Source organism: Hyperolius riggenbachi, chromosome 4, assembly GCF_040937935.1.
Source record: "Hyperolius riggenbachi isolate aHypRig1 chromosome 4, aHypRig1.pri, whole genome shotgun sequence".
NCBI lineage: Eukaryota > Metazoa > Chordata > Amphibia > Anura > Hyperoliidae > Hyperolius > Hyperolius riggenbachi.
The window spans coordinates 282,724,246-283,012,603 of NC_090649.1; the positions used below are offsets into that span (position 1 = coordinate 282,724,246).

Consider the following 288,358-nt stretch of genomic DNA (forward strand, 5'->3'; position numbering starts at 1 on the left):
CTATTTCTGCGCAATTCTTCAAGCGCTTGATGCTCTTCTGGCGTTAAATTGAGAGACTGATTTCTCTCAATCCACAATTTACGAACATCCTCCTCTACCAAGGAGACAAACGAGCAAATACTTGGACACAAAGAGAAGGGGGGGAACGAGGCCGAACGAGATCTGAACTGTTGATTGATGGAGTCACTCACAGTTCCCCTCCCCACACTAAAACCAAACAAATTGTCCTCATCAATGTGATCACTTGCAATCACATGTTCATCGATTACCTTCATATGTACAGGACACACTGCACCTCCTCAATCTTTTGGAGGGGTTGCGGTTGCCCACTAATGCTTTGCTGGTGACCTTGGATGTAGAGGCCCTGTATTCCAGCATACCTCAGGAAAGGGGAGTGGAGGCTGTAGGAAGATTTTTAGGCGAAATGGATGTCGCAGAAATACCTCATAATCGGTTTCTCTTGGATTGTCTGAGGTTCATTCTGCAGAATAACGTTTTTACTTTTGATGGTGCCCACTACCTCCAGGTGCAGGGGGCAGCTATGGGAACCACGTGTGCTCCCTCCCTGGCCAACCTGTACCTGGGGGAGTGGGAACGCCATCTATTTGGAAGTGATGCCCTTGTCATGTACCTGTGCCACATTGTGTCCTGGCACAGGTACATTGACGATGTGCTTATGTTTTGGACCGGGGGCAAGGAACTATTGGATGAGTTTATGACAACTTTGAACCATAACGATTGGAATTTGAGATTCACCATGGAGAGTCATCACAGTTCTATTTCCTTTTTGGATTTGACTGTCAGTGTCGATGGGGAGGGCTGTCTATCTACCCAGATTTATCGTAAATCCACGGCATCTAATGCCTATTTGCACGCAAATAGCGCGCACCCATCACATACCATACGGGGCATACCAACCGGACAATACCTACGTGTCCGACGTAATTGCACTGATGATATTACTTTTGAGAAAGAAGCTAAATTATTGCGGGCTAGATTTAGAGAAAGAGGCTACAAGGATCGTTGGCTCAAAAAAGCATACAAACGAGCCAAATCCACTAATCGTCTCGATTTATTACAGAAGAAGTCTAAGACCCCAACTGATTTCAAAGAAACTCGTTTAATTACAAGATTTAATGATCAAAATCGGGGGGTGGAGGGTGTTCTCCAGCGACACTGGCATATTCTCACCAATGATAACACCATTAAGGAATTTATACCCCATAAACCACAAATTACTTACAGGCGTAGTAAGACACTGAGGGATTTGCTCTCCACGAGTCATTTTTGGGGGAATAAAGGACCGAGTAGTCATTGTAAAGTGAAGGGCACATACAGCTGCGGCGGTTGTGCCTATTGCCAATATTTACAAATTGGCAAATCTGTAGTGTTGCCTAATGGCCGCAGATGGTATTTGCAGCATTTTGTAAACTGCAATACCCCTGCGGTCATCTATCTGCTATACTGCAGATGTGGTTGCTTCTACATTGGTAAAACCTCTCGGGCTCTAAAAGAAAGAATTAAAGACCATGTGGGAGATATCACATGTTGCAATTTCAAATCCCCAATTTCCCGGCATGTACATTTTGAACATCGGGGTAACGCCCACTATGTCAAATTTATAGGGCTTGATGCTGTACATCGGCATCCCAGAGGGGGGAATATAGATAAAGCTTTACTCCAACTGGAATCTCGGTGGATCTTTAATCTTAGGGCTACCGAGGGGAAGGGACTTAATGATAGCATTAACTACCGCGTCTTTCTCCCGGAATAGGCCTGTGGGTGAGCTAGTCCCTTTGGTTGTCGTCCTCTGCCTGAGCCCCTGTGTTGCAGTGCAATGACATTCGCGCGTTCCCCTCCCTGCTTGTTGTATGGTTGATTTATCTCCATGCTCTCATCCCGCTGCTGCTGTTTTCATGCTGCCCATTTAATTTACAAGACACATCCTTGACATATGTCCTTTTTGCTAAACATTGCGGTTGTTCATGCATTCTGCGTGGTATATATATTTATATATTTTATTATAGATTAATATTTGGCAGCTATGGCTCGATTATTTGCTGATTAAAACCTAGATTTGCTGCCTTTATATGTAAAATGTTGGATGTCTTAGGATCTGTATTTGTGTACTTTGATTATGCATGGTTGGCTTTCCCCGCCTCTTTTCCGCCCCCCGTTCTCTCAGCTGGATGGCATGTCACATGGGGCATACGCCGGACAGAGTTCCTGCCGGCCTTGCAAAGATGGAGCGCAGTTGCGCTCCAATGACGTGCGTCCAGGCGTATCCGCGTCTACACGCGGGTCGCTCACGTGTGAGGTACGGGGGGCGTGACTGAGGGCGGGGATTGGTACGACGGTCATAAGAACGCCGTTATGGCGTCTTAGTAACACGTTCTCCGCTGCTTTGCCTTTGAAAAAGCCGTTAGTAAACGGCGAAACATGTCAGGCTGTCCTTCAGCGAGTTAGCTCTGCCATCCGGCCACTTGGGACTCTTCATTTACCAACGCTTTCTGACTTTGGTCAACAATTAGATGGACTGGTAACTATACAAATATGCATGTGTGATCACCCATCCATGGCTGGACCCTCCTCTGGAAAGCTGGAATATTGCTGATTTATACAAATTGCACCTTTGATAGAGAACTGTTCAAGCATTGCTGTTGCTGCATTTATGCCTTTTGTTGCTGTCGGGTGTCCCTCATTGTGGACATATGACATTGAACTTCTGCTGGCATCTAACCCTGCTTGTGCTTCATCATTTCATTTATGTCATGGATGCTTAACAACCAAACTATGCTGCATGCCTATAATCTGTCGCATGTTTGAAGCTCTCTACATCACTTTCAACTAACAGCATGATTTGTCCCATAACCTCTTGATGACAGCTTGCTTGGTTTATTCATCAGCTCTTTTTTGATTTTTTATCCACCCCTGCGAGTGGGGGGTGAAGATTGGTGGACATTTACAGCAGAACTATTTCCACATATATATATATACATATATTTCCTAAGGTTTTTTTCAGCTATGGCACCTTTGCCCCTGGAAATGGGGGGTATAACCTCATGAACTTATGTATTTTTACATCATTGCCTAGGATGACATATTGCTTTATGAGACTCTCACGCATGCTTTCTAAACCAGCCATACATCTTGTGACAAGTAGTAGTTTCTGGGGACTGCAGCCCCACAACTAGTATAAAGACTGTGAGTCCTAGTGACCAATGTTGGCGGAGCAGCGTTACATGTGTTTTTATTATAGTGTAGTTTTGTATTAGTTTTGGTGTTAGGATTTTTTGGTATTAACTAATAAAATTATTTATCGAGTTTTTCATGCACCCAAGAGCCAATTCTCTGATTTGTTGTTCTTCATATCCTAACCATTATACCACCAACACAACACACTACAATGCTACATGCTGAAGCCAGCCTAGCATGTAGTATTGTGATATATCCAAGAGAAAAATGAGCTTGCTTAGGGATTTGTAGGATGTCAAAAGCCAACTCACATACATTGGCCAGGAATCGAACCCAGGCCTACTGCTTGAAAGGCAGCTATCCTAACCATTATACCACCAACACAACACACTACAATGCTACATGCTGAAGCCAGCCTAGCATGTACCATTGTGATATATCCAAGAGAAAAATGAGCTTGCTTAGGGATTTGTAGGATGTCAAAAGCCAACACACATACATTGGCCAGGAATCAAACCAGGAATCAAACCCAGGCCTACCGCTTGGAAGGCAGCTATCCTAACCATTATACCACCAACACAACACACTACAATGCTACATGCTGAAGCCAGCCTAGCATGTACCATTGTGATATATCCAAGAGAATAATGTGCTTGCTTAGGGATTTGTAGCATGTCAAAAGCCAACTCACATACAAAGCCAATGTATGTGAGCTGGCTTTTGACATCCTACAATTCCCTAGAAGACAAGATCCTCCTCCGGAGGAGGAGGGGAGATTTGGGTGGAAGTTGTAAGTCTGGTGAGCAAAAATTCTTATTTTTAGGCAGAAATCGTTTGGTGGGGAAAAAAATTTGCATTCCGTGGAATTCCACATTTTTCCGCGGAAATTCCGCCATATCGCTATAGCAATTCCGTTCCGTCGCAACGGAACTGGAATCACCAAATTCCGGCTGGAATCACTGAATTTTTAATTCCGTGGAACCCAGCGACCATCCCTACGCAGGAGCCCTTACGGAAAAAATGGCTCCACCATAGGGGCCTATGATAAAAGTAGCTTTTAGCGGCATTGCATAGAAATTTGGGTGCATGGTGGTGGCTGCTAGTGGGTGCCTTCTTTTGGTTAGGCACCACCAGGGAAGGGTTCTGTGTGAGAGTAGGGTTAGATTTAGCCATAGTAAATTTACCTATCTAAATTCACTAGTACAATATCGCTAGCCTTAGCGATATTATACTAGCAGCAATCACGCGGCCTTTTTTTCAGGTGCCTTTATTTCATGTATGCCTCTAAGACACATAGACCCATATTCTCAAAAGATGGTAAAGTTGCCATGCAATTTCCTATTTACTCACAGTGACAAGGTAGTGCCAGTTGTGCAATTAGCACAACCTGTGTTGCTGTGGGCGTTGCTAGGGTAATGCACGCTACTTGTGTAACATGTGCTACTGTAACAATGCTCAATTGCTTATTATGTCAACATGTGCTACCCTGTCTGTCACTGTAATTAAGGGTAAACATACTGCGTGCTACCTGCACATGATGACTTTTCTTAGTAGCAGCAGTGGCCTCTTGTGTAACATGGCCCTAAGGATCAAGTCATGTCAAATACCTTTGAAAACAGATATATTAAAGATGTCAGGTTACTGGAAGGTGTAATTGTTCTGAGGGAAATTTTAAATACCTCATGCTTTGTAGGTCGATCAAAATAAGGGTATTTCCAGCAGATAAATTACTGTGTATAAAAGTCAGACTCACTTTTGAATGTGTAAGCAACATTCTTTAACATACAAAAAAAGTGAGAAAAAAAGTAGTTCTAGTTATAGCCCTGTGAGGACAGAACATTTTGTCACATACTCGGACACACACATCTCAGCATGCATGTAAGCTGTATAGTCTTCCTCAGCTCACTTCTCTTCTATGGGGAAATCACACGCTCCTGTAACATCTACGAACAGGTTGCCGCTCGACTACCTGGAGACATCATGATTGGAGGACTGTTTCCTATCCATACAGGAGTCTCCAACTTAGTGAGAAAGTCTGAAAATGAAAGTTTTGTATGTATAAGGTTAGTGTTGATATTTTCAACATGTTAGAAACCCCTTAAAAAAACAGTATATTGTTTTGTAAAGGATGTCTATGGGTAGCATTGATTACTGTAAACATATGAGGGCATGACTGGCTTTTGTTACTGCGTATTCCTGAGGAAATAATAACCGTGGACCAGTCTTAATTTTATACACATTTATGTAGCCTGGAACTAGTCTCCAATCATTAGTTCCTACACCTGAAATACTCTAAAGGTGGCCAGTGGCCACACACGATACAATAAAATGATCGAATTTTACAGCAATTCGATAAAAACGATTGGTTGTCCTGATAAATTGAACGTTTTTTTTTTAATTAAAGCAAGTAAGAAAAATTTCTGCTGACTAGAAAAATTATAGAAACGATGTTTCAAGGGGTCTAATACCTGGAGGAAGACATGGTTGAGTGAGATACACATCAAAAGTCCCAGGAAAAATTCTGGATTTAATACTAAGCAGTGTTTTAAGGTCAGAAATCTCATTGAATGTTCAGTTGCAGGCCTACACTGCTTTACAACATCAGGAAGTGTACTCCCTCCTCCCTCTCTACCTCACTCCCGGAGGGAGGAGGGTCTTGTCTTCCAGGGAATTGTAGTATTTCAAAAGCCAGCTTGCATACCTTGGCCGGGAATTGAACCCAGGAGTGCATGGTAGGTAGCTCACTTCACCACTATACCACCACCAACACTACATGCTGAAGCCAGCCTAGCATGTACTATTATGATATATCCAAGAGAAAAATGAGCTTGCTTAGGGAATTGTAGTATGGAGAGAGAGAGAGCGAGCGAGCGAGCGAGCGAGCGAGAGAGAGAGCGAGAGAGAGAGAGAGAGAGAGAGAGAGAGAGAGAGAGAGAGAGAGAGAGAGAGAGAGAGAGAGAGAGAGAGAGAGAGAGAGAGAGAGAGAGAGAGAGAGAGAGAGAGAGAGAGATATGAATCTACATGGCTATCTGGGGTACTCTTCGGACAACTGTTGAACACAAAAGGCAAGGCAATGCCTGAGTGGGCTTGAACCACCAACCTTTCAGTTAACAGCCAAACACACTAACCAATTGTGCCACAAAGACTGTGTACCACAAAGACAGTGCACGCAGTTGCAGATAAATGATTTTATGGGGATGTATGTGTGTCTTTTGGAGGGAGGAAGTAAGTCTGCTCCAAGAAGTTTCAGCATGTAGTGTTGGTGGTATAATGGTTAGGATAGCAGCCTACAGAGCGGTAGGCCTGGGTTCTATTCCTGGCCAATGTGAGTTAGCTTTTGACATACTACAAATCCTTAAGCATATCATAATGGTACATGCTAGGCTGGCTTCAGCTAGGCTGGCTTCAGCATGTAGTGTTGGTGGTGGTATAGTGGTGAAGTGAGCTACCTACCACGCATTCAGACCTGGTTTCAATTCCCAGCTAAGGTATGTAAGCTGGCTTTTGAAATACTACAATTCCCTGGAAGACAAGCTTCTATTCCTGGCCAATGCGAGTTAGCTTTTGACATACTACAAATCCTTAAGCAATTTTCTCTTGGATATATCATAATGGTACATGCTAGGCTGACTTCAGCATGTAGTGTTGGTGGTGGTATAGTGGTGAAGTGAGCTACCTACCACGCACTCAGACCTGGGTTCAATTCCCAGCCAAGGTATGTAAGCTGGCTTTTGAAATACTACACTTCCCTGGAAGACAAGGTTCTATTCCTGGCCAATGTGAGTTAGCTTTTGACATACTACAAATCCTTAAAGAGACTCCGTAACAAAAATTGCATCCTGTTTTTTATCATCCTACAAGTTCCAAAAGCTATTCTAATGTGTTCTGGCTTACTGCAGCACTTTATACTATCACTGTCTCTGTAATAAATCAATGTATCTTTCCCCTGTCAGACTTGTCAGCCTGTGTCTGGAAGGCTGCCAAGTTCTTCAGTGTTGTGGTTCTGCTATGAACTCCCCCTTCCAGGCCCCTCTCTGCACACTGCCTGTGTGTTATTTAGATTAGAGCAGCTTCTCTCTTCTCTCTTATCTTCTACAAGCTGGATAAATCATCCTCTGAGCTGGCTGGGCTTTCACATACTGAGGAATTACAAACAAGGGCAAAGCTGTTTGCAGGAAGAAAAGAGCAGCCTGAAACTTCAGTGCATGGGGGAAAGAAACACACAAATGATCTCTTGAGATTCAAAAGGAATGCTGTATACAGCCTGCTTGTGTATGGATGTATTTTTCTATGTGTGGACATACTGTACATCAACCTACTTCCTGTTTTGGTGGCCATTTTGTTTGTTTACAAACAAACTTTTTAAAACTGTTTTTAACCACTTTTAATGCGGCGAGGAACGGCGAAATTGTGACAGAGGGTAATAGGAGATGTCCCCTAACGCACTGGTATGTTTACTTTTGAGCGATTTTAACAATACAGATTCTCTTTAAGCAAATTTCTCTTGGATATATCATAATGGTACATGCTAGGCTGGCTTCAGCATGTAGTGTTGGTGGTGGTATAGTGGTGAAGTGAGCTACCTACCACAAACTCAGACCTGGGTTCAATTCCCAGCCATGGTATGTAAGCTGGCTTTTGAAATACTACAATTCCCTGGAAGACAAGACGGAGAGAGGGAGGAATAACAATCAGCTAGGAACAAACCTACAAGACCCTAACTAAACTCTCCCTAGCAGAGTCTGTCAGCAGCTGTCCCTTAACTAATTACTGTAGGCAGACGAGTGAGTAAAACGACAGGAGAACCTTGCCTTTTATAAGGGGGGGGCTCCAGGAGTGAGTGTAGTCTGATTGGTGACAATGTGCCTGCTGACTGTGATGTAGAGGGTCAAAGTTCTGCTCAATGGAGCATTATGGGGGCGAATTGAACTTCCGCAAAAGTTTGCCTTCGCCGGCGAACGCAAACCACCTAAAGTTTGCCTGGAATCGTTTGGGCCATCTCTACTGACAATATTTAACCACTGCATGTAGTATGAGGGCCAACAGACTTTGAATACTGTGAACAGAGCTGAGCTCTCATAATACCTAGAAGTAGTAAAATTGGCTATTCAAAATTGTATGTGTGTACCAGGCTTTACAGCCAATACTGCACATACAATGCAGCTGGTTTACAATCAGTATAGACTCTGTACTGTTCATACTGGAGGTAACAGATCAGCACACACTGCAGCTAGTTTACTATCAGTAAAGGCACAGAGTAACAGCTTATACTGTACATACTGTAGGTAGCAGAGATCAGCACAAGCTGCAGCTAGTTTACTATCCTTACAGGCACAGAGTAACACCTTATACTGTACATACTGGGGTAGCAGAGATCAGCACACACTGCAGCTAGTTTACAATCAGTACAGGTACACAGTAACAGTTTGTACTGTACATACTGAAGGCAGCAGAGATCACCACACGCTGCAGCTAGTTTACCATTAGTGCAGGCACAGAGTAGCAGCTTATACCGTACAAACTGGAGGCAGCAGAGATCACCACACGCTGCAGCTAGTTTACCATCAGTACAGGCACAGAGTAACAGCTTATACTGTACATACTAAAGGTAGCAGAGATCACCAGACGCTGCAGCTAGTTTACCATCAGTACAGGCACACACACACACACACACACACACTGCTGCTGCTGACAGACACACACACACTGCTGCCGACACACACACTGCTGCTGCTGACACACACACACACACACACTGCTGCTGCTGACACACACACACTGCTGCTGCTGACACACACACATACACACACACACACTGCTGCTGACACACACACACACACACACACACACAAACACACACACACACACACACACACACAAGCACTGCTGCTACACACACACACACACACACACACACACACACACACACACACACACACACACACACACACACACACACACACACACACACACTGCTGCTGCTGACACTCACACTTACTTGCTGCTGCTGCTGCTGGCATGTGTGGCAGATGTGGCTAGTACTTCTGGCCAGCCTGGCAGCTTAGGTGGTGTGGCAGTAGGTGGTGTGGCAGGGAGCTAGGTTGAGGGAGGACACTGGACTGTGGATGAGCCGTCTGGCTGCACTAGGTTGGTGGTACCTGGTCCTGAGCCTGGTGTTTGAGCAATCCTTCTGTGGCTAGCTGCTGTGTGTGGGGAGTGGAGCGCTGGTGCTGCACGGCAGGCTAAGAGGTCAGTTGCCATACAGGGTCAGCGGGCGCCGGGCAGGCAAATAGGTAAGTGGGGGTCAGCGGGCACTGAGTGGGCATCTCATCCACATGCAGGGGAGGAGCTATTCACACTCTCTCCAGCCCCCTGCCTTTTCAATTCAATCGCACGTCCCCTGCCAGGTGCTCCTGATTGGGCAGGGGGCGGATGGGACGGAGCCTCAGCAAAGTGCTTGCTGATTATTACGAGCGGTGAGCACAGCCCACAACATGGCAGCTGCCATCTCATACAAAACGGCCACTGTCAGGCTTATATATTTGGGATACTCCTGTTGGGCACCCCAGAGGCGGGATTAGGGGCACCCCAAAGCCATATTACCGGCATGGGCCTCAAATATATGGCTCTAGCGACTCGCCTGCAATCAATCAAAAGAATTGAAAATGAAAAGAAATTAAAAAAATATATGGTATGTAGTCACCTTAAAAATAATTCAGTATTTGTTTTCTGGCATTTTTTATCATGAAAGTATGAAAAAAATGTGTTTTATATGTACATAAATGAATTATTAAGTGTGAGAAAATGCGGAAAGCCGCCGCGTGTGCCAAGAGCTAGGCGGCTGAATCCGCGTCCTACGCGGCTGTTTGCACGCGTCTGGTTGTTTGGTGGATCGCGGAAAAGCCGTCGCATGTCCTGACAGCAAAGCGGCTGTTTGCATGCAGCAGCGTGTGCTTGGTGTGGCTGGGTCTGTTAGTGCACCTAGGCAGATGGAGAGCTATGCACGCGCGGGCCTGAATTAAGGACCTTTATACCAGCAGGGGAAGTGTCAGCTGATCAGGAAGGTCAGCTGATTCCTGCAGGACTCATGATTGGCTGAATGGTTCGGGCGGGGCGGCAGTGTCCAGCAACTATATATTCTGCTGCTTGGTCAGCTGCTGGTTGCCTGTCGTTGCAAACACATACGTGGGAGCACTCAGACCTGTAGTCAGATCCTTAAGTGTGCCGGGACTAGCTGGAGCTGTAATCCTACACTTAGCTAGTTTCTGTTGATAGCTTAAAGTACTAGTTTGATTGTGATTATCTGTTATGACTTCCTGCTTGTCTGACTACTCTCCTGATATCTGACTCTGTACCTTGCCTTTCTGATTCTCCGTTGCCAACCTCCGCTAGTCCCTGACTCTGCCTCTGTCTTCTGATCCTGTACTTTGTTTGTCTGTGAGTTGCCGACCTGGCCTTCCCGACCCTGAGAACTAGCTCAATCACTAGGAGATAGTTCATGCCTTGTATGTGCTGGGCACCTGCTTCATAGGGCCAGCTCTGTATGTGCTGGGCACCTGCTTCACAGGGCCAGCTCTGTATGTGCTGGGCACCTGCTCCACAGGGCCAGCTCTGTATTCGCTGGGCACCTGCTCCCCAGGGCCTTCCCAACCCTGAGAACTATCTCCATCGCTAGGAGATAGTTCATGCCTTGTATGTTCTGGGCACCTGCTCCACAGGGCCAGCTCTGTATGTGCTGGGCACCTGCTCCACAGGGCCAGCTCTGTATTTGCTGGGCACCTGCTCCCCAGGGCCAGCTCTGTATTTGCTGGGCACCTGCCCCATAGGGCCAGCTCTGTATTTGTTGGGCACCTGCTCCACAGGGCCAGCTCTGTATTTGCTGCCTCAGGGCCCATCCTGTATTCATTGGGAACTCGCTCCTCAGGTTCCCCAAGCTTGTTACTATTCTTCTGTATTCTGATCTTGTACCTTGTCATTCTGATACCCTGTTGCCGAACCTCGGCTCGCTCTTAGACTCTGCATCTGATTCCTGATTCTGTACCCCGATATTTCTGTTACCCTGTTGCCGAACCCTGCTTGTTTATTAGACTCCGCCTCTGCTTTCTGAATCTGTACTGTATCTGTCCGTGTGTTACGACCTGGCTTGCCCGACTTCGAGAACTGACCTTACTCTTAGAGGCAGTTCCCAGATCTGTTAGTGACACTCTCTCCTAGGTGTCACTCACGTTCTGCCCTTCCTACGCTCCACCTGACTCCTCCCCCGGGAGAGTCCAGGCCTTCGGAAGGAATCTGTATTGCTGCAGTACTTCATACTGTACGGCACTTGTTTCTGAGGCTTAGTCCTCACGGTATTACTGTTGCACCAAGCACTCACACTACTCAGGTGTTCAGAGGTTAGCGTTATATCGGATTATCGGTGATACTGCAGATCATCAATAATCAGATATATATCTGTATTCCCAGTGATACTGCAGATCACCGAGAATCAGACCCTCTCTGCTACACCGATCGTGACATTAAGGTTGCACATGTATTTCTCTAACATATCGCAGTGTACAGTATTAACCCACTCTGATTAGTAATATAATAAACATAATCTTCCATTTACAATCTGATGGGAAAACATTCTTGTGAAATATGCATTAACAAGACCATCTACTGTGTTTCCCCCAAAATAAGACAGGGACTTATAATAATTTTTGCATAAAAAGATATGCTAGGGCTTATTTTCAGGGGATGTCTTATATTTCTATGAACCCACAAGTTCCTGTGCTGTGTGTCCTCCTGCCTTCCCCACTTTGCCGCCTCTTCCCCTGCTGGATCCACTCTTGGGTGCCCCTCTGTCCCCCTTGCACCTTTAGTGTCCTCCTGGTGTCCCCCTCTGTACCTGTGTCCCCCTCTATCCCCTGTCCTCCATTGTCTTTCTATGTCCTCCTGGTGTCCCCCACATCCTATGTTCCCCTGCATCCTCTTCTTACACCCAGCTCCATGCTGTGCTGCCCTCCATGTCCTCAGATGGTTTTTTTTATTTGTATTTATTTAAGTATTTATATAGCACTGACATATTAGACAGCGCTGTACAGAATATATTGTCTTGTCACTAGCTGGCCTTCAGAGGGGTCACAATCTTATCCCTACCATACTCATATGTATATGTATGTATCGTGTAGTCGTGCATTTATCATAGTCTAGGGCCAATTTAGAGGGAAGCCATTTAACTTATCTGTATGTTTTTGGGATGTGGAAGGTAGCCTGAGTGCCCAGAGGAAATTCATGCAGACATCGGGAGAACATACAAACTCCTTACAGATGTTGACTCGGCTGGGATTTGAACCTGGTGTCCGATGTCCCCCTGCATCCTCTTCTTTCCCCCAGCTCCATGCCACTGTGTCCCCGAACTTCAGGCTATAGGGACTACTCACCGAGTAGCAGTGAGAGCAATGATTGGCCCAGTGATGAAGCCATGGTCCTGCCTGCGAGAGCATGAGCTCCAGTAATAACAAAACTTGCCATTCTTGTTCCCCTTATGTTCCCCTTATGCTTATTTTCGGGGTAGGGCTTATATTTCAAGCAGGCTCGACATTCCTGCTAGGGCTTACTTTCCGGGGATGTCATAATTTCAGGAAAAGAGGGTATTTCTTTACAAAACCAACTTTTTTCTCTCTTATGTTCTTCTTCTTATAATTATTATGTTGCACGTATAAAGCAAGAAGTTTTGAGTCAGGATGATACCATTTATGGCTAACTTAGAGATAAATAAAAAGTAAGCTTTCGACTAATAATAAGCCATTCATTGGACTTGGTTCCTGCATGTACTGACAAGATGTAAAAAACACAGCTTATTAGAGATAAATAAAAAAGTATGCTTTCAGTTTACTGTATGTGTAAAGCATCAACATATTATGCAATAGTGACAAAAATAATAGAGGATGCTAATTTATTATTAATTGTTATTGATTTATAAAGCGCCAACATATTCCGTGGCGCTATGCAAGCCAATGACCAATATGCAAACAAATAATAACACAAGAGGTAAAAAGAACCCTATCCAAACAAAATATTAATCCAAGAGGAGGGAGTATTAGATACAGAATGTCGTGGAAATGGGACAGTGGTTAGTTAGTAATGGGTTTGGGCAAAGGGGAAAATGGGTAAGCTCATTTGAAGAAGTCTGTTTTGAGAGCCTGTCTGAATGTGTTTTAAGGTAGAAAGAAGCCTAGTAGTAGGTGGGAGAAAGTTCAGTTATGTACAGAATAGGCAACAAGCACTTAAACTTATGTATACTTCCACACAACTGTACATGAACCACACCTGAAGCGAGACACACATGGTGGCTGCCATATTTATTTCCTTTTAAAGTACACCTTTAATGAAAAAAAGTGTCCCTAGGGGTGACTTACCTCTGGAGGAGGAAGCATCTGGATCCTAAAGAGGCTTCCCCCATCCTCCTCCATCCTCTCAATCTTGTGCTGGTACCCCCAAACCGTCCACATCCATAAAAAGCCTATGATGCACCTCACGGGCGCAGTAGCGGCTTTCGGATGGGCTTCGGCTGAAATAGTCAAGCCGGATCCGCTCTACTGGGCAGGCTTAGACTGCTTTACTTGAAATATGCAAATAATTCTAAGCTGATGCAGAAATTTGCCCGTAGGAGCTACTTCCAAGAGAAACCCCCCACCATGAATAATTGCACACACTCCGCACCACATGGTCCCTCTACCCAGTCGGTGCCCCGTTAAGCTGCAATGCTCACTGTTACAATAAGTAACAGTGATCATTGTAAACTGTGCACAGGAAGTACTTTACTTCCTGTATTGCTTGTGCTCATAAACCCCATACTGCACCACTGATTGGTGATAGGAATCATATGCTTCCTTGACCCCTGGGGCTGCAGCAGGGCCATTTCTAGCCTTTTAGACACTCCAGGAAAAAGTCCTGTGTCACTCCCTTTGCCCCCCTCCCCCCCAAACAAAACAGCATGATTACACATGCACAAGCACAGCACTGGACGCTTCTGCTGCGCTATACTCTGCATTTACACACTGGGCTGGGGGAGTGTAGGAGGGAGATGGGGACAGATAGTGACACAAAGGGAACTTAAGGAGGCACAGGGGGACGAAGGAAGGCACAAAGTGGGACAGAGGGATGCACAGGGTAGCAGAGGTAGCACAAGGGGACAGAAGAAGGCACAAAGAGGCATAGAAAGGCACAGAGATAAACAGAAGGAGGCACAAAGGGGGACACGAGGAAGCACAGGGGGACTGAAGGAATCACACAGGAAGACAGGAGGCACAAAGGTGGACAGAAGGAGGCACAGTAGGGTTCAGAAGAAGGCACAGTGGGGACAGATGGAGGCACAGGCAGGGCCGGTTTAAGCAACAATGGGGCCCCAGGGCAAAATAAACCTGGGGGGCCCCCCCAACATATACCCCGGAACAAAAATCGGCATTAGGGGACCTTTTTTGCAGCTGGTATAACAGGGTGTGAAGTCCCAATCGGTCGGAGCTCCACATTCTGGCTATCCCAGCCTGCATGGGGGACAAGGGGTTAAAAAGTTTCAGGAGGGGGGACCCCACATAATTTTTTTTAAAAAAAAATTCCCCACACTCTAAACATAAAAAAAAAAATTGGGAAAATAGGAAAAAATGCCAGGGATCTTCATACAGCCATATTGCGGCTGTATAGCGATCCCTGTCCAAAGCGCTGCGGCTGCGTATAGACCCCCTGGAAACCCCGTCAGGAAATTTATTGCGCTTTCGTTTGATGCATGTAAAATTACACTACCGTTAGGTTTACTACTAAAAGTGACATTTACCGCATTTAAAAGTATACTTTTTTCCTTTGAAACTTTAAAATCGATTTTCTCAAAAACTATAAGGTCTTTTTGAAAAATAGTTTTTTCCTCTTATTCCTAATGATCTCCTTAACATATCCTGCAAATTTAGGGTTTCTAGCATTTAAGGTAGATTTGCTATTAACCATTAAAGTCGGCAGGTTTTTAAATGTGTATTTTTTTTTCCTTTAAAACTTTAAAATCGATTTGCTCAAAAACTATAAGGCCGATTTGAAATTTTTTTCGTCTTGTAGCCCCTGGGGGCCCCTACAAGCTCTGGGGCCCTGGGGCAGCTGCCTCCTTTGCCTTAATGGTAGCGCCGGCCCTGGGCACAGGAGGACAGGAGGTGGCAGAGGGGGACTGAAGGAGGCATAGGGATAGGGAGACAGGAGGGACATAGGGGGGACAGAAGGAGGCAAAGAAGGACAGAAGGAGGCACAGGGGGATAAAGGAAGGCACAAAGGGGCACACAAGGTGGCACAGGGTGACTGAAGGAGGTACATGGAGACAGAAGGAGGCACAAAGGGGGACAGAAGGAGGCACGGGGGACAGTAGATGGCATAGGGGAAAAGATAAGGCACGGGCAGACAAAAAGACACACGGGGCAGAGGTGGCATGGGGTACAGAAAGAGGCACAAATGAGGACATAAAGGGCTTGATTCACTAACCGGCGCTAAGGCGGTTAGTGTGCCCTATGACTTAGTGTTCACAAACCACGGCGTTAGGTGGTTTGCGCCCACACATTGGATACAGCCCCGCTCACTGTGCGTGCAGCGCGGGTGTGCCTATATTAGTGCGCGGTATCGTCGCAACCACTGGCCCTTGATAACGGCGCATCGGGTGCCCCTGAAGCGTTTCAGGGGCACCCGATGCGCCGTTATCATCGCACCAGGTAGAGGCCTGCGCGGGTCCACTTTTTCATACCCGCACCCGACCCGCACCCGCGACCCGCTACCCACACCCAACCCGCAACCTGCTTTCTGGTGAATTCGATACCCGCAACACGACCCACACCCCCAGAACCGCTACCCGCACCCGACCAGCGGCCCGCAGGCCCGCTACCCGACCCGCTACCCGCGACCCGCTTTTTTACATGTTCTTCTAAAGTGCACATTTAAAGTAACATTGGGGAGCTGTAAAGTTAATAAAACCTATTTTTATACACAAACCAAAGCTAAAGAAGGTTTACATGCTTGCTTTCACTACCCGCGACCCGCACCCGCAGACCGCTACCCGCAACCCTACCCGCACCCGCAACTCGCTACCCGCACCCGACCCACACCCGCAGCTTAAATCAATTCGGGTACCCGAACCCGACCCGCATTTCGGGTTACCCGCGGGTACCCGACCCACTGCAGGCCTCTAACACCAGGTGCGACGTTTAAGGGGCAGCGGGTGCGACAATATCGTTGTACCGCGCACTAATATAGGCGCCTCCGCGCTGTGCGCATAGTGAGCGGGGATGCGCGCAAAGTAGCTTTGCATGCACTAGGGGGAAAAACGCTTTTCACACTGGCACTAACACTTAGCGCCGGTTAGTGAATCAAGCCCAAAGATGCACAGGGGGACAGAAGGAGTCACAGGGGGACAGAGGGATACACAGGGAGGGGGGACAGAGTCACAGAAGGTCACAGTGGCAACTGCCTGCAGCTTACACTATCCAGGTGCAGCAGAAGTAGATGATAGAACACCCGTGGGAGTGGGGCTTAGTCCGGGCAGATCTTAATCCAGGGCATAGTCCCTCAGGACCAATGACACTCCAGGCAATGGCCTGCAATACCAATGCCTAAAACTGACCCTGGGCTGCAGTGATTGGTTTAAGGGATCATATAATCACTTGGCCAGGCAGTGTCCTCCCAGTCACTGTTACTGCTAGTAACAGTGTTCTTTGATTTGTAAAAAAAAAAAATGTTTAAGCGTTTAAAAGAAAAAAAAATAGTAAAAAAAAGTGTTCATATCCCCCCAAGGCAAGATTGGTGAAAGGGAGCATAGGGTCCCTGAACCAATCAATGTGCCTGAAGGTCCATACCCACGATGTGATGTTTGCTGCGACTTTTTTTGTGGCAGACACATTTTCAGGGTAAATTATTGTATTTTTGTGATATTGTGTAATATTGTTAAACATACATCAGTTAACCTCCTTAGCGGTAACCCCGTGTGTGACACGGGGTAAGCCGCCGGAGGGTGCCGCTCAGGCCCTGCTGGGCCGATTTGCTTAATTTTTTTTTTGCTGGACGCAGCTAGCACTTTGCTAGCTGCGCCAGCACCCCGATCGCCGCCGCCGCGCGCCCGATCGCCGCTATCCGGTGCGGCGCGCGGCCCCCCCCCCCAGACCCCGAGCGCTGCCTGGCCAATCAGTGCCAGGCAGCGCCGAGGGGTGGATCGGGTCTCCCAATGACGTCCCGACGTCGGTGACGTCATTCCGCCCCGTCGCCATGGCGACGGGGGAAGCCCTCCAGGAAATCCCGTTCTTTGAACGGGATTTCCTGATCGCCTATCGCCGGAGGCGATCAGCGGGGCTGGGGGGATGCAGCTGAGCAGCGGCTATCATGTAGCGAGCCCTCGGCTCGCTACATGATTTAAAAAAAAAATAATTAAAAAAAAACTGCTGCGCTGCCCCCTGGCGGTATTTTTCATACCGCCAAGGGGGTTAAGCTATGTTAGCTACATGTGGCAATCATGACCATCATGACAGATCACTAAGCAACTGATTGCTCAGATAATTCTAATAATGCTGTGATAATTTTACTGGATTTGGACATGGTATAAACTATGTTTTTTGTTAGTTTTCAATGTGCTTTTAAAGTGTCTTAAACTACTTATAACCGTTTATAGGATACCATACTGTAACATTTAACAACAAAAATATGTAATAAAATAACAGTATTGTATAATTTGTACATGATGAAGATAACTTTGTTTGTATCTCTGAAACGTTGTCAATCGTGTCGTTTGTAAATGATGGACTGTCTGTTATTTGGTACTGTGATTGCAGAATCTGACAGCAGTGAGATGTGAGCATTGCGGTTCATGAACTTCTGCTTTGTAGTTGATGGTTTTAGCCTTTATTACTTTGTTTTATCCCTGGTCACCACTAGATGGTGCTATTGGGACCTTTTGGAACTGAATCATGACAAACTTTAAATGTCTCTTGTTTTCACTTCAAAAATCTGATCAAGCTAGTGAAAATGAATGTTTTACCAATTGTCAACAATCTAACTGGCTTCACACATGCACCCATCCTTTTGGCCCCCACTGATCGTGGAAGATATCCAACAACAGCTTGTCGGATATGTTACATGGCCACACTCCTCTTCATGCACGAGTGTGGTCATACTATGCATGGGGGAGTTTGGCCATGCCTGCGCAGTAAGCCAGAGCTGCTTGTCATACTCACACAGGTGCAGCACTCATGCACAAGGAGGAGCGCAGTTGCGATGTACAAGAAGGTCCCAAGCAGCAGTGGAGGTCTCCAAGAGAAAAGGAAAGCCTCTGGAGGCTCCAGAAGCTTTCCTCTCCTTAGGAGTGTGTTTTTTTTTTTAATGTCTTGGATTTGCTTTAAATGCTGACCATTGGTATAAATATCTGTATCTTTGATCTAAGGCTCTCAAATAATTATTTTGTCTTAAGAGCCAATAAATAATATGGCATTTAACACCAAAGCCAGATTCAGTTTCGTTTACAGCAAACCTGAAGTGATAAATCAGGTTTGATTCTTTGCTTTTAGAGAGAAGGATCTGGATAGCATAGAGAGTTCCTCCGTCTGGCCAGGCATTCCAACCGTCCTCTGCAGTATCTACTTGACCCACTGGATTGAAGAGCTCTTTGGAACTTCTAATATCTCTGAGTAGTTCTGAGGACAAGCACTGCCCCTACTGGGCATATGCAAACTTGACTCAGGCATGCGTTCATCCTTGGAACTACTCAGGGGGTAGTTCCAAAGAGCTGGCAGGTTGAATAGTTAGATGAAAGGATAGTGCTGAAACGATGGGCCAGACAGTGGAATGAGAAGGCTCTGCTATCCAGAGCTTTTCCTTTACTAAGCAAAGCATCACACCTGAAGTGAGTTTTGCCACTCAGGGCTGGTTCAGACGGATGTCTGCCGAGTTTTTGCCAGACGCTGCATTCAAATGTCTGCGCTTTTACTCTAGCTTTTGAAGGCTTTTGCGAAGCCTTCAAAGCTAGCAGTTTGGGTTCCTGCTCTGCTTTCCCGGTGTTTACTGCCTCTGAAAGCAACATGTTGCTTTTCGAGATGAGACATGATGCCGGGATCTACTACCAGGCTTTCATGAAAGCTTGCAAAAGCCGATGTGGAACACCTCCATTCACTTGAATGGGATGGTGGTAGATCCCGGTAAACGTTGCCTCTAAAACGTCACCGTAAATGCTGGGAAAGCATCCCTGTGTACCAGACCTTAAGGTTTGCTTTAAGCTTAAAATACAGCAATTTTAGAAAGTTTCCAGACCCCATCACTTTTTTCAGTTTTGTTATATTGCAGCCTGATGCTACAACATACTACAATTGTTTAACTAATTTTTCTGAATTAATCTCAGTAAATCATAATGAAAATCAAAAGTTTGCCTTCTTAAAACAGAAGATATTTTCGCTTATATAGATTAGAGTGAGCATATGACGTCTCCCACGATGCATCACTGTTGATTATGCAAATCATCCTTTGTTATCCTTGTAAGATAACCACATCTCCAGAATGGCTGAAATGCAATGATGTGTCAGCTTGTTAATTGTACAGAGCCACAATAATCCAACATACATACAGATTGTTTTGGCTTGGTTGATCCTCATCAGTACATGGCATGGATTAATGGGTCTCTATTGGGTAGGACTTGAAGTACCCAGAGTTACAGATTACCCCCTAAACTCATGGTGAACCAGAACTGAGCTTGCTGGGTAATCTCAGAAGAATCAGAATCAATCTATAACTCTAAATCATAATGACAAAGTGAAAACAGAATTGTAGACAATTTTATACATTTATTCAAAAGAAGAAAGTGTTGCTTTGTTTTTGTTGCTTCTTAATAATCACTTTTTTTTCTTTTAGTTTACAAATACGAAGCATGATTGAAGCCCTTTCTATGATATATGCAATCGAGAAGATTAATAATTCAACCCTCTTACAAGGCATAAAATTAGGATATGAAATATATGATACCTGTTCTCATACAATAAAAGCAGTTCAGTCAACACTGAAATTGGTACCAGAGCATGTTGTAAACGCTTCTGCTGACTGCAACTACAGCCCAGCCGTGTTTCCTGTGAAAGCTGTTGTGGGAGAAACTTATTCAGAAATTTCTATAGCTGTTTCAAGAGTTTTTGGTGATTATCTTATACCACAGGTATGGCTGAAACTACAACATATCTAATTTAGGAACAGCTGTAAATTAATTTTGTATATTGCTTAAACAACAATTATTTGCAAATTCCTGTTTCTCTGTGGGCCATATCCTATTGCAGTACTCGTCAGCGCTTAAGTTCTTAATTTGGGCGATGGGAGCATGGCCAAATTTACACTCCCCCTCCCCCTGCAGTTAAAGCTAATGAGAATCCCGATGTAAATAAAAAAAAGTCAGATACTCACCTAAGGAGAGGGAAGGCTCGGTCCTAATGAGCCTTCCCTCTCCTCTCCCAGTGCCCTCTGTGCTGCGCTGGCTCCCCCGTTCTCATCCCCCGCCAAGGGGACTTCGGAAGTCTTTGGGAGCCGAGTCCACCCGAAGACAGGCGGGGCACAGGCGAGTGCGTCATAGAGGGCGCATGCACAGTGTAGAGCAGCCCGTCTTCGGGAGCACTTGGGCTCCCGATGCATTTCCGAAGCCTCCCTTCAGCCAGGAGACAGCGGTATTTGACCGAAACGGTTGAATACCGCTACGGGGGAGCCAGGACAACTTCGGAGACCGGGAGTGGAGAGGGGACACTCTATGAGACCCAGAGCCTCCCTCTTCTTAGGTGAGTATCTGACTTTAAAAAAAAAACGGATTCCTATTCACTTTAAGATCACGCTTGGGCGATATAATAGTTCTTTACACCGTATCCAATTGTCGGTTTCATGCCTCTAGGAAGCGATGCTTCCCATCAGAAAATGAGCGTTAGTTTAGAGCTGCAAAGAGCAGAGCAGGTCTAAACCAGCTAACGCATGTTATCGCCGCTGCATCTGGGGGGTCTCCTTTAATAAGGAGAGCCCAAGAGCCCCCGATTGGGCTGCCGCACATCACCAAAGCCCCCCATTTTAATTGGCTCAGTCAAGGGACCAATGGGGAGCCCCGGCAGGAGTTTCAAAGATGCTTTGCCAGCACTCCGATAACAGTAATTACAGTGAGAGATATGCTGTAATTACAGCAGCAGGACTTGCTGTGAGAGGTGGCGGTTGTTTAGTGGTGGTAGGTAAATTGACAGGGGTGGCCGAGCAGCTGTGAGGGGACTTCAGCTTTGTGCGGCGGCTAGAGCTCTGGGGGTTTCCTTATTAAAGGAGACCACCAGATGCAGCGGCAGAAGATGGTGGTGGATGTTTGGCGAGTAATGCTCCCTACCGATTGGCCATCGTGTGAAGGTAACTATCAATAATATGGCCCTGTGTGTACAGTAGTAAGCTGCCTTTACAAAGGTGCAGAGAAAAATAAAAAAAGTTAAACAAATCCTACTTATCTAACCTTTCTAGATTCAATATTATTGATTAATTAAGTTGCATTTGAACCTCACTGATAGAGATGTGATATGGAAGGCCTGGTTCGCACTGCAAGTGATTTTTAAGCATTAGTGACTTGAAAAGCTCTTGCTAATGCAATGCTAAGAGGGATTTTTATAAAATCACAGTGCTCCAGTGGGATCACAGCCTTACATTAGCAAGAGCTTTTATAATCATGAGCGCTTAGAAAAAGCTCTTGCAGTGTGGACCATCCCGAAGGCAGTTTTTTTTGTCCTATAGTAAGTGCATTTTTTATGGGATGACTAGTTTGATCTAGACCAGAAGACTAATGACATTTCACCTGAAGTTCTGGTTTAGCCCAGTTTATGGCTAGTAAAGGTAATCTAAGTTACCTGCTGATCTATCCTGGCACCTCCATGTGGAGAAATAACAGGGGTTTGACAGCATATCCAGCAGTGGTGCTTGAAACACATTGTAAAGCAGCAAACTGGACATCCATTTCCACCTTCATGATGAATACTGCAATATGGCTGCTATCTCTCTCTCTTTCTCTCTATCTATCTATTTATCTATTTATCTATCTATCTATCTATCTATCTATCTATCTATCTATCTATCTATCTATCTATCTATCTATCTATATATATTGCTGTTTTGGGTTTTTAAGCACAGTTAGGTACGTATGTATACTGCCATGGAATCAGCAAGGGAATAGGAACTCCATGCTTAGAAGGTTACAGAGCTCCCTTCCAAGGACAAGATTTAAATTATTTAGTTACTAGCCTTATAAGGAATAGAACATTACCGTAAGTATACAGTTATCCATTTTAATGCATTTCTTGCTCAATAGTTGTCTATCTGACCCCAGCATTTAAAAAAAAAAAGCAGATTAAATTCAAATGTAGGTTTCTACTACATAGTCTCGCACATACACTAGATGAAAACCCTGCACCTTGTTCAGGGCTTTTTCAACTGAGACTCTAGTGTGTATTTGTGTGTTGTGCCCATTGATCCTCTCCTTACCTCACACCATTGCGCACCAGGCCATTGCCCTGCCTCCCATTTCCACCAAAAGAGTACATATCGCTTGGGTGTAAACAAGGGGACATGTTCATGTAGCATTCATTTCCCACATTGTCACCCACAGGATCGAGTTTGAACTTGACAAGTGACACAAATAGGATGTATGTACACACCTTATAGAAGCTTACAAATATGTATTTGAGAAAAAATGCTAAATTACAAGAATGTAACATCAGAAAGCCATATCAAAAATCATATTAAAATCATAACTCAAAATGTGCAATCATTAAGGTTTCCCTTCAGGGAAATACCACTTTTGACAACAAAATTGATATAAAATAAATCATTGCTACACTTAAAAAGAAAAATGTAAGATGTCTACATTTCCCAATCTAATTTGAAACTCAAACCACACCTATCTGGAACTAAGGCAACAATACTCAATTGTGATGATGAAATGCATGTATTTTCACATTTTGCTTGATGCATAGTTAGCAGGAGTGAGCAGGAGTTCCTGTTACCTTTTTGTACACCTAGACTAATCCAGAATTTGTCAGCAGGCTAGGAAGGATACTCCTCTTAGACAGTTTCTTTTAGGAATGCTATGAAATGTCTGTTTTTACACAAAAATCTTGTCATTAACTTACGGAGTCTGATTCGTGTTTTTTTCCCTTAAACAAACATGTAATTTCCAAGCAGGTCTGTATGCAGAAATGTCCATATTTTGTCACAGCTTGGGGTGTACTCTGGGGCATTTCTAACCTTTTTGTCACGCCAGTGTCATCCTCCCCCTCCCCCCCCCCCCCCCCCCAAAAAAAAGAAAAAAAAATCACGCGCTAGAGAATATAAACCATGTGACCACATAGGGTGGATATATAATACAGGGAGTCTCTGAGATACAAACAACCCGCGGATCCTGTCACATTTCGTTGCACATCCCCTTCCTGCACTACTCCAGCTTAGTGTGTAAATTCAGAGTATAGTGCAGCAGAGAACAAAGCTGAAAAGTCAAAAACGCTCGACCCCCTACCAATTCAACCAATGGGTGCAGGAACTGGGAAGCCAGGCCAATCCATGAGTATGTACAGAAGGATCCGCAAACCAAGCAGTGGTAGAAAACGCTGGTATTCTTTATTCAACAATTCCACATGGCAGAATGCAATAAAATCACAAGGTTCAACTGACGCGTGTCGGGCTTACAATCTGCCCTTAGTCATAGTTGGAAGTGAACCTGCAAGGGGAGGGCTTTATGTAGGTGAGGGGAGAGAAAGTTCCACCCTATATATAGTGCAGCAGAGGCTGTGCACTCACCTCTCCAATGGAGTCCAGTTCTGCGCTTCCGCTTGTCTGTTCATCACTCGCCCTAGTGCCCAGCCAGCATCTCCTACCACATGTAGTGGGATTACACTAGAGAGAGCAAAAAACAGACAAGATGGTTGCACAGGCACAGCACTGGACTCCAGAGGGGAGGTTAGAGCATAGATTCTGCTGCACTATACTCTGCCTTTACACACTGGACTGGGGGAGTGCAGGAGGGGGAAGGCAAAAGATAGTGGTACAAGGGGACAGAGGGACGCACAAAGTTGGACAGAAGGAGGCACAGTGGGACAGAGGGAGGCACAGAGGGACGCACACAGAGGCGGATCATCCACAAGGCAACTTAAGCAGGTGGATAGGGCCTGGAGAGAGTCTAGGGGCCCAGTTTATGCTAACACCCAACAAGTCTTGCCAAAAAAGCTAGGTGGCCATCAAGTGTAGGCCCAAAGTTGTTGCTTGCCTAGGGCACCATTTCACTTTAATCCATCACTGGATGCACAGGGGGACTGAAGGTGGCACAAGGAGACAGAAGGAGGTACAAACACCTGTGGAGACGTGGCTTCATTTGGGGGTGAAGCTTAGTTAAAGGGGCGGGGTTTAATCAGGGGCATGGCGCCTTCAAGGACCAATGGCACTCCAGACAGTGGCCTGTAATGCCTATTAATAAAAACGCCCCTGAGTTTACTACATTACTGATAATGCAACTGATGTCAGCTTATAGTGTTTCATATACAAACATTTCAGGCATAGATGTTATGCATGGGGGTGAGGTTGAATCTGGACTCAGAGCTGCTTACCATCCACTGTGGTCACTACACAGGAGATCTCATGAGTAAGAAACTGTTCCTATTAAGACAACATTTTCTTATTAAATGAAACAGTTTTAACAGTTCCTTAAAGAGAAACTTCGACCAAGAATTTAACTTTATCCCAATCAGTAGCTGATACCCACTTTTACATGAGAAATATAATGATTTTCACAAACAGACCTAAATATCTAAATAGCTTAGGCTGTGACATCACTGGTAGGCAGGGCTACATATCAAAATACAGCAGTATAAAGACATAGGAAGTGTTTCTGATGCTGAAACCAGTACAATTACCGTAAAAGTGGGTATCCTAAATGATGTAGTGCATTCTGCTATATGTTGTTATGGTGCCTCTTTAGAGTTGCAATTATTGTTAAAGTTTTTTTTCATCTACTTTACCAATCATAGATTTCTAATACATTGTATTATTTACACAGATAAGCCCAGCATCCTCTGCATTTACACTGAGTGATAAAATAAGATTTCCTTCCTTTTTACGCACGGTACCAAGTGATACATACCAAACAAAAGCAATTGTGGAGCTGATCAAAATGTTTCAATGGAACTGGGTTGGAATTGTCTCAAGTGACGATGATTATGGACGTTCTGCTCTAGATCTTTTGGATGACCATTTTAAAAATCAACAGATATGCACAGCATTCTCCATAATAATTCCATCGTATGTAGATAATCCTGCTTTGGAAAGTTCTTTAATGAGTGTAATTAATGAATTAAAAACAACTACAACAAATGTTTTGGTTGTCGTTGCAAAGGGTCCCATCGTTAAGCTTCTCCTTGACAAATGTATTAAATTCAATATTTCTAAGACCTGGATTTCCAGTGATAGCTGGTCTAATTCCATGGAGGTTTTGAATACTGAAGGCATTGAAAGAGTTGGAACAGTAATTGGAATAAACTTTAAGATGGGCCATGTGAACGGATTTGAAGACTATCTACGAAACCTGCAAAACCCTGAAAATGGCACAGTCAATCATTTTATTGAACAATACCAAGATCTAAGGTTTAATTGTACTGACACGTACAAGCAATATCTAGCATGCATTTCTTCCTCATCAGGAAGAAATTGTACCTTGGATTATTCTCTCAGTATGAAGTCACCCTTGGCATGTCAAGAGAAGAATCAGACTTTTTCAAATGATGACTACCTGTCACAAAATATTGAATGGAGCAAAACATACAGCACACACCTGGCCATCATCGCCATGGCGCAAGCACTTCATAACCTCTTATGTAAGAATGGGACTTGCATGCGTGGTATTGACTTCTCCCCAAGTCAGGTAAGACATCCTTACTATCCTATAAATGAAGCACATAAATCATACTATTATTACCATTGTACATTTCTAACATTTTTTGGCTTTTTACAGAGACAATTAAACTATTTATTGTGAGGATCTTATAATCTAATTCCTACAACAGACATGCAGGTTGATATACAAAAGTGCAGTAAACCTGCCACGTACAAGCATTATGGGATGAAATCAGAGTGTGCATGCTATGCTCGGTCCTGGCAGCGTAGTGCGCACTCTTACTTCACAACTGCGGCCGCTACTACATTAGTTGACGTACTAGCGGCCATGCTAGGGAAGTATTACGGTCACGCTACAACACTATCGTGCAGCAAATAAAACGATTGGGCATAACGTAGGAACGCTCACTACGCTGCCAAGTCTGTGCGAGCTGATTTTATCCTGCAATGCTTGTGAATGGTAGGTTTACCTCACTTTCGTGCATCAACCTGATGGTCTGATGTCCCTACCAAAGTCTAACACCAATACTAAGCGAAAACCAATTAGCTCAGCAGGATATCTTTGGCAAATGGAAGGAAACTGGAATGCTGATAAGAATTCCACACAAAAGAATTAAAACATGCTAGGAATCTATAGCCCTAATCTCAAAGGCTACAGTTCTTTTGAATTTGTACTGTTGTCCTAGTTTCCTGTGTCTCCATCTGCAAGACGACCCACCATGAAATGGAGAAAAGGCTCCAGGACTGACAGAGACAGCAACAACATTTTGTGGGAAAAGCTTGAATCTCTGTTTTTTTATTGGTGGACTTAGTTTACAGTCCTTGGAACTACCCTCAGAGTCAGAGCTTGATGTGCATTGTAATGAAGTAAATAAATATTTGATCTCCTATCAAAAATTACTTAGTACTTGGTGGTAAAACCCTGGTTGGCAATCGTAGAGGTCAGAAGTTTCTTGTAGTTGGCATCAGAAAGCCTGCAACATGCTAGTTAATAGGGGATCTAATAGTGGGAATACACGGTGCGTTTATGCGCCGGTATCGAGCCAGTGGCTCGATGCTGCCGCGTCACCGCTCGTTCACGCGGGCGGGTGGATCGATTCCTGCTCGTCCCCCCGGGCACATCCTTATCTGCGCTTCGTTTCTTCCATTTTCAAATTGAACCTATATTGTGCGCTCCTCAATCAATTATTATTCCAGCAACACTCTAAAATGGCTCATATATTTTGGATCGCTCCTAGTTTTCAAGTGTGTGTCACTTTAAATCAAGAATAAGCATATAAATAAACCAGGGCGCTCTACAAAAAAACGGTCCCTAAAGACCTTTACAGTCCACTCAAATAAAAAAGTTCCAAAAACAAGTCCATATTCCGGCTGTCTCCAAACTTTTCATATGATGCAAGCAATCCTCATATGACACAGTGATCAATAAACGCTCACCAGATGGGAAAGGCAAATATTGACATCTCCACAGAGTAGGAAAGTAAAAAATTGGAAAAGATTTATAGATGATTTATTCTGGATATGGGAGGGGAGTGAGGAGCAGCTCAAATCCTATGTAGGATGGTTAAACAGTAATCAATTAGGTATAGAATTAACAATGAAGAGCAGTAATGAAGAAATCGATTTCCTTGATATAGTGGTGATGAAAAGAGATGATACCTTGGGAACTAAAACGTATTTTAAGAAAACTGACCGTAATTCGTATATTCCAACAAGGAGCTGCCATCACCCTGGATGGATGGCGAACATCCCAAAGGGGCAGCTGAGTAGGATACGTAGAAACTGTACTACAGCCAGTGATTATATCCTGCAGGCAGAAATGCTAATAGAAAGATTTGTGGAAAAGGGATATAATCGTGAATATTTGGAAAAAATATCGGAAGATATAATGCATAAGGAGAGGGGTGAACTATTACAGAACAGACATCTAGGAGGTGTAATAACAGAGATATTAATGATGATGGCTCCAATGCTTTTCAATATGCGGTCATGCTGCAATTTAATTCCCAATATAAGCAGGTTGAAGGTGTCTTTAAAAGACACTGGAACCTGCTTGGAATGACCTTACTCTGGGAAAAGTACTCCCGGCATACCCTAAATTCATTTATAGACGAGCACAGAATCTACAACGAAGGTTGGTGAAAACATATGTGGATGGTCCTAGAGTTGTAATTAAGACAGATATGTGGGGTAATGTGGGTTTTTACCCCTGTCAGCAATGTACCACGTGTGAAAAAGCGCAGGGTATAAGGGTTAAAGATGTCACATCAAATCAAACAGGAAGGAGGTTTAAGATCAATGAGTTCATCCACTGCTGCAGCACGCATGTGGTTTACCTGTTATGGTGCCCATGCGGGCTGCAATATGTGGGACGGACAAAAAGGACACTAAAGACACGAGTGGGTGAACATATTGCTAACATCACTAGGGGCTTTGGGGGACACAATGTGTCTAAACACTTCTTAGAAAAGCATGATCGTAACCCAGCACTGTTAAAATTTTGCGGCATTCAGAAGCTCACCACAAAATGGAGAGGATGTCATAAAATACGGGAAATTTCAAAAATGGAAACCAGATGGATATTCGATCTGCAAACATTGTCGCCTGGTGGGTTGAATGTCGAGTTGGACATCAATTGTTTCATAGCTGATGACTAAGGGGAGGTATTATTATGGATCAACATGGGACTAATATGGGGCACACTGATTGATGCACCTTGAACTGTCTGCAATGTGTGTTGGGATGGTCAAGTGGCGTTAAGTTAGGTGTGTACCTAGTGGGCGATGGGTGGTTACCCCCTGTTTTTTCTTGGAGTGGCCCCAAGGTTATGAGGGATGGGATCGGCAGTTATGGTTTTTTTCCGTGAGTGCTGACCTCATCCTTTCAGTTCCACAGATGTTGAGGATGGGTAGTGAAGGAGAGGTTTATTTTACCTAAGAAGGGGAGACTATGGTATAATCATATATGTGAATATGAAAGGCGATGCATAATCTATGAATCACACTAGAGTAAGGGTTGGGAAAGTTTATGAACCCCCCTCTTTTACAAAAATCTGTCCCTTTACAAAAATCTGTCCCTTCCAAAAGAGTTCAAAAGATCTAATAGAGATATAAGAGCCTCCTGTAAACTATGAATTGCACGGGGCAGGGGAGATCTAGTCTGCTCAATATTTTTTTCCCCTTTTTTCCCCTTTTAGAATTCCTCAATGATTTAAAACAACCGCTGTCCTGTCAGGAGTTTTTTTGGAAAAAGAGACAAGAGAGATATGGCAGGAACAGTTATGCTGCTCTTTAATCTTAGAAAATAAACTGCTGAGGCGTTGATGGGAGGTGTAGTACCACCACCATTTAATGATGGACAGCACGTATTGCGGGTAATGCAGCCCTAAGGGGAGAATAAAATCCTATTTGTGAGGTTATGTGGATAGCAGGCGTTTTATGGGAGTTTACTGTGCTGCTAGACAGTCGGACGCGTTTTATGGGAGTTTATTGGGCTGTTGGGTCTGTGACTGCCCTTGGGTGGGGATGTTATTGGGAGCGGAGACCTCTGGCCAATAGTGTAGTGCCCTTAAGAACCCCCAGGGAGGGATGGGCTACGCAGGCTTAAGTTATACTCAGTACGGCGTAGCTGGCTGCTTAAACATGGAGAGCGGTGAGTGGCAGACCACTGAGCCAATTGTGGAGCTTAAGACTTGGACCACTAGAGGCTGGTGGGTAATGTAGGCATCTATCAGCCAATCGCGGCGCAGGATGAAAAGTTCTGCCAGCGAGTGATGAATAGATTACGCTGACACCTGATGTTATGTGACTATGTGGGTAGGGTATAAAGCGTCCTCTCGCTCTGACTGGCCCAAGCCCCTGATGAGTCATGAGACGAAACTAGTAGGGCGGAGCCTAAGGAGCGAGGGACGCTGTACGAGCTCTTGGTTTTTTACATGCGCATTGTTGCTGGAAATTTGTGAGTGCACTTCTTTTTAATACCTTTTAATAAAAAAACGGTTTTACACTATGCTGGTCCCTGTTTGAGTCTTAGGGACGCTGCTGCAGGAGGAGGACCACTGTTAACATCTGTGAAAACGCTATTGCTGGTCTGTGCTGGGTCAGCCATGAAGTCTGGTGAGAGGCTTTATTGAGTGTTTGGTGGAGGGGCACGTGGTGTCTCATAAACCTTAGGGAGCACTGGTGCTTACCTTAGCCATATCCCTAATCAACAGTATTACACTATTGCGTTTTTTTTGTCTATTTTATGCCCCATGATCTGAGGATACAGGAGGATCAAGGATACATCCAGGAGATTCGTTATACTACTGGCTGGGCCAGGAGCGATATGAGCTGTTCCTGAGAAGGCAGCTTAGAATCTGGTGAGCGTTTATTGATCACTGTGTCATATGAGGATTGCTTGCATCATATGAAAAGTTTGGAGACAGCCGGAATATGGACTTGTTTTTGGAACTTTTTTATTTGAGTGGACTGTAAAGGTCTTTAGGGGCCGTTTTTTTGTAGAGCGCCCTGGTTTATTTATATGCTTATTCTTCGTTTCTTCCATTGTCCACCCGTGGGGATCGAGCGCGGTATCGGACAGGTTAAATATTATCAATCGAGCCATCAGCGGCTCGATTGATAATATAAAACGAGCCGTGTATGCCCAGCATAATACTTATTTCTCTCATTACAATGTGCATCAAGCTCTGACTTTGGGGCACTTGGGTTTTTGAGGGTTCTTTTGTTGTTATTCTGTCTCTCTTTAATTTGTGCTACATTCATATTCCATAATAATAATCATAATAATAATAATAATCCTTAAAGTTGTAGGGTGCATGCCTAAATTTAGGGCAGTCCTCAAGGTATAGTACCCAAGCATGTACACATTTTTTACCAACTGTCCTTTTCCTGAGAGACAGTCCTTCTTTGGTTGGTTGGTTAGTTAGTTAGTTAGTTAATCAGTTAGAGTACACTTGAACTGAAAGAGATACGGAAGCTGCCATATTTATTTACTTTTAAAAAATACCAGTTGTCTGGCTATTCTGTTGATTCTCTGACTTTAAAGTGAAGGTCCAGGGAAACCTTGAAAAAAATAAAAATCCCTATCCACTTACCTGGGGCTTCCTCCAGCCCGTGGCAGGCAGGAGGTGCCCTCGCCGCCGCTCCAGAGGCTTCCGGTCGTCTTCGGTGGCTGACCCGACCTGGCCAGGCCGGCTGCCAGGTCGGGCTCTTCTGCGCTCCATGGCCGGGCTCTTCTGCGTCCCACGCGGGCGTGCTGACGTCATCGGACGTCCTCCGGGCTGTACTGCGCAGGCGCAGAACTACTGCGCCTGCGCAGTACAGCCCGGAGGACGTCCGATGACGTCAGCGCGCCCGCGTGGGACGCAGAAGAGCCCGGCCATGGAGCGCAGAAGAGCCCGACCTGGCAGCCGGCCTGGCCAGGTCGGGTCGGCCACCGAAGACGACCGGAAGCCTCTGGAGCGGCGGCGAGGGCACCTCCTGCCTGCCACGGGCTGGAGGAAGCCCCAGGTAAGTGGATAGGGATTTTTATTTTTTTCAAGAGTTCCCTGAACCTTCCCTTTAATATATTTAGCCATAGACCCTGAACAAGCATGCAGATCAGATGTTTCTGACTTATGTTTGACTGGATTAGCCCCATGCTTGTTTCAGGTGTGTGATTTAAACACAACTGCAACCAAAGAAATCAGCAGGAATGCTAGGCAACTGGTATTGTTTATCATGAAATTAATATATTTTGTAGCAGGATAACAGAGGCGCCAGGTAGAGTAAAATGAATTAAAATTGTTAAAAAGGGTGAAGTGGGTGGACTCACCTCCCCCCTGTTATCCTGCTACAAAATAATTTAATCCACCCTTGGTGGAGGAGGGGTGTATCCCCGCTTTTTCCTATCTACAGAGAGCGACTTCTTAGACCTGAGCGGGGTCAGGTTATAATTCTCCCCACCTGCTCGCACAGTGGTTGCCTTGGTGGCGACCTACCTTTGTGAGTATAATCACCTTCTTTATCACCAGATACCATTACATTAACATACTACACCATATCGGGCTCTTGGTTTCCCTCTCTTTACAATGAAATTAATATAGGCTGCCACCATATCCCTTTCAGTTCAATATCCTGCAATCTCTCTTTCCTCTTCATGTGTCCCTATTCTACGGCAGAAGTACAGATCTGTGTAAAATGTATATATTTTTGTACTTTAAAAGGTGTTTAAATGACTGTAACCTTTATTATGATTCTTCAAATTGACATATTCCCTATTTTAAATGTTAATATGATGAAAAACTAATGATAATAGAAAAGACCAGAGCTACCCATACATTGCGTCATTTTCCCACCGATATACAGCAGATTCGATCACTGTGATAGAATCTGCTGTGAAATCGATAACGCAAATGTTGACCGATCGAACGATTTCTATCCAAAATCGATCGATTCAGTAGATCTGTCTAGGCGTAAGATTTTGCTTGATCGCGGGCAGGTCGGGAGCGCGTCGTTAGCTGCAATCGACCGACGCAGCATAGTGGCAGTGATACATTACCTGTCCGCTGGCGCGAGTCTGTGCTGACACTTTCTCTGGCTGGCTTGTCTCCTCATTACTGTCTCCGCCTGTGACAAGCCGAAGTTTAAACAGTAGAGCACCCTCTACTGTTTGTACTTCCGCTTGTCACAGGAGGAGACAGGCCAGCCGGAGAAAGTGTCAGCACAGACTGGGACTCGTGCCAGCGGACAGGTAATTTATTACGGCTGGCCGGGGGAGTAGCCGGCAGCTCCACAGGTTGTGAATTGATTTCAAGCTGAAATCGATTCACAATCTGTGTGCAGTAATGGGCAACCAAAAGATCCCTCTGTGATCAGATTCGATCAGAGAGGGATCTATCTGTTGTTCGGGCAATCGACCAGTGTATGGCTGCCTTTACCTTGTTTGAATTGATTTTGCTTATGAATGCTTTGTGGCATGTATGGCTAGAGGTGTGGGAGGGGTATGAATCAACATGTGGGAGGGGTGTATCTTAAAGAGGTCCTTTTCTTATCTCAAAAAGCTGGGAGGCATGTGTATATTGTGTTGCACTTGCCACATCATAATGCTGAATTAAAATTGACTAGTATCACCAGAATTAATTTATTCTAACTTCAAGTTAATTTGATGGTCTTTTTGAATGTGTTACAGTTAAATAATGCTATGAATTCCATTTGTGCAGCTACTTGGACAGCTCATAAATTCCAGTTTCACTTATAACGAGGAAACATTTCAGTTTGATCCCTCCGGTGATCTTTTAATTGGGTATGATGTACTGCATTGGCGATCACTAAATGGCACTAAAGAAATCAAGATTGTTGGGAGATATGATGTAATGAATGACAGCATCATTGTAAACAGAAGTATGCTTATGTGGAACACTAAAGACAGTCAGGTATGTGCTAAAAAACATGTTAAATGGACTTCAAAAGCACTAGCACTTAATGTAAGAGTTTTGCAAGCGATTTGAGGTGTGTTTTCCAGCAAATTAGCTATTGTATTGGACCCAAGTGCTGACAAAATGCTGCAATTCCTGCAGTTGCAATAAGCCCTAATTGCAATTCTTCTAAAATAATAATAATTCCTATATTTGTACAGCGCTTTTCTCCTATCAGACTGAAAACACTTCCGTGGCAGCGACTAGAAGTCCAGAACGCATTCAGTAGTCCGCAGTAGTGTTAGGGAGTCTTGCCCATGAACTCCTACTCAATAGGTGCTGGCAGAGCTGGGACAAGGTCTTCCAGCACCCAAGGCTGAGACACCAAAGTGCGCCCCTCCATCCCTCAACCCCAGCCGTCACACACTGATTGCTATTAGACTAAGAGGCACCCCAAGGCCCCCAACACCTTAATCTCTAATTATCTGGCTTGTAGTTACTTCCATGTATCTCCTTTTCTGATTTCTTTCTGCTTCAAACACAATTAAAAATGACAGCTGAATGAATTGTGCGCCCCCTCCTACACTGCGCCCTGAGGCTGGAGCCTCTCCAGCCTATGCCTCGGCCCGGCCCTGGGTGCTGGATTACTGAACAGGAAGAGCCCAGATTCGAACCCGAAGGCAGAGCCCTTAACTATTACACTATCCAACCACACCATAGGCTTACATTAGCAAAGCGTTTTTGAAAGTACCAGTGATTGTCAGATCTCCAAAAACTCTCAAAAAAGCGCTCTAGTGGGTCCCAGGCCTGACACAGATTAACAATATTCGTCCGTTTGTTACATGCCAAAAGCTTTAAATAATCTGCACGTGTAACAGTCCAAAAGGCTAATTTATCAAGACAAGTAAATTAAAAACAGGGCAGTCGCTTACAGCAACTAACCAGATGTCTGCAAACTATGAATGAAATGAAAGAAACATGGATTCTGATTGGTTGCCTAGGGCAACTGTTTGAAGTTCCCTCCATATTTCTGCCTAGTCTTGATAAATCAGCTTCAAGAAAGAATACGCTAGCCGTTTTGTGCAAATATAATTTTTATAGCTAAAAGCACCCTTTCGGGGGGCGTGGCCGGCTATGCAGGAGTGAAGACGCGTCTTTCCGCGGCTCCTCCAGCTCACCACTAATCCTGCGGCATCCTGGCTTCCACACCAGCCCAATCCCCGCAACACCACTCTCCAGCGATGGCAGACAGCAAGGGCTCCAGACCGACACCCGATCTGCCCAAATCAGGCCGCTCTAAAGCCGAGGAGGCGGCGGAGAAGCTGGCCAGATATGCGCATGGCGCCAGGCAAGATGGCGGCGGCGCGGCTGCACCGCTCCCAGTCTCCCAGCCAGCGACCACACATGCCTGCAGCTCTCCGACATGGAGCATGAGGAGGACCCAGTGCGGACCACCAGCCGAGCAGTGAGTAGATGCCCCAGCCCCAAGTCACATCAGGGGGAATCTGCCAGAAAGAAAAAACGGGAACAGGCCTCCAGTGATGGAGACTCTGACAAAGGGGAGAGGGAACCCACCAGGGCTGAACTGCTAGCAGCAATACAATCATTACAGCTCAATGTATCAGCCAAATTAGACACTGTACACTCTGATCTGTCTCTTGTGAAGGATGACTTAAGGAAACTTAGAGAAAGAGCTGCTGAATCAGACAGGAGAATCAGTGGCATAGAAGATGCCATGAAACCCATTCAGACAGCACAATCTAACCTCTCCAAAACCTCAGCCATCCATGACCTGAAATTAGATGATCTTGAGAACAGATCCAGGCGTTCTAACTTACACTTTGTGGGTTTCCCTGAAAAATCAGAAGGGGCAGCCCCAGAGAACTTTCTGGAACACTGGCTGAAAACAGCTATTCCTGACCTGGGCCTATCACATACATTCTCCATAGGAAGAGCCCACAGGGTTCCCGGCGGCACTCCAACACCTGGGAAACCCCCAAGACCCATAATTGCGAAATTCCTAAACTTCAGGGACAAAGCTGAAATCCTTCTAAAAGCTAGATTGAGCCCTCAGTTGGAATACAATGGTGTAAGGATTTCCATATACCAAGACTTTTCTGCAGAAATACAAAGGCTCCGGGCTACATACCAAGCGGTTAAAACAGGCCTCAGGAATAAACAGATCAATTACAGCATGCTGTTCCCGGCCAAGTTGAAAATCCCTGCTGAAGCAGCCACATGGATGGAAAGTCAGGGTATCCCGATACCAGTGATCCCCGCAAAACCCAAGCGCTGAACGTCTGCACTAAACTTACAACGATCCTGAACATACCTTGAAATAAGCCTCTTGATGCCTAGGCTGCACAGACTCAGGACTCAGGCCCTTTTTCTTCTTTTTTCTTTTCCCTTTTTTTTCCTCATCCAAATGGGCTTGCTAATATTTATATGCCTCTATATAATAATTTTCTTCCCCTTAGGTTGCCCACAGACTTTCATTACAGTCTCAATTCATGATGTTCCCCTATGCGTACCTTGTGCAACAGCGACATCTACTGACACAATGTGGTATATGACTTTCTGATGTGGATCCTACCTCAATGTCTATTAGATGCACTTCTGTATGGTCTCCTGCTATAATAACAGAATTGCAGTAAACGCAAGCTCACTTTACTAAGTTATCTGGCTAAGTAGCACGTATAAGTTAACTCTAAAACTACCCAACTTACTGATTGGGTGCAAGATACCCTTGCAATAATTAGATGCAATACTTGCTCGTTGACACTATAGCAAGAGTACACCCCCCCCCACCCCCTGCCCCCCCCCCCCCACCTCATCCCCACTTTAGACCTCATTATAATGCTGTTAAAACAATGTAAAAGGGAATGTGTATACAAATGTTATGCTCAAGAGCTAGTAAGGGCCAAATGTCGAGAACTTTGTAAGGGAATATGTTAATGTTTAAGGAAGAATTGTATAAAGTTTAGTGGTGAGTTGGACATAGCCGACCCTTTTGTTGCTAACCAACTCTTTAATTAGTTTAGGGTGTAAGACTCTCTATAGTTCTATTAGAGAGTAGGGGTTTCTCGGAGGGTAGATCTGAGCTCTGGTCACCCTCATAGGGGTTTATGTTTTTGGTTGTTGTTTCTTTCTGTTTCAGTACAATGTTATCCTATGTATTCTCCATTTCACTCCAGCAAGGTATGCGGTACAGTCTCGTTCTCACAACACTTCTCAATCTTTGTGTAGGAGTAATGATTATTGGCCAATTCCTAACCTGTATAGAATGTAACTCATGGCTCTGATTCCGTTACTATCTTGGAATGTTAGAGGGATGAATAACTCAATTAAACGCAAACTGATATTTAACCATATCCGCAAGCTAGCTCCCCAAATAATTTGCCTACAGGAAACCCACCTGTTAGGAGCTAGAGCCTTTCTCCTTAAAGGGACTCCGTAACAAAAATTGCATCCTGTTTTTTATCATCCTACAACTTCCAAAAGCTATTCTAATGTGTTCTGGCTTACTGCAGCACATTCTACTATCACCATCTCTGTAATAAATCAACTTATCTCTCTCTTGTCAGACTTGTCAGCCTGTGTCTGGAAGGCTGCCAAGTTCTTCAGTGTTGTGGTTCTGTGATGCATCTTCCCCCTCCAGGCCCCTCTCTGCACACTGCCTGTGTATTATTTAGAGTAGGGCAGCTTCTCTCTTCTCTCTTATCTTTTACAAGCTGGATAAATCCTCCTCTGAGCTGGCTGGGCTTTCACATACTGAGGAATTACATACAGGCAGAGCTGTCTGCACTCTGCAGGAAGAAACAGCCTGACACTTCAGTGGAAGATAGCTGCAGGGGGAAAGAAACACGCAAATGATCTCTTGAGATTCAAAAGGAAGGCTGTATACAGCCTGCTTGTGTATGGATGTATTTTCTATGTGTGGACATGCTGTACATCAACCTACTTCCTGTTTTGGTGGCCATTTTGTTTGTTTATAAACAAACTTTTTAAAACTGTTTTTAACCACTTTTAATGTGGCGAGGAGCGGCGAAATTGTGACAGAGGGTAATAGGAGATGTCCCCTAACGCACTGGTATGTTTACTTTTGTGCGATTTTAACAATACAGATTCTCTTTAAGAAACCCTGGATAGCTAAATATCACTTGGCGCATTACTCCTCCTTTTCAAGAGGCACGGCTATTCTGATTGCCAAAACTTTTCCGGGTAGCGTCTCAGACGTCAGGGTTGATCCCAAAGGAAATTATGTCATAATTAGATGCCTACTAGAGGGACGTCCTTTACTATTAGCTTCAATATATATATCCCCTCCCTTTGACATATCGGTACTAACCACACTAATGAGTAAAATACACCCCTTATTGGATGGCCCGTTAATTATACTGGGTGATTTTAATGCGGTCTTAGACCCTGATAAAGATAGGCTTTACTTAGTTGGCTGGACACATACAATCTATGCGACATATGGAGATGGAAATCTCCTGATTCTAAAGTTTTTTCCTGCTTCTCAGGCTCCCACAAAACGATGTCCAGAATCGACATGTGCATGGGATCTGTAGATGTCCTGCCACTAGTAGATTCAATCGCTTATTTACCGCATGGTGTATCAGACCACTCTCCCCTACTGTGTAAACTAAGGGCTGGTTCAGACGGACGTTTGGAGGCGTCGCGTTCGTTGGCGTCGCGGCGGCAATGCGTTCGGGCTTTCAGCAGCGTTCGCATTGCGTTCGGGTGCGGTCGCGTTTTTTCTTCCTCTAGGGGAACATTACCCGTCGCGGTTAACCGCCCCTGGAAGCAACATGTAGCTTCCAGGGGCTCCTTGAACGCCAGTGAAAATCGGGACCCGAACGCCGCGTTTGTGTAAACGCGCGTAAAAGCTTGGTACAAACGCTCCCATTCACTTGAATGGGAGCGTTTAACGCCAAGCCCCGAACGCTGGCAGTAAACGCTGCACAAACGTCCGTCTGAACCAGCCCTCAGACTACCAGCCCTGACCTCTCAGACGCTACGGCGAATGAATCCGGCCTGGCTGGAGGACGAGACTGACTGTACTGCAGGAATGTAGGAAGGGTATGATGGAATTCTGGCATATTAATAAGGGTACAGTTGGGGAACATGTCTGCTGGTATGCTGGTAAGGCTGTACTTAGGGGACATTTCAGGGCCTCCCTCTCAAGCATCAGACAAAATGAAACCGCGCTGCAGGAATACCACGAGAAAGCTTCTACTGAAGCCCAGATTAACTTAATCTCCAATCCCTCTGACGCTAATTATATCCAATGGCAGATTGCACGCAGAAAACTTGAGCTAACTAATCTACAGAGGACCAGACGCAAAGACATCATTCAGTCCCAACGTTTCTTTGAATTCGGGAACAAATGTAGCAAATTATTAACATACCTCCTAAAACCCTCCCTAGATTCTATGGCAATACCCACTATCAAAACCCCCTCTGGACGCATATGTGACACGTCCACAGATATTGCTAATACCTTCACGGACTTTTACGCAGACTTATACTCCACTAAAACCGGAGAGGTGGACAGGGAAACAATGAATTTTCTGGGGGGCCTGGATCTGCCAACTCTTTCTGAAGAAGAGTCTAAAAACCTAGATGCTCCCATCACCGCCCAAGAAATCAGCGCAATCATCTCCTCCTTTAAACACAATAAAGCACCAGGCCCGGACGGCATTCCAATCGAATGGTATGCAAAAAATAAATCACTCATGGTCCCACACTTAGAATCTTTATTTCAACATATACTCAATACTGGCTCCCTTCCCGACACAATGTATGAAGCACTCATTACTCTAATTCTGAAACCTAATAAAGACCCCACCCTATGTGACTCTTATCGCCCGATATCACTCATCAACACGGATATAAAAATCCTTACCAAAATCCTAGCCACCAGGCTTAACGACTGTATCACTTCCATCATTCACCCAGACCAAACTGGCTTTATCCCCGGCCGTTCCACTAGACTGAATATCAGGCGACTGTTCTCCAACCTACAATACCCACATGTAAACTCTGGTACTAGAGTGATTCTATCTCTTGACGCCAACAAGGCGTTTGACTCTATTGAGTGGCCATATGTAAGGGCAGTGCTGAAGATTTTTGGCTTCGGGCCTGTCTTTCAGAGATGGTTTCGAATTCTGTATGATAGACCCAGAGCCAAAATACGTATTAACTCCTTAATTCCCCCCCTCTTCCTCATCGCTAGAGGCACTAGGCAGGGCTGTCCACTGTCCCCCCTCCTCTTCGCCATTGCCATTGAACCCCTTTCCCAAGCCATCCGCAGCAGCTCTAAAAACCGGGCCTAAAAATAAATAAGGTACAGGAACGCATATCTTTATATGCTGATGATATGTTGGTATACTTGGCAGATCCAGGTCCCTCTCTAGAAGCTACCCTAAGCATATATGACACATTTCATGAGATCTCAGGACTATCTATCAACTGGTCCAAATCCATTTTATTCCCTCTTGACACCTTCGACCTCCAAATCATTACCAAATCTTCACAATTACAAATCACTGAAGAGTTTAAATATCTGGGGGTTTGGGTGAGACGTCACATTTCTTCATTTCTAGAGATAAACCTTGTCCCCACTCTGACACAGGTGGAGGCGAGGCTGCGTAAGTGGTCCTCTCTGCCCCTAAACCTATGTGGCAGAATATGCACTATCAAAATGGTAATCACCCCCAAAATCCTATACATTATGCAAATGTCCCCAATATGGATACAACAATCCATCTTTAAACGGATAAACTCCATAATAGTTTCTTTTATTTGGTCTGGATCCTCACCTCGTGTTTCCCTGGCCACCCTCCAACTCCCCACAGCTCTTGGAGGCTTAGCCTTACCCAATTTCTTTATCTACCATCTGGCAGCTCAATTAGTCCCCATCCAAAGCTGGCTCAGCAATGACAGATCAAATGCTACATTAGCAACAGAGGCGGATATAGCGGGATCTTACGAATCTCTCTGCAGCGCGGTTTACAGATACAAAGTGTCTGCTGGGTCCGAGGGAACAGCTCTTATATATAACACTATTAGAACATATAGGAGAGCTCGCAAACTCCTTGGGGAACCCCTATCGTATGTCTCCTTCAGCTCTCCCTTGTGGGGAAATCCCAATCTACCGGAACTCCTGACAATCCCTGATATAGTTTTCTGGCACAGGCATGGCATCAAATACACAACCCAATTGTATGCTGAAGGTCTCTTCAAAGACTTTAATACACTACGTATGGAATTTAGTCTCCCCAGATATTCCCTCTTCCGCTACCTACAATTGCGACATGCGTTGCAAACACAGCTAGGGTTGTCAGGAGTCGCTCTCGAACCCTCAGAGCTGGAAAAAATACTACTAAAAAATGAACCCACAAAACAAATATCTACTTTATATAACTTCTTAAACTCTAGGGGGAACGACAGGAAGGTCCAGGCCCTTCGAGAACGATGGTCGTCCCATGACCCTAGTCTCACCCCGGAAAAATGGTCGGAGCACACAGAATTCTTCAACAGAGATATTATTGCCTCACATGATAAACTCATAAATATTAAATGGCTTAACCAAGCATATATCACACCACTAAGACCAGGAAAAATGAGCCCAGCTCATAATGATTGCTGCTTTAAATGTAAGACCCCCCATGACAACTTCCTACATTGTGTGTGGAACTGCCCCCTAGTTAACGGCTACTGGAAATCGGTCATACATTTCCTAAGAGACACCCTACAACTACCAGTGGCTTTAGACCTCCAATTATGCTTGTTGGGAATTGACATCCCCTGTAGCAAAAGTCAAGCGTCCCTCACTAGAATTCTCCTCTTTTACGCCAGGAAAGCCATTTCCCTGAAATGGAAACTATCCACAGCCCCATGCCTGAGGGACTGGAAAAGACTGGTGAATTCCGCTCTCCCTCTATATAAAATCACTTATCAGTCAAGGAACCAATTAAAAAAATTCGATAGAATATGGTCCAAGTGGGTAGATGCTTCGGAAACCACAATTCCCAACCTTGACATTAATGTGGCCATTCAGGATCTACAATGGATCTAAATTCGCTAGATATACTTCTGTTAGACGGGAATATAGGTTATATCCTACAGTTGCTGTGAGATTTGACTGTTATATGTATACATATGTTAAGCATAGTTTTGTATACTTGCTGGAAACGTTTTATCCTTCATGTACTGTTCTTTTTTCTTGAAAATTAATAAATAATCTCTTTAAAAAAAAAAAAAAAGCACCCTTTCGCTTGTTATGACAGATTTCAGCAAAAATTTGCATTCTCATGATTTTGTGATTTGTGAACTATGTATCATTATATGGGTCTAACCCTCTCTCCTTGTTCATTTAGTCGACTCTGACTCTTTGTGACCATATGCACTTTAGGATGCCAGAGGTGTATGTCAGTCACCGCTTCTTTCAGCTGTTGCATAGGCATGTTCATAGCTTCACATATGTTGTATATCAATCTTAGCCTCTGCCTTCCTCTACTTCTTTTGCCCTCAATTTTCCAAGTATTTATCCAAAGAATCCGATCTTCTCATCCAGTGACCATAGCATTTGAAGTCTAACCCACCTCTTATCAATGTGCAAAAATTCACCTTAATTTAAGCACACATTGCTGATTTTCCTCAGCAAAATATTTGTTCTTGGCTGGATAGTGTAACGGTTAAGGGCTCTGCCTCTGACACAGGGGACCAGGGTTTCGAAACTCGGCTCTGCCTGTTCAGTAAGCCAGCACCTATTCAGTAGGAGACCTTGGACAAGTCTCCCTAACACTGCTACCGCCTATAAAGCGCGTCCTAGTGGCTGTCCTAGTGGCTGTAGCTCTGGCGCTTTGAGTCCGCCAGGACTCTTAGGTGATATTTTTACAATTAGGCAGTCAAATGCCTTTTAAACCACCAGCAAGCAAGAAAGCACTCAAAATAAAATTGCAAAGTACTGAAAAGTTATTTTTAAAAGAAGTTGAAAAATAATCTCCTATGAGAAAACTCAGGAGTAAAAGTTAAAAGTCCCAGACCTCTTTCAAAACTGAAATAGCTTTACTTCCTCTTTAACAAATATTTCATTTTGTCTACACAGGTTCCTTTTTCTAATTGTTCAAAATCATGTCTTCCTGGATCGTACAGAAAATACTCTTACATAAGTTGCTGCTATGAATGTGTTGAGTGTGCTGAGAACTATTATTCACCCAGTGCAGGTAAGCAATGCATTCTCCTTTATTATTATAAGGTAAAGCGGCAATGACACTTATTCAGTTCACTTTTTATCCTAAGTTTTCCCCTAGGAGATAATTTTTTATCTTCTGTTTAAAGAGAACCCGAGGTGGGAATTACTTTTACTATTGGGGCACAGAGGCTGGTTGTGCGCACTAAGACCAGCCTCTGTTGCCCCATCGTGTGTCTCCATGTCCCCCCTGCTCGCCGCTATACCCCCCGCATTGCTGGCGACACGCAGCGTGTCGCCAGCTCAATGTTTACCTTGCGCTGTCAGTCAGCGCTGCTCCCCTGCCTCCTCCGCATCGGCGCACCCGCCCGTGTCCCTTCCCTCCCACTGATAGGAGGGAAGTGACGCGGCGGGTGGCGCCGATGCGGAGGAGGCGGGGGAGCGGCGCTGACTGACAGCGCAAGGTAAACATTGAGCTGGCGACACAGCCAGCAATGCGGGGGGTATAGCGGCGAGCAGGGGGGACATGGAGGCACACGATGGGGCAACAGAGGCTGGTCTTAGTGCGCACAACCAGCCTCTGTGCCCCAATAGTAAAAGTAATTCCCACCTCGGGTTCTCTTTAAGATAACTTTTCAGCACTCTTTAATTGCAAAATTACCAACAAGTAGATGAATAAGTACTGCCAAAATTATTCTGAGTATTTACTTACTTGCTGGTAGCTTCAAAGGCATTTTAGGGGCAAAGTGTGAAAATATCCCCTAGGAGAAAACGTACACAAAAAAGTGAATGGAATAAGGGTCAATTTAGCCTGATGCACTTTATTGCGGGTTTACCTTGCTTGTCACAAAGATAGTTGACAGAGCTTGAGGACCAACCATGACTGGTGACTTGCAATTATAGAAATTACTGGTTGTATATACCTTGGTTCCAGGTGAACTTCCGGTGGTTCGCGTTCGCCAGCGAAGGCGAACTTTTGCGGAAGTTCGATTCGCCCCATAGTGCGCCATTAGGTAGAGTGACCAGAATTTTGTGGGCTCAACCTGGGACTGTGCTGAAAAATGGGGGGGGCTGCGGCGCGCCGAAAAATGGACGTGGCCATGACATTGTATGGGCGGAGCTAACATAATGATGTAACAGCGAGGCATAAGAATGCAGTGTTTACGCCTTGATGTGTTTAAATGAGGATTCACATCATGGGTGTGCAGAAACTGTGTGATGCTATTTAATAGTATACCGTAACCCCAAAGCAGCAAACATAGCCAACTATGACCATTAAATAATAAATGCAGCAACAGTTACCCTAGACACCAGAAAATAAACGCAATGGGCAACATGTCAGCACAAAATAAATGCAAAGTGGGCAACATGTCAGCAGAAAATAAACGCAATGTGGGCAACATGTCAGCACAAAATAAACACAATGTGGACAACATTTCAGTACAAAATAAACGCAATGGGCAACACATTAGCACAAAATAAACGCAATGGGCAACATCTCAGCACAAAACAAATGCAATGGGCAACATGTCAGCACAAAATAAACGCAATAGGCAATATGTCAGCACAAAATAAACGCAATGGGCAACATGACAGCACAAAATAAACGCAATGGGCAACATGTCAGCACAAAATAAATGCAATGGGCAACATGTCAGCACAAAATAAACGCAATGTGGGCACATTTCACCTGGAAAAAAAAGCATTTACTCACCTGACAGAAGTCTTTTCTCGCTCCTGGCCGGCCTCTGGCGCGCTGCTCCCGGGACCATCTTCCTCCTCCTGCAATCTCCTGCGTTGACAGGCAGAGCAGGGCTACGGCAAAATGGCGCTCGAAGCCCTGTACTGGAGACACAAATAGTCTCCAGTACAGGGCTTCGCCAAACACCATCTTCCCGTAGCCCAGCTCTGCCTGCCGGAGGAATATGCAGGCTGCTGGAGCGGGGCTTCCGGGAATGAACTGGCGCAGCATCTGTGAGACGCTGCAGCCAGTTCATGCAATGGACGGTGGCCAGAGTCCCGAGGCCGGGACGTCCCGCAGCTAAAAGCGGGACGTTTCCCGAGACCTCATGCAGCCTGGGACAGCGCCCCCCGAAGGCGGGACGCGTCCCGGGTAAAGCGGGACGTATGGTCACCGTACATTAGGGTCAACTTTGACCCTCTACATCACAGTCAGCAGGCACATTGTAGCCAATTAGGCTACACTCTCTCCTGGAGCCACTACTCCCCTTATAAAAGGCACGCAGCTCCAGGCTTTACACTCACTCATGTGCCTGCATTACTTAGTGAAGGGACAGCTGCTGGCAGACTCTCATAGGGAAAGATTAGTTAGGCTCTTGTAGGCTTGTTAGCTTGCTCCTGGCCAATTGTTATTGCTAAAATAGCACCCATCAACAGCTCTTTTGAGAGCTAATGTTCTCCTGATGTGTTTTTTTGTGTGTTGCCCACTGACACTGCATTATACAGCCCTATCTGTTGGAGCTGGACCTTGGTAATTGCTATTACTGTGCCAGCCTGGCCGTGCCTAACTATACTGGGACACCTATTTATGCCTACCTAACTACTGGGGCTCCTACTTACCTATATGGGGACACCTACCTATGCCTACCTACCTACCTATACTAGGGCACCTACCTATGCCTACCCACCTATACTGGGACACCTACCTATGCCTACCTACCTATACTGGGACTTCTACCTATGCCTACCTACCTATACTGGGACTTCTACCTATGCCTATCTACCTATACTGGGACACCTACCTATGCCTACCTACCTTTACTGGGTCTCCTACCTATGCCTAGCTAACTACTGGGGCACCTACCTATGCCTATCTACCTATACTGGGACACCTACCTATGCCTACCTACCTATCCTGGGACTTCTACCTATGCCTACCTACCTATACTGGGACTTCTACCTATGCCTATCTACCTATACTGGGACACCTACCTATGCCTACCTACCTATACTGAGACTTCTACTTATGCCTAGCTAACTACTGGGGCACCTACCTATGCCTACCTACCTATACGAGGGCACCTACCTATGCCTACCTACCTACACTGGGACTCCTACCTATGCCTAGCTAACTACTGGGGCACCTACCTATGCCTACCTACTTATACTGGGACTCCTACCTATGCCTAGCTATCTACTGAGGCACCTACCTATGCCTACCTACCTATACTGGGACTTCTACCTATGCCTAGCTAACTACTGGGACACCTACCTATGCCTACCTACCTATACTGGGACTCCTACCTATGCCTACCTACCTATACTGGGACTCCTACCTATGCCTAGCTAACTACTGGGGCACCTACCTATGCCTACCTACATATACTGGGACTCCTACCTATGCCTAGCTAACTACTGGGGCACCTACCTATGCCTACCTACCTATACTGGGACTTCTACCTATGCCTAGCTAACTACTGGGGCACCTACCTATGCCTACCTACCTATACAAGGGCACCTACCTATGCCTACCTACCTATACTGGAACTCCTACCTATGCCTAGCTAACTACTGGGGCACATACCTATGCCTATCTACCTATACTGGGACTCCTACTTATGCCTACCTACCTATACTGGGACTCCTACCTATGCCTAGCTAACTACTGGGGCACCTACCTATGCCTACCTACCTATATTGGGGCACCTACCTATGCCTACCTACATACAAGAAGATAATAAGGTCATTGCTTAATTGTGGACAGACCAAATTTGATTAGCTGGACAGTCACTGTTGTTCTTTAATTGAGCTACCACAGCCCGGCAACCATATGGGCTTGAAAACCGCTATCGCCACAGTGCGCACCAGTCCAGCATGGCCGTCACTACGCAAACAGCTGTTTGCGGTGCGTTACACAGTGAGTTTGGTGTGTCAGTGTGAAGCAGTACCTTAATTACACTCCCTGATTGATGTATACACATGCAAGATGTTTTAAAGCACTTTAGGCCTGCAATTTAACAATTTCTGCCCTTAAAATGCTGCTTTGTGTCAAATCCAGATTTTCCCCTGGACTTTTGGCGCCTATTCCACTCATCCATGCCCCCCTCCAGGCGATAGACCCCCTTGAAACATCTTTTCCATCACTTTTGTGGCCAGCATAAATGTTTCTAGTTTTCAAAGTTCACATCCCCATTGAAGTTTATTGCGGTTCGCAAAAGTTTGCGCAAACCGAACCTTTTGCGGAAGTTCGCAAATCGTGTTCGCGGACCTAAAATCGGAGATTCGGGCCATCTCTATTGCTTATCTCACCTTCTCCAGCTTGTAAAATTATAAACTATTATCATTATTTTCTATTTATATAATGTTGGCATTCCACAGCATTTTACAGGGTTAATTGTTGTGTGATTTGTCTTATCTCCCTATTATAGTCTAATGCTGGGGTACACGCTATGAGATTTTCTGGCCGATTTACAGTCAGATTGATTATCTCCAACATTTCCCATTTGCTTTCCGATCGATTTCCGTTAACTGTAATAGGAAATTGATCGGAAATTGCTAGGAAATCGATCGGAAAGCAAATCGGACATGTTGGAAATAATCGATCTGACAGTAAATCGGCCAAAAAATCTCATAGTGTGTACCCAGCATAAGGCCAATTTTTGGGTAGCCAACTAAGATGTCCGTATGTGTCAGAGATATGGAAAGTAACCAGAGTGCACACAGGAACACGTGGAGGACATACAAACTCCATGCAGATAGTGTATACACCCAGATATGAACTAGCATCGCAAAACAATAACTATGCACTATGCTTCCAACCGTCACTTAACTATTTAACCACATTAAAGAGGAACCTTAACCAGGGATTGAACTTGATACCAATCAGTAGCCGATACTACCTTTCCCATGAGAAATCTTTAGGGCCGGTTTCCACTACAAAGTGATGCGAATGCGGCTACCTAGCCACATCCCATCACTTCTGCCGCCGGCCGCATCACTTCCGCATCTCCCGATGTGGAAGTGTATTGGAGGAGATGGGATGCGGCTGCGGGCGGATGCGGCCATGCGAGAATCTGCAGCATGCTGCAGATTCTCGAATCGCTCCGCACCGCTGCGCACAACATGCACGCAGTGGAAACTCTTCCATTGCTGTGCATGTGTTTCAGGACACCTGCGGTGCGGCTATGTAGCCGCATCGCACCGCTCCTAGTGGAAACGGGCCTACCTCTTCTTCAATAGATCATCAGGGAGGTCTGTATGGCTGATATTGTGGTGAAACCCTCCCACAGTGACCATGGTCCTGACAGTTTGCTGTCTGGGAACCTTTTTGCATTGTGGGAATTAACATCTTTTTCCAACTGCCAAGCAAGCAATATCTCCCTCTGTGCATAGAACTCTCAGTAAACGGACAGTATGTACAGATCATCTGGCAGAACTGACGGTGTCACCACCTGTGATAGATTTCAAAATGTAAATCAGGGGAGAGGAAAGATTTTACAATGGGCAAACACTGGCTAAATAATTAATAAATGAATATTGTAAAAAAAAACAGTTTTTATTCATTGTTATTTTTGCTACAGTTCCTCTTTAAAGGATACCACAACTGAAATGTGACATAATGAGATAGACATGTGTATGTACAGTGCCTAGCACACAGATAACTATGTTGTGTTCCTTTTTTTCTTTCTCTGCCTGAAAGAGTTAAATAGCAGGTATGTAAGTGGCTGACTCAGTCCTCACAGGAAGTGACTACAGTGTGACCCTCACTGATAAGAAATTCCAACTATAAAACACTTTCCTAGCAGAAAATGGCTTCTGAGAGCAAGAAAGAGGTAAAAAAGGGGAATTTCTTATCAGTGAGGGTCACACTGTAGTCACTTCCTGTCTGAGTCAGGACTGAGTCAGCCACTTACATACCTGATATTTAACTCTTTCAGGCAGAGAAAGAAATCCTTTAAACTTTTCTTTCCTAGTTATTCTATTGAATTTTTGACTTTATCATTTGTATTCAAGACCTATGCCATGTCTAGCAACCCTGTCTATCAAATAAAAAAAAAAATCATCCACCTACCTGCGTACCCACATACTGATTATAGCAAAGATAGTATGAAGATTGTATGCAGGAGAAGAGGTATGCACCTTTCTGCAAAACAGCATTAGCATTGGGGTTGAATCAGGTACTAGTGACTCTCTGTTGAAGACTGCAAGTTGCTTTCAGGCAGCAAAGACAGCTGGGTCAGCGGAGTTAGCAACAAAATGTTACAGCTTGTGTTGAGTAGTCTCATATTTAATATAATAGCAAAAATATGCATTGGCTTTATTGCAGCAAATTAACCAAATTAACAGATGCTCCAATACATTACTTCAAGTCTAGACTGCTCTGCTTTTTTCATAAAATCCAGGTACCAGTCCATAAAATCCATCAACATGTAATAAAAACACATCCATATATTTGGTACTGTAGTATTCTGGACAAAATAATAATTCATTTTAGAAAAAAAATCCCATGAATCTAAATTTACATATTTATTTTTGGTCAAAAAATATGCAGTTTACATCTTTTTGGCAGTTTTTCTCCTTTTTAGATACTTAATTTTTCATTGTATATTCTTCCATTCTGTTGTACAAGTAATGAAAAACATTATGACATATAATCATAGGGAATATTAAACGCTTGATTTGTATTACAGATATGACAATATGCCAGAAATGTGCACAAAGTCAGTGGTCAAGAAATGGAAGCTCTCATTGTGAAAACAGAACAACTCAATACTTCCGGTGGAATGACCCATTTGCTATTGCGCTGGGGACATTTACGGCTCTTGGACTTTTGGTTGTAGTGATATCAGGCTGTTTGTTTGTGAAATACTCTGATACTCCAGCAGTTAAAGCTGCGGGGGGCTATTATACTTATTTATTCATGATTTCACTTCTGCTAAGCTTGATAAGCATTGTCTTTTTTATTGGAGAACCTAATGACACCATGTGTAACATCAGGCAACCATTCTATGGCATCAGCTTCACCATCGCTGTATCTTGTATCCTGATCAAATCTATCAGGATCCTTCTAGCGTTTGAATCAGCCCTGAAAGGAAGAATGGTAGTCAAATTAACTTACCAGCCAATAGTTATTATATTAACTTTAATTGGCATCCAAGTACTCATTTCCATTCTGTGGCTTGTCCTGAAAGGTCCACGTGTTTCTGAAGTATACACAATACCGGAACTCATTATCGTGGCATGTGATGAAGGATCATACGTGTCTTTTGGCATCATGCTAGGCTACATTGGATTCCTTGCATTAGTTTGTTTCCTCCTAGCCTACAGAGGTAGAAAACTGCCAGAGAAATACAATGAAGCTCGATGCATCACATTTAGCATGCTTGTCTATATGTTTGTCTGGATCCTCTTCATTCCTATTTATGTGAATACTACCAGCAACATTTATCTTTCTGCTATACAAGCTGTTGCCATACTTGCCTCTGTATATGGAGTCATAGCTTGTCACCTCCTACCAGTATGTTACATATTAATTTTTAAGAAAAAAACTTGTAACAGAGAAATGTACCTGCAGAGTATCTTCAATTTCTATAGAGCTAAAGAAAGAGTGCTATCAGTTAAGAAACCTTCCGACAACCCCAAGCCAGATATTGAGACTGCCCAAGTGCACCAAGGAGATGGCTATCAAGCTCAGCTAATTAGGAAAAGACATAAGAGTTGCTAAAGTGAACTTGGGACTAAATCTTATTAAGCAAAGCAAACCTGTGAAAATGTATTTAATGTTGCTGTAATATAGTAAAGTTATTTTTCTTTGCTCTAAAAACATATTTTTCATGTACACATGCAGCTTCTACCAAGTTATATTGGCAGACAATTAGTGTACTCTCTTTGAGTATGTGACCATATTTTTTGCACCACAAGATACACCTGACCATAAGACTCACCTGATCATAAGACGCTCCTGGGTTTAGAGAACACAAGCCAGAAAAACATATTCTAAATCTGGTGCATCTCATGGTGCCATGGTATCTTGTGGAGGGTCTCCCCGTCCTAAGCTAAAAGTGCTCTACCCTAGCACAGTAGCGGCAGGCAGTGCCTGTGATCCTCTCCATCTTGTGTCTCTGCCCACCTCAAGGTAATAGCAATCTCCATAGCCCCTGCAGAGTATAGACAGTGAGTATATTGTCATTGCCATTCCACACAGAGAGTCTCCCTGTCTTGTGTCTCTACCACTCCAAAGCTAATGGCAATCCCCATGGGCCCTGCAGAATATAACTGCAGTGAATATTTTTCTCATCCCTACAGCCAACATGCTCCAACTCCTCCCTGTCTTGTATTCTATTCTAATTATCACTGACACTCCCTCACAATGTGTCCCAGTGGCACACATGCACCAGGTCACGGTGAGAGGGTGCTAGCCCTGATGAAGATAGAACAAAAGACAGGGGAGTGCACTGGTTGGAGGGGTGAGGGCAATATACTCACTGCTGCTGTATTCTGCAAGGGCTGTGAGGATTGACTAAAGTGTCAGAGAGACAGCACAGGAAGGAAACCTGGTGCCAGCTTCAATATGTATTATTCAGTTCATAAGATAGGATACACTTAACATTTTGGTGCTCAGGCCTTTTCCTATGCAGCCCCTACTCTATGGAATTCACTTCCACAATCAGTACGAGAGGCTCCTTCTCTGGACAACTTTAAAAAAAGGCTAAAAACTCACCTCTTTTCCCTAGCCTTTGAGACTGCATAATGCAGGGTCATAGCGCTTTGAGTCCCCAGGGAGAAAAGCGCTATATAAATATTATTGTTATTGTTATTATTGCTATAAGATGTACCTGACCCCCACAGACACACACACACACGTTTTGGAGGGAAAATGCATCTTATCAACCCTGGAAATCTGCTATATTCAATATGTAGCATGAAGTCGCACAACTTTTAATCATGTTCTTTGTCTGCAATGTGCTTGGGGTACTTTTAATGTAGATTATAGATTTAATAAAGTGAAGATGGATGTACAAGACTGAACATCATACATTTAAATGTTATCCAAACCCTTAATAAATATTGCTACAGCACACAGTTTCCATCATTTTCTTTTTGGGGTGTAGGGGTCCACAAATCCTTCTTGGACTGTTGGAACGTGTATTGAAGACACTGTATATAAATAGCATCAAGTGATATCCTGTTTCGTTTTTTAATCTCTATAAAAAAGACAAATAAACCAATCATTAAAATCTCTTGCGTAACCGCCTGACCTTTTGTTGCTGTTTCCCCCTTCCTGCTCTCGAGACCTCTGGTTTTCACATTACAGTTTATATTTTTACCAGTTGAGAAGAAATAAGGGAAAATATCTTTATTTGGAACACAGACAGCAGAAGCATTCTTAAGGTGCCTATACATCTCAGATGTCTCACTGATTGAATCTGATGAGAGAGTGATCTGTTGGCTGCCCATACCCCTTACTGTCTGATCGATTTATCTCAGGAATCAGCCTTGTGATACTGTCTCTGCAACCTGGACGCTGTTCTCCAAATGATAATGTGCAAGCCTCCCCTTAGAAGCGCATTCAGATTTCACCTGTTCCAGCTGCCATGCAGATGCTCCCAGTTTTGTCCACTGCTTCTCCATGAGTGACACTGGGTTGCCGCACATAGCATGTGGCTAACGGCATGCGATGCCTGGTGGTAGAGAAGCAGCAAATGCGACAGGGAGTGGCTGGACAGTCGCAGGAGCTGGAACAGGTAAGATTTGAATGCAATCTGAGTGCACAGGCACTAGGCTGGCGCATTCAAATTTGGTTCGACGGTGGCCAGGGGTTCCATCAGTCATCGCGGTATCGTTGCACACCATTACCGTCCTGCACCCGATTGATCAAGATTTCCCAGCATGAATGATCAATACTTTTGGCCAAATTCAGCTCAAAATTAGATGATTAGTCTATCAGGCATGTTTCTTAAGGCACAGATTTTCATTGGATAAAATTATCGAATAGGATATTTGAGCAGCAAAATCAATAGATGTTTGGCCACCTTTACTCAATGTATCTAGTACTAGCAAAAAAACAAAACATACCACACCATTGACTTACCAGCATTGAAAAAGTGTTAAAATATGATTATACCTTTGAACTGTAGGGATGACCCTGCCTAGGAGAACTCATGGAGAAGCATGTGATCAGTTTGATCAGCTGATTTGCTGGTCATGATCACGTGTTAAACCAATTAAGAAAAACAAATTGGGTCACAAAAGCCTTCTAAAGTATACCAAAAAACAGCTTTATTGATTGCGTATCTAAAAGAAGTCCCCCCATAAATACATCCATGTATTAACAAATTTGTCCCAATCAATTAAAATCACTGAAGCGTAGCAATTCACAGCTTTAAGCGTGTGAGCAGTATCATATGGTAATTTAGTATATAGACTGTAGCTTGTTCCTGGCCAGGAAATAATACCATACCAATATCACATACATCAGCGCATACTCGCTCCTTTCACACTAATGCCAAAAAGTAAACCGACTTTGGGGGCCCCCTGTGTGTCAATATTGGATTCCAGTGCTCTATTTGTCAAGCGAGACCAAGTTCCAATAGTTGTGCACAGTACATCTGCCGCTGTATATGGCGTAGCAGTACAGTTGGGTCTCACCAGTCTTGTCGTCCACTTGCAGACATCAGTTTGTCCCCGGGTAAGGCAGTATTACCATTCAATTCTGCTCAGGGCATGGTAGAATCAGCTGTACCTCGCCTCCTAGCAGTGCGCCCATGCACGGTATAAAACGGATCCCATAGGCAGTGTGTGTCGGGGGATGCTGCGTCACATGCTTCCGCGTTAGCTTCGCCCACCGACGCGTTTCACGTCCTCATTGGACGTTTCATCAGGATGTGTCTAAGCTTGCTAATGTCCCATCCTTTGTATCCTCCTTAGCCCCGCCTCCCGTCTTAGTTTCCATGTCACTCAGTTTAGTTTACAGTGTGACTTTACCGGGGGTGGGCTGCATGCAAATCTTTGCTGATTAATGGACATTACTTACAATGGCCTCTCATTGGGTATGTTCCCTGCATATATACTGTATATAGTTTGCACCTTGCTTCATAAAACAGAAGACAACTTATTCAACTTTGCTTGTTTGTGGCTGCAAGGCAACATCAAACTGTTACAAAACACAAATAGAGGCAGTTTCCACACCAAAGTGCATTACTGATATCTAGAGTCATTGTATTCCCGATTGCATTCTGTTATTCCTGCAGTGCACCCAGATTTCTTATCTCATAACACGCTGGCAGCTCAGGAAGTCTTTTCACCAGGTTATATATGAAGCATTACAGTACATAGTTCATCTATTGCATTATATCCTAGATATGCAATTAAAGGCACAGTCCATGTTTTGTGGCACCGTCCATTCACTGTGGGTCCATGCATACCCCATGCTTTACCCATCTGCTGGATCCATGCTACATAGCCTGATCCATCATCAAAACAACCACTAAATATATCCTTGAGAATTATAGCCTAGCCATCCCTCTAGTCTCCAGCAAAGGTAGATTTTTATTTAACCATATTTATTAATTTTAAAGAAGGGGGATAGGTCCAACTCTGCACATTTCTGCCGCCCGGACGTGAAGCTCACGTCTGGGCGACTGCTCTGCTGTGGTGCCGCACTTCGGTGTGCTCCCGCATGCGATCGTGGGTGCGCCCCAGTGCCCCTGTGCTGTCCCCCGGTAGCCCTGGGTTCCCGATCACCGATCCGTGTCCCCAGCAGAAAAACCACAAGAGGCTTCAGTCTTTCTGCACGTAAAATTTTCCGCGTCATCCTTGTGCTTCCGGTTAGCGAGAAGCACAAGGAGAAAAAAAAACCTCAAGGTGGCCATCTTGTGGCCAAATAGTAAATCTACATCTACATGTTTTTTCCATTACAATTTACACATATAATAACATTAAAAATTAACTGTTTATTCCCACACCAAAATATTACCCAAATAAAATTTTTAATGGAAAAAAAAACAATAAAAAAAAAGACAAATAGTTACCTAAGGGTCTGAACTTTTTAAATATGCATTTGAAGGGGGTATACTACGAACATTTTTAAAATTATAAGCTTGTAAATAGTGATGGATGCAAAACGGAAAAAATGCACCTTTATTTCCAAATAAAGTATTGGCGCCATACATTGTGATAGGGACAACATTTAAATGGTGTCATAACCGAGACAAACGGGCAAATAAAATACATAGGTTTTAATTATGGTAGCATGGATTATTTTAAAGCTATAATGGCCGAAAACTGAGAAATAATGAATTTTTTCCATTTTTTCTTATTAATCCTGTTAAAATGCATTTATAAAAAAATAATTCTTAGCAAAATGTACCACCCAAAGAAAGCCTAATTAGTGGTGGAAAAAACAAGATATAGATCAATAAATTGTGATAAGTAGTGATAAAGTTATTAGGGAATGAATGGGAGGTGAAAATTGCTCGGATGCATAAGGTGAAAAATCCCCGTGGACTGGCTGAAATGGTTAAGCCCACCCGGAGTTACACTCCAGAGTTTAAAAATCCACATAGCCTCTTTGCAGTAGAGGACCTTATCAAAATCACCCCTTCTAAGCGATATTTTCAGATTGTAAATCCCCTTTGCTGAAGTTCCTTTTAAACTATTCTGATGGTGGTCCCTATAGTGGTCATAGATCACACCTGTCGCCTTCCCACCTGTAATCTTGCCAAAATGCTCCAACACTCTTTCTTCTTTTGGTCTTTCCAATGTATTTCAGGCTGCATGGGCATTGTATCATATACACTACTTTTTTGTGTCACAGTTAATAAATGATCTAATAGTATATTCCTTTTCTCCCTTGCAGTCATAAAATACATTGGTACGGTCCACATAAGGACACATTTTACATTTAGAGCATTTATACATTCCTATTGGTTTTCTCTGGTCAAGCCGTGTAGAAGGACTCCTCCGTAGCTCACTGTGTACTAGACGGTCCCTAAGATTCGGTGCACTTCTAGCTGTCAAGAGGGGCCTTGGCCCTAAAATTTTAGCAACATCCTTATCTGAGGTCAAGATAGGCCAGAAATTATTCAGCAAGCCACGTAAATTCCCCCAGTGGGTTTCAAAGCCGGTTACAAGGCGCATATGTCCCTCCCCTCCGCACTTCGCGGCATCCCCCCGGAGGCCAGCAATTCTTGCCGGTCCAGGTTCCATGCCTTTTTCAATGCCTTGTGAAGTACAGAATGAGTGTAGCCGCGCTCATGAAACCGTTGATAGGAGAACTCATGGATAAGCATATGATCAGTTTTATCAGCTGATAGATTTGTAAGACTCTGATTTGCTGGTCATGATCACGTGTTAGACCAGGATGTCATTACAGCTAATCTAGAGCCTTACAAATCTATCAGCTGATAAAACTGATTACATTCTCCTCAAAGAGTTCTCCTAGGCAGGGACATCCCAAATGAACTCTAGTACTTTTACTACAATCTTAAAAGTAAATGATAAGTATACCTGATTTCTACATCTGTATAAGGTTGTCCATGGCACCCAAATTTTGCTGAAGATACCACTATTCTGGAGCGTTATGGAACAAATTATTTTATTGGTCCAGAGGGACAATATTTTTCTCAGTGTTGCTCAGAGAATAAGAGGATAAATCAGCTAAATGTAGGGAAAAATTCACTGGCAGGTTTGGTTACGTGGAGAGTCTGATTTACTAAGATGGAAGTTGGCTATGAGCGACAGACATGTAGTGCTTGCATTGTAATTGGTGGAGAGGTGGCTTAATTGTCCAGAGAACTGCAAAGAAGCCCTACAGGTAGATGTTTTAGATCAATTCGCATAAAAACAGACTGAAAACCAGCTTTTTCTTATTCACCACTTAATAAACTCTGAATCCTTTTTGAAATAACACTGTGTACAAATTGTTTAAATATTTGTGATACCTGGCATGCTTGTATAATTTCTTCTATTTCTACCTTTGTTACTATCACTGATGGCCCGAACGGTTCAACCGTGAACTTATTCGCGCGAACTTCGGTGGTACATGTTTGTTCGAACTTTATGGTGGTACGACCCGCCCCTTATACTACATCATTAGGGTCAACTTTGACCCTATACATCACAGTTAGCAGGCACAGGGTAGCCAATAAAGCTACACTCCCTCCTGGAGCCCCACCCCCCTTATAAAAGGCAGGCAGCATCAGTCAGCCTTTTCACTCACTCGTGGGGCTGCAGTAATTAGAGAAGGGAGAGCTGCTGCAGACTCACATAGGGAAAGCTTAGTTAGGCTCTTGTAGGCTTGTTAGCTTGCTCCTTGCTGATTCTTATTGCTAAAAAAGCACCCCTCAACAGCTCTTTTGAGAGCTAATCTTGTTCTTGTGATCTATTTTTTTTTGTGTGTGTCTGCCTCAGATGAGAGCAATGCCATCTGTACTCTCTGCCACCAAAATTGAGCCGTGGAAAGACCAAGACCCGCGTAGGGACAACTTCCTTACAAAGGCACATGATGATGACAAAGAACAAACTGCAATGACCACCTGAGGAAAAGCAGCACACAAAAGCAAAGCCACACGCTACAGTGAAAGATACCAGGCCGCAATTATTTCTCAAATAAGGCGATACCCAAACTGTATCGTGATGTTGAAAGGCAAGTGGTTTCATCTCTGGCACACAGCGTTGGGTCAAGGGTCCATCTGACCACGTGGTCTGCAAAGCACGCTCAGGCCTGCCTGAAGACTAAGTCAGTCCCCACACACAGCATCTCTGCCTGCACGCAGTGTGACTGCCTGCCCCAAGACTAAGTCGCTCCCCACACAGTGTCTCTGCCTGCAGGCTGCTTGACTGCCTTCTTTGCCACCACCAACAGGGTCCAGGACACCAGGCGGATTCCTGAATTTTTAAGGCTTATAGCAGCAGCCGCTATAATAAATTTTCTGGTGCGTGTACATGCCTGCCTAATTTTTCTGGCTGCACTGCAGCTGCAACAACAAAACAAAAGGCATATACGTGTGCCAATTCCCCTTCGTGTTCATTACCTTGCAGTGGTGAAGGAGCTTGTGTATTACAATGAAGCAGTGACCGACGGCGATATGAATGTCTCGGGGGGGGGGGGGGGGGAGCACACCCAAGATAATAAGGTTGTTGCTTCATTGTGGACAGACCAAATTCGATCAGCTGGGCAGTCACTGCTGTTCTATCATTGAGCTACCACAGCCCGGCGACCATATGGGCTTGAAAACCGCCACGGCCTGCTCTCTCGCCATGGTGCGTGCCAGTCCAGCACGGCCGTCACTACACAAACAGCTGTTTGTGGTGCGTTACACAGTGAGTGTGGTGTGTCAGTCTGAAGCAGTACTCTAATTACACTCCCTGATTGATGTATACACATGCAAGATGTTTTAAAGCACTTTAGGCCTCCAATTTAGCATGCAATGTGATTTCTGCCCTTAAAACGCTGCTTTGCGTCAAATCCAGATATTTATACCCGGGACTTTTGGTGTCTATCCCACTCATCCATGCCCCCCTCCAGGTGATAGACCCCTTGAAAAATCTTTTCCATCACTTTTCTGGCCAGCATAAATGTTTCTAGTTTTCAAAGTTCGCATCCCCATTGAAGTCTATTGCGGTTCGCGGGAGTTCGCGCAAACCGAACTTTTGTGGAAGTTCACGTCCGAGGTTCACAAACCAAAAATCGGAGGTTCGAGCCATCTCTACTTATATGCACTGTGGGGCTGTCATGAAAAGTAATATCTTTGTGTTACACAATGACAGTAAAATGCTTGAATCTTCAATCTTGATCTCTACATCTCTCTACACATCAGAAGCAGCATATAACGTCTTTGAAGTGAATAGGACATTGTACATGGTTATTTGATTTAATATATTTATTGCTGCGCATTATGCTACCTTTACTGCAGACTAGCCTTGCAATGTATTAATAAATAACATACTTTAATTTCTGAGGGCATGGATGCATACATACTTGCATAGTGAGTAACAAAACATATTTTAAAAAAACAGCGGGGGGCGCATGTGCGCAGCAGACTGAGATGGCCGCCTGATCCCAGTCCTGCGCGAGTCCAGGGAGATATTCAGCCTCTGTCACTTCTTAACCGGCCTAAAAATTCCGCATAACCGCCCTAACAGCAAGCGGAACACCCGGGGCAGCCGCCGGAGGATGGCGTCAAGCACCAGAGCTAGAACTGGGGCGAAAAATACATCTGCAGCCGATCCGCCCGAGTCACCCAAGATGGCGCCCGTCACTGAGCAGGAGGCAGACCACCTTAGCGAGAATAGCCAAGATCTGTTTCCGCAATCAGAAGCACTAGTAGCGAGGTCACCTTCCATACCTGAGCAAATCACCATCGACGAACTTAGGAGCATAATTCGGCAAGAAATTGTGAGTGCCAACAAGCAGCTAGGCTGCGAACTACTGCATGAAATTAGGCAGGTAGGCCAACGAACTTCCGCGAACGAGGCCAGACTTGATAAGGTGACAATTGTGCTGGAGGGGCACGAGGAGGAAGTCACCTCCTTACGTACTGACTACGACACCCTTCAAAACAAGGTAGATGACAAATTGGAGGACTTTGAAATTAGGTCCAGGAGGGAGAATATAAGGATCAGGGGGATACCCGAGTCGATCCAAGACTTACCAGGCTTTACCACAGCTTTGTTCCAAGAGCTCCTCCCGAACTTACCTATCGACCAGTTGGAGATGGATCGCGTGCACAGAGCTTTATCTCGCCCTCTCACTAATGGCCCGCGTGATATAATATTGAAAACACATCACTACCTGACTAAAGAAAAACTCCTTCAAGCAGCGCGCAACAAACCTGATCTTTCTTTTCAAGGCCATCGATACCAGCTTTACGCAGACCTGGCTCCTTCTACTCTCCTCAAGCGCAAAGAGCTGCGGCCATATCTCTCTGTCTTAAAAGATAAAGAAATACGATACAAATGGGGTTTCCCCTTTCAGCTCCAGTTCAAATGGCAAGAGCAGCAACACACCATCCGCACCATAGATGATGCCAGGAAGTGTTTCCGCGAACTCTCCTTTGTTCTGCCTTCGCAATCCGCACAGACGCAGGATTCACAGAATCAGCCGGCTGCATCGCCGACCCAACCGGGCCGGGCGACGACACCTCCGCCCGGGGAGAGGCGGTCAGCTAAAGCCCGCTCGCAAGCCCTAAAGGATCTGTCCTCGCAAGTTTTTCAGAAAGCACCTTGACTTCGGAAGCTAAGTATGTGCTTTTTGCTTTTCTCTCCACCTAGGCCTCTTAGGCTGTAAGACTTGGCCCAACACTTGATTCAACACCTAGCATCACCACCTAAGCTTAAGTCACGAGGCCGGAGGGTTGCTTAAGCCGGCCCGCGCTGTTGATGCTACTTAAGTCCTAGTCCGTTGGACCCTTGACTATGTACTCGTTCGTTGCCAGGATCCAGGAGATGGCAAATATAATCTTAATCCACTCACTTTGTTTGTTATACTTGTTAGAACGCACGTTCTTCTATATACCTAGTTCCAACACTGCCTAGGCAGGCATATGGCAGACTCAAGGCTTGTATGCAGGGCATAACTGCAATTAGACAGCATGCTCAACTAACTTTGTAAGTCGCAGTTACAGCCTGCACACCGGGCCCGCCTCGGACTCCTGATTGCGCGGGCCTCGTTTGTGTACTTTAATCTTTTCATTGTTCTCTGTCATAGGAATTGTTCTATGCTAACGGTCACCCACGTTGAAATGTTGATGTATGGAAACATCCTAATTTGTATGTTTTTATATGATAAGCTTTACTAGCTGCTTAGATAGACTGCTGATCATTCTGCTCACTAATGTTGAGCGCACTTAGGCGCAACATCACTTGTTAATATTATGATACGCTGATTGCCGCCCTGGGCTGTTTTTGTCTTGAACATGCAAATGGGCGTGGGGGGCGGCGGCCTCCTGGGCTGCCGGTGGCGCCCGCGGGTGGGGTGCGGGCGCTCGGCCTGCCGTTATTTTGGCGGGCTGGATGTCCGCTTCCCTCTCGGGGGCGTGGCCGGTGGGCGGGCCGCAGTCCTCGTTGCCGCTCTCGGACTGGCTGTCAAATGCCTTTAATCCCCCGCGGAAATATATAGGAGTCAAGGGGCTCACATTTCAGACTATTACACCCCAGCTTCCTCATTGAGTGTCAGGGAGCAATTTTGATATTATTAATATTGTTACTTACAGGCTGACTAGTCCTCCTCGACTTGAATAGCATTAATGTAAGGTTTGCTGCCGATAGGTGTATTCACACTTAGTATTGCCAGGCTGACTGTCTGGGATTTGATACTACCGGCAACACTATGAGACCCATATCAGTAAATCAGCGGTGCTACTGCTTAAATAGTAAGCACTATTGTGCCTGGGCTCGCGATCTGTGCCTGTGTCCCCCGCCCCCTGGAGACAATGTTACGCAAGCCGTCCCGGACTTCAAGTTGTGTCCGGGTCCGCCACTGCGGCATTCTCCGACCGTGCGGCGTCCCGGGGGGGCCGGGGTCATGTCATATGTAACCTACCCCTCTCGATTCCGCTTCTAGGATTTTAATACAACAGTAGCAAGAGCAACCGAGGTTTATAGTTCTTGAACTCGTACATTCTGCGCATAGCTGTTTTTATAAATGCTTTGATTGATTGCTACATTTTGGCGAGCTGGGACGCCCTTACCTTCGAGGGGGGCGTCCCCCGCTCCCCGGGGTCGCGCACGACCGTGACAATGTTAAGCATGCCGTCCCGGGGCTCAGGGTGGAGCCCGGGTCCGCCACTGCGGCATTCTCCATCGGTGCATCGCCCTCGGGGGGCTTGGGCCGCTTCGGGGGCGTTTCAGGTCGCTAGAATACGATTCATGCAACATAATTAAGCTTACATTGCACACCCTCTGTCCAATGGGGAAAAGACATACCTAGACCCTAAAAGGTGAGACACATTAGCAATAGCCTATTATGCTTTCTGCATAGCTATATTCTGTTTCAGAATTGATAATTGCTGGTTAAGTGATAGATTTGTAATCTGATCCTATAAGTAGCTTCTCCCGACCCTGTGCAACCCCACACGCACCCGACAAGTGTCTCATGGACGACACCCCACGGGAGCAATTGGATGCCTTCCAGCATCCTCCTATATACCTGAGGAGCTCCGTCTCTTGGATCTTCCTCTTTATCTTATACTCTTTCCCTTTCTTTTCTCTGCTATCTATTCTCACTATCCCTTCGCCGCTCTGTTCTCCTCCCCCCACCATGGTCACGCAATACAGGAAACGGTGTTTATCATTTTTGCTAATTCAACTCTATGGCTATTAACGTATTATCCTTGAATGTCCAGGGACTCAATTCCCCGGTCAAGCGCTCTAAGGCATTTGCTTCCTTCCAAACTATGCACGCGGATATCGTATGCTTGCAGGAAACGCATTTCCCAAAAAGCTATACGCCTAAATACCTTCACAGCACATTCCCTCAGTTTTATATGGCTAATGCCAATACAAAACAAAGAGGAGTCCTTATTGCCTTCAGAAGGTCATTAAATTTTGTATGCAATAAGGAAATAGGAGACCCAGAAGGAAGGTTTCTCATTCTGGTGGGAACTGTGCAGGATGTTGAGATAACAATTGCTTCATACTATGCACCTAACACAGAGCAAGTGCCCTTCTTACAGCATCTTGTAGATATGTTAGACACACACATAGTGGGCACATTGCTCCTATGTGGAGATTCTAATCTAGTCTTGCGGCCCAACCTCGACAGAGATAGCCCATCCCACTCTAGGCTAACATCTTCGGAGGCCTGCCAAGCTAAGCGTTTTAGGGATTTAATACAATCCATTTCATTAACCGATTGCTGGAGAGAAATGCATCCTAACAAAAAAGGATTCACTTTCTACTCGCATCCGCATAATACGCAGTCCCGCATAGATCACTGTTTTCTAAATACTAATTTCCTTACTAACCTCACTAAGGCTGAGCTTAAACCCATCCCCTGGTCTGACCATAAAGCAGTCTTTATCTCACTCTCCTCATTACTCACTAAACCTGCAGGATCTCGATGGTCTCTTAATCAGTCGCTGTTATCCGACCCAGCCATTGCATCCAAAATAGAGTCACTCTTAAAAGATTATTTCACACTGAACCCAAGTAATGATGAAGTTCCAGACTATATCATCTGGGAAGCGCACAAAGCAGTACTCCGTGGCCACTTTATAGCTCTCGCTTCCAGCAGGAAAAAGAAGCACGCACAAGAATTAGCTCTTCTGGAGCAATCTTATATTGAAGCAGACGAGAATTTCAGTATTGACCCTTCCCCCTCTAATAAGCATGCAAGGTTCAAGGCAGAGGAAGCGCTGAATATTTTCCTCACTAGTAAAGCTGAAAGACACCTAAGATGGAGCAAATATAGATTGACGGTTAACTGTAATAAGCCGTCTTCTATGCTCGCTCGACGCCTCAAAAGACCTGATCCTTGTTATAAGCCTATCAGTTTAAATATAGGTAAGGGTGCACATACTTGCAACCCCCAGAAAATAGTGGAAGTTTTTCATAAGGGATTAGCTAAGTTATACCAACAGTCTACATCTACTAACCCTACATTACTTTTTAACACGCTAAATAAATTGCCCCTGCCTACTATTGATGAAACATTTAAGCAAACACTTGACTCTGCAATCACTGCGGAGGAGGTCCTACACGCAATTAAATCCTTTAAGATCAACAAAGCGCCAGGTCCAGATGGCTTCCTCGCCCTCTACTACAAAAAATTGCAGATATCCTTATTGCACCACTGACCAGGGCTTTTAACCTCCCCGGCGTTCTATTGAGATCGCCAGGGAGGCTGCGGGAGGGTTTTTTTTTAATTAAAAAAAACTATTTCATGCAGCCAACTGAAAGTTGGCTGCATGAAAGCCCACTAGAGGGCGCTCCGGAGGCGTTCTTCCGATCGCCTCCGGCGCCCAGAATAAACAAGGAAGGCCGCAATGAGCAGCCTTCCTTGTTTGGCTTTCCTCGTCGCCATGGCGACGAGCGGAGTGACGTCATGGACGTCAGCCGACGTCCTGACGTCAGCCGCCTCCGATCCATCCCTTAGCGCTGGCCGGAACTGATTGGTCCGGCTGCGCAGGGCTCGGGCGGCTGGGGGGACCCTCTTTCGCCCCTGCTCGCGGCGGATCGCCGCAGAGCAGCGGCGATCAGGCAGCACACGCGGCTGGCAAAGTGCCGGCTGCGTGTGCTGCTTTTTATTTGAGGAAAATCGGCCCAGCAGGGCCTGAACGGCAGCCTCCGGCGGTGATGGACGAGCTGAGCTCGTCCATACCGCTCAGGAGGTTAATAAATTACTGCATGCTGAGAAGCCCGGCTCTGAATCACTGCTGGCTAGTATTAGCATGATTCCCAAGCCGGACTCGGATCATACACAATGGGAAAATTATAGACCCATCTCATTATTAAACAATGACATCAAAATTTTGGCCAAGATATTAGCAACAAGGCTTAGTAGAGACATCGGAAATATAATAGGGCGAGATCAGGTGGGCTTTATGCCGCACCGCCAAGCTAGCGACAACATCAGAAGACTACTACACCTGATATCTTCAGTGAAGTCCAGGAATGCCCTCATGATGCTGCTGTCTCTTGACATCCAAAAAGCTTTTGACACGGTATCCTGGGAATACCTATTCGCACTGCTATCCATCTGGGGCTTCGGTCCCAATTTCCTCAAATGGATTAGAGCTCTCTACTCCTTCCCTAGCGCCTTTATTAAATATAGCAGATTTAATCTTTGAAAGACCACTTGCTCTTAGCCCTAAAACGCACCTTTTAGGTATAGCAGGAGATATAGTCCCCAGCAGGAGACTAATGATACTATGGGATCTTTTGTGTTTTTATGCTAGAAAGAACGTTATCTTTCATTGGATGCGGCAGGGCCCCCCAACAGTACCGGAATGGATAACAATGATAAATTCTGCCTTGCCACTGTATAAGCTAACTTATTTACAGAGAAACTGTCCCCTCAAATTCGAAAGCATTTGGATACCGTGAATACCTTAAAAACCAAGGTATTGATTATGTTTCACAAAACTAATCACATATATCAATTTGTGCATTGGTATCAGGGGGTTCTTGGGGGTCAGGATCGTGAGACAAAGGGGGTGAGGGGAGGTGGGGGGGGGGGGGGGGAACTGAAATATGTTAAAGGTTGTTAATTTCATGTATCTATATGTGTTCATGTTATTGTTCTGTTTTTGTGGAAAACTCAATAAAACTTATTTGTCAAAAAAAAAAATATATAGCGGATTTAAATCTACCACGTTTCCAATACCCGCCAAGGCTGTCCTTTGTCCCCATTGCTATTCGCCCTTATTATGGAACCATTGGCCCTCTTAATAAATCACCACGAGAATATTCACGGGATTGAGCTGGCAGGTAGGCAGCATAAGTTATGCATGTATGCTGATTATGTCATTTTAACTTTAACGCACCCACGCGAATCCCTAACTAACCTAGGAGATGTTCTCCTCACCCAGGCCTGGCCCGCTCATGAGGCGGGGTGAAACTTTTGCCTCAGGCGGCATCTTTCTAGGGGCGGCACCCGCCCGTCCTTGGGTGCGGGGAGCCGGCCGCCGAGCTGGAGGGGTAGTGGGCAGGACGGGGGTATTGGGCCTAGTGGCGGGGAGGGGGGTCGGACCCCCCCCTCCCTCGCCTGGGTCCCCCGTCCTCCGCTCCCCTCCAGCCTTACATAGTGAAGCAGCCAGCCGCTACTCGTAAGAGGCAGCGGGCGGGGAGGACTCACCTCTTCCTCGTTCCAGCGTGCGCTCCACTGACGTCACTTCCTGCAACGCTGCAGGAAGTGACTTCAGTGGAGTGCACGCTGGGAAGAGGTGAGTCCTCCCCGCCCGTGCATCGTACGAGTAGCGGCTGGCTGCTTCACTATGTAAGGCTGGAGGGGAGCGCAGATCGGGGGACCCAGGCGAGGGAGGGGGGGTCCGACCCCCCTCCCCGCCGCTAGGCCCAATACCCCCGTCCTGCCCGCTACCCCTCCAGCTCGGCGGCCCCCCTCCCCACGGGGGGGGGGGGGGGGGTTGGTGGAGGGGCGGCAGCAGCAGCAATTTTTTAGAAATTTGCCTCAGGCGGCAAAAAGTGTAGGGCCGGCCCTGTCCTCACCTTCGAAGATATTTCTGGTCTAAAAATAAATAGCCTCAAATCTAAAGCACTAAATATCACCTTACCCCAGGAAGTCGTACTGGACCTTCAAAAATCGTTTGATTTTAAGTGGGAGCTCCACAAACTAAAATACCTAGGTATTTTTTTGACTAACTCCTATAATACTCTCTTTGACGCCAATTACCCGGGGCTCTTGGCTGGAGTGACACTACTTATGGAATGTTGGAAACGTTATGCAATTTCATGGCTGGGTCGGATAGCGGAGATCAAAATGTCCATACTACCGAAATTACTGTATGTCTTCAGAGTATTGCCAATCCCTATACCCCGCTCTTTCCTCAAGAAAGCGCAATAAGTTCTGCTCTCTTTCATTTGGAAAGGCACTGGGCCTCGAGTATCTCGAGAGACCTTATATAGGCTGCGTTCGGATGGAGGCCTGGGAGTACCAAACTTACTAGCTTATTATAAATCAGCACAAATTGCGCAACTAACCCTATGGCATGAAGAAAAACATGTACCTATATGGTGTGAAATAGAGGGCTCCATATGTTCACCCGTATCAATTCGCAATTTGCTCTGGCTTACACCCCCTCAGTACAAAACTATCAAGAACCCAATAATATTGCACTCTCTGCGTGTTTGGAGCCAAACCAAATCTAAAGACAAACTAATTTCCCCACACCTACCACTCTTGTCATTCTTGGGTCATCCGGATTTCCTACCTGGGTTACATAATGCTCACACCTTTAACTGGTGGCGATTAAATAGTCTAACAACAATTTATAGTTTGGTAACCGATGTTGCACTTAAGTCATTCCCCTCTCCTAAAGAACATAAACATATACCGAATACTGAGATTTTTCGCTTTTTGCAGAACTCTCATTTAATTAATAAACACATTAGGTCTTGCAAATCGCTTCTCACTAGAACGTGCTTTGAACATGTTTGCGCCACAAATCCGGGCTCCCTAGGCCTTATTTCACTATTATACAAGAACGCAATCTCACCCTCCAATCTGCCCAAGCCACAATACATATCAAGATGGGAAAAACATCTCAATAGCGTTTTTGATATAGAAGACCTGTAGCACATGTGGAGGGATACACCTGGCCTTTCTGTAAGCTCCTCTCTAGTGGAAACTCAATATAAAGTGCTTTTACGCTTGTATTTGACTCCAGATCGTATTGAGAAATTCTGCCCAACAAATAAAGGATTATGCTTTAGAGGATGTGGCCAGCGGGGTACCTTTTTACATGTATGGTGGTCTTGTCCAAAAGTGCGCAGATTCTGGATAAGAATATACCAAGTAATATACACCACCACCCGAACACAAGTACCTAAACTTCCAGAGGTTGCCCTTCTGGGTATAAAACCCCCCGAATTTACAAAATCCCAGTATAAACTACTAGCACACATATGCCTGGCAGCTAAAAGAGTGATTGCGGGTTCCTGGAAGTCGTCCTCGCTTCCATTCAACTCGTTTAAAACCAACCTTAGCCACGCGCTTTGTTTCGAGAAGATGAAAGCCATCTTAGACGATTCGCTTCAACAATTTGATAAAGTATGGAGACCATATTTCACTTACTACTCACATTGGCTCCTGGCCTCTCTTACCGCAGTCTAATCTCACATGTCGTAGACCGGTGGGGTGACGGAGTGGCTAATGGCTCTCCTTTCCTGTCCCTCTCTCTTTTCCTTCTTTCACTCTCTTTTCTTCTTCTTCTGAGTGGATCTGTCCCACTTACCTTTCAAATCCTTCAGCTCTTAGCTAAGAGACTATTAGAGTCTGAGTATACTTCTCCACGAATTGACAAGGCAAATTAACAGCACCCAGACTACATTGCCGGACGTAGGGTACTCTTCGTCAAGAGCCTTTCGGCCGCCCAGACTGTGTGGTGGCCTACATTATACCACTGTTTGTAAGCTATTTGTAGACTTCCTTAGGGAGATGGTGAATGATGCCTTGCGCCGCCGACTCCCATGTTAATTTTTATAATTATATATCTGCTGTTGCAGATACTGTTGTACCTTATGTATTGCACATATTGCTGATAATGCATTTGTTCTACATGTTTTGTAAGGATTTGTTACTTTTATTTTGAAAACAATAAAATAATTGTGATATAAAAAAAAAAAACAGCATAGCCCCCCCCCCCCCCCCCCCCCCCCCCGACAACAAACGCACCTTGTACCCAAAACAGGAGCTGTGCATATGCATTACCATTAAATGCAAAACTATTAATAAAAAACATGCAATTTATGTATACAGCGAACAATGGACAGCGCTACTTAGGGTCGAATGCATCCATATGACTACCAGCATGAAGTGTGCAAGGACTACTAGTAGACAAAGTACACACCCTACATTCAAATGAGATGCACTTGACTACCACTGGAGGATGTTAGTTTCCATATTCGCTTGCATGCAAATTATCAAGTATTTGACCCTCCCACCATGATGAGGTCATCCTCGGCTGGTCACCCACTTTCATGTTGCACCCAGGTTATGCATATGCATGGTTTTAATTTAGTTAGAGCTAGGGCCCCTCCCAGCCGAGGATGACCTCATCATGGTGGGAGGATCAAGTACTTGATAATTTGCATGCAAGCTATTATGGAAACAGTGGGAGTGTCGCTGGTAACAAAGCCGTCAGAAGGGAGCCATATTGTTTCTTGCAAGATAAACTAGGCTTTCTTTGTGTGGCATCTTTTGCTAAGAATTATTTTATTTTTTATCCATTTAAAGCTAATAAAAGGGGGGAAAAAAAGTCATTATTTCTCAGTTTTCAGCCATTATAGTTTGAAAATAAAAGTGTTACTGTAGATAAGACCCACACATTGTATTTGCCCATTTTCCCGGTTATTACAACATTATGTCCATAGTACAACAATATTTTATTTGGAAATTATTGCTTTTGTATACTCTATCAATTATTTGCAAAAAAATAATAGTAATATACCCTCCTGACATACATATTAAAAAGATGAGTACCTAAGGTAACTATTTATGTATTTTTTAATGCTGTCACTTTTTTTATTTTTAACAAGTGTTTTATTTTTGTAACTGTGTGGGAGGGGAAGGGGTAGAAGGGTTTATTAACTGTAGGATATGTATTTTTTTATGCATTTTAATATATTTTTAACCTAATTTTACTTTTTATCCACTAGATGTCCACACATTATCCTGTGTACTTATAAGAGTACACAGGAAGTGACTTTGCTACTCACTAAGCCACCTCAACCTTTTCCTTTTTAGCTGTTTTTAACACAGTTTTATTACCATTTGGACACCTCTTTCCCCCTTGTGTTACCCACCCTCCCTTGGGAGGGGTGTTCTATTTTGGATAGGTGTTCTCCCACCCTTACAGCTAACTTGGTATCTTTTGCTAAGAGTGCGACCACATTCAGTGCCTCTGGACACCCGAGTGGAGTCGGGTTTCTTGATCTCCACCTGCCTCCATTGCTTGGTTGCCCACTGTCAGGAACCGGCCCGCGGCACGCCTGCGTATACGGTTCCCGACTGCGGGTTTGACCAGACTGAGAGGGGAAGCAGCCTTAGTCAAGCTAAAACAAGGCTGGGACCCCTCAGAACACCTCTCACTGCCACCACTAGCGGTTCGCTAGACACTTCCACTCTGCTGTCGAGTCCTCAGCGCGCACTCCGCGTTTTTGTATTTGGGTCAGCTTTGCGCTTAGGCCAAATACGGGAACGCCACGCACCCACACACACACACACTTGCAATCTTACACTGTCGTGAAGCAAAGACCCACTAACAGTCGTTCCGAACGATACTGTTAGCCACTCTGCTGTCGCTACTCGCACTGGCGTTGTTCGTACGTTGGGTCAGCTGCTCGCTTAGGCCAACATATGACAAACGCCCCCACACACAATGCAATTACAATTTCATACGGTAGTGTTGCTCAAGCGTACAATTAGGCATGAACTTATACACGGTTACACTTCAGTCTCTTCTAGGCTATGAGTGTTAGTTTAGTACGGCAGAAGTCAAGCTTATTAAATAATAATTTAATATTCCAGAAAAACATAGAACAGTGCAGAACTTAATATATACAAAAAGATTACAAAAAACAAAGTAAAAATAGTTACAAGATAAAAGTTACAAAGATAACACACACGGATATTTGCGTAAAAATAAACGGGGGAAAAAAGAACGTTACCAGCTTAGGTTAGAACGTTGTTTGACGGGAGGACGCCGTTTCGACCAGGAGTCACGATCCTCCCTAGCTATTCGCTACCTCCGAGAGAAGATACCGGTGGCTGTCCTGGGCCAGCTTAAATAGTCCGAAGTGTCCCCTGGGGCATTTAATGTCCAGCCCACAGGAACTAATGCAGTTTCCCCGTTTGTGACATCACCGAACGCTTGTCATAATCTTTCTTGTGATATGCAAACTTCAAAGGGGGTTCCTGTTTTAGCTTCTTGAAGTTTGGCAGGATACAATCTCACCCATTGAACTCTGCAGACATCAAAAAGCTTCCTCCACATTATTTCCTTGGTTAAAGTGTATTTTAGCACATCCATGAAAAGATTGAATTTTGGTTACAGGTAGCAGTTTGCCTGTAATCCTGTTTACACTTACAGATTTCAAAGCAATTCCACTTCCGTTTTTAAAGTCTGTAGAAATTTCCAACCCCTTCCATGTAAATTTCCAACCTTCAGGTGTCCGCTTCCCATCCCCAACACTCTGGCAAGCTTGCTTTGTATGATGGGACAATGGCTGATTCCAGTTCAAAAGCCATGCCGACCAGCCTATTCTTCCTCAATTGCCCGCTAATTAGCAGTACACACAGTTTCCCCGGCTGGACAATGAGGGCAGAGGTAATGTACATTTACATGCAGACTTACATTATCCTTCAGATTACTCTGGCCAGGTGACCAATTACTACCAAGCACAATACACATCTGAGGTTTTACCCAGTAGACAGAAAAAAGACAAAAATATGTTCTGTTATTATCCTTAACATTATCAGCACCCCAATATATCACCACACCCACCTGCAACCTCTGTTTGTAAGTCCCACCCACTACCTAAAGTATCCAAATGTGTGTTGTGATTTACTACACCATTGGGGCTCCCGTTTTCTCTGTGTTTTTTTCTCCCAGGGTGTCCCTCTTTGATTGCCCTACACAGTTGCTACTCGCTGGAGCAGTTATTAATCATTTATCATGCACTTTGATTACCTTTGGGAACACATGTCACACATTAACGGGGATCCTCATAAACACAACGGTATATATATATATATATATATATATATATATATATATATATATATATATATATGCCCCTGGTCTTAAAGTGAAGTATTTAGGGACAAATAAATATGATTCGGTGGTTGGGTAGTGGCTAAAGGTTAGGTTTTAACACCATGTGAAGACTTTTTGCCAGCCTAAATTAGTTTATAAATCCTGTCTGTGTAATTGTTCGCCCTGATTTACTGAATTAATGTAAGCTTATGTTATTTTATAATGCCCATATGGAACTTATGAAATTGTAATTTAACACAAGGACCTTATTATTTTTGTTGTTTTAATAAAGGTGTGAAATGCTGGACATTTGTTATGTAACCAGACCACACGTCAGACTGTAAAAGTGCTCAGGACCGTCTGGATTTATATTAGAAAAAAAAAATATTCTGTTGCATGCAGATGACTAAAATCTGCATTGATGGGGGAGCACCTAAAGGACGCTGTTCTACTGCCTGACCAAAAGAAGTCTAGGTCTTTGGTGACTATGGGGGTCCATTCCTCCCCCCTCCTCTATGCAAAATAGCACAGGGAGCACGACATTTTTTACCTGTTCCATGCTGCAACTGATCTCCTCTTTCTCCTGGCAGCCACATGTTCTAGGCTGCCATCCTTTGGCTCCCGATGCATGTCATGTGATTGGTTGGGAGGGGGCGGATGGCAGCATAGAACGAGAGACTGGCAAGGGGTAGGTAAAAGGGGTAGGGAAGATTGCAGAATAACATGCCACTATGCACGATGGTGGTGGTGGGGGGGGGGGGGGGGAGGGAGGACTGGCCACTACGAATGGAGGGGGCAATTTTGCTTTGGGGTCATATGGCTGTTGTTACATCCCTATACACTACAAGGCCAATAAGGCTGACCCTTACCAGAAGAGTGGAGCCAGAATGTAAGTACTTTTAAGCTTTTACTAGCTATTGCAGCTCTGTGATCCATAGGAGACAAGCAGGGATAACCAGCTGCAATGCAACCGGAAGAGGGCATCTAACAAAGGTGCTGGAATAATTTCAGACAGTAATTGGCAGCCCTTTTTTCAGGTAGCATTCCCATGCACTGATTTACCATAATGATTGCCTACCCTGCCTCAAGGAGGAACTTTAGCAAAAAAAATAAATCAATATATTGCAAAGTTAGAAGATAAAAAATAGAAGAGAGATTAACTAATGATTGATATTCACCATGTAATTTGTTCATGTTGTTTGATCCACAGTGAGCCTGCATGTCATCATCTTTACTACTGGCAGACATGCAAAAAACTAGACAGCACCAGCTACCATTATTTATAATCACACCCACTAACATTGCAATAGGCTAAAAGGTTGTTTTTTTTTATAGATATACATATGCACAGAGGGATATATAGGTTGTTTGACAGTTGTAAACATCTGTTATTTCCCACAATGCAACAAGGGTTACAGACTGGAAACTACTGTGAGAGAGAGTTCACCACAATATCAGCCATACAGAGCCCCCCGATGATCTATTTGAGAAAAGGTAAAGATTTCTCATGTAAAAGGGGGTATCAGCTACTGATTGGGATAAAGTTCAATTCTTGGTCGGAGTTTCTCTTTAAGTGTCTAGCTGTATCCTACTGTCTACAGCTAATGTGGTTCAGCTGACATTTACCTAAATGACAGTTACATTCCAAATCTGCCATGTAAGATTACACTTGGCTGCAGTTTACTGCTGAGCCTGGTCTAAGGCAGAATGTATAGTTACAAAATCAAAAAAGGTATTATGAAAAAAAAATGATATTTAGAACAAACGATGAGCTGTCAATATATGGTGTTGTTGTTAGGCATTCCTTAAATGTCCTTTAGAGATTCTCAAATAGCATGTATCAATAATGGAACCCACAAAACATCGAGCTATTTTTTGTGTACTTTTGCTATTCAGATTTCCCAAGCTGAGCATCAACCTAAACCCTACAAGAGGCATCTCTGCAGATTATTAAATTAGTAAATGGAGTGCAAGGGTTGATTTCCAGCACCACAGGTAATAACAGCCTTGTCAGTGTGTCTACCAGCTGGAAAATTGAGAAAAGAAGTGCAGAAGTGGGAGCATCAGCCACTAGGCACGAGTGTGTTATTAATTGGCTATTATAATAAACTCCCCTAAGATCTTCAGCTTCAGACCTTTCGAAATGCTGCTTGAGATTTTGTTAACCAGATGAACATATAAATATGGTTCAAAAGGTGTAAAAGCAAGCTAGAGATACAAAGCACCAATCAGAGATGCGAGGTACCGAAAACATTAAAGAAAAAAACACAACACTCATGTTTTATTACAGCACAAGAAATATAATGTTTCAAAGGGAATTAACCACTTAACGACCGCCTAACGCCGATAGGCGTCGGCAGGTCATTAGTGGTTTAGCATGGCCGTTCCATGCCAGTTCACGGAGGGTGACTCCGTGAACAGCCTGCGAGCCGCCGATCGCGGCTCGCACGTTAAATGTAAACATGCGGGGAAGAAATCCCTGCTGTTTACATCATACGGCGATCCCCGGCCTCTGATTGGCTGGGGATCGCCAGCATATGATAGGCTGAAGCCTGTCAGTTGCGGCGCAGGACGGATGTCCGTCCTGCGCCGCCCAGGGAAAGGAGGCGAGGGAGGGAAAGCCAGGGAGGGCGGAAAACGCTGCGGAGGGAGGCTTTGAGGAGCCCCCCCCCCGCTAGGCACATGTGAGCGGCGGCGATCAGACCCCCCCAAGCAGGACATCCCCCTAGAGGGGAAAAAAGGGGGGAAGTCTGATCACCCTGCGTGCCTGCTGATCTGTGCTGTGGGCTGGAGAGCCCACGCAGCACAGATCAGACATAAACAGCCCGGTCCTTAAGTGGATCGCAACCTGAACATTCCTCTTACTACAGGGTTCAATAAGCTGTTAAACTTCCCCTGTTCATGAAGAAATGAATTTTTTATTCCTACTTTTTTTTTTCATTTTTGCATTGTTCATACATGGACTTCTCAAAATCCTAAACAAATAGTTACAAGGCATATTTTCCATTTTACAAAAATAAATATGTACAGTGCGTGTGTGTGAAACAAAATGTATTCATATGTACAGACATATTTGTTATATTGTACTGTATCAAATAATTAGGGAAATATTCATTAATGAAAAACATTGTTCATTTTGGTGATATTTTTTCTAAGTGCTTCATAAATCTATTTTCTGCATGTACTTGATTTTACCATTTTGCTTCTACAAGATCAGGTAACTGACTCACTCATTCAGCTCTAGATATGGAAGCACATAATAAACAAACATCCCTTCAACTCACACGATCTGACAGGATTGTTTCAACCTGTTAATCATTAACACAGTAGAGTGATCACAACCATTTTTTTCTATCTTTTTGAGACAACAGATAACCCAATTTACTGGGGCTACGTCACATCCAGATTCATTATCTCTGCCCCTGTGTGACTTTTTGTCAAAATAAAAGCACCTGGAATGCTAGGCACCAACCTGTTGATGAACAACTACCTTTCATGTGAGAGGAGATATAAGCCAACAAAAGGGTGTGTTTATTGATAGTCTTTAAAATAGCCCGTGATGTCAAATCTTCTAGTGTGGCATTTGCTAGACTTAGAAGCAAATATTCCATGAAGCCCACAAAGGACCAAGCAGAGCATCATACATGTGGACTTTTAGGTAGCGATCTTCTTTTTACTCATGCATGATTTCAGCTTATTCCTCTTCCGCTCTTACACTGGGAGGGATTGGTTAATTCTTTTTGGAATGAAAGAGTGAGTTTTTACTTTTCTGTTGCTTATACGCTAAGGATTTTGGACAACTGCTACGTCATATAATGCCCGTTGAACAGTTTTCTGAGACGCAAGCAGGAGATTGCCCCTTCCAAAATGGAAACATACACAAAAAAATGAATACCAGGATCCAGGATTGCTATGGAACTACTGTGGAGAAAGAGCTGATGTCATTCTCACAAAATAGTCTCTGTATGGAAAAGAATGAAGGGATAATGTTGATACAAGATGAGGAAGAAAGCCCAACTGGCTTAGGAATAAAAACAGGTAGGTAATAAATGTGCTCAAACTAGGCAACTATGTTAAAATAATGTTGCACAATGAAATAATTTGATGTTTTCTTTTGACTACTATATCTTCTATAATATAGTAACTACTCTACCAGCTCACATATGACAAATCAGTCCATATTTATTTAAGTCATCATTGACTAAGTGCAGAGATTTTATTTTATTTTATTTTTTTGCAATTTAGAAAATACTTGTAAGTGGTAAAAAGCAATTCTGATGGCCAGAAGCTCCTTTTTATTGTTTCAGATCCAACACTTAAATGCTTCACTTGTTTCGAACAATACTAATTGCATTGCTTACAAAAATGTCACTGTGTATGATCTGTAATGCCATATATTTTAAAAGGTGAAGAAATATGATATGCATAGACATGAGATACAGCCAAGTGTCTGTTGTTTCCTAATGCTAATGCAGACATGCACAATTGAATCCTATCATTTAAAAACGAACATGTATTTAGGACATAAGCAAAGATATAGAACAGATGTACTGTATACATATTTAGAGACATTTGTAAAATGTATTTGATTGGATTTAAATAATGTATTATAGGAAAATACATGCTCTTCAAGAGTTGTAAACTGTAGTTGCAGGAAACCATAACAAAAAATGTATAAATCTGCGTAGACAAAAAAAAGGTAGTTTTTGTACCTCTCTGGTGTCTAAAAATCATAAGTGGTATTCACAATGCTCAATAAATCAGTTCCCACTGTTTCATAAGATATGCAATTCATGCAATCAATTCATTTTTTTAAAGAATTGCTTTTTTTTTTACCTTTGCTTTTTAAATAATATTACTCTTTTTCCTTAGAAGAAAAACAAATCAAACTATATACAGAATATAGCGTTTTGCAACAAAATAATGTAACTTTTTTTGATGTTTGCTGTCTGCACTCAGAGATACACTTGTCGAATGACACATGTTCATCAGATGATGAGGACTTGGATATCATCTACAGGAAGAGCCAAGCTATATGCAGTAAGGCAACACAGAAAAAAACGATCACACAGATTATTAAAGATAAAAAGAAACAGACGCAGCTTACTTTACAGTGGTGAGTATAAGAAATGTATACTTCTTACAAGACATTAAAACCATGATATTTAATGATTGCTGTAAGACCGTAGACTTACATTGTCATGATACTTATTAAAGCGGACCTGAACTCAGAACTTCATCTCATCTCTAAAAGATCAGCAACATCATAATAACCTTTACGCCAGAAACCCACTAGGATTGATTTCTAATCGCTAGTGATTTGAAAAAGCTCTTGCTAATGCAATGCTATGGGGGATTTTTATAAAATCACATCACTCAAGTGGGATCACACCCATAGCATTACATTAGCAAGGGTTTTCAAATCGCAAAGCACTCAGAAAATCGCTCCTAGTGGGTTTCTGGCCTGTTACAGCTGATACAAATCCTGCAATAAATCTGAAGTTTGTCTACTTGCTGCTTTCATGGAAGCAGACATATTGTTAACAACCTGTATTTACATTTACAAATGAACTCTCTGCTGTGGCAATTAGATGACACAGCTAAGGAATCAAATTACAACTTTTGCTTAGTCACAGATAAGGGGGCATTAGACAGGCTAAACTCTCTAAGGCCTTGTTCACATTGCGTTCTGTTTGTGTGTCTGTCCGCGTTGTTTTTTTTTTTTGTTTTTTTTTGAGGCGTCTTTTTTTCTGATTCCCGGCACTTGGGTGGGCGATTCGTTTTTGTGCTTAGCGGTTTTCTAAGCTTTTTTTTTCTGAGCGTTTTTGTAATTTACTCACTGACGCAAGTCAGGAAGTGAACTCTTTGACCTGGAAAATAATAAATACAATTTATTTTCAAAAACGCGAACGCAGTTGCCTTAATGTGCGTTTTTGTATGTGTTCGCTGATTTTCTTATACCTACCATTGAGGCGGAATTGCCCTGAAAATGGAACACGCACCGCTTTCCTAGCCGCACTGCGCACGACCTGCGCTGATATGAACCTTCTCATAGACATTCATTGGCCACATCGTCAGGGGTGTTTTGAAAAACCGCAGACGGACGAAAAAACCCCAAAAAAGCCTGCAGTGTGAACAAGCCCTTTGTACATACAGGGTGCATATTTATATGTTTGCCTTCTGTCCTGTGCAAGCGTTCAGGTCCACTTTAAAAAACGGTTGATGATGATGACTTTGAAGAAACTGTGAGTCTGATATATCAGGTGAAAGAGGAATCTGAAACAAAAAAGTGGAACATTTACTTATAGCAATCAGTCAGGTTTCAGCTGGTAAACTTCAGTAAACTACAATAAAAAGTGCATAAATTACCGCACCTTACTAAAACATGTATTTACGTTTGATTCATTATTCTAATAGCAATATGTGTCAGCAACATGTATATGTGTTTGCTGAGTATTCTTGCTTAGCTACCACAGCACAGAAAGCTTTCCCAAAGAGCTGATAAAGTTGAGCTCTGTGGAAAGCAGGAAAAAATGGTAACATCCTGTCTGTCATAAGCAGTGAGTGTGAGTGCTGTGCAAGGAGGAGGAACCTAGCCTCTTCTCCCAATGCTCCTTGTCCATTGCTAGTAAGCCTGAAGCTCTTCAGATACTCCTAGCCTGGTGGGGTGCATGTAATAAGGGTTGTGGGTTGATGGGGCTATTTTATCACCCCAAATTGGAGTGGTTAGATAATCACCCCAGCTCCTAACTGATGTGCCGGGGATCTCCTGAGACCCCTTACATGTTCACAAAAATAAGATAATGTTGAGGTTCTTTTCCTGGACTAATCTTGAACCATGGCTTGACTGCAGCCTTGCTCCTGTTCAGTTAATAGCAATCTTGCCAGCTTGCTTAGTCTCTGGAAAGAGGTCTATTTTCTCCCAAGTGTTTCTGCTCAGCTAGTTTCCTGCCATTGGCCTTGCCTCTTGCAGAAAATAACTTTTAAAGTCTCCTAGCTTTTACATATAAAAAACCTGTGAGGTTTTTTACTCCGAATTTTGTAAACCTTGGGAAAATGTGTTAGGAGTTTCAGAAGCAAAGCAGTAAATATGAGTGTGATTAGTGGCCCAGAAATGTGGGTGCCGCCATAGGCTCCTATAATAAACAGCTGAAATAGCTGCAGTGGAGTTCCCCTACTATGTACTATGTAGCGGAACTCTGCAGGGGTGGTCCCAAAGCACATTCCCCTCTGGGAGCAGCAGTGCCCTGAAGTTTAGATACACTATAGCCTATCTCCGGGCTGGGCTAGCTGCGAGGGTTCATTACCGTGTGTCTGCATGGGGTGTTTTTTGAGTAGTTTTACTATCACTCGGCTGGGAGAAGAAGTGCACCTTTTGCTTTTTAAACATTGTGCTGGTTCCAGGGGTGAGGGATAGTTTTGAAGCAGTGCGGCACCAGAGTTTGTCTCCAAACAGTCAGGAATTGCCATGTAAAACTGTGCTTGCAGAGTCTCCTTCTACTTCAACCTGCTCCTATGTCTCAGGGCCAGGCATCGCTGTTTACTGGTAGGGAATATGAAGCCATCAAAACCCTTACATATGATATAAAACATTAAAGGACCACTATCGCGAAAACAGAAAGCAGTTAAAATCTGACAGAACCGGCAGGTTTTGGGCCATTCCATCTCCTCATAGGGGATTCTCAGGGTTTTCTTTGTTTGTAACAGCATTTCCTGACAGCAGTTGCAAAGTCTAACTGACAAAATAGTGTGCAAGTGAGTAGGGATATTACTATTTTGGCAGTTAACCTGCTGTTCAGGAAATGCTGTTGAAAACAAAGAAAACCCGGAGGATCCCCCATGAGGAGATGGACTGGCCCAAAACCTGTTGATTCTGTCAGATTTTAACTGCCTACTTTTTTCGCAATAGTGATCCTTTAAGAAACACCACAACAAAAAAAGTTACAGGCATTGAATTGGTTTAATACATCAGGATGGAGTGACTACTTTTATTTGGACCTTTAGTGATAATTCAGAACTAGTTTGCTCTCTGAACTTTCCAAAACTGCCATTAAAGCATGTCTTTTTTTATTCTGTTGGGATTCACTGCGTTCACACTATGCCCTCGACCCTGAGCCAATCCTTAGCATGTTAATCAGCATGCAAGAGGAATCATCGCCGGGAGACTTGGGCGCAGGATACAGCCAGTATGGCTTATCCTGCTCCTGCACAACTTCCCGGCGACGTTAAATACTTTTCCCCCTCCAGGCCGCCACGGATGGTAGGGAATGAAATAATTTGGCTTCCAGCAATTGCTGGAGGCCTAATTATAGTGTTTTATCAGTAAATTTAGCTCCGTAGTCTGACGGCACTGAAGTTACTCCCTGTGCGCTGCTATAGCCGTAATTCCTATTATGCCCCATGGCGGCGCCGGCTGCGCCCAAATCTTCAGCACTGGAATGAAAGTGTTCATGTTAATCAAGACAATATTGACCTGATAATGTCGGTGTCCCAGGGCTTCTAGGTGGAATTATAGGAAATGCAGTCCAAATATACTGTAACTAACTGCTGCAAACTAGTGACAATTATTTTATGAAAAGACCGCTCACTAGGCATGGCTACAATATTTATTTATTTAAGTATTTATATACTACCGACATATTACCCAGCGCTGCACAGAGTAGATTGTCTTGTCACTAACTGTCCCTCAGAGGAGCTCACAATCCAGTCACTACCATAGTTATATGTGTATATATGTATCGTGTAGCGCATGTACCATAGACTAGAGCCAATTAAGGAGGAAGCCAATTAACTTATCTGTATGTTTTTGGGATGTGGGAGGAAACCGGAGTGCCCAAAGGAAACCCACTCAGACACCGTGAGAACATACAAACTCCTTGCAGATGTTGACTTGGCTGGGATTCGAACCGGGGACCCAGTGCTGCAAGGCGAGAGCTCTAACCACTACACCACCTTCCTGCTACAATATAGCACAATATAGCACAATATAACAATATTTTATATCAATATTAACGATATTGTAATCAATATTAACAATTTTGTATATTAAGTTTGTACAATGCAAGCTAACAAATGTATCGCATTTCACTTGATGTGAATATAGCACATTATAAGCTTAACTTTTGTATCATAGGTTGGAAGAAAACTATATTGTATGTGAAGGGGTGTGCTTGCCACGGTGTATACTCTATGCACATTATTTGGATTTCTGCAGAAAAGAAAAACTAGAACCAGCATGTGCAGCAACGTTTGGAAAGGTATTTTGTTTCTGACATCATATTCTTACATTAAGTGTATTTTGGAGAATTAAAGGACAGCTGTAATGAGAAGAATATGGAGGCTTATTTTCTTTTAAAAAATACCAGTTGCCCGGCAGTCCTGCTGGTCTATATGGCTTCAGAAGTGTCTGAAATTCTTAATCCCACCAGAAACAAGCAGGCAGCCAGTCTTCTCTGATTTGACAAAAATGTCATAAACACCACATCTGCTGTATTCTTGGTCAGGGTCTATGGCTAAAAGTATTAGAGGCAGAGGATCAACAGGATAGCCAGGCAACTGGTATTGCTTAAAAGAAAATAAATATGGCAGCATCTATATACCTCTTATTTCAGTTGTCCTTTTAAGGTTACTTTCTTTCTGTGTGGAAGAATACTTTGTTAAATAAGTAATGACTCTTTATTCTTCATAAGAATAGAGTTTGGATTGCTTGCACTTGTGATTTGAAAAGCTCTTGCTAATGTAATGCTATGGGTATGATCCCACTTGAGCGATGTGATTTTATAAAAATCCCCCATAGCATTGCATTAGCAAGAGCTTTTCAAATCACTAGCGCTTAGAAAAGGCTGCCTAGTGGGTTTGAGCCCTTAGAGATGTGGTATGCCACATACACATACGAGATTCTCAGCCGAAAGCTTCTCAACCAAGTTTTTTCTAGCTTGTGTACAAGCCTTTAGTCACACACAAGCAGTTTCTTATCACATTTATTTATTAAAGAGCATATTTGGGGCTGTCAAACCTCCAGCCAATTTATAAATCCCTGAAACATTCTGAAACATCATGCACAAAACCATACAAACCATATTACTGGGAGTGAAATCAAGATAACTTTTACAGTAAAAAGTAATTTTGGAATGATCATCATTTCAATTATCTTGATTTTTCCCATGATGTTATAGTATAAAGATACCCATTCATCTAGTGATGTTGGGCACACTCGACCAAAAGACAGGTCTCTCTCTGATCGAATGTGATCAGAGAGAAACCTGTCAGCTACCCATTCACCACATGCTGATTCTCAATCGATATCAGCATGAAATCTTTCGGGCATTGGCTTTGTGACGCAGCCTAGCCGCATGTCCGCACTGTATTTCCACATTGGCGCCTCAGGTGGCTGCTGGTTTTATAGCACATAGCATGTGTGTGTGATGTCTCACATGCGCCCAACGTACTATGTGCTGGTATTCACGTGGGACCCAAATGCGGAAATGCCCTCAGGAGAAAGAGTGATTGGCAAAATATATGAACGGGCACTGGGGGGGCATAAAACAACAGCGGTTGGGGGTTTCAATCACATTCGTTATTCACAATTATCACACACCATTACTGCCGTGCACCCGATTGACCACGTTGGCCCAAGATCTCCCAGCATGTCCGATCGATACATCTGACCAATTTCTACTTGAAATCCTTAAAATTGTTGATCGGGCATGCTTGTGGTGATACCGATTTATATCTGTTGACAATAATTATCAAATTCAATGGTCGATCGGCCACCAATTCAATAGATGTATGACCACCTTAAGTGAGCACAAGATTTTAGTAGTTTATTATAATAAGCTAAGATATTACTGTAATATTACTGTAATTCACATTATTATTCTCATGTGGATCCCAGAGTTTTTGCAATGATTAGTGGAAAAAGACTTTAAGTGTGTTATGTGTTTTATCTGGTTATTTTTGTTTAATATTGTGTTTGTTTAAATATAACAATGTGATAATGGGAAACCAGGAAGGGGGCAAAGATTTTTTTTTACACCACTATAACATTGATTGCCAGAAATATCCTATATGTGATATAGTGCCTATACAGGGATTATACAGTAATGGACGATGCAGGCAGTGTACACGATGGGAGTGCGGTGCAATGTCATGTGCATGCACAGTATGACGGGAATCCCAGTGATGTACTTCCCGCGCCAAGGTGCATTTCATATGAAGGGTGCGGTGTGATGCAGTGCTTGCTTGCTAATTAGGTGTGCAAAGTTAAAGTCTGCCTAATGTCAATATGTATAGAGATAGTGCAGTATGTTAGCCAACTTTTGCTATCCCGTCAGTGCTGTGAGAACTGTAAAATAAGGCTCTGTGAAGCTGGATATTGAGTACAGTGTTGCCCACCATAACTGATCCCCTGCACAAGGGACACATGGGGCTTGGTAAAGCCCTACTTTGTAATTCTGCAAGTAATAATGGGGTGGTAAGGTTACTTAGTTTGCAGCCTTAAAGGAGTTATCAGGCAAATGTAATGAAAATAAGGGCCACTTACCCGGGGCTTCGTCCAGCCCCAAGCTCCCAGCATGTCCCTCGCTGCAGCTCTCCACGCAGCCGTTCGCCGCCTCTACCTCCCGGTCCGCGGTGATGACGTCAGGCCGAGCTGGAGGTCGGCCTGTACTGTTGTCAATCACCACCACGTGGACCGGAGTGTACTGCGCAGGCGCAGAACTACTGTGCCTGCGCAGCACACCCCGGTCCACGTGACGGCTAAATGGACTTCAGATTCACTTTAAAGAGAACCCAAAGAGAACCCAGGGTGGTTCTTGGGGGAGCAGATGGGACACAGAGGCATGTTCTTTGCCCCATGACATGCCTCTTTGTCCCCACACCGCAACTCTCTGCCCTCGAGATTGGCACCATTATTTGTCGCTATCTTGGAGGTAAACACAGGAGAGAGGAATTCCCTGTTCAAGACGCCCACCAGAGGCGTTCCAACAGGGTTTCCACAGCTGCCTTTGGGTAGTGTTGGGCGAACACCTGGATGTTCGGGTTCGGGAAAGTTCGCCGAACATGGCCGCAATGTTCGGCATGTTCAGGCCGAACCCCGAACTCCCCGAACATCCCGCTTTTGGGGGCCCTATGGGGTCGCAGGCATAAGGGGGGAGCATGCCCCGATCGCGGGGGGGGTCGGAAATTCCCCCCACCCCCTCCGCTAGCGCTCCCCCCTCTGCCCGCTTCCCCATACAAAAGTTTCAGGAAGTACCGGTCCGGTGGTAGTGGGTGGCTGGCAGTGGGCGGCACTGTGAAGTGAGTGACTGAGGAGGAGGAGTCCGGAGAGTGACGCGTTGAGGGAGGCCGGGCAGCGGGCGGTTCCGCAGTAGTACGGTACTACTGCTGAACCGCCCGCTGCCCGGCCTCCCTCAACGCGTCACTCTCCGGACTTCTCCTCCTCAGTCACTCACTTCACAGTGCCGCCCACTGCCAGCCACCCACTACCACCGGACCGGTACTTCCTGAAACTTTTGTATGGGGAAGCAGGCAGAGGGGGGAGCGCTAGCGGAGGGGGTGGGGGGAATTTCCGACCCCCCCCGCGATCGGGGCATGCTCCCCCCTTATGCCTGCGACCCCATAGGGGGGCAGTATTCGGCCGAACAGGGCCCTGTTCGGCCGAACAGGGGCCCTGTTCGGCGGCCAATTAGTAGTTCGGGGCGAACCCGAACTTAAAAGGCCGAACACCATCAGGTGTTCGGCCGAACTCGAACATCACCCGAACAGGGTGATGTTCTGCAGAACCCGAACAGTGGCGAACACTGTTCGCCCAACACTACCTTTGGGCAGCTCTCCCTGTCTGCGCCCCCTGCCGCTTCCCCGCCTCCCTGCATGCTGTGAGAGACACACAGTCTCTCCTTGCAGTGTCGTGACCCAGAGGTTACGAAATTGAAACTGGGCCATTGCGGCACACAAGAGCGGCAGGAAGCAGCGTTTTTTGCGGCTACCTGATCTGCTCAGTGCCCTGGATCAGGTAGCCTACCTTTTTTTTTTATTAGAGAAAGCTTTATTGTAGCATTACAAAAAGAAAAATGTTCATAGACAAACCATGAGCAATACAAAATTCAAACAAAGAAACAGCAGGGGGAGCATAAAAAAACATAAGCAGAATACAGAATGTAGCCACCTGGAAAATGGGGGACTACAACCACCCTACTGAGAATCCAGGGATCACCTCGAAAATCAGCAAAGTCATTAAGCTCACCGAACCTGCACAAAAATAAAAGTAGAAAGAAAAATAAACAAGAAAAAACAAACCATATTATATCAAATAAAATACCATTGTGTATATATATATATGGGTCCTGATATCCAAAAAGGGCTCAAAACCCACAAAAGAAAAAGTCCAGCGAGTGAGGTATCCATAAAGGAGAATCATGTGGGCACATCATAACTGTCTATAGAGTCTCCACTTGTCCCAGATAAGGTCGAATTTGGCTAGATTCTCTATACTATAGTAATATACTCTATCCATAAGCATAATCATATCCAATCTCTGAGCGACCAAAGAGATGTCAAGAGTAGGGGTTTTCCATTGGAAGGCCATACTCCATTGGGCAGTGAGAAGCATATATCTCTAAAGAATGCGAAAAATACCAGGTACCACGTCATTGGGAGTATATAGAGGGGCTTGAGAAGCGGTCAGAGAAACTGGGAATCCAAAAACCTGGCGGGCAATAGTTTTCCAGTTATCCCAGAAATTAATAGCTCCAGGGCATTCCCAAAAAATATGTTAAAGTGTGCCCTCTGCTCCACATCCACGATAGCATTGAGAAGACACAGAAGGATAAAATCTATGTAATTTGAGTGGGGTGTAGAACCATTGGAAAAGGAGCTTAAAAGCTGTATCTTTAATAATATTGGACTTAACTACCTTAGAAATCTAGGTCCAGGAAACTGTCGAATCTGATAGAGGAATCTGGATTCCCAATTCTCGTTCCCAAACTCTCATATATAGCATCTTCTCATCAGGGTCACATCCAAGCAACATGGCATAAATTAATTAAATGAGACCTTTACGTCTAGAGGCTCCAAAATACAGAGATTCAAACGTTTTAAACTCATTATTAGGAGGGGAAGGAAATTGAGAACAAAAAAAAATGTCTAATTTGGCAGTATTGAAGTGTTTCACTAAGAGGGGCATCCCGATCAAATCTGAACACTGAAAAAGAAATAAATTTGCCACCCAACCAAAACCTATTAGCTGAGGTTAACCCTCACTCTTTCCACCAGGAAAATGCCTGAGGGCTATTAAAAGCAGGGGGAAATCGAGGGTTCCCCAAAAAGGACAACCTAGAGGACGGAGGGGATATCAAATCTAACTGAGGGGCTATAGACACCCAAAGTTTAGTCAATGATGATACTATCCTGTTTTTGGGAAAAAGGGAAACTGTCCTGACCAGTCACCACTGTGATTAAGGAGGGTAAGTAAAAAGGGAAAATAGATGAGGCTTCAAAATGAAACCATAAGGGAGGAGCAGACTCAAGGCCCCAATCCAGTATTTGACCCAGTTTAGCAGCCAAATAATAGTGCCACAGACTAGGAATACCCACACCGCCCTAAAGCGGTTGTTTGTACATTATGTGAGACCTAACCCTGGCTTGCTTATTGTCCCAAACAAATCTGTTTAACTGAGACTGTATGCCCAATAGTGAACGTTTTGAGAGGGTGGTAGGAAGCATGCAAAATAAATACAGCAGTTTAGGGAGTATGATCATTTTGCAAGCCAAACATCTACCTAGCCATGAGACTTTATACGAGGACCTGCTTTTTAACAATTGAGAAATCAGCTTAAAGAAAACCTGTAACATCAAAAAGTTCCCCTGGGGGGTACTCACCTCAGGAGGGGGAAGCCTCAGGGTCCCAATGAGGCTTCCCACGCCATCCTCCATCCCTCGGGGGTTTCGCTGCAGCCCTCCGAACAGCGGCGATGTAAATATTTACCTTCCCGACTCCTGCGCAGGCGCTGTGGTGGCTCTCGGCTCCGAAATAGGCGGAAATACCCGATCTACGTCAGGTCTGCTCTACTGCGCAGGCGCAAGTCTCCGAACCCTGCGCAGTTAAGCGGACCCGACTGAGATCGGGTATTTCCGTCTACTTCAGAGCCGAAAGCCACAACAGTGCCTCCGCTGGAGCCTGGAAAGGTAAATATTGAACAAGCTGATGGAGGGCTGCAGCGAGACCCCCGTGGGACAATGGACGGCATGGGAAGCCTCATTGGGACCCTGAGGCTTTCCCCTCCCGAGGTGAGTACCCCCAGGGGAACTAATTGATGTTACAGTGTCTCTTTAAGAGTAAGACTATGAGGGAAGTTGGCCTCCTACAGGTCGCCATAACGAAGGGTAAGATACAAGCCAAGGTATCTAAATTTGGAGTTGCACCAAGTGAAGTCAAAGTTAGCTTCTAGTAGTTTCAAAGTGTGTGGGAGAAGGTTAACCGGTAGAGCAGTACATTTGGAAGAATTAACTTTAAGGCCTGAAAAAGTGGCAAACTGTTCTAACAAATTAACCTTTTCGGGACCGCGTGCATTAGATACTACGCCGCACTTGTGGCTGTTCTAGCCTGATGCGGCGTAGAATCTATGCCGGCCCGCAGTTTCCACTCCCGACGCGATCGTGCGCACCCGGAGGGGGAGATTAAGCCGACATCTCCCCCGAGTGATCAGCAGCCATCGCGTATGGCTGCTGATCACATGATCACTACGATCGCCGTCCGATCATAGTGATTAGTTTGACAGCTGCGGCGGCAGGGGGGAAAAGAAGAGGATCCACTCACCTCCCTGCCGTTCCTGCAACGATCCGCGCCCCCCTCCGCTCTGGCCGGCATCTCCGCTCCGTCTGACGTCAGCCCTGGGTCCCGGCTTAATGACGTCATCAAGCCGCGACCCGGAACTGATCGTCAGACAGAACGGAGATGCTGGCCGGAGAAGAGGGTCCCGTGCGGCTCATCGCTGGAGCCTGGAAGGTGAGTGAAGGCTGCTTGCAGAAGGGGGGGCACAGGCCACTATGGGGGGACACAAATCCAGCCAGCCACAGACGGGATCCGGCCGCCTGACCCCCCCAAACGCGCGCACCTCCCTCCCGCGCAAAATGCCTGGTCCTTAAGGGGGGGTAGGCGGCCGGTCCCGAAAAGGTTAAACAGGTTAGGGAGTATGGTGACTAATCTGGTTAAAAACAGGAGAGCATCATCTGCTGCATATAGAGCCAACTTAATATTATCCACACCGTAACCAGCAACTAGTCTACCTTTTTTTTTTCATTTTATAAGCCCATCTCAGGCTCTCTTTAAGGGTCCGTTCTCACTTGAGCGGGAATCACACAATTTTTAAAAACCGCTACAACATGTAACACATGGCAGTGTTCTCACTGCCGCATCTGCGGTTAGCGTTAACCGAAAAACGTGTTACATACACGGTTTGCCGGCGATTCACAATTAGCGATCGCGATTAGAATGCATAGCACCGCTAATCGCGATCGCTCAAAAATCACTCCCGCAAGGTTTTAGATGTGAATGGACCCTAACTGATAGCTGTGATTCCAGATTTCCTTAAGAAATTAAATCAGAATTGTTTTTCTTTTTTTGCTATAGCACACCAAACCATTACTTGGACAGTGACATTATCAAGATAACTGCCATCATCCCCCTGATCCTGGGGACCAAACTTCAGCTAGTATTAGCAAAAAGGAGGGTGTTCTAACATAGATGAGGGGTCCCCATGACCAGGGCATGGGTTACCAGATGTGGGGTGAGCCATTGTCCAGAATACTGGTAACAATAGCATATGTTAAATGCAATTAAGTTAGTGCCATAGACTTCCATGTATTTTAGATGGAAAAGCCAAAAGTAAAAATAAAACTTGGAATTTAGTCTGGAAAGCCATAGCAGAATCCAAAACCAGCTTTCATCAAGTGTGTCTATCTATGCTTAATGCAACGTTTTTTTTACAACTTTACCATAATATTCACATTTGTGGCACACTTAGGATATTGTGCCATAAATTCCTGTAACTGCTTTAAAGTTGCTATAGGACTCTTGGTAGCCTCTGTGATCATTTTTTCCTCACTCTTCCATCCAATATGGAGGGACAACATGTAAGGGTCTTAGTGGTATCTTTGACTTTTTTTTGTGTCCATCTGCTGACTTGCAGATGTCCACAAGTTTATCTCTGGGATCTATTGACAGTGTCTTGTTATTGAAAGTAGATTGTTTGCTTTCAGATTTATGCAGAATAAATCAAAATGATTATAAATTATCCCATGTGGATGCCAGTTAGCTTAGTGTGCAATGGTGAAGGTGATTAGTTACACCAGGTTGAGTTTAAGGAAGGTTGTGATCCAATTCTGATTTTTTTCAGATTTTTGCTCATAGCTTTCATTTGGCAGGAGCAACCAATTTTGTCAAAGAGTGGGTTTAGCGCCTTTGAGCATGCTGTTCCCTTTGCCACAGTTTACCATTCAGCCTCAGACCCTGAGGGAATCCTGAAGGAATTCAGCAATGCAGGCAAAGTAACCTTTTGGATTGGTTAGTAAGTCCACACACAGTACAATTTCGATTGTATGTACATTCAATACAATCTGCAATCTCATATAGAGATCAGGTCACTGCCCCCAATTCGCAGTAAGCGTGCGAATACGCAAATCTAATTCTAGCTAAATCCTGTAGGAAAAAAGGTTAATTCAACATCCTTTCTAGAGATAGCAAAATAACAATATCAATAACCATTATGGCAACGTTCTCTCAGGAAACGCAAACTCTTTGCAGAGATTTCAGAACAAGCACAAGCCATTTTTAATTGTTTACTTTATAATCGAATAATGCATAAACTAAAATACAGCAATTGAAACAGATTGTTATAGTTAAAATAATTAAGGATTAAATGTGAAAATAATAACTAGTTATAATCTGAGCAATAGGTCAAGTTAGTGAGTCCTTTGGAATGATAAGTGCAAAACAGAAAATATAATAGTCCAGTTATGGAAATTTCTGTAGTCCATGGATAAACAGCCAAATCTTTGATGTTATGGATAGGCTGGGACTCTCTCCTTACAGCCTGTGTGTCCAGTCATTTAACCCTTTCTCTGCTGGAGGGTGGAGATGGTAAGGGGAGATGGGCAGTGTCTGCCACATGATCCAGCACCACCCCTTTCTCATGAACGACAGAAAAGAATATGAAATATCTGAAATGGTCATATCTTGGCGTCAGTTGATCATAACCCGCAGAGAATGATAATTCCTGGTGTAATACTGGACTTCTCTGCTTTAATCAGAGTCTAAAAACAGGTGTTCCATTTCATAGCAAATGAGATCTCGGTGCCAGAAGATGCTAGAGACGCTGGGTGGTTCAGCTACACCCAAATTAGATCTAATGCATACAGTATCTAATCATTTTTGACATGCCTGGCATCTAGGGAAAACTAATTATTTGAGTAAAACGACTATTATTTTATTCAAGGTGAATTAAAAGTAATTATCCCCTATCAGGATATGTGCATTGATATATCTCTGATCAGTTAAGGAATTTTATGACCAGTGGTTAGAGATGGCCCGAACTGTTCATCCGGCAAATAGTTTACAGCAACAACAACAACAACAAATAACATTTTTTAAAGCGCTTTTCTCCCATAGGACTCAAAGCACATAAGCATGGGTCAGACCATCGTGGTACAGAGGAAGAATTTTATAAGTCCGGAAATGCCAGGCTAAACAGGTGGCTTTTCAGTCTGGATTTGAATAGCTCCAGGGATGGTGCTTTCTTTACTGGGTGTGGCAGGGAATTCCAAAGAGTAGGGGCAGCATTACAGAAGGCTCTGTCTCCAGATTTTTTGAGGTGCACTCTGAGAGTGACCAAGTTTATAGAACTTGCTGATCTGAGGTTGTGAGAGGTGTGGTGCAGCTTCAGCAAGTCCTTCATGTATCCAGGGCCCAGATTGTGCAGGGATTTGAATGTCAGCAGTCCAATCTTGAAGAGTATTCTCCATTCTACTGGTAGCCAGTGCAGTGAGCGAAGGATCGGTGTAATGTGACAGTGGCGAGGCTGGTTTGTTAGCAATCTGGCAGCAGCATTCTGCACTAATTGCAGGCGACGCAGGTCCTTTTTGGGGAGGCCAGCATAAAGGGCATTGCAGTAGTCCAGCCGTGATGTGATGAAGGTGTGAACTAGGGTTGGAAGATCCTCTGGGGGAATCAGATGTTTAATCTTTGCAATGTTCTTCAGATGAAAGTAGGAAGATTTATGTCAGAATTCCCAATCCTAATTGGTGTCACTTTAGGATAGAGCTGTTTTGATGGCGAGCGCTGCCTTTGGACAAAAAGGACCTCAGTTCTGTCCTGTTCTTAGATCGCATTCGCCCTAGCGTTAGAGGCGGTGGATCTTTCTTGTCTGAACCTTGGAGTATAACCTTAGCTGCGTTTGATACTGGTTACTCCTTTTGTCTGTCTTGTCTGGAATGAACACTTGCTGTTGTCTGGTGTGAGGCAACCGATTAGCAAGCGTTCACGTTATTTGTTTATTTTCATTCTCCGTGTTCATTTGCTAGTCAGGGTTGGTACATTTTTTCACTGTTGCGCTTAACGTGTGGTGACCGTACCGTTAACGCGCTTGTCTCTGTTGCGCATATCGTGCGGGGACCGCGTTTAGCTAGTTTGTTTGTTATTTTCATTGGCGTTCAGATTGTGGTGATTTGCTGTGTCTTTCCTCACTCAGTTCACGCTCTGTCTTTACTCAGTCTTGTGTTGCTGATAGCTATTGCCTCTCTTGCGATTAGCTTTCTTACTCTAGTCTGTTCTGATGTGATATGTCCACCGTTTCTGGGTGGCGACTAGATTGGTAGACATTCACATAGTCTGTCTCTGTTCTTGCTTTCTTCTGAGCTGCTACTTTGTTGTCCAGTCTTGCTTAATCGTACAATTTCAATCTGGCATCTGTGGCTGTACAGAGGACTTATCCCTCTGTACTCCACAGCTCCATCAGCTGGTGGGAATTCTCCTCTACAGATCTATACTGGGTACTTTGCTTCTGTGACTGTGGCGATTTCCTTCTGCTTCAGCGCACGCAGTGTGCGCAGACTGGAAATCGCCCGCAGATCTTTACAGATACTCTCTGTATTCTGTCAGTCAGGAATGATCTGAACCACTGGAGGACTGATCCACTGATGCCACAGTACTCCTGCAGTCTGTTAAGCAGGATTTCATGGTCAACTGTATCAAAAGCCGCTGAGAGATCCAACAGGTTTAGGATGCATGTTTGCGGCAATTTGCGAACATATGGCGTGTTCAATTCACCCCCTATACATTATATTGGAGCCAAAAATGTACCCCTCACCCCAGAGTCAGCAGACACATTGCAGCTAATCAGCTATCCCTCCCACCTGGACCACTTCCACCTATCAGAAAACCAGCACAGCAGCCATTTTACACTCTGTGGCTGTTGTTGTGAAGGAGACTAGGGACAGAGCTGTACTGCTATTAGAGAAAGCGTTAGTTAGGCCTGTGTTATGCACCCCCAGTGGAGTTTCTTGCTGCTACAGTACCAATTCACAATCTACATAATCCCAAGAGCCCTTCTAAAGGCTGCGTTTTGATCTTGTGATATTGCTGTTTAGTGTGTCCACTGTTGCAGACTGGTGAAGTCAGTGCTTAGTGCTACAGTAGTTCACCCTTCTAAGGGCTGTTTTTTTTTCATGCTATTGTTACATTGCTATTTTGTTTGTTCAGTGCACATGTTAGCTGTTGGAGACAAATCTGCTGGTCCTAGTAGTGCACCGACCATTAGAGATGGCCCAAACGGTTCACCCGCGAACGGTTCCAGGCGAACTTTGGGTAGTTCGCGTTCGCCGGCAAAGGCAAACTTTTGCGGAAGTTCGATTTGCCCCCATAATGCTCCATTAAGGTCAACTTTGACCCTGTACATCACAGTCAGCAGGCACATTGTCGCCAATCAGACTACACTCACTCCTGAAGCCCCACCCCCCTTATAAAAGGCAAGATTCTCCTGCCGTTTTACTCACTCATCTGCCTACAGTAATTAGTTAAGGAACAGCTACTGACAGACTCTGCTAGGGAATGTCAAGAACCGGCCCCACGGCAAGCCTGCAGATACGGTTCCCGACTGTGGGTTTGACCAGATCGAGAGGGGGAGCAGCCTTAGTCGAGCTACCACAAGGCTGTGACCCCTCAAACACTTCTCACTGCCACCACTAGCTGCGGCTAGACACTTCCACTCTACTGTCGAGTGATCTGCATGCAATCAGCGTTTTCGTATTCAGGTCAGCTTTGCGCTTTAGGCTGAATATGGGAATGCCATGCACACACACACACAGTACAATCCTACAGTAGCAAGGCACAATCAGGCACTGACTTTGTAATGCAAGTTACACTGCAGTCTCTTCTAGGCTATGAGCGTTAGCTTAGTACAGCAGAAGTCAAACTTATTAAATAACGATTTATTTTCCAGAAAAAAGTAGAATAATGCAGAAAATAATATATACAAAAGATTTACAAAAACAAAGTAAAAGTTACAAAGATAAAAGTTACAACGATACACACAAGGATATTTGCATAAAAATAAAACGGGAGTCAAACGTTACCAGAGTATACAGAGCGTTGTTTGCGGTAAAACACAGCTTCTGGTGAGACCAGGATAGCCCTAGCGTTTGCTATCTCCAAAGAGCTACGAGTTGTGACTATCCTAGCTGATGTTTTATAGCCAGATTTGGGGCCTGGGGCATTTAAGGTTCAGTCCCAAATTGTTTGCACAGAACGCTTGTCACATTCCTTCTGTGATATGCCAACTTCAAAGGGTTCCTGTTTTAGCTTTTGAAGTTCGCAGATTTCAAACACTCAAACGCCTCCAGACCAATATTCACACCACAGGTAAAATTGTATCAAAAGGACTTCAAAACACTTCACCCACTTCCAGTAGGCTGTCATATGTAAACTTCAAACATTCCTGTGTTAGCTTCCAGTGTCCAGACTCATTTTAGTCTGGATTGTATTTTGGCTTGTTGACATATACACAAAGTTCAAAGCAAGGCAACAAAAGACAAAAGAGGGGCTCGTTATCTAATTACCTCTTTCCTAATTAGAAGCAGACAATGGTAGCTTCTCCTGCTGGCCATTGAATGCAGAGTTAATGCATAATCTACCACCGTGAGAATGAAACGTTTCCCTGTGCTGCTGGGTATTGCTAGAGGCCCAATGATGTCAACCGCAACCCTGTGGAAGGGCTCCTCGATGATGGGCAAGGGCCTCAGTGGGGCTTTGTCTGAGTCACCTGCTTTCCCAACTCGCTGACAGGTGACACAAGACTGGCAAAAATCGGCAATATCGGTCCCCATGTGGGGCTAATACAAGTTGTGAGCAAGACGGGCTTTGGTCTTGCGGATCCCCAAGTGACCAGCTAGCGGCACTTCATGTGCTATTCTTAATAGCTGCTCCCTGTACCTGTGGGGAACAATCAACTGCCGGTCTGCCTCCTCCACTTCAGACGGCTCAGAGGGAATAACCTCTCTGTACAGTTTGCCTTGCTACCAGTACACCCTCACTTTGTCGCCCTCAGCCGGTGCCCTGTCCGCCAGACCCCTGAGTTCCTCCAGGCTGCTATCAAGTCGTACAGCAGTAGAGAACTCAGCGCTGTCGGCCACAGGCACTAGGGAGGTGGCAAAATGAGAGGCCTCTGGGCCCTCAGAGCCAGGCTCTGAAGTGGAAGATTCTGACCCAGTGACATCAGCCCCTTTAGTGGACAATTCGTCTGCTGCAGTCCGGTGAGCACTGCGGGTAACCACTGCAGCAGACGGAGTGTTCACCTTACACATGTCATTATGCAACACATCACATATTACATCAACATTATCTGTATTCATGGTAACAACACGCCCCCCTCCAGGCCTGGGCACTGGAGAGTCACTAGGTCTGGCTCCTAGTACACAGTCCGTAGCCCCTGGAGGCTCACCAGCACCCCCCTCTTGTACAGAGTTATCAAACAGTACCTTGCAAGAGTCCTGAACTTCTGCTGGGGAGGCGGGGTCCACAGGGTTTGGAGTAGGCTCATACCGGGCCACTAACCGTCCCAGGTCAGTACCCAACAAAACGTTTGTGGGGATGGCATCAGTTACCCCCACTTCTCTCATGCCACTGCCGGCACCCCAGTCCAGGTGAACCCATGCAGTGGGTATGGCTGGGCTGACACCCCCAACTCCTTTGACAGCCATAGTCTTGCCAGGAATGTACTCCTCCGGATTCACCAGCTGGGGGTGCACTAGAGTCACCTCTGCTCCAGTGTCTCTCAAGCCGGTGTTAACTGTATCCCCAACCATGACAGGTTGCAGATTCTCTGTATAGCTACCTGCATTCCTGGTGGCACACCAGGCAGCTTGGGCCCCACCAGATTTGGGGGCTTCCGTCTTCTTTTCTGGGCACGTAGCACTGATATGATCCAGTTTGTTACATGCAAAACATTTTCGAGTGTCAACGGTGGCTGTTTTAACTCCGGGAGGCTGCGGTGCTTGGCTTCGCTGGGTGCTCAGAGGAGAAGGTCTCACGATCTTTTCTCCCTTCCAGCTGGGGGCCGTAGTCCTCCGAAAATCAGATGCTCGATTGGACGTGTAGGAATCAGCGACTTTCGCGGCCTCATCCACGGTCTTCGGCTCTCAGTCCCATACAAACTGCCGGACCTCAACAGGACAAGTGTGGAGGAACTGGTCTTTTATTATCAGTTCCTGCAGGGCATCAAAGGTTTTAACAGCTACAGACCTGTCTCTAACCTCCCCTTTCTGGGCAAGCTAATTGAAAAAGCTGTATACCTCCAGCTAGAAGCCAGAATCCTACAAAATAACAATTATGACCCATTCCAGTCTGGCTTCAGGAAACACCACAGCACTGAAACTGCCCTCATCCAAATATGCAACCACCTGCTCATCGCAAGAGACAGAGGAGAGTGCTCGATCCTCATACTGCTAGACCTTTCTGCAGCCTTTGACACAGTTGACCATGACATCTTGATAAACAGGCTACAGGAATACTGTGGCATTGATGGCATAGTACTTCAGTGGTTCCAATCCTTCTTGAGTGGCAGAACCCACAAAGTGTCTATGGGGCCCTTCCTGTCCACCCCTGTAACACTTAAGTATGGGGTGCCCCAGGGCTCAATCCTCTCTCCCCTGCTTTTCACGATTTACATGCTACCGTTGGGAAAACTAATCCAAAAACATGGTCTGACATACCACTGCTATGCAGACGACACCCAACTATATCTTTCCTTCAAGCCTGGTGTGACAGACCCAACTCTAACTATAAACGCCTGCTTACGTGAACTACAGCAATGGATGAATGACAACTGGCTGAAACTAAATGCAGACAAAACTGAAGTCCTTCTGATTGGAGGGCAGAGCATGATAACAAAACAACTTAACTTGCAGTCTTCACCACTGGGAATAGGAGGCACGGATCTACGCAGCTCTGATCATGTGCGTAGCCTGGGAGTTCTAATTGATGGGGATTTAAACTTCAGAACTCAAATCTCTGCTGTGGTGAAATCATCCTATTTTCACCTGAAGAACATTGCAAAAATCAAGCACCTCATACCCCCAGAAGATCTGCCAACCTTAGTCCACGCCTTCATCACATCCCGACTGGACTACTGCAATGCTCTCTACACTGGCCTTCCAAAAAAGGTCTTGTACCGCCTACAGCTGATACAGAATACTGCTGCCAGACTGCTAACCAACCAACCCCGTCACTGCCACATAATGCCAGTCCTGCATTCCCTTCACTGGCTACCTATAGAATGGAGGGTCCTATTCAAGATCGGCCTACTGACATTTAAATCCCTGAATAATCTAGGCCCTGGATACATGAAAGATATGTTACAGCTGCGTAGCAATCCCTGCATTCTCAGATCCACAGGTTCTAATAATCTAGTCATACCCAGAGTCCACTTGGAAACTTTTGGTCCCAGAGCCTTCTGTCATGCTGCCCCTACGTTTTGGAACTCCTTACCTCAACAGATCAGGACAGCCCCATCCCTGGACGTGTTTAAATACAGACTGAAAACCCACCTGTTCAGTCTGGCATTTGCAGAAATATAACTTTTGTTGTGTGAATACTTCATCCTACTAATTACTGAATCTGAGAGAGCCTAAGCGCTTTGAGTCCTATGGGAGAAAAGCGCTATAGAAATGTTATTGTATTGTATTATTGTATAACAGCCAGTCCTTTTAACCACTGCTGGAAGACAGTGTGCAGGTTGCAAGCATGATCCAGGTAACTGTCATTAGGACCTCGCTGCACTGTCCTGAAACGTTTGCGATACACCTCTGGCGTGAGGTGGTATCGCGCAATGATGGCTTTCTTAATTGCCTCAAAGTCTGTTTCTTCTTCCTGGGGGAGACTCACAAACGCCTCCAGGGCCTTGCCTCTCAGCCCTGGTGTGAGGTATCTTGCCCACTGCTCACGGGGCACCCCATACTGCCGACAAGTCCTTTCAAACCCCTGTAGGAAAGTGTCTATGTCAGAGTCCTTCACCATAGTGGGGAACTTGTCCAGGGGGATTCTGTGGACTAGCTCACCTTCGTTTTCTGCGAGTCCAGCAGACCGGTTCTGCTGCTGAAGTTTAGCCAGCTCCAGCTGATGTTGACGCTCAGCATTTTCCCTCTCGGCCTGGTGTCTTTCACTCTCAGCCTGGCGTCGCCGGTCAGCTCTTCCCTCCTCTGCCTGTCGGTGCAGTAGGATCAGCTTTAGGCGCAGTTCTGGATCAGCCGAGCCAAGTAGCTGTAGGTCAGCTTCCAGAGATTGCATCTCCCTGTTCGGTGGATCGTCCAGGACATCGTCTCCACTCGCATTCTGTGGCGGGAGTGATTCCTCCTCTGGCGTGTCATGAGCTGCATCTGCTGGGTTTGGAGCACAGGCTTGCTCTGCCTCATACTCCTCGAGGGCACGAACTAAATGCTCCTTAGTCTGGCCGCTCGGTGTCTCAATGCCTCTGTGCTCACACAGGTTGAGTAGCATCTCTTTGCTTTGTCTTGCATAGCTGGTTGCTTTTTGAGCCATCGTATTGCCAAATAAAATGAAAAAAGGGGGAGGGGAAGCAAAAATGCCAAATGTGTACCTTTGTAATAAAAAAAAGTATATAGATTCTGCACTGAGAAGACTTCTGTAGGCTAGTCACTTCTAACAGCTTCCAACCTTTAGTACACAGAATAGTGAGCTAAACTGCGTACTAATGTACTAAACGTTCCAACCACTGCCAGCCAATTATGTCAGGAAGCGGCCCCGTGGCAAGCCTGCAGATACGGTTCCCGACTGCGGGTTTGACCAGATCGAGAGGGGGGGCAGCCTTAGTCGAGCTACCACAAGGCTGTGACCCCTCAAACACTTCTCACTGCCGCCACTAGCTACCACTAGACACTTCCACTCTGCTGTCGAGTGATCTGCATGCAATCAGCGTTTTCGTATTCGGGTCAGCTTTGCGCTTTAGGCCGAATACGGGAACTCCATGAACACACACACACACAGTACAATCCTACAGTAGCAAGGCGCAATCAGGCACTGACTTTGTAATGCAAGTTACACTGCAGTCCCTTCTAGGCTATGAGCGTTAGCTTAGTACAGCAGAAGTCAAACTTATTAAATAACGATTTAATATTCCAGAAAAAAAGTAGAACAATGCAGAAAATAATATATACAAAAGATTTACAAAAACAAAGTAAAAGTTACAAAGATAAACGTTACAATGATACACACAAGGATATTTGCATAAAAATAGAACGGGAGTCAAACGTTACCAGCGTATACAGAGCGTTGTTTGCTGGAGAACGCAGCTTCTGGTCAGACCAGGATAGCCCTAGCGTTTGCTATCTCCAAAGAGCTACGAGTTGTGACTATCCTAGCTGATGTTTTATAGCCAGATTTGGGGCCTGGGGCATTTAAGGTTCAGTCCCAAATTGTTTGCACAGAACGCTTGTCATATCCCTTCTGTGATATGCAAACTTCAAAGGGTTCCTCTTTTAGCTTTTGAAGTTCGCAGATTTCAAACACTCAAACGCCTCCAGACCAATATTCAGACCACAGGTAAAATTGTATCAAAAGGACTTCAAAACACTTCACCCACTTCCAGTAGGCTGTCATATGCAAACTTCAAACATTCCTGTGTTAGCTTCCAGTGTCCAGACTCATTTTAGTCTGGATTGTATTTTGGCTTGTTGACATATACACAAAGTTCAAAGCAAGGCAACAAAAGACAAAAGAGGGGCTCGTTATCTAATTACCTCTTTCCTAATTAGAAGCAGACAATGGTAGCTTCTCCTGCTGGCCATTGAATGCAGAGTTAATTTACATTTATATAAGGAACTCCAGGAAGCCAGACTGGCCTACATCCACCTCTGAAAGATGCACAGCAGATGAAAAATGAAACCATATGGCTTCCACAAGATATGGCTGCTATGTCCTGCATATTACCGTACATATTATCATCACCCCAATATATCCTCACAGGGAAAGCTTAGTTAGGCTCTTGTATGCTTGTTAGCTTGCTCCTGGCTGATTGTTATCCCTTATATTGCACCCCACCACAGTTCCCTCCTCCCTTCCTCCCTCATTTCTCCCTTCCTCCCTCATTTCTCCCTTCCTCCCTCACTCTTCCGCCTCCTCCGGAGGAGGGTCTTGTCTTCCAGGGAATTGTAGGATTTCAAAAGCCGGGTTACATACATTGGACGGGAATCGAACCCAGGTCTAGTGCTTGGTAGGCAGCTCTCCTCACCACTATACCACCACCAACACTACATGCTGAAGCCATCCTAGCATGTACCATTATGATATATCCAAGATAAAAATGAGCTTTCTTAGGGATTTGTAGGATGTCAAAAGCAAACTCACATACATTGGCCAGGAATCGAATCCAGGCCTACTGCATGGTAGGCTGCTATCCTAACCATTATACCACCAACACAACACACTACAATGCTACATGCTGAAGCCAACCTAGCATGTACCATTATGATATATTCAAGAGAAAAATGAGGTTGCTTAGGGATTTGGAGGATGTCAAAAGCCAACTCACATACATTGGCCAGGAATCAAACCCAGGCCTACCACTCTGTAGGCTGCTATCCTAACCATTATACCGCCAATACTACATGCAGAAACTTCTTGGAGCAGACTTACTTCCTCCCTCCAAAAGACATACATACATCCATATTAAATCATTCAACAGCAACTGCGTGCACAGTCTTTGTGGTACACAGTCTCTGTGGCACAATTGGTTAGCGCGTTTGGCTTTTAACTGAAAGGTTGGTGGTTCAAGCCCACCCAGGCATATCCTTGCCTTTTGTGTTCAACAGTTGTCCGAAGAGAACCCCAGACAGCCATGTAGATTCATATCTCTCTCTCTCTCTCTCTCTCTCTCTCTCTAGTAGGGATGGTCACCGCTTTCCGCGGAATTGTATTTTCCACAATTTTGGGCGGAATACCTACACACCTTCCACTGTATGTTTTTTTAGACAAAAACATAGCCTGTACATCAGATTAACAATAATAACAATGCCGTTGTAATTCTGACCCCTTTTAACCACTTAAGGACTGCAGTCTTAAAACCCCTTAAGGACCAGACACTTTTTTTCCATTCAGACCACTGCAGCTTTAACAGTTTATTGCTCGGTCATACAACCTACCACCTAAATTAATTTTACCTCCTTTTCTTGTCACTAATACAGCTTTCTTTTGGTGCTATTTGATTGCTGCTGTGATTTTTAGTTTTTATTATATTAATCAAAAAAGACATGCATTTTGTCAAAAAAAATGTTTTTTTTTAACTTTCTGTGCTGACATTTTTCAAATGAAGTAACATTTCTATATAATTTTTTGTCCACATGTATTGTGCTACATGTCTTTGATAAAAAAAATCCAATAAGTGTATATTTATTGGTTTGGGTAAAAGTTATAGCGTTTACAAACTATGGTGCAAAAAGTGAATTTTCCCATTTTGAAGCATCTCTGACTTTTCTGAGCACCTGTCATGTTTCATGAATTCTAGGTGCTAGAATTCTAAGATAGTATAAATACCCCCCAAATGGCCCCATTTTGGAAAGAAGACATCCCAAAGTATTCACTAAGAGGCATGGCGAGTTCATAGAAGATTTTATTTTTTGTCACAAGTTAGCGGAAAACGACACTTTGTGACAAAAAAAAACAAAAAAAATTTCCATTTCTGCTAACTTGTGACAAAAAAAAAATGAAATCTGCCACGGACTCACCATGCCCCTCTCTGAATACTTTGGGATGTCTACTTTCCAAAATGGGGTTATTTGTGGGGTGTGTTTACTGTCCTGGCATTTTTGGGGGTGCTAAATTGTAAGCACCCCTGTAAAGGCTAAAGGTGCTCATAGGACCCCTTAGCGCACCTAGGCTGCAAAAAAGTGTCACACATGTGGTATCAACGTACTCAGGAGAAATAGTATAATGTGTTTTGGGGTGTATTTTTACACATACCCATGTGTAAAAATACCTTGGGGTATCTTCTTTCTAAAATGGGGTCACTTGTGGGGTTCCTATACTGCCCTGGCATTTTAGGGGCCCTAAACCATGAGGAGTAGTCTAGAAACCAAATGCCTCAAAATGACCTGTAAAATCCTAAAGGTACTCATAGGACGTTGGGCCCCTTAGCTCACCTAGGCTGCAAAAAAGTGTCACATATGTGGTATCGCCATACTTAGGAGAAGTAGTATAATGTGTTTTGGGGTGTATTTTTACACATACCCATGCTGGGAGGGAGAAATATCTCTTTAAATGAGATTTTTTTTGTTTTTTTTTATACACAATTGTCCATTTACAGAGATATTTCTCCCACCCAGCATGGGTATGTGTAAAAATACACCCCAAAACACATTATACTACTTCTCCTAAGTATGGCGATACCACATATGTGACACTTTTTTGCAGCCTAGGTGCACTAAGGGGCCCAATGTCCTATGAGTACCTTTAGGATTTTACAGGTCATTTTGAGGCATTTGGTTTCTAGACTACTCCTCATGGTTTAGGGCCCCTAAAATGCCAGGGCAGTATAGGAACCGCACAAGTGACCCCATTTTAGAAAGAAGATACCCCAAGGAATTCCGTTAGGAGTGTGGTGAGTTCATAGAAGATTTTATTTTTTGTCACAAGTTAGCGGAAATTGATTTTTATTGTTTTTTTTTTCACAAAGTGTCATTTTCCACTAACTTGTGACAAAAAATAAAATCTTCTATGAACTCATCATACTCCTAACTGAATACCTTGGGGTGTTTTATTTCTAAAATGTGGTCACTTGTGGGGTTCCTATACTGCCCTGGCATTTTAGGGGCCCTAACCCGTGAGGAGTAGTCTAGAAACCAAATGCCTCAAAATGACCTGTAAAATTCTAAAGGTACTCATAGGACGTTCGGCCCCTTAGCGCACCTAGGCTGCAAAAAAGTGTCACACACGTGGTATCGCCGTACTCAGAAGAAGTAGTATAATGTGTTTTGGGGTGTATTTTTACACATACCCATGCTGGGAGGGAGAAATATCTCTGTAAATGACAATTTTTTGATTTTTTTACACACAATTGTCCATTTACAGAGATATTTCTCCCATCCAGCATGGGTATGTGTAAAAATACACCCCAAAACACATTATACTACTTCTGCTGAGTACGACGATACCACAGGTGTGACACTTTTTTGCAGCCTAGGTGCGCTAAGGGGCCCAATGCCCAAACCAGACTTTGCAGAAAACACAGCATAGTAGCGTTTTCAGAAACATAATTCAATACTTTTCTAATTCAGAGCATTAGGGAATTGACTAAATTGTTTTTAATGATTTATTAAAATAAAATAAAGCAGAGCACAAATCATTGAAAGAAAAAAAATCTTACAAAATAAACAAAACTATTTTGTGAAATAATAAAGAATACAAATGTAAAAAGAATACTTCAGTGTTCTCTAGGGTTTGTTCTCAGCAGTTTCAAAATACAGGTTACTTGTTGATTCCAGTTCTATGACCTATGCAATCTTCTTTTGTCCTCCTCTAGAATTACCTGGTTGCATTCACGTATACAAGATTTTGCACGTGCTTCACCCCTCCTCAGGGATGCCCTTCCAAAACACACCCGTCACTCTCCAACCTTTAATATCTTTAAATGCTCCCTTAAAAATCACTTTTTCAACAAGCATATGCTTTACCTTAGGCCATTCCCCCTTTGACCTAGAGCCAAGTTGCACTCCTAGATAGCCTAAAAATACACTGCCTCTCGGTATGATTATTGTATACTACCCCACCTCTTGCTCCCCCCCCATTCCTTTAGATTATAAGCTTGCAAGGGCAGGGCTCTCTCACCCTTTTGTGTCTTGGATTTTGAAATACATTTTATTAATTTATACATTTTATTATATGTGTTACTTTTGTCACCATAATTGCCAATTCTGTATTTTGTACCAAATCTGTGTTTTGTGCCGAATCTGTATTTTGTATATTGGTGTATACCATTGTCTGTATTATTATGTATCCCGTTTTGTTTCTTACATTGTACAGCGCCACAGAGTATGTTGGCTCTTTATAAATCAATAATAATAGTGCTATCTGGCTGCCTTCTGTGTTCGGTGCCAATGTGTCTGTTGTTTCTTTGACGTCATCTTTATCTATCAGTTTTTAATTAACCTTGGACAGTAACAGTAGGCTTGTTAGGAAGTTGTGCAAGTTACAAAATATTGCCACAAAAAAAGAAATATAGTGATGTACATGCACAGCGTGAGCGATGATAGAAAAATGAAATCATAAAAGAGACACAATCAAAACACTGAGGAGTTTTAGCGATAAAAGTGAAGCTGTCATAGAGACAGAGAGGTGAAACCAGGCAGCGAGTGAGCATCTTGTTGAAAAGTTTTATACAACAGCAAGAGCATATCACTGTTTGTTAATGAGTGTAGTGACAACATACAAAACCAACACATTTTAAACCTAGGATGAACAAGCTTCAATACAATGTGGGTGAAATGGAGCAATAACACGGGGTGGGCTGAGACCAAATGGCTGATGAGCCACTGCACCTTGTTGATTCTTTTGAAGCTTTGTGTGCATATGTCTGTATATGGACAGACCAGGTGGTTAAGGTGTCAGGAAGGGGTAAAATAGCATGGGAGGAAGTTAATATCAGACAGCAGGATGGGAGTTTCAGTTTGGAAAATTTGCTACAAATGATGGGAGGAGATAAACAAAACAACTGTCAAAAATGTCTCTGAAAGCCGGCCACTCTGAATGTGAATGCATGCTTCTGGTGTTACCTCCAGATAGAAACCCCCTTGAGAGCAGGCGGAGCTGGGCGACAAAGGGGGCATGACCTGGTTGGGGGCTGGTGACCTCCCTGCTGGACAGGATAGGGCAGGGGGGGGTCAAGGTGACAAATTAGGGAGGGCAGGGGAACAACAAAAGAAGAGGAGAGGAAGCTGTACTTCCTCTTGAGATCCAGCAACTGAAGAACAACACATCGCCCAGGGAGCTGCTCACCTTCAGGCCAATTAGTCAGGCTGACTGCACGCACGCACGCATCTTACGGTAGGCACACGGGGGTGTTTATTATAGGGATCAGCCATGCTCCAGGAGGCACTGCGTGCCCTCATGGAGAAGGTCAGGGCGGGGGCAGAATCAGGGGGGATGCAGTGGGTACAGGCCCAAATGGCTCACCTGGGCAGTAGTCCTCTTGGGGGGGAGGCACAGACCAGCCACCGCCGGCGAAAGGCTCCAGCAAAGTTCTCTCCTGATGAGCCTGGGACCTTGGCAACCCGTCCAGCTTCCCGGCCTAAGAAGCCGCGCTCGGTCCCACAGAGCGGGGCCTCTCCGTCCCCGCCAGCCGAGACACCTCAAGGCGAGGTGCACAGTGTCTGCCCGCCCTCCGCTGACAAGGTCCCAGCCGCCGGGAAAACAAAGGGCCGGAGCGGCAAGTCCAAAGCTGCGCATAAGCGCAGAGGCCGCAAGCTCCGCCCACCGCACGGCGCCCACGTTCCCCCTGGTCTCCAGCAAGATGGCGGCGACCCGGAAGCGGAAGTGGTAACACTACCCCCGGGCGCCGGCCACTGGGACGATGGCGGCCGCCAGGAGGAGGGAGAGAGCTGGGCTGCACAAGCCGCTCCGGCAGCAGTGGAGTCTGCTCGGAGGGCTGGGGGACACCTCGCGGGGGGGGATGGTACGGGAGCCCCAATCCCGGAGACCGCGTGGCGCGACGGCAGGGCACCAGAGGGAGACTGCTGGATGCCAGACACCGCTGGGCAGGAGGCAGGTCCGGCACACAGCCCCAGGGACAGCGACGGCAGGTACTGGGGGGCACAAGGGGGCAGGTGGCACACAGGGGGGGGCCAGGACGCAGGCAGCTGGGGAGGGAGGCCTGGCAGGGGCAGGCAGGAACCAGGGTGGGAATGGGGGGAGGGGGCAGGACCACACGGCGCCCTCAACGCCAGCCAGGAGCCGTGATGGGTATGGGGGGAGGGATCAGGGCCACAAGGTGCACAAGCGGCCGACCGACCGCAGCAACAATACGGGCCAGGCCCTTGGGGAACAAGGGGGGTGTTTCAGCCACAGGGTGCATGGGCCCAGGAAGGACAACAGGGGAGGGCAGGGCGAATGGAAGCCCGTGCTACCTGGGTCCCCAATCGAGGCCAATCGGCTGGGCATGGGTCCCGTGCACCATGGCCTGGGACCCAGCAACAATCACCCCCTCCAACAGTGGCTGCTCACACTTCAGGGCGAGCTGAGGGGGTGGCATCGCTACTTCTACCCCCTGCATCCACAGACATTGGCAATCCGGACAGTTCAAGAGGGACGGCAGATTCAGGACAAGTGGCGCCTATGGCGGCAGAATCAGGTGAGACCTCAGGAACTCTGAGTGGCGCATGCGCAGCGCCAGCGCGTACACATACTACCAATACAGAGCAGGTTGAGTTAATGAGAGCGTTGAGGGACATGCTGAACTTAATGCAGGGCAAGGCGCAGGAGCATAGTGGTCTAGCGCAACTGCAAGCATGGCTAGGTACACAGGACACGCCCCAGGCGGAGCTCCAAGCTAGATCGCGCAGCACATCAATATCCAGCAGCGCAAGCTCAACAGATAGCAACTCATCAGGGGAATCTAAAGGTTCCAAGCAAAAAACGCCCATAGCACACTCAGCAAAAGGCAATGCCTATTTGACTTACGAGGGCCCCTTGGGAACCCACTTAAAACGGGAGTTAAAAGAGAGGGTATGGAATAAAGAGTATATCGACATCTTTACCCTCTTACCACTAGACCGCTTTAATTTAGATAAATGGGAAAAAGGAAAGGAGCATCGCAAGGAAGAGGTAAACGAGAGAAGGTTGTACCGGCTTATCCCTCGATCATTTCATAACTGGCTACAGGCGTTCACCATATTAGGGAGCATAATAGGAGAGAAATCGCCTGAATTATGCACACCCCTGTTTTGTTACCAGGAAACAATTTTTGAGGCTTATCGCACTTATGGAGGGATGGCCTGGCTGCGCTACGATGAGGAATATCGACAGCGCATGGCAGCGAGACCCGAAATAGGTTGGGACCATAAGGACCTCACCTTATGGATGCGGCTCATGACTGCCCCTAAAGCCGGGGGGGGCGCATCGGCGGCAGTAACCACCTCAGTCCATAACCATAATTCTTTTCAGCAGACGGCCAGCGGAACATCCGATGGACCGCTGGCCCCGCATAAGAAAGGAGTGTGTTGGACATTTAGCAATGGGGCATGCAAGTGGGGAGCCAGCTGCAGATTCAAACACGAATGTGCAGCCTGTGGCGGAACTAACCACTCTTGGGCAAAATGCTATAAGCGAGGAAGGATGGCGGTACAGCGGGCAATCGAGCCCGGTACAAAAGGGGGAAACGCCGGTGAGCATCGACAAGATGCTACCCTGGCTAGATAAGTACCCAAACAGGGAGCACGCGGATTTACTGAGGCACGGGTTTGCAGAAGGCTTTCGCATACCGTCAAAATCCAGCGTGATACACACGCGGTGCCGGAATCTCAAAACTGCAATCGAATTTTCTCACATAATCACCGGAAAACTGGACGACGAGGTAAGGCTAGGCAGGATGGCTGGTCCCTTCAGAACACCGCCTCTCCCCTTCCTCACAGTTTCACCATTGGGCGTGGTACCCAAAAAGGAGCCTGGTAAGTATCAGATGATACACCATCTGTCCCACCCCAAAGGGACTTCAGTTAACGACGGTATCAACCCTGATCTCACATCAGTGGCATACACGTCATTCGACGAGGCGGCTAAAATGGTGAGAAGAATGGGCAAGGGAGCACTCTTGGGGAAGGTTGACATAGAATCAGCCTTTAGACTCCTCCCGGTACACCAGGATAGCTTGCACCTATTGGGTTGCAAGTGGGGGGGCAACTATTATGTGGATCGTTGCCTTCCCATGGGTTGCACAATATCCTGCGCCTATTTTGAAACGTTCAGCACGTTTCTAGAATGGGTGGTCAAAAAGGAAGCCGGACAACAGGGGGTGGTCCATTACCTGGACGACTTCCTGTGCGCGGGTCCGGCAGGGACGGAGGTGTGTCACACAGTCATGGACACACTGATCAGTGTCTTCAGGCACTTCGGAGTACCATTAGCCATGGAAAAAACCGAGGGGCCGCAGGAAATAATTCGATTTCTGGGGATCGAGATTGACACACAAAAGATGGAGTTTCGACTACCGCGGGACAAACTGGACGGCCTGGTACAGGAGTTAACGGCGGCATTAGGGACAAGGAAATTGACATTGAGGGAGACCCAATCACTGTTAGGTAAGTTGAACTTTGCATGTAGGGTGATGCCCATGGGCAGAATTTTTTGCCGCAGACTTGCGTTCCTGACGGCCGGGGTCGCTCGGCCGCACCACTTCATACGTATAACCGCCGAGACAAGAGCGGATATGCGGATGTGGTTATCCTTTCTTGAAAAGTACAATGGGAGGACACTGTGGCCAGAGGAACCACAGACCAGCGATGAACTGCAGCTGTTTACGGATGCAGCTGGCAGCACAGGCTTTGGAGCCTTTTTCCAGGGCCAGTGGTGTCACCACGCCTGGCCTGAAGCGTGGGCGTCTCTGCCGCTCATCAGGAACCTGGCGCTACTGGAATTCTTCCCACTGGTAGTGGCAGCCGAGTTGTGGGGGAGGGATTTGGCCAACAGATCTGTAGTGTTCAACTCGGATAACATGGCTGTTGTTAACATCGTCAACAGCCTGACCACCAGCTCGCCCCCAATAGTCAATCTGGTCAGGTATTTCGTCTTACAATGCTTGCGCCACAATATTAAGTTTAGGGCATGCCACATACCAGGAACAGCTAATGGTATAGCGGATGCTTTGTCTCGTTTCCAGCTGGAACGTTTCCGGGAGCTGGCGCCACGTGCGAACACGGAGCCAGTGCAGATCCCGCCGCACGTATGGACCCTAGTGTTACCGTGATGGCGGACTGGATCGAACGGTCGCTGGCGACAGGCACTTGGAAAGCGTACAAGGCGGAGTGGGCCAGATGGTCGGCCTTCGAAGGTAGGGAACGGACACTCAGGCCCAAGCAGTCAAACCAGGACGTCTTCCTGGCATTCCTGGGACGAATGCTCAGCGAAGGACACTCACCTGGTAAGGTCAACAAGACTATCGCGGCCCTGGCCTTTCTATTCAAACTGAAGGGGTGGCCCGATTTCACGAAGAATTTCATAGTCCATCAAGCATTAAAAGGGTTCAGAAAGAGACCCAAACGGCCAGACCCGAGACGCCCCATAACCATTCCCCTCCTGTTGAGGTTAATGCACAGCACCAGCGCGGTTTGTCGGAACAACCATGAAACACTCCTGTTCCAGCTGGCTTTCTCGCTGGCATTCTACGGGGCTTTGCGGTTAGGGGAATTGGTCAGCGATCGAACGAGCACGTCCGGGGGCATACAGGCCTCCGACGTGCATCTCGTGAAGAATGTGCTACATATAATCATACCAAAATCAAAAACCGACCAATTAGGGAAGGGAGCTCTGATACAGCTCCAGGAGATACCGGGTTGCCCTTCATGCCCGATAGGGTGCTTTACGAGATTCAGGCAAACAAAGGCAAGCAAAGCAGGGGGATTGTTGGTGCATGAGGATGGATCAGCCCTGTCACGGTTCCAGTTCGTGGCGGTGCTAAAACAGTGCTTGGCGGGGATAGGCTGCAATGCCAAGGAGTATGGATCACATTCCTTCCGGATAGGGGCAGCAACGGAAGCGGATAAAGGGGGCCTCAGTAAGGAAGCAATTATGAGAATAGGGAGATGGAAGTCTAGGAGGTTCAAAACCTATATCCGCCCACACCTCACGGAATGCTAAAGCAGAAAGGGGGGGGGAGGGGGAACACTAAAAGCGCGTAGATAACGACCAAATAACATGTATCTTCCCAGAATTACAATGCTTTGTTCTCTATCCCGCAGGAGAGACCGGGAGAAGGCTGAAAGTATGGGTCTTGGGGCATTCCTATGTGGTATGGGCCGAGAGGAGAGCAACCGAGAGCCACAGGGGAAGGAACCTGGGCCAGAGCAGCGTTAGAGTGGAGACACACTGGTATGGGGCCGCGGGTCTCACGTTAGACAGATGCATCAAAAAATTCTACAGACTCGCCCGTTTATGGGGCCCCCCAGACATACTGATCCTGCACATAGGGGGAAACGACCTGGGCTGGGATCCAATGGACATACTGATCAGGGATATAAAAGCCTTCATAGTAAGAGCAGGCAGTTTGTTCCCAGGCCTATTGATCATTTGGTCTGAAATAGTCCCGAGGCTGCGCTGGCGCCCCCCAATCCCCTACACAAAAATTAACAGGGCAAGGTGGAAGGTTAATAAAGCGGTTGCGAAAGTGGTTTGCAGAGGAGGCGGGATTTCTGTCCGGCACAAACTGTTAGAGAAAGACGCATCCTTTTTCAGGGAAGACGGAGAGCACCTCAATGAGGTGGGCAATAATGTCTTCCTGTTTGGCCTGAGGGAAGCCCTGGAGGCTGCGTTGGCCAGTTGGCGGGGCATTCGGGGTTGAGGCAACCCCCGAAGTGCTGTGGCGGGGCCCCTGACAAGGCCTATGTGGATGTTTTTAAGTTGAGCCGGCAGTAGTGTGTACCCATCGAGCTTTTATAACTGTGGCTGGTGGCTGGTACGGGTGCGCTGCGGCTCGTTTTATTGGGCGGCCTTTTGTCAGGGGACTCCGATGTTTTTCCTTAGTAATGTGTGTGAAAATATTATGTAGAAGAAATAGAAGTTTGATTTATATTACAAATTAATAAACTTGTTGCCTCAGATGATATATGTGAGGGTAATAAAAGCTGTGGCCAATTTTAAAATCCAAAGGGTTGTCGCAGTCTTTTATTTACCGAAGCAAGGGGAGGTTGCAAATTGCCCCCCTATCCAGGTCAAGAAACCCCCTTGAGAGCAGGCGGAGCTGGGCGACAAAGGGGGCATGACCTGGTTGGGGGCTGGTGACCTCCCTGCTGGACAGGATAGGGCAGGGGGGGTCAAGGTGACAAATTAGGGAGGGCAGGGGAACAACAAAAGAAGAGGAGAGGAAGCTGTACTTCCTCTTGAGATCCAGCAACTGAAGAACAACCCTCCCACCCCCCCCCCTGAAGTGGACAGCATCAGCAGGAATAACCGCATATGTCAATCGTCACAGCATAATGGCGGGGCCCCTGACAAGGCCCATGTGGATGTTTTTAAGTTGAGCCGGCAGTAGTGTGTACCCATCGAGCTTTTATAACTGTGGCTGGTGGCTGGTACGGGTGCGCTGCGGCTCGTTTTATTGGGCGGCCTTTTGTCAGGGGACTCCGATGTTTTTCCTTAGTAATGTGTGTGAAAATATTATGTAGAAGAAATAGAAGTTTGATTTATATTACAAATTAATAAACTTGTTGCCTCAGATGATATATGTGAGGGTAATAAAAGCTGTGGCCAATTTTAAAATCCAAAGGGTTGTCGCAGTCTTTTATTTACCGAAGCAAGGGGAGGTTGCAAATTGCCCCCCTATCCAGGTCAAGAAACCCCCTTGAGAGCAGGCGGAGCTGGGCGACAAAGGGGGCATGACCTGGTTGGGGGCTGGTGACCTCCCTGCTGGACAGGATAGGGCAGGGGGGGTCAAGGTGACAAATTAGGGAGGGCAGGGGAACAACAAAAGAAGAGGAGAGGAAGCTGTACTTCCTCTTGAGATCCAGCAACTGAAGAACAACCCTCCCACCCCCCCCCCTGAAGTGGACAGCATCAGCAGGAATAACCGCATATGTCAATCGTCACAGCATAATGGCGGGGCCCCTGACAAGGCCCATGTGGATGTTTTTAAGTTGAGCCGGCAGTAGTGTGTACCCATCGAGCTTTTATAACTGTGGCTGGTGGCTGGTACGGGTGCGCTGCGGCTCGTTTTATTGGGCGGCCTTTTGTCAGGGGACTCCGATGTTTTTCCTTAGTAATGTGTGTGAAAATATTATGTAGAAGAAATAGAAGTTTGATTTATATTACAAATTAATAAACTTGTTGCCTCAGATGATATATGTGAGGGTAATAAAAGCTGTGGCCAATTTTAAAATCCAAAGGGTTGTCGCAGTCTTTTATTTACCGAAGCAAGGGGAGGTTGCAAATTGCCCCCCTATCCAGGTCAAGTCTTTCTATAACCTCACAGCTTTTGTTTTGGTGAGGTCTACTTCTCATCTCCCAATATATCTCATTAGCCTCTTACAAGGGAAAACATAGAGACATGTTCAGTTTTTGTTTTGTTCTGCTCTAGTTTACATTTGGTTGATTTTATACTGTATGTACATATCTAGATATTTTGTAAAAGCCCACAGCCAACTTATTTAGAGGCTTGCAAGTTTATCACCAGAAAATCGATTCCTTTATTGATCGGGAGCAGTTTGGACATGTACACACGATACAACTTCCTGTCTGATCAATTTGGCATTGTGTGTTCCCAGCATAAAACATAAATAAACCAAAATTTGTGACATAAAACAATGTTCATAAATATTATTATATTTTATTATTCTTTTAGTGATACAAAAGAGCCCTGTAACTATAATGACATTATCATGATAAACTATCATTTACCTCATGCTATGTAAATGTTCATTGAATAAAATGTTTACTCGGGGTTGTTTGACTTCATTTATGTACTGATAATCACTCTTAAGTTATCTGCTAATGACATTATTGACTACTCAGACCTGGAAGGAAAACAGTTTACAGGTTAACACCTAGTTTCATTTTATCTTCAAGATGTTAAGTCATTGAGACAGGAAAGAGTAACTTTATGTTTAGCCAGCTGCATGGGGCCCTGTGACAGGAAACTGGCCACACACATTACAGACACAGTCTGTGCATCCTCTGGCCATTGTATGTGCTGCACCATCATCACAAACCAAATGCTTGGCTCAACCTAATGTTGGCATTAATGTTTAAGGAAAAAACAGGATGAGTGGCAGTCAGTCAGTTGATTTCACTGGTGCATCTTATTACAGGTAGGAAATATGCACAGATTTTTTAAATCTAACCCATCAGTACATTTTCAATTGCTCATTGGTACCAACATATTCTAAGGCATGCTGCTTATAACTTTTATTAAATGGAATCTGAAGTGAAAATAAACTTATGAGATAATGAAATGTATGTGTACTACAGCTAAGAAGTAGAACATTATTAGCAAAGAAAATAGTCTCATATTTTTTCCAGTACAGGAAGAGTTAAGAAATTTCACTTGTTATCTATGCAAAAGAGCTTCTCTGAGCTCTTCCACCCAATTAAGGTCAGCGACAGCGCTGATTTCTGAAAAAACAGCAAGACACATCTTCAGATAATGTTTTTACTGAAGGGAAGTTCAAAAGGCCATTAGCTCTGCTCTGTTTCATTATTTAAAATACAGTGTGGTTTGTAAATTGTATATTTGACAGAATGATGCAATGTTATTTTAAAAAAAAGCGGAAAATAAAACTACAACATTCTTTTCTTTGCTACTAATATTAGTTCTATGTATCATCCATACTACACATACAATTCATTATATCAGAAGTTTTTTTATCACTTCAGTGTCACTTTAACAGTTACTGGCTGGATGTTCACATGTACATTAAAATATTCTCTTCCTACTAATTATCATCACATAAGAGAAAATTGCTATTATTTTTTTCACCTCCTGTTTCTTTTCTCTCCTTACTTGCTTGGCATGTGTTTTTACTATTTACATGTGCATCATGCATTTGACATTGAGCAAAATTCCGGCTTTCCCTTTGACTTCAATGCATTTTCCAAAGTTCTGAATTAAATTGGAACTTGGACTGTAAACCCAAGAAAAATTCAAAAGCAGATTTTGCAACTGATTCCGTTGTTATAACATTGAAAATTCAGTGCAGTACCCCAGTACTGGGCGCACATCTGCTATCAGTGCCCCCATCTGTACAGCTAACTGAATGTGTCCAAGTATTAGGTAGCCCCCAAGTATAGATGGTATATATGCCCTAATATAGCTAACTAGATGTACCCCTCAGTATTAGGTAGGCCCCACCAGAACAGATAGCAAAATGTGCCCTCTTCAGTTTAGGTAGCCAAGTATTAGGCAGGCCCCTATTATAGGAAGCAGATTTGCTCCTCCTCAGTATATTTAGGCAGCTGTGCTCCCAGTATTTTGAGGTGGCCCGAACATCCAATTTTCGGTTCGCGAACCGCTGCAAAAGTTCGGTTCGCGCGAACTGTCGCGAACCGCAATAGACTTCAATGGAGAGGCGAACTTTGAAAACTAAAAACACTTATGCTGGCCACAAAAGTGATGGAAAAGATGTTTCAAGGGGTCTAACATCTGAGTTTTTGCATGGATGAGTGGGATAGACACCAAAAGTCCTGGGGGAAAAATCTGGATTTTATGCAAGCAGCGTTTTAAAGGCAGAAATCACATTGCATGCTAAATTGGAGGCCTAAAGTGCTTTAAAACATCTTGCATGTGTATACATCAATTAGGGAGTGTAATTAGAGTACTGCTTCACACTGACAGACCAAATTCACTGTGTAACGCACCGCAAACAGCTGTTTGTGTTGTGAGGCCATGCTGGGCTGGTGCGCACCATGGCCAGAGTGCAGGCCATGGCGGTTTTCAAGCCCATATGGTCGCCGGGCTGAGGTGGCTCAATGATAGAACAACAGTGACTGTCTAGCTGATCAAATTTGGTCTGTCCACAATGAAGCAATGACCTTATTATCTTGGGTGTGCCCCCCCCCCCCCCCGAGACACTCATATAGCCGTCGGTCATTGCTTCATTGTGATACGCAAGCCCCTTCACCGCAACAAGGTAATGATCACAAAGGGAAATTGGTAGATGTACATGCCTTTTGTTTTGTTGTTGCAGCTGCAGTGCAGCCGGAAAAATTTGGCAGGCGTGTACACGTACTAGAAAAATTAGTATAGCAAATTCAGGAATCGGCCTGGAGTCCTGGACCCTGTTCGTGGTGGCGGAGAAGGCAGTCAAGCGGCTTGCAGGCAGAGGTGCTGTGTGGGGAGCAACTTAGTCTTGGGGCAGGCAGTCACACGGCGTGCAGGCAGAGATGTTGTGTGTGGGGACTGACTTTGGGCCCTCCGGGATCCATGCCTCATTCATTTTAATAAAGGTGAGGAACTGAACACTTTTGTGACTTAGGCGACTTCTCTTCTCAGTGACAATGCCTCCAGCTGCGCTGAAGGTCTTTTCTGACAGGATGCTTGAGGCAGGGCAAGACAGAAGTTGGATGGCAAATTGTGACTGCTCTTGCCACAGGTCAAGCCTGTGCACCAAGTAGTCCAAGGGTTCATCGCTGCTCGCAGTGTCTACATCCACAATTAAGGCCAGGTAGTCGGCTACTTGCCGGTCCAGGCGTTGGTGGATGGTGGATCCAGAAGGGCTAAGGTGAGGCGTTGGACTAAAGAATGTCCGCATGTCCGACATCACCATGAGATCACTGGGGCATCCTGTCCTTGCCTGGGTGGACATGGGAGAAGGATTACTGGCAGTGGTACCTTTATTGCGTTGTGCTGTGACACCCTTATATGTAAAGCATAGTTGCCAGCTTGTTCTGCAAGTGCTGCATCCTTTCTGCCTTCTGGTGATTTGGAAACATCTCTGCCACTTTGTGCCTATACCGAGGGTCTAGTAGCGTGGCCACCCGGTACAGCTTGAGTTTTTTTATACGGGTGTCCCTCAACAGGCTGAACGGCATGAAAGACGCCATCTGCACAAAGTTGGATCCAGACGTACTATCCATCTCCTCTTGCTCTTCCTCACTGACGTCAGGTAAGTCCTCCTCCTCCAAAGAGACACCTTCCGCATCATCCGAGTCTGACTCCTCTTTCCCACACGACTCTTCCTCCTCCTTCCCCCTCTGTGCTGCCGCAGGTGTTGAGGAAACATCTGGTTCTGATGAGAATTGATCCCATGACTGTTCCTGCCGTAACTGTTCCTGTTCACGCTCTTCCACAGCTTGATCCATCACTCTATGCACGGCACGCTCCAGGATGCAAGCGTACGGGATCAAGTCGCTGATGGTGCCTTCACTGCGACTCACCAGGGTGGTCACCTCCTCAATTGGCCGCATGAGCCTGCATGCATTTTGCATGAGTGTCCAGTTGTTGGGCCAGAACATCCCCATCTCCCCAGAGTGTGTCCTTCTACTGTAGTTGTAGAGGTACTGGGTAACGGCTTTCTCCTGTTCTAGCAGGTGAGAGAACATAAGGAGGGTCGAATTCCAGCCAGTCGGGCTATTGCAAATCAGGCGTCTCACCGGCAACTTCTCTGCTAAATATCGGCAAAGTGTGCCATGGCTGTGTAAGATGCCTGAAATGCCCACACACCTCCCTGGCCTGCTTCAGGACGTTCTCTAAGCCTGGGTACTTTGACACAAATCTTTGAATGACTAGATTCAGCACATGTTCCATGCAGGGTACATGTGTCAACTTTCCCAAATTCAAAGCGAAAATTAGATTGTGCTGCCGTTGTCACACACAATGTTGCCAATCACCAGCTGGTGCGGGGTCAGCCACTGATCCACCTGTTTGTTAAGAGCAGCCAGGAGAGCTGCTCCAGTGTGACTCTCCGCTTTGAGGCAAGACAAGCCTAAGATGGCGTGACACCGTCGTACCTGGCATGCAGCACAGGCCCTGGGGAGCTGGGGCTGTGTAGCTGGAGAGGAGATCACAGCACCAGTAGAGTTGAACTGCCACTCAGCCAAGGAGGAGGAGGATGATGACAGCAAAGAGGATGTAGCAGGAGGAGAGGAGGTGGCAGGAGGCCTGCCTGCAAGCTTTGGAGGTGTCACAAGTTGGTCCGCTGCACAGCCACACATTCCCTGTTTGTCAGTGGTCACCAGGTTGACCCAATGGGCTGTGTAAGTAATGTACCTGCCCTGCCCGTGCTTGGCATACCAGGCATCCATGGTCAGATGGACCCTTGACTCAACGCTGTGTGCCAGAAATGACACCACTTGCCTCTCAACTTCACAGTACAGTTTGGGTATTGCCTTTTTAGAGAAATAGTTGCGGCATGGTATCTTCCACTGTGGTGTCCCAATGGCCACAAATTTACGGAAGGCCTCAGAGTCCACCAGCTTGTATGGTATCAGCTGGCGAGCTAACAGTTCCGCCAAGCCAGCTGTCAGCTGTGGGCAAGGGGGTGACTGGCAGAAATTGGCTTCTTCCGCTCAAAGATTTCCTTCACAGACACCTGGCTGCTGTGGGCAGAGGAGAAGGAACCGCTCAAGGTCAGAGGCGAAGTAGAGGAGGGTGGCTGTGAAGGTGCAAGTGAGAAAGCGGCTGAAGATGCTGCACCTGATGGAGGAAGTGGAAAAGGAGGGTGGCTTTTCTTTTGTGTGCTGCTTTTGCTCAGGTGCTCTTCCCATTGCAGTTTGTGCCTTTTCTGCATGTGCCTTCGTAAAGCAGCTGTCCCTACGTGGGTGTTGGCCTTTCCACGGCTCAATTTGTGGAGGCAGAAAGCAGACACATTAAAAAATTTCCAAACCGCTGAGCCCCCCTGGGGAGATGGCACTATGGTGGCATCAGCAGCTGACGTTGAAGGGCATGTTGGCTGGCTGTCCATAGGGGGCGATACATGGCGCCGGACACTGCCACCAGCTGTTTCTGACAACGAGCTCCCCGTGCTTCTTTCAGCAACTCATCTCCTCCTACTCCTCTCTGACTTCACCTCTGAACTGTCCCCTTGGTCATCTTGTCTCTTAGGTTCCCACGTGACATCCGAATCATCGTCATCATCATAATCATCCTGCCCAGCTTCGCTTGCCTCAGACACCTCATAAACTGCACCAACAGCAGGTACTTCATCATCCTCCTCCTCACATGTTATGGTTATAGGGTCGCCTAACTCACACATATGAGGTGGTGTAACTTGCTTAGCGCCTTCATCTTGTTGTAGCAGTAGTGGCTGTGAATCAGTTAATTCCGCACCAAATAACTCTTGCGAAGTGTCAAATGCAGCGGATGTGATGCTTGTAGTAGCGCTGGTGGCTGCGGGAGATGAGGTGTTCTGTGTTAAATAGTCAACCATGTCCTGAAAATATTGGGAGTTGATGGGATGTGCCTTCTTCTGAGCACTGTACTTTGGTCCAGGGCCACACAAAATCACATCAGCATGACCTCGCACAGACCTGCCGGGGGGCCTTCCTTTGGGTCTGCCTCTACCTCTGCCTCTACCTGTGTTGTCCGTTTTGTCCATATCGGGGGGGGGGGGGGGGGATAAAGTGAAAGGTATGCACTGACTTGACTAATACAATGTGCAGTCACACAGGTGCAGTTAACAGGTATGCACGGAGTGGAAGATCACACTGCGTGCACTCACGTAGGTAGTTGGGTGCACCTAACACAACAGGTAGGTATATGCAGTGATGGGTATTACAAATGTGCACCTGTCACACACACATACCGTGAACAGGTACAGTGACTGGTGGTATTAAATACCACACTGCGTGCGCTCAGTGATGGGTATTACAAATGTGCACCTGTCACACACACACACAGGTACCGCCGTGAACAGGTGCAATGACTGGTGGTATTAACAATGTGTGCGTTCAAGTAGGTAGGTAGGTAGGTAGGTAGGTGCATTGCACAGTGAAGAGGTGCAGTGATTGGGATGGGATTACAAATCTGCAGCTGCCTGTCACACACACAGGTAGTCACTGAATGTGCTGGGCCTGGCAGTGGCACAGTAGGAATAAAGGGGCCAAAGGCCAGCTGCGACTGACTGGCAGGGCTGTATATAAATATAATGCAAGTGGGCCACACACACAAAAAAAAAAATAGATCACAAGAACAAGATTAGCTCTCAAAAGAGCTGTTGAGGGGTGCTTTTTTAGCAATAAGAATCAGCAAGGAGCAAGCTAACAAGCCTACAAGAGCCTAACTAAGCTTTCTCTATGTGAGTCTGCAGCAGCTATCCCTTCTCTAATTACTGCAGGCAAATGAGTGAGTCCAATGCCTGACGCTGCCTGCATTTTATAAGGGGGGAGGGCCTGATTGGCTACAATGTGCCTGCTGACTGTGATGTAGAGGGTCAAAGTTGGCCCTAATGATGCACTATGGGGGCAATTCGAACTTCCGGAAAAGTTTGCGGTTCTCCGCGAATGCGAACCATGGAAGTTCACCGGGAACTGTTCGCTGGCGAACCGTTCGGGCCATCTTTACCAGTATTAAGTAGCTCTCTTTCCCCAGTATAGGCAGCAGATGTGCCCCCCTCCCAGTATTAATAGTTTCCCCAAGTACAGGTAGCAGATAAAATCCCCCCATGCAGAGTTGTAAGCAGAGGCAGACCATGAGAGGTTACTCACCTATCGACACCCGGTGACGGTGGTTCTCAGCCATGCAGCCACTGTCCTTTGAAATTTGAAAGGGATATTATGGAGGCATACATTCAAAAAAAGTGGTTGCTGGGCTTGGCAGCTAGTAAAATATCGGTATAATTACCGTTATGCTACAATTGGGCAATTATTAATATGATAGTAGAATATTTATAATTCATACCGATATTTTACTGTTACTAAACCTTAGCCTATTCATGGAGGTTATCTCCTCCATGGGTTTTAAAGTGGATCCGAGATCAAAAACTAACTATAACAAGTAACTTGTCTATATATCTTATCTAAAGTTTAGATAGTTTACACAGCAAATCTAGCTGCAAACAGCTTCAATAGAATATGATTATTTCTTCCTGTGATACAATGACAGCAGCCATGTTGTTTGTAAACATTACACACAGGCAAGCCTATCTGCATCTTCAGCACTCAGCCTGTGAAAAAAAACCCTAATCCCCCCTACCCCTACCCCTCCCTCCTCCCCTATGCCTCTGAAATCTCTGGCTAGTAATACCTCCCCCTCCTCCTGCCTAGATTGAGCTCCCATGAGCCCTTGCTACTGTCTGAAAATGCCAAGGCTCTCTAAAAAGTTGTGGGCGAGTTTATAAGGAATTTGACTATTAAAACAAAAACAAAAAATTATTTGGCTTGAGGAATGCCCTATAAGCAATAGGAAAAGAACACAATTATGCAATGAGTAAAAGTTTATCTCGGATCCACTTTAACTATCATCTGTATGCAGATAACACCCAGATCTACCTCCACACCCCGGACCTAACCACCACTACCATGGACAAGGTCTCCTCCTGCCTATCAGCTATCTCCACCTGGATGTCCACAAGGTTCCTAAAACTAAACCTGGACAAAACGAAATGTATGCTTTTCCCGCCCCAGTCATTGTTGACTCTCCCAGATGTGCATGTCACTGTTAACCACACTACCATTCGCACTACCTCTCAAGCCCGCTGTCTGGGTGTCACCCTGGACTCCGCACTCTCCTTCACCCCCCCACATCCAAAACCTCACAAAGTCCTGCAACTTCCTCTTCCGCAACTTCTGCAAAATCTACCCTTTCCTGACCTCTGTCACCACCAAACTGCTCATTCATGCCCTCATAACTTCCCGTCTCAACTACTGCAATGCACTATTGTCTGGTCTCCCTTTGACCCTAATTATCTTGCTGCAGTCCATCATGAATGCAGCAGCCAGAATCATCCACTCTTCCCATCGCTCTACCACGGCTGCTCCCCTCTGTGAATCCCTCCACTGGCTTCCTATTCATTTCAGAATGAAATTCAAGATACTCTGTCTGGCCTACAAATCTGTCCACAAAACCTGTCAGAGCTGCATTTCCAATCTTACTCAGAGGCACTCACCTAGTCGCTTATTTCGCTCCTCCAATGAATTTCACCTGACCCCCCCCCCCCCCCCCGCATCACCCAGTCCCATGCACACCTCCAGGACTTCTCAAGAGTTGCTCCAACACTATGGAACTCCCTACCTATGCCCATTAGGGTCGCACCATCCTTCAACATCTTTAAGAAGGCCTTCAAAACGCACCTTTTCACCCTGGCCTACCCCCTCACTGGTGCTCTAAACCCGCAGCTGAATGCTGAACTCTGGTCCCCTACCTTTAGTGTCCCTACCTCTCCCTCTAGGTTGTAAGCCTTCGGCAGGGTCCTCCTCCTTGTGTCTCTTACCTAATCAAGCACCTCCATTACCGCACACCCATCCTATGGATCTGAGTGAACTCAACTTGCCTAATCTTCACGCACCCATCCAGTGACTAAGCATTTCCTGTACTCATACTATGCTGCGTGATCTGGTTTGCATGTATTCCAGTATTGTCATATTGCTGTATGTCACCCCTAAATATTGTCTGTAACCATAACTAATGTCCAACGCTGTGTTGTATGTTGTCGCTTTATAAATACTGTACAATAAATAGATAGATAAATATTCTCACTTGAACCCTTTCTCTGTCGTTGACTATCCACCAACATCCACAGCTCATTCGGTGCTAAAATTCCCCTCTGCGTGCCGATATCCATTATTATGAAATCATTTAGGTACAAGTAGCCCTTAAATGACCCACTGGGCATTGCTATAACCACAATTAACATTGTGATGGATGGATAGCTGAATTACCTGCTTCGCTTCTAGAATAGTGACACCTGAAAAAGTAACAGTTTTTGATAAACATTAAGTTGCGTTGTGTGTGCGTTTGTGTTTTTTTTATGTAGCCTGTTCTTTTACTTTATCTTTGAAGTGCTTTTCTGATTGTATACGATGAGTAACTATAACCAAAAATTATTATTTTCGTTTTTTTCCACTTAAAAACTAGAGCAATTTTCACATCACGCTCCTCCCATTCATTCGCCAATACATTTATTATTATTGATTTATAAAGCGCCAACATATTCTGTGGCGCTGTACAAAGTAAGAAATGAACATGGGGTACATAATAATACAGACAAACTTGAACACCAAAATACAAAATACATAATTGGTGACGAAATACAAAAATGATACAAAATACAGAATACAGGATACAGAATGTTGGTAATGACAGTGATAAATTAACATGATGAATAAAATGTATAATGATTTACAAGACACGAAAGGGGGAGAGAGAGAGAAACTTTCTTGTTACTTGTCACACAGAAATTATCTATATATTGTTTTTTTTTCCCACAAATTAGGCTTTCTTTAGGTGGTACTTTTTGCTAAGAATTATTTTATTTTATATGCATTTTAAAAATGAAAAAATTCATTTTTTCTCAGTTTTCGGCTATCATAGTTTTAAAATAACACTTGCTGCTGTGAATAAAACCCACACATTTTATTTGCCCATTTGTCCCAGTTATTACACCATTTAAATTGTTTCCATAGAACAATGTATGGCGATAATATTTTATCTGGAAATAAAGGGGTATTTTCATAGTTATTTTTTTATACTATATAACTTAATTCAAGCCTTTTTTGCAAAGTGAACAGTAATATTGTAATGAGTGGCAGAGACAACGCCGCCCTGCAGAGCAACATGGCGGCGGTCTCCGCTTCCCAGCCGGCGGGCGGGTTCCGCGTCACAGGCGGAATCACCGGCGCGGGTGCATGGGGATGCCGCCGCGGCTGGCAGCATGGCAGCAGGTCTTGCGGCGCAGTTGGCGCACCCCGGTCCGCATTCGTATGCGGACCCCAGGCCTGGCCTCTCCAGCACGCAGAGGCAGAGGGTAGCATGCGCGCGCGCAAGGAGGCACTCTGCCTGGTTAGAGGATCTCACTCACGGGGTTCCCATTCAGAGGTAACCACACCTCTGAGGAATTGCCGTGAGGTGGATATTTCCACACTTCTGTGATATTACTGTCTTTATTGTGTTTCTTTTGCTGGGTGTCCAAAGGTTAGCAATATATCCGTATTATCGGTGATTCTGCAGATCGCCAATAATCGGGTATATATCTGCATTCTTGGCGATACTGCAGATCGCCAATAATCAGATTCTCTCTGTGTGCTGACACCGATCGTGACAAATATACCCCCATGACATACATATTAAAAAGTCCATAAAGTAACTATTTATATATTTTTTTTACAAGTGTTTTATTTTGGTAACTATAGGGTAAAGTAAACAGTACCTGGAACTATTAAGTGTAAGTGTTCACTTTCATTTTGGGAATGAAATGCCGGCGTCTTACTGATACCGGCTTTTCATCCATCACAGGCACTGTGATGGGGTCTGGGAGCAAGCTGTTCCTTTTCACCGATCACGGAACGGCGGGATTGAGGCAAAAACGAACGAAAGGGGTGTGATGATCAAGAACAGCGAGGTAAATACACAAATATGTGTATCCACAAGGGCGTAGATACACGATACAACAGTCAGGAGCTGGTTAATACAAAATACATGCTAACAAGCATAATTGAGATGCCTATTTTGAATCAAACTAAATGCTATCCAAATGCAAATGATACACTAATTGAATGTAAATGAATGTGTTCATTGATCCATTGGCATTTAACACAAAGACATTTTAAGGGCCCAAGCAATTCATGCTTTGCTGATCGCCAATGATCAGCAAAGCACTGCTGCACAAGCGCTGCACAAGTAATCCTATGGGATTACTCTCACTGCAGTGGTTGTGGATGCATGCAGCATTTTCTCAGTGATTGAGTTGCGATTCTCATTCACTGGAATAAGAATCGCTAAAACTCAATTGCCGAAAAATTGTGAAACAGCGCAATGCAAAATCGCAATCATGATTTTGCATTACTGAATGGGAACAGGGCCTTTGTTTTCTTTTTTAGAATTATATGATGCCTCATAAACATTAAGCATTTTCCGTGTGAAATTTTATAGTGTTTAGACAGAATATAAATTATTTGTAAATGATTTGCTTTTCACTTCACTGCACAAAGAAAACAGTTTTATTTGCATGAATAATTCTCAACTAAATTTATTACCTTACCTAAAACTGTGATAAGTTTTCCAGGACTTTGAATGTCCTTGTTGTAGTAGCACACAGCGAGGCAATACTGGAGTATCTCCTGATGTATACTAACTTTTCTGGTCTGTTATGCCAATTCCTTTCAACTTTGGCCTCTATTCATAAAGCATTCCCGCATGCGGTAATGCTCAAAACAGCTGACTTTTCCAACCATTTAGCAATGTGTCAATTCATAAAAGCTGTTTCCGCATGAAAAGCTACAATTCCTGAGCAGTGCAGGAAATTACCGCCTTGTGCGGAGATTATCACAACACATGTCACTGAAGGTTAATTCATAAAGATTAGAGCAAGCAGAATGGGAACGGAGAACACCAACTGTTTAGAAAAGGAGATAAGCCAGCGATAACAGGCAAGATAACAGGCAAGCTAATGGAGACAGACCTCCCAGGCAGCAGCAGTGAGAGCAGAACAAAAAAGGCATCCTTGAATACCAAGGCTGTGTTATTTAACCCCTTGGGTACCTGTTTTCAGATAAATTTCACATCAGAAAGCCTGCATGTGTAACATTTCTTAAAGTTCTTCTAAGCTGCAGCAATTAAATAGATTGTTTAGAAAGACTATTAGACAGATTCAGTGAAGATTCAGGGCAAGGAGAGGCAAATTAAAAAAAATGCACATGTAAAGGGATGCTGGGGCTGCCTCCTTTATACTACAGAGAAAATGTATCAACTCAGCCAGCACCGCTAGTTTAGTGCGGGAATTCCCCGACCTTTCATTGCAAGTGTAAACTTTTTTATGAATTAGCACACAAAAGTCTAAAATACCGATGCGGTATTTTCCCTCCAAGATTTTTTTCCCGCAAATGTTTTATGAATAGAGCCCTTTGTGTGTTACTGTGTCAGTCTGACTATGTGCCCATAATTAAAGGGATTTATAAGGATAATAAATACATTTGCTTGTGTGTAGCAGAACTTGTAGAAAAGCATATGGTTAATGGATTTGTAAAAGGTTGTTATTTGCTGGTCAGCATTATGTATGTTCAATTCTCAAGAGGTAGCTCTCACAGTTTGTATATACTATCCTCTTAAATCCAGTCCATAAAACAACATCTATTATAGATAGCGTAACAGGATTATGTATGACTTCTGTTTCCTGTGCAGTCTAAGGCCTGGTACATTCGAAACATTTTCCTGTCACATTGACGAGAAATTTTCCATCGTTTTGATAATTTCCAACATGTCCGATCTGCTTCCGATTGAGAAAAGGATTGAATTGTACTGCAAAAATGTATCTTTTTCTCGACTGGAGGCAGACCGAACATGTTGGAAATTGTTGAATGACAAGAAATGTCCAGTCAGTCTGATGGGAAAATGTCATTATGTGTACAGGGCATTAAACATGATCACAGCTAATCAGCTAATCAAACTGATCACATGCTTATCCATGAGCTCTTCTATGCAAAACAATACTAATAATGACCTGTAACCTAGGACATAACATTTCAGCCTGGATACACTGAAGCTGGAATCTCCAATTTCTGTGGCTAGAGAAACATGTTTTTAAACTTTGCTTAGATAATTAGAAGAAGTCACTGAATTATGCTTTGCAAAGTATCTCTTATTTACACTCCCCTATAATTGTCATAGCAACTGATTATAGCAATTAATTCACAAGTTGTCTCTCCTGGCTTTATTTCTTAATTGATGATGGAGACAGTATCAATCCTGAGCTGTAGTCAAATACGGTAGTTATAAAATCGAACTAATGAATGGTCACAAATGGGTTATGTTTTTAAGATTAAAAAAACATACTGTAATATAAAAGATTAGTAATATTTATAAATAAATGCATTTATTTTTTTAGACTATTCGACAAAAGTTCCCGCTTCTGACCACAAGAAGACTAGGCACAAGAGGACATTCAAAGTAAGACTAGTAATTTATTACAATATAGCAAAATGAAATCTATTGGTAATCCTCAGTCTCTAGGATCTGTTGTATCCAATGTAAGTTGCTCCCTGTACTGTGATAAATTAGGATAATACTTACAGTACAGTATTAAAGTACCATATTTTTTACTTCATTAAGCACACTTTCCTCACTTCAAAAAGTGGGGGGAAATGTCTGTGTGTCTTATCGAATATAAGGCCGGTGCCAGGTGCCGCCCCCCCCCCCCAGCCACCTCCTCTCCTCCCAAACTAATAAAGGGCTGGTTTCAAGTCTCCCCCCAAGCTGTCCCCTCCCCCCCCCAGATAATAGTGATCCTGATGGGCCCCTGCAGACAAGTGATGTGCACTCACCTGTCCAGCTGGTGCGTATCTCCTGTCTGTCTCCTTCCATTTTCATCCTCACCACATCACGCATAAGGAGAGCCAGCAGTGAGCTTCCTGGTCTCAAAGACTATCCCCTGGTACAGGTTAATTCCCACCTGGCTGCCACCAGTGAAAACGGTTTCTACTTTGGATTATTATTATTATTATTACTAATTTTGTGCATTAATATAGTCCTAAAGTCTTCCACAACACTTTACAGAACATACTAAATAATTCATGCTTGTAACCATCCTTCAATGGAGCTCACAACGTAATGTAGCCACCATAGTTATCCTCTATAATAAAACCCCTGTGTCCCTGCGTAGCGCTGTCTCTGTGTAGCTGGGTCCGTGCCTTTTGGTACTGCGCATGTGCGCAGCACGGACCCGGACAGCAGTTGGGACTGGAAAACGGGGCCAGTGAGCCGGGCGGGCGTGTTTCGCGGGTTTTAAAATGGGCTTGGGTCTACTAGTAGTCTATAAACACCTATCCTACTCTAGGATAACAAATTCCATGCATGAGAGACATGGCCTGGAATCAAGCTTGCAAATTTAGTGCTGCAAGGCAGGAATGATAGCTGATTAAGCACTGTGCTGCCCATGCTGAATGGGACGAAGATAAGTGGTTATATACATATCCTTGCCATCCCATTGCTGAAAGAAAGAACATTGGAATACTTTTCTGTATCCTATGACCTGACTTAAGGTACAATATTTTTTTTTCTTTTTTGATGGTAACAATCTATGTAATTAAATGCATTGTTTGTCAGAAAACAATGATGTCCAGCTGGCAAATCAGGTTTCTTTAAGAATCATCTTGTTACACTGCCAGATGATTTTGGCTTGCCTTGAATACAACATCTATGAATTAAGTTGTTTGACCAAGATCCAATTGACTTTTGAGGTAGTCAGCCAGCTGACATAGCTCAGCTGGCTGACTAGAGCAGGATTTTTATCCAAATAATGACAAATCCTGATTCCCCATAACCTGATTAGTACTATAACGGTTTGAAGGACTTATGAAAATGCCAAAAGGGCCATAGAAATTCCAAACAGGAAATTTAAAAACTGCAATAACGATTTTAGATGCAATATCTGTGGAATTTTTAATGTGGTGGAAAAAAATAGTAACATAGTTACAGGTATATTGCCTTTTCTTTTAGGGAGGTCTTCGGGTGTCTGAAATCTAATACTGGTACTAAAAATATCTTGCATAGTTAGAGTGTGAATATAAGCAAAGAATTCATTTCTCTGTCCTTCCTTCCGCGGTAGGTTCCAAACAAATTTGAGAAAGTAAAACTTTAAATCAAAGACCAATCTTAGGTGGGATGTTCAGATATCTGCAAACCTGTTTTAACCATAGAGCTTATCTTTAAGTAGCCTCCAAGAGCATCAACCCTGCTTGCAGTTTCAGATATAAAATCTACAGTGATTTGTATTTTGTCCAGACCTGATTCAGTGGTTGGTCTGGCAGTTTTACAGCCAAGGGCTTCTTGCACATTTTCTATATAGACATGGAGAAGTTTACTCTCTGATGGTGATGGATGGTCTGCATAACGTACCTGATGAGAAGTAAATGGTTTTTTTAAATCTGTTTATAATCTTGCATCTTTAAAGGTTCATCTATATTGCATCTTTAAAGTTGGACTAACACCTGAACAAATTACAGAGGGCATTATATGAATTGTTCTGGTTCTGGCTCAGTACACGGGCACTCTCAGAGCATAGGCACTCTCAGTACATCACTGCTCTCAGTACATGGGCAATCTTAGTATATGACCACTCTCAGTACATAGGCGCTCTCAGTACATGGGCAATCTCAGTCCATGTGCATTCTCAGTACATGGGCACTCTCAGATCATGACTGCTCTTAGTACATGGCCACTCTCAGTTCAAGTACATTCTCAGTACATGGCCTCTCTAAGTACATCCACATGTATGCTAATGAACATATACAGTATATAAGAGACCTAAGAATATATAAATGAATGGGGGTTTCCATCCATGGACAATTTCCTTTCAGTTTGTGCCACCTGCCAGGGATGAACTCATAGGGTCTGAAAAGTTAAAAATCAAGACGGTTAAGGACAAGATCTTAAGAAGGTACTTCAATTCTAATATCAATTTTAAATATATTAGTAGACCTTTCCTTTAAAGCAGTGGTCCTCAAACTACGGCCCGTGGGCCAAATGCGGCACCCCAGGCTTTTTCACTGGCCCCCAACCACAAAATGTATAACTTATAGAAGTGGCCCACTGCACCTTTAAATATTGGCGGATCGCATATAGAATAGCAGTGCTGGCACCACCCATCCAAATACTGTAGAAGCCAGCAAGCAGTCATTCCCTGGCTTTCAATCCAATTCTGCATCAGGTGACACTGCTGTCCAATCGGACAGCAGGTTGTCACCTGGGTATGCTTCACTGTCTGGTGCACAAAGAAGTTCTTTGGGTGCTGCATAACTGAATGGCTGCTGCTGCTGGGAGTCCTCCTCCAGGCATGATTGCAGAGAATCAATACCTAGAGTCAATGTAAAGTTTTTCATCATCATTTTATGTATGTTCCGGTCCCCCAGCATTCTGAAGTATGTTGACCCGGCCCTTGACTGAAAAAGTTTGGGGACCCCTGCTTTAAAGAATCCCTGTGCAGTAAAAAAAACCCCACAATTTGAACTAACCTAGGGCTTCCTCCAGACCCCCGTAGCCCACGAGGACCCCCAGCATCCTCTTCTGCTCTTCTTTGGTCCTGCAGGGGGCTCCGGTAAGAGGCAGCTGGCGCGCGCCCCAGCTGTGTGCCCATCGCGTCATCATGCCAGTCACCATAGGCATCTAAAGTCTGAAACTTGCATGTACAGGACGCTTGTGGCGACCGGCATGATGACACGACAAGCACGCAGCGGGGTCGCGCATGCGGGACTTCACCCAAAGTCGCCAATTACCGGAGCAGCCTGTGGGACCAAGGAAGAGCAGAAGAGGATGCTGGGGGACCTCGCAGGCTATGGGGGGTTGGAGGAAGCCCCAGGTAAGTCCAAATTTCAGAGTTTTTTACTGCTCAGGTTCCCTTTAAAGGCAAAGTCTAAATACTACAACCTCATTCAGGAGGTGTGATTTAGCATACTGAAAAAAAGTCCTGACAGCTGGCTCTGTGATAACATGGTATTGCAGGCTGAAGATAGCTTCCTCCTATCAATCTGCTTATCAGTCATTGTTTGTGGCAATACATGATAAAGAGCGGTCTTGTGGGTGCACATATAAAAAATGAACATATGCTGCAGGAAATGTATGGTATCTGTCAAATAAAGAAGCCATAAATGCAGCAAATTAAATATCAGTCTCTTTTTTATGCTAACAATTGTGTAAACTGAAATATGCAGGACAAGGAGTGTGAAATTTTTCTCAAAAGATAAGCAAATAATGTTTATTTTACAAGAAGTGGATTCACAATGTATCTGGCTTAAATAGGTGAAGGGCACGTGACCTATTTAGATTTGCTGTGTCACTTAGGGAGAGTGTAGACAGGCTTGTGAAAGCTCACTTTCAGTTTGCATTCCATTTGATTTTTTTTTCCTGGCTATACCAGTAAATGAAAAACTGGGCATATGACTGACCAGTGATTAAAGCAGCACTTTGGTGAGGGGAGGAAGAGGGGTACACTAGCTTTAAGGATTAATTACATAGGTGTTTGTTTAACTTTACAATATTGCCATCAGAACCAGTCTTGGTGCTTGAGTAAGTTATCGCAGATAGTAAGGATATTGCAAGCAAGGTAAACCACTGTAAGGATGGAAAACTGCTTCAGGGCTTGTGTACAAAGATCATGGTGTAAAACACCACAGTAATGATGTGCAAATACATTGCGTTAATACCACATTCAGCATACATTAAATAAGGGCGTAAGGAAAAAGGGTGTGGAGTGAAGTCAAAGTTTCAAAATATTGATTATAACATAGTTTTTTTATCATTTCTCCATCTTTATCTCCATTAGAATAATAAATATGTTACAATAACGGTATTAAGAAGGGGGGGGGGGGGGGGCGAAGCCGACATTTCAAAATGTCATATATAACAATGTTTTTTTTTCATAACTATCTCCGTTAGACTAATAAATGGACCCCCCTTCCTGATGCCTAACCCTAACCCCCCCCCCCTTCTGATGTCTAACCTTATAACCCACTTTCTCAATAACGGAAATTCAAAAAACGATAAACTTGTAAAACAATATATTTAAAAACGACAATTTACAAAATGATAGTTCTCAAAACAAATTTCAAAATTATAATTTTCAAACCAATAGTTCTCAAAGCGAAATTTTCGGTTTGACAGGCCCGCTATTTCTCAGGCCCCAAATTTCTGCTTTTGGGGCCCAATAGTCGTTTTTTTCATTAGCACCTATGAAGCGCCCAACTAGTCCATTTGCCACAGGCACCCAAATTTCCTGCTTTCCCCGTATTCGTGGTTTCCTAAATGCAGCAGACTTAAATATGCTGTATTTAGAAAATCACAGTGCAATGGAAAGGCAGTACAAGTGCAGCTCAAACATGACCGCACCACCAGTTGGAAAATACTGAAAAATAAGTTAAATTAACAGTTTGCTGCTGTTTTCTATTTGACTTTTTTTTTTTTTTTACATTTTATTAACAAGATGGCTAAACAGCAGTGAACAGAGATTTCAAGGAACGAAACAAACTATAGAGGGCACTTGATGTCAGAACTTGCCTTGAAAGCACAAACCATGACAAACAAACTAAAGTTCCAAATTAAATTTCCTTTATCATTTTAATTTAATTTCTATTATATCCCAAATGTTCTTATGCTTTGGATTCTTTCTAAAATCACCATTGAAGCATCACACACACCAGGGCCGGCGCTACCATTAAGGCAAAGGAGGCAGCTGCCCCAGGGCCCCAGAGCTTGTAGGGGCCCCCAGTAGCTACAAGAGGAAAAAAAATTTCAAATCGGCCTTATAGTTTTTGAGAAAATCGATTTTAAATTTTCAAAGGAAAAAAAAATACACATTTAAAAACCTGCCGACTTTAATGGTTAATAGCAAATCCACCTTAAATGCTAGAAACCCTAAATTTGCAGAATATGTTAAGGAGATCATTAGGAATAAGAGGAAAAAACAATTTTTCAAAAAGAGCTTATAGTTTTTGAGAAAATCGATTTTAAAGTTTCGAAGGAAAAAAGTATACTTTTAAATGCGGTAAATGTCACTTTTAGTAGCAAGCCTAACGATAGTGTAATTTTACATGCATCAAACGAAAGCGCAATAAATTTCCTGACGGGGTTTCCAGGGGGTCCATACGCAGCCGCAGATCGCTATACAGCCGCAATATGGCTGTATGAAGATCCCTGGCATTTTTTCCTATTTTCCCAATTTTTTTTTTTTATGTTCAGAGTGTGGGAATTTTTTTTTTTTTTTGAATTATATGGGGTCCCCTCTCCTGAAACTTTTTAACCCCTTGTCCGCCATGCAGGCTGGGGTAGCCAGAATGTGGAGCTCCGACCGATTGGGACTTCACACCCTGACTATACCAGCTGCAAAAAAGGTCCCCTAATGCCGATTTTTGTTCCGGGGTATATGTTGAGGGGGCCCCCCAGGTTTATTTTGCCCTGGGGCCCCATTGTTGCTTAAAGCGGCCCTGACACACGCACACGCACACACACACACCACACACACACACACACACCACACACACCACACACACCACACACACACACACACGCACACGCACACGCACACACACACACACACACACACGCACGCACACACATACACGCACGCGCACACATACACGCACGCGCACACACACACACACACACACCAAACACACACACACACACGCACACACACGCACACGCACACATACACGCACGCGCACACGCACGCGCACACGCATACACGCACGCGCACACACACACGCACACACACACACACACACCACACGCACACGCATACACACACGCACACGCACGCACACGCACACACATACACGCACGCGCGCACACACACACACACACACACACACACAAACACACCACACACACACACAGACACACACTCACACACCACACACACACACACACACACACACACACCACACACACACACACCACACACACACACACTACACACACACACACACACACACACACAGGCGCGGAGCTAGGGGGGGTCGGGGTAGGACAAGTGCCCCGGGGCGCCGGGTCCCCAAGGGCGCCCAGCTGAGCTTCGGGTTTTGTTTTTTTGCGGGGCTGAGGGGAGCAGCGCAGAGAAGAGAGAGAGCTGTGCGGACGGTGGGGAAGGGGGGCCATCTCCCCCCTCCTTCCCTCACCTTAGGTGCTCTCTCTCTCCCTCGCTGTCCCCTCCAATGTCTGTCTGGTGGCTGGCAGCGGCGGGCGGAACTCACCTCCGTCACGCTCCAGCGCCGCGTCGGAACACCGGCCGGAAGTTCGGGTGCGCAGCCGCTGCTCTGGTCTGGACCAGACCAGAGTAGCGGCAGATCCATCGGGCGCTGCGACGAGACGGAGGTAAGTTCCGCCCGCCGTTGCCAGCCACCGGACAGACATTGGAGGGGACAGCGAGGGAGAGAGAGCAGCTCTTCTCTGCACTGCTTTCCTCCTGCTGGGGAGGGGGACACCTGGCTACCTACTCTGGGCACCTATACCTCTGGCTACCTACTCTGGGCACATATACCCCTGGCTACTGGCGACCTACTCTGGGCACATATACCCCTGGCGACCTACTCTGGGCACATATACCCCTGGCTACCTACTCTGGGCACATATACCCCTGCCTACATATATTGGGCACATATACCCCTAACTACATATACTGGGCATATACCCCTGGCTACCTACTCTGGCCACATATAACCCTGGCTACCTACTCTGGGCACATATACCCCTGCCTACATATAATGGGCACATATACCCCTAACTACATATACTGGGCATATACCCCTGGCTACCTACTCTGGGCACATATACCCCTGGCTACCTACTCTGGGCACATATACTCCTGCCTACATATATTGGGCACATATACCCCTAACTACATATACTGGGCATATACCCCTGGCTACCTACTCTGGGCACATATACCCCTGGCTACCTACTCTGGGCACATATACCCCTGCCTACATATACTGGGCATATATACCCCTGGCTACATATACTGGGCATATATACCCCCTGGCTACATATACTGGGCATATATACCCCCTGGCTACGTGGACTGGGCATATATACCCCCTGGCTACATATACTGGGCATATATACCCCTGGCTACATATACTGGGCATATATACCCCCTGGCTACATGGACTGGGCATATATACCCCCTGGCTACATATACTGGGCATATATACCCCTGGCTACATATACTGGGCATATATACCCCTGGCTACATATACTGGGCATATATACCCCTGCCTATATATACTGGGCATATATACCCCCTGCCTACATATATTGGGCATATATACCCCTGGCTACATATACTGGGCATATATACCCCCTGGCTACGTGGACTGGGCATATATACCCCCTGGCTACATATACTGGGCATATATACCCCTGGCTACATATACTGGGCATATATACCCCTGGCTACATATACTGGGCACATATACGCCTGACTATATATACTGGGCACATATTATTCTCCTGGCTACATATACTGGGCATATATACCACTGGCTACATATACTGGGCACATATACCTCTGGCTACATATACTGGGCACACATACCCCTGCCTACATATACTGGGCACATATACCCCTGGCTAACTGTTCTGTGGACATCTCTACCCCTGGCTACCTGTTCTGGGGACATCTATACCGCTGGCCACCTATTCTGGGGACATCTATACTGCTGGCCACCTATTCTGGGGACAACTATAGACCTGGGGCTACCTATTTTTGGGGAACCACGTCAGATTGAGTGTATTTTGGAGAACTCCTGCCAGGTGAGAGGTGTCTACCATATTAAGGGGGCATTCTACCTATTTATGTGAAATGCTGTCTATTTATGTGACTCATGACTGCTGAATTTGTCTTTTTGGGGGCCTCATGGTTACTGAATTTGTCTTGTTGGGGGCCTCATGATTTGTTGGGGGCCTCAAGATCGCTGAATTTGTCTTGTTGGGGGCCTCATGATTGCTAAATTTGTCTTGTTGGGGGCCTCATGATTGCTGAGTTGGTTATGTTGGGGGCCTCATGATTGCTGAATTTGTCTTGATGGGGGGGGGCTCATGATTGCTGAATTTGTCTTGGAACATGCTGGAAGGTACATACTGAGGGAGGGTGGGTGAGCGTGAGCCTGCTAACCTCCATATACATTTGGCTCCACCCATAACCACGCCCACATTTATTATGTGACCACGCCCCTTTTTGGCGCGGCGCAACCTTGACTTTGGGGGGGCGCATTAATAGTCTTTGTCCCCGGGCGCTGAAAATCCTAGCTACGCCTCTGCACACACACACACCACACACACACACTATACACACACACACACACACACACACACACACACACACACACCACACACCACACACACCACACACACACACACACACACACACACACACACACACACACACACACACACCACACACACACACACACACACACACCACACACACACCACACACACATACTACACACACACACACACACACACACACACACACACCACACCACACACACACACACACACACACACACACACCACACACACACACACACACACCACACACACACACACACACACACACACGCACACACACACACACACACACACACACACACCACACACACACACACACACACACCACACACACACCACACACACATACTACACACACACACACACACCACACCACACACACACACACACACACACACACACACACACACACCACACACACACACACACACACACCACACACACACACACACACACACACACACGCACGCACGCACGCACGCACGCACGCACACACACACACACACACACACACACACACACACACACACACACACACACACACACACTGTGAAGTGAAGGGAGCCTCAGTAAAAGCATTTTCTCACACTTTATGTTTATTAGATTTAAACTGTATAAACATAGGCAGTTAACAATGAAATATCTGCACGCTAGAGTCACATATGACATAACAATGAGTCACAAAGCTTGAACAGATATATATGGAATATTATGATAGATAGAGTAGGAGTACCAGGATTACATAGACGTAGAAATGGCAGATAGACAGACTCTGTAGCTGATGGCACGCTGTACGGGGGGTGGGAATGATGAGCGGCACATGCATAATGTCACATAACGGGTGGGGGAGCAACATGTACAGTGGGATCGGCATCGCCGGGCAGATCCATTGCAGGTTGGCGGTCGGGGGCTCGGGGCTGCCGTACAAATGCCTGATTACTGGCTGAGGCAGTCGTCATTGGCCGCCTTAGCTGACGTAAGTTAGACATGTGTACAGGCCTTTAGGGATAGATTTAGGTGTCATGTTATCAGTGTTGAGATGATTTTAGACCCCTTAAGAATTAATTAATTGTCCTTGACCATGAGTGGATATAGAGAAGATGTCCAAGAATGGAACCTTCTGTAACACTTTAGCCTCATATACATGCCTGACTTAAGTCAGCTGAGGTTGCCGATAACCACCGACTCAGCTGATAATCAGGCATATACTGTATGTGTACAGTGACCCCTGATGCGCAAGAGAATCACCTAGCTGATCTACTCACCCCCAGGAAAGGCTGATTCAATTGTTCGTGCCGCTCCCTCTCCTGGCACATGACATCACTTAAGTGCTGCTTCGTTGACCAGGGCTGGGCCAAGGCAGAGGCCGAAGAGGCTCCAGCCTCAGGGCGCAGTGTAGGAGGGGGCACACAATTCATTCAGCTGTCATTCCCAATTGTGGTTGAAGCAAAGAGAAATAAGAAAAGTGCATACATAGCAGTGACTGCAAGCCAGATAACTAGAGATTAAGGTGTTGGGGGCCCTGGGGCGTCTCTTAGTCTAATAGCAATTAGTGTGTGACAGCTGGGATGGGAGGGATGGAGGGGCACACTTTGCTGTCTCAGCCTTGGGTGCTGAAGGACCTTGTCCCGGCTCTGTCGTTGACCCTCTGTCATCCCCCCACCTAGCAACACAGCACATCTTCAGCTACACAGCTGACATGCGCTTTGCACCCCGGCCCAGCCATGTCACCCAAAGAGATCAGGTTCTGATCCCCGACGGGTGACATCAATCCCAGGTGTGTACGCGCCTTAACAGACTTCAGACAATTGAAATTGGGTTATGATGTGATATCAAGGGGTCCATCTTTGCACTTTCAAAGACAATGCATATGAGGGTATAAAGATGAGATCACATGATGAAGAAAGTGAATTTTCTTCAGAAGGTAGCGGTAGGCAGTACAGTAGTATCTCCGTTATTCACAGAGCCGGGACAAGGTCCTCCAGCACCCAAGGCTGAGATACCAAAGTGCGCCCCCTATCCCTCAGACCCCAGCCATCACACACTGATTGCTATTAGACTAGGAGGCAGCCCAGGGGCCCCAACACCTTAATCTCTGGTTATCTGGCTTGCAGTCACTGCCATGTATCCCCTTTTCTTATTTCTCTTTGCTTAAAACACAATAGGGGAATGACAGCTGAGTGAGTTGTGCGTCCCCTCCTACACTGCGCCCCGAGGCTGGAGCCTCTTTCGCCTCTGCCTCGGCCCGGCCCTGGTTATTCAGCACCTTGGGGATTAGTATATGCCGGGTAAATGTTGCTTGAGAGTTACTATTAAAAATAGGCCTAACTAATACTGTACTATAGTGCTTACTATACCCACATCAACTTTATATTAATGCTAAAATACACACAGTAATTAAAAACAAATGAAGACAGCTAAACACAACCTTAACTTAGTGTAACACAGCTTTATTACTGTATAACATCTTGTAAACATTGTTTTGTTGATCCTGCAAGGCTGCAATTTTTTGGTTGCTTGAAATTTCTGGAGAGTTTACTGTATAAGGGTTGAGGTCATGGGTGTTCGTCTTATTATTTGTGATGTATATCTGAAGCAATTTGAATGTATATTAAAAGCAGAGTATGTATACTCAACAAGATCTTATCAAACTCTGGTAAGTGGTGTTTGAATTGCATTCAGAGAACAGTATGGTTAGCATAGTGTTTTTCCACCCTGTCTTATTTCCCTACAGTTCCCTAAATTTTCAGTCAGTTCCTAACCAAATAAAGCCTTTTACCCATGATGGATAAACATCAACCAAGATTATAGTTTTGAGCCATCTCAGCAGAGAAGCTGGCCTGGCATATGTATGCTGCCTCACAATGTTCTGTTGTGGTAGATCACTTAGGCCAGTTCACACTAGCACTTTCAGGTAAACGGATTTGTGAAAACGGATCTGATTTCCGTTCTGTTTCTATTTAGTTAGTTGAGTTCCATTTCCCCGTATCCCCCCCAGACCCCCATCACCAAAGTAGATTTTTTGCTGGCTAGAACGGTCCATTTTGTAGTCAGTGTGTTGTACAGATCTGTTTCTCATTGCTTCCCATGCAATGCTTCAACCTGTTTCCATTCATCTGGGCTCTGCTGTCCGGAGAAGTTGCTGCAGCACCAAACTTGCAGTCCGTTCACTGGAGCATGCAGTTCAGATCCATTAGAATGGATCAAAGTAAATGGATCTATAGGTTAACATTAAATTCATTTGCCTCCGTTAGGATCTGTTCTGTTACGATCCGTGACTGGACTGTTTTTTAGTGCCAGTGTGAACCGTGCCTAAGCTGATAATGATGAATGTGTGTATTGTGTTCTTTTTGTCTATTATGCTGCAGGATGCACATCCATAGAACAGCTATAGCTAAACACCCTAATCATCAATCAATAATTGAGAGTGTGAATGAGACTTAACTCATATAGCGCATTTCTCCCATCTTACAGCTGATTGGTTTGAACTCAGCAGGTGGCTGACTGCCTGAGACTAAACATGTCCTAAACACATCGCATTTATTTGCATTTGCTATATGTTTTGGATGCATTTGAATAAAAGCTGGTGTACCGTTTACTAATATACTATATGTTTTTGGCCATTGTATCTGCAAAATTTCTTCAAACATTTATTGTGTTTTTTTATTTTCCTTACCTGTCAATAATATTTTGGAATTCTTTTTCAGATATCACTACTATGGCATTGGGATAAAGGAAAGTAGTGCCTATTACCATTCAGTGTATTCTGGGAAAGGACTGACAAGGTAACAACAGAAAGACATGATGAGCTACTGATATTAAAACAACGCAGAACTTTGAGCTGTAAAGAATGCTGATATAATTTTAATAACTATCAACCAGGACGCATGCAGCTGCACCACAGTTAGGGCATGATTATTCTGTCGACTCTTCTCTGTGTATTTCTATCTCCAGGAGCAACAGTGGTATTTGCTTGTGGCCCAGTCATACAACACAAGTAGGAAATGTGTGCTACGTTAACACATTGCCTGCAAAATGTAATCTAGATTCATGTATTTTTCATGTACTGTTATGTTATCAACATTATTTTGATGCAACGGTAATCTGATATGAACACAGAGTAGGGACACCAAGAGCCAAATATACAGTAGTGTAGTATGTACTGGTAGTTGAAATTAAGTATGATAGAGTAAATAAGCTACACTCACAAAGGGAACCACTTTCTAGACAGGTGGGGAGATTAGACCTGACCCCACTCAGGACTAAGAAGTCGCTCTCCGTAGATGAGGAAAAAAGGGGGTAACACCCCTCCACCAGGGGTGGACTTAATATAGCATAGTATGGATACAGAGGCGCTAAAAAGGATAAAAGTATCTAAAAAGTTTAAAACACGAGGAGGCAGTGGTGGACTTACCTCCTCCAGGCGGATGGAGGAAGTTTGATCCTGCTTTATCAGGTAATAACAACGGAGCAATAGCATATGTGGTCAGTAGAAGAGCCAGGCACCTCTGAGGTGTCTGGCTCTTCTACTGGCCACATATGCTATTGCTCCGTTGTTATTGTCTGATGAAGCAGGATCAAACCTGTGAAATGCGTTGCATTGTCCCCCGGAGTATGTAAATAAACTTGTTGTATTTGACAAACACATTGGCAGTTTTTGTGTCTGCCTGGAGGAGGTAAGTCCACCACTGCGCCTCATGTTTTAAACTTTTTAGATAATTTTATCCTTTTGGCGCCTCTGTATCCATACTACGGTACTCTGATATGATTATGGCCACTCACATGGGGCCCCTTCATTTATTCTGCCCAGGGGTCCACTGTTGGCTTTGTCCGCCACTGATTATTTTGTTTCAAAATGTTTCAACTTAAAAAAAAAATAACACAATTTTAAGCTATATTTTACAATAAGCTACTTAATGCACTGAGGCTTTTTTTTCTATATCTGCTATGTACTTGATACTATCTATCTATCTATCTATCTATCTATCTATTTATCCGGGGCATAGCAATAGCCATAGACGCCATAGCAGGTGCTATAGGGCCCTGGAGCAGAGGGGGCCCAAGTGGTACTTAGTGTATTTACCATTAACTTTCTTATTCATTTACCCTCTGACTTTGCCTCAGTGTCCATCGACTATGAGCAGTGTAGATTGCATGAGAATGTAAATTGCCAAATCAACTCATATCCATAGGGTAGGGGTAGATGGCATTGCTCAAGAGTGCCTACATCTGAGGGCCCCATAAAAGTTTTGCTATAGGGCACCATTATCTACACCACTACTATCTATCTATAGCTACGCCACTGCTATCTATCTATCTATCTATCTATCTATCTATCTATCTATCTATCTATCTATCTGATCTATCTATTTTATGTGCATCAAACATAGGAATATTTTTTTTCCATCTTTTAATGTAGTAACTTATTTGTCTTTTTTCTTTTTTCGATAAAGGTTTTCTGGCAGCAAGTTGAAAAGTGAGGTATGTTCATGTTTTTGTATTCCCTGTAACCAACAGCCATACCTTATTATTGTAAGTAGCTGCTACAGATGGAAAATATTCCACAGAAAAAAACATAAAAGGAAAATACTTGAGATTGTTTTTTTGATTATACTGTTAAGAAGAGGGTTTAATATTTTGTTTACTACAGTTTTATGTTATTCTTTTCCCAATGTCCTTAATTTTAAGCTTCAGTTGGTCCTGTATATACAGTACTATATGCACATACAGTAAATCACAACTTGAATACAATGCAATTTTCTTTTTCATTGTGGAAAAAAAATGCGTTGAGCTTTTGGCTACATTCACATTGACGCATTGCAGTGCATTGCGTTGGAGAAAATGATTGCACAACGAATGGAATGCAGTTATATTGTAATGATACGTTCACATTGGCACATTAGCAGTGCGGTGTAACAGAATCCATTGGAATAACGTGAGACATTCTGTGTGGTGCCATTCAATGTTCACGTCTATAGTTGCAGTACAACATACTCTTCAAGAACTGTACACTTAACTGTTCTTGTAGCATCATGTGCTTACTACATGATGCTTACCAAACACACAAAGGGAAATACTCCCAAACAGTTCTCTGCTGCTTATATAAAGCCTGCAGGCTGCTTGTAAGCCAATAAGAAGTGCACACACACATTACACCTAGTCTGCAGTAATCAATTAAGCAGAGGCTGAGCAATTCAGCCAGTCATTGGAGAGGGGTTCAGTTGCATATAGACAATGGCTATATGGCCAGCAGGGGGCACCAGCATGCAGGAAACTCCCTCTCATCTGCCCCTCCTCCTAACTAAACTGCATGGGAATCTACAATAAAATTAAAAACAATAGTGCACACGCCAGCCTTACTACATGATGCAACTTTCCCCCTCCATTGATGTCACACACGCGCCCCATGTGCTATATGCCATTAGTCATGTGAGGCCAGAGTGTGCAAATCACTCTGCGTGGAAGGTAAACAAGTAAAGCATAAATGCACAGGCACCATGGGGGGTTCATAAAACACTAGGGGGGGCAGCACTGGGGGTATAATCGCGTTTGTCGCTCATCCCGATATCACCCGCCGTTACCGTCGCACACCAGATCAAGCATGTCAGACTGGAGATTTTCCAGCATTTCCGATCAATACATGCAACCAATTTCAGCCTGCAATCGGTCACATCATCGATCAGGCATGCTCTTGGAGATGCCGATTTTCATCCGATTCAATTATGATTATCTAATCGAATTGTATGGTCGATCGGCAGATCGACCACTGACCTGGATCAAATGTGCAGCCAGTGGAGACTAAACACCTAATTTGCATACTGATTCTGGACCAGTGATCAAAAGTGTTTAATGCCTGTATAAGGAAGTAATTAAGAATGATAAACAGAAAAAAAAGGAAAAGAAATCCACAGCAGTATCTATAAAGGCAAATCCACAAAGTGACAAGCTAAGTGACAAGAACAACAACAACAAAACATTTGTAAAGCGCTTTTCCCCGTAGGACCCAAAGCACAGAAGTTTGTCTCAGATCAGTACATAGAGATGTGTACAGGGGAAAAAGTCATGAGATCATAAATGCCAGACTAAAAAGGTGGCTTTTCAGTTTTGATTTAAACGTGTCCAGAGTTGGATCTGTCTTAAGTTAGGCAAGGCATTCCAAAGGGCATGGGCAGCATGACAGAAAGCTCTGCTGCCAAAGGTTTAGTTGGACTCTGGGGGTGGTCAAGTCATTTGATCCTTTTGATATGAGATTGTGGGAGGTTTGAAGCTGTTGCAACAAATTCTTCTGGTATCCAGGGCCTAGGTCATGTCAGCTTGCTAATTTTGAAAAGGATTCTCCATGTTATGAGTAGCCAGTGTAGTGAAAAATGGACTGGTGTTATGTGGCAATGGCAGGGTTGGCTTGTTAACAGTCTTGCGGCAGCATTCTGTACTAGCTGCAAGCAGTGTAGGTCTTTATTTGGAAGGTCTGCATAGAGGGCATTGCAATAGTCCAGCCATGAAGTGGTGAAGGCATGAACTATAGTTGAAACAGTGTTTTACTGTGTTACTATAGTACTATTATAGTTGAAACAGTAATTCAAACACAGTGTTGGATCCTCTTAAAGGAATGATGTGCTTAATTTTTTTCAGTAGTCCTTAGGTGAAAGAAAGACTGTTTCATGACTGCTGAAATGTGATTCCTGAAGTTTAATTCCCATCAATCAGTAAACCCAAGCTGCGCACAGTGTTGGAACTAGTAAGATCTGAGTCCCCTACCCTCAGTGGTGTTGACTGTGTCTGGGGCTGCTTTGCTGTTAGGCGCTGACCTCTAATGACAAGAACCTCCGTTTTTTTAGCATTTAGCTTAAGCCATTTGTCATTCATTCACTCCTGAAGCTCAGCTAAGCATGTGTTTTGTTTTGGAATGAGGTCTTTCATGTTTGAATGACAAATATAGCTGGGTGTCAATAGCAGCAGCATGTTAGACCATGTTGTTTTTGGTTGATTTTTCCAAGTGGCAGCATGTATATGGCTCTGGGGCACACCATATTTTGGTGCTTCAGGGTTGGACCGGATAGGCCCCAAAGCTACACTATGTGTTCTACCAGCCAGGAAGGAGGCGAACCATTGGAGGAGTAAAGTAAACCATCAATGCCACAGTACTCTTGCAGCCTGTTAAGCAAGATTTCATGATTAAATGTATCAAAAGCTGCTGAGAGATTAGGCTAAGATCAGGATGGGACACTTGCCTCTGTCTCTGGCCATGAGCAAGGCATTGCAAATCTGGAAAACGGCTTTTTCACAACAGTGGTGCTTCTTGAAGCCAGATTGTAGGGGGTCAAAGATGAAAGCTTGGCTTACAAGTTGGAGATACACAGATATTTCAACGTTTCCCAGAAAGGAGAGGTTGGAGACAGGTGTAGAGTCATGTGTGGAGTCTAGGGCTAGACTCTGTGAGGGATGAGAAAGGTTTGTAAGTCTTGCAGGACCAATAAATAGTTATCATAGCTGACACGTCACCCAGAAGGTAAAAACATTTTATCCTGAAAAGGATCTCATTAGTACAGTTCTGCTGGAGAAACAGAAAGCATGTGACCTGCCATTGTATACAGATAGAGAGGGCAAACACACACCGACACACACACACACACACACACACACACACACACACACACACACACACACACACACACACACACACACACACACACACACACACACACGTAAGCATGCACGAACACACTCCTAAACTCTTCTAAATGGCTGACAGGAAAATCTATTTTCCAGGAAGCAGAAGCTACCTGTAAAATACCATGAGCAGTCTGTGGATGTTTGTGAATGACAAACAGACTAGTTATGTAAAAATCCAGATTTGTGCAGATCACATGGTGTCAGTTAGTGCAAGGCACAAATGTACATAATGACAGGCATCAAGAGTTATTTACAGATTTTTTTTCAAGGCCTTTCACAATTTACTCATTTTTGTACATTTTCCCGCACTCAGAAATGCATTAGATGGACTGTGTAAATCAGTGGGCTGACTCCAAGCTAATGGCTTTAAGTCAAAGAAAAAAACAAGTGCTTGCTGCCTCTCTTTGGATGCTGCAAGTGTTTTTACTTTACGGCGTAATCTTTTATTACCAAGAGTTCATGTCTTTTATGCCATGTGAATACGTGTGGCATGCGTCAGAAGTGCAACTATGAAAACAAGTATGAAAACATAGGAAAAGAGTGAATGTAGCTTTAAACACAATGGACTCTATTCACAAAGCATTACCGCATTCGGTAATGCTCAAAACAGCTGATTTTACTGAGCACCTTCCCAAGTTACAATTTACTAAACCTGCTACCACACAGAGAATCAGAGTTCCCAGCGAATGAGGTAAACTACTGACTTGTGCGGTAATTACCTCAGGAAATGTCAAGAAATGTAAATTCATAAAGATTTCTGCATTTCATTTACCAGGCAAAAGTGTTTAGTATTTTTCTCCAGCTCACAACAGCCGATAACTCGCTCTCCCCATGCTGTCTCTGTACGGTAGATTTGACAGACAGCCTCTGGGGAAAGCCAGGCAGCCAATAGGGAGAGCCACACAGCCTGAACTGCACAGTACAGAGGAAGCTGGAGTTTTCCCATGCTTTTTTTTATTATTATTTTTGCTGTCTCCCCCTCCCTTTGCGGTTTTTCTTTCCAGGCTGGGCTGTGAGCTGGCTGCCTGTGCTCTGTGCACAAAGCCAGCAGCATTTTGGCATGTGCGCCCGGCCCGGGTGATGCAGAGTAAAGGAGCAGGAGAGGCGGTGAGGGAGGGAACTGCGCACTGGCCGCCCAGCAGCGCAGGCACGCTCACAGCTCTATGTTACCCCTTCTGCCTATAATTGACAGGTCGCCTCCACTCAAGCTCTTCGCCTGTCTGTCGGCTGCCTGTGAGAAAACCCATGCAGCTCCCTGCCTGCCTGCTAACCTTCTGGTAAGTGACACATAGCAGGTCTCAGTGAACTGCGGCATGTTTGTTTGGTAAATTACTAAACTTCTGCCTCATGCTCAAATTATTTCGTGAATTTGGGGAAAAAAATATACATGTAGAAGAAGGAGGAGGTCTGCACTTATTTATAGATCGAATCGTTTATTTCTGGACATATCCATATATTAAAAAACAACAGGCATCACGCAGCTGACAAGTTTCGGACTAGGTCAGTCCTTAATCATAGCTATTAAAGATAACCTAAAGTAAAAAAAAAAAAAAATTAGATAAACTCACCTGGGGCTTCCCTCAGCCCCCTGCAGCCGATCGGTGCCCTCGCAGCTCCGCTCCGATGCCTCAGGACCCGCCGGCGACAACTTCCGGTTTCGCCGTCACCGGCCGACAGGCATGGGAACGCGAGTGATTGTTCGCGTTCCCAGCCTGTATATCGCCCCCTATGCTGCTATTGCGGCCAGGAGGTCGCAATAGCAGCATAGGGGGGGATATACAGGCTGGGAACGCAAACAATCACTCGCGTTCCCATGCCTGTCGGCCGGGGACGGCGAAACCGGAGGTCGTCGCCGGCGGGTCCAGAGGCATCGGAGTGGAGCTGCGAGGGCACCGATCGACTGCAGGGGGCTGAGGGAAGCCCCAGGTGAGTTTATCTCATTTTTTTTTTTGCCTTTAGGTTCACTTTAAGGACTGACCTAGTCCGAAACATGTCAGCTGCGTGATGCTTGTTGTTTTTTAATATATGGATATGTCCAGAAATAAACAATTGGATCTCCTCCTTCTTCTACATGTATATCAAGCTCTCCCATCTACACATACCTGAATCCATCTGCAAATGGATAACCAATTTCTTAACAGACAGGAGACAGCATGTTAGACTTGGGAAACACACATCAAGCTCTCTGACAGTCAGTACTGGTGCTCCCCAGGGCTGTGTGCTTTCCCCACTACTCTACTCACTTTACACCAATGACTGCATCTCCACAGATCCATCTGTTAAGGTTCTGAAATCTGCAGATGACACAACAGTAGTTGGTTACATTCAAAATGGGGATGAGTCTGCATACAGGCATGTAGTGGGACAGCTTTCCTCCTGGTGCAGCAGCAACAACCTGGAACTAAATGCTCTCAAAACCATGGAGATGATAATAGACTTTAGGAGATCTCCCCCCAGCACCTCACCTTAACCATAAATGGATCCACAATAACCCAGGTAGAGTCATTCAAGTTTCTTGGGTCCACAATCTCAAACAACCTAAAATGGGATAACAATACGGCCACTATCGTCAAGAAAGCGCAGCAGAGGATGTACCATCTAAGGCAGCTGAGAAAGTTTGGCCTACCTAAAAATCTAATGGTGCAGTTCTACACTGCAATCATTGAATCCACCATAACATCATCTATGACTGTATGGTTCGGCTCCTGCTCAGCATTAGAAAAGGGGAGGCTGCAGCGCATCATCCGATCAGCGGAAAGGATAATTGGCTGTAGCTTACCTTCCCTGCAGGATTTTTACGCTAGCAGGTGCAGAAAGAGAGCAACCAAAATTGCCTCTGACTCCTCTCACCCAGCTCACTCTATCTTCCAGCTCATGCCTTCAGGAGTAAGATTCCGGTCAATCGCAACTAAAACCTCTAGACACAGGAACAGCTTTTTTCCACAGACGGTAGCCATACTTAATGCTGAACCACGTTAGAGCTGCTAGGACTTGAAAGTAATCAGCACAGAACTGAAAATGAACAATTCTCACCTTGCTTACTGCCTCTATACTCACATACTGTCCTTGACTTGTAATATGCATACTGTCTGTCCTTGTATTTTTTTGTTTGTTTTTTGTTTGTGTTTGCGTTTGTTAAGCAACTGCCAAGACAAATTCCTTGTAGCTGCAAACATACTTGGCGAAATAAACTGACTCTGATTCTGATTCTTTCTTCTGATCTGGGCCTTGCTGACCTGGTTGAGCACTATCATAGAGGTGACAGGGGTGCAGCAGTGTTCACCTACTTCTTTTACGTTGAATTTGAAAAAAAAGTGTAAGATACCGAATGAGGTATTTTACCGAACAAATTACTTTTATCGAACTGCCTTTTGTGAATAGAGCCCAATAACTTATCATCATTAATTTTTGAAGAGTTAAGGTTAATTCATGACAAATGGAACAAAACAGCTACAGCAATAAATTAAATGTTATTTTTACATTCAAAGAAAAGGAATTAGATGAACCAAATTGCAGTAAAGGATGATGGCTACTTGACATCAGTTTTTGGAGAGATGGTACTGGATAATTATTTCACTAGATGTAAAACACTAGTTCACATTCATATTAAAGAATGCTTAAAGGGACACTTAAGTCAAGCAAAAAAAAATAAGATTTACTCACCTGGGGCTTCCACACACCCCTGCAGCTGTCCGGTGCCCTCGTAGCCTCACTCCGATCCTCCTGTCCCTGCCGGCGGCTACTTCCGGTTTCGGCGAAAGGCGCCAACAGACTGGGAACGTGAGTGATTCTTAGCGTTCCTGGCCACAATAGCACTCTCTATACTGCTATTGCGGCCTTCCTTTTTTTGTGTGACTTAAAGAGACTCTGTAACAAATGTTTCAGCCTTAGTTCTTCTATTCTATAAGTTCCTATGTCTGTTCTAATGTGCTCTGGCTTACTGCAGCCTTTCCTAATTGCACTGTCTCTATAATAAATCTTATCTCCTTTCCTCTGTCATGTCTGTCGGGCTAAGGCTTGAATGTGTGGAATGTGCAGGGCTGCTTGTGATTGGATAGAAGCGATACACACCCTCTGCAGGCCCCCTGCACACTCTGTATGACTCACACACTCTGTTTATGTGAGCCTATCACAAGCTGGTTAGTTTGTTTGTAAACACTGCCTAAAACTGTTAATTACAAGCCAGGATTGCAGCAGAGAGTGGCAGAAAAAGCACAGAGTGGCGCAGGAGAAAATAAGGAATAGAATGGTATGCTTTTTATTGTAAGAATATTAGAGTACAGATTCTCTTTAAGTGACCCTTTAAAGAGACATTGAAGAAAATATATGATATAATGAATTGGTTGTGTAGTACGGATATTTACTAGAAGATTAGTAGCAAAGAAAATATTCTCATATTTTTATTTTCAGTTATATAGTGTGTTTTATAACATTGCATCATTCTTTAATGTCTGCAGTTTACACACTACTCAGCATTCTAAACGATTTTTTCAGAGCAGTCTTGTGAACTATTGACTTGTCCTCTGGCAGAGAAAAAGAAAATTATTTTCTTAACTCTTCCTGTAGTGGAAACAATTAGACTTTTGTCTCTGATTCTAATGTTTTATTTCTAAGCTGTACTACACATACAAATCATTGTATCATAATTTTTTTTTGCTTCAGTGTCTCTTTAAAGAGGAACTGCCACGAAAATCTTAAAATTTAAAACACATACAAATAAGATGTACATTTCTTCCAGAGTAAAATGAGCCATAAATGACTTTTCTCCTATGTTGCCATCACTTACAGTAGGTAGTAGAAATCTGACATTACCGACAGGTTCGCCGCTCGGAGACTGAAGGCGGAGATGTGTGCGCAATCGCATCAACTGGTGCACGGAGGATAGGTGTATCAGGTATAAATCCTGAATACCTGCCGGTGCCTTGTCTCAGCCGGATTGCTCCCACGGCTACTGGAAACTCCAAAACCACAAAAGAGACGGCACACCACTGGCTGCAACAAACTTGTTGTATTATCGAACAAGTGCACACTACATGTTACGGAATATAACTTCCTTCATCAGGTGATAAACAACAAATGAACACTTCAGCTCCAATATATACACATGTATAAGACACCACACCCATAGTAACTCCACCCTCTGCATCAGTTAACCCATTATACAAATTGCAAAACTCACGGTCATGTGGCACTCCATTACGGCTACCAAACATAAACAACTAACTGACCGTGATTCAGGCACTTCCGCAATGGACTGCCACTGACACACCTAGAAAGAGGGGAGAAAACAAACAATAACATGTAAACAACCATTAACTACCATTGCATTTTATACGTATAAAATATCGCATAATTGAACAATATTGCACTATTCGCCCATATAACTTATTTTATAAAAATTATTCAATAAATATAGATTACAAAAAGCACTTAAGGGGCAATCTCTCGTTCATGCCCCTAGGGGTCACCACATCAAACTCATGAATCCATTTCGCTTCCTTTTGTTTTAGTAACTTCTCTAGGTTACCTCCTCTAGTTGAGGGGTCAAGGGCTTCTAATACGCACCACCTCAGCTGCGACGCACCATGGCCTGCCACACCAAAGTGCCTCGCAACTGAGGTGTCGTAACTTTTCCGTTCTCCCATAGCATACCTAGTGATCGCTCTCTTGTGTTCCTGGATGCGTGTCCTAACCGGTCTTGTAGTCTCACCTACATACATTAACCCACATGGGCATTTAAGCCCATATATAGCCCAAGGGGTAGAACAATAGTATCTCCCTTTAATCACAATTTTACGTCCAGTGTGCGGATGGCAGATGGCTTCGCCTTTTATTACACCACTGCACACATTGCAATTTAAACAAGGATAAGTCCCTGCTTTTCCTGTAGTCAACTCCTTTTGCATAGGGGCAGTATCAGTGTGTCTAACTCTGTCCTGGATAGTCCTACCTCTCCTGATTGAAAAAAAGGGCTCTTCTCTAAATAGAGGCCCCAAATCCTTATCTGTGCTTAAAAGGGGCCAAAATTTGCGTATAGAATTCTTTATGAGCATAGTGTTTTTTCCTAAGTTGGTTACAAACGGGATCCCTTTCTGATTTTTAGTTCTATCTTTTTTATGCAACAATCCAGACCTGTCCAGGGAAAACACCTCCTGTCTAATCTTTTCAATGTTATTTGCATCATATCCCTTTTGTACAAATTTACCACTTAATGTGCGACTGGCCTTCAAATATTCATCATCACTGGTACAAATTCGCCTCGTCCTGAGAAATTGCCCCCTAGGGATGGCTTTCACGACATGCCCTGCATGATGGCTATCATGTCTTAATAAATTATTACGATCTGTCGGTTTGCAAAATAGCTTAGTGGTGAACCGACCGTTTGAAATTTTGATGGAAACATCCAAAAAATTAACACTGTCCCTAGAATATTCTAAAGAAAATTTAATAGTAGGGTGCATATGATTTACCTCATCCACCATTTTCAGGAGCAATTCCTCAGGACCTTTCCATAAAAGCAACACATCATCCACAAAACGAAAGTACTGGAAGATATATGTTTGGTACTCTGCGTTATTTAAAAACATAGCACGCTCAAGTGACTCCACAAAAATGTTCGCGACAGATGGAGCAGCCGGGGACCCCATGCTTGCTCCCTGCCGTTGTACATAAAAGTCTTCATGGAACTTGAAGTAATTAAATTTTAATATAAGCTCTAAGCAATCCATCAGGAAGTACACTAATCCATTGGACAGGTTTGTCTCTAACAATCTCTCCTCAACTACAGAAATTGCCTCATCCTGAGGGATTGCCGTGAATAAACTTTGAATGTCCAAACTACAGAATATCAGATCCTCAGGTATTTCCGTGATCTTTTCTAACCTCACCAGTAAGTCCGTGGTATCTTTCAAACAATGTAAAAAAGTGGAAACAATAGGTTGCAAATAAGTATCCAGGAACCCTGCTAATGGGTATAGGACCGAACCCCGACTAGAAACAATGGGGCGTCCTGGAGGGTCCCTCAACTGTTTATGCACTTTGGGCAGCAGATATAATAACGGTACCCGTGGGAATTCAGTGGTGAGACCCTTAGCCACCTTGCTCGCTATAACACCGTCCTCTACTGCCGTTTTCAACAAAATGTCCACTTTCTCCTTAATTTCAAAGGTGGGGTCTCCGTCCCATCGTTGGTAATGTAAATCATTGTGTACCTGCCGGAATCCTTCCTTTAGGTACCCCTGTAGATCTTGGATGACAGTGGCCCCCCCTTTATCTGCTTTGGTAATGATAATACTGGAATTCTCACTCAAACTCCTCAGGGCCTGCTTCTGTGCAATAGTCAAATTAAAATGTGCGTACTTAGTGTTATCCCATTTTTGCTTTATGTCTCGCTTTACTGCTTTCTCAAAAAGATCAATGATGGGAAAATGCTCATCAGGGCACCAATCCGATTTCTGTAAATATTGAGACAGTCTGTTATCCTTACTACTGTCATTTGCTGTCTCCTTAAAGTGTGCCTTCAATTTGAGCCTTCTAGTGAATTTAAAGGGATACTGTAGGGGGGGTCGGGGGAAAATGAGCTGAACTTACCCGGGGCTTCTAATGGTCCCCCGCAGACATCCTGTGTTGGCGCAGCCACTCCCCAATGCTCCGGCCCCGCCTCCTACTCACTTCTGGAATTTCTGACTTTAAAGTCAGAAAACCACTGCGCCTGCGTTGCCGTGTCCTAGCTCCCGCTGATGTCACCAGGAGAGTTCTGCGCAGACACAGACCATACTGGGCCTGCGCTGTGCGCTCTTGATGACATCAGCGGGATCGAGGACACGGCAACGCAGGCGCAGTGGTTTTCTGACTTTAAAGTCAGAAATTCCAGAAGTGAGTAGGAGGCGGGGCCGGAGCATCGGTGAGCGGCTGCGCGGGCACAGGATGTCTGCGGGGGACCATTAGAAGCCTTGGGTAAGTTCAGCTCATTTTCCCCCGACCCCCCTACAGTATCCCTTTAAACATATCCACTTCCCAATCAAACATGGAATCACACTGCGTGGGTACAAAACCAAGTCCCTTCTCAAGAACTGATTGCTCAATGGGATCTAATGTATATGAGGAGATGTTGATAACATTGCTCACCTTGTTTATTTCCTTTTCCTCAGATCGTAGAGTTCCCTCTGCTGGTAAGAGACTTTCCTGCTGGGACCTCCGCTGCCCCTTCGTTTGTCTGCCCCGTCTAACGCGCCCCCTATACCGGGGGCGCGGGCCTGTCGAAAATCCTGCTGGCTATCAGAGTCCTCCGTCATGGAGCCAGCGGTGTCCCATTCTCTTTTTGCGGATCCGCGTGTGGGTCTATCTCCGCGCGGCTTTCCTCTGGTTCTAGCACCTCTCCTTCTGTTGCCCCGTCTTCCTCTCCAAACAGGAAGTGCGCCTCTCCCGGCCTGTCCGTGCATGTCTGGAGTAACCCAGGAACCATCACCTTCGTTCCCCTCCGCGTCATCGGGTTGCGCCGGATCATTGTATCTCCCTCGCCGGCGCTCCTCTTTCCATGTGTATACCCGGTCAGCACTGTAATCATCAGCGTCACGCTTCAACTTAACCTGTTTGCGGGCAGCAATGGTGCGCTTCTCCGAGCTAATCTGGTCATCCATCTCCTCCATGATGTCATTATATTCATCAGAATCCACACTTTCTCTGAGGTTCTCCTTTAGACTCACAATGTCGTTTCTCAACTTGGACAAATGTATTTGCAACCGTTCAATAGTGAGTACCATCACGTCAATGCTACATTTGTTAAGAATTTCAAAAAATCTCTGAATGAATAGCTGGTCATGATTTAGTAATGTAGAACGTAACCCCACTCTGTAGCCTCTGGGGATCCTTCTGTTCTTAACATACTCAGCCAAAAATACTTGATGCATAGAGTATTGCAGTTCCTTGCGCCTCAAGCGATACAGGGAATCCTTGGTATTTTCATTGTTCACCGTGATCTCGGTCTCGATGTCGTCCAAGGATACCAAATCCAATATGCGTTGTATGTCCTCTTCACCATAAGCAAAGGTGAGGGCTTGCTGTGCAATGGTAGTGCTGGTTGTGGTGGTAGTGTTGGTCATACCATTGGTGCTGCTGGTGCCTTCACCGCTGTCCTTGTTCGCACTATTCTCCATGCTGGAGCAATCAATTGACCAATCGCATCAACTGGTGCACGGAGGATAGGTGTATCAGGTATAAATCCTGAATACCTGCCGGTGCCTTGTCTCAGCCGGATTGCTCCCACGGCTACTGGAAACTCCAAAACCACAAAAGAGACGGCACACCACTGGCTGCAACAAACTTGTTGTATTATCGAACAAGTGCACACTACATGTTACGGAATATAACTTCCTTCATCAGGTGATAAACAACAAATGAACACTTCAGCTCCAATATATACACATGTATAAGACACCACACCCATAGTAACTCCACCCTCTGCATCAGTTAACCCATTATACAAATTGCAAAACTCACGGTCATGTGGCACTCCATTGCGGCTACCAAACATAAACAACTAACTGACCGTGATTCAGGCACTTCCGCAATGGACTGCCACTGACACACCTAGAAAGAGGGGAGAAAACAAACAATAACATGTAAACAACCATTAACTACCATTGCATTTTATGCGTATAAAATATCGCATAATTGAACAATATTGCACTATTCGCCCATATAACTTATTTTATAAAAATTATTCAAAAATTTAATTACTTCAAGTTCCATGAAGACTTTTATGTACAACGGCAGGGAGCAAGCATGGGGTCCCCGGCTGCTCCATCTGTCGCGAACATTTTTGTGGAGTCACTTGAGCGTGCTATGTTTTTAAATAACGCAGAGTACCAAACATATATCTTCCAGTACTTTCGTTTTGTGGATGATGTGTTGCTTTTATGGAAAGGTCCTGAGGAATTGCTCCTGAAAATGGAGGATGAGGTAAATCATATGCACCCTACTATTAAATTTTCTTTAGAATATTCTAGGGACAGTGTTAATTTTTTGGATGTTTCCATCAAAATTTCAAACGGTCGGTTCACCACTAAGCTATTTTGCAAACCGACAGATCGTAATAATTTATTAAGACATGATAGCCATCATGCAGGGCATGTCGTGAAAGCCATCCCTAGGGGGCAATTTCTCAGGACGAGGCGAATTTGTACCAGTGATGATGAATATTTGAAGGCCAGTCGCACATTAAGTGGTAAATTTGTACAAAAGGGATATGATGCAAATAACATTGAAAAGATTAGACAGGAGGTGTTTTCCCTGGACAGGTCTGGATTGTTGCATAAAAAAGATAGAACTAAAAATCAGAAAGGGATCCCGTTTGTAACCAACTTAGGAAAAAACACTATGCTCATAAAGAATTCTATACGCAAATTTTGGCCCCTTTTAAGCACAGATAAGGATTTGGGGCCTCTATTTAGAGAAGAGCCCTTTTTTTCAATCAGGAGAGGTAGGACTATCCAGGACAGAGTTAGACACACTGATACTGCCCCTATGCAAAAGGAGTTGACTACAGGAAAAGCAGGGACTTATCCTTGTTTAAATTGCAATGTGTGCAGTGGTGTAATAAAAGGCGAAGCCATCTGCCATCCGCACACTGGACGTAAAATTGTGATTAAAGGGAGATACTATTGTTCTACCCCTTGGGCTATATATGGGCTTAAATGCCCATGTGGGTTAATGTATGTAGGTGAGACTACAAGACCGGTTAGGACACGCATCCAGGAACACAAGAGAGCGATCACTAGGTATGCTATGGGAGAACGGAAAAGTTACGACACCTCAGTTGCGAGGCACTTTGGTGTGGCAGGCCATGGTGCGTCGCAGCTGAGGTGGTGCGTATTAGAAGCCCTTGACCCCTCAACTAGAGGAGGTAACCTAGAAAAGTTACTAAAACAAAAGGAAGCGAAATGGATTCATGAGTTTGATGTGGTGACCCCTAGGGGCATGAACGAGAGATTGCCCCTTAAGTGCTTTTTGTAATCTATATTTATTGAATAATTTTTATAAAATAAGTTATATGGGCGAATAGTGCAATATTGTTCAATTATGCGATATTTTATACGTATAAAATGCAATGGTAGTTAATGGTTGTTTACATGTTATTGTTTGTTTTCTCCCCTCTTTCTAGGTGTGTCAGTGGCAGTCCATTGCGGAAGTGCCTGAATCACGGTCAGTTAGTTGTTTATGTTTGGTAGCCGTAATGGAGTGCCACATGACCGTGAGTTTTGCAATTTGTATAATAGGTTAACTGATGCAGAGGGTGGAGTTACTATGGGTGTGGTGTCTTATACATGTGTATATATTGGAGCTGAAGTGTTCATTTGTTGTTTATCACCTGATGAAGGAAGTTATATTCCGTAACATGTAGTGTGCACTTGTTCGATAATACAACAAGTTTGTTGCAGCCAGTGGTGTGCCGTCTCTTTTGTGGTTTTGGAGATGTGTGCGCAGCCTGCGCGTGATCTCCTGCAAACTGCAGCCCCAGGACTTGACGCCAATTGTCGTTAGGCAGTCCTGGGGCTGCCGCCGCGGTCACGCCCGTGGGCGTTACCCGGTCTTCAAGTAGTTAGAGGCACCATAGCGACATATGGACTGTAGTAAATCATTCAGGATACCCACTTTTACATGTATTATTATCCTGGTTTCAGCATCAGAAACAGTTCCTATATGTATATTATTCTGTATATATTGGTATTTAGCCCTGCCCTCCCAGTAATGTCACAGCCTAGGCTGTTTTTAGCTATGTGGAATTATCCTCCCAGAGCACTTTGGAAGACCAGATATTTTTTTCTGCTGGCTTCTGAACACGGAGTGTACACGCATTCTGCAAAGCTGCACCTGACAGCACTAAAGATGTCACCATCCGTGATAAATTTCAGAATGTAAATCAGGGAGAGAAAAGTATAAAGTAATATTGTAAAAAAATAAGCAATTTCATTCATTTTTTTCAGTACAGTTCCTCTTTGAGTCAGTTGTGTTGTGAAAGTCATGAATACTTTTATCGGTTCCTACTGTTCTCCACACATACAAAGATAAGCCTAATTGTCTTCAGTTGGCATTTGATTTGAGTACAGAGGGTTAATGATTATTTGCATGCGAGTCGAGCAAACCCCTCAGTACTTGTTTTTCCCTAAAGGCTCATACACACATCAGACCATAGTCTTTGGAAAATGAAAGATCACAGACCAATTTTACCCCCTTCCATGTAGTATGAGAGCCATACCTTCACAGTCTATTCTATGGAGCTGAACTCCCCATCAGAAAAAAATCTTTGCAGGATGCTGCACACAAAGATGCTGTAGACATTCAAAAGATCAGTATCTGCAAAAGATCTGTTCCTGCAAAAGATCAGTTACTGCAAAATGCATTCATAGGCCTGGTGCACACCAAAAAACGCTAGCAGATCCGCAAAATGCTAGCAGATTTTGAAACGCTTTTTCTTATTTTTCTGTAGCGTTTCAGCTAGCATTTTGCGGTTTTGGTAAGCGTTTTTGGTGTAGTAGATTCCATGTATTGTTACAGTAAAGCTGTTACTGAACAGCTACTGTAACAAAAAACGCCTGGCAAACCGCTCTGAAGTGCCGTTTTTCAGAGCGGTTTGCGTTTTTCCTATACTTAACATTGAGGCAGAAACGCATCCGTAATCTAAAATCTGCAGCAGCCCGGGAGTATACGTTTCTGCAAAACACCTCCCGCTCTGGTGTGCACCAGCCCATTGAAATACATTACCCTAGCGGATCCGCACCCGCAAGCGGATCGCAAACCGCAGACGAACCGCTCTGATGTGCACTAGGCCTCAGTCTATGATATCTGCAGATCCTCATACACACTTTGTTTAACAGATATTCATCTGCAGATCAGATCCACCAGGATGGATTTTCAGATCTGCAGATGATTGTCTGATCTGCAGATGAATGTCAGTTAAACAAGGTGTGTATGATGATCTGTAGATCTCATAGACTATGAATGCAATTTGCAGGAACGGATCTTTGGCAGGAACAGATCTTTTGCAGATACTGATCTTTTGTGTCTGTACAGCATCTGTGTGTGCAGCATCTTGCAAAGATTTTTTTCTGATGGGGAGTTCAGCTCCATAGAAAAGACTGTGAAGGTATGGCTCTCATACTACATGAAGGGTGGTAAGATTGGTCTGTGATCTTTCATTTTCCAAAGACTATAGTCTGATGTGTGTATGAGCCTTTATTTATGTGCATGCACAAGGTCCCTTTTTTAAAGGTTAAGAACCAGGTTTGCTTCAGTTTTGAAACTTAAATACTCGCTTGTGTGCTGATTAGGGTAGGTAGAAGAGGGAGCCAGGAAGAGGTGAACTGGCCAAGTACAAACTATACTTCAGTCTTTTTTGAAAACCAGAATCCTCCATTTTACAACAGATGCTTTTATTTTTGTTAGTATCCCAACTTGTTGAGAGCATGCGTTTTAAGTGCAAAGTTTTAATGACTGTGTATGTAAATTATTCACTTACCTTAGCACCTGATTTTTTCGTTTATCTATATGTCTAGGTGATAGGGAATCAAAGCCTCTAAAAAAATCTAAAAATATATCAGAGCTCCAACAGACATTAAAACACAAACCGAGGCTTAAATAAACAGCAGCTGCTAAAGTCCAGTACTCCAGTAATCCTTAAAAACGTCAATCAAAATACTTCAGCGCTGACTCTTGAGATCCTCCACCAGCACCACTAAGATCAAATATACGCTTACCAAAAATCCATAGACCTTAATTACAGGGTCTATGGGCTCGATTCACAAAGCGATGCTAACCCAGTTAGAGACTTTAGGCGTGATAACTATTGCACCACGCTGGTGAAAAGCCAGTTTAGGCGTGATAAGTTTAGGCATGATAAGTTTAGGCATGATAAGTTTAGATAAGTTTATATCACGCGCAAAGTCCTGTACGCAAAGCAGCGCCATTAAACTCTATGCGAAGTGCACTAGACTTTGCTAGCGCAAAACTTTTGATCAGCTGTGCACTGCGGTGCTAACCCAGTTGGTGCTTAAACTTATCACGCCTAAACTTATCACACCTAAACTTATCATGCCTAAACTGAGTTTAGGCGTGATAAAGGGCTTTTCACCAGGGTGTTAACTGTTAGCACCGCTTTGTGAAACAGGCCTACTATGTGGCTTATATGGGCCTGCAGCTGGTCTTCCTCCTGCTGGCCTCACTTGCATCACATTATATTCACCGTCACTCAAATGCGCAGATTCCCCAAGGGTGTACGATTGGAAGATAAAATATAAAATATCTCTAAGTGTATCTTCAAAAAGTAGGTTTATTTCTCCAGGTATCATATAAAAAATGTAAAACATATGCTCACATGTAGGCCCTTTTGACAGGGCCCACATGTGACTATGACTTAGATGTATTAACAGCGTTTTACATATCTGGGTTCCTGTCAAATATGCTGTTATTACATCTGTAATGTAATACATACATTTTTTATATGCTATCTGGAGACATAAACCTACTTTTTGAAGATAGATACTTAGATTAGAGATCTTTTATCTTTGAATCATACACCCTTAGGGAATCTGCACATTTGAGTGACGGTGAATATAGTGTGATACAAGTGAGGCCAGCAGGAGGAAGACCAGCTGCAGGCCCATATAAGCCACATATAGACCCTGTAATTAAGGTCTATGGATTTCTGGTAAGCGTGCCTTTGATCTTATGCTGGGTACACAACAGATGGTTCGATAGATAATTTCCGACATGTCCGATCTTATTTTCGATCATTTTTCTGATCGATTTCTCATAGAAGTGAATGGACATAGATAAGAAAAGATAACAGAATCGAATCGGAAATCAATTGGATGGAAAATTGACCGAAAAAGAACGCATCGTGTGTACCCAACATTAGTGGCGATGGTGGAGGGTCTCAAGAGACAGCACTGAAGTATTTTGATTGACAATCAAAGCTTCTAGCTGCTGGTTAATTAACTACCTGCAAGCTAAATTCACTGTAGCCACTGATGGTTTCAATTTCTCTTCCTTCCTGGGTCAGTGCCAATGTGCATGTTAGAAGGTGTTTTGCTTATCCGTAATGGCACACAGCGCTCTGCTTTTGCATCGTTTTAATACTTTTCCTTATCTTTATTTCCTTTTTGTGGAACCTTAGGAATACACTTGTGAATTTCAGAAATCAGCATTTATCCTTGTGTATGTTAATGGAAAAAAATATGTAAATCCTTTTCAATACAAATCTACTGTATTGTATGCAATTAATATTATTAATTATTATATTAAACTATTTATGTATAGTCCATTACCTTCTGTGTTTTGCTTGCTATTACATCATCGGTGATGAAATTATTATCAAACACTATAATGACTTTTAATCTTATCTACTTTGGCTTTATGTTAATGAACAATTACAGACAGATGGCATGGCCATAAATTTATATAAGTGCATATCATATAAACATTTAGAGTAAATCCATTAATTTTACTAATTGATGTAAAATCCGGCTTTGCATTAGAAAGCCATTGCCACTAAAGCTTTTCCTCTAGCTTTTAATACACATAATGGATAATAAAACAACTTAATTGAAGGCTTTATCTATATAGATTAATCTCAATATTTACAGTGAAATGATTGGCTCTAAAATATTGATATTAATATATGCTTATTGCTGGGTTATTTTAGCTTTGCCGTAGGATAGTTTGCTCCCTAATTTCAGTTTCATTGTGCAATATGTATGCAACATGCAGATAATTATTTTTTCATGATCCTTATCACTGTCCCAAGTATGCATTAACCTCTTGAGGACCGCAATGTTAAACCCCCCTAGTGACCAAGACATTTTTAACTAAAATGGCCACTGCAGCTTTAAGGCCTAGCTGTAGGACCGCACAACTCAGCACACAAGTGATTCCCCCCCCTTTTCTCCCCACCACCTCTCTGATGATGGGGTCTGATCGCTCCCCAAATATTAATTTTATTAATTTTTTTATAAATTTGCCTATTTTTTTAATTTATTTTATATTGTCCCCTCCCTCCCCACCAGCCAATCAACGTGATCAGCTGTCATAGGCTTCAGCCTATGACAGCCAATCAATCTCCAGTCTATGGAGGGGACACACAGCTGTCCCCAGTACAGCACTGCCTTAGATTGCAGTGCTGTACGGGGCAATTAGACAGCGGTTTCACCGTCTAAAAGTCTCCGAGCGGCGATCGCCGCTGGGAGACTGAAGGCGGAGCATTAATGAAACATTAATGTCTGAATCACACACTTGAAACAAGCATGCGGCAAATCCAGTCAAACATCTGATCTGCATGCTTATCCTATTTTGGTGGACGTAGTTTCTACGTCCAGGAACCATGCGCGCTACCGCGCGCTCCCGCGGCCGATCGCGCGCATGCATGCGCACTCCCGGCCACGGATTCGGTAGCCAAGGAATCAATGTATCGGGCTATGGTGCCCGATCACTGATTCCTCTCCCCCGCTGAAAAAGCGACAGCTTCTCTCGAAAGCTGTGCTTTTTCTGGCTGTTCCCTCCCCGATGCGTCACTCTAAGCGTGTGCTACGCTTAGAGTGACGTCATGTAAACAAACTCATGGCCGCCATCTTGTGGCCAAAAAGTAATACTACACCTGAAAAAAAATAAAAATAAAAATTAACACACATTTACATAACAAATCTATTGTTTACCTCACACCCTCCAAAAACTACCCAAATAAAATGTTTACTATAAAAAAAAAAAACCATTACAATAATAAAAAAAACAACATGTAAATATTTACCCAAGGGTGTAAACTTTTTAAATATCAATGTAAAGATGAAATATTTCTATATTTTTTTTATTTTAAACTTGTAAATAGTGATAGATGCAAAATGGAAAAAATGCACCTTTATTTCCAAATAAAATATTGTCGCCATACATTGTGATAGGGACATAATTTTAACGGTGTAATAACCGGGACATATGGGCAAATACAATACGTGAGTTTTAATTATGGAGGCATGTATTATTTTAAAACTATAATGGCTGAAAACTGAGAAACAATGAATTTTTCCATTTTTTTCTTATTCTTCCTGTTAAAATGCATTTACAGTAAAGTGGCTCTTAGCAAAATGTACCCCCCAAAGAAAGCCTAATTGGTGGCGGAAAAAAACAAGATATAGATCAGTGCATTGTGATAAGTAGTGATAAAGTAATAGGCTAATGAATGGGAGGTGAACATTTCTCACGTGAAAACGACGGAACGCGAATGGGTTATTCTGGGTCTATGTCTAAAAGTGTTAGAGGCAGAGGATCAGTAGTACTGTCCAGCATTGTTTACAATGAAAGAAATATGTCAGCCTCCATATCCCTCTCACTTCAGATGTCCTTTAAAGAAAGATTCTAGGCATCATTAAGTCTCAACTGATGTAGTCATTTGAAATATTATATAAACTTATGCTGGTAAGTTTTTATCCCAACAAAATTTTGAAGGTGCTTAAAAGGGTCTACAAAGCTCACATTTGTTTACACTTTACACTTCAAATGGCAACCTTTTTTTTTTTTTTTGTATTATTTTTATTAAATTGATAATCAAGATAACCCTTCCCATATTTTTGCTCTTTTTTGATTAATAACCATCAAAAAAAGTATTCATATCTCAATAGGAGGTGGGGGTTATTACCCCCATGCACATGGGAATAGGTCCTGGGGGGAGGGGGTTGGGTTTGTTGTGGTCCTGAGAGACCCCTTTAAATACCAGTTGCTCAGATGTCCATGCTTGCCAAGGTTTTTAGTTATACAGGGCAATGTTTGACCTCCTTACCTATTTATTGTCAAGTAAAAAAAAAAAGACTTTATCATTAAAAAAATCCTTTTTTTCCCATCTGTTTTCTTCTTCTATATACATCTGTCTACTGGCAGCATCTTCACTCCCCATTGGTACTACCAACGCATCCGCTGCTTGCCGCTATATATATGTTTATTTTGAATCCTGTGTTCAGGTTCTTTTTAAAGCAGAATTCTGGCCACTTGTACAAAATAAAGGTATGGGTACACTGGGTAGAATGGCTAATTATCAACCTTTGTAGAGGGGTTCACTCTGGTCTCTGTTTGCCCTCTCTTTAGCAAGTCTCTCTACCCTGAGCTCCAGCTGGGCTTCCTAAGATGGATGCCACATTCCACCCTCTCCCAGTATTTGCCTCAGTTGTAAGGTGGGATGGCAGCTTTAACTGAGTTCTAACTTAGAGGGATGCTTGTCACCCTCTTACTATTTTCATGACTGGAATTTGTGGGCTAGATGGACATCAGACTCCCTGAAGACTCCAGTGCAATTCTGATGGACAGAAAACCTAAAACCCACAGAGGCTTGGAGACCAGAAGAAGATGCTTCTCGGAAGCAGGTGAAAATGATACTGTATATTATTGCTGCAGGCACTTTCTTAAATATGCCCAGAGACTGGCTTTAAGCTTAACGTGTACCTGAAGTGACATGTGACATGATGATGACATAAACATAGTTACATATTGTGCTAGCCTTATTAAGAAACTGCAGTGCCTTTCTAGATTCTAGAACAACAAGAGTTAAAAAAAACAACAACTTGAGTTGTTATCTATACAAAAAAAATTCAACAGCTTGTCAAATTCAATCCAGTTTCCTGAAAAGTAACTAGAAGCCAAAAGCCTGTGATCTGTCATGGAAGGCAGATCATAAGGTCTTCTAAAGAACAGCAAAAGATTGGCAGCGCCCCTAATCAGACTGCAACTGAAATGAAACCAACCGAGGTGTGCAGCCCCCCCCCCCCCCCCCCGGAACTTAAATACACGCCTTGAATGCAAATCAGATGCCAACTGTGCACTAAACACTAATCAAGATACATTGAATGCAAACTGATACGCATGGATGCAGATGCAGTTCCACAAGCAGACTTACATTTTTGTAAAACAGGAGGAAACTTGTAGCACTTCCAAAATGGAGGCTGCACCCGAATTGACCAGCTTACACAACTTGCATTCAAAACAGATGCAGCAAATGGAGGACGTTAACTTCCAGAAACAGTTAACATGCAGATTGTTCAATACTAGATTCTTTCATGACTTTGACGTGCCCTCAGAGGCCTAACCACTAACTAACAATTAAAACATAGCTTTAAGGTTTTACTGAAGGAATATTAAAATGATCATTACTTCTACTTCTTTTTCAGCTTAATAAGGCATAGTGTAGATTCTAAACAGCAGCTGTGACAATCTGATGCAATCAGAAAAATGTGTTTCTATAGCTTTATTCATCATTAGTAGTACACATACAAATAATTATCTCATAAGTTTATTTTCACTTTAACATTCATTTTAAAACCTGGATAAAGTATTTCTAAACTCTTTCTGCATAGGAGGAAGGAAAAAGTTTTTGTAAAAAATATTTGAACTGCGTCCTCCTTTGAAGGGCAGGCATGTAGTATATAATACTTTCTACAGTAATACCTTGTAGATCTCTTCAGTTAGAAAAAAAGCCATTTTAGACCTGGATATTTATTAAAGCGGAACTGTAAACAAGGATTGAACTTCATCCCAATTAGTAGCTGATATCCCCTTTCCCACAAGAAATTGTTACCTTTTCTCAAACGGATCATCAGGGCGCTCTGTATGGCTGATATTGTGGTGAAACCGCTTCCACAGTGTGATGTCGGCACCTACAGTATTTACTGACAGCACACTGTGGGGAGCCTTGTTGCATTGTGGGAAATAACAGCTGTATCCAACTGCCAAAAAAGCAGCATCTCCTTTTACAGACATCACCTGCCAGCAGTAAAGATGTCGCCATGTGATAAATTTCAGAATGTAAGTCAGGGAGAGGAAAGGTTTTACAATGGGCAAACTGACGAAGTCATTTCTAAATAATGAATGCACTTTTTTTCATTACGTTATTTTTTACTGCAGCTCCTCTTTAGACTCTTTTTAGATATTTATAAATATATGTATATGTGTTTACTTAATCCAGAATCCCCACTGTGTTAGTGTATAGTGTTGCCTTTAGATTTCAAATATGTATCCTATCATTTTATCTGTATAATTGGCTTTAATGTACATGGAGTTCTGTGACATGTCTAACCAGCGAGTAACAGCCATAAAAAATATGTTTCAAAGATTTTGTTTCCTAAATTTGTGTTGCTTTAATGTCTTTATGTATACATAACCAATACCAAAAATATTATAGTATGTACTACGTATGTTTCCAAACTTACACAGACATATCTGTATATACAGGGTGGCTTTACCAGAAAATATTCCCTTAGCTCAAAGACTGGAACACTGTTACCAGAATTTCCTAGTGCTCAGCATCTAGTTTTACAAGGATGTCTATCTAAAGAAAAGGTAAGATTACATATTGGTGTTACTGTATATTTCACCTAGCAGAAGTGTACATGTGCTTCAAAAGAGAATTATAAATCGTGCCCAGCTCCAGATCCGAATGTAGAATAATAAACTGGCACTGTAAATTTATAAATAAATAGATACATAAATTGAGATCCATACCACCTTAAAATGCCATTTTCTAATAAGGATTGGATGAAGCCACAAGGCATGTGGATGATCCAGCTCTGCCGTCAGGTCCTGATTTGCTCCACTTGAAGCAGACCGCCATTTCATAGTAAAGAGGACAGGCACAACCCCTCATTATCCTGCTCCCCATAACAACTCACAAGAAAACTTAATGTCATCAGCTCTTGTCACAGATCCTAAGATTTAGTGCAAGTACCCTGGACTGGTAATGTGACACTTAATTCTAAAGCATGTTTTACTGTTTGACTTAAAGCAGGCCTGAGCCGGTACAAAGCTGTGGAAAAAAAACTAACATATTACCTGATCCAGGGGTCAGCTACATCATGTGGTCCAGCTTACAGCTGCTTCTGAGCTATGCCATTTTTTGCTTTTGCTTTCACAAGAAAAAATGGCCACTACCCTGGAGATTGCTGAACCTCCACCCTGTGTTCTCATCGCAGAGCACAGAGAGCAGAACAAGGGGTAATTTACCACCTCAGGTACACTTTGAAGCAATTCTGAAGTGAAACCAAACGTATGAGATGATTGTTTGTGTGTGTAGTGCTATTGACAAAAATAACATTAGTAACATAGAACAGAGTCTTATAATTTTATTTTCAGTTTACTAGGCATTTTCATTACAAAACTGCATTTTTAATACAGTGACAGTGATGTAAAATGTGCTTTGTTGAGCAACAAAACAAACAGAAATAATGACGCTATGAACTTTTTAGCACTAACTTTCTGCTTATCAGTTATCTTGTCTAGATCAGGTATAGCCTCTTTGGCTTCTATGTAATTTTCAGGAAAGGGACTGAATTACACAAGCTCATTTGCATAGATAACAACTCCTGATTTTTAACACTTGCTGCACAGGAAAACAGAAAGGGACTTCAGACAATTTCTTAATAGGACTAGTACTATATGTATCCATTTTGATCTCCTTATGTCATGTCACTTCAAATCCCCAATAGGCAGGAGCAAGGTAGACTACAAAGAATTCTAGCCCTATGTTTGTGCCCAGAAATTAGCTTTACAGGGAAAATGAAAATTTAAGATAAACGATTGTATCTGTAGATTTAATTTTATGTAGGACTTTCCTGGAATACCAAAATGTTATTGGTCGCTTTTAGGGCAGCATTCAGGGGCCGGGGGCTACCGTACACATGCAGATTATTGGCTGAGGTGGTTGTTATCGGCCGCCTCGGCCAACTTCAGTCAAGCCTGTGTATGGAGCTTTATCTTTTCATGCTAACAGGGATGTTTGCTACAGCCACACACGAGTTTTATGACCTCTTATTTCTTATAATGTACAGTGGTCCAAATTCATTCAACTGAAAAAAAGACTGTAATCTATAGCAATAGGTTATTTACTGCATGCAGGAATCTGCATTGCTTTTTTTGGGAGGAAAATATTTTGCTTTGTGTCTTTCTCTGCAGTTTAACAATTCTTGCGTGAATTTTCAGATTGCAATTATTTCAAGTATACCGATAATGTTAACTTACATAAAAAGGTATCTTATTAGCTTAGATTTTTTTTGAACTGTGATTTTACGCACAAAACACCCTTTTTCTGTGTTCTTATTGACTTGCATTAAATATGACCTGCCACGCAGTTTTAAAATGTAGAAAAATCACAAAATGCAGGGTGAAAACACTTTTTTTATTACATTATTTTCACTGGAGTTCCTCTTTAAGGTATTCACATGCATGCATTATTGTTAAAAAAACTAAATATAGACAAACTGTCAAGCTTGGCTACTGATCAGATCATGACACCCTTTGAACTCTTCCGGTTTCTAGGATTTTAAAATATATATGCCTTTAATTACTAGTAAGTGGCAATGAGGCACTGACAGAAGATTGCATTGTACACCGCTTTTCCTTTTATGTTTTATATACTTGTATAATGTATAAAACACACTTTTAATGTTAGATTATTTTTACAGGTAGACACACTCATCATGATGTACAAAACACATTGCCAGTGTGTACTTGACAATGCCATCAGTGGAAATTTTGAAGAGGTATGCGGTACATGCTTTGTATTTGTTAAAGTCTGCACTGTACTTTCAAATAGTTCAATAGTTATTAATAAAAGGACATTCTCTTTCTTAGATCCAGCACTTTTTATTGCATTTTTGGCAGGGTATGCCAGACCATCTGCGACCTTTGCTTGAAAATCCTGTTATCATAGATATATTCTGTGTTTGTGACTCAATTCTTTACAAGGTATGTGTGCCCCTCCTGTTTAATATATCTCTTTTGTAAAGTTTAAGAGATTAATTACAAGTTGCTATTTATTGTAGGTTCTCACAGATGTTCTCATACCAGCTACAATGCAGGAAATGCCTGAAAGGTGAGAACATAACACCGATTTTCTTAGAAATTCTCGCCCTCTGCTATATCATTCATGCACTGCCTGCTACACATTACAAAAGAAAGACAAATATTCCAAAGGAATGCACACATTTATGTATTAGACTCCCTCAGTCAGTAAGAATAAAGGCAAACGTATGTATTAGACACTTTGGGTAAACCCCAGGCCTAGAAAAATAGTGTTAGTTTCCTTCCCTTTAAAAATATCTCACAAAGTTGTCCTTATTTGGCTGGAAAGTCCCCTTTTCAGAACCAAATTACTCAGACCCTCTTTCTGTCTCAGTTTTCCTGCTTTTACATCGGGTGAATGGATTACTTCATATATGGCCTTTGAAAGCTACAGACACTACAGGCAGGCGCCTGGAGTGCCGTGTCTGTCAAAGGGCGACACCACTACCTCTAACTTCAACTTTTATTTTCAATAATCAATAATCATTCCCATTTTGCAGGCTCATGCAAGCTGTAGGGCTCACCACTTCGGCTCCTAGCTTCCTGCACAGCTGCACCGCCTTCATGTGGCCCCGGTCAATAGAGACGAAGCAAACATGCTCTGCTCTGGCTCCCTTATCATCCACAGGTGCAGTGCACATGGGCGGCTGCAGAAAATGTTCCTTAAAGGAGGGGGGGAAACGGTGAGGCGCGTGTAGCGCACCGTGCCAAAAATTGGGGGTACATTGTGCGGCGTGCGTAGCCAAATTTACATGGCCTTAGCAATGGTGGGACATTAGACTAGGACAGTGGTGACGAACCTTTTGGAGGCTGAGTGCCCAAACTGCAACTGAAAAGTCACTTATCTATTGCAAAGTGCTAACACAGCAATTTAAACTAAATACAAACGTTTTAACTCATAGTTAACCATTATGGAAAATCCAAGTTGAAAATAAACTGTGAAGTTAAACAATTTCATCCATCCTACTCCTGAAAAATGTATTCATCTTTTTAGAACCTCCCAGTTTTAATTTTCTGTTTTAAAAAGCTGAAAAAGTAGGTTTAATGCTATTGTCTCATATAATGATGATTTAGCTTTTCCCATAGTCTCACAGTTAGCAATCATGTGACCCCCAACAAGACAAATTCAGCAATCATGAGGCCCCCAACAAGACAAATTCAGCAATCATGAGGCCCCCAACAAATCATAAGGCCCCCAACAAGACAAATTCAGCAATCATGAGGCCCCCAACAAAATATGAGGCCCCAACAAGACAAATTCAGCAATCATGAGGCCCCCAACAAGACAAATTCAGTAACCATGAGGCCCCCAACAAGACAAATTCAGCAGTCATAAGGCACATAAATAGACAGCATTTCACATAAATAGGCAGAATGCCCCCTTAATTTGGTAGACACCTCTCACCTGGCTCCTGAATTCTTCTCTACTGGCTGCTGTGCTTGGCTGGCCTGGCAATACAATTTTTGGCTGGCTTGGGGATGGTGTGTGGGCCGCAACGCCTGGCAGTGATGCTGTGGCCTGGCTGGTGGTGATGCTGGGCTGGCCTGGCTGGCGGTGATGCTTAGCTGGCCTGGCTGGTGGTGATGCTGGGCTGGCCTTGCTGGCGGTGATGCTGGGCTTGCTAGCCTGGATAGTTTAGGTAGTGACAGGTGCCCCCTAGTTTAGGTAGCACCAGGAGCCCTGCAGTTTAGGTAGTGACAGGGCCCCCCAGTTTAGGTAGTGACAGGTGCCTCCTAGTTTAGGTAGTGACAGGTGCCTCCTAGTTTAGTTAGTGACAGGAGCCCCCGATTTCAGGTAGTGCCAGGGACCCCACAGTTTAGGTAGTGACAGAAGCCCCCCAGTTCAGGTAGTGCCAGTGACCCCCTAGTTCAGATAGTGCCAAGGACCCCCCAGTTCAGGTAGTGACAGGGACCCCCCAGTTCAGGTAGTGACAGGGACCCCCCAGTTCAGGTAGTGACAGGAGCCACCCAGTTCAGGTAGTGACAGGAGCCCACCAGTTCAGGTAGTGACAGGGAACCCCCCAGTTCAGGTAGTGACAGGGACCCCTCTGTTTAGGTAGTGACATGAGCCCCCCAGTTCAGGTAGTGACAGGGACCCCCCAGTTCAGGTAGTGACAGGAGCCCCCCCAGTTCAGGTAGTGACAGGAGCCCATCAGTTCAGGTAGTGACAGGGACCCCCCCAGTTCAGGTAGTGACAGGGACCCCCCCCAGTTTAGGTAGTGACGTGCGGCCAGTAGGGACAGTGGCGGGGAAAGTGAGCGAGTAAGGGGGAGCCCCAAGGTGAGGGAAGGGGGGAAACCTCCCCCCTTCTCCGCCGCTGTGAAGAAATGCTCCCCCTTCACTGCGCTAAGTCGGGTGGGGGGATTACCGAGGGGCACCGCCACTGATTCGGCCGGGGGGCGGCCAGGGGGGGCAGCAGGCGGACAGGGGGGAGCAGCCGCCCCAATTTGCCCGACGCCCATGGCAGTGCAGTGTTTGTGTACTGCGTGTGGCCGCCAGACAGAAGCTTGTGGCTACAGACTGGCTACCTAAATGGAACTGAGCAGCATGGCTCCTGCATCCGCCTGTCCTGAGTCTGACATGGCGGCAGAGGAGTGGTGACTGTGGGGCTGAGTTGCAGCCTGCAGCAGGGGAGACTAGAGAGCCAGAAATGAGCAGTCAGTGTGGAGAGTGAAGAGGAGAACTGTGTGAGGCAGGTAGAGGCAGCAGGCAGAGGCAGGCATAATTGAACCATAGCTTGCATGTAAGTTTTAGTTCTGTTTTGTGCATTCAGCTGCTGTCAGTTCTGTCAGTGTGACTTCATTTAAAAGTGGGGTACAGAATCGTCACTCGGATAATCATTAGAGGCAGGGATGTAAGCAAACAAACAGAGATGTTATCACACTGTCATCGTAATGTCCAGACTCTATGCAGTCTGGCTGTGCTCTCATGGATCCCACAATCCAGGCACCAACCTTCCGAGCCTTGTCCCTTTCCCAACACCCACCTGCCTGCATCATGTAACATTTTCCTACAGGCTACTGCAATGACAGTCTGTAGATGAAGATAGTTAAGAAGAGGAACTGTAAGCTAAAAAAAAGTAATCATCAGCGGGTAGCTTCTGTCCACTTTACCGGTATTTCTGGCAGTAAAATACAGCATTTCCTGGTGTTTATGGAGGCTGCCACCCTTATTTCCTTCAAAAATATCATGTTGCGTGGATGTGTGCTGATCTGTCAGCTTCAGTATTTGAAGAGTTTGAAAAACTTGCACCAAGTGGAGTCAGAAAACCTGATCTGCACACTTGTCTTGTTCCGGGTCAATGAGTCAAGAGATATTAAAAGCAGAGGATCAGCACAATATTCAAACAAGAAGCACTTTCAAAACGGGGGACAGCAAAAGCTTGATCCATTTTCTTCCCACTTTATGTTTTCTTTAATATTAGCATCTCTGCTATCTGTAACTGACTGCGTTTTTTTTTTGTTTTTTTTTTTGGAGTGTCAATGTAGAAAATACCATTCCATATACCTATGAGTGATATATATTCAACCTTTATACAAAGGATTTGTAGTTCTGCAAAGCCACTCCTGCGGTTCACATCAACATGCATATGCATGCATGCGATAACCAGATGACACCTTTTTGCTAGTTTAAGCTACTGTATATGATTGTTATGCCTCTTGTCTGCTTGTTGGAAAACGGATTGACATTATCTAGAGACAAGCAAGGTTAGGCAAGGTATATACATAGCAGATATGATAAATTACATCTTCCTGATACTGATTAGTTACCACATTTTCACATTGTCTGATTAAGAAGCCCATACGCCTGTTGATCTGCTACCAGATAAACAATCAGTTTGAATCTGATCAGAAAGGAATCTATTGCCTCCCCAGGCACCACAGACAGGTGACTCGGTAACCTGAACACTGATCAGCTATCAATCGAGAGGTCCTCCATTTTAAAAGATACTCAATAGATTAAATATTTGTCTGTGTATTGAAAAATAATATAATGCATTCCCACCTTTTTGCAGTAAGATGAAAATCCAAAGAAAGAAAATACATGTGATTGAGTGAGCAATACAAGTGATACAGCAAACCTATGTAAATCACAATAGTGGTAGGACAGAATTACAAATCTGTTGACAGGTTAAAAAAAGATTAGATATTTGTATTCCAGCTGAGTACATATCTCGGCTTTAATGAACTGTATTGCATCCTTTATTAATACATTATTACCATCATATGTTGCTGTAGTAACCTCTACATATAACCTTCTGTTGTGTAGCTTGTTGGCAGATATAAGGAACTTTGCTAAACACTGGGAGCAATGGGTTATTACATCACTGGAAAACCTCCCAGAATCACTGTCAGAAAAGAAATTACCAATTGTTAGAAGATTTGTGTCATCCTTGAAGAGACAGACTTCATTCTTACATTTAGCTCAGGTAAGTTTTAAAACACACACCCTCTCAGCATAAACCATCAAATATTGTAAAATGATAGGAAAATCTGGTCCTGAAATTGTGGAAGGAGTAGACAGGGGTAGGTTAGTTTTAGGCTTAGATAGCAGCAGCTTAGTGTATTTATACTTATATACTGTCGCAGCCAGTAGTTAAGCATTAGGATGGGGGGGGGGGGGGGGGGTAATGTTAGCCTTAGATAATGGTAGGTTGGTGTTAGGAGTAGATAGAGGTAGGGTTAGTTTGAGAGGAAGGTTAGGTGAAGCGATAATTGAATATCAGCAGTATCAGGAATTATGCAGCATCTAATAGTAGAGAAATTGCAGTATTGTTGATATGCTACTCACAGCTTCACTGTGCACCCATATTTCCCCAATGCCCTTTTTGCATATACGTCAGGTCCTTGAAACACCTATTCTTGCAAAGCTTCTATTAATGCTCTATTTGATATGTGTTTAAGTGGAAGTGAAAGAAGGAGTTATCTTGACACATATATATATATATACATAAAATGGAGGTCAGAGCAAATATAGATGGCAAGAAAAACTGTGTGAAGAATGGGGTATGGGAGAATTTTGCAGCCTGATGTGAATGAAGTTACTGTGGTATTAGCATCTGTCCCCTCAGCGAAATATGTAGGAATAAAAAGCACTACCTGAAGTTTTTGTCTGTGTGAGAATGTCCTTCTCCTGTCTTCCGATATATTTGATGCCTTGAAACCCGGAAAAATCTGTAGTACTCTGAGAAAAAAATATACGTTTAAAGATATGGGCAACCTTGCCAATAACAAAGATGGCGCCTGTAGATGCGTCAGGTGACTGCTGCTTGAATATAAAAGGACTGACCATCCCCTTCTCCCTATAAGCCACACCCTGATGAAGCCCATTGGGCGAAACATGTAGGTGGGAGGAGCTATAGGAGGCCGGTCTCGCCCACTGCTATCAACCCACGCCGCTCTGAGAGCGTTTGTCGCCGCCATTGCTGCCGCTGCATGGATGCGCTGACCCAGCGGAACTCTGGCACATCATCCTGCCTACTAATGGGATAGCCTACGTGTATGCCCTCTGATGAGACGACCACTACAGACTCTCTGGGAGACGTAAGATACAAGGCTCTGTGCCCCTTTTGAGCAAGACAGCGCTATCAGTGTGCTGACTCAAAGTGTTATTGCAACAAATGCTATGCTAATGCCAATGCTATAACAGCTTGCTGAACTGTATATCTAACCCTCTGTGGCGGAAGCTGCTTTGCTATGTGTGCCTAAGCTCTAAGGACTGCCGTGGCTTTGACTGGTTGATCTGAGGAGGTCCTGGATCTATATTTACAACGGACAGGTTCTGTTCAAAGCTTGTACAAGCTAAACATGATTCTAAGCTGGAAAGTGCATGCTTAGTTGAGGTGATACAGTTTGAAGTAGGCTTCAACCTGCCTTGCTGATGTTGGGGCAACTCTTTTGAACACTGTGGAAAAACCGGGGTTTTTGTTTTGTCTACCCAGAGCTCTGTGGTCAATTTTGAACATGCGCAGGCCTTCCCATTTGTTGTATGACATGAATAGATGTATGTGAAGCGTGTGTGGGATGCAGGGACTGTCAGGCTAATCCTTATGCTCTGAGTGTTTTTAAAGTTTTATCTGAATCTCCTTGATACAAGTTGTGATTGCTGTAAGTCTCTCAATAAAGTTTTTGATATGTGACAAAGTGAGGCCTGGTTTGTAAAACTCTTTTTTGGAGGTTTTTTGCAGATTTAAAGCTTCTAATGACCTCTTTTATTTACATTTTTGAAGCATCATATCTTTACTATGATTTTGTGCACATGGGCCATATGTAATTCCCTTTTTCACCAGTTTTCTCCTAGGAAATAATTTGTCATCATCGTTTTAAAATAACTTTTTAGCACTTTTCAACTAAAAAAGTACCAAAAAGTATAGTACAATCAAAATTATTTTGAGTATTTTCTTGCTTTCGGGTGGCTTAAAAGACATTTTAATGACAAGTTTAAAAATATCACCTATGAGAAACCTCAGGAGAAAAAGTGAATTGCATATGGGCCTTTTCTCCTAGGTGATCATTCTCTTTAAAATAACTTTTTAGCATTTTGCAATTGTCACACTCATGCGCCTAGCGCTCCTGGCCGGGGGTTCCGTACTGTGGTAAGCGTGCTGGCAGCGATTGTGTGCTGTAGCATGTGTGAGACCCACCAGAAAGCTGCAATGCTTCCCCCAGAGGATGAGGCCCTGGAGCAATTACGGCTACGGGAGGGGAGAGAAAGGAGAACAGAGGAAGCAGTGAGCATCAGGACAGCTCACCATACATGCCTGCCCCTCCCCCCCCCTCCCTGTTTCTCATCTGTTTTTGGGCTCTGATATCCTTTAAGAACCAGAGCAATTTTCACCTTTCAGCGCTCCTTCCATTCATTCGCCAATATCTTTATCACTACTAATCTCAACAAAATGATCTATACCTTGTTTTGTTCCACCACCAATTAGGCTTTTTTTTGGGTGGTACATTATGTTAAGAATTATTTTATTCTAAATACATTTTAAAGGGATTAATTCATTATTTCTCAGTTTTCAGCCATTATAGCTTTAAAATAATACATGCTACCATAATTAAAACCCATGTACTGTATTTTATTTGCTCATTTGTCCCGGTTAGTACACTATTTAAATTTTGTCCCTATCACAATGTATGGTGCCAATATTTTAACTGGAAATAAGGGTGTATTTTCTTCAGTTTTGTGCCTGCAACTAATTACAAGCCCTTATTTCCAAAAAAACCCACAAACAACAGTAATATACACTCTTGACATAAATATTTAAAATGTTAAGTCCCTAAAGTAACTATTTATGTATTTTTTTAAAGGGACCCTGAGCAGTAGATATAAATGAAATCGATACTTACCTGGGGTTTCCTCCAGCCAACCGTAGGCCGTGAGGTCCCCCAGCGTCCTCCTGGCTCCTCTCCCTCTTCCCGCTGCCAACTTCATTACCGGCGACACCGGGGCCGAGTGTCGGCCTGACACTTCCTGAACCGTGACGCTATGTGTCATCGAGCTGGCCGATACATGTCGTCACGGCGGCTGGCATGATAGTCCTGCGCATGTGCGGTTTTCTAACTCTGAACCACTCATGCACAGGACGGCCGGCGTGATGACGCACAGCGTCACCGCTCAGGAAGTGTTGGCCCGGCACTCAGCCTGGGTGTCGCCGGTAATGAAGTCACCAGCGGGACCGTGAGAGGAGCCAGGAGGACGTCGGGGGACTTTGCGGCCTATGGTGGGCTGGAGGAAGCCCAAGGTAAGTACCGATTTAATTTATATCTACTGCTCAGGGTCCCTTTAAATATCACTTTTTTTATTAAAGTGTTTTATTTTGGTAACTATGGGAGGGAGGTAAGGGCTAATTAATGGGATATTATATGTATATTTTTTGTACTGGGATTCGGGAAGTATGTAGTTGTAATTTTACTTTTTGGCCACTAGATGTCCCCCAAACTTTATTCCGAATATTTTTTTTTTACTGCATACACGTGTTACAGGAAGTAACGTGTGTATGGTACACTTTCATTTTTGTCAATGAACGCCGGCATCTCATTGACCATGGGTACGTAGATCAGTGAATCTATACACTAATGGGTCGTGATGAGAACTGCGAGCAGTAGCGAATGGGAGTGCGCACAGTGGTGATCATGCCAATAGACTAAGAACTACGCCCCTGGGACTTCAGATGAAGTCCTGCAAGGCATAGATATACTGCCCGCGGTGCGGTAACTAGTTAAACTTTGTGAAATTTTTCCTAAATTGTACAGCTCTACAGCAGAGAAACAGGGGCGTAGCAATAGGGGTTGCAGAGGTAGCGACCGCATCGGGGCCCTTGGGCCAGAGGGGCCCCGAAGGGCCCTCTTTCAACTACAGTATTAGCTCTCTATTCGTCCTGTGCTCATAATAATCACTTCTATAGATACTTTGAAGAATGGTTATCATTAACAAACTGTTCCCCAACCCCTTCTTGCACCTCTGACACTGTGGTTGCCATTGGCAAGTTTTGGTGCGCCATATCAATTGTTATGTATAAAGTGCTTGGGGGGCCCCATTGTAAAACTTGCATCGGGGCCCACAGCTCCTTAGCTACGCCACTGCAGAGAAAGCAATTATAATATCTTTAATTGAACATTTCTAGTCCACCAACTGCAAAATGTCATTAATAAGTGTGCCTCCAACTCCCTTGATCTACTAGATGAATGAATGAAAACAAAAGTTTTTGTACTGAGTCATATGTTGCTTCTGTCATTTTACTTCTGGGAATTGCCAATTAAATTCTGGACATCAGTAAAATTGTTTTATTTTATTTATTTTTTTTTTCTTTTGCACATGAGTGCTCTGATCATTAATAATTGTAAATGATTTTATTTCTTTTGATTACTCAGATTGCACGCCCGGCTTTGTTTGACCAGAATGTAGTAAACTCTATGACATTAGACATTGACAAGGTAGACTTATATAGCATTGGATCCCAGGCTCTTCTTAGTAGCTGCAGTGGTTCAGATTCTGACAGTGATGTCTACACTGAACGTGAGTATACCCACAAATCTTAATTTTTCTTCTGTGGAGAAGAATAATGAAAGGATATAGTAAGATGAATGGAAGATTTGGAGGATTTGTTAGGATGGATGCAGGTGTGTATGTATCGGATATAACGAATATAACGAATGCAGATGGACTGTTTTTTTTGTTTTTTTTGGGGGGGGGGGGGGGGGGGGTGAGGCAGAGTGTGTTTGTTAAAGATGAAAGGAGGCCAAAATCTGCCTTTCATACAGTCACTCGCTTTTCAATATTCAGATTTTTCTTCTTTTTTTGTTTTTTGTGTTTTCTTTCTTTCTTCTATTTTTTTTTTGCCATAAATTATGAAAAGTAAAGTCAAGCGGACTATGATGCAACCAAAGCGGACTATGATGCAACCAAATTCCAAATTCACAGTAGCACAGTGATGAAGTGCATACTGTATCTTAGGCTTGGCAGTAACTACGCTGAGGTCCGTAAAAAGGAAGAATTAAAGAGAGAAAAAAAAAAAAAGAAATCTGAATTTTTCTAAATCATTCTTAGGGCCTGTACACACTGCTGCGCTTGTGCTCCACTTTTAAAATCGCCTGCGATTTTTAAATCGCAAAGCCTCCATGAGAATAGAAAAAACGCATCGCACCAGTGTATACAGGTCTTCATGATTTTTTATGATTTTTTAAAAGACCTTGCGAATTGCGATTAAAAAACACATGCGGTTTTAAAAGCGCAGCACAAGCGCAGCAATCTGTACAAGCCCTAAAGCTGTATGTAAACATCAGACCATGGCAATTATTGTCTGTCTGATTAGCTGTGGAATTTCTGTACAACCATCCTCTCTTTAGTGCTATACTCTTGATACTATCCATATCTGATATTCTATGGTGATGGCTTGCTCTATTCATTTCTCTCTGATTAGCTTTATTGTTTGACAAGCACATAACATTTCTCTTCTGACTCCCCTTGGTCACACTGCCATATTAAAAGATAAAAAGTAGATGCGCAGAGAACTACAGTATGTTAGGTTTTGTACACTAAACTTTGTTAGTGGATTTAAAAGCTGTTTTTTTTCTAAAATTTTAACTTTTTTTGCTGACTTCATTCTATCCTATAAACTCACTAATTAGAAGCACTAATTAGTGTTATCTAATGCAAAGTCCAAAAGGTTAATTTGAAATAAAAGCACACTAAAATAAACTTTTCCTTTTTTTATTGTTATTTTTGCATCTCCTTTTGTCTTTTTTCCTATCTGCATCATATCTTTCTCTGTTCTTTTTCTCTATACGAAATGTCTTCCGTCATTTTCTTTTATATAATTCTTTCTTTTCCATTAATTCTTCTGTAATTCTGTCTTCTTTCTTCTTTTTTTTGTTTCTTCATCTTTTTTTCTTCTGTAATCTTACTGTGTCATAGTCTTAATACTGATCCAGACCTCCATCTACAATACATTCTAAGTTCCTACCTGGCCTTCCTATTGGTAAAGAAGAATGGAAGAAAAGAAAAGAACAAAGAAGGCATGAAAATTGCTAAGAATTTACACAATACAGTATATAAAGAATAAAAAAGAAGTAAACAAAAGAAAATGACACCAGCAGATTAAACTATATGCAAACAAGTAGAACAAAGAACAATACAGTTGTGAAGGAAGAAAAACATACTGTATATGGAAGAAAAAAAAAACAGTACAGTTTAACCACTTAAGCCCAACTGGACGAACACACACGCTCCCGCCGCCGGCTGTTAGCCCAGCAATCAATGAAAGGGATTATAGATCCCTTTCATTAATCGAAGCCCCCCCTCCCCGCAGAAAAGCCGACTGCGTCTCATAAGACGCTGCGGTTTTTCTGAGTTCAAAAAGTTCCCCATCTTCATTCTTGTTCCTGGGAGCGAGATTGATCGCTCCCAGGACTTTTTGATTGTGGCCATCTTGTGGCCAAATAGTAAAACTACACCCACATCCACTTTTTATTAAATAAATACATTTTCTAACATTTAAAATTAGCTGTTTACCTCCCACATCAAAAAATACCCAAATACAATTTTCAGTAAAAAATAAAAATAAAAAATTACAATAATAAAAAAAAAACAAATAGTTACCTAAGGTTCTGAACTTTTTAAATACGCATGTCAAAGGAGTATATTAATATAATTTTTTAAATTATGGGCTTGTAAATAGTGATGGACGCATATTGAAAAAATGCACCTTTATTTCCAAATAAAATATCGGCGCCATACATTGTGATAGGGACATAATTTAAATGGTGTAATAAGCAGGACAAATGGGCAAATAAAATACATGTGTTTTAATTATGGTAGCATGTATTAATTTCAAACTATAATGGCCAAAAGCTGAGAAATAATGATTTTTTTTCCATTTCTTTCTTAATATTCCTGTTAAAATGGATTTAGAATAAATTAATTCTCAGCAAAATGTATCACCCAAAGAAAGCCTAATTGGTGATGGAAAAAACAAGATCTAGATCAATTCATTGTGATGAGTAGTGATAAAGTTATTAGCAAATGAATGGGAGGTGAAAATTGCTCAGATGCAAAAAACAACAACCCTGTGGGCTTAAGTGGTTAAAAGAGAACAAGTTTCAATTTATTTGAATAAAATAGTTTTGGGTGTTGTTATTCTCTGTACATATCCCTTTGGCTCGGGAGAAGGTGGATTTTTGGGGGCGGGTCATTATCGGGGCACTGCAATGGCTGGTGATATATAGGAATATGTTTATTTTAACAGAGATGTGGGAGGCTGCAGTAACAGCTGGGTACAGCACCAGGTCTACAGCACAGTGAGGCAGCTTGCCCTATTAAGGTATCAGTAAGCTGAGGGAACATCATTTGAAATGCTGTTTCTTAATAAATAGGGACAGAGAGCATCTCATGTAAGATTTAAAAGTAAGTTGTTAACTTGATTATAGTGCGTTTATGTGCATATAAAACGTAAGCATGCCACAGTGCCTCTAATAGAAACTGGTAGGTAGGAGTGCAAAAGTTTTGTGCCAGTCAATAGATGAGTTCAGGTGTTAAAAATCTGTAAAAAAGCCCCTTGCCTAATGAAACAACAAAGTGGGAATTCTTGGATAGTCTCATAGTAATTGCACCCCAAGCAGAATACATTGATCTACAGTTTGTACTGTACTAAAGGATGCTCTTTTGTGACGCTAACCCTAAGGTCAGAAGTAAATCACTCTGATGAAAACAAAGAGGCTAACTAGCCAGAGCTTTCTAGCCAATCAATACTTGTGTCATTGTCAGGGTGGCCAATCAGAGGTTGTTTACATATGAAGGCCCATTTTTTAGGGTTATAGGGACAAAAAGGCAGACAAGGGATACCGCTCTTTCATTTTATCAGTTTTGTCAGGTGGCTCACTGCACATCATGAAGTAATCTTTGGACACCTCTGGTGATGTTTATCTCTGCAGCTAATGTGACCAGACCAGAATTTGGATATTATCAGGGAGGGTCCCCAGTAAGTGGAATTAAGTTTTAGGGTGATCCACATAGTATTTTTGGCAGTGATTTTACTCCTCAGCATTGACTTCAAAGCATGTTAATGTAAAAGTTGAAATTGAAAGTGGATCGATTTCAATCATCCATAAGGTGTACTGTCATTTGGGACAAAAAAGGGGAAAAAAATGGAACTAGATGTGCGTACAGTATGGATTCATTTAAAATATTTGTTAAATAGAAGCCAATATTGTCCTCAAATGGGTAACATTCATAGTTTTCTTTGTTTACACTTTACACCATGCAATATTTTTGATAGTTCACTTGTCAAACAGATGTTCTAAATTTTTCTCAAATCTTACCACTGATTTGACAATTTCATATCATATTTAACTGCATTACAGTCTTTGAAGAACTGAAGGACCTTTTAAAGAAAAATGCGACTGTGGAGTCCTTTATTGAGTGGCTGGATAATGTTGTAGAGCAAAGGGTTATAAAGGTATTTATCCTTGTTATTAAGTATCACCATCAACCATGAGAACTGTGTACATTTCATATAAATACCCATCTAATGATGCTATAAAACAGACAGCACTGCTCATCATCTTCTGTACATTTATATAGTTATACAGTGATATGAATGAGAATGAGAATAATGTTCTATATGAAATTGACTTGGCAAAAATTATCTTTCATAAAGGGGTACATGCTATAAATGATGTCTGCAGCAGCTAGTTAATAAAACATCAATAACACTTTTGGGATTTTTGCAATAGATATTGCTTCTTTTTATGGTTACAAAATTAGTATCCTAGCAGTGCAGCTCATCTACATGTAACAGTAAAGATGGCACCGCACTCTCTCCTTGCAGCTCTTGATCCCCAGTTTGAATCACAGTCAGGGCACTATCAGCACCGAGTTTACTGAAAATCAGCAGTTTCTCCTTAAAAATATGTAAAGTTAGAGAAACTGAGAGCCCAATATAGTGTAGTATGTTCAGCATAAATATAGTAAAGATAATTAGTGAAAAGAGTATACTCACAAACGTGGGTTAACACAAAGGCAACCACTGTATAGGCAGGTGAGGAGATTAGACCTGGCCTCACTCAGGATTAAGAAGTCGCTCTCTGTAGATCAGAAAAGGAGTAGATCACCCCTCCACCAGGGGTGGACACGGTACAGCAAAAGGAGAACAGAGGTGCCAGCAGGGTAAAAGTGGATAAAACCTTTAAAATTTGCTTGGAGGAAGTGGTGGACTTACCTCCATAAAGCAAAATGCAACGCGTTTCGCAGGCCACGCCCACTTCATCAGGCAATAAACATGGGGACAAATAGAATTTCAGCAGTAGCAGGAGTAGCGCTACTCCTGCTACTGCCTGATGAAGTGGGCGTGGCCTGCGAAACGCGTTGCATTTTTGGGGTACTATATAATAAATGTGATTACTATTATACAGACAGTCTTTCGTGTCTGCTTTATGGAGGTAAGTCCTCCGCTTCCTCCAAGCAAATTTTAAAGGTTTTATCCACTTTTACCCTGCTGGCGCCTCTCTTCTCCTATTGCTCCTTAAAGATATGTGTTCCTTCTGATGCCTTTAGGGTAGGTTCCCGAAACTATGGAAAGCAGAATAAGGTGCCTTGTCTAACCGCATGATGAGTAGAGTGTAAAGAATTGAATGTAATGTATTGCTGCTTTTCTCACTTTATGCACCTTATTCTGCTTACTGCCTGTTAGTGAATCTACCCCCAAGATATTCATGTATTTATTCATATTCATCTTGTGTTACTATAGCATGCCTTTGATAGCACTCTACAAAGCAAACTTCATTCACATCCATACTAAGTTTTTTTATACAATATTTTTTTCTTTCAATTTCCAGACAAGCAAGCAAAATGGAAAATCACTGAAGAAAAGAGCCCAGGATTTTCTTTTAAAGTGGAGTTTTTTTGGTGCCCGAGTTATGCACAATCTCACATTAAACAATGCAACCAGCTTTGGTAAGATAATATATTACATTATAGATACACGCAGGAACAAACACTCACACGCACATGCACACACAGTTTTGTTGGCTGATATATCAACATGTAAAACAAAGCATATAATTATTGTTTATTGTACAAATATAATCTAAAGTGGCATGGACACATCATTTTTGTAACCCCTAAAGCAGATTATAAATGATTAGATTCAAGTGATTTTTCACACTAGCTGTGTTAATTATTTAGTATCACGTCTCCAATTGTGTAATTCATCATTGAGCTACAGTATTTAAATGAAGAAAAGTAGTTGTTCTGCTGTTTGATATCTTCTTGTGTAGCACACAGAACATGAACCAATGCCATTGCCAACACACTTATTTTGGATTAGTATTTTTGTTACTGATGAGGACATTTGTTTTCTGTCAGTCAAAAAGCTGTGGATGTAAGATCATGGTGTCTGAATTACTTCTTACATGCAGAGTAAAAAATAAAAAAGTTTGGATAATGATAACCTTACCTTATGGATGAATATGCCATTGTGTATGGAAGCAAAGCATTCTAGATAAGGCATTCTGACTGCTTCCAAACATTGAGATCCTTTGAGTTTTTGCTACAGATTTGGTATTCTTTTTCTTTTATTTGGACAAGAGTAAAAGTAAACAGATATAGGTCAACTAAGCCTATTGTAAACTGTGTGTTATTTGCTTTTCATGGTACAGGCCATGTCTTACTTTCATCAATATGGTCTTTGATCTAATTTGTGTGCTCTAAGGTAGTAAATATATTCAGCTATGTGAATCGTTCAATCATAGATTAGAATAAGAAGCTTCACTCTATCCTTTGTTGGTATTGGTAGGTCATTTTAAGTGCAGCAATTTATTTTTCAGCTTCACTTGTTCCTTGCAGACGGTGGAAAGATGGTCATGAAGATAATGTTAGCTCTTCACTCTCTCTTTTCTGTTTCTTTGTAGGCTCGTTCCACTTAATACGAATGCTGCTTGACGAATACATTCTACTTGCCGTTGAGACCCAATTTAACAATGATAAAGAACAGGAACTCCAGAACCTGTTGGATAAATACATGAAAAACGCAGGTTAGCCAAAATACATCTGTTTACGTTTTATTAAATAAAGTATAAAATTTAAGCCATCAAAATAAAGGGAAAATTTTAAATTTCATGTGGGGACTTTTATCTACCGTGGGTCATAAATATTCCTTACTTTATGTGCAGGTTGCTGTTTCATAAGGAATTTTTCCCAGGGCTTAAGCTGAAGCCAACATCTAGTCTTAGTAGATCAACTACTAGTAGATTTAAATCTGTTTAAAATCTGTGTGGAAGGAATAGATCCCTCTAAACAGCTTTTGATCAGACAGGGATATATCTTTTCGCCACATCAGATGGCTATCTATCAATGTGTGGTAACCTTTAGTCAGGTCACTGCCACTGTTAGATATGTTGCTACTAATGCTGGGATTACACAATGAGTTTTTCCAGAAGATTTACTGTCCGATCGTTTTTCTGATCGATTTTTCAATTGTTTTTATGATCGATGTCGGAAATTATCTATCGAATCATCTATCTGCAAAAAAATCTCATGATGTATTCCCAGCATAAGAGAGGTTCTGACCAGACAGATTAATGGGATTGTTTGTACAGAAGTGTCCCTGGGCAACCACCGAGCAATGCAATCTGTTGCTATTCCGAGGAGAGGTGGGACAACTGCACAATGCACTACAGAGTTTCTGGCGAGCAGGGGAAGAAGGGAAACAAGGCACTTGGCTGAGATGATCTGGTCTTTCTATGTTTTTATATGAAGCTACTGCTTCTTGATTGAATGTTCAAGGTGTGACACTTCTTTTATCTTCCTAGATGCAAGTAAAGCCACATTCACTGCTTCTCCTAGCTCCTGCTTCCTTGCTAGCCGCAACAAATCTGGCAACCTTCCAAGTGAGTCAGCTGTCAAAAATGAGTGTCAGCAGGAAGCAGCCTACTCAGCTCTGTCACCAGACCAGCACAGCAGTTTTGTGCGAGGACTACACTCCTTCTCTAGTGATGATAATGAAAATAACCCACTTACAGGTGACATTTTCAAGAACATTGTCTCACCACCCAAATCCAATGAGCCCACATAATAAACCCTTCATATAATTGTTATGAAATGTGTGTACTCTGTTGTACAGCCTGGGTCTTTACAGGTCAGCATATTGCCCTGGAAATTAAAGTGAACCTCCGGACTAAAAATCTACTCAGCAGAACTGAAAAGGCTTGGTGTTTCTTTAACAGTTTCACAGCATCAGAACTTTGTTTTCCTTACCAAAGCATCATTTTTAGCTGCATTTTTAGCTAAGCTCCACCCATCAAAGAAAAAAAGCCCAGGCTTTTTTCCCCTGATGCTGTGCAAAGCATGATAGGATTTCCTATGTTGTTGTTCACGTTGCCTAGCAACTGGGAGAGGTGCTCAGGACACAGGACAGTTGGAACTGTGTCTCATGCTCCCTGTCACCTCCTTTCAACCAAAAAGATGGCTGCCATCATGAAATAAAACATTTGCCTGTTCTTTTAAAACAGTGTGGGTAAGAGATTATATTACCTATCTATTTTAATTAACATAACTAATGTAACTTAATGACAGTATGTTTGTTTAGGCTGGAGTTCCTCTTCAAGAGGAATTGCCAGAATCAATGCAGACCATATCAATTACAAACAAAACAATTATAGCTTAATTAGCGCATGTATCCTCTTGAGAACCGCGGTCTTAAACCCTCCTAGTGACCAGGCCATTTTTAACAAAATAGGCCACTGCAGCTTTAAGGGCTCGCTGCAGGGCCATACAAATTAGCACACAAATGGTTCCCTTCCCCCCTTTTCTCCCCACCAACACAGCTCTCTGTTGGTGGGGTCTGATTCCTCCTGCCTTGTTCATTTATTTATTTTTAAATACGTTTTCCTATTTTTTTTTTGTTATTTTTTTAATCCCCCCTCCCTCCCCCTGCCTGCCAATCAGCGTGATCAGCTGTCATAGGCTTCAGCCTATGACAGCGGATCAGTATTTTGCCTCCCAGGGGGACAGCTGTGTCACACGGCTGTCCCCAGTACAGCGCTGCCTTCGATCGCAGCGCTGTACAGAGTTATTAGACGGCTGGGAGACTGATGGTGGAGATGTGCATGCATTGGCGTGCGCAATCTCCTGCAATCCCCATTCCCAGCCATTCACGCCAGTCGGTATGGAGTGGTCCTGGGGCTGCCGCTGCATTCACGCCAATTGGCATGGGGTGGTTACTAAGTAGTTAATGGCACTTGCCATATGAATTTTCTTTGCTACTCTAGGCTCCTTTATTATCATTTGTGCCCACTTGGGTGTTTTGGTGACCATACATCGTACAATTTTTTCATACAATCTTACCATTTCTATGTAGTATAAGGTTAAATTAAGTGAATATACTGAAAGGATAATTTAGGCAGTTCCCTTATATTACATAGAAATGGTAAGATTGTAAAATTGTACCATGTATGGCCACCATTAAAATTACCTTTCATACCTACACAGTGGACTACAAATAGCTGTCTCCTGCAGCTATCACTATAGGCATGTGCCTGTTTTGCCTATGCTTAAAAACAATCCTGATGCGGAAGGGCTATAACTTCATTCAGGTTTCTGTTGTTGTGTGCATGTGCCTACTGACACCAAGATTGAAAGTAAGGTGGATTCCAGCAGGAGTTGTGGACTTAAATATTTTTCAGTGTTTGAATACTGTGGTGGAGGTACCAAATGTATAAATGGTGGATTTAATTTAGCTGATTGCACTCATAGAACATGTTGGCGTTTACCATGCAATGCTCATAGAAAGTATCCTTTAATTATGCACTTTTACATCATAGTCCCAGTCTACACTGACTACAATTACTGTAGGTATGGATGAGCTGGTGAATTTTGCAAATATGTTTTAATTGCTAAAATGGTAAATTTGCACAAGGCAAGATTTCCACAAATTTGATACAAGGCGGAATGGGCTATTTCCCTTTGTACCACAGCGTCTTCCTCCCACAGTTTAGTTTAAGAAAATCAGTTTTGCATTCACATCCAAAGTGTTTGCCTATATTTTCACACAAATTTGCAATATAGCATTTTTGCTCAAATTAATTTAAAATTTTCCACTATTTAACTTTTATGGATATATACAAAAAGAAATATTTTCATCAAAATACAGTAAATTATGTTTTGACTTTTTCGATTATGTTTATCTATTGGTTATTTAACTGTTAAGGTGACCACACACCATACAATTTTTTAACCACTTTGTCCTCCTTGACGTATAAAAACGTCAAGGAGGACAGGCGCGCTCCCGCGGCCGATCGCACGTGTGCTCGTGCACTCCCGGCCGCGTATTCGGTAGCCACGGAATCAATGTATTGGGCTATGGAGCCCGATCACTGATTCCTCTCCCCCGCTGAAAAAGCGACAGCTTCTCTCGGAAGCTTCGCTTTTTCTGAAGCTATGTCCCTCTAAGCATTGTACGCTTAGAGTGACGTCATGTAAACAAACTCATCTTGTGGCCAAAAAGTAAAACTACAAGTAAAAGTAAAAAAACATTACAATACACTAATATTTCCCCAAATAAAACACTTTTATATCCCACCCTCCCAAAAATGCCCACATAAAATGTTTAATAAAAAAAAAAAAAACATTACTATAAAAAAAAACACATACATATTTACCTAAGGGTCTAAACTTTTTAAATATCTATGTAAAGATGAAATATTTCTCTCTATTTTTTTTTTATAAGCTTGTAAATAGTGATGAATGCAAAATGTAAAAAATGCTGTTTTATTTCCAAATAAAATATTGTCGCGATACATTGTGATAGGGACATAATTTAAATGGTGAAATAACTGTGACAAATGGGCAATTACAATACGTGGGTTTTAATTATGGAGGCATGTATTATTTTAAAACTATAATGGCCAAAAACTGACAAATAATGAATTTTTTCATTTTTTTTCTTATTCTTACTGTTAAAATGCATTTACAGTAAGGTAGCTCTTAGCAAAATGTACCCCCCCAAAGAAAGCCTAATTGGTGGCGGAAAAAACAAGATATAGATCAGTTCATTGTGATAAGTAGTGATAAAGTTATAGGCTAATGAATGGGAGGTGAACATTGCTCGGATGCATAAAGTGAAAATGACTGAGAGCTTAAGTGGTTAAATATCTTTTTAATTCAAGAATTGTAATCAATTTTTCTGACTGAATGTAACATTTCAAAAACCTGACCAATGTACCATACACATACATGATGTTCAATTGTTCCCCAATTATGAAAAAAATGATTAAAAACTCAGAAAAAAACACTTTGGTCTGTACATCAAGTAACTGACAATGTACCACACACCATTCAATTTTGATAAAAATTGATCAGAAAAATCTAACACTCCTGATCTCCTTTTATCAACTAAAAATAGAAATTCAATCAAATTTCTTGAACGAATGGGAAAAAAAGCTTTAAATTTTTTGGGACAACCAATCGTAATTATTGAATTGGTGTAAAATTGGAACTTGTATGGTGTGTGGCCACCTTTACATTAATCCAAATTCAAATGTTAAACTGTTTGGTGTATCCTATTATTTGCAGATGACATGGATGCTTCACAAAGTACATCAAACTTGATGACACCACCAATGTCACCTGCCATGTTAAATCGAGGAAGTGTTATTAATCAAGGTCCAATGGCTCTGAGGCTTTCTAATGCAGGCCAAGGAGTGTCTGGTCATGCTCAAGTTACCTCATTTACTGACCCACTTTACCAAAACTTTCCTCAACCAAATCAAAACTACTTTGGGATTGGTTCAAACTATCAAGCAATGTACCAAGCTCATGCTCAGTCTGCTTCTGGAGCCTTTCACCATAGACTGGATCATAGTCGTTACCCCCAGATAAATGAGCAACAAGCATCAAGGGACTACTTCAGCAACAGCTGTGCGGTGACTGCATTTAATGCTCGCCCTTCAAATTATGGGAATTCATCAAATCCTCAAGAGATACAGAACATGCAATATGTCAATTCAAGTGGATACAATTTCATAAATGGTCCTACTCCTGGAAGCTGCCAAGGAGGAACCTATGCTACAAACTCATCCAATGGTACTGTGCATCACTTTTCTCACTTGCTATGATTGTCCATGTTTACTCTTTCAAATAGCTACAATGCACATATTTTGTTTCCTTAAAATCATTCATTAAGTGGCTGTAGCATTAACCATAAAGGACATCTGTCGCGAAAATCTTAAAATTTTAAATACATGTAAACATATACAAATAAGAAGTACGTTCTTCCAGAGTAAAATGAGCCATAAATTTTTCTCCTATGTTGCTGTCACTTACAGTAAGTAGTAGAAATCTGACATTACCAACAGATTTTGGACTAGCCCATCTTCTCATAGGGGGGTTCCCAGGGTTTTCTTTATTTTTAAAAGCACTAAGTAAATGGCAGTTGCTCCGTCCAACTGCTAAAAAAGTGTGCAGAGAGCAGGGAGGTTGGCCAGCATCTGTGTATAAATCTTTTTCATGGTATGCCTTTACAAAGAATAAAGGTCATGCTTTCTACTACCTACTGTAAGTGACGGCAAGTCGGCAACATAGGAGAAAAGTCATTTATGGCTCATTTTACTCTGGAAGAAATGTACTTCTTATTTATATGTGTTTTAAATTTTAAGATTTTCACGACAGTTCCTCTTTAACCACTTGAGGACTGCAGGGCTAAACCCCCCTAGTGACCAGGCAATGTTTAGCTAAATTGGCCACTGCAGCTTTAAGGCCAAGCTGCAGGGCCGCACAACTCAGCACACAAGTGATCCCCCCCCCTTTTCTCCCCACCAACAGAGCTCTCTGTTGGTGGGGTCTGATCGCTCCCCCCATGTTTATTTTTTTTTAATCAATATTTGTGTTGCTGCTTTTAAAAAAAAAAAAAACTGTTGCTTTAAACCCCTTCCCTCCCTCCCTCCCACCCCACAGCCGGCCAATTACGGCGATCGGCTGTCATAGGCTTCTGCCTATGAGAGCCGATCGCTCTCTTGTCCCCCATGGGGACAGCCGTGTCACACGGCTGTCCCCAGTGCAGCGCTGCTGCTCATCGCAGCGCTGCACCTAGTAAATAGACGGCGTGATCGCCGTCTAACAGTCTCCCGAGCGGCAATAGCCGCTCGGAGACTGAAGGCGGGGCGGAGCTCCGCCCTCCGTGCATGAGATGCGCGCGCACCATGCGCGCGATCTCATGCAAAACAGAGCCCCAGGACTTTACGCCAATTGGCGTTAGGCGGTCCTGGGGCTGCCGCCGCGGCCACGCCTACTGGCGTGACGCGGGCGGCAGGAGGTTAAGGCACCCCTCCAGCACACAAACACAATAATGCAAGTATCCTACTGTTATTATTGTTCAAGGTGTAATTTAAAGAGGAACTATAGTGAAAATAACATCATGAATAAAATAGCTTTTTTTTTTTTTTTTAACAATATTAATTTATAAATAATGTAGTCAGTGTTTGCTCATTGTAAAGTCTTTCCTCACCCTGATTTGCAATCTGAAATTCATCACAGGTGACAACATTTAGTCCCGTCAGCTGCAGCTCTATTGGATGTTTGTTTCAGAGAATTCTGAAGCCAGTGAAAATGATGCCGGGCTTTCCAGAATTCTTTGGGTGCCCAATTTCTCATAGCTGAGTATCACTGGGAGGGCAGGGCTACATACAATATCCATCAATATATAGATAATAAAGATAATAAATCAAGAGAGTTACTGTAACTGTGGGTATCCTGAATCATTTTCAGAATTTTACTTTATGTCACTACTAGCAGACCTAAGCCCGTTTCAAGACGGGCTCTAGAGTCTGTTTCTCGCCGCTGCATGTTACTGCACGGGCGCGCGCACCCGCCACAAACCAGGCCACCCGCTCACACGCCTGCCCGGCTCCCTGGTCCTCCTGTCTCTGTGAGGCTGGGTCTGTGCTGCACACATGCGCAGTAGCAAAAAGCACGGACCAAGCTACACTGAGACAGCGTGACGCAGGGACACATGGGTTTTATTATAGAGGATAGTGCCTCTTTAACCACTTAAGTACCAGCTGTCTCTGCCTCCAGCAGTGGACCTTCAAGCGCAGAAGGCCCTGGCTGACGTCACTCAGTCAGACTGAGTCCGACTGAGCCGCTTACCTGGAGTTGACTGCGTCTGGATGGTGGGGTTGAGGAGGACAGCAAAGAACACATTCACTTTTATGGGGCTGGAGGAAACCCCGAGTAAGTAAAAATACAGCATTTATCTCATCTCTGGGTCTATTTAAGGACCAGAGATCGCTGGTACAAAAATGATGGAATACAGATGAATCGATGCACATACCCACCACAACCGCCATCCATGCCGCACGCCAGGAGTCTCAGAACAGCCACTGTGCCGTCTGTATGATGGCACAGTCATGTGAGCTGGTCAGGAGCCGCTTTCATTGGCTCCCGACAGTGTCTATCAATGTAAGCCTATGGGAGTTGCTTACATTGATAGGCACAGCCAGGAGCCAATGAAATCGGCTTCTGACTGGCTCACAGGGCTCTGCAGTCATAGAGACTGACAGAGCGAGTGAGCTGCGATGGGAGGTGGCAGGGAGACAGCGGCGAGATCGGTTGGAGCGGTGAAAACAACGGATGTGCGCTGCGGTGGTGAATTCAAATCTACGCCCTGGCAGCCATCAGCATCAAAACAGGGCGTAGATTTCAATTAGCATGGTCCTTAAGTAGTTAAAGAATGCCTATGACATGAAAGAAAGCAAAGCTTTCAGTGACAGATGTAGGCATGGCTAAACAAGGTAGCAATTTTTTATGTTTAGGATTTTGGGCTATAGAAAAAGAGCTCACTTTTGGTAAGTCCAAAATGGAAAATATTAAAGAAAAGCATTCTGAAATGTTCTGACCAGTTTGTTGTTAGGTACAGAATTAAATCTCTAGCAAAGATAGGCCCATATGTTGATTTTTGTTTCCTTGATTTTACCGAAGGTGATATTTTCATACCTTGTCAATAAAGTGCCTTTTAACCTGTTCCCAGCCCCTGGTATGCATATTTACACCCCTGGAAACTTCACTTGCACACCAGGGGCGTAAATATGTGTAATCAATTGTTTACCTCGCCATTCTCGAGCGCCACTGTGGTTTGTCTCAATCGCAATCCCGCCGTTACATGATTGGTGAATGGGAACAGCTTGTCTCCAAACCCTATCACAGTGCCTATGATGAATGAGAGCTGGCATCAGCAAGACACAGGCTTCATTAAAGTAAACAGTACTTCTGTGTACTGTTTATCATACTCGAAAATTAATTGTAGCACCATCTTGTACCTAAAGAGTAAAAATGCACCCACAGACACCATTAAATAAAAACATACATACATTTTTTATTAATTTTTAACTCCTTACACCCCTACCTTATAGTGATCAAAATACAACACTTGTAACAGAAATACATAATTTAAAAAAAATATATAGTTACCTTAGGACATTTTTAATATCTATGTCATGAGGGTATATTACAGTTTTTTTGTGAATAAAGGCTTGTAATTATTGATATAGTATAAAAAAAACAAAAAACCACTGAACGGAAAAAAACACACCTAAAAAAACACCTAACTTTCCAAATAAAATATTATCACCATGCTACTAGGGACACAATTTAAACGTTGTAATAACTGGGACAAATGGGCAAATTAAACATGTGGGTTTTTATCTACTGTAGCACATTTTATTTTGAACCTATAATAGCTGAAAACTGAGAAATTATGATTTCTTAGTATACCCTTTAAAATGGGTATAAAATAATTCTTAGCAAAAAGTACCACCCAAAGAAAGCCTAATTTTTGGCGAATATATATATATATAGTTGCCTCAGTCCATTTAGGGATGTGGTCCTGATCTCCAAACTGAATGTCAGAATGGGAAAGAAAGGTGATTTAAGCAATTTTGAGCGTGACATGGTTGTTGGTGCCAGATGGACCGGTCTGAGTATTTCACAATCTGCTCAGTTACTGGGATTTTCACACACAACCATTACTAAGGTTTATAAAGAATGGTGTGAAAAGAGAAAAGCATCCAGTATGCGGCAGTCCTGTGGGCAAAAATGCCTTGTTGATGCTAGAGGTCAGAGGAGAATGGGCTGACTGATTCAAGCTGATAGAAAAGCAACGTTGACTGAAATAACCACTCGTTACAACCAAATATGCAGCAATGCATTTGTGAAGCCACAACACGCACAACCTCGAGGCGGATGGGCTACAACAGCAGAAGACCCCACCAGGTACCACTCATCTCCACTACAAATAGGAAAAAGAGGCTACAATTTGCACAAGCTAACCAAAATAAGACAGTTGAAGACTGGAAAAATGTTGCCTGGTCTGATGAGTCTTGATAGAGTCAGAATTTGGAATAAACAGAATGAGAACATGCATCCATTATGCCTTGTTGCCACTGTGCAGGCTGGTGGTGGTGGTGTAATAGTGTGGGGGATGTTGTCTTGGTAAACTTTAGGCCCCTTAGTTCGAATTGGGCATTGTTTAAATGCCACAGGCTACCTGAACATTTCTGACCATGTCCATCCATTCATGACCACCATGTACCTATCCTCTGATGGCTACTTCCAGCAGGATAATGCACCATGTTACAAAGCTCGAATCATTTCAAATTGGTTTCTTGAACATGACAATGAGTTCACTGTACTAAAATGGCCCCCACAGTCACCAGATCGCAACCCAATAGAGCATCTTTGGGATGTGATGGGACGGGAGCTTCATGCCCTGGACGTGTATCCCACAAATCTCATCAATTGCAAGATGCTATCCCATCAATATGGGCCAACATCTCTAAAGAATGCTTTCAGCACCTTGTTGAATCAATGCCACGTAGAATTAAGGCAGTTCTGAAGGTGAAAGGGGGTCAAACACCGTATTAGTATGGTGTTCCTAATAATCCTTTAGGCGAGTGTATATATATAAATGTAAATATATATATAGTGTATATATATATATATATATATATATATATATATATATATATATATATATATATGTATATACACATATATATATATATATATATATATATATATATATATATATATATATATATATATATATATATATATATATATTGTAGGGGCCATCGGGGCTGGGTAATAGATGGGAGGTATATTTCCCCGGTATTTGGACTATGGTCACTTTAAAACCCTGTGTGGTCCTAGGAAGGGAGTCCGGATTTTAGCAGCAAGCAGTTGCTGCTTGGTTTTTTTCTTCTCAGGGCCGGACTCCTGGGATGGGAGGGAAGGAAGGGCGGGCCTTCCCATCCCACCTAGGTACACACCTGGTTGTCAGTGAGGCTGAGAGTCTCACTAATTATGGTATTGATGAGATGCAAATTTATGCTTAAGAAGCAGCCTCAGAGGCAGTCTGAGGAGAGGTGTTGAAGGAGTAGCAAGTATGCTATGGAAGCTCCTGACAAGGAATATTGGAGTATTTGATGGAAGCCAAACCATACCCTGTCTGTTGTTTGTATGGTGTTGGCCTGATGAAAACTGAACTTTGTTTGATCCTGCTGGACTGTATATTACCAAGCTGAAGTAAGCTGAACTGTTATTTTCCAGTTATTACTGCTGCATTGAAGCTGTTTTCTTCTACTGCACAATAAACGGACTTTGTTTTATACATCTGTGTACTGCGTGCTGGCTGCGACCCCCTCTAAACTTCACAACTGGTGCTTGGATGCGGGCAGCGCAGCACTGCAGGAAAAGAAAAAGTTCCGTTTAAAAAGTGACATTTAAAGGGCCAGTCTCCTTGTATGCATGATGGAGGAATTGCTGAAACAAATGGCCTTAGCAACTGTGCAGCTACAGCAGAGTATGGTGTCTCAGCAGGCGAGTATGGTGACTCAACAGCAAGCCACGGAAGCCCTGCGAGAGGCCTCAGAGGCGCAAGCCAAAATCCTGCTTGAGGCGGTGCAGAAGCTGGCCCAGGGGAGAGAGACAGCAGGAGCTGCCCCTAGCAACCAGGCGATGGTGAGAGCCAGCCACTTCCTGCAGAAACTAACCCCCACCGATGATGTGGAAGCCTTTCTGAAAACGTTCGAAAGGACAGCAGAGCGGGAAGGATGGCCGAAAGACAAATGGGCTGGTATCCTTGCACCGTTCCTGACGGGAGAACCCCAGAAGGCCTACTACGATCTCAAGTTCTCAACTCTGCAGACGCCCTTGACTATGATCGACTACAGGCAGAGATCCTGGCCCGACTAGGTGTAACAACAGCGGTCCGGGCACAGAGGGTGTACAGCTGGCAATACCGGATGGAGCATCCAGCCAGATCGCAGATGTATGACCTTATCCAACTGGCGACAAAGTGGCTGCAACCAGAGGTACTTACCGGGCCTGAGATGGTGGAGCGATTCGTGCTGGATCATTTTCTGCGTGCCTTGCCAGTGGGACTACAGCGATGGGTCAGTCATGCAGACCCCAAAAAAGCAGAGCAGCTGGTGGAGTTGGTGGAGAGATATACCGTAGTGGAAGATCTACTCTCTCCAAAGGGCCAGGCGGGCCCCATCTTACCCCGTGTTGCAAGGTTCCCTGACTCTGGAAAGGGTGCTTCACGGAACCCCGCAACCAGCATCACCAGAAATAGGGAAGTATTCCCAAAAGCTGCTCAGGGGTTGCCACCTGCTATGGCTACACCCCGGAAGGGAGGTGTGATCCAGTGTTGGAGATGTTCTGCTTGGGGCCATACCAGAGCCCAGTGTCCACTGCAGGAGGAACCCATGCAGTGTGACGTACTACGGAGGGTGTCCTTTTTTGCCCAGGAGGTATGCCTGGCAGAGTGCCAGGAGAGTTTTGTGTGTCCCGTCAGTGTGAACCAGGTACCTGCCAAAGCCTTGCTGGACTCAGGCAGTATGGTAACCATGGTGCATGCTGATCTGATTGGAACTATTGACACTGTGCTAAAGCCGCTTAAGGTGGTGTGTATTCACGGAGACACAAAGACTTATCCTGTGGTGCCAGTGTCGATTTCAACGGACTGTGGGACAATTACTCACGACGTCGGAGTGGTAAGAAACCTAATGTGCCAAGTTATATTGGGTCGAGACTTTCCACTATTTTGGGTACTGTGGGAGAATGTCAAGGAGAAGTTGTTTAAGGACTCTGATAATAACTTAGCCCCTCCTCCCCCTACCAGAGAACTTGATGTACCAAGTCTAGATACAAATGTTGCAGAAAATGTATTGCAAAATGATCATGTATTATTGCAAAAAGATGATGTCATGTTGCCAATGGATGAAAATGAGACTGACCATCCTTGTCGGGACCCTGAGCAGGTTACTGAGGGGGAGGGATGATTCCCCATTACAAGTTATGTTGGGCGAGGATGATGAGGAATCTTCCCCCCAATCTATGCTCCCTGACCTGGATGTGTCAAAAGGGTTGTTTATCACTGCGCAGATGCGGGATCCAACGTTATCCCATGCGAGAGAACAAGTATCTGTGGTAAATGGAGTTCCCCAGGAACCGGGGGCAGAGGAGAGATTCCCTCATTTTTCAGTTCATGGGGATATGTTATATCGGGTTGCCAAGGTCAGAGAAGAGGTTGTTGAGCAGCTGCTAGTGCCTCAGGAGTTTCGGAGGATGGTACTAGACTTGGCTCACAATGAAGCATTGGGAGGTCACCTGGGTGCCGAGAAAACGGAGGCGCGGATAACTGACAGGTTTTACTGGCCTGGGTTAAAGGCCGAAGTAAAGAATTACTGCGCTTCTTGCCCCACCTGTCAGTTGACCGCGCCAGTGTCCCATTTTCGAAGCCCTTTGGTGCCCTTGCCAATCATCGAGGTGCCATTCGAGCGCATTGCCATGGATATAGTGGGGCCACTGGTAAAGTCTGCCAGGGGGCACCAATATATCCTTGTCATACTCGACTATGCCACTCGCTACCCGGAAGCCTTTCCGTTAAGAAAACCCACGTCCAAATCTATCGCCCGAGAATTGTTTAATATGTTCACTCGGACGGGTTTTCCTAAGGAAATTCTTACGGACCAAGGAACCCCGTTTATGTCTAAAGTGATGGGTGATGTGTGTAAACTGTTCCAGATTAAGCAGATGAGAACCTCTGTTTACCACCCTCAGACAGATGGGCTGGTGGAACGGTTTAATAAAACCTTAAAAATGATGTTAAAAAGAGTTGTTCAAAGGGACGGAAAAGATTGGGATTGTTTATTGCCGGCAGTGATGTTTGCTGTTCGGGAGGTACCTCAAGCCTCCACAGGTTTTTCACCATTTGAACTGGTCTATGGGCGCAGACCTCGAGGGTTGCTTGACTTGGTCAAAGAAACCTGGGAAAGTGAGTCCAGTCCCCACAAAAGTGTGGTGGAACACGTTTCCCAGTTGCAAGAACGCATTGCCAAGGTGATGCCCCTGGTCAAGGAACACTTACTGGCAGCCCAAGAAGCGCAGAGTCGGGTATACAACCGCTCCGCAAAGATCAGGCAGTTCCAGGTGGGGGATAGAGTGGCAGTATTGATCCCAACCGTGGAGAGTAAATTCTTGGCCAGGTGGCACGGTCCCTTCGAGATCGTTGAAAAAGTGGGGGAAGTGAATTATAAGGTACATCAGCCAGGGAGACGGAAACCCTATCAACTGTATCACGTCAATCTGTTAAAACCCTGGAAAGAGAGAGAGACCACGCCGGTTAGGGTAGGTGTGAGTGTTGTACCCAAAATCAGCATTGAGGATGTGAAAATAGCCCCCACTCTTTCCAAATCCCAGGTCCAACAAGTAAAAGAGTTTCTTCAGAGAAACAAGGGGATATTTTCGGATTTGCCTGGACTTACGGGTATGGTGGAGCACAACATTGTTACTGAGCCCAGGGCTAAAGTGTTTGTCAGGCCCTATCGCATCCTGGAGGCCCGCAGAAAGGCGGTGTCAGAGGAAGTGAAGCGCATGTTAGAATTGGACGTTATTGAAGAATCGCAGAGTGAATGGTCAAGCCCGATTGTGTTGGTACCCAAGCCAAACGGAACTCTGCGATTCTGTAACGATTCCGGAAATTAAACGAAATTTCCAAATTTGACGGTTATCCCATGCCCCGTGTGGACGAATTGATAGAAAGGTTAGGCCCAGCCCGCTACATAACCACATTAGATCTGACCAAAGGATATTGGCAAATACCCTTGGCCAAAGACGCCAGAGAGAAAACGGCATTTTCTACACCTGAGGGCCATTTTCAGTATAAAAGAATGCCGTTTGGGTTACAGACAGCCCCGGCCACATTTCAGAGAGTTATGGACAGAATGTTGCGTCCACACCAAAGATACGCGTCGGTCTATTTAGACGACATCGTAATTTTCAGTTCAGACTGGGAGTCCCACCTTCCCAAGGTGCAAGCAGTCCTGGATGCGTTAAAGAAGGCGGGTTTTACAGTGAACCCCGAGAAATGTGCCCTAGGTATGGAGGAAGCAAAGTACTTGGGGTACATTGTCGGAAGGGGGTTGGTAAAACCCCAAATTAACAAAATTGAGGCAATCCAGGAATAGCCCCGCCCCATCAGTAAGAAACAGGTTCAAGCTTTCTTAGGGATAGTGGGATACTACAGACGGTTCATTCCCAATTTTTCTACCCTAGCAGCTCCCCTAACTGACTTGACCAAGGGCCGGAAGTCAGTGATGATACAGTGGACAGCAGAGACAAAAAAAGCATTTTTGGAGCTGAAATCGGCATTATGTAGTCACCCTGTCCTGGTAGCCCCCGATTTCACTCGAGAGTTCGTAGTGCAGACAGATGCCTCAGATGTTGGGTTGGGGGCGGTCCTGTCTCAGGTGATTGATGGAGAAGAACATCCCATAGTTTTTCTCAGTCGGAAGCTGACGGCCGCTGAGAGAAACTATGCGGTAGTGGAGAGGGAATGCTTGGCCATAAAATGGGCCCTGGACTCCCTGCGCTACTATTTGTTGGGTAGAAAATTTAGGTTGATCTCTGACCATGCCCCGCTAGCATGGATGAAAAGAAACAAAGGAACGAATGCAAGAGTGTCCCGGTGGTTTCTCTCTCTCCAGGAGTTCAACTATGTGGTGGAACATAGGCCGGGTAAAGTGCACTAGAACGCTGATGCCCTTTCCCGAGTCCACTGTTTAGTGGGTCTATGTGCCTCCACCGCCTCGGGGTTGAGGCAGAGGGGGGGGATATGTAGGGGCCATCGGGGCTGGGTAATAGATGGGAGGTATATTTCCCCGGTATTTGGACTATGGTCACTTTAAAACCCTGTGTGGTCCTAGGAAGGGAGTCCGGATTTTAGCAGCAAGCAGTTGCTGCTTGGTTTTTTTCTTCTCAGGGCCGGACTCCTGGGATGGGAGGGAAGGAAGGGCGGGCCTTCCCATCCCACCTAGGTACACACCTGGTTGTCAGTGAGGCTGAGAGTCTCACTAATTATGGTATTGATGAGATGCAAATTTATGCTTAAGAAGCAGCCTCAGAGGCAGTCTGAGGAGAGGTGTTGAAGGAGTAGCAAGTATGCTATGGAAGCTCCTGACAAGGAATATTGGAGTATTTGATGGAAGCCAAACCATACCCTGTCTGTTGTTTGTATGGTGTTGGCCTGATGAAAACTGAACTTTGTTTGATCCTGCTGGACTGTATATTACCAAGCTGAAGTAAGCTGAACTGTTATTTTCCAGTTATTACTGCTGCATTGAAGCTGTTTTCTTCTACTGCACAATAAACGGACTTTGTTTTATACATCTGTGTACTGCGTGCTGGCTGCGACCCCCTCTAAACTTCACTATATATATATAAATATATATATATATATATATATATATATATATATATATATAATTTCAATGTGATAAGTAACAATAAAGTTATTGGTGAATGAATGAGAGGAGCGTGATGTGAAAATCGCTCTGGTTTTTAAGGAGAAAAAACCTGTGGTTGGGAAGAAGTTATACTACCAGCAAGCAAGGAAATACTCACAATAATTTTAATAGTACTCCCCCCCCTCTATTTTTTGGTCACTTTTCAATTACAAAGTGCTACAAAGTTACTGTATATTAGACAAAAGATGAAAAATGATCTTCTTGGAAAGAACTCAGGCAGAAAGGTTAATTGAATAAGGGCCATAGTCCTTTGAAAGAGTTAAAGAGACTCTGTAACATGAAAAAGATCCCCTGGGGGGTACTCACCTCGGGTGGGGGAAGCCTCTGGATCCTAATGAGGCTTCCCACGCCGACCTCTGTCCCACGGGGGTCTAGCTGCAGCCCTCTGAACAGCCAGCGACAGGCCCGACTGTAATTTCAATATTTACCTTTGCTGGCTCCAGCGGGGGCGCTGTGGCTGCTTTCCTCTCCGAACTACACGGAAATACCCGATCTCAGTCGGGTCCGCTCTACTGCGCAGGCACCGGAGACTTGCACCTGCGCAGTAGAGCAGACCTGACGGCGATCGGGTATTTCCGTGTAGTTCGGAGCCGACAGCCGTCAGAGCGCCTGCGCAGGAGCCAGGAAGGTAAATATTACATCACGGCTGCACGGATGGCTGCAGCGAGACCCCCGTGGGACAGAGGACGGCGTGGAAAGCCTTATTAGGTTCCGGAGGCTTCCCCCACCCAAGGTGAGTACCCCCCAGGGGATTTTTTGAGGTTACAGATCCTCTTTAAGATCACTGACTATTTTTAATTCTAAAACACACATCAGGGCAGAGGCTGAGAACTAATATCATAACAATCAAAGCAAGTTCCGCTTCCACTCCAGAAAGTGTTATTACTATCCACGTTATTATCCACAACTTTTTATGTACAAATCCTCATATTGGCTACATGCAGTGTATTCACCTCTATAATCATTTCTATGCTATAAACAGGGGCTGAATAACAAGAGAAATGGAGAAAGATAAAGGGGAAGAGTGTTAAATGATCAGTGTTGCATGAGCCTATTGTCTTTGTTCTTACATTGCCAGATACCCTATGCATGTTCACCATCCAATTGTCCTTCCTCTTTTCTACATTGAGCAGTAGATGTTGCAGTAGATGCTGCCTGGCAGTGTGCCTGTAGAGGAAATGCCCTTCATTGTTGCTAATTTACCAGCTTCCATTTATTATATTAAATTATATTTGCTGGCTTTGGTTGACTCAATTCTTTCTCTTCCTGAATAAGTAAAAATTAACATTTTAGAATCATTTTCTGCTCTTCAGTCATTATTACTTTTGCTTTACTCTAAACCTATTTATATCATTAAAGCTAATCATTGTATGTTAACATTAGAGGGAAGCAGTTTCCCACATTATTATACATTATCCGACATTTCAAAAAACTATCGCCAATCTTTTCCTGGTGTCTGGCTTTAAGTTCAGTATTTGAAGGATAAAAAAAGACATAGATCAGGTAAATACAGAATATTAGCTGTGGTTTTCTATTTAACAGTTCCAGTAAGCAAGCAGATTGCCAAACAATTCTTGAGCTTTGTGCATCCTATTCATTTATTATTCTATTATTGCGCATCCTGCTGTGAGGTCAGATTACATCACAAGGTAAGTAAAAACATTGGATCGCAGCATTTGCTTGCAGTGAGTGATCATTAAAGAGGAACTGTATTGACAAAACGTCCCCTGGGGGGTACTCACCTCGGGTGGGGGAAGCCTCCGGACCCTAATGAGGCTTCCCACGCCATCCTCCATCCATCAGGGGTCTCGCTGCAGCCCTCCGTGCAGCGGTGACGTAATATTTACCTTCCTGGCTCCTGCGCAGGCGCTCTGACGGCTGTCGGCTCCGAAGTAGGTGGAAATACCCAATCACCGTCGGGTCTGCTCTACTGCGCAGGCGCAAGTTTCCGGCGCCTGCGCAGTAGAGCGGACCCGACGGAGATCGGGTATTTCCGTCTATTTCCGTGCCGAAAGCAGCCACAGCGCCCCCGCTGGAGCCAGCAAAGGTAAATATTGAAGCTACAGTCGGCTCTGTCGCCGGCTGTTCGGAGGGCTGCAGCGAGACCCCCGTGGGACAGAGGACGGCGTGGGAAGCCTCATTAGGATCCGGAGGCTTCCCCCACCCGAGGTGAGTACCCCCCAGGGTAGGTTTTTGTTGTTACAGAGTCTCTTTAAAGACACCAAGCAAGGACCAGTGTGGTTGCAATTATAACACTACATATTTTGCTTATGGATTCTTTGTGGTATGCATGACTAATGGTGTGTGATGAGAGGTGTCGCATGGGCATGTCTTAAAAATACCCCTCTTTGTCATCTCAAAAACTTTTGGAGATATGTGTCATGCCTTTCTCCATATTAAAACTGAATTCTAGTAATCTACCTTACCTTTACCCCTATCTGCACTATGAAGACTTCTGTCTAGTTCACAGTGCTTAGTTGAGTTGCAGAATAATTCTACATGTCACTCACTGCCCATGTAATGCTATGGGCTTGTTCACAGTATTGAGCTGTAACTGATCACGTTCTAACTCACTGCATGCATGCTATGTAGTCTATGTCCAGTCTCCATTGCTGTTTACATTTTAGTGTTTCAAGGAGTAGTCCCATGTTATTTTGAGACTAGAAGACCTAAGCTGGTTAACATAATGGGCTCTAGGCCTTACTCACAACCCTTCCCTCCTGCCCCTGTGACCATCGCCACATGTCAGCATGCATGCGTGCGCACAGCCTGTGCACTCCCGCGCGCACACCCCCTAGCCCCGTCCTCCTTCTTTCCCAGCGGCCGGCCATGTGCCACACATTGGCATTAGAGCAAAACCAGGGACAAAGGGATAGGAGGGGATGCAGAGACACAGGGGTTTATACTATAGGATTTTCCAAAACTGTTATTTACTTTTAATAATTTAGATGAGAATAACCTATCTAAAGGTTTTATATAATACAGTAAACTCCCTATTATCCGGCACCGATAGGGATCGGCTGATGCCGGGTAAGTGTAGTTTCTGGTTGCTTGAGAGTCAGTGTTAAAATATGCCTAGCTAAAAAACAGAACTATACTCCACACTGTATACTTACCATAAACTTTGTATTAATGTTGAAATAATGGAATTAAAAACAAACTTGACTTAATGTAACAGAGGTTTGTTACCGTGTAAAGAAGTGTGAAAGTAGATTTATGTATTCTACAAGGCCCAAAAAAATGTTCTGGTTGCTTGAGACTTCTGGGTAAAAGGGGTTTTACTGTACTGTTATTTTGGGAAAGTTATCACTAAAACATTGTGCATTTCAGTTTGTAAAAGAGTTGTCAAGGTGATTTTTGAGATGATCTCATTAGTTCTTCTAGCTGTGGTCATTGTAATGCCTTCCTGATGTACACAGGACTAGGGGAGGTTTTAAACCTCTCCTTTTGAAGTGCACCCTAACATTATACCACTAGAATAAGAAAATACCCGCCCTACTTATCATCAGTTCATGTGGGTTTCGGTGCTTTGCTGGTATCATGTATGAAATTGGAGCATTTGTGCTTGAACTCAGTTTTATTTGGTAATATAGCCCATGCCCAGCCCCAGTCAAATATAAAAATTACAAAAAAAGATCCAGAAAAGCGTTGAGAAATAAACAAAACATATCATTTTTTTCTGACATTTACCGTATGTTTTGTATATTATTTATGTAAGCGTTGATAACTTTGTATCTTCTGGAAATGTAAGCCTAGGTTCACGCTCATTTTTTATCATATCAGTTCATAGAAATGTAAACATAAGAACTGTGCATTCCATTTATATTAAATAAAGTTAAAACTTATCACTGCAACAAATCACAGGTGGCCAGACCCTCTATTTATATCCCTCACCTTCTCTCACACCTCCCCCCCCCCCCTTGAGTAACACTGACACAGTTCAGGTCATGGAGGGCTGGGCTGACAGAAGCTGTAGTCTGTTGGTAGTGAGAGTATGACCACCATTGTTCCACTGCAACAACTGGCCTCACATTCAGAAAATATGGTAAATCAAATTATATTTTAAAAGTTTACGATTATTAGTAGGAGTGAGGCTGATAGTGTGGGAGTAGTGAACCACAAGAGTGCAAGAGGAGTGGACACCGGTGACTGGGACATACCGTAGATCTTAGGCTTAAGGTACACACCAGCAACATTACTCACATAATTTTAAAGAGACTCTGAAATCCCAATTTTTCCACATTTTTATAATGTAAACCTCTTCAGCATTATAGCCTAAATTAAACCGCCGCAATCCCACCGCAAAATGAGGGTTTTTTTCTTAGAGAAAAAGCCCTGCGAAGTTTCCAGGGCTTGCAGGGCTTCATTTCCTTGAAGAGGCAGAGCTTTACGCCATAGGTTTGCCTCTCCGCTGTCAATCTCTGCAGATCGCCGCCTCCTTCTGCCTCTCCCAGTCTTCCTTTCACTGAGAGGGGCGGGGAGGAGGTGGAAATGCGCAGAGATTGATTGCGGAGAGGCAGAGCTACTGCGTAAAGCTCTGCCTCTCCATGGCAGCTTAAAAGGGCACTACAGCGAAAAACGGTAAAATTTAGAAATATGTGCAAACATATACAAGTAAGAAGTACAGTTTTTCCAGAGTAAAATGAGCCATAAATTACTTTTCTCCTATGTTGCTGCCACACAGTAGGTAGTAGAAATCTGATAGAAGTGACAGGTTTTATGACTAGTCCATCTCTTTATAAGGGATTCTCAGGGATATATTTATTTTCAAAAGCACTTAGTGAATGGCAGTTGCTCTGTCCAACTGCAAAAAAACGGTGTAATGAGCAGGGAAGCTGGCCAGCATCATTGTTTAAATCCTTTTTAGGGAATATCTTTATAAAGAATAAAAGCCTTGCTGAGAATCCCCCTTGAAGAGATGGACTAGTCCAAAACCTGTCACTTCTGTCAGATTTCTACTGCCTACTGTAAGTGACAGCATTACAGGAGAAAAATAATGTATGGCTCATTGTACTCTGGAAAAAATGTACTTCTTATTTGTACTGTATGTTTGCACATATTTTTTGCTGTAGTGCTGTAACCCTGTGTGTGTGTCATTGCAACAGACACACACACCATGGGTTAAATGTGCATTTCAAGTGCTGCTTTAAAGAGAGCCTGCAGGTGCCACCAGGGGGAGCCCATTAGCAGAAAAGAGGAGAGAGAAGCTGGGCATGTGCAGGGGGAAATGGCAGTTGGGTTTTAGCAGTTGAAGGCTAGTTAGGGGGAGGAGCCTGAGAATCCATGGAGACTGAATTGATGATGCAGCAAGAAATGATTGTGTGATGTGGAGGATATAGAGCAGAGAGACAAAAACAGAGACCAGCCATTGGTGAGACAAACTGAGCAAGTCAGAGCCACAGATAAGAGAGCTCTACTGAAAACTAAAGTAAGGAAGAGAAAGAGAGCTGCAGACATTACAGGAGAGGAGAGAGACCACTCACAGCTACAGGCCAATAAAGAGCAGCGATACTGGAGAGATAAGCCAGAAGAGAAAAAGTAAGCAATAAGATAGAAAGACCAGGATATGACAATTTACCTGTAACAGAGAGAGAGAACAGAAAACAGCAGAGACATAACAGTGACACAGGAACAATAGAACAGAAATGCATTCAAGAGTGAGACAGAGAAACAAGTGACAGGGTGAAAGAAAAAGAGTGAAGACTGCAGTGCAGTGTCTGAAAAGATGGCGTGATAACAGCTGGCAGACAAATTACAGAGGAGACAGCAGTGCTTCTTATATGTTAAGTGATCATTCACAATCAGCAATTCAACATATTTGTTTCATCCTGGATGTTGCTAGGTAACCGCCAGACATTTTTCTACTATTCCTTCTGTCCTATGAAAGAATTCAGGTCCACTTTAAAAAGACAGTGGTGAAGAAGTGGCAGACAGCGGAGTGCTGTGTGAGGAAAATTCTGGCAAGTTAATGCTAATAAACTGTATCACATATATGTTTCCTGAACTAGCCCTGATCCTTGCAGGCGGATGTATAGAAGAGGCCTACCTATACTCATCTGCTAAGAAGAAGTTTATGAATGTGTTTTGTCACTGAACTTTGTTATCCATATGATTTAATACAAATATTTCTTAAAAGATCTTGATTGGGGTCTGGAGGATTTCTTTACAGTTAAAGCATTACAGAGGTGTTACAGTGCCCCTTTAATCTGCGACCTGCAAAGTCGTGGAACTTTGCAGGTAATTTTCACTATGATTAAACCCTTGTTTTGTGGCGGGATTGCGGCGGTTTACTTTAGACTATATTGCTGAAGAGGTTTACATTATAAAAACGTGGAAAAATTGAGACTTCAGAGTCTCTTTAATAATAAACTAGCAACAGTGTGAATAGTAGAAGCAGTAGAGTATTAGCAACAGTGTGAATAGTAGAAGTAGTAGAGTATTGTACCGTGTTAGCCATCAGTAAAAGCAAGAATTTTTGAATCAGGATGATACCATTTATTGGCTACCATAGAAGTAAAGGAGTAAGCTTTTGGCTAAGAGGCCTTCTTCAGACTTTGTCCCAGTATACTGACAAGAGGTTATGCTGGGTACACATGTTAGGTTTTTTTTGCGTCATTTTCCGACCCAATAATTTTTTCCACTCAATTCTGCACTCGATCCAGTGCTCGATTCTCTTATCATCGCTTGTTTTTCTTATCGTTCTCCATTCACTTCTATGAGAAATCGAGAGCAGAATCGATCGGGAGTAATATCAGACTTGAGGGATTTTATCAATCAGATCCATCTATCGCATGGAAAATCATACCGTGTGCACCCAGCATTAGAACACACAGCTTATATACAATGGACATTAGAAACATTCCTTTGCAAACATAAATAAATTTCATCATTAGATGCCTTAATTACAACATCAGGAGGGTCTCACAAGATTCTAGATCATTTATCACAAATACTGTAGATGAGACCATTTGTTTGCTAAAACATCAGACTATGATGAGGAGATGTTGTAAAGCCAGAGTTCAGTAAATACTTAGGCATAGTACATACAATATTTGTTATAGGCTAAAAAATATTGTGGCCTCTGGATCCTAAAGAGGCTTCCTACGTCCTCCTACCGACCACCGATACAGTACTGGACCTTCTGGACGATTGCAGTTGCGCTGCCATCCCTGAACGAGTGCAGTCGCACTGCAAACATGTAGGACGCCTTACACCTGGGTAGTAGCACAGAGTCACTCAGTTCAGCAGAAAAAGCAAACCCTGTTCAGTTCTGTGCTGCTGCACCAGTGCAAGGCGGCCTGTGCAGTGTCGCCATGCTCGTTCATGGACAAGAGCATGGCCGTGCGCACTCTTTGACAAGATCTCTGTTGAAAGAGTCTGAGGGTTCCAAGCGCTAGATTGGTGGAGACGAGGGGGATGAGGAAGCCTCTGGATTATCCAGATACTTCCCTATACTAGGTAAGTAGTCATTTGGGGCACTTTTTACCCTTCAGGTTTACTTTAAACAGAGCATTATAAAGACTCATCAGTGCACATTTTTTCTGCCCGGCCCAATCTTCGCTATTATTATTATTATTATTATTATTAATAATTTATAAAGTGCCAACATATTCCGTGGCACTGTAAAAAGTAAGTAACAAACATAGGGTTCATATAATAATGACAATGGTGTACACCAATACGCAATTTGTAATTACAGTGACAAAAGTAACATGATGAATAAAATGTATAACAAATTCCAAGACACAAAAGGGTGAGAGAGCCCTGCCCTTACAGGCTTACAATCTAAAGGAGTGTGAGTGTGTGTGTTTGTGTGTGTGTGTGGGGGGGGGGGGCAAGAGGAGGGTTGGATACAATATTCGTACCTAGACGAAGTGTGTTTTTAGGTTAATTAGTAAGGAGTACAACTTGGCCAGAGGTCAAAGGGGTAATGGCCTAAGGTAGAGTGTATGCTTGTCAGAAAAAAAAATGTTTTGAGGGAGCGTTCATAGACATAAAAGGTTGGAAAGTTATGAATGTGTCGTTGAAGAGGATTCCAGAGGAAAGGGAAGCAAATGACAAATCTTGTATAAGTGAACATGGGGAGTTAATTCTAGAGCAGGACAAAAAAGGTCATGTGCAGATCTGAGATTGCAGTGGGGTTGGGTTCATTATCACATAATGCAGAAAAGATAAGGCAGGTTGCTGGCTGAGCTGTCTAAACCCATCTGTGCTGTCTAATAGACCTTACAAAAGTTTAATAGGCCTTACAAAAGTTGAATATCGTAGTAACTGTGCAAATGAACTTGCTATTAATGTGTTCTAGATTGTTATAAAACAAACAATTCAAGAGACTAGTAAATTATTGTTTTATATTTTAATAGGATATTATGGAAATCATTTAAACTATTCAGAGTCTCATCGACTTGGATCAATGATAGATCAACATGTCTCCGTCATAAGCAGTGTTAGTTCCATACGACCAATGCATTCATTTAATGATATCCACGACCCACTCAATATTTTAGAGGACAGCGGAAGGAAACAATTGGCATCCTACTATACAGACTCTACACCTGCTATTATTAGTCGTAATTCAATAGGTAAGAAAAGTACCTCAGACATCTTTTATTATTGGAATAAACCAAACTGTTTTTATTTTTATGTTGCAGTAAGGTAAAAAAAAATTTAGTTTATCAGAAGTATTAAATACTTTTGCCCTCAAATGTATTAGATTAACAAGGTCAAGTCATGCTTTCTGGAAAAGGACAGGACTGTGCACCACCAACTGCCACCCTCACCCCCATGCCGTCACTGTCCATTGTCCCACCAAGGTCCCCTCTATGTATAGTCCTCAGAAAATTTCCTATACAGCTCTGTCACGCTCTCGACACATTTCTTTCTTCTCCTTAACTGCAGAAGTGGCATAATCACGATGTGCATGCCATTCTTATTGGCAGTTTGTAGGTAACGCAGGACATGTTTCCCCTGGGGATTACCTGTAGTTCCTATAGAAAATGTTTCATTTTTCCAGGAAAACGGAGTTACATTTCCCTGACCACAATCTCCCTTGAAACTTGAATGATTCAACCACAAAACCATGCTATTTACACTATATAATCTTTTTTTTTTCCTTACTACCCAAATGTTGGTATAATCTCTATTCAACTAGTTTCATCAAGACAAAAGCACAACATACTATAGTCTAAAGCTATATTTTCAATGATTTTTATATTTTAAACAGCTATAATCTTATCTTTGCAGCTACTTTCTAACTTACCATAACTTGTCCATTTCATTGAACAACTTTGTTTCTATTTGGTACAGGTTCGAATATGCAAAGTGCAGTATCTGCATCCAGCTCTCAGTGCATGTATGAAGCAACTGGACAATACAGTTCTCCAGATTCATTAGATGCCCATATTCAGTCCAGTGATATCAGGGAAATGGTGTCCTCTTTGCCTCCAATCAATACAGTCTTCATGGGTGCCTCTTCAGGACGTACATGAGATATTGTAACAAAAACACAGCACTTTAAAGCTGCTCTCAAGGATTTTATAACAATAACTAAAGCTAACTCGGCTCTTTGCACAACCAGCAAATACAGCTCAAGAAATTAACAGATGTGTAGAAATACTGAATTTTAACAACTGCTTTTGGGTCATGTGATCATGAGAATTAGGGATGGTCAATGAGATGCTAATAATTTTTAGTTGATGTTAATGCTATGCAAATCAATGCAGCATGGAAGTGGACCAATCAAAAACAGAAGCTGCTTTATTTGATTGGCCCAATAGGTACATTTTCAAGCTCCATATATCATCCATAAAATTAGCATCTACTCAGGATTATGAGGATCTCATTGACCAATCCTTCAGTGACACATTCTGCCATAAATGCACATGGGAAAGGTTGAGACCCAAATTACCAGGCTCACTTGGTGAAGTGCAAAACAGCAGCCATGTGGCAGTTAAATAATGTATTTATACACATCTTTTAAATGATCTTCTGGAAGTGTGGCAAGTTAGTTTTGCTTTAGAGTATTCTTAGAAAACTTAGAATTGTCTACTCTGCTTTTTTTGACAAATGTAATAACGTACAAGGGTGGTGACATAACCAATTTTGGCAATACCATATATCAACTGCTTTGTTCTGTTTAGCTGTAAGTTAAGTCAATGGAAATATTCCTGTGTGAACTGACATTAACCATAAAATGGACAGAGCAGTAGCAGGAACACTGTCCAGCATTTTTCTAGGTGAATCAAGAGTTACTGAAACTGGTAAACATCACAATTTAATGGCTCTATCACTTTTTCTTACACAACAAAATAAGCTAAGATTTAGGGAAAAAAATGCTTGTTTAATTGGCTTCAGTTCTTTTGACTATTGTTCTATAGGTTTTTTTTGTTTGTTTTTTTTTTGTTTTTTTTAGATACAGGGTCTTGACATTAAGCAGTTGCAGTGCTAACCACAACTCTTCATAGGTACTGTTATGAAAATCCACATTTTTTCTGCATGATCTCAGTAGGTTTGATGAAATAAAGCTGAGCAAACTATCCTCGCAATATACCCCATCCCATTTTATTCAATTATAAATGCATCTCCATATTTAAACAATTAAAACGGAAACAGTAATCAAAGCAAAACAAAATCTTGATTTCAATACTAAGATCATATGGCAAAAGTGAAAGGGTCATTTTGCACATACTGAAACCTTAGTAAAATATTTCTGTATAGTATAACAAAAATGTATGTATTTTGAGTCATGGTATTTCAGGAGAGAGGGTTGGTTTACTCTAGGCCTCTTTTACACAAGCAGCTGAAGGCAGTAAATTCACCACCTTGCATCTGCTCCCGTTCACCATCTGGGCGCGCGGTATGTGCGGTGGAACTGTGCACCACCCATGAAGTTGAATCCTGGCTAGAGTCAGTACCTATTCAGTAAAAAGTCCTTGGGCAAGACTTCCTAACACTGCGGGGTGGCCCCATGAACATGCCCTTAGTGGCTACAGCTTGAGCGCTTTGAGTCCAACAGGAGAAAAGCGCTATACAAATGTTAGGATGGGAACATGAACACATGTGAGCATGGAAGTTGCCATACTCAGACGTGACACAAGACTTTTTTTCTAGCCACTGGGTTATGCTGCCGAGTGTCAAACGTGACACACATGGTGTCACCAAACACTGTCCTTTGGCTGCCTGTAATTGCAGCTGAATGGCGCTTGTGGCCAGGAGGCTGGACTGCTTGACAAGCCTGCAGTTCTTCCTTCCGTGGAAAAGAAGCCTGACTGTATCTCTTGGCAGTAATCATTCCAGCTGTCTCTATGCATGTCCCAAATCCATCAGCACACTAACTATGCTGTAACTATATATTAGTAGCTACTGGGTTCTGTATAGTTTGTAATTTTTCAGAACTTGACTGCAAAGCTGAGATTTTAGATAAATATTTGTACATACCATAGAAGCTAAAGTACAGTATATTTAATTTGAGCCTTAAAAATTAATTTTTAAAATATTACAGACTGCATATAAACAGACCAGACAAATGTTTATACACATTTTTGTACCTGCAGATGAAATTCACATGCTTGTATACTATGCATAATGTAGATCACAGGGAATTATGCAGTTCCATGTACTCAACACCAGTTTTAACCAGATGAGTCACTGGTGGTGATCACTGTAAATTCTGAGCCACCAATGATTGTCTTTACTACGGTATATGATTCATTCATAGAAGGAATAAGTTTCATTTGGAAATACCATAATGTCTTAGCATTATTTTCTTCTTTGTGTATATTTTTATATTTGTATATTTACATGAACCTGTAAAACATATAGATATATATATTTAAATATGTAATATATAATTCCTATTTATTATTGCAAAAAGAGAATAGGTTTACTATAATTTACCTGACACAGTGTCTGATATTTTCTACCTCCTGTGAAATTTTTTATAGCGTTGTATAATAAATTCCCATCACATTACTCCCAATATTACTTTTGTGAAATTCAGTTCTTTCCATTTAAATTGCTGTTTTTGTTATTTATTTTTGTCAATTCAATACAGAGCACAATATGATTGTTTTTTGATTAACCTTTTGATAACTTATAGCATATCATACCATGCTGATAAAAACACACTGGCCCTTATTCAATTCATCTTTTCTCCTAAATTTTCTTTTAGGTGATATTTTCACACCTTATCAATAAAATGCCTTTCAAGCCACCAGCAAGCAAGAAAATACTCATAATAGTAATAATTTTGACAGTAATTTTTTTAACCAACTTGTTGGTACTTTTTCAATTGCAGAGTGCTGAACGGTTATTTTAAACAGAAGATGAAAAATGATTTATTGGAGAAAACTTAGGAGAAAAAGTGTATTGAATACGAGCCATTGTGTAGTATTGACTTTCAACTATTAACTTTTGTAACTGTTTTGTGTATAAGTGAAAAAGTTTCACTGCTCTTTTAGGGCCAAAAAATATATATATATATATATATATATATATATATATATATATATATATTCCACTATAGATGAATGTATATTGTCATTATAAAAGAAGCCTCTATAAATACCACTGGGTGTGATTGATTTAAGCTGCCATACACCATGCATTTATAAATGGTTTTAATCAATTAATTTTTTTGCCATTTTACAAAACAAAATCTTATTTTATTTTTTTTTATTACATCCTGTTTGTACTTGGATTTATTTATTTTTATTTTATTTTCATTACATTAAACTTTGCTATTTCCCCTTTCAATCTACCATTTTCTACTCACAAATCAAGCAGAGATCAAGATTGTTGAACACTAACATCATCAGCATTTCACATCAGTATAGCAGCCATTCCAAAAACCTTATGCATAGAGATGGTTGGATTGGCAGTTTTCATAAGCTCTGGAACTATAAAAGAATGATCCCAGTACAGGAATAGAAACAGATAACACCAGTTTGGGGCACATGATGTTCCTCTCAGAATCATTTTTTTCTTCTAACAATTACTTCCAGTTCTGACAAGATCAGGAGGCTAAAAGCCTTAAGGCTGCCATACACTGGTCGATTGCCACCAGATCGACCAGCAGATAGATCCCTCTGTGATGGAATCTGATCAAAGAGGGATCTATTGGCTGCCTACACTGCAAACAGATTTTGAATTGCTTTCACTATGAAACCGTTTCACAATCTGTGGAGCTACCGCTGCCGCCGCCCCCTGCATACATTACCTGATCCAGCCAGCACGAGTCCCCCGGTCTCTGCTGTCTCTTCTCCGCTCTGGGCTCTGGCTGGCTTCACTTTAATTCCTGTCGGGGGACGTTTAAACAGTAGAGGGCTCTCTACTGTTTAAACTTCTTGTCAGGACAGGAAGAAGTGAAGCAAGCCGGAGCGCAGCGCGGAGAAGGGACAGCGAGGACACGCACGGTGGAACATGTAATGTATTGCCGCTAGCATCGGTCGTCGGACATTCGAACGCTGCTATCGACACACTCCTGACCCGCCGGCGATCGAGCAAAATCTTCCGCGCGAACAGATCGACGGGAACTATCGATTTTGGATGGAAATCAAATGTTTGGTCAGCGTTTGCACAACGATTTCAGTGTATGGGCCCCTATAGGGTCCCTTTTTATTATATCAGTTGCTGTCAGTTAAAACTGAAAGGACAACTGATTTGCAAGGTTATGTCCATGTTTCACAGAGTGCTGACCCGGAAGCTGTTACTGGGTCAGTGACATTTTTAAAATGGAGGACGGGGCATTCCATTGATCATAGTGGACAAGCAGGATGCAGGAGATGAGAAAGTTGTTGATAAGCAGACTACCGGGAGGTAAGTATGACATGTGTATGTTTATTTTGACTTTTATTTTTCAGTTAAGATTTGCTTAAAGCTATATGTCAACTTGATGGGAAGATGTTAATTACTTATGTAAAATATAATTTTGACTTCTTAAAGCAGAAGGTATTTGAAATAATTTTGCTTAATGTGAGAAAGTTTGGTTTCCCATGTTGCATCACTCCCAAATATGCAAATCATCTCTTTATGCCTTCAAAAGTCAGGCACATCCAGCACCACTGGTATATAGTGAGCCTATAGATTATACATTTTACAGAGCCACCCCAATCCAATTTGCATACAGCTGGTTTGGACTTTATGGTCATCATCTTTTTGCCATGGCAAGACTGTCAGAGATGGTAAGATGGGAGTATTCTAAAAACCTACAAGCACATTACCTCTAAATGTAGTAAAATAATTCTTGACATTTTAATGCCGGTAATCCACTAGTTTCTATCACCCGAGTTACAATTTTCAGGCAATACGCACAAGCTGAGCTGAGTATTAAGAACAGGCAAAAAAGTTGCTATGGACCTGAAACTGCTCTGCACAGCCGTTCTACAGCTGTTTGGGGCTCTGTCGCTGTCATGCTTACTCTGGGAGCTGAGATGTATTGCCGTTCGGGGCTTTGCTCTCATCTTGTGTGGTCTTCTTCCTGTATGCTACAGTGCATGGGTATGGGTACACAGAATTAACTTGCCAGAGCACAATGAAAAGTGAGTCTTCCTTGTGAGGCTCCACCTGCTGGAGAGACTGTGTGCTTAGCTGTATGATATACAGAGCTTTTAGCTGAGTGCTGCAGCTCTGTTTACAGTAGTTTCTTCTCAGTTATGCACATGTTTCAGTCAAAGCAGCAGGCAGGAAATCACAGTGACCTGAAAGCCCGGGACCTATTTGTAAGTAGGGGACCAGATGTTTATACTTTAAAATATTAACTCAAAGGTGTTACCTATTTCACATTTTATAAAGCATTTCTTTAACCTCCTTGGCGGTAATTCCAAGATAAGGTCGGGGTGGAAAACCGCAGCTAAGAGCGGTAATCCCGACCTCTGCTCGGTGTGTGCAGAGTATAGCGCGCAGTGGGCGTTATTACATACCTCCCGGGGGATCCCGATGTCGGCCGCCATTCTTTTTCCTCTCCTCCGGGGCTCTGCTTCCTACTGGTGAGATCGTCAGCTGTCGTCATGATGACAGCCGGCATTTTCACTTTAGAGTTGCAGCGCCACCCGGAGGATGGAGGCATAACTGCAGTGCTGGAGCCAGGGAGGTGAGTGATTGAAAAACTGCTGCAGATCTCCCTGGCAGCATGATTTTTTCCAGGTTTTAGGGTCTGAAAAGGTGCAAAAAATTGCACCGCTTTTAGACCCTAAAATCCAAAAAGAATCATAAAGCCAAGGGGGTTAAGCTTGAAGCCACATTCTCCAGTACTGTTGTTCATCCTACACTATTTAAACACACTGATTTGAAGAATTCTAAATGCTGTACTGTGGAACGCAGTTTTAAGTCCACTCCAGTATTCTGTGCAACACTGTTACATAAGTTACCTGTGCAAGGTTTATACTTTCATTGTTCATGTTTGTAAAACCAGTCATACTGTATTTCCACGTTGTAGCTTCTGTTGCCATATGTCAAATGATAGTTTTCTCCAGTAAAATGGTTTGTGTAGATACCTTCGTGTCCATTAGAGAGATACATAGCTGACCCATTTTCTATTTTAATTTTACTTCCTCACATCAAACGCATTTTCTGGCAGTAACTGGGCTCTTCTATTGATGACACAGATGGGTATACAATTTGAAAACACATAAAAGATTACAATAAATGTGCAAAATAGAAAGGCCAACTTGCTTTGCCACTACCTTAGTTGATTATTATCCTTGTTCAAATAACGGACCACATGTTCAGATTATCCTTCAATCCTGGTTGCTACAACTAAGATTTATAGAAAAAGAAGAAGCCCAACATTTGACAAAGCAACAAGGCATAATAACTGTATTATTATGTATGCATTTATTTACAATACTTTTTTTTCTTTATCTTTCAACGGTTTGCAATAAAGTAAACTAACAAAAATAATAATAAAGTATATTACTATGAAATATAAAGATGCATTTCAGCTATTTGTTAAAACACGTGGAAAAAAGAAAGAAACATTGGCCCATATGCAATTCACTTTTTTCTCCTGAGTTTTCTCCTAGGTGATATTTTTAAAATTGTCAATAAAATGAATTTTATGCCACCAGCTAGCAAGAAAATACTCAAAATAATTTTTATAGTACTTTCTCACCTACTTTTTGGCCATTTTTTGGTTTTAAAATGCTGAAAATGTATTATAACCGGCTCAGCACCGCAGTGCCGAAAATCTCATGCATCCGAGCAACGTTCACCTCCCATTCATTCGCCTATAACTTTATTGCTACTTATCACAATGAATTGATCTATATCTTGTTTTTTCCGCCACTAATTAGGCTTTCTTTGGGTGCTACATTTTGCTAAGAACTATTTTTTTCTAAATCCATTTTAACAGGAAGATTAAGAAAGAAATGAAAAAAATTCATTATTTCTCAGTTTTTGGCCATTATAGTTTGAAATTAATATAAGCTACTGTAATTAAAACTTATGTATTTTATTTGCCCATATTTCCCGGTTATTACACCATTTAAACAATGTACCTATCACAATTTATGGTGCCGATATTTCATTTAGAAATAAAGGTGCATTTTTTCAATTTGCGTCCATCACTATTTATAAGCTTATAATTTTAAATAATATAATAACATACTCTCTTGACATGCAAATTTAAAAAGTTCAGACCCTGGGGTAACTATTTATGTTGTTTTTTTTTTTTAGTGTATTTTTTTTATTTCTTTTTAATAAAATATGTATGTGGGTAATTTTTGGTGTGGGAGGGAAACTCCTAATTTTAAATGTAAAATAATAGAATTGTTTTATTAAAAATGTATGTCGGTGCAGTTTACTATTTGGCCACAAGATGGCCACAGTAAAAAAAGTCCTGGATGCGAACAATCTCGCATCCAGGAACTAAAGTACACGGAGAAGTTTCCTGGGGGGCAGAAATACCGCGCTCTCTCACTAGAAAGCGTCGGTTTTTCTGCGGGGAAGTTAGATCGGTGAATGGGAATTATATTCCCATTCACTGATCGGGGGGCTAGCGGCAGGCGGCGGGGCGCCCGATCGCGCGCACCATGCGGCAGAAGCAGCAGTGCCTATCTGGACGGGGAAGCTCGTCCAGATAGGCCGAACTGGTTAAAAAGATGTTGAAAAATTAACTCCTAGGAGAGCAGTCTTATATATGCTACTAATTTTGTTTACTATATCCATGGCGGGTACCCACCAAAATAAATATAAAAAGTATTTAAAAAAGGCAATAGGCATCAGCACTCCAGAGTGATAAAAATACCTTATTAACTTTTTATAGTAATACATAGCATACAGTAGTTTCAACTACAAAATAAAGACAACACCCCTAAAATATGCTTCTCTCTCTATCTTTGTTAAAGGTCTGAGGGAGACCTTTCAGGATTCCCTCCCTTGAAAATCCTGGGTTTGCCCCTGGTTGTCAATAAAATGCCTTTTAAATCAGCAGCAAGCAAGAAAATACTCAAAATCATTTTAACCACTTCCCGACCGCCCACTACACAGGGGCGGCGGGGAAGTGGAGCCCTGCAGGACGGCCTCACCCACAGAGGCGGCGGTCCATTTAAGGGCATGGGCGGAGCGATCGCGTCATCCGTGACGCGATCCTCCGCCGGCGCCTGTCACCGCTCGCTCGCCGCAACATCCCGCCGGCTATACGGAAGCGCCGGCGGGATGTTAACCCCGCGATCGCCGCATACAAAGTGTATAATACACTTTGTAATGTTTACAAAGTGTATTATACAGGCTGCCTCCTGCCCTGGTGGTCCCAGTGTCCGAGGGACCACCAGGGCAGGCTGCAGCCACCCTAGTCTGCACCCAAACACACTGATTTCTCCCCCCCCTGCCCCAGATCGCCCACAGCACCCATCAGACCCCCCCCCTGCCCACCCCCCAGACCCCTGTTTGCACCCAATCACCCCCCTAATCACCCATCAATCACTCCCTGTCACTATCTGTCAACGCTATTTTTTTTTTATCCCCCCCCCTGCTCCCTGCCCCCTCCTGATCACCCCCCACCCCTCAGATTCTCCCCAGACCCCCCCCCCCAGACCACCCCCCCCCTGTTTACTGTATGCATCTATCCCCCTGATCACCTGTCAATCACCTGTCAATCACCCGTCAATCACCCATCAATCACCCATCAATCACCCCCTGTCACTGCCACCCATCAATCAGCCCCTAACCTGCCCCTTGCGGGCAATCTGATCACCCCCCCACACCAATAGATCGCCCACAGATCCGACATCAGATCACCTCCCAAATCCATTGTTTACATCTATTCTCTCCTCTAAACACCCACTAATTACCCATCAATCACCCATCAATCACCCCCTATCACCACTTGTCACTTTTACCTATCAGATCAGACCCTTATCTGCCCCTTGCGGGCACCCAATCACCCGCCCACACGCTCAGATTGCCCTCTGACCCCCCCTTATCAATTCACCAGTGCATTAATTACATCTGTTCTTCCCTGTAATAACCCACTGATCACCTGTCAATCACCTGCCAATCACCTATCACCCATCAATCACCCCCTGTCACTGCCACCCATCAATCAGCCCCTAACCTGCCCCTTGCGGGCAATCTGATCACCCACCCACACCATTAGATCGCCCGCAAACCCGCCGTCAGATTACCTCCCAAATGTATCGTTTACATCTTTTATCTTCTCTAAACACCCACTAATTACCCATCAATCACCCCCTATCACCACCTGTCACTGTTACCTATCAGATCAGACCCTAATCTGCCCCTTGCGGGCACCCAATCACCCGCCCACACGCTCAGATTGCCCTCTGACCCCCCCTTATCAATTCACCAGTGCATTAATTACATCTGTTCTTCCCTGTAATAACCCACTGATCACCTGTCAATCACCTGCCAATCACCTATCACCCATCAATCACCCCCTGTCACCCCCTGTCACTGCCACCCATCAATCAGCCCCTAACCTGCCCCTTGCGGGCAATCTGATCACCCACCCACACCATTAGATCGCCCGCAAACCCGCCGTCAGATTACCTCCCAAATGTATCGTTTACATCTGTTATCTTCTCTAAACACCCACTAATTACCCATCAATCACCCCCTATCACCACCTGTCACTGTTACCTATCAGATCAGACCCTAATCTGCCCCTTGCGGGCACCCAATCACCCGCCCACACGCTCAGATTGCCCTCAGACCCCCCCCCCCTTATCAATTCGCCAGTGCATTAATTACATCTGTCCTTCCCTGTAATAACCCACTGATCACCTGTCAATCACCTGCCAATCACCTATCACCCATCAATCACCCCCTGTCACTGCCACCCAACAATCAGCCCCTAACCTGCCCCTTGCGGGCAATCTGATCACCCACCCACACCAATAGATCGCCCGCAGATCCGACATCAGATCACCACCCAAGCGCAGTGTTTCCATCTATTCTCTCCTCTAAACACCCACTAATTACCCATCAATCACCCATCAATCACTCCCTATCACCACCTGTCACTGTTACCTATCAGATCAGACCCTAATCTGCCCCTTGCGGGCACCCAATCGACCGCCTACACGCTCAGATTGCCCTCAGACCCCCCCTTATCAATTCGCCAGTGCAATATTTACATCTGTTCTCCCCTGTAATAACCCACTGATTACCTGTCAATCACCTATCAATCACCCATCAATCACCCCCTGTCACTGCCACCCATCAATCACCCCCTGTCACTGCCACCCATCAATCACCCGCTGTCACTGCCACCCATCAATCAGCCCCTAACCTGCCCCTTGCGGGCAAACTGATCACCCACCCACACCAATAGATCGCCCGCAGATCCGACATCAGATCACCACCCAAGCGCAGTGTTTCCATCTATTCTCTACCCTAAACACCCACTAATTACCCATCAATCACCCCCTGTCACTGCTACCTATCAGATTAGACCCCTATCTGCCCCTAGGGCACTCAATCACCCGCCCACACCCTCAGAATGCCCTCAGACCCCAGCCCTGATCACCTCGCCAGTGCATTGCTTGCATCCATTCCCCCCTCTAATCACACCTTGAGACACCCATCAATCACCTCCTGTCACCCCCTAGCACACCTACCCATCAGATCAGGCCCCAATTTGCCCCGTGTGGGCTCCTGATCACTCGGCCAAACCCTCAGACCCCCTTCCGATCACCTCCCCAGTGCATGGATTGCATCTATTTTCCCCTCTAACCACCCCCTGAGACACCCATCAATCACCTCCTGTCACCCCCCTAGCACTCCTATCCATCAGATCAGGCCCAATACAACCTGTCATCTAAAAGGCCACCCTGCTTATGACCGGTTCCACAAAATTCGCCCCCTCATAGACCACCTGTCATCAAAATTTGCAGATGCTTATACCCCTGAACAGTCATTTTGAGACATTTGGTTTCCAGACTACTCACGGTTTTGGGCCTGTAAAATGCCAGGGCGGTATAGGAACCCCACAAGTGACCCCATTTTAGAAAAAAAAGACACCCCAAGGTATTATGTTAGGTGTATGACGAGTTCATAGAAGATTAAATTTTTTGTCAAAAGTTAGCGGAAATTAATTTTTATTGTTTTTTTTTCACAAAGTGTCATTTTTCACTAACTTGTGACAAAAAATAAAATCTTCTATGAACTCGCCATACACCTAACGGAATACCTTGGGGTGTCTTCTTTCTAAAATGGGGTCACTTGTGGGGTTCCTATACTGCCCTGGCATTTTAGGGGCCCTAAACCGCGAGGAGTAGTCTAGAAAACAAATGCTTCAAAATGACCTGTGAATAGGACGTTGGGCCCCTTAGCGCACCTAGGCTGCAAAAAAGTGTCACACATGTGGTACCGCCGTACTCAGGAAAAGTAGTATAATGTGTTTTGGGGTGTATTTTTACACATACCCATGCTGGGTGGGAGAAATTTCTATGTAAATGGACAATTGTGTGTAAAAAAATCAAACAATTGTCATTTACAGAGATATTTCTCCCACTTAGCATGGGTATGTGTAAAAATACACCCCAAAACGCATTATACTACTTCTCCTGAGTACAGCGGTACCACATGTGTGGCACTTTTTTACACCCTAAGTACGCTAAGGGGCCCAAAGTCCAATGAGTACCTTTAGGATTTCACAGGTCATTTTGCGACATTTGGTTTCAAGACTACTCCTCACGGTTTAGGGCCCCTAAAATGCCAGGGCAGTATAGGAACCCCACAAATGACCCCATTCTAGAAAGAAGACACCCAAAGGTATTCCGTACGGAGTATGGTGAGTTCATAGAAGATTTTATTTTTTGTCACAAGTTAGCGGAAAATGACACTTTGTGAAAAAAAACTATTAAAATCAATTTCCGCTAACTTGTGACAAAAAAATAAAAACTTCTATGAACTCACCATACTCCTAACGGAATACCTTGGGGTGTCTTCTTTCTAAAATGGGGTCATTAGTGGGGTTCCTATACTGCCCTGGCATTTTAGGGGCCCTAAACCGTGAGGAGTAGTCTTGAAACAAAAATGACCTGTGAAATCCTAAAGGTACTCATTGGACTTTGGGCCCCTTAGTGCAGTTAGGGTGCAAAAAAGTGCCACACATGTGGTATCGCCGTACTCGGGAGAAGTAGTACAATGTGTTTTGGGGTGTATTTTTACACATACCCATGCTGGGTGGGAGAAATACCTCTGTAAATGACAATCTTTTGATTTTTTTACACACAATTGTCCATTTACAGAGGTATTTCTCCCACCCAGCATGGGTATGTGTAAAAATACACCCCAAAACACATTGTACTACTTCTCCCGAGTATGGCGATACCACATGTGTGGCACTTTTTTGCACCCTAACTGCGCTAAAGGGCCCAAAGTCCAATGAGTACCTTTAGGATTTCACAGGTCATTTTGAGAAATTTCGTTTCAAGACTACTCCTCACGGTTTAGGGCCCCTAAAATGCCAGGGCAGTATAGGAACCCCACAAATGACCCCATTTTAGAAAGAAGACACCCCAAGGTATTCCGTTAGGAGTATGGTGAGTTCATAGAAGATTTTATTTTTTGTCAAAAGTTAGCGGAAATTGATTTTAATTGTGTTTTTTCACAAAGTGTCATTTTCCGCTAACTTGTGACAAAAAATAAAATCTTCTATGAACTCGCCATACTCCTAACGGAATACCTTGGGGTGTCATCTTTCTAAAATGGGGTCATTTGTGGGGTTCCTATACTGCCCTGGCATTTTAGGGGCCCTAAACCGTGAGGAGTAGTCTTGAAACGAAATTTCTCAAAATGACCTGTGAAATCCTAAAGGTACTCATTGGACTTTGGGCCCTTTAGCGCAGTTAGGGTGCAAAAAAGTGCCACACATGTGGTATCGCCGTACTCAGGAGAAGTATTATAATGTGTTTTGTGGTGTATTTTTACACATACCCATGCTGAGTGGGCGAAATATCTCTGTAAATGGACAATTGTGTGTAAAAAAAATAACAAATTGTCATTTACAGAGATATTTCTCCCACCCAGCATGGGTATGTGTAAAAATACACCCCAAAACACATTATACTACTTCTCCTGAGTACGGCAATACCACATGTGTGGCACTTTTTTGCAGCCTAACTGCGCTAAGGGGTCCAAAGTCCAATGAGCACCTTTAGGCTTTACAGGGGTGCTTACAATTTAGCACCCCCCAAAATGTCAGGACAGTAAACACACCCCACAAATGATCCCATTTTGGAAAGTAGACCCTTCAAGGTATTCAGAGAGGGGCATGGTGAGTCCGTGGCAGATTTCATTTTTTTTTGTCGCAAGTTAGAAGAAATGGAAACTTTTTTTTTTTTTTTTTTTTCTCACAAAGTGTCATTTTCCGCTTACTTGTGACAAAAAATAATATCTTCTATGAACTCACTATGCCTCTCAGTGAATACTTTGGGATGTCTTCTTTCCAAAATGGGGTCATTTGGGGGGTATTTATACTATCCTGGAATTCTAGCCCCTCATGAAACATGACAGGGGGTCAGAAAAGTCAGAGATGCTTGAAAATGGGAAAATTCACTTTTGGCACCATAGTTTGTAAACGCTATAACTTTTACCCAAACCAATAAATATACACTGAATGGGTTTTTTTTTATCAAAAACATGTTTGTCCACATTTTTCGCGCTGCATGTATACAGAAATTTTACTTTATTTGAAAAATGTCAGCACAGAAAGTTAAAAAAATCATTTTTTTGCCAAAATTCATGTCTTTTTTGATGAATATAATAAAAAGTACAAATCGCAGGAGCAATCAAATAGCATCAAAAGAAAGCTTTATTAGTGACAAGAAAAGGAGCCAAAATTCATTTAGGTGGTAGGTTGTATGAGCGAGCAATAAACCGTGAAAGCTGCAGTGGTCTGAATGGAAAAAAAGTGGCCGGTCCTTAAGGGGTAGAAAGCCCTAGGTCCTCAAGTGGTTAACAGTACTTTTCACCTAATTTTTGGTACTTTTTTTTTATTACAAAATGCTGAAGTTATTTTAAAAAGAAGTTGAAAACGTATCTCCCAGGAGAAAACTTAGGCGCAAAAGTGAATTGCATGTGGACTGTTGTCTCTTTTTGACATTCAACTGTGTATAAACCCTTAGGGCCCTTTTCCTCTAGCGGCGATTGCGATGCTGAATCGCAAAATTGCAAATCACTAGTGATTTTTAAATCGCTACGGTTTGCCTAATAACATAGGAATCGCGGTAGGTAATTTCCACTATCACGATTCGGTTTTTACTTAAGCGCGATCGCACCGCGGATCGATTTTTGCCGCGATTTTGCTATGCAGTGCATTGCATAGCAAAATTGCGATCGCTAGCGATTGCTAGTGGAAATCAGTTGCTCTCAGTTATAACTGAAAGAAAACTGATTTTCAAAGTAATGCCCATGTTTTACCTATGGCACCTTTCACACCTAACACGTTTTAACTGAAACCTTTTTCACAATGCACTGCTATGGAAAAAACGCATACTAAGGCATACCAACGCGTACTAACGCACACTAACGCACACTAACGCACACCAACTGATTAACCCTCCTGGCGGTATAAAAAAATACGCCAGGAGGCAGCGCGGCAGTTTTTTTTTAATTTTTTTTTTCTATATCATGTAGCGAGCCCAGGGCTCGCTACATGATAGCCGCTGCTCAGCGGCATCCCCCCGCCCTCTTCGATCGCCTTCGGCGATCTCCGATCAGGAAATCCCGTTCAAAGAACGGGATTTCCTGGAGGGCTTCCCCCGTCGCCATGGCGACGGGGCGGAATGACGTCACCGACGTCACTGACGTCGGGTCGTCATTGGGAGTCCCGGGCCACCCCTCGGCGCTGCCTGGCACTGATTGGCCAGGCAGCGCACGGGGTCTGGGGGGGGGGGGCCGCGCGCCGCACCGTATAGCGGCGATCGAGCGCGCGGCGGCGGCGATCAGGGTGCTGGCGCAGCTAGCAAAGTGCTAGCTGCGTCCAGCAAAAAAAAATTTAAACAAATCGGCCCAGCAGGGCCTGAGCGGCACCCTCCGGCGGCTTACCCCGAACTACGTTCGGGGTTACCGCCAAGAAGGTTAAGTATAAATGGGCCCTTAGGCTGGATTCACAGTGGTGTGTTGCATAACGCACGCATTAACACTGTTGGACTGGGAAGCAGTAAAGCTGAGGAAATCCACTTCCTGGCCAAGCAGCAGTAATCATGTGTTGCTGCTCACATTGAAGATTTGCTACAGGTTTCTTTTGGGAGTGGTAACAAAGGGTTTCTGCTTCTTGGCCCGAAGGTGGATTTCCTCAGCTTTTCCATCTCCTAGTTCAACACTGCACATTAAAATGTGTGTGAACTGCAATGGAGACTGGCCATAGACATTGATCCGGGGCAGCAAGTACAGTGGTTACAGTTAGTAACTGTAGCAAAGCTTGCGTTACTCAAGTACCTTGGGTCATGCTAATAGTGTAACTTGCAGGACACTGCTGAGTTAGTACCAGAGAAAGACCTGTGTGGCTTCTGCCTTCATGTGCAGGTTAATGCCCTGCCTTGTTTTTTCTAGCCGAAGATTACCTCACATTCTATGAGACATTAATGCAAGATCCAGAAAATACCTACGGTTCAATTACTTTTCATCACAAAAATACAAAGAAAAGTAAATGATCAATTGTAAGCCACATGTTTATTTAAAAATAAACACATTAACACTATAATCCATTATTATTTCAGTCAGTTCTGAACAAGGTTTTAACCGGATTAACCAGCTGCCGCCCGCGTCACGCCAGTAGGCGTGGCCGCGGCGGCAGCCCCAGGACCGCCTAACGCCGATTGGCGGAAGGTCCTGTTAAACAGAAATGCGGGCGATCGCGCGCGCATGCGCGCGCACATCGCCCGGCATGACTTGCAGCCCCCCTGTGTCATCAGCCTGCCGGCCAATTAGCAGCGCCGGCGGGCTGCGATCTTTCAAATAGCCCTATCCCAAGTGTATAATACACGTTGTTATGTAAACAACGTGTATTATACTGGCTGCCTCCTCCTCTCCTGGTCACAGCGCGCCCGGACCACCAGGAGAGAGGACGGCAGCCCTGCTCAGTAAGCCACACACGTTTCCCCGCTCGATCCCCCACCCGATCGCCGCTGATCACCCCCACTACCCCCCTCACTGGCCCTGCCAAGGCATCTGACTGAGGTCTGAGTGTCATCTGGTCGCCTGTCACAGCTCTGATCGAGGTCTGTGTGACATGTGAGTGGCATGTGAGTGACATCATTGCCTGTGCACAGTTTTTTGACTTCTGATTGATTGATTGATTGCGTTGTGATTATTGCTCATCTGTGATTGCCCTGTGTTTTCAATTGCTGTATACATTGGTTGGCATCTGACAGCGGCACTGTGATTGATATCTGGTCGCCTGTCACAGCTCTGATCGAGGTCTGAGTGAGATCTATTGTCTGTGCACTGATTTTTGACATCTGATTGATTGATTGATTAGTGATTGGTATTTGATCATCTGTGATTGCCTGAGATTTCAATTGTTGTTTACATTGGTTGGCATCTGACAGCGGCGCTGTGATTGATATCTGGTCGCCTGTCACAGCTCTGATCGAGGTCTGAGTGACATCTATTGTCTGTGCACTGATTTTTGACGATTGATTGATTGATTAGTGATTGGTATTTGATCATCTGATTGCCTGAGATTTCAATTGCCGTTTACATTGGTTGGCATCTAACAGTGGCACTGTGATTGATATCTGGTCGCCTGTCACAGCTCTGATCGAGGTCTGAGTGAGATCTGAGTGACATCTATTGTCTGTGTACTGATTTTTGACATCTGATTGATTGATTAGTGATTGGTTTTTGATCATCTGTGATTTCCCTGTGATTCCAATTGCTGTTTACATTTGTTGGAATCTGACAGCGGCACTGTGATTGATATCTGGTCGCCTGTCACAGCTCTGATCGAGGTCTGAGTGACATCTATTGCCTGTGCACTGTTTTTTTGGCCAGTGAGTTAGCTAGGCCCCTTTTGTTAGGTAGTTAGCGCCCAGCCCACTACACCGCAATCACTATAAGTCGCTGATTAGCGTCATCACTGTCGCTAATCTGCATTGGTACTATATAGTATCTGTAAGTGATCAGTACTGATCACAGTCAGATCTATATAAGTACGTTAGGGTCACCTTAGAGTAGGCTCCACTAAAAACGCAGTGTTTGCCCGATCAGGCCTGATCGTTCTGCCGCACTTGCGTTCAGCCCTCCCCACCAAGTGAAAGAAATTTTTGTTTTCTGATCACTGCAAAAAAACACAATAGCTGCGACGCTATAAAGATCAGTTTTGATTTTTTTTTTTTTAAATCAAAACTGAGCGATCGCAGCTCTTTACTTAACAAATACTCCCATTTGCTAGACAGGTGCATTTTTTCCTGGGTGGTCTCAGAGGAATACCCCCTAAATTTAGCAGCCCAAAATGGCAAAAAAGATGTATTCCCTGCAAGAGGCCTACAATATTATGGCCGAGTCGGGTGAGAGTGATTGGGACTTCTCATCCGATGAATCTGGCTCAGAATATGAACCTGTAGAGGACAGTGACTCTCTGACCGATAGTTCTGATGACGAGGTTGTGGTCCCTGCTAGCGCCAGGCGTTCCCGACCCCATGTCAGTGGACCACAGGTTGCACAGGATCAACCTCAAGGCCAGCAGAGTGGTGCTAGCGCTGATCCAGATTTTGATGGTGAGGCATGCACCAACAGCGCAGCACATCCTGGACTTGAAACCAGTACTGCCGTAGACCCTGGTGAAGTGGCGAGCACCAGCATGGCAGTTGAAACTGGTTCGGTGGTACGTGCAGTAAGACCCCAGTCGCAGCCACCAGAAACACGGGCCCGTAGTACCCCTAGGCTCCCAGAGGTGCTGGCAAACCCTCATTGGAAGTTCCCTAATTCCGCCGCACCCGTAGTGCCCCCTTTCACCGCCCAGTCTGGAGTCCAGGTGGAGACAGATCATCTAGGATCGGCCCTAGACGCTTTTCATCTGATCTTCACCGAGGATCTCTACGACTTAGTCGTGGCAGAGACCAACCGTAAGGCCACACAATTTATCACCGCCAATCCGAACAGCTCCCATGCCCAGCCTTTTCGGTGGAAACAGGTCACAGTTTTCGAATTTAAAATCTTTTTGGGCCTTCTCCTTAACATGGGTCTAACTAAAAAAAATGTATTGCGGTCCTATTGGTCTACGCACCCAATACATCACATGCCCATGTACTCTGCTGCCATGTCCAGGTCACGTTTTGAGGACATCCTGCGCTTCCTGCACTTTAATGATGATACAACCTGTCATGAAAGAGGCCATGCTGACTATGACCGGCTCCACAAATTTCGGCCCCTCATAGACCACCTGTCATCCAAATTTGCAGATGCTTACACCCCTGAACAGAACATCTGTATAGACGAGTCCCTCGTACATTTTACCGGGCGCCTTGGCATTAAGCAGTACATCCCAACCAAGCGCGCCCGGTATGGGGTCAAGCTGTATAAGCTCTGTGAAAGGGCCACAGGCTATACATATCGCTTTAGGGTCTATGAGGGCAAAGACACAAAATTGGAGCCGGTCGGATGCCCTGACTACCTGGGGTGCAGTGGCAAGATTGTGTGGGACTTGGTGTCACCCTTATTCCACAAGGGGTACCATCTCTATGTGGACAACTACTACACAAGTGTGGCCCTCTATCAGCATTTGAAGATACTCGGAATTCCTTGCTGTGGCACCGTGCGGCCTAGTCGCCGGGGCTTCCCCCAATATCTCACTGCTACCCGACTTGCACGGGGGGAGAGGGCTGCCTTGTGTAATGATGACCTTCTTGCAGTGAAATGGAAGGACAAGAGGGACGTTTACCTTCTGTCGACCATTCACGGAGACACGACAGTCCAAATTCAGCGAGCAACTGAGGTTGTTGAGAAACCCCTCGCCGTCCACGACTATAATTTAAACATGGGAGGGGTGGACTTCAATGACCAGATGTTGGCTCCCTATTTAGTTTCCCGAAGGACCAGCCGCTGGTATAAGAAAGTGGCTATTTACTTGATTCAATTGGCAATGTACAACAGCTTTGTTCTCTACAGTAAGGCTGGGAGAACAGGATCCTTCCTTAAATTTCAGGAAGAGATCATTTCGGAACTCCTGTATCCAGGAGGGGCCGTGGCCAATCCCCCTGATGTAGTTAGCCGGCTACATGAAAGACACTATGCCTATGTCTTTCCGAGTACCCCAGGTCAACGCACCCCAAGAAAACATTGTCGTGTCTGTAAGAGGAATGGAATGAGGTGTGACACCACTTTTTATTGTCCCTACTGTCCTGACCAGCCTGCCCTATGCATAGGGGAGTGTTTTGAAAAGTTCCACGAACAGATTCGCTATTGGAGTAGGGAACGTGAGACACAGTAGTAGTCTCTCAAGGCTCTTTCACACTGGAGCGATGTGTTGCAGCATATTGCCTAGCGAAAGTCCCACTTTGCGGTCCCCCCTTACGCCGGAAGTGGTTGACTTAAAGCTAGTGCATACCTACGCTACTGCGCGGCTCCTGTGTGTGAAACCAGACATCTGCTTTTGAGAGACCCAAATACATTGGAGTGATGGTTGCAGCATATTGCCTAGCGAAAGTCCCACTTTGCGGTCCCCCCCTTACGCCGGAAGTGGTTGACTTAAAGCTAGTGCATACCTACGCTACTGCGCGACTCCTGTGTGTGAAACCAGACATCTGCTTTTGAGAGACCCAAATACACAGGGCTGCCAGAAACCTCTCCTTTCACTTGGGACAAAGTGCATAGTGTACTTTGCTACATCTCTGTGCGCTTTGCACACTGTCCCATGGGGAAGGAGAAGTTTGTCCTCGGAAGGTAAGTTAAAAACAAACAAAAAAAAAAACAGGTAAGCAAAAGTTCCAAATGTTATTGTTTGGTTAAAAAGGTTTAATAAAGTTTACGAATGTTAATGTTAATGAATTTCTTGCATTGCTGCTTGCTTGTTTTTTTTTGTATGTTTTTTTCTCTCTCTTTTTCCATCCTTTACCCTTCCAGGTGGACTGAGCGAACGACTGATCGACCAACCAGCTGCAGCACTGATGGTGCATCCTGACAGAAGCATTGCGCGTCTGTCAGATTACACACAAGTCGGTGCATGCAGCGCTGCAGGACGAGATTTCTCCTCCGCAGTAAGATACGTTTGTCAAGGCATATGAGCTGAGGGGTGGTGTTGGAGCTCCTATGCTTTGGCAAGCACTTTGTATCAAAACTGGCAAAGGTTTTTTTCATCCACATCGATCGATGTGAATGGATTAATCTGGTTTGCCAGGGCATAGGAGCAAAGTGGGTTTGGAAAATTTTGTGGGCGGTGCTCCTATGTCCTGGCAAACGCCATGCCCCCCCTTTTTTCACATATTTCGGCAGATATTTTTTCATCCACATTGATCAATGCGAATGTGAGAATCTTTGCCGTTCATTTTTCCTTTTATGGAGAAAAAAGTGCATCACCCGTATGCCCAATATAAGGAGTATAGCAGAAACTCCTAATACTGGCCATACATGTAATGATTGTGGAGACGCTAAAATGCCAGGACAGACCCCCACAAGTGACCCCATTTTAGAAAGAAGACACCCCAAGGTATTCGCTGAGGGGCATGGTGAGTTCATAGAAGATTTTATTTTTTGTCATAAATTAGCAGAAATGGATTTTTTTATTTTTTTTCCCACAAAGTGTCATTTTCCGCTAACTTATGACAAAAAATAAAATTTTATATGAACTCAGTATGCCCCTCGTGGAATACCTTGGGGTCTCTTCTTTCCAAAATGGGGTCATTTCTGGGGTGTTTTACTGTCCTGGAATTGTTTGGTGGGGGCCTAAATTGTGAGCACCCTTGTAAAGCCTAAAGGTGCTCATTGGACTTTGGGCAAGTTTGCGCAGCTAGCCTGCAAAAAAGTGTCACATATGTGGTATTGCCATTCTCATGAGTAGTAGTATAATGTGTTTTGGGGTGTCTTTCCACACATACCCATGCTGGGTGGGAGAAATATCTCTGTAAATGACAATTTAGTGTAAAAAAAATGGGAAAAATTGTCATTTACAGAGATATTTCTCACACACAGGATTGGTTATGTGTGAAATACACCCCAAAACACATTATACTATTATTCCTGAGTACAGCGATACCACACGTGTGACACTTTTTTGCAGCCTAGCTGTGCAAAGGGGCCCAAAGTCCAATGAGTACCTTTAGAATTTCACAGGTCAATTTTAATTATTTGGTTTCCAGACTACTCCTCACAATTTAGGGCCCCTAAAATGCCAAGGCAGTATAGGAACCCCACAAGTGACCCCATTTTGGAAAGAAGACACCCCAAGTTATTCCATGAGGGGTATGGTGAGTTCATAGAAGATTTTATTTTTTGTCACAAGTTAGTGGAAAATGACACTTTGTGAGAAAAAAAACTAAAAAATCCATTTCCACTAACTTGTGTCAAAAAATAAAATAATCTATGAACTCATCATACCCCTCATGGAATACCTTGGGGTGTCTTCTTTCCAAAATGGGATCACTTGTGGGGTTCCTATACTTCCCTGGCATTTTAGGGGCCCAAAACCGTGAGGTGTAGTCTGGAAAACAAATGAGTAAAATTGACCTGTGAAACTCATTAGACTGTGGGCCCCTTTGCACAGCTAGGCTGCAAGAAGGTGTCACACATGTGGTATCCCCGTACTCAGGAGAAGTATTATAATGTGTTTTGGGGTGTCTTTTCACACATACCCATGCTGGGTGGGAGAAATATCTCTGTAAATGACAACTTTTTCCATTTTTTTACACACAATTGTCCATTTACAGATATATTTCTCCCACCCAGCATGGGTATGTGTAAAAATACACCGCAAAACACATTATACTACTTCTCCTGAGTATGGGGATACCACATGTGTGGCACTTTTTTGCACCCTAACTGCGCTAAGGGGCCCAAAGTCCAATGAGTACCTTTAGGATTTCACAGGTCATTTTGAGAAATTTGGTTTCAAGACTACTCCTCACGGTTTAGGGCCCCTAAAATGCCAGGACAGTATAGGAACCCCACAAATTACCCCATTTTAGGCAGAAGACACCCCAAGGTATTCAGTTAGGAGTATGGTGAGTTCATAGAAGATTTTATTTTTTTGTCACAAGTTAGCGGAAATTGATTTTTATTGTTTTTTTCACAAAGTGTCATTTTCCTCTAACTAGTGACAAAAAATAAAATCTTCTATGAACTCACCATACTCCTAACTGAATACCTTGGGGTGTCTTCTTTCTAAAATGTGGTCATTTGTGGGATTCCTATACTGTCCTGGCATTTTAGGGGCCCTAAACCGTGAGGAGTAGTCATGAAACGAAATTTCTCAAAATGACCTGTGAAATCATAAAGGTACTCATTGGACTTTGGGCCCCTTAGCGCAGTTAGGGTGCAAAAAAGTGCCACACATGTGGTATCGCCATACTCAGGAGAAGTAGTATAATGTGTTTTGCGGTGTATTTTTACATATACCCATGCTGGGTGGGAGAAATATCTCTGTAAATGGACAATTGTGTGTAAAAAAATCAAAATATTGTCATTTACAGAGATATTTCTCCCACCCAGCATAGGTATGTGTAAAAATACACCCCAAAACACATTATACTACTTCTCCCGAGTACAGCGATACCACATGTGTGGCACTTTTTTGCACCCTAACTGCGCTAAGGGGCCCAAAGTCCAATGAGTACCTTTAGGATTTCACAGGTCATTTTGAGACATTTGGTTTCAAGACTACTCCTCACGGTTTAGGGCCCCTAAAATGCCAGGACAGTATAGGAACCCCACAAATTACCCCATTTTAGGCAGAAGACACCCCAAGGTATTCAGTTAGGAGTATGGTGAGTTCATAGAAGATTTTATTTTTTTGTCACAAGTTAGCGGAAATTGATTTTTATTGTTTTTTTCACAAAGTGTCATTTTCCTCTAACTAGTGACAAAAAATAAAATCTTCTATGAACTCACCATACTCCTAACTGAATACCTTGGGGTGTCTTCTTTCTAAAATGTGGTCATTTGTGGGATTCCTATACTGTCCTGGCATTTTAGGGGCCCTAAACCGTGAGGAGTAGTCATGAAACGAAATTTCTCAAAATGACCTGTGAAATCATAAAGGTACTCATTGGACTTTGGGCCCCTTAGCGCAGTTAGGGTGCAAAAAAGTGCCACACATGTGGTATCGCCATACTCAGGAGAAGTAGTATAATGTGTTTTGCGGTGTATTTTTACATATACCCATGCTGGGTGGGAGAAATATCTCTGTAAATGGACAATTGTGTGTAAAAAAATCAAAATATTGTCATTTACATAGATATTTCTCCCACCCAGCATAGGTATGTGTAAAAATACACCCCAAAACACATTATACTACTTCTCCCGAGTACAGCGATACCACATGTGTGGCACTTTTTTGCACCCTAACTGCGCTAAGGGGCCCAAAGTCCAATGAGTACCTTTAGGATTTCACAGGTCATTTTGAGACATTTGGTTTCAAGACTACTCCTCACGGTTTAGGGCCCCTAAAATGCCAGGACAGTATAGGAACCCCACAAATTACCCCATTTTAGGCAGAAGACACCCCAAGGTATTCAGTTAGGAGTATGGTGAGTTCATAGAAGATTTTATTTTTTTGTCACAAGTTAGCGGAAATTGATTTTTATTGTTTTTTTCACAAAGTGTCATTTTCCTCTAACTAGTGACAAAAAATAAAATCTTCTATGAACTCACCATACTCCTAACTGAATACCTTGGGGTGTCTTCTTTCTAAAATGTGGTCATTTGTGGGATTCCTATACTGTCCTGGCATTTTAGGGGCCCTAAACCGTGAGAAATAGTCAAGAAACGAAATTTCTCAAAATGACCTGTGAAATCATAAAGGTACTCATTGGACTTTGGGCCCCTTAGCGCAGTTAGGGTGCAAAAAAGTGCCACACATGTGGTATCGCTGTACTCGGGAGAAGTAGTACAATGTGTTTGGGGTGTATTTTTACACATACCTATGCTGGGTGGGAGAAATATCTTTGTAAATGGACAGTTGTGTGTAAAAAAAATCTAAAAAATCTCATTTACAGAGATATTTCTCCCACCCAGCATGGGTATGTGTAAAAATACACCCCAAAACACATTATACTATTTCTCCTGAGTACGGCGATACCACATGTGTGACACTTTTTTGCAGCCTAGGTGCGCTAAGGGGCCCAAAGTCCAATGAGCACCTTTAGGCTTTACAGGGGTGCTTACAATTTAGCACCCCCAAAATGCCAGGACAGTAAACACACCCCACAAATGACCCCATTTTGGAAAGTAGACATCCCAAAGTATTCAGAGAGGGGCATGGTGAGTCTGTGGCAGATTTCATTTTTTTTTGTCACAAGTTGGCAGAAATGGAAACTTTTTATTATTATTTTTTTTGTCACAAAGTGTCATTTTCCGCTAACTTGTGACAAAAAATAAATTCTTCTATGAACTCACCATGCCTCTCAGTGAATACTTTGGGATGTCTTCTTTCCAAAATGGGGTCATTTGGGGGGTATTTATACTATCCTGGAATTCTAGCCCCTCATGAAACATGACAGGTGGTCAGAAAAATCAGAGATGCTGGAAAATGGGAAAATTCACTTTTTGCACCATAGTTTGTAAACGCTATAACTTTTACCCAAACCAATCAATATACACTGAATGGGTTTTTTTTAATCAAAAACATGTTTGTCCACATTTTTCGTGCTGCATGTATACAGAAATTTTACTTTATTTGAAAAATGTCAGCACAGAAAGTTAAAAAAATCATTTTTTTGACAAAATTCATGTCTTTTTTGATGAATATAATAAAAAGTACAAATCGCAGCAGCAATTAAATAGCACCAAAAGAAAGCTGTATTAGTGACAAGAAAAGGAGGTAAAATTTGTTTGGGTGGTAAGTTGTATAACCGAGCAATAAACAGTTATAACTGCAGTGGTCTGAATTGTAAAAAATGGCCTGGTCTTTAGGGGGGTTTAGCACTGCAGTCTTCAAGTGGTTAAGTGACTTGCTAGTCATTTGTTGCTGTGAAAAGGATTCAAATTCGGTATATATAATAACTGGGTGATATTGGCAGCTAAAACCTAATTTCCATGAACAACTGTGTGTAAGCAGTGGGAGGGAAAGAGTTTGCTGTGAAGGATTTTTTCTCTTCAAAACACATGGGCCCATATACAATTCACTTTTTCTCTTGAATTTTCTCTTAAGAGATAATTTTTCAAATTCTTTTTCAAATAACTTTTCAGCACTTTCCAATTAAAAAAGTACCAACAAGTAGGTGACCAAGTACCTTAAGGCCTAGTTCACAGTGCTCAGTTGTGTTGCAGAATAATTTTGTATGTCAACTCACAGCCCATACAATTTTATGGGCCTGTACACAGTACTGCTTTGCATGCGGGCTTTGTATTAAAGTCTATGTCCAGTCACCATTGCAGTTCACACTCATTATAATGTATGCATTATGCAAATAACCATTGTGAATACAACCTGATAGTCATTTTGAGTACTTGAGGGTATTTTTAACAAGGTGTGAAAATATCACCTAAGAGAAAATTCAGGAAATGGATTGCATAAGGGCCTATGGTGCCGGTGATCAATAGTAATAAAGCCCGAATGAAGACCTACTGCAGAAAATAAATGAGGGCCCCTGTTGGGCCCTTTGGTCTGGGGACTCCGGTGCAGTTTCAACTCTTGTCCCTTATCACTACACACTGTGGTGCATGTGCATACATAGAAATAAACCACAATTACTAAATTCTGTGTTAGTCCCTATATCGCTTTGCTATTAAACCTATTTTGTGGCCCTCTGTTAATAGGACAGAAAATGAACAGATTTAGTTTCAAATATGTTATTGTCATTAGCAAAATAGAATAAAACAATAGAAAACAACATTAAAGGGCAAACCTGTTACAGAAGGCAAAACGCCTTTGGTTCATCACATTCAGAAAAGTAAAAAAAACAAAATGAACAGATTTAAGCATGTTGGTCATAATGTTGAAAAGTGCTGTTGGATATTCTATATGAATTAATTTCCTGCTTTAGTATTGATTATGCTATTAATAATTCTAAACAATGGTATCTAATGTTCCATAAAAATACTTCAAAATTAACGTATATTTTCATAGAACAATGCAATTTCTTTAGCTCCAATATTTGATGTTGCCTTTGTACTGTTTTCAGTTAAATACAGTAGTCAAATGATTTACATTGATCAAAAAATAAAAAAGCTAAATTAAGACAAGTGACACAAAAAAATTAATGCAGCATAATTTTCATAGCAGTATTATATAATGGTATAATAACTAATATCTAAAACATAGCATTTTACTTTGTTTCATGGTCTTTACAAGATCAATTAAATGTTATCTCAGTTAAAATGAAGGGCAACATTTATATTAAATATTTGCGTTGAAAGATATATTAAGCATTTCTAAATAGGAAGCTGCAGAAAGCACAGATCTATATAAGCTTTAAAAATATACTAAGCTATATTTGTTTCTATTCCATCTGGCAAAAAAATGACCCTTATACCATAACAGATGGTGTTAAATGCATTGATTACAAAAATCCTGAAGTTAAAATAGTTTAATTACTAAGTCAATACCACCTCCAACCTTTGCAGAGGCTTTAGTGTAAAAACAACAGACGGTATAAGACAACCTGCAGGACAATATTTAACCAGAACTTTGCATTAGTGGCTTTCCTGCAGACACTGAATACTAAAGATCACCTGGTCCATAGTTTATTTTATTAACTATCTCGGCTTACACAGCATGTACAAAGTCGGTACCACACATTGAAACAGATCTCTGCTATTAGAAACTAATAATGCTGTACTTTGATGTCTTTTTAAATTGAACAAATGGGTTATTAAAAAAACACAATTCAGGTTGTTATTTATTTATTTATGTATGTATATTTTATGCAGTAGTAAGTTCAGGACTTGATTTAATAAGACACCTTCAATGATATCCAAGTATCCTCCAGCATCTCCAGTGGAGATAAGTGATCTAGCAACCTTTATGATTAAAAATGTTCTGCTAATAAATGGTTACAATTGCACCTTACAAGCAGACATCCCACTGCAACCTGTTATCTGCTTACTTGGAGGGGGAACATCTAATATTCATGATATACCGTATTTTACGCCGTATAAGCCGCTCCGGAATATAAGACGCACCCAAGTTTGGAGGGCAAAAACCAGGGAAAAAAAATACTAAACCTGGTGCGTCCATATTCCAGGAACGTCTTGTACATGTCCTTCTGTGTGTCCTCATGTGTGCTCCTGTGCTTTCCATATCCCCATGTGTCCTTCTGTGTGTCCTCCTGTGCCCCCATGTGTCCTCCTGTGCCCCCCCATGTGTCCTCCTGTGCCCCCATGTGTCCTCCTGTGCCCCCCATGTGTCCTTTTGTGCCCCCTAATGTGTGCTTCTGTGCCCCCCATGTGTCCTCCTGTGTCCTTATGTGCCCTTCATGTGTCCTCCTGTGCCCCCATGTGTCCTCCTGTGCCCCCCATGTGTCCTCCTGTGCCCCCTATGTGTTCTCCTGTGCCCCCCATGTGTCCTCATGTGTCCTCCTGTGCCCCCATTTGTCCTCATGTGCCCCCCATGTGTCCTCCTGTGCCCTCCATGTGTCCTCCTGCGTCCTCATGTGCCCTTCATGTGTCCTCCTGTGCCCCCATGTGTCCTCCTGTGCCCCCCATGTGTCATCCTGTGGCCCCCAATGTGTCCTCATTTGCCCCTCATGTCGCCTCTGTGCCCCCCATATGTCCTCCTGTGGCCCCCAATGTGTCCTCATTTGCCCCTCATGTCGCCTCTGTGCCCCCCATATGTCCTCCTGTGGCCCCCAATGTGTCCTCATTTTCCCCTCATGTCACCTCTGTGCCCCCCATATGTCCTCCTGTGGCCCCCAATGTGTCCTCATTTGCCCCTCATGTCGCCTCTGTCCCCCCATGTGTCCTCCTGTGCCCCCCTGCCTTCTCCGTGTGCCTTCCTCCCTCCCGCCCGAGTTTCCTGATTCCCCCCGTCCCCGAGTGTCAATAGCGGCAACTTACCTTTAACATGCTCCCGCGCCGATCACAGATAATTGCGCTGCCCCCCACTAGCATGCACTTCCTCCCCTTGCGGATCTGCCCCCCCCCCCCCTCCCCGGGTGTGTGAAAAGGTGACTGCCAGCCTATCCATAATTTAGGGTGACCACATTTTGATTTCCAAAAAAGAGGACGATCACAACAGCATGTGGGGGCGTGGTCAAGGGTGGGGCCAAATATACGCACCCAGTATAGGTTAGATCAGTATATGCCCCTAATATAGGTTAGATAGGTATATGCCCCCAGTATAAGTTACATAGGTATATGCCCTCCGTATAGGTTAGATAGGTATATGCCCCCAGTATAAGTTACATAGGTATATGCCCCCAGTATAGGTTAGATAGGTATATGCCCCCAGTATAGCTTAGATAGGTATATGCCCCCAGTATAGCTTAGATAGGTATATGCCCCCAGTATAATTAACATAGGTATATGCCCACAGTATAAGTTACATAGGTATATGCCCCCAGTATAGGTTAGATAGGTGTATGCCCCCAGTATAGCTTAGATGGGTATATGCCTCCAGTATAGCTTAGATAGGTATATGCCCCCAGTATAAGTTAGATAGGTATATGCCCCAACTATAAGTTAGATAGGTATAGGCCCCCAGTATAGCTTAGATATGTATATGTCCACAGTATAGGTTAGATAGGTATATGCCCCCAGTATAGCTTAGATAGGTATACGCCCCCAGTATAGCTTATCTAGGTATACGCCCCCAGTATAGCTTAGATAGGTATATGCCCTCAGTATAGCTTAGATAGGTATATGCCCCCAGTATAAGTTAGATAGGTATACGCCCCTAGTATAGCTTAGATAGGTCTATGTCCGCAGTATAGCTTAGATAGGTATATGTCCGCAGTATAGCTTAGATAGGTATACGCCCCCAGTATAGCTTAGATAGGTATATGCCCCCAGTATAGCTTAGATAGGTATATGTCCACAGTATAGCTTAGATAGGTATATGTCCACAGTATAGGATAGGTTATAGGAAGCGGCATACTGGAGGCATATGCCTCCAGTATGCCGCAGCTGCGGGGGGAGTGGGGAGAGAGAAGTTTCCACTTACCTGCCTGGATCCTGCAGAGAGCTTCTATCTCCAGCCTCTCCCAGCTCGCGTCGCATCGGTAAGAGCTCTCCCTGTGATGACATGCGGTTACGTCATCACAGGGGGGCGCTGTTACCATAACGACAGACGCCGGGACAGGATGTAGATAGAAGCTGGCAGGATCGAGGAAGGTAAGTGGGAAATTCTCTCTCCCCGCTGTTCCACCTGGTGCCCGCACACCTGCCACCCGGTGTCCGCCAGCAGCAGCGGAGCGAGGCCCCCCGCAGTGTGAGGCCCCAAGCGGGGCGTGCCTCACCTGTATGCTGGCGGTGACCCTGTCTCCGGCTCTTCCCAGGACGTTTGAAAAAAACGGCCAGACGCCCCGGACAGGTCTGATAAAGAGGACCTGTCCGGGGAAAAGAGGATGCATGGTCACCCTACATAATTCAAACATAACTCTTAAGTTTGCAGATGATACAACTATCATTAGGCTTATATCAGACAATGAGGAAGCTGCATACAGAGAAGAAGTTAGGAACCTGACTACATGGTGAGACATTTACAACCTGTTATTGAATATAAAAAAGACCAAAGAAGTTATTCTGGAATTTAGGACAACTAAAAAGACCAATCACATACCAATAATAGCTTGGCAGTTGTTTGGGAAGCCCTGAACTTCCAGGTTCATTGTGTTGGTCATTGGTCTGGGAAGGTACGTGTGTGAGATGTCCCAGGAAAACAGCTGCCAGCAAGCTCAACTTACTGCCTCACATAACATGGCTTGGGCTTGTCCGGGGTCAGCCATGTGTCAGCCTGGGTCTAAAGAGCCATTAACCTCTCTGGTGTTGTGTGTAGAAGGAAAAAGAGCTGAAGAAGAAGAGGTACAGGTGGCAGAAATGTTAAGATCTCGTAAAATTTGTGACAGTAATAGAAAATAAGTCGATTTATTTTGTCGATTAGATACATTTTTTACTTCAAAACCATCTCTATGTTGTTGTTTTGCATTCTTTCTGTCAACACCTTTGATGCGGAATGCTGAAACAGTTCTTCAGACTGATGATTAATAAATGCTTTAGAATGTCTAGGCAACGGGGCATGGAAGTAGGAGGAGCTTGTTCATCTCTTACTGCAGACTGCTTGCTTTGTGCCCAGGTAAAAGAGGAGGATAAAGAAAGTTGGTCAGCACTTGAAATACATATATGTGTCTCTAGAAAAATACAGTGTGCATACCGGAGGATAATAAATAGTATATTTAATATATGTACAAAAAGAAAGGAATCCCAATAAATCAGGATAACCACTGAGGTATTAATTAATAATATATTTATTTGTTCTCACACAGCAGTACGATAAAGACATTAACCACCCTGGCGTTCTATTAAGATCGCCAGGGCAGCTGCATGAGGGTTTTTTTTAAATAAAAAAAAAAATATTTCATGCAGCCAACTGAAAGTTGGCTGCATGAAAGCCCACTAGATGGCGCTCCGGAGGCGTTCTTCTGATCGCCTCCGGCGCCCGGAATAAACAAGGAAGGCCGCAATGAGCGGCCTTCCTTGTTTTGCTTAGATCGTCGCCATAGCGACGAGCGGAGTGACGTCATGGACGTCAGCCGACGTCCTGACGTCTGCCGCCTCCGATCCAGCCCTTAGCGCTGGCCGGAACTATTTGTTCCGGCTGCGCAGGGCTCAGGCGGCTGGGGGGACCCTCTTTCGCCGCTGCTCGCGGCGGATCGCCGCAGAGCGGCGGCGATCGGGCAGCACACGCGGCTGGCAAAGTGCCGGCTGCGTGTGCTGCTCTTTATTTCATGTAAATCGGCCCAGCAGGGCCTGAGCGGCACCCTCTGGCGGTAATGGACGAGCTGAGCTCGTCCATACCGCTAAGGTGGTTAAACCCATTAAAAAATCCACAAATTCCTCAACACCCACATCAAATGCCCTTCCTGGTATTAAGTAGAACATAAGTGTAGTTTAAAGCTGTTGGGGAATAAAGATGGCCCGAACGGTTCGCCGGAGAACTGTTACCGGCGAACTTCCGGGGTTCGCGGTCGAGGAGAATCGCAAACTCTTCTGGAAGTTCGATTCGCCCCCATAGTGCATCATGAGGGTCAACTTTGACCCTCTACACCACAGTCAGCAGGCACATTGAAGCCAATTAGGCTACACTCCCTCCTGGAGCCCCCCCCCCCCGCCCCCCCCTTATAAAAGGCAGGCAGTGTCCGGCTTTTCACTCACTCGTGTGCCTGGAGTAATTAGTGAAGGGAGAGCTGCTGCTGACTCTCATAGGGAAAGCTTAGTTAGGCTCTTGTAGAGTTGTTAGCTTGCTCCTTGCTGATTCTTATTGCTAAAAACGCACCCCACAACAGCTCTTTTGAGAGCTAATCTTGTTCTTGTGATCTATTTTTTTTTCTGGGTGTCCCACTGACACTTGTGTTGCATAGACAGCCTTGCTAATTCCTACAATGTGTGCCACTGCCAGGCCCAGCACATTCAGTGACTACCTGTGTGTGTGACAGGTGCACATTGTAATACCCACTGCATATACCTACCTGTTGTTCACTGTGCACCCACCCACCTACGTGAACACACGCAGTGTCACTGTGCCTGTCCGGTACCTGTCTGTGTGTGACAGGTGCACATTGTAATACCCACTGCATATACCTACCTAATGTTCACTGTGCACCCACCCACCTACGTGAACGCACGCAGTGTCACTGTGCCTGTCCGGTACCTGTCTGTGTGTGACAGGTGCACATTGTAATACCCACTGCATAAACCTACCTGTTGTTCACTGTGCACCCACCTATGTGAGCGCACGCAGTGTCACTGTGTCTGTCCGGTACCTGTCTGTGTGTGACAGGTGCACATTGTAATACCACTGCATATACCTACCTGTTGTTCACTGTGCACCCACCCACCTACGTGAGCGCACGCAATGTCACTGTGCCTGTCCGGTACCTGTCTGTGTGTGACAGGTGCACATTGTAATACCCACTGCATATACCTACTACTACCTGTTGTTCACTTGAGTGCACCCACCCACCTACGTGAGTGCACGCAGTGTGATACACCACTCCATGCATACCTGTCAACTGTACCTGTGTGACTGCACATTGTATTACTCAAGTCAGTGCATACCTTTTACTTCATCCCCCCCGATATGGACAAAACAGACAAAACAGGTAGAGGCAGAGGTAAAGGGCAGACCCAGAGGAAGGCCACCCGGCAGGTTTGTACTAGGTCGTGGTAATGTGATTTCATGCGGCCCTGGAACAAAGTACTGTGATCAGAAGAAGGCACATCCCATCAACTCCCAAGATTGTCAGAACGTGGTTGACTATTTAACACAGAACACCTCATCTTCTGCAGCCACCAGCGCTACTCCAAGTACCACATCCGCTACATTTGACAGTTTGCAGGAGTTATTTGGTGGGGAAATCACTGATGCACAGCCATTATTGTTACAACCAGATGAAGGCGCTAAGCAAGTTACACCACCTCATATGTCTGAGTTAGGCGACACTATGGACGTAACATGTGCGGAGGGAGATGATGAAGTACCTGCTGTTGGTGCAGTTTTGGAGGTGTCTGAAGCAAGCGAAGCTGGGCAGGATGATTATGATGATGACGATGATACGGATCCCACGTATGTTCCCAATAGAGGAGATGAACAGGGGGACAATTCAGAGGGGGAGTCAGAGAGGAGTAGGAAGAGACGAGTTCCTGAAAGAAGCAGGGGGAGCTCGTCATCAGAAACAGCTGGTGGCGGTGTCCGGCGTCATGTATCGCCACGTATGTACAGCCAGCCAGCATGCCCTTCAACATCAGCTGCTGATGGATGCCACCATAGTACCATCACCCCAGGGGGGCTCAGCGGTTTGGACATTTTTCAATGTGTCTGCCTTAGATCGGAGAAATGCCATCTGTTCCCTCTGCCTCCAAAAATTGGGCCATAAAAAGGCCAACACCCACGTAGGGGGGACAAGTGCCTTACGAAAGCACATGGAGAAAAGGCACAAACTACAATGGGAAAAACACCTGAGCACATGCAGCACACAAAAGAAAAGCCACCCTCCTTCTACTCTTCCTCTTTCAGGTGCATCATCTTCAACCCCTTTCTCCCTTGCACCTTCACAGCCACCCTCCTCCACTTCGCCTCTGCCTTGAGCGGTTCCTGCTCCTCTGCCCACAGCAGCCAGGTGTCTGTGAAGGAAATCTTTGAGCGAAGAAGCCAAGCTCTGCCAGTCACCCCCTTGCCCGGTGTCTGACTGTACCGTGAAGTTGAGAGGCAAGTGGTGTCATCTCTGGCACACAGCGTTGGGTCAAGGGTCCACCTGACCACGGATGCCTGGTCTGGCAAGCACGGTCAGGGCAGGTACATTACTTACAAAGCCCATTGGGTCAACCTGGCTACCGATGGCAAGCAGGGAGTACATGGCTGTGCAGCAGACCAACTTGTGACATCTCCACGGCTTGCAGGCAGGCCTCCTACCACCTCCTCTCCTCCTGCAACATCCTCTTCGCTGTCATCATCCTCCTTGGCTGAGTGGCAGTTCAGCTCTACTGGTGCTGCGATCTCCTCTCTAACTACTCAGCCCCAGCTCCCCAGGGCCTATGCTGCATGCCAGGTACAACGGTGTCACGCCATCTTAGACAAGTCTTGCTTCAAAGCGGAGAGTCACACTGGACCAGCTCTCATTGTGGACAGACCAAATTTGATCAGGTGGACACCGTCACTGTTCTGTCATTGAGCTACCTCAGCCCGGCGACCATATGGGCTTGAAAACCGCCACGGCCGGGGGGGGGCGTGGCCAGCGACCGAGGCTGATGGACGCACGTTAGCTTCGCTCTGCACCCTCCGGCTGCATTTGCCCTAATAGCACCTGTCACAGTGGACTATTAACCTGCTCCCTTACCCGATCGAGATCACGAGAGCTTCTGGAACACAGATGGGCGGCCGCCGCTCCGGCAAAACACCCAAAACCAAGTCACGGCAGCCTCTCCTTCCCCGCGGCAAGATGTCTAAAATGGCGCCCGACCAGCCGCGCGCGGAATCCCCGGCCCTCATCTCCAAGGAAAGTAGCCTTGTCTCCTCTCAGCCGGCAGAGCACGGGTGGCAGAAACAGCTCAGGGCTACCCGAGGCAATGCCTCCCAAACAACACCGCAATCATCCCCTTCTGCGGGCGGCGCAGCCAAGATGGCGCCTGGACACCAGCGTGCAGAGTCACCAGCCTCGGACACGAGCACCGCAGCCTCCCTATCTCCAGCCCAACGGGGATCGGCCACTGCTGATAAAGGTACTGGGGTGATCGAGTCCCGGGACAAAGCACTGCTAGAGCAGTTTGAACTTATTCTCCAGCGTAGGCTGGACGAGGCCTCTGCACATATCACCCGCCAACTTAAGAGAGAATTAAGAGAGCTTGGGGCCCGCACTAACGCCCTTGAGCAAAGAATGGACAATGCTTCCGTGGTAATAGATGCCCATGAAAAAGATATTGGGTCGGTTCAAACAGACATGCAGTCAGCCCTGCTTAAAATGGAGGACTTCGAGAATAGGGCTCGACGCTGTAACCTCCGAGTCCGAGGGGTCCCTGAGTCAGTGACTGACCTTAACTCTACCATAACTGCTTCTTTCAAGAACTCGACCCAAAAATACCAATCGACAGGCTGGAGTTCGACCGAATACATAGAGCCCTCACCCCACTCAAACCTAACGGCCCACCCGGGGATGTGATAGTGAAGCCCACCTTCTATAATACCAAAGAGGCCTTGCTGCGGGCTGCGCGAGACAAGAACGACCTCGCTTTTCAAGGGTACACATATCAGCTTTTCACGGATCTGGCACCCTCAACGATTCTACGCAGACGTGCCATGAAACCCTACCTACAAATCTTGATATCTCACAGCATAAAATATAAGTGGGGGTTCCCCTTTAAATTGATCTTCACCCACCAGAACAAGCAAGTAATAGTGACCACACCTGAGGAAGCTCAGCAGAAGTTTGAAGCCCTGCATCTGTGCCTGCCTGCCAGCTCTCCCGCACGCAGCCACACTTCAGCCCGCTCAGCACCACTATGGGAAACGGTCAAACCACGTCGCACTGTCTCCAGACGCCGAGAGATCGGGGGTTCACCCTCCAGGATGTCCGACCCGGGTTGAGAACTGCAGGCCAAACTAGCACTGGCTTAAGTAACAGGCCTGGATGGCTATCCAGACCCCAGCACACTGCATTGAGCTATAATTTTGCTATGTTGTTGCCCCTCCATAGGAGGGCTACTTCCCAATTAGCTGCTGTTATCTCTTAAGTACCGCATTATGTTTTTATAAAGCGCTTCAGTTCCTTTCTATATATATATATATATATATATATATATATATATATATATATATATATGTATATATACTTACCTTCCATCAATGTGCAATTTAGTGTTATTTAGATGTGTTAGCTTCAATCGTAGCAGTTTATTATGTGACAGGTTCTTTTTTTTTTAATTGGTTTAAAATGTTACACTAAGCTTTGCAGCTGGAGGGGGTTACGGATTCCCCCGCCAGACTTTTTGGCTTATCTCCTAGCAAGACTAGGCGATACCTTGGCTCCCCCTGTGCTCTCCGACCACAGGGACAGCCAACTCTTGGAAATGGTTTGCATCCCCCTGTTTGGCCTCCTTCCAGGGGGGTGCACTTTATGGTTTCTTTTCTCCCTCTGTGTTTTTCACCCCCCATCTTTCTCCCTCCTCTCCCTCCCCACCCTGTTCCCCGACTCCCCAGGGTCGCCGACTCCGCCCCCTCGAGAGACAGGTAAAATTTTGCTCTTACCGGGTCCATACCATGGCTGTAACTAGTGCCACTGGAGGCCTCATTATCATTTCCCATAACGTACAAGGGTTCAATGTCCCACAAAAAAGAACTAAAGCATTCAACTATTATAAATCGTGCAAAGCAGACATTGTCTGCCTGCAGGAGACAAGATTTTCGGTCTCTTCCCACCCCTCCTTCCTAAGCTATCATTTTCCCCTGACATTTAACTCTCAGGCTAGAGAAAAAGTGAGAGGGGTGACAATCGCATTTCGCAGGGGACTCCCCTTTAAATGTAAGACATCCATAATCGACCCAACCAGGAGATATGTCCTTTTAGTGGGGTCTCTAGGCGACGAAATCCTAACTATAGTATCTTATTACGCACCAAACAGCTTCCAGGAACGCTTTCTCTCTCACCTAATCCAAGTAATTAATCAACATAAAGAAGGCACTCTAATCTTATGTGGAGACACCAACTCCGTCTTAGATGTGGCATTAGACAGATCCCGGTCCACCAAACAACCCAATACCCCCAAGGCTCCCGGCACCCCAAACCCCACAACCATTAGCTCACTGTTCCGCTCCCAGGGCCTCCTTGATGCCTGGAGAGAGCTCAATCCTAATACGCGCGACTACACATTTTATTCCAACCCCCATAATAGCTTTTGCCGGATAGACCATTTCTTCCTCCACCAACAAATCTTGCCCAATGTAACCAGAGCTAAAATACTTGCAGTCACATGGTCAGATCATAGCCCGCTACTCATCCAGCTAACCTCTCTAACCCCTAGGAAATCAAACTTTAGGTGGCGCATGAACGACTCCCTACTCTCAGACCCAGATTCCCTAGGCAAAATCCGCACCTTTTTGGAGGATTACGTAGAGGAGAATGGGGAGTCAGTCAGTTCGCCCATCATTCTTTGGGAGGCCCTGAAAGCAACAGTCAGGGGACGCATTATTGGCCTAGCCTCACATATGAAAAAGCAGAAACAAAAAGACATAGCGGACCTCTCTGATAAGTTGGAGAAAGCTGAGGCTGCTTGGAAAAACAACCCTATTGTCTCCCTCAAAAGAGAAAGAGACCTCCTCCGCACCCAGCTTGACCTTAAATTATCAGACGTGGCTGAAAAACAACTGCGCTGGCAAAAAAACAAATTCTACAGATGGGCCAATAAGTCAAACACTTTACTAGCCAATAAACTAAAGCACAGGGTCTATAAACCCCCTACTTTATCAGTTCGCTTACCCTCTGGCCAGGTCACCCTAGACCCCCAGAAGATCACTCAAGGCTTCCACAATTTTTTGAGCAAGCTGTACGCCCCCCCAGATCCTCACCCGGTGGCGGATCTAGCATCCTTTTTAGACTCCGTCCATCTCCCACAGATCCCTCCGGACCTTATAGAGCTGACGAACGGGGAAGTAACGTCGGGGGAGGTCTTAGAGGCTATTAAGTCTCTCAAGGTTTCAAAAACTCCCGGACCTGATGGATTCTCTGGACTCTTCTATAAGAAATTTGCAAATGCGCTGAGTCCCCTTCTTGTCCCACTGTTCAACGCCTATAAGCAGGGCTACGCCCCACACCCCAGTTCTTTACAGGCTGATATAGTGATGCTCCCCAAATCCGACCAAGAGCCTTTAGATCCTCAACATTTCCGAATCAGAATCATTTATTTCGCCAAGCATGAGCAACCATGCCCGGAATTATTTTTGGCACATACATATAGCTCAGGAAGAAAACAGAGAAGAGTGCATAGCAGCAGGGATAGATTACATTACATTTGCATCCAATTTGCGTCAGAAAAATTACATACATCACAGTTCATTTGTGGCCTTGAGCTGACCAGAAAAATTACATACATCACAGTTCATTTGTGGCCTTGGGCTGACCAGCGGTTAGCCTTGTTGGCCTTGTGAGGTTGTTGCTTCAGTTGACCGAACGGGAGTGTCGCAGCCCGCCCCCCGCTTGTTGGTCTTGCACAGATGGGAGTATGTGGAGTGAGTTCAAGTGGCTGACAGCCGATGGGAAGAAGGAGTTCCTATGTCTCGCAGTCTTTGTGGGGATGGCCCGAAGTCTTCGGCCCAGGGGGAGCACACTGAAGTAACAGTGGCCTGGGTGCGAGGGATCACTGGCAATCCTCAATGCCCTGGATTTCAGTCTCTTGTTGTGCAGTAGTTCAAGTGAGTGGAGGGGGCACCCGATGATCCTCTCCGCCGACCTGATGACCCTCTGTAGTTTGAGCTTGTCACTGGCGGTGGCGCCAGCATACCAGACCAGGATGGAAGAGCAGAGGATTGACTCGATGGTGGCGGAGTAGAAGCTGGTCAGAATCTCTTGGGTCATGCCAACCTTCCTCAGCTGCCGTAGGAAATAAAGTCTCTGCTGTGCTTTCCGTTGGATGACAGTGATATTGGACTTCCAACTGAGGTCGTTGGAGATAGTAGTGCCCAGAAGGCGGGCGCAGGGCACTCTGGCCACCTCGGTGCCGTCAATATAGATTGGAGGTGGGGAGGGAGCAGACCTCCTGAAGTCAATGATTAGCTCGACGGTCTTTGCTGTGTTCAGCACCAGCCTGTTATCCTTGCACCAGTTGCAAATTCTCTCCACCTGCTGACAGTACTCCTGGATGTTATCCTTAGTGACAAGGCCGACAATGGTAGTGTCATCTGCAAACTTGATGACCTTGACTGAGTCTGCCTCCGATCTGCAATTGTTTGTGTAGAGGGAGAACAGTAGCGGAGACAGCACGCAGCCTTGAGGAGCCCCTGTGTTCGTTGTCACTACTTGGGAGCGGATGTTGCTCAGCCTGACCACTTGGGACCTGTCGGTGAGAAAGTCCGTGATCCACAGGCGTAGACTAGAGTGAACACCAAGTGCAGCTAGGTCTTCTTGAAGTATGCGTGGGCAGATGGTATTGAAAGCCGAGCTAAAGTCTAGGAGAAGGATTCTGACATAAGTGTTTGGCCTGTCGAGGTGGTCATTGATGAGCTCCATGCAGATATTGATTGCGTCATCGGTAGACCTGTTTGCTCTGTAGGCGAACTGGAAGGGGTCGAGTAGGGGCGAGGTGGAGAGCTTGAGGTAGGCTAGGACCACCCGCTCCAGGGTTTTCATAATGACAGACGTCAGGGCCACAGGCCTGAAATTGTTGAGGTCCGCGACCCCCTGCTTTTTTGGAACAGGTACGATGGTTGACAACTTGAAGCAGGTGGGAACCTTGCTTTCCTGCAGTGACTTGGTGAAGATGTCGCAGAGGGTAGGAGCAAGTTGTTGGGCACAGGTTTTCAGGCAGGCTGGAGATACGCCGTCGGGGCCGGAGGCTTTCCTGGCGTTTAGCGTTGATAGGAGTCGCAGGACGTCGGCCTCGCTCACTGCCAACTGGTTCGGGATGTTGCTCACAGGGCCTAGAGCGGGGGTGGTCGGTACCAGACGCCCTTCCCGTGCCTGGTTCTCAAACCTGCAGTAGAAACTGCTAAGTTCTTCTGCGAGTTTTAGGCTGGGTGCTGCATGTTTAGGTTGGGGCTTGTAATTAGTGACAGCCTTCAGCCCCTTCCAAACAGCCCTAGAGTCCATAGATCGCAGGTGTTGTTCCACTTTTTCGGCGTACTCCTTTTTGGCTGCCCTCAGCTCCCGGTTGAGGTCATTTCTCGCTCTCCAGTAGTCCTCCTGGTTGCCGGACTTGTGTGCAGCTTCCTTGCTTTTCCGCAGTCGGCGAAGCTTGTTAGTGAACCATGGCTTGTTGTTCGGGTACACCTTGAACGATTTTGTTGGTACGCAAGAGTCCTCGCAGAAACTGATGCCATTTCAGGCCTATATCTCTACTGAATATAGATCTCAAACTACTAAGCAAAATATTGGGCTCTCGTGTTAATAGATTTCTGGCAGATATCATACACAAAGACCAGGTGGGCTTTGTCCCAGGTCGCCAGGCTTCGGACGCCACCTTACGGGCAATCCAAATTTTTGAACTCATGCATTTAAGGAAGATACCAGGCCTGTGCCTCTCTCTCGACATTTATAAGGCTTTTGACCGGGTCTCATGGGAGTATCTGTACGCAGTACTAGATAAATGGGGACTGGGAGGCCCATTCACTACATGGATCAAAATTTTATATTCTAACCCCACAGCTAGTATACACTACGCGGGTCACTCCGCCCCCCTGTTTAGAATCCACAGAGGCACCAGACAAGGCTGCCCCCCGTCACCCATTCTTTTTATCATGGCCATGGAACCTCTAGCGGCGGCTATTCGACAACACAGCGGAATCCGGGGGGTAGAGCTAGCGGGAGTACACCACAAATTAAACCTATTTGCGGACGATCTACTTCTGTTTATAACCCAACCCCAAACCACCATCTCAGAGGTAATGTCTACATTAGATACATTTTCAGCTATCTCAGGCCTCCAGATCAACACCAAAAAATCTAAAATTCTTAATATCATGCTACCCCCAGACACCTGCCAATCCCTCCAGCTACAATATCACTTCACATGGCCAGGCCCTGCCCTAGACTATCTTGGAATTAACCTGACTGCCTCATATGACACACTTTTTCAACATAACTACTACCCCTTAGCTAGGTCAATAACACACCTTCTATCTCAATGGTCCACATACGGGCTCTCCTGGTTGGGTCGGGTTAACTCCGTTAAGATGGCACTCCTCCCCAAGCTCCTCTACCATTTTAGGCTGCTGCTGATCCGTGTCCCACCCCATTTCCTTGGAATATTACAGGGCAAACTAAATAAATTCATCTGGGATAACTCCCGCCCAAGGGTCGGTAAACGGACTCTTTATACCCACAAAAGAAACGGAGGCCTGGGAGTTCCTAACCTCTCCAACTATTATCAGGCTGCTCAAATAACTCATCTAGTAGACTTGTACAAGGGTCCCAAAATGCCTACATGGGTCCTTTTTGACATTCCTGGGGCAGCCCCGCAGTCTATTCAGACTCCCATATGGCTACACAAACGATCCCGCCCCCAGACCCTGAGTGCCCCATTGCGACACTGTCTGGCGGTGTGGGACACCGCACGTTACTCCAGAAATTTGATGTCTCCCACCCTCCCCCTCCTACCTATTATTGACAACCCCATCTTCACCCCAGCCTCCGACAACCCGGACAGCTTTAGATGGTGGAGAGAGCAGGGCCTAGAACAAATAAAATCTCTGACCAGCAGTGCCAGGATACTTTCCTGGGAAGACTTAAAAGACAAATACCAAATTCCAAACAAAGAAAGGTTCCGTTACCTACAATTGAAACACTGGTTAAATTCGCTCTTCCCGCGGCAAACCCAGTTCCCAATTGTTCTAACTAGATTCGAGAGGCTTTGTGCCCTGGAACCTTTTGCCAGAGGGGAATGGGAGACAATCTGAAACACGGTACCCAAGCTTTCTTTAAACTTAGCCCTGGTTGAATCAGCCTACAAGGTTCTACTTCGGTGGTACTGAGTGCCTGCCAGACTCCGGCATGTCCCTGGTATGGAATCGGGCCACTGTTTCCGAGGCTGCCAAACCAAAGGAGATATGTTGCACATCTTCTGGGCCTGTCCCATGATATCCAGGTTTTGGTCCAGAATATATAGATTGTTCCAGATACTATTTGGCAAACAGGTCACTAGAGACCCGTGGTCCGCACTTTTACACCATAAAATTGACCAGTTGACCAAACCTCAGAATGCTTTGGCCCACTTTATTCTGGTGGTGGCCTCTCAGACAGTGTCTCGTGCCTGGCGCACCCAATTTGTCTCATTTGAAGAGATGAAACATAGGGTCTCTGCATACATGGTCCAAGAACAGATGGCCAGCATGCTGGAAGACAGAGTCGAAACTCACCACAAAATATGGGACCCATGGAAGCTTTACATTGCCTCCATCTCCCACTAAGAAATTGCCCACTCTGAATGTCCTATACATGTGTATGAACTAACCCTGGTCCCCCGCAGGGACCGGAGTCTAGACCTCGCCCCTCGCCACCCCCCCCCCCTCCCACCCCCCCTGCTTTTTCTTCTTCTTTTCCTCTTCCCCTTTCTATTCTTTCTTTCCTTTTTGTTATGTGTTTGTCCTTTCCTTCCCTCCACTCTGTTTCGGGGGCTAAGGCCCAACTAGTATAAAAGCGGTCAGAGGTGTCTTAGGCTACATGCGTCTCAACTGTGGACATTCCAGAAGTGCAAAAATGAAGCCTTGGGCCGGCATATTGAGACCACCAGTAACTTGGACATTTCTTTGTGTCACATCCTGTCCCGCTTGATTTGCTATACAAGAGTGTATATGCTATATTTTATATGACGAAAAATTTCAATAAAAATTTTGAAACAGAAAACCGCCACGGCCTCTCGTCATGGTGCACACCAGTCCAGCACCGCCGTCTCTACACAAACAGCTGTTTGCGGTGCATTACACAGTGAGTCTGGTGTGTCAGTGTGAAGCAGTACTCTAATTACACTCCCTGATTGATGTATACACATGCAAGATGTTTTAAAGCACAGGGCTTGAAAACCGCCATGGCCTGCACTCTGGCCATGGTGCGCACCTGTCCAACACGGCCGTCACTACACAAACAGTTGTTTGTGGTGCATTACACAGTGAGTTTGGTGTGTCAGTGTGAAGCAGTACTCTAATTACACTCCCTGATGGATGTATACACATGCAAGATGTTTTAAACACTTTAGGCCTGCAATTTAGCATGCAATGTGATTTCTGCCCTTAAAACGCTGCTTTTCATCTAATCCAAATTTTTCCCAGGGACTTTTGCCATCTATCCCACTCCGCCATGCCCCCCTCCAGGTGTTAGACTCCTTGAAACATCTTTTCCGTCACTTTTGTGGCTAGCATACAGTAAGTGTTTCTAGTTTTTAAAGTTCGCCTCCCCATTGAAGTCTATTGCGGTTCGTGAAAGTTTGCGTGAACCAAACTTTTGCGGAAGTTCACAAATCTGGTTTGCGGAAGTTCGCGAACCTGGTTTGCGAACCGAAAATCGGAGGTTCGGGCCATTTCTATTTGGGAATAGGTTCGAGGAAATATGTATGAATGCGTTGCGTGTGTGCTGTGTACCTATTCCCTCCTATCAATAGAGAGAATAGTCGGCACCATCCAGTAAAAATGCTCTTTTATTCTTCAATTTCCATATCAGCCATAATTGCAACGTTTCAGAGTAATAGCAACTCCTTTATCAAGCTAAGCTGAATGTCAAATACATCACAATACAAAATCATTATCCTTTTATACCCAACATGGAGGGCTACTAGCCAATAGCGCTGCTTTACAGCTCTCAACCTATCACTGCAGTCCGTGCTCAAGCCGGACCTGATGGGGAACTGCGCTGCTATGTGCCCATTGGTCGCTGTCAGTGGGCTCCCGCCTACTCCTATTTCAAATTTCAAATCCACCGGTCGGCGTGATGCGTCCAAACGGCCGCTTACGCCCCGCGTCCGGCCGCCGGACCGCCCACTGCGGACCTGACGGGAGACTGCGTGGCGTGACGCGTGCGAAGGCCGCGTCGAACGCGTCCAAAAGTACGCGTGGCTAACGCGCACAAATGCGCGTCAAACGCGGCCAAACGCACGCATAGCAGGCCATCTATGGCAGGAGAGGCTGGCAAACAGCCACCTCCGCTGCACATGATGTTGTAGACAAAGTTTGTGACGCAAAACGTCGATCCCCCTGGATATATACTTAGCAATATAACAAATGTCAAAAAAGGGGTAATGAAAAAGGTAATGAAAAAGGGGGGGAAGGGGGAAGAAGGGGGGGGGGGAAGGCAAAGAGGAGGAAAAAAGATATATATTGATATACAATCTCCACATATATAAATAAATAGAGATGCATGTGCATGAGGGGACACACCACTCTGCGTCCCCACATACACACTAATCCAACCACTGTACAGATGGCCGTACGCCACCAGGGGACACCGGTCGACCCTTGCGGCTGTATACCTATAAGAATAATACATGTTTAGCCCCTAACATAATCCACTATAATCTAGATGAAGGGAATAAGGTCTAATTCACGATTAAGTCCTCGAGGCTCCATAGTGTCCAATCTCTTGATCCACATTGCCTCTCGCCAGAGCAACTTTTTAACCCTATCGCCCCCTCTCCTAGGGGCCAGAACTTGTTCAATTATCATAAATCTCAGCTGGCTGACGTTGTGTCTAGCCACCGAGAAGTGATATGGTACTGCCTGGTCGACCAAGCCCTCACGTATGGCATGTTTGTGCAAAGACAGACGCACCTTCATTTTTTGCGTCGTCTGTCCTATATATAGCAAACCACACGGGCATTTTAATGCATATACTACAAACATGGAGTCGCAAGTGTGACATCCATGTATTTTAAATTTGGTGCCCTTATGTGGATGTATAACTTGGTCTCCTCGAATAACTGAACTGCAATGCACGCAGTTCATACAAGGGAAAGTACCCCTACGTGAGAGTCTTGGTCGTCCACCAGCACCTCCTATATCAGCATGTACTAACCTATCCCTTAGATTTGGGGCCCGGCGATATGAAAAAATGGGGGGATTAACAAAATGTTGAACCTGAGGAAAACTATCTGCCAACAGATGCCAGTGTCTCCTAATGATTTTATTAACTTGTTCACTAACTGTACTATATGTGGACACAAATGGTAATCTGTCTTGTTGCTGCCGTTTTCTTCTCTGTCGACCGGTGTCACCTAGCGGACGGCTACGTGCCGCCTGAACCACCTCAGCTGGATATCCCCGCTGTCTGAATTTCGTCTGCATCTCATCTAGTCTACTGCTCTGTACTGCCTGATCCCCCACAATGGTACAAACCCGCTGGAATTGGCTAGTTGACACCGACCTCTTCGTAGCCCGCGGATGGAAACTCCCATAATGGAGTAGGGAGTTCACATCCGTGGGCTTAACAAAGAGGTCGGTCACCAAGCGTTCACCCTGTCTCTTTACCTCAGTATCGAGAAAACTAATGTGTTCCCTCGAACTGTGCAACGTAAGTTTAATCTCCTGGCACTGTCCCGCCAATTCTGATACAAAAGTCTCAAGGGCCGAATGTGGCCCCACCCACACGCAAAAAATATCATCAATATATCTAAACCACTGTACGGCATGTTGTTGGAACAACCTGTTAGTGTACACATACATTTCCTCATACATGCCCATGTAGATATTTGCGTAGGATGGGGCCACATTCGACCCCATAGCCGTGCCCCTAAGCTGCATATAAAACGTATCCTCAAACAAAAAATAATTACATGTAAGCACAATCTCCAAAAGTGCACAGACAAATGTAATCTGTGCCTGAGTATAGTCAGATGCCACCTCCAACATATGTCGGACCGCCTCTACACCCCCATCATGTGGGATGGAGGTGTAGAGGCTCTCCACATCCATAGTTACCAACAAAACCTCGCCCTCAATGGGCTGCATATTACGTAGCATTTCAAGAAACATTGGAGTGTCCCGTAAGTACGACTTCTGTGATATCACATAATGTCTGAGGATCTTGTCCAGATATTTGGCAATGGGGGCAAAAACTGAATCCACCCCGGCTACTATTGGCCTGCCGGGGGGATTTTCAAGTCTCTTATGAATTTTTGGACATATATATATCACTGGTGTAATGGGATCAGATTGTATCAGATAGTTCGCCAATTTATCATCAATGATCTCCTGGGACAGGGCCTGGGTCACGATCAACGAGATTTTATTTTGTATGTCCCTCAAGGGATCTCTGGACAGGGCTCGATAGGTATTATTATCTGCCAATTGCCTTAATATTTCTCCACGATATGTCTCGGTGTCCATAACTACAATGGCTCCGCCTTTGTCAGCCGGTTTTATCGTTATAGCTGAATTTTCTGCCAGTTCTCTAATGGCCATATTTTCCTCACGTGAGATGTTATTTTTGATCTTATAGTCCCATGTATTACCCCTCATCAGGGCATCTACTTCATTTTGTACTTTCTTAATAAACAAATCAATAATCTGGCATGATGGTGGTTGGAAATTACTTTTCGTGCGGAGACCCGCTTCACTGAGTAACAACCTATCATCCTCACCAGTTAGTTGTGTCGTTGAGGCCGGAAAATCTCTAGGGGTGGAGAAAAAATATTTCAGCTTAATATTCCTGTAAAATCTTAACAGATCAACGTCCATCTCCAATGCATCAGGAGTATGCACCGGAGCAAAAGACAGGCCATGATTTAGGGCCGACCACTGTGGAGGAGTCAGGACAGCAGAGGAGATGTTAATAACTATGTTCTCTGATATGGTTTGTTCTGCCGCGACCTTAGTCGCTCCCTGATATTTCCTCCACCTCTTGCCGCCCCTGCGCCTTCTCCTGCGCTTGACGGTTGATCCGACTGTCCCTCCTGTGAGGAACTGGTCAAAAAATCAGAAGATTCTTGTTGTGCTCCTGCACGAGATTGTCCTCTAGGACCCGGGCCCAAACGCGGCCTACGTATCGGTCTCCCACTGCGGGCTGGTCTCTGCCACTGATACACATAGCCAGAACTGTAGTCTTGTACATCACGTTGGTATTTATCACGTTTGACAGATTCAATATGTTTTTGATGTATTTCTAGGATAATGGCCAATTCCATATCAAATTTATTATACTCCTCATTCGAGATCATCTCACGCAGTTCATTCCTGAGTGATCGGCATTGTGTATCCAGTTTTGGCAATTCTTGTTGTAATCTCTCAATTGTAAGCAGCATAGAGTCAAACGATGCCTTGTTCCAAATACGACACCATTTTTGGCAGAACTCCAGATCCGTGGGGAACATGATAGGCGCCACATTAGATCTCATGCCTCTCGGGATACGCTTGGTTCTGTAATATTCTGCAAGGGTTTTGGCGTGCAGTTCAAAGGCTGTGTGTGTTTTAGATATCTTCGTGATTTGTTTGCGTAGAGCTTTTTCATCCGCCATGTTCAAATATGTGACCTCTGTGGATATTTGTGATATAATCCTTGTAGCCACTTCAGGAGTATAGGAAAGGACAAGAGCCTCCATCTCAGCGTCCACCATGTTCTCCATGATGAGTGTGCACTCACAATGTGCTGAAGAATCAAGTATAAGTAGATAGTGAAGCACCACTCCTCCAATACACAAGTGATGTGCCGTGACTAAGACCTGGCAGCACTCCTAGGTCAGGTATCCAGCAATAGAGAGAATAGTCGGCACCATCCAGTAAAAATGCTCTTTTATTCTTCAATTTCCATATCAGCCATAATTGCAACGTTTCAGAGTAATAGCAACTCCTTTATCAAGCTAAGCTGAATGTCAAATACATCACAATACAAAATCATTATCCTTTTATACCCAACATGGAGGGCTACTAGCCAATAGCGCTGCTTTACAGCTCTCAACCTATCACTGCAGTCCGTGCTCAAGCCGGACCTGATGGGGAACTGCGCTGCTATGTGCCCATTGGTCGCTGTCAGTGGGCTCCCGCCTACTCCTATTTCAAATTTCAAATCCACCGGTCGGCGTGATGCGTCCAAACGGCCGCTTACGCCCCGCGTCCGGCCGCCGGACCGCCCACTGCGGACCTGACGGGAGACTGCGTGGCGTGATGCGTGCGAAGGCCGCGTCGAACGCGTCCAAAAGTACGCGTGGCTAACGCGCACAAATGCGCGTCAAACGCGGCCAAACGCACGCATAGCAGGCCATCTATGGCAGGAGAGGCTGGCAAACAGCCACCTCCGCTGCACATGATGTTGTAGACAAAGTTTGTGACGCAAAACGTCGATCCCCCTGGATATATACTTAGCAATATAACAAATGTCAAAAAAAGGGGTAATGAAAAAGGTAATGAAAAAGGGGGGGGGGGAAGAAGGGGGGGGGGGAAGGCAAAGAGGAGGAAAAAAGATATATATTGATATACAATCTCCACATATATAAATAAATAGAGATGCATGTGCATGAGGGGACACACCACTCTGCGTCCCCACATACACACTAATCCAACCACTGTACAGATGGCCGTACGCCACCAGGGGACACCGGTCGACCCTTGCGGCTGTATACCTATAAGAATAATACATGTTTAGCCCCTAACATAATCCACTATAATCTAGATGAAGGGAATAAGGTCTAATTCACGATTAAGTCCTCGAGGCTCCATAGTGTCCAATCTCTTGATCCACATTGCCTCTCGCCAGAGCAACTTTTTAACCCTATCGCCCCTCTCCTAGGGGCCAGAACTTGTTCAATTATCATAAATCTCAGCTGGCTGACGTTGTGTCTAGCCACCGAGAAGTGATATGGTACTGCCTGGTCGACCAAGCCCTCACGTATGGCATGTTTGTGCGAAGACAGACGCACCTTCATTTTTTGCGTCGTCTGTCCTATATATAGCAAACCACACGGGCATTTTAATGCATATACTACAAACATGGAGTCGCAAGTGTGACATCCATGTATTTTAAATTTGGTGCCCTTATGTGGATGTATAATTTGGTCTCCTCGAATAACTGAACTGCAATGCACGCAGTTCATACAAGGGAAAGTACCCCTACGTGAGAGTCTTGGTCGTCCACCAGCACCTCCTATATCAGCATGTACTAACCTATCCCTTAGATTTGGGGCCCGGCGATATGAAAAAATGGGGGGATTAACAAAATGTTGAACCTGAGGAAAACTATCTGCCAACAGATGCCAGTGTCTCCTAATGATTTTATTAACTTGTTCACTAACTGTACTATATGTGGACACAAATGGTAATCTGTCTTGTTGCTGCCGTTTTCTTCTCTGTCGACCGGTGTCACCTAGCGGACGGCTACGTGCCGCCTGAACCACCTCAGCTGGATATCCCCGCTGTCTGAATTTCGTCTGCATCTCATCTAGTCTACTGCTCTGTACTGCCTGATCCCCCACAATGGTACAAACCCGCTGGAATTGGCTAATTGGCACCGACCTCTTCGCAGCCCGCGGATGGAAACTCCCATAATGGAGTAGGGAGTTCACATCCGTGGGCTTAACAAAGAGGTCGGTCACCAAGCGTTCACCCTGTCTCTTTACCTCAGTATCGAGAAAACTAATGTGTTCCCTCGAACTGTGCAACGTAAGTTTAATCTCCTGGCAGTGTCCCGCCAATTCTGATACAAAAGTCTCAAGGGCCGAATATGGCCCCACCCACACGCAAAAAATATCATCAATATATCTAAACCACTGTACGGCATGTTGTTGGAACAACCTGTTAGTGTACACATACATTTCCTCATACATGCCCATGTAGATATTTGCGTAGGATGGGGCCACATTCGACCCCATAGCCGTGCCCCTAAGCTGCATATAAAACGTATCCTCAAACAAAAAATAATTACATGTAAGCACAATCTCCAAAAGTGCACAGACAAATGTAATCTGTGCCTGAGTATAGTCAGATGCCACCTCCAACATATGTCGGACCGCCTCTACACCCCCATCATGTGGGATGGAGGTGTAGAGGCTCTCCACATCCATAGTTACCAACAAAACCTCGCCCTCAATGGGCTGCATATTACGTAGCATTTCAAGAAACATTGGAGTGTCCCGTAAGTACGACTTCTGTGATATCACATAATGTCTGAGGATCTTGTCCAGATATTTGGCAATGGGGGCAAAAACTGAATCCACCCCGGCTACTATTGGCCTGCCGGGGGGATTTTCAAGTCTCTTATGAATTTTTGGACATATATATATCACTGGTGTAATGGGATCGGATTGTATCAGATAGTTCGCCAATTTATCATCAATGATCTCCTGGGACAGGGCCTGGGTCACGATCAACGAGATTTTATTTTGTATGTCCCTCAAGGGATCTCTGGACAGGGCTCGATAGGTATTATTATCTGCCAATTGCCTTAATATTTCTCCACGATATGTCTCGGTGTCCATAACTACAATGGCTCCGCCTTTGTCAGCCGGTTTTATCGTTATAGCTGAATTTTCTGCCAGTTCTCTAATGGCCATATTTTCCTCACGTGAGATGTTATTTTTGATCTTATAGTCCCATGTATTACCCCTCATCAGGGCATCTACTTCATTTTGTACTTTCTTAATAAACAAATCAATAATCTGGCATGATGGTGGTTGGAAATTACTTTTCGTGCGGAGACCCGCTTCACTGAGTAACAACCTATCATCCTCACCAGTTAGTTGTGTCGTTGAGGCCGGAAAATCTCTAGGGGTGGAGAAAAAATATTTCAGCTTAATATTCCTGTAAAATCTTAACAGATCAACGTCCATCTCCAATGCATCAGGAGTATGCACCGGAGCAAAAGACAGGCCATGATTTAGGGCCGACCACTGTGGAGGAGTCAGGACAGCAGAGGAGATGTTAATGACTATGTTGTTCTCTGATATGGTTTGTTCTGCCGCGACCTTAGTCGCTCCCTGATATTTCCTCCACCTCTTGCCGCCCCTGCGCCTTCTCCTGCGCTTGACGGTTGATCCGACTGTCCCTCCTGTGAGGAACTGGTCAAAAAAATCAGAAGATTCTTGTTGTGCTCCTGCACGAGATTGTCCTCTAGGACCCGGGCCCAAACGCGGCCTACGTATCGGTCTCCCACTGCGGGCTGGTCTCTGCCACTGATACACATAGCCAGAACTGTAGTCTTGTACATCACGTTGGTATTTATCACGTTTGACAGATTCAATATGTTTTTGATGTATTTCTAGAATAATGGCCAATTCCATATCAAATTTATTATACTCCTCATTCGAGATCATCTCACGCAGTTCATTCCTGAGTGATCGGCATTGTGTATCCAGTTTTGGCAATTCTTGTTGTAATCTCTCAATTGTGAGCAGCATACAGTCAAACGATGCCTTGTTCCAAATACGACACCATTTTTGGCAGAACTCCAGATCCGTGGGGAACATGATAGGCGCCACATTAGATCTCATGCCTCTCGGGATACGCTTGGTTCTGTAATATTCCGCAAGGGTTTTGGCGTGCAGTTCAAAGGCTGTGTGTGTTTTAGATATCTTCGTGATTTGTTTGCGTAGAGCTTTTTCATCCGCCATGTTCAAATATGTGACCTCTGTGGATATTTGTGATATAATCCTTGTAGCCACTTCAGGAGTATAGGAAAGGACAAGAGCCTCCATCTCAGCGTCCACAATGTTCTCCATGATGAGTGTGCACTCACAATGTGCTGAAGAATCAAGTATAAGTAGATAGTGAAGCACCACTCCTCCAATACACAAGTGATGTGCCGTGACTAAGACCTGGCAGCACTCCTAGGTCAGGTATCCAGCAATAGAGAGAATAGTCGGCACCATCCGACATATCGTGGAGAAATATTAAGGCAATTGGCAGATAATAATACCTATCGAGCCCTGTCCAGAGATCCCTTGAGGGACATACAAAATAAAACCTCGTTGATCGTGACCCAGGCCCTGTCCCAGGAGATCATTGATGATAAATTGGCGAACTATCTGATACAATCTGATCCCATTACACCAGTGATATATATATGTCCAAAAATTCATAAGAGACTTGAAAATCCCCCCGGCAGGCCAATAGTAGCCGGGGTGGATTCAGTTTTTGCCCCCATTGCCAAATATCTGGACAAGATCCTCAGACATTATGTGATATCACAGAAGTCGTACTTACGGGACACTCCAATGTTTCTTGAAATGCTACGTAATATGCAGCCCATTGAGGGCGAGGTTTTGTTGGTAACTATGGATGTGGAGAGCCTCTACACCTCCATCCCACATGATGGGGGTGTAGAGGCGGTCCGACATATGTTGGAGGTGGCATCTGACTATACTCAGGCACAGATTACATTTGTCTGTGCACTTTTGGAGATTGTGCTTACATGTAATTATTTTTTGTTTGAGGATACGTTTTATATGCAGCTTAGGGGCACGGCTATGGGGTCGAATGTGGCCTCATCCTACGCAAATATCTACATGGGCATGTATGAGGAAATGTATGTGTACACTAACAGGTTGTTCCAACAACATGCCGTACAGTGGTTTAGATATATTGATGATATTTTTTGCGTGTGGGTGGGGCCACATTCGGCCCTTGAGACTTTTGTATCAAAATTGGCGGGACAGTGCCAGGAGATTAAACTTACGTTGCACAGTTCGAGGGAACACATTAGTTTTCTCGATACTGAGGTAAAGAGACAGGGTGAACGCTTGGTGACCGACCTCTTTGTTAAGCCCACGGATGTGAACTCCCTACTCCATTATGGGAGTTTCCATCCGCGGGCTACGAAGAGGTCGGTGCCAATTTGCCAATTCCAGCGGGTTTGTACCATTGTGGGGGATCAGGCAGTACAGAGCAGTAGACTAGATGAGATGCAGACGAAATTCAGACAGCGGGGATATCCAGCTGAGGTGGTTCAGGCGGCACGTAGCCGTCCGCTAGGTGACACCGGTCGACAGAGAAGAAAACGGCAGCAACAAGACAGATTACCATTTGTGTCCACATATAGTACAGTTAGTGAACAAGTTAATAAAATCATTAGGAGACACTGGCATCTGTTGGCAGATAGTTTTCCTCAGGTTCAACATTTTGTTAATCCCCCCATTTTTTCATATCGCCGGGCCCCAAATCTAAGGGATAGGTTAGTACATGCTGATATAGGAGGTGCTGGTGGACGACCAAGACTCTCACGTAGGGGTACTTTCCCTTGTATGAACTGCGTGCATTGCAGTTCAGTTATTCGAGGAGACCAAGTTATACATCCACATAAGGGCACCAAATTTAAAATACATGGATGTCACACTTGCGACTCCATGTTTGTAGTATATGCATTAAAATGCCCGTGTGGTTTGCTATATATAGGACAGACGACGCAAAAAATGAAGGTGCGTCTGTCTTCGCACAAACATGCCATACGTGAGGGCTTGGTCGACCAGGCAGTACCATATCACTTCTCGGTGGCTAGACACAACGTCAGCCAGCTGAGATTTATGATAATTGAACAAGTTCTGGCCCCTAGGAGAGGGGGCGATAGGGTTAAAAAGTTGCTCTGGCGAGAGGCAATGTGGATCAAGAGATTGGACACTATGGAGCCTCGAGGACTTAATCGTGAATTAGACCTTATTCCCTTCATCTAGATTATAGTGGATTATGTTAGGGGCTAAACATGTATTATTCTTATAGGTATACAGCCGCAAGGGTCGACCGGTGTCCCCTGGTGGCGTACGGCCATCTGTACAGTGGTTGGATTAGTGTGTATGTGGGGACGCAGAGTGGTGTGTCCCCTCATGCACATGCATCTCTATTTATTTATATATGTGGAGATTGTATATCAATATATATCTTTTTTCCTCCTCTTTGCCTCCCCCCCCCCTTCTTCCCCCCCCCCCCCTTTTTCATTACCTTTTTCATTACCCCTTTTTTTGACATTTGTTATATTGCTAAGTATATATCCAGGGGGATCGACGTTTTGCGTCACAAACTTTGTCTACAACATCATGTGCAGCGGAGGTGGCTGTTTGCCAGCCTCTCCTGCCATAGATGGCCTGCTATGCGTGCGTTTGGCCGCGTTTGACGCGCATTTGTGCGCGTTAGCCACGCGTACTTTTGGACGCGTTCGACGCGGCCTTCGCACGCATCACGCCACGCAGTCTCCCGTCAGGTCCGCAGTGGGCGGTCCGGCGGCCGGACGCGGGGCGTAAGCGGCCGTTTGGACGCATCACGCCGACCGGTGGATTTGAAATTTGAAATAGGAGTAGGCGGGAGCCCACTGACAGCGACCAATGGGCACATAGCAGCGCAGTTCCCCATCAGGTCCGGCTTGAGCACGGACTGCAGTGATAGGTTGAGAGCTGTAAAGCAGCGCTATTGGCTAGTAGCCCTCCATGTTGGGTATAAAAGGATAATGATTTTGTATTGTGATGTATTTGACATTCAGCTTAGCTTGATAAAGGAGTTGCTATTACTCTGAAACGTTGCAATTATGGCTGATATGGAAATTGAAGAATAAAAGAGCATTTTTACTGGATGGTGCCGACTATTCTCTCTATTGCTGGATACCTGACCTAGGAGTGCTGCCAGGTCTTAGTCACGGCACATCACTTGTGTATTGGAGGAGTGGTGCTTCACTATCTACTTATACCCTATTCCCTCCTATGGAACAATATACAGGATCTTTTCAAAAAATTAGCATATTGTGATAAAGTTCATTATTTTCTGTAATGTACTGATAAACATTAGACTTTCATATATTTTAGATTCAAATACACACAACTGAAGTAGTTCAAGCCTTTTATTGTTTTAATATTGATGATTTTGGCATACAGCTCATGAAAACCCCAAATTCCTATCTCAAAAAATTTGCATATTTCATCCAACCAATAAAAGAAAAGTGTTTTTAAAACAAAAAAAGTCAACCTTCAAATAATTATGTTCAGTTATGCACTCAATGCTTGGTCGGGAAACCTTTTTCAGAAATGACTGCTTCAATGCAGTGTGGCATGGAGGCAATCAGCCTGTGGCACTCCTCAGGTGTTATGGAGGCCCAGGATGCTTCGATAGCGGCCTTAAGCTCATCCAGAGTGTTGGGTCTTGCGTCTCTCAACTTTCTCTTCACAATATCCCACAGATTTTCTATGGGGTTCAGGTCAGGAGAGTTGGCAGGCCAATTGAGCACAGTAATACCATGGTCAGTAAACCATTTACCAGTGGTTTTGGCACTGTGAGCAGGTGCCAGGTCGTGCTGAAAAATGAAATCTTCATCTCCATAAAGCTTTTCAGCAGATGGAAGCATGAAGTGCTCCAAAATCTCCTGATAGCTAGCTGCATTGACCCTGCCCTTGATAAAACACAGTGGACCAACAGCAGCAGCTGACTTGGCACCCCAGACCATCACTGACTGTGGTTACTTGACACTGGACTTCAGGCATTTTGGCATTTCCCTCTCCCCAGTCTTCCTCCAGACTCTGGCACCTTGATTTCCGAATGACATGTAAAAGTTGCTTTCATCCGAAAAAAGTACTTTGGACCACTGAGCAACAGTCCAGTGCTGCTTCTCTGTAGCCCAGGTCAGGCGCTTCTGCCGCTGTTTCTGGTTCAAAAGTGGGTTCAAGCTTCCATCTGCTGAAAAGCTTTATGGAGATGAAGATTTCATTTTTCAGCACGACCTGGCATCTGCTCACAGTGCCAAAACCACTGGTAAATGGTTTACTGACCATGGTATTACTGTGTTCAATTGGCCTGCCAACTCTCCTGACCTGAACCCCATAGAGAATCTGTGGGATATTGTGAAGAGGAAGTTGAGAGACGCAAGACATACACACTCTGGATGAGCTTAAGGCCGTTATCGAAGCATCCTGGGCCTCCATAACACCTGAGCAGTGCCACAGGCTGATTGCCTCCATGCCACGCCGCATTGAAGCAGTCATTTCTGTAAAAGGATTCCCGACCAAGTATTGAGTGCATAACTGAACATAATTATTTGAAGGTTGACTTTTTTTGTTTTAAAAACACTTTTCTTTTATTGGTTGGATGAAATATGCTAATTTTTTGAGATAGAAATTTGGGGTTTTCATGAGCTGTATGCCAAAATCATCAAAGTTAAAACAATAAAAGGCTTAAACTACTTCAGTTGTGTCTATTTGAATCTAAAATATATGAAAGTCTAATGTTTATCAGTACATTACAGAAAATAATGAACTTTATCACAGTATGCTAATTTTTTGAAAAGATCCTGTATAGCTGCCGAAGCAGTCAGCCATGGCTTCAGAAGTATAATAGCAATCACTCTTAAGCATCCACTGTAGTGTGCCCAGTGTTATCAGTCTTTGTAAATGAGAGCCACTAAGTTGTATCCTTAAGCTCTTTCTTTCTTTCTTTCTTTCTTTCTTTCTTTCTTTCTTTCTTTCTTTCTTTCTTTCTTTCTTTCCGCTCAAGAGCAATGCTGATGATGATGAACAAAAGTAGTTTACAGCTATACTATGCAGAAAAGCAGTGGTGATGCTCAGTGCCTGGTGTAGTATACTGCAACAGCAAAATACCTAATTACGCCCCACAAGGAGCATAGATATTGAATGGTTTGCAGTACATGTATTCACAAACATTAAAAGCATATGACATGGTGCTTAGTGTCAGGAACCGGCCCCGCGGCATGCCTGCAGACATGATTCCTAACTGCTGGTATGACCAGATCGAGAGGGAAGCAGCCTTAGTCAAGCTACAACAAGACTGTCGCCCCTCAAAGCACTTCTCACTGCCACCACTAGCTGCTGCTAGACACTTCCACGATTTCCACTCTGCTGTCGAGTGTTCTCCACGCAGTCTGCGTTTTTCGTATTCGGGTCAGCTTTGCGCTTTAGGCTGAATATGGGAATGCCACGCACACACTAACACAGTACAATCGTACAGTAGCAAGGCACAATCTTAATCTTAGTACAGCAGAAGTCAAACTTATTAAATAACGATTTCATATTCCAGAAAAAAGTGGAACAATGCAGAAAATAATATATACACAAGATTTACAAAAAACAAAGTAAAAAATTACAAAATAAAAGTTACAAAGATACACAACAAGACAGGTTGCAGAAATAAAAGGGAAATAATGTTTACCAGCGTGTAGGTTAGAACGTTGTTTGCTGGAGAACGCAATCTGACCAGGTCAGGGCAGCTCTAGCGTCTTTGCTATCTCTGAGGAACTACAACTCTAAGTCTTCCTAGCTGAGGTTTTATAGCCAGATTTGTGACTCGGGGCCACGCAAATGTCTAGATCCAGGAATAATCCAATTTCCTCAGGTGTGACTGGCTTGCTGGCTATGCAACTTCAAAGCTTTCCTGTCCCACTTTGATCTTTTGCAGAGATTTCCCATCTCCCCATAGATCTAATTTCCACAGGTAAAATTGTATGTACTCACACATCAAAAGGACCTCCCTACTCCAGGTGACAATTGTCGAAGCACAAATACACATCTGAGACAGTCTTTCATAGCAGATCACAGGTAAGGACATGGCTGCCTAGTAGCCTAATCAGCCATCATCTTGCCAGAAGCTAGCAAATCAATTTAGCATTTCCTGCTCCTATTCAGACCAAAGGGTAGCCGATCACCTGTATAGGCTTCAAAGCAACTGTCTGATTAAGTGTTTCCTAATTAGAAGCAGACACAACTGTAAACCTACCAAGACAAGGCCGTCCACCTAAACTCACAGGCCGAACACGGAGAGCACTGATCAGAAATGCAGTCAAGAGTCCCATGGTAACTCTGGATCTGGACGAGCTGCAGAGATCTACAGCTCAGGTGAGACAATTAGTCATGCACTGTACAAAGTTGGCCTTTATGGAAGAGTGGCAAGAAGAAAGGCATTGTTAACAGAAAGCATAAGAAGTCCCGTTTGCAGTTTGCCACAAGCCATGTGGGGGGCACAGCAACCATGTGGAAGAAGGTGCTCTGGTCAGATGAGACCAAAATGGAACTTTTTGGCCAAAATGCAAAACGCTATGTGTGGCAGAAAACTAACACTGCACATCACTCTGAACACACCATCCCCACTGTCAAATATGGTGGTGGCAGCATCATGCTCGGGGGGTGCATCTCTTCAGCGGGGACAGGGAAGCTGGTCAGAGTTGATGGGAAGATGGATGGAGCCAAATACAGGGCAAACTTGGAAGAAAACCTCTTGGAGACTGCAAAAGACTTGAGACTGAGGCGGAGGTTCACCTTCCAGCAGGACAATTACCCTAAACATAAAGCCAGGGCAACAATGGAATGGTTTAAAACAAAACATATCTATGTGTTAGAATGGCCCAGTCAAAGTCCAGATCTAAATCCAATCGAGAATCTGTGGCAAGATCTGAAAACTGCTGTTCACAAACACTGTCCATCTAATCTGACTGAGCTGGAGCTGTTTTGCAAAGAAGAATGGGCAAGGATTTCAGTCTCTAGATGTGCAAAGCTGGTAGAGACATACCCTAAAAGACTGGTAGCTGTAATTGCAGCAAAAGGTGGTTCTACAAAGTATTGACTCAGGGGGCCGAATAATTACGCACACCCCACTTTGCAGTTATTTATTTGTAAAAAATGTTTGGAATGATGGATGATTTTCGATCCACTTCTCACAGGTACACCACTTTGTATTGGTCTTTCACGTGGAATTTTAATAAAATTGATGCATGTTTGTGGCAGTAATGTGACAAAATGTGGAAAACTTCAGGGGGGCCGAATACTTTTGCAACCCACTGTAATTCATCACACCTCCCCTCTTTAAAATGGTGCTGGGAGGTGACTCCCATGAATCACCCTGCCAGCGTCGGTAACTCCTTAGCATTATCCCGAGGATTCCCCACCTGCCAGCTAGCTCCAAGCCACATGGCTGGAAAACTAGGCCAGGTTGCTGCAATGGGTCATTGCCCCCGGCAACCTGATGTAACCAACCAGGGGATGATGGTCAGTGACGATCGTAAATTCGTGAACTGAGAGGTAAACTGAGAGGCTCCTAGGCCCTCAGTGACAGGTCCTGAAGCAGACATTGCTGACCCGGCAACATCGGCCAGATCAGTGGACAGTCCTTCTGTAGACCTGCTAGCGCTGCTGCTTACCACTGCAGTGGAGGGAGTGTCCGCACCACACATATCATTGCTCATTACTTTTATCTCAAAATCATTTGAAGGGCAAAGATCTGGCCTGGTGCCATCTGCCACTACAGTGGGCAGTTCATCTGCTGCAGCCTAGCGAACACTGCTGGTTATCCCTGCAGCCGACGGAGTGTCCACATGACCAGCATCATTATGTAGTACAACACATATGATATCAACATTATCAGCCCTACACATATTGTCATTTAGAACATCAAATACAACATCAACATTATCTGCAGCATTACACACATGGCTACTCAGCAGCATTTCACAAGTAGCATCACTAGTTCCTGCATCGGTTACCTCGATAGTCCGTGCGTCATAAATGACATCATCAGTGTCTGCATTCTCTGTATCAACATGTCCCACTCCGGGCCTAGGCACTGGAGACTTACTAGGGCTGGCTCATAGTATACAGTCCTTAGCCCCTGGAGGCTCACCAGCACCCCTCACTTGCACAGAGTTATCAAACAGTACCTTGCAAGAGTCCTGAACTTCTGCTGGTTAGGCGTGCTCCACGGGGGTTGGATTAGGCTCATACCGGGCTACTAACTGTCCCAGGTCAGTACCCAGCTAAACGTTGGTGGGGATGGCATCAGTTACCCCCACTTTCCTCATTCCACGGCTGGCACCCCAGTCTAGGTGGACCCATGCAGTGGGTATGGCTGGGCTGACAAACCCAACTCCTTTGACAGCCATAGTCTTGCCAGGAATGTATTCCTCTGGATTCACAAGCTGGGGGTGCACTAGAGTCACCTCTGCTCCAGTGTCTCTCAGGCCGGTGGTAACTGTATCCCCAACCATGACAGGTTGCAGATTCTCTGCATAGCCAGTGACATTTCTGGTAGCACACAAAGCAGTTTGGACTTCACTGGGGTTTGAGGCCTCACTGGATTTTGGGACCCCCCTCTTCCTCTCTGGGCAAGTCATGCTGATATGACCCACCCCGTCACATACAAAGCATTTTTGGGTGTCAGTGGTTGGTTGCTTTAATCCAGGAGACAGCGGTGCTTGCCTCCTCTGGGTGATGGGTAAAGCAGGTTTAGCGATCTGTTCTCCCCTCCAGCTGGGTGTTGTAGTCCTCCGGGACTTGGATGCTCGATGGGCTGTGTAGGAATCAGTGACTTTCGCGGCCTCGTCCACAGTCTTTGGCTCTCGGTTCAGTACAAAGAACCGGACCTCAGCAGGACAAGTGTGTAGGAACTGGTCCTTGATCATCAGTTCCTGCAGGGCATCAAAGGTTTTGACTGATAGACCTTTTAACCACTGCTGGAAGGCAGTGCACAGGTTGCAAGCATGATCCAGGTAACTGTCATTAGGATTTTCGCTGCACTGTCCTGAAACGTTTTTGATACACCTCTGGCGTGAGGTGGTATCGCTTAATGATGGCTTGCTTAATTGCCTCAAAGTCCGCTTCTTCCTCCTGGGGGAGACTCACAAACGTCTCCAGGGCCTTGCCTCTCAGCCCTGGTGTGAGATACCTTGCCCACTGCTCTCGGGGGAAAGTGTCTATGTCAGAGGAAAGTGTCTATGTCAGAGTCCTTGTCCATAGCAGGGAACTTATCCAGGGGGATTCTGTGGACTCACTCACCTTCGCGTTCTGCGGGTCCAGCAGAACGGTTCTGCTGCTGAAGTTTAGCCAGTTCCAGCTGGTGTCGCTGTTCCTTTTCTACTTGCCGCTTTTCCCTTTTTGCTTGCCGATGTTCCAGGATCAGCTTTAGGCGCAGTTCGGGATCAGCCGAACCTAGTAGCTGTAGATCAGCTTCCAGAGATGTCATCTCCATGTTCGGTGGATCATCCAGGACTTCGTCTCCACTCGCATCCTGTGGCGGGAGCGATTCCTCCTCTGATGTGTTGTGAGCTGCATCTGCTGGCGTTGGAGCACGGGCTTGCTTTGCCTCGTCATACTCCTCGAGGACACGAACTAACTGCTCCTTAGTCTGGCCTCTCAACGTCTCGATGCCTCTGTGCTCACACAGGTTGAGTGAGTCGTTTTGATTCTGTTTCTTATAGCTGGTTGCTTTCTGAGCCATCGTATTGCCAAATAAAAAAAGGGGGGAGGGAAAGCAAAATGCCAAGTGTGTACCTTTGTGACAAAAAAAAGTATATAGATTCTGCACTGAGAAGACTTCTGTAAGCTAGTCACTTCTAACAGCTTCCAGCCTTTAGAACTCATAATATGTTTCAATAATTTTATTGGAAAATTTTTCTTAATTTACAACAAGGCTTAAATAGCCATAATACAATAATATCAGTAAGGTGTACATTGTTAATACAAAGAATAAGATGAACATATAAATGTATGACATAGTCATTATAAACCAGATATGGTGAAGTAAACTGATGGTGGGTGGTACAATACTTGAGTATCTAATTGGTACTGATTGTTGTGACTTATATGGAGTGGTCACTATCCGTTGGAGCAGTACTTCTGGGTAACTGGGGGATTTAACCCTCCTACAAAGTTCCCAGGAGTCGCATCCTGTAGTTGGGATGTCACAATCAGTGTTGCAGAGCTTATTGATATTAGAGCTAACTTGGTAAGAAAAACTTTATTAACCATGTATTCATGTAGTCTGTTATATATCTTAACCTAAATTAAACTAAGACAAACTAAACTAAACTAGACTAAACTAAACTACACTAACACATACCACACTTGTGTATCCAATGTTATTTTTCCTGGGCTGTGACTCAGAGGTGATTACTACAGTACTTGTCATATGGTATATATTCAGTATATGGTTCAAGGTATATATCTCTCACTGTGAGAGGCTATATGTAGGCAAATAGTTTAGTTTCTGGTAGCAAGAGGGACCAGAGACTTGCTCTGACCAAGAATGATTTTACATTCCCTGATTTGATAGCCCATGTTTTCTCTGCTTGTAAATTAAATTCAACAGATTTTAAAATTTTTCCAATGGGTGGGATAAATTTGGATTTCCAGTTTTCAGAAATAATCATTCTAGTGGACAGGATCATATGATTATATATCAGTCTTTCTTTGGTCGGCAAGTCTACTGTTCCTATATGCAGTAAGGCAATTTGGGGGCAAAGATAGGCCAGATTCATAGGTAACTTTTTCAGAAGGTTCTCCACTTCTTTCCAAAGTTTTTGGATTTTTGGACAGTCCCAAAAAATGTGTTCCAAAGTACCAGTTTGTCCGCATTCTCTCCAACATAGTGGGGGTGTATTGGCATCGAATTTGGCAACTTTATCTGGAGTGAGATACCATCTCCATAGGATCTTTAATAAGTTTTCATAATGTGAGACACAATGGGAGGATTTTTTTAAGGAGCTAATAGCTAGTTCCCAATCTTCTTGTGAGAAATCTGACTGGAGATATTCCTGCCATTTTGTAAGTTGCCATGTAGGTGGGTCTGCTTTGACAGAAAGGATGTTTTTATAGAATTTTGATATCCCTCCTTCTTGGTCAGCGTCAGGGGAAATTATTCTCTTTAATGCAGGTGTCAATAATATTGGAGTGGGGTAGTTCTTTTGAAAGAATTTTTGTATTTTTTCATATTTAGGTTTGTCTGAGAGTGGAATGGTATACTGTTGAACTAGATCTTCGAAGGGTACCAGTGAATTATCTGTGTCGGTGGTTAGTTTGTTAATAGTATTCAGTCCCAATGCAGTCCAACTACTGAAATCTGTATCTTTAATTACCTTAGCAAGGCAATCCAATGGGACTTGTTTGGGAGAAGATAGTGGGTGTTTAGAGCATAGCTTAATCAGATGTGTCCATATTTTAATGGTATTGGAGCATATTGGGTTGTTTGCTATTCTCTGCTTTTGCCAAGTGAGTTTTGTTTCTAATAAGTCTTTATATGAGTTAAATTTAGTTTGAGTTTGTTCTAATGCTACCCACTGTTTGCTCACATCCTCCGTCCATATTGCTCTGGACTGCTCTAGGACTGCTGATCTATAATATATTTCCAGATCTGGTACGCCAAATCCTAAGTTGCTGGACTGAAGTGTCAGAATTTTTGTGGAAAATCTAGGGTGTTTGTTCATTAACACAAATTTATTAGTTTGTTTTTGTAGGGAATTAAAAAAGGTCTGGGGGACTCTAATGGGGAGATTTCTGTACAAATATAATAGTTGGGGGAGTAACATCATTTTAAATGCTGACACTCTTCCCAGCCAGGAAAATTCTAGCTTGGAAAGAGCATCTAGCTTGGTTTTCAATTTAGTGAGCCAAGGTTGATAGTTTGCCTTGTAGAGCTGGGAAATGGTAGGAGTAATGTTAATACCAAGATACTTTATAGATTTCTCTGACCAAGAGTAAGAACAGATATTTTTTAATGAATTAATTGTATTGGGATCTATGTTGCAGGGTAAGATTACTGTTTTTGTCTCATTTAATTTATAATATGATATATTAGTAAATTTGATTAGTTCAGCTTTTAGAGTTGGAAGTGATATCTCTGGGTCTTGCAGGTATAGAAGAATATCATCAGCGTAGAGGCCGAGTTTAGCTTCTGTTTTGTCAAATTTGATGCCATGAATATCAAGATTATTTCTAATAGTTTGGGCCAACGGTTCTAATGAGAGTATAAAAATTAAGGGGGAGAGTGGGCATCCCTGGCGAGTTCCATTTGATATGTTAAAGGGGGAAGAAATTGAACCCAGAGAAGATACTACTGCAGAGGGATGTGAGTATAAGGCCATGATTGCCTTATGTATATGTCCCATACAACCAAACTTATGAAGAACACTTGAAATATATGTCCAGTTGACCCTGTCGAACGCCTTCTCCGCGTCCAAGGAGACAAACAGAGAAGGCGTCCGACAGAGGCCCACCCTGTGCAACAGAGCCAACACCTTCCTAGTGCCGTCACAGGTGGTTCTGCCCCTCACAAACCCCACCTGGTCAGGGTGTATTAACTGTGGAATTAGTGGAGCCAATCTAGTTGCAAGAATCTTAGCATAAATTTTTAAGTCGGTGTTCAAGAGAGAGATAGGCCTGTAGCTGGCTGGGTCAGCTGGATCTTTCCCTTCTTTTGGGATGGTGGTTATTATTGCTGAGAGGGATTCTCTAGGGAATTTGCCATCTGTTGCTACCTCATTGAACATATTTAAGAGGTGCTTTGTAAGCATGGGCATAAATGTAACATAGTAGTCATTAGAGAAACCATCTATTCCTGGAGCCTTATTCTTCTTAAGGGCTTTTATGGCTATCTCTATCTCTTGTTTTTGAAAGGGGATATTTAGTTGTTTTTGTTCAAACTGGGTCAATGAGGGAAGGTCTACATCTTTGAGGTATTTATCAATTTCATTTTGGGTAGGTATATGGGTATTTGGCTGTTGGGATAAATTATATAAATTTTCATAATATTTGGCCAGGGCATTAACAATTTCAGTGGGGTGGTGGGTGATTATGCCAGAGGTTGGGTGTTTTAACTTCATAATTCTCTGGGCAATTCTTCTGCCTTTAATCTTTTGGGCCATTGATTTCCCAGCTTTGTTTCTATCAGAGTACCAAGACTCTTTGGTGATAGTCTGCCACCTGTCATACTGGTGGTATAGGATCTCTTTCAGTTCCTGTCTGGTCTCTTCTAGCTTGGGGATCAACTCTGGGTGTTTGTTTTTATCTTTATATATTACCTGTTCTTGGGCCTTAATATCTTTTAGAAGAATATCAATTTTTTCTCTTCTTTTCCTCTGTAGTATAGAACCTTGTTGGATAAAAATGCCTCTGATATATGCCTTATGGGCATTCCAGAGGGTTGATCTTGAAATGTCAGGGCTATCATTAATGATAAAATAGTCTTCTAATTTTTGTTTGATTACAGGGGATGTTTGTTCTGAATTTAATACTATCTTATTTAGTTTCCATGGGTAAGTTGTACGAGGAGAATCTTTGATCAAAAATTTAATTGTTAATGGGGTATGATCTGACCATGTTCTGGTGTTGATAGAGACCTCAGATAAATATGGTAAGGTAAATTTGTTTACTAAACAGTGATCAATTCTAGTATATGACTTGTGCAGGGGGGAATAAAAGGTATAATCAATCTCTCCAGGATGGAGGCATCTCCAGGAGTCATAAAGCTCATTGTTAACTAAAATTGATTGTATTGAGGCAGGGGGGGATCTTCTGGTAGTTGAGGAGCAGTCAGTAATGGGATCAGCTACAGCATTAAAATCACCAACAATTATAAGATGACCTTTTGCTAAACTGTGAATTTTCTTTAGCTTCTTATTTAGAAATCTGATTTGATTTTTGTTTGGTGCATAAACATTTGCTATAGTAATAATTTGAGAGTCAATTGTCCCTGATATGATTACGAGTCTACCATCACTGCTGCTGTATGTATCAGTGATCTCAAAACCAGAAGTATCCCTTACTGCCACACATACACCATATTTCTTCTTTTTCTCCAGTGTAGAGTGTTGTACATTAGAAAATCTAAAGAGCTTAAAGTTAGACGCTCCTTCCTTATTTAAATGCGTCTCCTGAAGACACACTACATCAGCATTTTTATCTTTGATAAATCTTTGTAGTAAAAATCTTTTCCTATGGGAATTTAAACCCCTCACGTTTAGAGATATAATGTTTAACTCACGTGACATCTATAACGAGAAAATTGCTCAAACCATTTTCATATGACATTTTGACAACTCTGTCAGTAATTACCATTCCGCAGGCATCTGCAGCCAGCCTGAAAGGAAAAAGTAGTCCAAAGTTCCAAGCTCTGAAATTGGAAGTAATTAGTGTGGAAAACAATAACAATAACAGTAACAGTAACACTGAGAACACATATAACATTATAACCACAGGTGACACCATAAGGTTGTCACTGGTTAAGCAATGACCAGATTAGGGTAGGTCTAAGCAGAATGTAGTCCACAGCCGTGGACTAAAGTGGTAACAGATCTCTTAATCAAGAGTTTTCTTGAAGAGAAGTGTTCAATTGGGGGGAAAGTTGTGGTTAGTGAGGCACTGAAACCTCAAATTTCTGATTAAGTTCAGGAACCACCAGATGCTGTTAAGGACTTTCCTGGCTCTTCTTTTTCTTTATCTTTGTCCTTGTCTCTGTCTTTATCTTGTCTTTTGTCTTTCCTAGAATCATTCCTTGTTTCATTGGACCACTCCATGGATGATGATGTAGAAGATTTCCCTCTGTCTCTCTCTCTAGGGGCTGAAACTGGAATATTCCATTGATGAAGCAAGTCAAGGCCTTCTTTGGGATCCTTGATGATATGGACAGTTCCAAGTCTCTGGATCAGTAATTTTGTGGGGAAACCCCACTTATAGGGAATCTTTTGATCCCTTAAGGTGAGTGTAACAGGTGATAGAGCCCGTCTTGCTGAGAGTGTAATTTGAGAAAGGTCAGAGTACAACGTTAGTTCTTGATATGGTGCAGGCAGTTTTTGTCCTCTCCTGGTAGCTGAAATGAACGCATCTTTAATGTGATAAAAATGTATACGTACAATGACATCCCTGGGGACACGTTCAGGGAGAAAGGATGGTTTTGGCAGTCTATGAGCCCTGTCTATGACCAGCTCGCTTTCAGGTACACCAGGCAGTGTTACTTTCAGGATGTCCTTGACATGTTTTTTAAGATCATCTGTGAGCACGGATTCCGCAATTCCACGGATTTTTACGTTATTCCGTCTATTTCTATCTTCGGAATCCGTCATTTTTTCTTTCAGCCATCTGACATCCTCTACTACTTCTTCATGCGATTCTACCAGCTCGTTGTGTGCTATGGTCACTTCAGACATTCTTTGCTCGATCCTGGAGACTCTTTTGTCAGTGTCTATGGCAAAGAGTGTCATATTGTCGGAAATCCGTTTTATGTCCGCATGCATTGAGTCTCTAAATGACAGCATGAATTCTTTTAAGAATTCCTGTGTTACAGGTTTATCAGAAGCTGGGAAATGCTCTATAGGGCCAGATGGACTATAATCAGGGTCAGAAGTACTGATTTCAATGCCTACCTGGCGATCAAGGTCCCCTGTACGCTGCCTGGATTTAGCAGGGCTCCTGGAAGTTGGAGTGTCCGGCGATGTGTCCCCTTGTCCCTGTCTCTGTCTCCCAGCATGTATGTCCTGCAGTGATGGTGTCTGAGGTCCCTGATAGGGAGAGAAATGCAGTCCATGCTGTGAGAGGCCTTGTGCTGCATAGCTGCGCTGTTCTATATCCACAGGGCGGGCGCCATCTTGGATGGGAGCACTGTACCATTCAGTCAGCTTCCTCGGTTTAAAAGTTATTTTCTTCCGTTTTTGTGCGGATCTGGTGTAGTCCATGATGATCTCTGGGTGTTCCCTCAGCAGATCGCCAGGTTTCCAGGCTTTGAGGTCGTCTGTGAGCCGCTGTGAGCCGCTTGATTCAGTGTCTCACTGAGGAGCTACAGGCTTAAGCCACCATACAGGTCCCCGGCTAGCCACGCCCCCCTAGAACTCATAATAGAGAGCTAAACTGCGTACTAATGTACTAAACTTTCCCACCACTGCCAGCCAATTATGTCAGGAACCGGCCCCGTGGCAAGCCTGCAGATACGGTTCCCGACTGCGGCTTTGACTAGATCGAGAGGGTAGCAGTCTTAGTCAAGCTACAACAAGGCTGTCGCCCCTCAAAGCACTTCTCACTGCCACCACTAGCTGCTGCTAGACACTTCCACGATTCCCACTCTGCTGTCGAGTGATCTGCAGGCAGTTTGCGTTTTCGTATTCGGGTCAGCTTTGCTCTTTAGGCCGAATACGGGAATGCCACGCACACACACAGTACAATCGTACAGTAGCAAGGCACATTCAGGCACTGAACTTGTAACGTAAATTACACTGCAGTCTCTCTAGGCTATGAGTGTTGGCTTAGTACAGCTGAAGTCAAACTTATTAAATAATGATTTCATATTCCAGATAAAAAAGTGGAACAATGCTGAAAATAATATATACACAAGATTTACAAAAAACAAAGTAAAAATTACAAAATAAAAGTTACAAAGATACACAACAAGACAGGTTGCAGAAATAAAAGGGAAATAACATTTACCAGCGTGTAGGTTAGAACATTGTTTGTGGGAGAACGCAATCTGACTGTAATGATCGCTGCTGCAGCAGCTATTACTGGAAGTATTAGTGCTGCAGCTCAGGCAGTTCCGATCTATTTTCATGCAAGTTGCATAGCTTTGTCTGTCTTTCCCTGCTGTCAGCTTGTGACTGATTATCATTCACCTGTGTGGGAATCTGCATGTCTGCTCCCATTGGATGACCTCAGTATAAAGATCTGCTTCCTGCAGGGTTTCCTTGGGTTTTCATAGCTTCAGCTTAAGCCTGTCTTGCTGTCGCTTTAGCCCCCGATCGTGTTCCTTGTTATAAAGATACTTTGCTGGTCTTTGCATCATATATTGGTTCATTGCCAATATATATGCATACCAGCACGTTTATTATTTTCCTTGTATTTGTGTTACGTTAATACATCAGTGTCGCTGATGTATACGTACACGAACTGTTTATATCCTGTGTGCAGTTAGTCAGCTTTCCAGCACGTTTTGGTAGGTTGCGCGTACCGTGACCACCCGTGCTGAGGTAGTTACCCTGCTCCTGGTTCTGTTTGTGGATTGCGTTCATCTCTGCGAAGAGATAACGAATCCTTCTGAATCCTGTTCTGTTACCGTTTGTGGATTGCGTTCATCTCTGCGAAGAGATAACGAATCCTTCTGAATCCTGTTCTGTTACCGTTTGTGGATTGCGTTCATCTCTGCGAAGAGATAGCGAATCCTTCTGAGTCCTGTTCCCTGTGTTACTCCATTCCTAGTCAGCGTTCCTGCTTATGTCATATATCGGTTCATTGCCGATATATACATATGTTAGTCAGACGTAACAAATAGTTTCATTGATAGCTGTAATTGTAATACGCTAGGAAAACATACTTATTGTATATTTATCTGTGTTACGTTCTTCTATCTCAATCCTGCTATTTTCTGACTATCCTGTCCTGTCTTTGTGAGGCACGCCATCGCCGCATCGCATTGGCTGCCTCATTCCAGTCTGTCTGGTTTTGGACGCTTGCTGTCGCTAAGTAGCCGCTAGCTAGCAAGCGTTCATTCTGTCTACCTGTCCAGATCTCCTCAGTTCTGGTTTATGCGCTCAGCGCTACTTTGCGCTGAGACGTTATAACGAAAGCATTGTTTGTGGCTGTCAGATCTGCACCGGCTCTGTGCGCCACAATCTCCTATTGGAGTCAGTCCTCCCCTCCACTATACTAGGGATAGCCTGTTTCCTTGTGCTAGTGTGTGTACCTCCTCCACGCCAGCTCATGCGTTGCATGCTGACTGTGGAGAATACACCACCAAGCGTTACATTATGAAAACCCCATTACCAATCCCCATTGTGGGGGGGATTCCCAGAAAGTATGACACTGTTAATTATGGTTCCTGTTCCTTTAAAAAATTTGAAGAACTTAGCTCTGAAACAGAAAATGAGTTTTTCTCTGAATGTGCCAGGTTCCTGACCAATCCTGATCTCCAAGCGACTCCTGTTTCAACCTGGGCACTCCAACTAAGTTATATTTTGTTTAAAGGGGAATTATTCCAGTGGGCATTTGATGTTCTCAATCATTCCGATTTGAAAGATAGACCGCTGGAATTTCTAGCGTTTGTGATCCATAACTGGTTGCGCATAGATCCATTGCCTTTTCCTCTTAATGAACTCCTAGCAGCAGGCCAATCAGCTGCTCCTTCAATTGCTTGCAAGAATGAGCAGGAAGCAGAAAGTGTTACTGATAATTTTCCTGCAGCTTTGAATAAATCACCAAAAACCGCAAGGTCAAAGGCAAAACGCAAACGTTCTAAGAAACGTGTCCAATCTGCAGAATCATTATCCTTAGCGACTGAGACCTATAATGAGATTCTGCCATTAACAGATAATGAAATGCAATTGTCTTTCAGGGGAGTTAAATGGACTTATGAAACTACTAATGAACTTTCCTCCCTGGCTAGGGAAAATAAAGATTTTTGTTTAAAAGAATTATCTGAGTATGATTATGATGAGATATTACAGAGTATTGAACAAATCAACTTATTTGTGAACCAAGGGAAGTTTGCATACACTACAGTTCAACACTTGCTACAGGTATTGGAAATTCTTAAGAATAAGGAATCTGCCAATCACCTGCTAATTAACCCTATACATGTGCCTGCCACAATCATATCTGCAGACTGTGATCAGCCTAAATGTTTCGCTGTTAAGTATGCATGGGATCCTCCATTCGAGAGGGGAGAGATGGAAGCCCTGGTCTGTGAATGGAAGAATGATTCAAGTTCATTTTGTCAATTTTACAGTGCAAAAAGTGAAATGGTATTGAACGCATGCATTAAGTCAGCCTATAACCTAATAGAGGCTGGTGTGTGTAGGTATGACCGTGTGGCTCCCTTGATTGATGTGTGGGAACTGATTTTGGATGATTTTTATGTGACTCCGAATTCGCAAATTTGGCGTTCTGACCCGCCTGCTTCAGCACCTTTGGCTGATTCAGCAGGTGATTCGGAGCTCTTTTTGTGTGAAATTGAAGTTCCTGCAATTCCACCCTGTACCAGGGATAACTCAGTGTTACTTCCCAGTAAAACAGAAGCCACTGATACATTCTTAACCTTGCCCTGCGCAAATTTCTCAGCAGAGAATCCAGAGGTCCTGCTGACTTCCGAGTCCAGTCTAGCCAGTACTCATGACTCTTTGTTTAGTGAAACAGACACCAGAAAAATCTTGCCTGTCTCTGCAAACACTTCTGCAGAAATTACCTGTGTTAATAAAGTTCAACTCCTGTCTGATCCAGCAGATGCCAGTAGGTGCACTGCATCAGTTTCCGAGTCCCAGCAATCCTGTCTAGTAAACTCAGAACCCCAGCATCTGAATTTTCCAATTTTACAAATGAATGGTGATTCAGATGCGCAAACATTGTGTCTTGATCTTCCTGTTTCTACACCTCGCTCTAGTTTCGTGAATAGCTCAGAGCATCTGCTATGTGAACCTGAAATCGCAGAATTATTACCTTGTTCAGAAAATTTTCCAATAAATTTGCCCTGTACCATGAATTGTGCAGTAGATCTCTCCAATGAAACTCAGGTCACAGAATCATTATGCTGTCCAGCAGGTGCTTCCATGGTTTTGCCCTGCAATATGGACTGTTCAGTGATCCTGTCCAGTGAAGCTGTGGTCGCAGAGTCTTATGCTTCACCCAGTACTTTGGATACTTTAAACCCTCTAGCAGAGGAGGCTGAAGCACTGCTTACCTCAGTTGGTGTTGCAGTAATATTCACTTGTCTAGCAGCTGTTTTGGAATTAAAGTCTGCTCTAATAAAACTTGATGAATTTCTGCCCAGCAAAGCAGAAGCCATTGAAATATTGTCCTCGTCAGCAAGTGTGTCAGATACCTTGCCCTGTACACAGTCTGATTTAACCAATGTTGAGTCCCTCTCCAGTGTTGTAACAGCCGAGGAACTCCAGCCCTGTCCTCTGAATGTTTCAGAAGTCTTGCCCTGTAACATGGATAATTCTGATTCTCTGGTCAAAATAATAGAAATCTCAGAATTTCAGTCCGGTCTGATGAGTGTTCCTGAAACCCAGCCCTGTATCCTGAAAGATTCTGGTTCTCTGGCCGCTGTGGCAGAGGTTCCAGAGTTCCCTTCCTGTCCAGGGAATTCCTCAGTTTTGCCTAGTCCAGTGGGGGCTGCTGCAATACTGACTTGTTCTGCAGCGCCTCATGAGCTCCAATCCAGTGTATTAAATGAGTCTCTGTCCAGTCCAGAGGTAGTTGTGGAGTCCCTGTCTGGTTCAGTGCATACATCAGAAGATTTGTCCTGTCTTGTTAGTGCCCCTGAATCTGATTTGTTACTGACTTTGCTGGAATCAGCGACATCTAAGTCTGATCCAGCATTCTCGTGTAAAAGTCCAGTAGTTGCGAAGTTTAGTCATGATGATTTTTTTTTGGCCAGTCCTGGTTTTGGTCCTGTCTTGGCTGACCCTGAGGCTCACAGTTCCTTGACATGCCCAGAGGTTTCTCTTGTACCGGTGTGCCCAGATGTTCTTTGTGTGCCAGAATGCCCAAGTGTGTCTAAGGTGTTAGCGTGCTCTGATGCTTCCTTAGTGGGAACACGTTCTGATATTGCCAGTCTGCCTGCATGCCCAGAGATGGTTCTGGTCCCTGAAAGCCCTGATATTGATGTTTGTCCTTGTGGCCCTGACTCGGGAATTGCCCTAGGTTCCATAGGGGTTCTTGATAGTTCTCCATGTGAGCCTAAGGGGCATTCTGACCTATGGGGATCTCTTTGGAGCTTCAAGGTGTTCTGGGAGGTCTCTGAGAAAACTTGTCCTGGTGCCTTGGACTGGTTCAACAGTGGGTTTTGTGTTGGTAAAGACAGTACCGGTGGGCATTGCAAAGGCTTTGGCGTTTCTGAACTGTTCCTGGAAGGCGGTGGGTATCGCTCAGGGAGTTTCGGAGGGCTTTCTTCTGGAAATCATGGTTCTGATGGGTGTCACACTGGGGCTTGTAGTACTGATGGGCATGGTTCTGTAGGTTCTGGTTCTGATGGGTCCAGTCTTGTGGGGACTGATTCTGGAATTCGGTCTTGCCGGGCTGTCCCGGTCATCATGAATTATCAGTCAGACTGTTTTGTTGGAAATTTCAGTTTTGAAAAGCGTCTGGAATCCACTTTTAAAGGCGGGGGTACTGTAATGATCGCTGCTGCAGCAGCTATTACTGGAAGTATTAGTGCTGCAGCTCAGGCAGTTCCGATCTATTTTCATGCAAGTTGCATAGCTTTGTCTGTCTTTCCCTGCTGTCAGCTTGTGACTGATTATCATTCACCTGTGTGGGAATCTGCATGTCTGCTCCCATTGGATGACCTCAGTATAAAGATCTGCTTCCTGCAGGGTTTCCTTGGGTTTTCATAGCTTCAGCTTAAGCCTGTCTTGCTGTCGCTTTAGCCCCCGATCGTGTTCCTTGTTATAAAGATACTTTGCTGGTCTTTGCATCATATATTGGTTCATTGCCAATATATATGCATACCAGCACGTTTATTATTTTCCTTGTATTTGTGTTACGTTAATACATCAGTGTCGCTGATGTATACGTACACGAACTGTTTATATCCTGTGTGCAGTTAGTCAGCTTTCCAGCACGTTTTGGTAGGTTGCGCGTACCGTGACCACCCGTGCTGAGGTAGTTACCCTGCTCCTGGTTCTGTTTGTGGATTGCGTTCATCTCTGCGAAGAGATAACGAATCCTTCTGAATCCTGTTCTGTTACCGTTTGTGGATTGCGTTCATCTCTGCGAAGAGATAACGAATCCTTCTGAATCCTGTTCTGTTACCGTTTGTGGATTGCGTTCATCTCTGCGAAGAGATAGCGAATCCTTCTGAGTCCTGTTCCCTGTGTTACTCCATTCCTAGTCAGCGTTCCTGCTTATGTCATATATCGGTTCATTGCCGATATATACATATGTTAGTCAGACGTAACAAATAGTTTCATTGATAGCTGTAATTGTAATACGCTAGGAAAACATACTTATTGTATATTTATCTGTGTTACGTTCTTCTATCTCAATCCTGCTATTTTCTGACTATCCTGTCCTGTCTTTGTGAGGCACGCCATCGCCGCATCGCATTGGCTGCCTCATTCCAGTCTGTCTGGTTTTGGACGCTTGCTGTCGCTAAGTAGCCGCTAGCTAGCAAGCGTTCATTCTGTCTACCTGTCCAGATCTCCTCAGTTCTGGTTTATGCGCTCAGCGCTACTTTGCGCTGAGACGTTATAACGAAAGCATTGTTTGTGGCTGTCAGATCTGCACCGGCTCTGTGCGCCACAATCTCCTATTGGAGTCAGTCCTCCCCTCCACTATACTAGGGATAGCCTGTTTCCTTGTGCTAGTGTGTGTACCTCCTCCACGCCAGCTCATGCGTTGCATGCTGACTGTGGAGAATACACCACCAAGCGTTACACTGACCAGGTCAGGGCAGCTCTAGCATCTTTGATATCTCCAAGGAACTACAACTCTAAGTCTTCCTAGCTGAGGTTTTATAGCCAGATTTGTAGCCCGAGGCCACGCAAATGTCCAGATCCAGGAATAATCCATTTTCCTCAGGTGTGACTGGCTTGCTGGCTATGCAACTTCAAAGCTTTCCTGTCCCACCTTGATCTTTTGCAGAACTTTCCCCTTTCCCCATAGATCTAATTTCCACAGGTAAAATTGTATGTACACACACATCAAAAGGACTTCCCTACTCCAGGTGACAATTGTCCAAGCACAAATACACATCTGAGACAGTCTTTCATAGCAGATCACAGGTAAGGACATGGCTGCCTAGTAGCCTAATCAGCAATATCCTTGCCAGAAGCTAGTAAATCAATTTAGCATTTCCTGCTCCTATTCAGACCAAAGGGTAGCCGATCATCTGTATAGGCTTCAAAGCAACTGACTGATTAAGTGTTTCCTAATTAGAAGCAGACAATGAAAAAAAAAAACTTCCCTGCTCTACTGTTCACAAGAGTTCACCTTCAGATGCAAATGTACTATTTCCAGGCGACACTACAATATTTCATAGCCCCACACATGTGAAGTAGACAAACAAGATGGAGGCTACCTTAGATACTAATAAAAAAACGGTACCCATGTTCTGCATATTACCGTACATATCATCACCACCACATATATCATCACACTTAGTTCTAGTAAACCCTGCTGAACCTAGTGTTCTGCAAATGCTGGACTATAAAAACCCATTCCCAGAAAGTATTCCCTGTTAGTCTAGTGGTTCCCCAGTTCCCACAAAGTATTCCCTTGTAGTCTAGTGGTCCCCCCATTCCCACAAAGTATTCCCTGATAGTTTAGTGGTTCCCCAGTGCCCACACAGTATTCCCTGGTAGTCTAGTGGTCCCGAGCCTGGACAGTCACCCCCATAATTGAGTGGAAGTTTTGGGGGGGACACTTGAGGGGGCCCTGCAGACTCTGGCATGCTGGGCAATTGCCCAGGTTGCCCATATTATATACCCCGTTTTCTCTAGCTTAGGAAAACCTTAGTAAATCAAACCTCTGCTATCAAATCTCAATCAAACAACCTTTAATTATAAATGTTTGTGATTTGTGTTTGTGTATGGCTGGACAGGTAAGCAAACGGACACAAAAATACTTTGAAAAAACTGGAAATACTAAAAGCATTTTACTGTTACCCAAAAAACTGTTAAGATCAACATGTTACCATTTACAAGTAACTGTTGTTTTTACCCTATGTTAGCAACAGAATTATTGGGCTTTTCAACAACCCTTCACGTCGCCAGATAGCTTTTATATTTCCAATAATACAGAATGAATATGTCTAAAGTATAAACACGATTTGTGTGTTAATGCCTTTCTGCTCTTAAAATATCTGTGTTGAGAAGAATTATTAGTGGGCATTATTTAGCAACAGAGTCATTTAAACCACGGCAGAAATGACTGAGCCAGATGCTGGTGTGGTTATGTATGTCGTGTGTTAACATTGCCACCTGTCTCTTATTACGGTCACTAGAGGGCATGTGCTAAGCTTAATACACTGGTAATCTCTTGTAAATATTAAGAAAGGGAACTTGATAGTATTCAAATATTTTATATTCCATTTTATTCTTCCTATATAATTATTGAGCACATAAACTGTGCACAGTATTCACCCAATCTGTCTGAAATGGTTTGCTCAGGTCTGATTCGTCATGACGAAAGTGGATGATAATCATAATTTTTCCATCTGGTGATGGTAATGCCACCTGACAAGAAGAATACTCCTCTTGAAAAGGTTGCTTTAGCGTGTGCACCCAAGAAAGCATGTGATCCACTAGAGCAGGAGTAGGGAACCTATGCCTCGGGAACCAGATGTGGCTCTTTTGATGGCTACATCTGGCTCACATACAAATCAGTAGGGGTTGATTGACTAAGCTACACTGCGCAAGCAGCACAGCTTAGTGTGAAAGCGCAAGTACAATTTTCAAAGTAGGCATGCTACTGCTGTAGCATGCTCTACTAACTTACTCACGCTCCCCCCAAAAAATAATGGCCACTCCAATTATCCCACCCTGGACCCTGTCAGGTCCAGTGACTTTGCAGGATGAGATCCCCGCACTTTGATTAGCCCAATAAGCTGTCTGTCACATCTCGTTCTACAAAGTGAATCAATCCCCCAAGTCAGCTAGCTAATTGTACATGCTTTTAGTCTGTATTTATCCTGTCTGGCTCTCGGGGAAATTGCTGATGTTGCTGAAACTCAAGAGAAGCTGAAGACGTGTCTGAAACTTCCGCTGCCCGGAGGATCAACTGTGTACACATCACCATGGCACTCATGGAATTACACTTTAAAATAGGTTTATGGCTCGCTCAGCCAAAAAGGTTTCTGAACCCTGCACTAGGGTGTGCTAACTATTGCTAGTGCCCCCATAAAAATCCATACATATCAAATCACCTTGCTATGCCTTTCACCTTGAGTCTAGTGATGCAGTGCTATCTGTATCCCCCTGATTATAGCCCTGGCTCTTGCTGCTGCTGTTGCTGTCCTGGCCTTACCTACCACACACACACACACACACACACACACACACTTTTATAGCAGAATCAGGCAGACTTTGTGTCTCCTTTCAACCAAGTATTTTGGCACCACCACCCTCATAGGTGCCCACTATTAGAGTGGGCACAATGGTGCCTGATGTAGGCACAGACTCACCTTTCATTACTGGGACCTCTGTCCCTCTTGATCAGCACCCAAGCTTCTTTTCGGGCAAAGAAGAAGTGGTTGCCAATATGCAGTGGTTGCTAAGCATTAGTAGGTGCAAAACTGCAGCAAGTGCCAATGTGCAGTGGGTGCCCAGATGCAGTGGGTGGTAAGATGCAAAGGTCCAGTTTGTGCTAAGTTGCAGTGGGTGCTGAGGTGCAAAGTACATACTGTGTCAAGATGCTGTGGGTACCAAGGTCCAGTTTGTATTGGGTGTTTATTTGCAGTGGGTGCTATGCAGTATTGGGAGCTGAATAAGTAGCAGATGGTGATAAACAATAGTGGGTGCCATGTGAGTGCTAATTGGTTGAAGGAGCCATGTGAGTGCTGGACATGAGTGAGTAGGGAGTGCCATGAGAGAGTACTGAGTCTCATATGGGTTCAGACCAAGGGTGGGTACTGGGTGCTATTTAAGTGCCGGCCATGGACAGGTACTAGAAGCATATAATGGCTTGGGAACTTGGTGGCGTGTGAGTACTATGCCATGTGGGTGTTGATGATGGGGTATAGGGTGTCATGTGGGTCCTAGGTGCAAATGCTGAGTGCCAAGTGGGTACTAGGAGTGAGAACATGGTGTCATATGGGTGATGGGTGCTGGCTAGTGGGTATTTATTGTCATGTGGTTGCTGAATGCAGATTCTGTGTGCCATGTAGGTTCTGGGTGCTAACACAGGGTGTCATGTGGATTTTGGCTGTATGGGTGAGTATCAAGAATAATGTAGGTGTTGATTGCAGGTACTCAGTCCCTTGTGAGTTCTGGGTGCATGTACTGGATGCCATGTGAGTGCTTGGTATTTGTTCTGGCCACAAAGTGGACACTTAATGCAACTGGAATTACTGCAGATGAAACATGTGGTTATTGGGTGCAGGTACTGGGTATCACATAGGTGCAAATACTTGGTACCATGCCTGAACTGGGTGCTAGGTATGGGTGGGCATTATGTGTCATGTGGAATCTGAGTGCAGGTACTTCAGGTGCTAGTACTGGTTACATGTGTGCAGATAGTGGGTGCCATGTTCAGGCTGTGTGTGCAGGCGTGAGTAGTGGGTGCCATGTCGGGGCTGGGTGTGAGTACTGTGCCATGTGGGTGTGAGGACTGGGTGCCAGATATAGGGTGAAGGGGTGCAGGTACTGAGTGTCATGTGGCTGTTTGATGCAAGTTGTAACCCCCCCAAAAGAGGGTTACAGATTACTCAAGCATTCCCATGTGTGAGGCGCCTTTAAGACTAAGTATCATGCTGCTAGAACCAAAACGGTGCATGAGAAGGGCCTGTAAGCACTAGAAAGGTTGCATAGATTGTTGCCAAGCAACCACAGTATGCAAATAAGGGGAATTTGCTGGGACTTTCCCGAGCCCCGCACAGCCTGTCAGCAAACTACAGCGCAGGAGCAGGGGGGAGAGTCTAGAAGGGTGTAACCGGCGGGAACTAGTTGGAGTCAGTTGGAGAGCGTGCGTGGAGGAGAGAGGACTTGAGCAAGAGCAAGCGGTGCGGAGCAGGGTGGGAGTCCAGACCAGCGCAGAGAAAGGCCATAGCAGTCGCCCGGAATCTAGGGGGAGGACCCTGTGGGGGCTGCAGGGGACAGGAGGGTAGCTGCTGGGGTAGGGAAATATCACTGTCGGTGATAGGGGATGGATAGGTCAGTGTGAGTGCTGGGATAGGCAGAAGCTGGGGGCAGGAGAGGTGATTGTGGGTTCCAGGTGGAGGGAGAGGTCACTGTGGGTGCTGGGGGAGGGCAGGGAGAGGTCACTGTGGGTACTAGGTAGAGGGAGAGGTCACTGTGGGTGCTTGGTGGAGGGAGAGGTCACTGTGGGTGCTGGGGGAGGGAGAGGTCAGTATGGATCGTAGGTGGAGGGAAGGGTCACTGTGGGTACTTGCGGAGGGAGAGGTCAGTATGGGTCCTAGGTGGAGGGAGAGGTCACTGTGGGTGCTAGGTGGATGGAGAGGTCACTGTGGGTGCTGGGGGAGGGAGAGGTCAGTATGGGTCCTAGGTGGATGGAGAGGTCACTGTGGGTGCTGGGGGAGGGAGAGGTCAGTATGGGTCCTAGGTGGAGGGAGAGGTCACTGTGGGTGCTAGGTGGATGGAGAGATCACTGTGGGTGCTAGGCGGAGGGAGAGGTCACTGTTGGTGCTGGGGAGGGAGAGGTCAGTATGGGTCCTAGGTGGAGGAAGAGGTCAGTGTGGCTGCTGGGGGAAGGAGAGGTCACAGTGGGTGCAGCTGGGGAGACACCATCTTACTTGCTCCCACACACCTGATGGAATAGCCACACTAGGATTCCTGTCCAGGCATCTTTACTTGAGAGTGTCCCAGGCGGGGGTGGAGGTTTCCGTTGGTGGGTGGGAGGTTTCCGTTGGTGGGTGGGTGGTTGTTTTGTCGGGGATGTAGCTTATTTTGCGTGGCCAGAGGGGCCTTTTTTGAAGAATTTAAAAAGGGGGGTGCTCTGGGTGCACGTGCCTGCCTTACTAAGTAGGTAACAGGTAACTGTATCAGCCATGATTCAAATGCTGGTCTCCTGCGTCAAAGGTAGTGTGTTTGGCTTGTGCACTGGAGGCTGTACTATTCCTGCTTGCAATGTACCCCTTCCCCCCACAGACACAATTTTGCGGGCCATAATGGCTGGTATTGCTCAGGGGGTTCTACACCCCCTTGCGAATACCAGCTTGCGTGGATTACAAGGGGATGAAAGCACTAGTGGAATTTTGTAATTTTATTTTTGCTGTTACTTTCAAAGTTTCACTAAATGCATTTTCTCGCCAACATAGCAATTCAACTTTGTCAAAAGCTTTTTTTTTTTGTGACATGGTCCCATGGCTGTCCCTGACCATAGCAAACTTTGTGAGTGACAAAAGCATGTTAAGGGACCTAAGTTGCAATTAACTTAGAATGCTTCACTGATCGACTTCAATTGTTCATCAAATTATGGGCTTAATGTGACAGATTTAGTTGAAGCTTTTAGCAAATTTAGGAATTTCTACTAGATTTTAATCTGATGCAAAGAGTAAAGTAGATGTGCTTTTGAAATGATCAGTGACAACTGAAATATTCCAAAACTTATAATGACGAAAGGAGAATCATGGCCTTGCTCCACTGACTTTGAACACCTGAAGGTGTCAATTACTTTGAGCCCTCTGTATATATTTCCCTTTGTCGAACTGAAGTGAGCTGCTTCAGTTTTGGCACATCTGGGAGGTTCGTGGTTGGCAAGACATCGGATTGGTGAGATACCAGCTGGGATATATTGGCTTTCCGTATGGCTAGAAGTCATCTTTAATGAGCATAAGAGGTGGCTCTGTACCGCTGATTGAAGCTATTTACCATCAAACGCACCCTGGCACTATCTATCTCCCCACTCTGAAGACAAGCTGGAGTGTGGTGGTACCGGTACCAGTGTGGGTGAGGCATGATTGTTGTGTGCTGGGTTATGCAAGAGGAATGCTCCGCAGCAGTGGTGCTCAAATACCCCTTTTCAAAATTCGAGTTAGGTCGAATTCGAATAGTAAATTATTCGAGGTCAGTCGAATATTCGAGTCGAATAATTTTTACTATTCGATTCGACCTCGGAATTCGAGCTCACTATTCGAGTCGGTATTCGAGCTCATTATTCGAGCTGACTATTCGAAATGGCCTTAAATAGCTTCCAACACTTGTTTTGAGGGTGAATGATGCAAGAAACCTCTTTTTTTCCAAGTAACAACAGCAAGTGATTATGTGGGGATGTTCCTTTAAAAAAAAAAAGTTGAAAAGAGAAGTTGTGTCCAGAAATTTGTTCAGTACTGTATATACTTCTTCTTCTTCTTCTTCTTTATCTTCTATATCTTCTTCTTCTTCTTCTTCTATATCTTCTTCTTCTATATCTTCTTCTTCTATATCTTCTTCTATATCTTCTTCTTCTTTTATATTGTCTTCTTCTTCATCTTCTTCATCTTCTTCATCATCATCTTCTTCTTCTTCATCTTCTTTTTCTTCATCTTCTTCATCTTCTTCATCTTCTTCTTCATCTTCTTCATCTTCTTCATCTTCTTCATCTTCATCTTCTTCATCTTCTTCATCTTCTTCTTCTTCATCTTCTTCATCTTCATCTTCTTCATCTTCTTCATCATCTTCTTCTTCTTCATCATCTTCTTCATCTTCTTCTTCATCTTCTTCATCTTCTTCTTCATCTTCTTCATCTTCTTCATCTTCTTCTTCATCTTCATCTTCTTCTTCTTCATCTTCTTCTTCTTCTTCTTCTTCATCATCTTCTTCTTCTTCATCTTCTTCATCTTCATCTTCTTCATCTTCTTCATCTTCTTCTTCTTCATCATCTTCATCTTCTTCTTCTTCATCTTCTTCTTCTTCATCTTCTTCTTCTTCATCTTCTTCTCCTTCTTCTTCTTCTCCTTCTTCTTCTTCTCCTTCTTCTTCTTCTTCTTCTTCTTCTTCTTCATCTTCTTCTTCTTCATCTTCTTCTATATCGTCTTCTTCTTCACTTATTTCTCTTTTCAAATTTTTTTTTTAAAGAAATGCAGCTATTTTTGAGCGTAACAAATAGCTGGTGGCGCACGCATGTTGGAAGCGCCATTGTATGTGCTCCCTGGCAGTGGAAACACACAGACAGCAGGAGGTAAATTCAGCAGCAGGAGGAGGAGGATGAGTGTGTGGCAGCAGGCAGTCAATGAGGCAGGCAGCGTGACATAATAGCCCTGGTACCTAGCGGTGATACCAGGGCTGTAAATAAACACAGCAGGCAGGAGGTCCCAGACAGCGGTCGTGCAGCCCACATTGTGTCCAATACACAACTGGGACAACACAGTTTTCAACCCGGGCACCTCTGAAAAATTAAACCTTTTTTTTTTTTTGGTTTTTTTTGTTTTGTTTTTACAACAAATTACACAGATATAGCTATTTTTTGACGTAATAGCTGGTGGCAGAGTGGCAGCAGAAGGTAAATCTGTGTACCCTGGCAGTGGGAAACACAGACAGACAGCAGCAGCAGCAGGAGGAATGGAGGAGTAATTATGTGTGCAGCTATTGTTTGACGTAATAGCTGGTGGCAGAGTGGCAGCAGAAGGTAAATCTGTGTACCCTGGCAGTGGGAAACACAGACAGACAGCAGCAGCAGCAGGAGGAATGGAGGAGTAATGTGAGCAGCTATTGTTTGACGTAATAGCTGGTGGCAGAGTGGCAGCAGAAGCTAATTCTGTGTACCCTGGCAGTGGGAAACACAGACAGACAGCAGCATCAGCAGGAGGAATGGAGGAGTAGTGTGAGTGTGGCAGCAGGTAGGCAGCGTGACATAATAGCCCTGGTACCTAGCGGTGATACCAGGCCGTAAATGAACACAACAGGAGGTCCCAGACAGCGGTCGTGCAGCCCACATCGTGTCCAATACACAACTGGGACAACACAGTTTTCAACCCGGGCACCTCAGAAAAATTAAACCTTTTTTTTTTTTAATGGTTTTTTGGTTTTGTTTGTAAAACAAATTACACAGATATATAGCTATTGTTTGACGTAATAGCTGGTGGTGGCAGAGTGGCAGCAGAAGGTAAATCTGTGTACACTGGCAGTGGGAAACACAGACAGACAGACAGCAGCAGCAGCAGGAGGAATGGAGGAGTAATTATGTGTGCAGCTATTGTTTGACGTAATAGCTGGTGGCAGACTGGCAGCAGAAGGTAATTCTGTGTACCCTGGCAGTGGGAAACACAGACAGACAGCAGCAGCAGGAGGAATGGAGGAGTAGTGTGAGTGTGGCAGCAGGCAGGCAGCGTGACATAATAGCCCTGGTACCTAGCGGTGATACCAGGCCGTAAATGAACACAACAGGAGGTCCCAGACAGCGGTCGTGCAGCCCACATCGTGTCCAATACACAACTGGGACAACACAGTTTTCAACCCGGGCACCTCAGAAAAATTAAACCTTTTTTTTTTTTTAATGGTTTTTTGGTTTTGTTTGTAAAACAAATTACACAGATATATAGCTATTGTTTGACGTAATAGCTGGTGGCAGAGTGGCAGCAGAAGGTAAATCTGTGTACCCTGGCAGTGGGAAACACAGACAGACAGCAGAAGGGCAGTACACAGCAGCCCACTGTAGGTGTAAAATGTGTGGCTGCAGGCGACGTAATAGTCAAAGTGAACCAGGCTGGCTTAGTGAGCAGGAGCCAGGAGGTGGTAAAGGGTGGTAAGGCACATTAACGATGGTTCTTAGCCAGTTCATGTCCCCCTCTCGCCGACAACAGGGGCCAGGAACTCGCCTTCCACCCACGCCTGGTTCATCTTGAGAAACGTCAGTCTGTCCACAGACTTGTGAGACAGACGTGAGCGATTCTCGGTGACCACACCACCAGCTGCACTGAAGCAGCGCTCGGACAGCACGCTGGAAGGGGGGCAGGACAGCACTTCCAGGGCGTACTGCGCCAGCTCGCT

The 288,358-nt window shown here is 44.1% G+C and overlaps 2 protein-coding genes and 1 long non-coding RNA gene across 3 annotated transcripts; 2 read left to right on the forward strand and 1 right to left on the reverse strand.

Annotated features, from left to right (window-relative positions):
• Positions 1-424: 424 nt before the first annotated feature.
• Positions 425-50,388, forward strand: LOC137504779 (G-protein coupled receptor family C group 6 member A-like). The gene is made up of 7 exons (XM_068233368.1): positions 425-657; positions 18,756-18,875; positions 20,089-20,383; positions 25,274-26,134; positions 33,308-33,520; positions 42,621-42,738; positions 49,355-50,388. Exons 1-7 carry the CDS (start codon positions 425-427, stop codon positions 50,386-50,388), a joined length of 2,874 nt encoding a protein of 957 aa, XP_068089469.1.
• A 24,525-nt stretch (positions 50,389-74,913) lies between these two features.
• On the forward strand, positions 74,914-207,875 carry RFX6 (regulatory factor X6). The gene is made up of 19 exons (XM_068231351.1): positions 74,914-75,136; positions 76,058-76,214; positions 80,232-80,355; positions 124,322-124,383; positions 136,986-137,063; positions 138,732-138,759; positions 162,211-162,318; positions 164,436-164,513; positions 164,605-164,718; positions 164,796-164,845; positions 169,084-169,243; positions 173,685-173,829; positions 177,672-177,766; positions 179,145-179,262; positions 180,219-180,341; positions 181,119-181,328; positions 184,879-185,388; positions 204,533-204,751; positions 205,476-207,875. Exons 1-19 carry the CDS (start codon positions 74,914-74,916, stop codon positions 205,655-205,657), a joined length of 2,784 nt encoding a protein of 927 aa, XP_068087452.1. The 3' UTR covers positions 205,658-207,875.
• Positions 175,088-205,765, reverse strand: LOC137503832 (uncharacterized). Its single transcript, XR_011019346.1, has 3 exons — positions 205,429-205,765; positions 179,765-180,313; positions 175,088-175,285 (listed from the first exon to the last, which is right to left on the reverse strand). It is a non-coding gene; the product is annotated as an uncharacterized lncRNA (long non-coding RNA).
• Positions 207,876-288,358: the final 80,483 nt, after the last annotated feature.

What these genes read in the sequence shown, in the direction of transcription:
- LOC137504779 (XM_068233368.1), top strand. Translation starts at nt 425, where the DNA reads ATGGATGTCGCAGAAATACCTCATAATCGGTTTCTCTTGGATTGTCTG. An exon ending in GTGATTATCTTATACCACAG is followed by an intron (nt 20,384 to 25,273) that starts GTATGGCTGAAA and finishes TTATTTACACAG; the next exon opens with ATAAGCCCAGCATCCTCTGC. An exon ending in CTATTATTCACCCAGTGCAG is followed by an intron (nt 42,739 to 49,354) that starts GTAAGCAATGCA and finishes TTTGTATTACAG; the next exon opens with ATATGACAATATGCCAGAAA.
- RFX6 (XM_068231351.1), top strand. Translation starts at nt 74,914, where the DNA reads ATGCCCGTTGAACAGTTTTCTGAGACGCAAGCAGGAGATTGCCCCTTC. An exon ending in ACGCAGCTTACTTTACAGTG is followed by an intron (nt 76,215 to 80,231) that starts GTGAGTATAAGA and finishes TTTGTATCATAG; the next exon opens with GTTGGAAGAAAACTATATTG. An exon ending in GTGACTCAATTCTTTACAAG is followed by an intron (nt 164,719 to 164,795) that starts GTATGTGTGCCC and finishes TATTTATTGTAG; the next exon opens with GTTCTCACAGATGTTCTCAT.